The sequence below is a fragment of the Struthio camelus genome, chromosome 3 (genome assembly GCF_040807025.1).
Source record: "Struthio camelus isolate bStrCam1 chromosome 3, bStrCam1.hap1, whole genome shotgun sequence".
Taxonomy (NCBI): Eukaryota; Metazoa; Chordata; class Aves; order Struthioniformes; family Struthionidae; genus Struthio; species Struthio camelus.
This window is the reverse complement of record NC_090944.1, coordinates 128,845,044-129,097,256: the sequence shown is the minus strand read 5'-3', so window position 1 is coordinate 129,097,256 and position 252,213 is coordinate 128,845,044. Positions and strand designations below refer to the sequence as shown.

Below are 252,213 nucleotides of genomic sequence, written 5' to 3'. Positions count from 1 at the left end.
AGCGGACAGCTAATGAGATCTGTCTTCTTTTCTCCTTTCTTCACTTTTTAATCTCACGTCCAGACAAAAAAAGTGGAAGACTATGAAACAATCTGCTTAACTGCCAAATAAACTAGCATATGCCTATTGTCTGGTAAGGCCAACATAAACAGATCTCATCTGACAGCGTCAGGATAACAATGGCATTTGTCACCTCCTCTGAAACGGCAGAGTCCTCTTCTACCTCCATACCTCCCAACTAATGCTTTGGCTGAATGTCAGTCAACTGGGCCTCCCACTGCTGAGATGGCAGAGCTCTTGGGAATCCATTATTTATACAATGCTATTCCAAAAGAGAATAGGCCATTCCTTAAGCTTCCTACAGCTCATACATCCAGTTAGAATTGCACTTACTGCCCACAAGAAAGAAGAAAGGTTGCTTGTCCAGTTTCTCGAGCTGGAATCGACATAGCAAAGCTGGAAAGTGAGTCCTGGGGCAAGGGAGAAGGGTGAAAAAACCCAAATAGCTATAGAGCAAAGAGAAATGTCCAGCTGTGCTGTGGAAAAGTACGTCTCACTACGTGCCTAGGCAGGAAAAATAAGCATGCCTTGATGCAACTCTGGGACAAAACACTTTCATAGGGCAGCCTGACTCATCAAGACTTCCCAGTGGAGTCCTCCAGTATATACACTGTAATCTAACCCCATTTTTAAAAATCAACACTGGACAAGTCCAACCTTCAACCTCCCACAACAAGCCTCTTCCCTTCTGTAATAACAAAGTGGACCACAAGATTGTCTTTACAATTACGGTTTCTACCTGCTTTGAAACTTTCACGTTCATACTTTCAAGCTGCTCGCAGTAACCGATACATATAGATTTTTTTTTTTTTTTTAAACTAAAATTGGGACTTCAGGTCTCTGTAACTGTAGTAGGAAGAAATCAAGCTCACAAGAGTTTTTGCAGGAATTGCAAGTTTGCTTATATCCATTGCTTCAAGACAGAAATTGCAAGAGTTAAAACTTATGTGCCTGCCAAGTTAAATTATTATCTCTGATTATTTAATGCTGCAGTAGGGAAGTACTCCAGTTTTCCCAGACAAGGAGAGTAGACATTCGCACCATGAGTTAACAGGGAATTAAACAGATAGACGTAGAAATCCTGCTGCCTAAGGGTCTAACTGTCTGTGGCTCTTTATACATGCTTTAAAACCCCAGAGGGCACTCAAGGTCAGTAAGCAGGCACGAACGTGAAAGTGTCTTAGTGGAAATTATAGTTATAGATTACCCCAAACTGAAGGCAGGTAGCTCGCTGTATGTCACCTGCACTCGCCCTTTGTTGCATACATGATACCTCCACTAGATTTCTATTAGATGCCCAAGCACAGATGTAAAGGAAAGCTTGGCCTTATTTTTGGTCCAAACATGTCAAAAATAATATTACATTTTTGAGTAGGTTAACAGAGAAGTATTTATGTGATCTTTTCCACTGTGCTTTTGCAGAGATGGTCTGGTCTCACTTGAGATTACCACTTCATGATGGCCTTTTCTCTCGATTATAATTTTAAACAAAAAGATCTTTGATTTATATACTTACACACACACACACACATATATGTATTTATATATATATATAAATACATTAAAATATAAAAATTATGAAGGCCACTGTAGTGGATGCCTTTCCAGGAACACATTTGGCTAACATTGTGAACTACTGACAGAACTACCTTAAAACGAAACAAGGCTAAAATAAAAGAGTCCAATTAAAAGCGAGGGAACCCTCCTACCTGAAAAAGATTTGAATTCACCAGTTCATGCTTGCAGGTCACTTTTGATCTTTACCATTAGTTCCTATTAGTTAAGCAACCCTGTGTTTTTGACCTCAGAACATGGCAACTGTTTTTGTTTTGATTCAGAAATGGAATTTCATTTGGTTTCCCGCATAGTAAAATATATCATCCAAACCCACAAACTTCCCAATATAGATCTTAGAAATTCAGTGTTCGCTATCTGTCCTAACTCTTAGGACACTGCTATGCTAAAGGTGCACATGTGGAGCCTGTAAACTGTTGTTCCACTCTTATCCCCTCTTATAGAGGCCTTCTGGTCCACCCTCTGCAATCACATTTGTAAAAAGTAATTTACTGCATCCAATGCTGTTGTGTATGTAATGAAAGACACCCGCATGCTATTTCCTCTATCTACCAGACTTTTCCAGCAACCTTCTACCGTGTTTGCCACTACGATAGTCAGAAAAGGCCTTCCAAGGAGCATCAGTATACATGCACAATGGGCATCTGAGAATCCAGCTAGAGTGAACATCACTTGAAGCAGAAAATAGTTCCATAAGAGGGGACTGTTCCATAAAAAGGACATCAAGGGACAGAGATCAGTACAACAAGGCTCGGGCTAATAATAGTCAATCCACTACTGGGATGAAATGAATCACGTCTTCAGAGAGCTCTGACAAAAAGCTTTTTAAGGCCTTCTACACTGCCGAATGACTTTCAAAGTCAGAATAATGCAAGGAGGAAAAAGAAAGAACACTGACTTTGGATTCAAGATACGAATTACTGAAGTTTCAGCAGGATTTCAGACTATTTTCTGGGAAATCCCAGAATACAGGCAAAAGAACTGCAGGATTTATGGTGAAATTTGTTTTAGAATATGTGCCTAAATTCGCAAGCTTATTGAGAAAGAGGAATATTTTGGAAAATTCTAATCATGCCTGTCTTATATTGTACTAGTGGCACAGGTTGGCACCAAGGAAAAAATGCCCATTTTTCCCCAGCTAGTTCAGCTCTCTTTCTTCCTTCTTGCTATGACACAAGTAGAAGATGCCCCGTTCCTCATGCCACTGCCTCTGTCAGCATCTTTGGTGGAACTTTCCAATTAAAAGCATTTGAAGATATGGCCATCAGCATTACTGGCTAAAAGAAATTGCCTTACATGGAAGTGAGAGGATTGTAACGTGGGCATAGGGTGGCAATGAAGATGTCATGCCAGTGGTATTAGAACTGCATGTAGCTGAAAGCACTCTACAATTGCTCTCTGACATTAGATAATTATTACCAGTAATGGTTACCACGAAGTAATATACCACCTTTGGGTAAAGGTGCTCTTTGCTTTGCAGTAAACCTAATTGCCTGGAGTTCTTTGTATTATCAGAAAATAAGCCCTGAAGTTATATATAAACCATAGTCCAAAGTTTTCAGTTTTTGAAATGCTATCTTAACTGTTCATATCAATTGCATTAAAAGTAAAATAGTTTCCTAGATACATGGAAAAAGAAATTCCTATTATTTGCAAAGCCTAGAGTAATCAGGGCAGAAAGCAGAAGAACATAGGTAACTAGCTCTAAGTAGTAAACAGAGACTCAAGAATACACTTGACAGCCATTTTTCCAACAAATCAATGGACTGGCAATCCCAGTACTTTATTCTGTGACAGCCAATGAGTTTGTGTTCCTGGGGATGCAAGCCAAGGAATCTCAGGGTCACTGTCCATGGCAGCCAGAACTAAGAATCCCCTTCATGTTTGTCAGAAGGTGCTTGTCCTTCTTACTTGTTGTTTTAAGGTGGAAAAAACTGAAAGCAAGTTAATGGCATAGACTGTGGCACAGAGTATTTTGGCAAATTGCCACCGGCAAACAAAAACATCCTTGCTGTGGCTGGCTAAGCCTAGAAAACCCTTGCTCAATTATTAGGCCAAGCACGCGAAGGAGTACTGCAAATAACAAAGCTAAGAAAATTGTGTTCTGCAAACTCTTGTTATTCCTTCTATTCCTGTAGAATTCTTCTGTTTCCCACAAGTCTCTTCCTTGACTTTTAAACTGAATTACACCAAGATTTTCCACGAATTTCACAAATACCTATGAAACACCTCTCCCAAAACGAACAACAACAACAACTTAATTGCAAAGAATTTTGGAAGGAACACTGCAGCTATAGCAGTTTTAAAAAAATTAATGGATGAACTACAAAATTATCAAGGACAAAGCTGTGAATGTTGGAGCTATGTAACACACAGGAAGCTTCTCTCCGCAACCACCTGGCTTTACTGATCTGATAGGAACTTAATTATTCCCAAAAATTCCAGCCTTCTAGAAAGTAGGGATTAAATCACTCAGAAAGTTCAAAGTTTTTGAAATGATGTGATGCAGGTAAGGTGAGAAACTTCCATCTCACTTCCACTGTGTGCTTAAGAAACTAGGTTAAAAAACACAACACTCCTCCTAAGCCTGGACGAGTGATCACAGCTTGTCAGCCACAGAATCCCTAGAACTGCATTCCTTATGTTAAATTACAATACTAACTTAATGCAGACACTTACTACTCACCCTTATCAAGTAACTTGTAGTTCAATGAAGCCATTTCAAAAGTGTGTCTAAATATTTAGATTTCAGACCATTCCTTTTCCTCCCTTCAAAAATCCTGGAGTAATCCTATTTTCATCACATCTTCAGGTGGTGAAGACCAGTTTCATTCTATTTTAACTTAAAACACCAAGTGAAAGGGAAGGCTATCACAAAGCAATAGTCTCAAATGACTTCAGTCAAGCTCTTAAATGCGCCCCCCCCCCCCCGGCAGTGAAACAAGTTTAGTAACTTTTATCTTTATTGCCTTTTACATTAAATATTCATTTGCTCTAAGCTACTAAAATAAAAGAGGTTTTTGGCTGTTTCTTCTCATCCTGATGCAAAATTCCTATATTTTTGTGATATATTTTTGTTACTGAAGAAAACCTATTTCATTTCTGAGAATGCTTTCTTTTAGCAAGCAGGTTATACACTATAGTGTTGAATTCTGGAAGTTAGATTGAACAGTTTACCGTTATTGATTCTGCCTTAAGATCCCCATATCCAATTAACCTAGCAGGTGGAATGAGATATCAAGGTAAAACGTGAAGGAAACCTTCTTCTTTTTTTGTAAAGAAATTCTGCTGAGACAATTCCCTGATATCTAAGACAGCTAAGCACTGGATTAGCTGCAGAGATAAGGCACCTTGAGACCACCAGAAAATGAGAACTACATAGAGAAAAACGTGAGAAAGCCGACCGCAGGAGTGATCATTTGGCTATTTGTTGTCTGGCCCAGCTAGCTGCAAGGGAATTGAGAAAAAGGAGACAGGGAGAGTCTGTCAGCAAGCAAAGAGGCTGGAGTACAGAGGCAGTCTGCTGAACAAACAGAGACTGAGACTAGCAAAAAGCAGTACCAAATCTAAGCACAGAAGAGTCATGGCTCCCACCAAGCTTTAAAGACGTGCAAAGTTAACCGCTTATCAGCTAACATCTTCCAGTACAGTCAGCACAGGACGAGCACTAGCCTACACAGAGCTTCACCAGCTCCCCCTACCCAGGGGTCACATCAAGTAATTAAAACATATCAAAACTAAGAGGATTGTGTAGATGTGAACTGACTAAAATACAATGAATAGTGTGGCTCTGGGCCAGTCACAGAAGCGCAAAAGCACTCCTGTTGTTGAGTCACAGCAACAAAAAGGGCAGGAGCGCAGACATGAAGAAGTTAGAAAGCACAGATCTATCACAGAAGGATGGTTTTCAGAGGTGACTAGTGATTTTTGCTATAAACAGTTTGTAAGTGACTAGTGCAAAATCTGAATGAGGTCCTCCTCCCCACTACTTTTTTTTTTTTTTTTTTAAAAGGTGATAACGCTCAGCATCTTTGGACATGGCAGGTGATTACAAAGTCACAGGGTCACTCTACCTGTGAAATACAGGGAGGCCATGACACAACGTGAGATGTCTTAGCAGGACCTATAGCTCTGGATCAGGTATTTGCTTTATAATAAATATACAAACTTAAATGCTGAACTACTATAATAGGTATCTGCAGAAGTGACTCCAGTCTTTTCAAGTATGGAAGGATCCATTTTGAAACAGAGAACAAGTTATGTGTTACATGGACAGGATTTACTTGTGCCATGACAAAACTATGTAGTGAAATACTGCTGCCTGTTATACATCACTGCTCCAAAACCTTATCTAATTAGCCTTTAATGGGCAGAACCTATGCAGTTTAGTCTTCTGAATATCATGATGCTTCCGGCTGTGCAATTAAAATAAGTACCAATACGGAAGCATGCAAAAAATTAGTTTCTCAGTTACAGAAATCACATCCATGACTTGTTGCTGTTCCTCCCCACTGTCTTCCGCCAAAATGAGGACAGCCCAACAGATTAACCTAGTAGGTACGGTAGATAATAAAGTAACTGGACTGGGACATTTTTAGACATCATTCAGGATGCAGTTGCCTGGATAAGGAAAGTAAATTTAAAATTCTAATAAATAGAAGTCCTGAGACACAGTCATGGTCAGATAACGAAACTGATATTTTGGGTGGCAAATAAGTAAGGTATTGCATAAAGAATGTTGCAGTCATTTCGATACCCATTCTGGATATAAACCTTATTGTACAGACCAAGAGAAATGGGATCTGGCACCACCAAACTATAGATGAGTTCAGCCTTAGGGAAAAAAAAGGAAAGAACTCAGATCACACCCAGTCTTTATGTAAAGAACTACTTGCATTCATCCTGGACAAACTGGTAAACTGGAAACTTCAAGCCAATCATTATCTGCTCTAGATCTCTAACCTTTCTGCTTTTGAACCCACAGAAAGAGAATGCTTCTTGGATAGATCTCAGAAGACGAGCAGCGTGGGGATACACTGTGCATGACTTCATATATTGCTTTTGCCTACTGAAAAGAAATGAAAAGGCAAAGATAACAACTACACATTTCATAAATGCTTTTCAGCCATCAGGAATTGTTTGATATTGAATTTGTTGCAACATATGGCGTGACAGTCCCTCCTAAACAGAGGCATTAAAAAAAAAAAAACAAACCTGTTACAAGTATGATTCAAGTAAACAGCTTTTAATGTGAAAAAAGTTCCAACTTCAGCTTCTTTGTTTTTCCCAGGCTGGCTCTTGCTTATAATGCTGTATATCACACAGATACCTAATGGCTGAGTATTAATGCAGATCATTACAGAGCACCATTAGTGTTAACTTAAACAGACTTTCCACTTTCCCCTCTTGTCTGCTCTGGCTCCCTCTTTCAAGAACTAGCCCTGGGCATCATGTGATGTCCTCCCCCCAGAAAACCCCACACAACCCAAACAAGTGTTTATTCCAAAAGGCATAACGAGAAAGAGGAAAGATAGACTGACTGCTGGCTTGGGCAATGGCCTGAAGTTTTCTGTTCAGTGATAGGGATGGCTAAGGCTAGCACTCCAAACTGGTTGTCCCATGCTTACTATATAATTAACTAAAGCATCTACAAACCAGCTACTGAAATGCCTCAACTTATAGCATGGCATTCTTTTAGTGTCAGTCATCACCATTTGGTATTAAAAGGCTGCGAGTTAAACAGCTGCAGTTCAGCAATGAAAGCAGAAGGGCAAGCTAGACAGTTGGGCACTGTGACTTCTTTGGTCATGCTACTCTTACTCCTCAGCCAGTGCCAAAACATTTAACGAATCTGAGTTCAACAGTTTGTTCTTCAAAAGATTTGTCATGAATCTTGGATACTTGACTTTACCTTTTTGTGAACCAACACAAGCAACATTGCAGTGCTTCACTGGTGTATTGGGAGTGGGGGAGGAAGACTGCTCAGTCCTGAGCTGCTCTGATAATATAAGCGTCCAATAACAAGCATAAAATGTACATTTACAACCCAACTATATCATCATTCCAAATTTCATAAGCATTTTGTGTAAACTAAAACAAAGCTTTAGGAGTAAGGTTTGTCTGCCTCACCACAGCAGTACTGATTACAGTCCTGTGACAGTTGCAGCAAGCCAGAGAAATTGATGACTTAGTCTTATCGTAGCAACCAAGTTTATTTTTTTGATTTTGCTCTAAATGGGGCTGGGTTTGGAAGGGCTGGACATCTGCCATTTTACTTGTCCTTCACTTTTGGCCCATCTGCAGCTGATGAAAGTGTAAAAGCATACAAATAGCAAAGTGAAGAAAAGAAGCAAAATCATACAGGCAGCGTAGTGTGCCTTTTCTTCTATTTGCACAGGTACTGCAGATATAAATTCAGCAAAAGGGGTAGGTTTCCTCTCACATATGGTTGTTTCCCTAGTCTAATGTGTTGCCAAAAATACTTTTAGAAGAATGGACACTCCCATCTTCAATATCAATGGCATCTCAAAGGATTCAACCTTTAATGCAATATGAACTTCAGTATCAGCTTCATACACAGGTATAGGAGAACTGTGGTACAGAGCAGCAAAAATCCCAAATGTCCAGATCAAACAAACCCTTATTCTTTAATTTACAAAGATATGGATGCAAAGCAGAAAACCTCAGGTCTTCTGTAGATAAGATGCGTGTCTAGGACTCATGAGACAAAGGTTCAAATACCAGCTCTCACCAAAGGTGTGAGCTACAGCATCTCAAATTCAGGCTTCCTCTTCTAATCAGTATGGAAGCTGCATCTCTCTACACTTGCTCTGTTGTAAGGGATAGACTTTATTAGACAATCCTTATTTTATATGCAGATAGTTGGGCCTGGCTGGAAAAAAAAAAATTTTTGTTCGCTTACTTCCCCCCCCCTCCTTTTTTAAAGAGTAAAAACGTGAAATACGTGTTCCTGGTCTCAAAAGTTTTCAACGTCACAGTCAGAGCGCTCTCATGGACTACGGGATACTGTCACACAGCACAAGGACTTTTATCTTGCTTCTCAGTTGAATGTCCTTATCAGGAGAACATTGACAACTCTTAAGTGGGTCTCTCCTAACTTCCTTCATCCCCAGAAAGCAATAGGGTTTATTTTACTGTATTCATTATCTCATTAGAAAATGGTCCAACTCTTATTCCTCCATGTACATTTAAAAAAAAAAAAAGCTGTTAAATTCGCCTTGGGGGCACTTGCGATTAGCACTTGCATTACAAATAATTCAAGGCTGCTCCCACTGCAACAGGGCAGCACCGCATTATGTGTGATTTGTCCAGCCCATACTGTGCTTTGCAGTTGGATTTTTGAATCTATGTTTTACTATTTTGCATGCTTATAGTAACTCATTTGTTTACTCAGAGCAATGTGGACATTTAAGGACCAGGAGCCTAAATCATCTTGAACACATGCTGTTACAGAACAGTTAGCCAGTCTGGAGCAGTTTTACTATGAAATAAATTCCCTAGACAACTTCACCTGCAAATATTATGTATTCACTGTTATGACTGTTACCACCTGAATGCATGAGCTATAGACGATAGAGGATTCGGTATCGGAGGGCAGAAGAACAGGGACACCTAGAAAATTCAAGACAGAAATGGATTTTATGGATTTCTTTCCCTACTATTACACAATGTTTGGCTCTTAAGCTCAGCCCTCCTGTTTCGTCCCTGAAGCAGATGAAAGGGAGCTCCATGATCTCATGACCAAAGAGCCTGAAAAAAATCTCTCCCCCTCTAAAGCACGACTCAGGGCCTTAACTAGAGACAGGCCATATAAATACTTTTACATCTCATCCTGCCTTTTAAATATTTTCACAATGGCTTTAGCTATAGGTATTAGCCAGAAATAGCGCAAGTGAGGTTAAACCCTAGAGATATTCCTTTGTAGACCCAAAATCTTAATTGAGCACTTGATGCTTCATCCCCCTTTTGAGCCAGATTTTAAGAAGTGGCTCCAAACAGAAACATACCTAATGAAACACATACTTAGGTATATAACTGAGAAACAGGTCTAACAGTGCCTGTTAAAATGGCAATCCAGATGCAGCCTGGCCCAGAAAGTCCTTAAATTACTGATTCCTGGAATACTCTCGTATCTTCTGGCAGAGTTCTTATTGTTCCTTCTAATTCTCTCCAAGCACTTATAGGCCACTGTACAGACTAAAGATAATTGTCTCCATGGATCCATACCTCATCCTCAACTACTCCAATCATATCTTTTGAAGACAGGGACCATCTTTTGGTCTGTACTTTGCTTCGCACCTTTCATATTCATAAACGGCATCAAGGAACAGACACCAAATACTCAGCATGGTGGGGGGGAAAACATGACAGCCTTTTTCACACTGCCAGGACAAAGAACAGATAGCCAAGAGACTCGTAGAAGGGTATCATCCTTTAGATTTCTAGGATACCGCCAAAATGTTGAATATTTCTCTTTTTAAAAATTGGAATAAAATCGGTTTTACAGTTTTTAATTAACATACAAATCACTCGGTATCATATAGGAAAGTGTAATCCCTCTACTAAAAAAAAGGGAAAAAAAAGCTTTTTGAAGATCAGAACATATGAAAGCAGATAATCAAAAGAAAACTAAATATGCTAATGGTTTTAAATTTGAAAAGGCAACTCTAGCTATTGCGCACCAAATACAGTCCACAGAACTATGGCAATTTCCTCCAGCTGGATGCCTGGCACATTGTTTAAGGCCAGAAGAAAGCAGTAAGAGTTAGTGCGAGCTAACTCCTACCTTCTGGCTGAAGCTGTGAATCTTCAGGAAGGCACTCTTCACATTCAATCTCCAACAGGGAAAAGATAAACATTTTCAGCTGGACTTCAGTTGATAGCCAGATCCCTGGATAGTACCGGCCCTTTTTTCCCCTGAACTGAGACAGCTATAAAGGAGTAAGTTTATATAGGAATTTAGACTAACTCTTGACTGAACACTCTGAATACAAGTGCAGATGTAGTTTATTTGATGATCTTTACCAAATAAGGTTGAATCTTATTGCGCTATATATGCAGTCTACTGATTTTCTGTTTCGCTTTTCAATACTTGCGAAATGAAGACCATTGTAACCTTCCTAAAAGCAGTCATACAAGCTGCTCTGTGTTTCTATTACCTGGAAATATCAGTCTAATTCTCTATTCAGGGAGCCTTTCCACACAATTGTGATAAAATTGAGTGCTTTTCCCCCTGCCGTGTACAAAAATAATATTCTGACCCGTGGCTCCAAATCCACTTGTTCCTCTGCATTTCTTGGCTGTTTCTAAAATTCTATTTATTATAGCTATGGAATCTATTTTGTGCCTTACAATTACTGCTGGATTTGCCACTCACTATACCCAGTTATCATTTAGGAAGATAAATATTCTGTGGCCAGAGACAGTAGAAACACAGATAAATAAGAAAGATTTGGAATTCTAGCAACACTAAGCCAGTGATGAATTGAAGGCAAAACTCACAGCAAACCAGGTCACCTCTCCCTCTCTACAAGGTCTCACAGCAGAACAGAGAAATATACAATTTCCAAAGCAGATTTGCAGCTTCATTTTGAATCATTTAATATCCTGTGTCAGGCACCTTACTATGTAGGCTGCTATGTAAGACCAAATCACCCTGAAACAGTCCTTAAAGAGGCAAAGAAACTCATATTTCCTAATACTAACCGCAGCCATCCAAATTTGGTAAATATACTCATGAGAGGTTGAATATTAAAAAAATCTGTTAAAATTGAAGTGACCATCTTCAACACCCTTCACTAAGCAAAGCTTCAGGCAAAAATGTAAACTCATCCCTGTTTTATCTCAGAGGTGGAACTATACCTAGCAAAGCTCGGTGAAATTGAAAGTCTTGTTTTTTGTTCAGTTCACATGGATTATTCTCAGAGCCTGGGCACTTCATAGTCAGCAATTATGTCCTCAGAATGTTCACATATGGCTCATATGTACTTTTATGGAATTGCCAAAGACCACCCAACTAATTTTCTCCCAAAGAACCTTGAATAATATCTAAAAGGCATTTCCTTACCATAATTTTTTGCAAATGGAACTTCAATCACTTCATGATTTGACCCTTCAGGGTATCTTTTTTTCCCCAAATATTTACACTTCATCCCAGCAATGACGATGTTCAGGTGCAGAGGCTCTTCTCTGTTGCTAAAAAAAAGATTTACATGCACACTGGTAAATTATTTCTGGAAAAGAAAAAAACCCACACAAGATTATAAAAATTAGGATTTAAAGATGGGAAGGGGGCAGGGAAAATCAAAGTCACATAAAACATCAAGACCAAGCAACACAATTCAGACTATGAACTTACTGGAGGAGAGGTTATCCATTCCTGCAAAACTTCTAAAACAGTGGAACTTGTGTGTTACTAAAATCTAAATCTGATTAAAAAAAAAAAAAAAAAAAGAAAAACACCCTAGTAATTGAGGATTGAACTTACAGGTTCAATCACACACACAAAAAACTTTACACCAAAGATATCTGCAATTTCTAAGCTTCTACCTTCTGGAACAACAGAGGCTCTTTAGGCCTAACTTTCTTAAAGTAAAAAGAAAAAAACAAAGTATGATGTCCCTTCTCCAAGGACATACGTGTACGTGGGAAAATAAAACATTATTTTAATTAACAAAGGACCACAGATATTTTCCTTAGGAGTGCATTCCTTAAAAGTGCATTTTGATATTGTGCAACTGTAAAACTTTTCTACAAACACAAGAACAATTCCATCTTCCCTTACACTTAGACACTAAATTTAGATGAATATACCCCCAAAAGTAAAAAAGTTTTAGGCAAATAAAAGTAACATACAAAATGGAACTACCTAGCTTTCAGCTCCAGTGTCTTCAGAATTGACAGCAAAGGAGCCTAAGGTGGGCTTTAGATACATACTGGTTTGCCAAAACAAATAAACACCTCCCCCCAAAAAAGAATAGCACTCAAAATTACACTAACAACTCGCAGCAATTACTGTAGAGTCTGTGGATGCTAAACCAAAAAATAAGGTTGTATTTCTATTATGATCCTTAAGGTATGTAACGCAGAAAACTAATTTTAGCCACCATGCTATGGGAATTTTGGCCTATATTTTGTAAAAAACACTATATAAGAAGTCATGCAATATGTGCAAACTTAAATTGGCACCACTATGGGAAACATAGGATTTCTGCTCTGGGCTTTTATGAGTATGAATTTCTAATATAGCTAGCAATTGTAACGACCAAACTAAGAACATGGGCATGAATACTTCATTCAAGGTATTTGCTGTAGTTTGCTTGAAAGGTTAACATCATTCTGAATTTAAGAACTCTAATAATACAGTTCTAAAGCAATTGCTGAGAACAATTCAGTCCTAGTGCTGTATACTTTCCCCAGTTAATAAATAACAGCATTATCTTAAACATAAGACATTTATCAGAGAATGGTATGCATCACCACCACAGCCCACATCTTCATAAATCGGTTCCAGCCCTTGCCAACACACACAGCGCCAAATGGATACAGTCCAGAAACAGAATGTTTCTCTCGGACGTAAACTAGCAATCTATGACGAACCTCAGAAACTCTGTACTGTACGGTATCTATTTGTTAGCTTATGCTATATTAAATGTAAGCAGTAAGAGCATGCATAAGTTATTCTTGTGTCGGAGCAACTCTTCGCTGGCCCACATACAGAAAGACTGGAGTGACATCTGCTGTTTAAGCACGCAGTTTTAAGAACAAGACTTCATTTAGCAGCCATTTTGATTAAGTAGATGCAATGGAACTATCTTCTTAGCTCCTGAAAATAAGACTCAAGTGCACTTGTTTATTTTCCTCTCAAAATGCTGCTCATTTGAATACCAATATAAAGTAGCTCTTGAAGAGACTTTACATTCACAATCACATGAAATGCATATAGCTTCTCTTATTTGAGACTGTAAATATTTCAGTACTCAAAGACAGATTTTACACAGCATTCCTCAGTAGCTAAAATCTAAACTAATTTCTTTGCTGTTTAGCTTTGGATAGAAATACAACATTTGGAAAGACCCTCATCATATCAATTAAAAAAAGTGTTGGATTATTCAGTGTGAGATTTGAGTATTCCACTTTCTTAGCATTTTGTATTATATTCTTCTAGTACTGGCACATATAAAACAGTTTATTTTCAAAAGAAAGAGACAGCAGGGGCATCTTCCACTGTCTTAGCTACTCCCTAATTAACCTCTAATTAATTTGAGCTGAGAGCACCTTTCAATCAGAGACGTTCCCAACTGGGAAAAATTAGCACATCTGAGTGGTCATACCAAATGGTTCCTCAGCAATTACGTACAATATTGAACAGGTGTAGCTTATGGTCAGATTCACGTTTACAAGTAAAGCGTCAGTCATGACAGAACGGGTCAAGACCTGAGATAAGTCAGAGACTATACTTAAGTCAAACATCAAGCATAGAAATAACTGTAATACTGAAAACAGAAGGGTATGAAGTTTAAGCAATACAGGGATAGACAGTGTTTGAGCAGACACTTCTAGGATCGTTATTTTAAATACACAAAAGGAACTTAAGTAGAATTTTAAAATCTATTTTTCCTTTTCTCATCTTTGTTTTTATTTTTTAGTTATTTGTTAGCCTGATCCCAGCAAAGATGAAAAGCAAGGGGCCAGAATTACAGCATATAAAACCAAGTGAAGAATTTGCCCTATCTTTGTTAGTCACAACAAGGAGTGCTTGCTTGCTTAAAACAGGAATAAGAGTAACGTGACAGAAAGCAAAAAGAGAAAAGAAGTTAGCATAAGCTGTTACCCATGCCATACATATCACTGTTCAGTAGATACTGTGTTAGAGCAAATATGGAAAAACTCACTTTTTTGAATCACCTTCTAGATTATCACATTGATATAGCAAGGGCGGAGCCATTCATTGATCCTCCAGCTATATCACATATGCTCTCATATCTATCCTTAGACAATGCTTAAATAGGCTTTTATAGGCACAAGTAAACAGTCTTCCCCCATTCTTCAAAGTTCCAGCCAGGGAATCCTACATAAAGCAGTTCATGGGCTGTTCCAAGCTAATTCTCATATAATTGCACTTCTCATAGACATTTCTTCTTGGGCTTCTCAGAAGACTGCCAGGTTTGGAAGCTCCTGTTTCTAAGGACACCTTCAACACCTCTTTTCTTTATAAGCAGATCCAGCCAAAAAAAAAAAAAAAAAAAAAAGTCTTTTCTAACATCTCAAACACTAGCAGGCTAACCTATCAGTTTTTACTTGACCAAAGTCTCTTTTCAACTTCAGGACTAACTACCTGCTATCCTCCTCACTTACTTAGTACAAACATCTTCAAGTAACAACAACAACAACAGTAAGTGATCTGGCTCTTAAATGAGAACAGCGCTCTACTACAGCTGTGCTAGATAACCCTCATCAGGAGCCACACTCTACATTCTTATCAGGGTACAACCAATAAGTTTAGGTTTTTCTTTACCCCTTTCTGTTTTGCCACAGGTTGCTCCTTTTAGCTGGTTGATGTCCAGGAGCAGCATGTATGTCTTCTGAAATGCTCACTACACAAGCAGAACAATCTCTTTTTCCAGAACCTCTTCCAGGTCTTAGGTTTTACTAATACTTAGTGCTCTTCATTTGCTCAACTTTTTCCTCAAGTTTCTTTAAAATCAGCAATTTTTCCATGTTCTTCAACAACAAATGAGAGTGCTCACAAAACTACCTCCTCTGAGGTATTTCTGTAACCCAGCTGGTTTTGCCAGAGTCTGCAGTTCATTTTTCCTACCAGCTTTGCCCTTTTCAGATGCATTTTTCTTCTGCTACCCACCATATTCCACCCACATCTGCAAGTGTTTTGCTTTCCTAATTACTTTTTCTATCATCTGCTGTATTTTTGCTTTTCAGTATCTGAATACCACCCTCATTCAGGTCCCTGTCTTCCTTACAGATAAAGAAAAGCATACCCAGCAGACTATAGCATGTTAGTGACAAGCAAGATTTGGAAACTAGAGGGTATTTCTTTAGCATTTGGCTCCAGTAGCCTCTGTCAATGTCTGTATCGGCAAATAAGGAGGACACAGAGGAGCAAATTTTGCACAATTCAACTGTTGGTGCTGAGGACCCTGCAGCTGCTCTATGCGTTTCTAACTAGCCCTAGCTTGGTCCTGTGAACCAAGGGCCCATTAGCACTTGGAGTTTATTAGACAAGTGCCTGGAACGTGTCTTCCAGTTTAATGTCATCCAAAAGGAATCCTGTTCATTTGATCAGCCATTGTTCCACAATACAGAACAGGATATAGTATGTTGGGAGATTTACCCTCAAAAGCGCCCTCCTAATCCAATCTAACGTACTCCCATCCTCTCCCTCTCAAACCCATAAGACCCCACTGATATTCAGACTTTTAGTACCTTATTTTCCTGTGCCTAGCTCTGACCATACCATGGGCCATTCCATGTAGCAGTGGAGGAACACACCCACAGATACAGAGAGAACTAGTCACATAAGACTGATTACGCTTTCTCTTTGGTACTTGCAGATTACCCAGGAAAGCAGCATCTGTGCCGTACATGTCCTATCCCTAACTCTAGCGCCTTCCTAACTCTGGGGGGACACAGTGCATCAGTTTAGGCAACTTACACTGATTTTGAGGTCCTGGAATTCCCTGGAATGTGCCAAGTCCCACGGATATTGAGACTTTGGAGGCTTTAGGTTCTCAAACCTCTCCCTGCTCCCTATTCCTCACCCTACTAATAACCCTACCACAAACCCTGTTAAAGCTTAGTATCCACTGACACATATTAACAACGAGTAATACTTTAGGGTATAGTGATACTCTCAGTTCTGTCTCTCCACCTCACAAACTCTTCCAAGTAATAAAACTGCAATAGCCTCTACTATTCCCTGAAAAATCACTCGGTTGCAGCTCTTGAGCATACTATTTATTAGCAGAGGATCCTCTTAGTCTCATACAGAAGCAGTGATGACTCAGTCTAGCTGAGTCATTGCTACAAACTGTAAACCAGTTTTTCCCCTCTCTTATTTTCTCTACCCCCATACTCACCAGGCATAACAGACTGGAGTAACTAAGGATGGCTATTAAAGATTAAGAAGGGGTTGTCTAGCTTCTCTGTTTGTAAAAGTCTTGATCATATCAAATAAAGCAAGAAAGCTACAGATAAAGAACAGCTGTTATGTTGTGGTATGCTGCCAAGCAAATGCTTAGTGGACAACATGTAATAGCGTTGTAATAGTAAGAACTAGTATTTAATGTGTACTTGAAAGCTATTTTCTGTCAGAATAGAAAATAACAAAGATACTAGTAGTCAATCTGGAGAACCCAGACTAGACACAGCTGTGGCCTTCAAGATACATGCTGAAGTCTGAACAAAAGGTTTTGGTGTGCAAGGAGATTCAAAACTTCAACTTTATAAAGAATATGTTAATAGTATGGTATAAAAATAAAAGTCTGCAGCAGGTATGTCTACAGACTATTTGCATATACTTAATGTAAACTAGGTCAAAAGTAATAGAAGTCACCAGAGTTAATGATTCAAAGTAGTCTGCCCAATGCTGGAACCTATTCTGCAATCAACTTTTTTAGTGTATGAGCTGAAGACATTGTGGCTACGTCTACATATGCTGCAAGCCTATTTCTGCTTCCAGCTTGAAGAATAAATCTGTATACACTTTTGGGTTTGTACTATGTGTGATTAATTTCTACAGAACAACATATGTAGACAAGAAGTAAAGGTATTCTGTAACTGTGAAGTTAAGATTGGAGTGTTACTGGCCATAAAGTTAACTGTATTATGCAATCACTCTTTGCTGATGAGCAAGCATAAATAAGCTCTTGTATTAGCTCCGGTTAAAGATACTCAAGTTCTAGAAATAAAGAAATATATTGTAAAGTGGTTAGCAACTGTCTTCTCACAAAGCCTGTCTGCACAGATTATAAGCATGCTGGAAGCTTGCAATAAAAACAGACTATTTCTTCATCTTGGTCTCAGAACAGTAGTAAAAGCGAACCCAATTTTAAAAAGCTCCTCCTATGGCATTGACTGACTCATATACAGATATTGATTTTCCTGAGATTGAAGAGTATAGTACTTATATGACTTCACATGGTGCTGCTGAAAACGTGACAAATACTACCTTTTGCTGCTCACCACAGCAAACTAAGGACACAAGTAAAGCTTAAAATTACAGTTTTTGGATAAGGTGGATTCTGTCTCACAGACACTCTGCTGTGCTTGTGACTCTTCAAACAGTATTTTCTTACAAGCTTTGGCAACAATAAATTCTCTCTTCCCTTACATGGAGAGATCAAATACTGTAAGGGTTGGTTAGTCTAGAAAATGCCCAAACACCCAAAAATCAATATCATCCTACCAATAGCAAAGTTAGGTTTCCCAAGCTCGTAAATCTATCTCTACCCTGTCTTTGAGGACCTGCATCAATCAGCATGATATAAGGATCTGGTCTAAAATATATGTAGAGTGCACACTCCGAAGTAATACATGATGCAGTAAGAATTGCTGAGGTGTCTGACAACGCTTATACTTCAGGTTCATCCATTCCTGTATATGGCCATAAATTCACATTTTCAGTGTGCATCCAGAGAAGTATAAGGCAATGAATTAGGCTACTGTTAGTTACAGTAATATGATGCTCCTGGAGTTTCAGAGGGTTTAAAAAAAAAAAAAAAAGTGAACCAGAAGGCCTATGTAGGGAGCGCAGGGGAGGTTTTCCTAATAGATTAGTTTTCAAGGAGCCTATGTAAACCCTGGGCAAAGTTCCTTTAGTGAAATGCCTGTGTTCTTTCAATCCCAAAATACAGGGAAGAAATGGCCCTTTTTGCAAGTAAATTTTCCCAAGAAACATGGGAGCGGAGCAAAGTTATTTTTGTGCTGCTCTTATTTTCAGAATCAAAATCCCATTTACTTGCATTTCAGAAAAATATCCAAAGCTGGATATCTAAGTTACCCACTAAAAGCTATAGGAACACTGTAGCAAAACTGAGAACTGAACAAAACTGTCTGTAAGATGGATTGCTAGATGCTCGTTCATCCTTCTTTTCAGGCACATTGGAGATTAAAATTTGTTATTAAAACCATATTTACACATGAAAGACTCTTTGTTTGGTTCAGGTCTATGTGATTTTTTTTTACCTATTCATCAAAAATTAAATCTAACCAAAGATTTTCTCTACCTCAGAGAGCTTACACTTTATTTTGCTATTATTAAAATATTTTAGACAACAACATGCTACATTTTGCTAAGTTTTCCAGATGCTTTCACAATATTCTAACTATTCTGATTTTCTTAAAACTGTGAAGGCAAAAAAAAAACAAGGATAGATTTACAGGCAACTCAGTTGTTTTACAGTGGCTGTGAACTGATCTTTAGATACCGAGACAAGTGGACACTAGCAACTACTTCTACTTAAATATTGCTTTAATTTTCACTTAACAGCCGTACTCACTAAACTCAACATTTTGCACTGCATGACAAGCTGCTATTTTGGAAAGTAAAATACTCTAATTTGGTACTCTGTGTTAGAGACTCATCATTAGCCAAAGTATCAGCAAGATTCCTCTGTGTTGTAAAATACATATCATCATTTAGCTCCATTTTTCCTGATGTTTTCATACGTTTCATTGTACACAGGAGGATCTACAGATGAAAACATTCTTTTTATTAAGCAAATTTAAATAGTCTCCATTTTAACCACTTGTAATATTTTTTTCACAAATTCCCAATTGATGTCTTATAGCACTGAAGCAATAACTCCAGTTCATAAAGAGATAAATAGCCTCACATTCTTTCTAGTGATAAAATGAATTTTATACTCCTAAAAATGAAAAGGATGATGCAAAAAGGTCTGAGAAGATGTATTTTTAATTACATATTTCAAAACTGAGTTATACAAAACAGAATTTCACTCTTTATATTCAGTACGTATATCAAAAAACTTAGGACACCAGGAAACAAATAAGCAGATTAGTCTGTGAGTAATTCAGTTCCTTTGAGGAAAGGTATGTCATCAACAACTTGACCCTTGTGTTTGAAAGCCAAGAGCGAGAAGAAAAGAGGTTAAAAAAAAAAAAGAATTTAAGGAAGAAACTGTAACACCCCTTTTGATCTTGCATGCAAGCTGAAATGAGAAAAGGTAAGTTTCAACCACTCAATCTATAGCCCTATTTAAGGATCAAAATAAGCCTTAGCAGCTTAAAGCCTTACTTCATTAAAAGTAAAGAAGCTATGCATAGTCAAGGAGTTAACTGAATGGTAAGTGGGACACTCTTACTTGAACCTTTGGTTAAGATGACAGAAATATCATTATTTATAAATTGCCATGTATTCCACATAAAACAATGAAATTCCACCATACAAAAGTCTTTTTTTCCCTGCCACAGTCAGTCTGCCATTTCTTTTCAAGTCTTCCATTACCTGCTACCTTAAGATCTTCAGGCTGAATTTTAATAACTTGCTAAATAAGTTGCTTATATGATTTGAAAATTTTGCAGCAATTTAGAAACAGCAAACATATATAGCATGTGGTGATAAGATCTTCAGAACAAAACTTGAAAATAAGACAAGTGGCTCAAGATATTTGCCAAGGAAAGCCTTCACTTTTTACTTACAAAATTAAAATTACCAACGATAAATGTCTTGTTGCAATATGACGGTCCGTTTGAATGCGTAAAGCTTTTGTTGAGGCTACAGAGTCTAATCCATTACATAGATGTTTTCTCAGCAACTCAAATTTTTCTACATTCCTCAGAAGAGACCAGAGCTAACAGACATTCAACACTTGCATAATATAGGGAGAACATCAAGCGGGTCACCTTAAATTCAGCACTAAATATATTGAAAGAGCACAATCAAATCTCCTGGAAGCATGCGAGAAACTCATAATTTTTGAAGTGTTATTCACTTGCCTGAATATACTACTTGGAATACTCTAAGTCACACGCTACTGTGATTCGCTGTGTACTTGGCTAATCGTTTAGCAGCTTCTAACAGGGGAAAAAAAAAAGAAAAGGCTACAAGGCACAGTAGACTAAGAATCAGAAAAGTACTTAATTTAAATGTTGTTGGCAATTTAGATTTCTGTCTGCTGTCCATGCTCCGACTGCTCCTAAGTTTATCTTAACATGTTATCTATTACCCTGCTCTCAAGTAAGCAGCTTGCTGGGCAATGCAATTCACACAAGAAGAGAACTAATTTTGATCTTCAATTATGCAGGAGAGATCTAAAATCAGATTGGCTGTCTCCACAGCTACTTGTAAGCCACTACACTTTGCAGCAAAACAATCCAATGTCAGAAAGTCAGTAGCTTTTACTGAAGGCTCTTTAGGGCAGCTCTGAAGAACAGGAGAGCTAAAATGGCTTTGCAAAATCCTCCAGTCGAGATTCTGAGTGTTATTGTTAATCCCACAGCCACATTTTGAAACTAAATTTGACCAGTTAGAGACGGAAGAAAAACCTGACGGAACAAACCAGCAGTGTCCATAAACCATGTCTGCAAAAACGTCTCCATCATCATGATTCAGAGAGCAAGCTACAGACTCCAGTGAGCGGCAAAAGGCATCAGCAACCAATTGGTATTGTGTCTGAGAACAATCTATAGCTTTAAAACTGCTAGTCGACAGATTACAACTCTAAAAAACAAAAGAGAAAAACCAACAGAAAATTAGAAAAGTCTTTTACAGAAGTAGATAACTTTATCAAACCCATATAATACTGTTGCATGTTTTAAACAGACACTTCACATCAGTCAACTAAAAAAATTGTTAATGTGATGGCTTTTCCCGATAGTAAAGATTTCTAGACAAGTCAGAGTTGAGTTCTGCATGACTAGCACAATACAAAAATTCTACACGTTTTTATTTTGTTAAATACATGAAAAAAAATGAACACTTCCTATAATTAATGGATACCTAAAGTGACACTCAGGAATACAAATACAGCAAAACTAAAATGAGAGTTAAAACTAAAATAGAGATCATTAGCACCAAGTGCTTCAAAAATGTTGTTTTATATTAGTTTTTTAGAGAATAAAAGTGCAACATTTATTAATTTAGTACATTGAAAACAAGTATTTTAAGTGTAATGGTAATTCTACATAAACTAAGTTCTTGTGGCCTGAGTACGTTAAGCGGCTTTAAATAATCTTGCAAGGCCTTACGTACCTTGTGTCTTACGTACGAAGCCAAGTGAGTTTCTGTACAGCCACCCCCTAACAGGGCAAGAGGTTCCTTGATTGTTAACTGTAACACATGCTCTGCAGCTTCATAGGCACGCTGAAAACCATATGAATTTGTCATTACACATACCATAATTAGTAGTATTTCCCATTAAACAAAACACTATTGAAACAAAATTTCCAGTAATTTCTGGGATATACTTTGTAAAGTTGAATTAAGTGTGAATGTAGGCCTGCTGAGGGATTTCCAACATGCTTATTTCATGAAAAATTGTGTTCATTTGTCCATACTTTGCATTGAAAAGCATAAGTGAAATAGCTGTATCTTACTCCTTTTCATAAAAGGAAATTTTTTATAAAATTCAAACAGTAACACCACCACTTTTAGAGTAACTATACAATGCAGAGCTATGCTTGACTACAGCTGCAGGTGTTGCTGCTGCAAACCCTCTCCTGGGCAATTTTTCCTTGTGCACTCATATATCAAGTGATGAGAATATAAGTGTTTCTCCAGGACTGGCCTCAAAAACAGGTGAAAAATGCTTCCGTCTCTAAATGACTTCCACGATTAAAATAGAGGCATGAAATGAACATGAGCGCTTCAGGGTTCTTATAATTCCAGGAAGAGGTAGCTTCTGAATTCCTCTTTAGAAGTTATGTACTTAAATTCTAAGTAAGCTCCATTAAGGCACTCAAATGTTTTTTCTAACCTCACTGTCTGTATACAGTTCATTACCCTCTTTCATTTTTTTTCCCCCCAATAAAAGTATGTGTTTTTATGGAATATTTCAGGAAAACTTGCCTACCTTCAATTCATCCCATGTGGTTTCATTTCTGTTACAGAGCATCAAACAGCAGACAAGTGTGTCATTAGGAATTAGATGCACAAAATGTTTTGAAGCAAAACTCTCAGTGCACACATCCTTCAAACTGCCATAACAACTGGGAGAGAAGGAATGTACGGAAGCTATAGGCTTTGAACCTGTTTGATTAAGAAAAGCAAAGAACAGCATGTATTACCGTCAATCAAAATAGCTGTCTGTTGCATTTCACAAGGCATGAAGTTATTTTTTGCTCTCTTGGATTTTTAAATGGTATATGTTCTTCAAGGTACGCTCACGTCTTTAGCAGATGTAGAAGTCTTTAGCAGAAACCAACATAATATTTTCTAATTGTAACATTTAGTGACAGTTCATGATAAAAGTAGTAACTTCATCATTCTCATTAAATGGAGTTTAAAAATGATCTACATCTGCCAATTTCTATCATTCATTGAGCAGCAAGCAGTACTCATGTGCACTTATGTCATCATTACAGCTAGTCAGCACAAAACTGACCATCTTAGAAAAAAGGTTTTCAAACTAGAAGAGAATAGCAACTCTTACTCTACAGCTAAGGCAGGAAAAAAAAAAAAAAAAAAGAAACCTTACTCTGCAACCACACTAACCTATTTCACTCACTGCATATTTTGTACATTTTTATTATGAGACAAACATTAAGAATATTTGTTTCTCATCTAAAATTCACTTGTTACCTGTCATTTGACTCAGGGGTTCCATCATAGATAGTCCAACTCTGTCTACAGTGACGACGTGATTTTCTTTCAGATACTGTTTCAAGGATGGATGGATAACTTTCTGGCACACTACAAGGCCAATCTCATCATTAACCAACTGCTTTCCTACATTAAGTAACTGATCCAGTTCTGACATTTCTAGAGAAATCCCATGATGGACTGTTATACTTCCTTCTTCAGGGTTGAAAAGGTCTCCTGACATAGACACACAGAAAAGTGCTACCTTGATAATGTTTGAAGAAATTCTTTTGACAGATAGTGGTTTTGCCAGTTGAGTTTCTGGTGTTTCAAGCAGTAGTCCAGGAAAAACCATAGAATCCACAACTCTTCTACCTTTCACAGGCACTATTATACACTTCCCTAAAACAGGATTAGTTTCAACATGACATGGAACAGTAAGCAAAAAAGCCTTTACAGTCAGTGTGGTCAGATGATCAACTTCTGTTTTATTAAGCATGCAAGCAGGTTTGCTTGTTAAAACGCTACGTACCAAACAAAGAAGAGTCTCAAGATTGCCGAAATCCACGGACACTCGACAACCACAGGCCTCAGATTTGAGGTAGTCAGTACATAAGCTCAAAAGATGTTTGCTTATTTTAATAACAGTACAAGACGCAAAGTTTATCCTTTTATAGTTTTCAATCAAGCTACAGCAAAGAATGGCAGTAAATAAGCCACAGTCACTGAAGCGGGATATATGATTCTGTACAGAGGCTGTCAGAACCATTAATATAGGATGACTGACAGAGAGACAACGGAGTACAGCTGAAGACTGTGAAGTTGTACAAACATATCCTCCCATACCATTGTGGAGCTGTTTGAGCCTACCAGCAGGACCATAGCAAGATTTCAATATACCACTTAGCACAGACAGTGACTGATGAACCGTATCTTCAGCTAAAGGTTCACTAACACATAATGAAGGCTTTTTAGCTTCAACACGAGACATTTTCAAAATAAGATTTTAATTCTGGCCAATGAAACATTAGATCTCATTTTCACTTCAATCTCAAATTCATAGCACTTTTAAAATTTTAAGTGGTACATTTTTATTCTTTACAGCCAGGAATTACTATTTTAAATGTGATATAGTACATACAGTATAACAACTACTTTCATTTAGCTGTTCATCATACACCTTTTAAAATCTAGCGTAAATACTATTGTGAAATGAATATGTAACGGCAGCAGAAGGCTATCTCATTCACGACGATCTTTTTTAATTTCCGAATGCGAGTGAACAGATTTTTTTGCAACTAAGTTTACAAGCGTACTACCAATGTGGACGCCTATAAGCGACAGTCCTGCCACGAGCAGAAAGTTCTTCCTACTCCAGCTAGTTTTCATCTCTTCTTTCTGTAGCATTCACCAATGAAAAGCTTCAATTATACCTACAATAAACATAACATGAAAATATTAGTGTAATCTCACAACAATGTTACTTACATAGCATGAACTGTCATTCTATTTTCCATTAAAAACTCACATATGCACTAACAAATACCAAACTACAGCGCTATTTAATTGAGAAAACCTACCAATGTTATATATAATACAAGCAGCTGGTACACAAATTACGCATTTCTGTCAATTAACATCTTCAATTCTGACCTCCAGTTTGTATACTGTCTTACCTTTAGGTCTGTAAAGAGCAGGCTGCTATAAACCACAGTGAATTGTATGAAAATGCAAGGTTATAGTGCCACTAAGCTCTTCTTACTGCAGAAAAAAAGAACTGAAATACTCAGCTCCGCTTCCCAGGGAACAACTTTAGAAGCAAAATGTTTCTATCTAATGTTTAGAAACATTAGCTGTTAATGTTCAAACAACTTTTAAAACTCTTTGCCTCTGAAAGAAGGGTTTCTTACCCGAAAAACTTCTAGCATAAATAAATTTAATTTTTTTCAGCTCTCTTTTAAAGACTTCAGAGTTTAAAGGGATATTTTAAATTAAAAAGTATTTAACTATGATGTTAAAAAGTATTTTACATCTTTAACTATGTCTCAACCATCTGCCCTTTTGGTATTCAATAGCTTTCACTACAGATATCCTGTTCCATGTGACTGTCAGGGGTGTGATCATGTTAAGGCAATTGCTTAAAAAAAAATAAAACAGCTGCTTTATTATAGTACCAATCAAAGTGTAATTACATTCCTTTAATATTTCTAAAATCCAGCATTTCAGGATGAATTTCAGAACGAATAAGGAAAGGCGAGTGATGCCATTTTAAAAATAAGGAGCATCCAACAATCTAGCAACACTGATAACTTGCATATTGGAAACACTAAGGAATAAATATAACGCTAATATCTTAATTATCATCATGTATGATGACATACCACGGTAGCACTTTTCAGGCATGAAGTGCAGCATGAGTAGACTGCATGCTAGGATTTCGTAAAATTTCATTCTGACCACTGCTAGTAATGATACAGAAAAATGTTACTGGACAGCAGTAAATGTCTTTGACTGTTTATGCTAGGCACATTACGTTCTGGATGTGTGTGTAAAATGCCATTTAATCAGTACGTTCAAAGAGAGACTTAACGTCCTTAACCCTTAATGGTTAAATATAAATATTGCATAAGCCAAAGAGAAAACTTAAGGGACAACTGCTGGGGCTTAAGGATTTTAATAATTATTAAGTGAGGGAAAAAAACTTGATATCCTACTCAATGACAAGAGCAAAGCTGCAGAAAGGAATAATTTCATGAAATTAATTCTGAACTCATTTGAATTCCTGTAGTCGTTTTAACGTACCCTTCAACAGAGCCAAGAGTTTGCAGCACATACTGGTGCTTATGATTGAAGGTGACTTGTAACTGTTCTCAAAAGTCAAAAAAGCCTTTAACTTTGTACTGAATATACTTAAACAAAACTACTTATTTCTATTAATACATTTATACATAGTCACTGCAGTATTTAAGCCTCTCTAATACTTAATAGCCTTGCCTTTTCTGAAATAGTAACGGCTATCACTACTATAACAACACAGACTATATTACTATGGGAAGTCACCATTATTTCCGGGTAGTTTTGGTCTGCAACACTGCCCTTACAAGTTGGACTCCTGGAACTGACTCGAACTTGACTTGGTAAGTCATGAGGTTTTCTGTTTGTTTTTAAAAAACTTTATGACATAGAATGACAAAACTTAATTGCTCCTATCACACAGGATTTAGCAGTAATTTTTGAGAAGATGGATGATGTATTTTTAGGTCTATACAACTACCAGGTTAACTAAGTTTCAGAAAAGAATACATGTCTCAGACTACGACCAGAGCAGCAGGACTGCATCTGTCAGAAAATTCTGATTTCACAGACTCATCTATTTTCTCAAAGACAAAGATGCAACTAATTAGGAAACTTACCCATAATACACAGCATTACTGCTATTTTTCTTTATTTTTGTGTTCATTTCGCAGCACGTATGCCACAATCCCAGGTTCTGGAACAAAGTCCTCCTCTGTCTTCACTTGGAAAATAGGACTGGACTTGATGTGAAACCACCCCCAGTGTACCAGCCCAAGGCTAGTTCCCATAACAATCAGAACTTTGTAGTCCTTCCAGAAGGTTTTAAGACCCATTGTAAACTCGCATCTACCTAGGTAAAGATAATTTATTATTTTAAAAATATCCTAAAAATCCTTTGTTCCTCTACTGTACTAGCACAGAACAGATAAACCTGAATATCAGTATCATTACAGTGCAACAAAAAATTAAAAAGCAAAGTGACACAATAAAGCCTTACTTTGTGAACTTTAAAAAAAAGGAGGCTTTAAAAATAACAGTTCAGACATCTTGAAATGCTAATTGCTATATTTGCTTCAAACTTCAGAGCGCTAAATCTTAAAGCTTTGTTAAGTACTTTGTTATGTCTAACTACTAACGTTAGTGCTTCAGATGGCAAATATTTGAAGACTAAGTCTAAACATAAAGTAGTTTTAAACTACCCCAATTTGTCCATAGTTAAGAGAAACAGATGACTAACAGAGCACATAATATGGAAGTCTTAACTCGTACGTCAAACAACTTATTGTACTTCTGACATCGCTTTTTGTAGGCACTTATGCCTAACTACCATATCTCTTTATCCTTGCTTTTTAGAAGTTACTACTGTATCAGTACAAAAAAAAATAATAAATTCATCCGCATGTAAAAAGTAGCAACACGCAAGATCCTACTTTCCATACGTTTTCGTTAGGAAGTACCTACTATTATGGGGGGGGTGGGGGAAGCATATGCTCAAATTTTGTATCAAAATAACCCCTTCCTTTAACAGCCACAAAGATGCAAGCCGCAGAGCGGATGCTCTTAACCAGTTTGAATCCCTTCACTTCCTCACAGGGGCAGCGTGCGCTACCGGCTCGGTCTCCATCACGCTACGGGGACTTCACTCCTTTACCGCACCGCTCCAGGCGCAGGACAGAGGCGGCCTTCACAACTACGCGCTCCTGCGGTAAGTGCGACCAGCAGGGTGCCGGCTCCGGAGGGTGGTGTGTGTGTGGGGGGGGGGGGGGGTCCCCTCGCTCCGCGCGGCCCAAAGGTGACACGACCCCCGCGGCCCAGCCCTGCCGGGGCGACCTTGCACCGCGCACGCCCGGAGCCCTCCTGGCGCTCACCTCGGCTCTGGCGGCAGCCGGCCCGCAGCCCCCGCCGGGCACGGAGCGGCCCTAGCGAAGACGCGGCCGCCCGACGCGGCCACCGCTCCCACCGCCCGCGGCCGCGCCAACGGCTTCGGCCGCCTCGCGCGGCCACCGGCGCGTTTAAACCGCAACGGCAGCGAAGCCCTCCGCGCGTCACGGAAGTGCCTCCTCGCGCTCCGTCCGTCCCTCCCTCCCTCCACCGCACGTCACGGTAACTGAGGGTAACGGCAGCGGCTCCGGACGCCGTACGTCCCAGCTCACCCGCCATTGGCCCGGCTCTGCTCACGTGACAACGAAGGGCGCTTGCCCTTCTCTAAAAAAAAAAAAAACAAACCAGAAACAAAAAACAAAAAAGTACAGGCTTAGCCACCCGCAAGCCACTGTCCTCCCGGCCATTTTGAGTGTGGGCAAAGTTGGGTAAGTAGCGGCTACAGCCGGCCGCCATTTTGGATAGGGGAGAAGAAGCTTGTGCGCGGTAGCCATCTTGGTTGGGGGCAGAGGAGCCGTTGGAACCGTTGGTGGCGGGTGCAGCGCGGAGCGCGGAGGAGGTGCGATGTGAGTGAGTATGGAGCGGCCGCGCAGCCGGCGCCCGCTTGTCCTCTCGCTCGGGAGGCCGCTTGTGGAAAGCGGCCGCACCTGGGCTTCAGTCTCGCTTTTCTCTAGAAATAAACCGTCTCGGTGATGTCTTAACGGCCGGTTCCCTGCGCACTTGCCTCAGGCTGGTGCCCCCGCTGCGCCCCGGCACCCCCCTCCTGGCCCGGCCGCTTATGCTGCCGCTGCCTCATCTGCTGCTGCCGTTTTCAAAATACATCCCTCTAAATCATCAGCCCTCAGGCTTAAAAAAAGAAAATCTGATCTTCGTTTTCTGTATAACTCCCAATGCAGTCACTCTGCATTACTTGCTCATTCAGCTGTCTGAGCCTTCCTGCAGGTAGAGGGTACCCTGACCAAGCCTCCCCCCCCCCCAAACAAAATAGCAACAAGAAACCCAGAGCCTTCCATGCCAGTTAACTGGCCTCTTCTCAGAATTACTCTATCCTCCACTCTTATTCTGTTCTCCACCTTTTCTTTACTCGCTCATTTCTCCTCTTTCCTTCCACTCCTGGAGTCACTGTCAGGAATATCTTCTGTCGTGTTCATGTGTCATTGCATGATCTTATTTCCTGCAAGGGGAAAAAATTGATCTTTTTTTTTTTGTCCTGAAGCACTTTTTTGTGAAAAACTGTCAGCTGTGACTCTGTGAGCCACACGTGGGTGTTCTTCAACAAGAGGCAGGTAAAGCTTATGCATTTTGTGTATGGTTGCAAAGTTTACAACCAAAAGATTACATGTTTTTAATGTATAATCTCTATGCAGAAAGGAGTATAACAAAATTTTCTGTTTCTTGGAATGGTTGGGATTTAACATTCTATAATATAAAAACAAAATAACCAGCAACTATCTGCAAGGGGCACGTTGTTTCTCAGAGTTTCTAATTTCTGTAGTTCTCTGCAGTTGCATGGTGAAAGCATAATATTTTTGCTCTTATATTGTTGAACTTTAGAGATGAATTAGGAGTTTATCAATGAAGGAGTTTAGATAACAATGAGGTAAAAATATGCAAACCTGTTGGAATAGTAGCTTTCAAAGGTTAAGTGGACAAATTGGGAAGAGTGGGCCTGAAGAATCACAATAGAAGAAAGCTTGAAAAGTCTGATGTGTCCTTCCAGAACTAGAAACAGTTTATCAAATATGAGTATTGCTGAGTGTTACACTTTACTAAATACTGATGTTCCCTTGATCAGAAGAAGAGAACTTTAGTGCGTGCAGTAGGAACTGGATGAAGGAATGGATTCAGAACTTAATGTACCTGGGGGTCTTGACTTATGAAATTCTGGCGTGCTATAAAATGATAAGATAGGGGGTGGGGGAAGGGATTAGAATTAAAACCCAGAAAAGATCCTGTATGTAAGAGCCATATCCCAAATTTTCCATATTATTGCTAGGTAAATATTTTCCTCTCTAAACCATTGAGTGAGATTTTCTTTTTACCTTTTCCCTGTAAATCTCATGCCTCTTTCTGCATGTTGGCTGAGCTTCAAGAGGAGAAATGGAGAATGTCTGCCCCAACCTAACTTAAATCTCTACCCTTAAGAAAAGGATTTCGAGATACTGCGTTTCCTGCATGAGAGCTGTAATTATGCTAAAAGAACATTCACAGATATTTGGCTTCCATAAATAACTCTGGGCCCTGAATCAAGAGTGGAGAGGGTTTAACTCAAATATCTAAGGTCTGGAGAGTTCATAAAAAATCTGTTTAACGTTTGCCTAATTTTTACTCTCTTAGAAAAATTGTTAATAATGGCTTGTTTTAGTGAGTTCCTCAATTAGCATTTGAGTTTTCAGTTTTGCCTTTTCCAGGTGCCTGGTTCTCCTTTTACATAAAGACACCCAAAAATGGGCAGAATGTGAAAAGTTTGCAGCAGTGCTACCAAAGTATTAGAAGTTGGCTTTTGTGTGGCTGGCGTTTTCAGTTCCTGATTCCCAGTGAGTTCCAAATTCCCTCAGCGCTGGAAGCAGCTTCTTTGCAAAGGTAAGATACTGTTCACAAGCTGATTTAAGCGAATAAAAAAAAAGAAAATAAAAACACCTTAGCTCTCTGAGAGGCCATATCTCCTGCCTTCTACTGAGTTTCCACCATTCCACTTAACCTCAAATTTAGGAAAGAAAGACTGCATCATTTTTGAAACATGTCTGACTCTTGCTAAAGGGAACCTAGGTGTTTAATCCTAGATTTTGCTTTCTTGTATAGGTTGGCCATCAGAAATTTGAGTGTTGAAATACCAGGTCTAGACTTCTTTTTTACTTTTTTTTTTTTTTTAATATGACTAATTTCTGAGAGGAGTTTTTCTAGTGTATTTGCTTATTTCCACATTTCCTTATGCCCAAATTACTTTTCAGGCTTAGATTAGTTTGTGACAGATACGGTATTCTAGGAAACAGATTTTTGTCACCAAACAGTAGCAGCTGTAGTAGTTCGCTACCTTTCATGTTTTTTGCAACATAGAAAATATCAAAGCTAAGTTTTCCATGGGTTGCCGGCTTCTTTTCTTGTAAAAGTGATAGGTAGTTTTCTCATTCCCTGTTGTTATTAGGTTTCTTTTTGATCTCTGAGTTTCTGATCTTTTTTCATCTCTGACAGATCTGTGATTTTCCTGATGGACACATTAGGCATATTCTTTTTGTTGTTTTACAGATTGGTTTACAGCTTTTATGTCTTCTGTATTTCCTTTGCCTCCTGTGTACTGCCAGTGAAGAAGATGATGTAGTCAGAAAATTGGCTTACTCGCATGCAGTGGAAATTGAATCAAGGACAATTTTCCTTGCACATCTTTTTGTCTTCCGTAGTTTTGTAAACTGGATTTGGAGAGTAATTTTTGTCTGCCAAAGCTCCTTTTTCACTGCAGTAGCATATTTGTTGCAATAGTAGTGTTCTGGGTGGCAAAGTTAGGCTAAGAAAGTCTTGTGATGCCAGAATAATATCAGCTGGTTCATCCCCATGTCTTGTTTGTTTTCAAGAGGGACATGAGCGTATGGTGGGGAGGTAATGTTCTGGTATGTTTTTTTGCAACTCTTATTCGTATCATCGCTACTGTAAGAATTAGTGATAAAACATTAACAGTCCAAATATTGTCCTTGAGTTCACAAGCCTGCAGCAACCTTGTGAGTCATGTGCCGCGTGCTTCCAGGAACATAGGAGCTTGCCTATGCTCCTATGTATGTCATTTTCTGGGCTGGATATGGTAAACTACCTTGCATGCTATCATTCTGAGCTTTTGCTAACCATATTCCAAGGTAGAGGTCATTCAGTGTAAATATTTTAAAAGTTTATTTAATATCGCTGGTGCTGTTGCAGGAGCTCTTAGTTGATGGTATACTCCACAGCAAATTAAGATTTGGTTGTTATTTCTCTGCCACTGTTTTTCCTATTTTTCCTTTTTTTTCTTTTTGGTTCAGGGGGAAAGCTAGGGATTATTATTAAAGCTCTGATACTAAACTTTTATTAAAATAAAATAAAAAACACAAGCTCTGAAATGTCGCTGTTAATTTGGAAGCAAGTTTTTTTTTTTTTTTTTTTTTTAAGAGAATCTGAAGAGTCATAGTTACCCAGGTTTTGTAGTATTTTGACAGATGTTTTATGTATTTTATTTGATTTTCACTTTTGCATGATGCACCTTCCGTGGAGTTCTTGAATGCTAGTAATATGATGTTGTGCACCATATAAGAAGCTGAAGAGTTCAGTTGGTTTTCACTTTGCTGGCTGCCATTTTGTTTTAGCTTCTATTGCAACCTAGTTCTAGCGACTGCTATTTCAAGCATTACTAGGTTTTTATTTTCTACTAAGATTCTTACAGTAGTTCTACTAGGTTTACTTCTACTTCCACTTTACTACCACTGTGAACTGAAACAGAGCAAATGATGTGATATTCCAAGTGGTCCAGAGCACCGTTCCCTACTTTGTTTTTCTGGAAATTGTTGTCAATAAAGTTGACAGAGTTTACTCAAATAACAAAGTTTCTAGGACTATTTTGTGTGAGGGAGAATGCTAGTTTATGTGGCAGAAAGCATGGCATGGCATCCCACCTTCTGTGTGTGTTGCTCTTATTTGAAAACTTGATTTACTTTGTATTACTCTCTGCTTACTCTTACTGTGTAGCTGATGTGGTACAATAGATGTGAATCCTCTGTTTCTAAGCTTTTCAGAGCATAGTGGAAGCATTAATTTTTATTATATTAAATTTCATTTTCAGTAGTTACTTGTAGAATAACTCAGTTCAAAATCATTTGTATCTGGTTACAGTAATATACTTTGTTACATAAAAGAGACAGATAAGAAGCTAGTTTACTTCTCACTGTGATCTTTTTACTATTTCTGTTTCTTACTGCTTGGATATTGACGTTATATATAGGCAAATCATTGAAATCGTTGGGAGTTTTCTCTGAGCCAGGATGTGGGATTGTGGTCTTGCTGCTTTCACGTTTTCATGTAGTTGTTTTCAGATGTCATGTCTCAACACTTAGGTGTTTAGGATGGGAAAAACTGCACACAAGTAATTGTTTAGTTCAAAACTATTGCTGGTCAGTTTTCAGATCAAAATTATCTCTGCTATGCTATGCAGTTCTTCAGTGGTTCTTTATCCTGTTTCACAATTTTTTGAAGTTAAATAGGGATAATGACTGCATTTTGAAATATTTAAGTGTAGTTCGTGGCAGAGACCTTGCTGACCTGACTTATATTCTGAATTTTTGACATCTCTGTCAGAGTGATTTGCAGTAACTTGACGTATGCAGTGACAAACTGGAATGTGTTTCTCCATTTATATTCTTTTCCTGTACTATCTCTTACCAAATTGTCCCGACTTCTCTAGCTTATTAAGAAACTAATTCTTTAGAAGGTTTTAGAACATAAAAGGCAACTTTGTTGTCCGTGTGCTTTCTGTTGCAGTTCATATATCACAGGCAGCAGCTACAAGAGCTTGCCTGCTTCCTTGGTTTTGAAGCTTGAGCTGTGTGTTTGGGTACTCGTTCTTCTGCCAGCGTACTGAGACCCTTGTTCACCTGATTTTCTCTCCAGTCTAGGTCCCTTCCTTGTCTGTTGCCTTTGGTCCCATACTGTGTGAAAACAGTATACATCTTAACCTTTTATTCCCTATTTTTCAAAGGTATAAAAATGGTGCCATCAGCCCATTCCATGTCTCTTCTGAATCCTAACTCTTTGGCGTTAGCTGGAAAATTTTTTACCTATTCTTCCCGCTCAGCAACTGTATTATGTTTTGACAAATGAATATTTAGCTCCCATTATTGTGGAGAGAGATGATCTTCCCCTAGTAGTTTCAGTGCTGTGTCCCTAACTGCGTTGTAAGTTGGGAAAAAGGCAATTAAAAAACTGAAATCTGTTTAGAAGGTGACTAGAGCTATGATTTGAATTGCAAGCCTACTTAAAACCTGTGGACATTTGAGGGAGGCTATTGTTCATCTAAAAAAGTTCTTAGTGATTAACAATATTGATAAAATCTGTAAATCTAACTGTCCCCTGGAGAGTAGAACAGATTTCAAGATCCAGGAATTATGTTAATTGTGGAGTCTCTTAATAGTAGGAGTTTCTGGAACTTTTCTCTCATACCCAGTGAAGGGCATGTTTAGCTTTCAGGGTGAATGGATTCTTCCTAAGCTAACTGGAGTGGTCTGAGGCAGGGCCAGGATCTGTGCAGCTGGGTACCCCTTAGTCAGTAACTCAAATTAAGCAATCTAAACACTGGAATAAGAAGGAGAAGCGGATGTCTGAAATTTGTTTTCTTTTTGTACAGAGAAAAGAATGCTTGGGTCACTTTTCTGTTATATGTATAATAGTATAAAATTTAAATAAATAAATATACTAGGTAGATCTTCTGTCAAAAAGCTGACCGGAAACAATAGTTTCAAAAGAAAAAAAACCCTCTGCTTTGTTTTTGAACTTGTTCAAACTCTGATGCAGCTGGTTATCAGAACTGCAAGTAGGGAATGGTTTTCTTAATTCTGAAATTAGCAACATCAAGCAGCAGTAAGCAAAGTTCCTGTTAAGAGAGCATGATGGAGGAAGTTATTTCTATAGGGCCGGTGAGGTGCATGCAATAGGACATAGACAGGCTGCTTGTAGGCTCCCGAGATTAATAAGGATGGAGTTTCCATGAGGTAGGAGGGACTGAGCTTCACTGAGAATGAAAGGTTTGAGGACTCTGTTGAACAGAGCAAGTATTATTTCATATGCTAATTTTTTTTTTTTAAACAAGTAGCTCCAGGATTTTTATTTTTCCATCTCTGTGTGTATGTGTTTTTCTTTCCCTCTTTTCTTCCTTATTCTTTTTTTCTTTGAGCTATGCAAAGGAATTTTAGCTGAAAGCTATTACTTTGAAAGAGAAACCAGGCTGGAACCATACAGATAGGGGCCAGAGAATGAGACAGTAGTTAGGGTAATTTTCCAAGTTCAGTTTGCTGCTCTCCCAAAGGCTTCTTGTGGGTGAGTAAGGTTAGTTTGTCTGTGTCTCGGTACTGGTGTGAAAAATAGTTCTGTATTCTTTTTCAGGTGTTGGATGCTCTGTACCTGAATGGTAATGAAGCTCATTAAAAGAAAACAAGATAGGTCGCTATGCAATTCTCTTTATGTAAGAGTTTTCCTTGGCGGAGTATAAGGTGTGAAAAGCAGCAGTACTCACAAAATCAACTAGTTTTTTTTTTAGTATTGACAAGATGAAAAATATCCTTGTCGCTTGGCATAGAGATCTGAGTTCTTTCTTGTGCTGATCATTTTTAATTGATATTTTTATAGGACCAGTTTACATTGAACTATCATGGCATCTAGCAAATTTGTCATTAAGGTAAGTAGAATTTTGTAACTTTCATTTAAAAAAAAATCCTGATAATAATACTAAGTAGAGTATTTATACATGGATTTTAAAAGTTAATGAAGACGAGATGCATCCTTTAGACTTCTGGTCATGGTAGCATAATTCATTTCAGTTTTCCTCTCTCTTGGGAAGCAAACTCTTTCAAGCACTGCTATATCATGGCAGAGTGTGTTTGGGGTCCTTTCAGCTGAAGATTAAATAGTCACAAGTACCTAATAGTGATTAGTTTTATAGTTAGAACTAGTAACTGCATGAATTCTCAATAAAACAGCATTACCTACCTGAACTGAAATTTAGTGTTGATTCTTCTCATACTGTAATTTTGCGGTTATTCATCTTTTCCCCAGATAATCCAAGAGTTCCTGATTTAAAGGGTAATAATATTCTTAAACTCTTTATCACTCTTGACTCTTCATTTGCATCTTAGTTCATCTTTTTCCCCATTTTCAGGCATTAGACATCTTACTAACATCCAGTAACGTGCTTTTGCAGTTTATTTTGCAAACAGTCTCTAACATTTGGGTATATATCTGAAGAGTAATGCTTTTCAAAACATTCTGTAATAAACATTCTGCCTTAACTTGTTCAGCTCACTAGTAACTAAACCACAGAGCAAGTTTTCCTGTAAAAATTATGCAACCTTCTCTTTTGGACCCTCTTTTCTGTTTCTGTTTATCTGTTTGGGGTAGTGCAATGCCTGCATTTCTAGGTGATTAGAGCAATACAGTACTCTTGGAAATGGTTTTCCCAAGAATTTTCTTCACAGAAGAGACTGTAGAATCACAGAATGGCCAAGGTTGGAAGGGACCTCTGGAGATATCTAGTCCAACCCCCCTGCTCAAGCAGGAACACCTAGAGCACATTGCACAGGATTGCATCCAGGCGGGTTTTGAATATCTGCAGGGAAGGTGACAACCTCCCTGGGCAACCTGTTCCAGTGCTCTGTCACCCTCACAGTGAAGAAGTTTTTCCTCATGTTCAGACGGAACTGCCTGTGTTTGTTTGTGCCTGTTGCTTTTCATCCTATTGCTGGGCACCACGGAGGAGAGACTGGCCCCATCCTCTTGACACCCTCCCTTCAGATACTTGTACACATTTATGAGATCCCCCTCAGTCTTCTCTTCTGCAGGCTGAACAGGCCCAGCTCCCTCACCCTTTCCTTCAGAGGAGAGATGCTCCAGTCCCCTCAGCATCTTTGTAGCCCTCCGCTGGACTCTCTCCAGGAGTGCCATGTCTCTTGTAGTGGGGAGCCCAGAACTGGACACAGTACTCCAGGTGAGGCCTCACCAGGGCTGAGTAGAGGGGCAGGATCACCTCCCTCGACCTGCTGGCGATGCTCTTCCTCGTGCACCCCAGGAGACCATTGGCCTTCTTGGCCACAAGGGCACATGGCTGGCTCATGCTTACCTTGTTGTCCACCAGCACTCCCAGGTCCTTCTCGGCAGAGTTACTTTCCAGCAGGTCAGCCCCCAGCCTGTACTGGTGCATGGGATTATTTCTCCCTTGGTGCAGGACCCTGCGCTTGACTTTGTTGAACTTCAGGAGGTTCCCCTCCGCCCACCTCTCCAGCCTGTCCAGGTCCCTCTGAATGGCAGCACAGCCCTCTGGGGTATCAGCCACTCCCCCCAGTTTAGTATCATCAGCAGACTTGCTGAGGGTGCACTCTGTCCCTTCCTCCAGGTCATTGAGGAATATATTGAACAAGACTGGGCCCAGGACTGAGCCCTGGGGGACACCACTAGCCACAGGCCTCCAACTTGACTCTGCGCTATTCACCACAACCCTCTGAGCTCGGCCATCCAGCCACTTCTCAATCCACCTCACTGTCCACTCATCCAGCCCACACTTCCTGAGCTTACCTAGGAGGATGTGATGGGAGACAGTGTCAAAAGCCTTGCTGAAGTCCAGGCAGACAACATCCACTGCTCTGCCCTCATCTACCCAGCCAGTCATCCCATCCGAGAAGGCTATCAGGTTGGTCAAGCATGATTCCCCTTTGGTAAATTTGTGCTGACTCCTGATCACCTTCTTGTCCTGCACATGCTTAGTGATGACCTCCAGGAGGAGCTGTTCCATCACCTTTCCCGGGATGGAGGTGAGGCTGACAGGCCTGTAGTTTCCTGGCTCCTCCTTCTTGCCCTTTTGGAAGGCTGGAGTGAGAATGGCTTTCTTCCAGTCCTCAGGCACCTCTCCTGATCTCCAGGACCTTTCCAAGATGATGGAGAGTGGCCTAGCGATAACATCCGCCAGCTCCCTCAGCACTCGTGGTGCATCCCATCAGGGCCCGTGGTCTTGTGGATGTCAAGTTTGCACAAATGATCTCTAACCCGATCTTCCTCGACCAAGGGAGAGTCTTCCTTTCTCCAGACTTTCTGTCTTGTCTCCAAGGTCTGGAATTCCTGAGGGCTGGTCTTAGCAGTACAGACTGAAGCAAAGAAGGCATTCAGCAGCTCTTCCTCCTCTGTATCCTTCATCACCAGGGCACCCAACCCATTCAGCAGCGGGCCCACAATTTACCTAGTCTTCCTTTTGCTATTGATATATTTGAGAAGCCACAGGAACCACAGGAAGTTCCATCTGAACCTGAGAAAAAACTTCTTCGCTGTGAGGGTGACAGAGCATTGGAACAGGTTGCCCAGAGAGGTGGTGGAGTCTCCTTCCCTGGAGATATTCAAAAGCCGTCTGGATGTGATCCTGGGCAATATGTTCTAGGTGACCCTGCTTGAACAGGGGGGTTGGACTAGATGATCTCCAGAGGTCCCTTCCAACCTAAACGATTCTGTGATTCTGTGAAGCCCTTCTTGTTGTCCTGGACATCCCTTGCCAGATTTAATTCCAAATGGGCCTGAGCTTTCCTGGTTGCATCCCTGCATACTCTGACAGTGCCCTTATATTCCTCCCAAGTGGCCTGTCCCCTTTTCCACATTCTGTATACTTCCTCCTTCTGTTTTGAGTTTTGCCAGGAGTTCCTTGCTCATCCAGGCAGGTCTCCTGCCCACTTTGCTGGGCTTCTTACTCAGAGGGGTGTACCTGTCTTGAGCCTGGAGGAAGTGATACTTGAATATTAACCAGCTTTCCTGGACCCACCTTCCTTCTAGGGTCCTACCCCATGAGATTCTTCCAGGTAGGTCCCTGAAGAGGCCAAAGTTATCTCTCCTGAAGTCCAGGGTTGCGATCCTACTTATTGCCCTGCTCCCTCCTCACAGGATCCTGAACTCCACCATCTCATGGTCACTGCAGCCAAGGCTGCCCCCAACCTTCACCTCTCCAACCAGACCTTCTTTGTTTGTTAGTACAAGGTCTAGCAATGCACCTCTCCTTGTTGGCTTCTCCACCACCTGGGTCAAAAAAGTTATCATCAATCCTCTGCAGGAACCTCTTTGACTGTTTGTGCCTAGCTGTGCTGTCTTCCCAGCAGATGTCAGGGTGGTTGAAGTCTCCCATGAGAACCAGGGCCTGTGATCGTGAGGCTACTTCCAGCTGTCTGTAGAAGGCCTCATCGACGACTTCCTCCTGATCAGGTGGCCTGTAGTAAACCCCCACCACCGTGTCACCCATGTTAGCCTGCCCTTTAATCCTTACCCATAGGCTCTCAACTTGCTCTTCATCCACCCCGAGGCAGAGCTCCATACATTCTAGTTGCTCCCTCACATAAAGGGCAACTCCACCACCTCGCCTTCCTGGCCTGTCTTTCCTAAAAAGCACATAGCCATCCATGACAGCATCCCAGTCATGTGAGCTATCCCACCATGTCTCTGTAACTGCAATGAGATCGTGGTCCTGTGGCTGCACACAGATCTCTAATTCTTCCTGCTTATTCCCCATGCTGCATGCATTGATGTACAGGCATTTCAGAGAGGCAATCGAGCATGCAGGCTTCTCAGGAGAGGTGCAAAAGGATCCTCCACAGCCATGTCCCGTACTCATTCCCCTGGCTGCAGGCATCTGCTGGAGGCCTCCTGACTTGAGCATTGTTTTACTGACTGTCCTGTCAGTAAAACAGGTACAGATAGGTGCCTCTGTCACCTGCAGTAGGGAGTCACCCATAACAATTACTCAACTCTTCTTGCTTCTTTCGGGTGTTCCTGCATGGCACAGGGATCCGGGGATCCGTCAGGCCAGCTGCATCTCTTGAAGCCATGCCCAGCTCCTCCTCAGCCTGGAGGGTGCTAAACCTGTTCCTCAAAGGCAAGCCTTCAGGAGAAGCAAGAGCCTTTCTCCTTCTATGAGAAGTTAGCCGTTTCCAGCCTTCTTCAACAGTGTTATGATGTACTATAAACTGATGTAGACTACTTTTCCTTTGTGGATAAGCTTTTGTTTTTGTTCTTGTTTTTGTTTTTCTGGAGGCCAGGTGCAAAAGTTTTCCTGGCTGATCAAGCTGTGGAAACTTGGTTTTTGCAGGTAACTAACCTGTTCAAAAAGCAGACCAAACAGTCAGTTCTCTGTGGTATGGAGTAAATTCTGTGTTCTTTGCAGGGAAAACTACTCATTTAGTGGGACATTTGTGCAAATCTTTCTCTCTTACTGTTTGACTTGATTGTAAACCTTAAATTGGTGGTATCATGTCTAATTCTCAGAGATTTCCTTGTCTGAGATACTAATCACTGATCCTCATCTGATATAAGAGGAAGTTAGAAGGGATAAATTTGATTTTGAGCACACTTTGGGTGACGTTCTGACTCTGTATTCTATTACTGTATTGATAGGGTAACAGAATCTGAGGGTGAAGCCATTATCTTTCTCATCTGAGATCTCTTGATATCATCAACATGAATTCAGGTGCGAAAGAGAGCAAGTGGTGTGAGCTGAAACGTCTTTGCTAGATTAAAGTGTCCAAAAATCTTTGATTACTGATCTATGTTATTGTTAGTTTGCTAATACAGTGTAGACGCTTTACCTTTACTCAGTATGTACTCAGGCAATTGCTAAGTAGTTTGACATTACCATCCCAGCAAATGGGGAGTTTCTCACTGAGCTTGTATTTGCAGCTAACCAATGTCATAGATAGAACCTCTAAGAGTGTCAGTGAGCTGCGACAATTTTATTTTCCTCCTGGTAGCATTTGAAAAATGAGGGCAATTTTTTGCATATACAGAATGCTGAAAATTAGCTCATATTGAGTTTACATATTTCATATCCTCTATTCAAGGCAAATATGTGGAAAAAATATATTTTTTGCTTTTTTATATTCACTCGATTTATATTTAATGTGACTATTCCCTTTTTAAAGACTGTTCAACTTTCACATTTTTCAAGGAACGTTCCTCTGCAGAAGGCTCCCCATTAAAGAGCAGAAAATATTCTCAATCCTCTCTACAGGGAGCATATAAAAGATAGTATGTTCTTACTTTTAGGTTCCTCATCTGTTTAAAATTGATAGGGGTATTTTACTGGTTTTGAAAAATGTTTCATGCATGTGTCATCTTCTGCACTCTCCTTTTAAGTTTCTATCTTTGGAAGTGTGTATATTAATATATATTAATATATATATTAACATACATATATAATATGTATGTTAATCTTTTAGGTAAGATCTTGAAAAGTATAGCTTATCCATCTCTTATATCCTAGCAGACTCGAAGATAATTTAATAGAAAAACACCTATAATGTGTTTAATGGCTTCGCTTCTTCCCACATGTGTTTTATAAGCTTCTCTGTGTTCCTCCAGTGTAATGGTCAGTTATTTTCAGTAGAGGGAGTAGTTGGTCTATTTTTGAAAGGTGGTCCTAAGCATGGTTTCATGGGCAATTAAGAGCAAATGAAATAAAATAATTGATGCAGTAAAATTGCTTTAAACCTTAATAAAAAAACTACAGTTAAGTCCTACATTCTTCACTTGCCAAGTAGCAGGATGCCATGGTGTGTTTTGATGTGCAATAGATGATATTTTATACAAGTTAACTTGATCAGTAATTTTCAATTTTAAGTAATATTGATACTTCATAAAGTACTGTATGGTAAAATACCACCAAATCGGGAAAATCAGACATATGAATTTAATTATGCTTTCTGTGTGTCTGTGTTGCTAAAATATTTTACTGCTGTTCTGAGAAATAATTTGTAACTTTAATTGGTGAGGCTTAAAGCAAAATCATGAACAGTATACACACTTGAGAAATAGTATCACTGGGGCCTTGTTTAAAAATTTGGAAAAACTAGAAAGAAGAATTCCTCCAGAATTATGTAAAGTGAGTTTATCCATGCTAAACTGCAGAACTAAATATAGTAATTTATATAGCTGTCATAGAAACATCTCATTTGCTGTTTTCTGTAATCTGTTCATTTGCCAAACCCTGAACATTTTTGATTTGTTGCTGTACTTCAGTAAATCTCAGCTGAAAGTGAAGTTTATTTTACTTTGATCTTTCTTACATTCAGAAATTAAGAGTTCTATTCTAGCTGAGACATGTAGTCCTTCACTAGCACATATCTGAGATTAGGATAATTATAGTTTGAATGTTCCATCTGGTCATGCAGGACACTATAATAGATTTTCAAATGTGCTTTGTTTACAGTTGAAATTATTGCATGCTGGGAGTGCATATGAAACTGTTGGTCCTTCCTACCTTAATCTTTTTGTTTGCTTTAGATTGCAAACTCCTTTGAGGCAGGAAACATATCTTTCTGTTTTGTGTTGGGAATAAAGACAGAAGTACTGGATATGATCGGACAGCAAAATGACAGTGTGACTGTAACACACTCAGTTTTCACCTTCATTTTATTCGTATATGTATCCAACCATTAAGATACTGTTAAAATCTCTGTAAGCAATGCATCTTAACATCTGTCTTTGCATATCTTAATGCTCTGTGAAAGGAACTGTACAAAAAATGTTGATTACAAGCCCTAACACTAAGTAGAAAAGGATGGAAAGATATAGTCCTTTCAGACTATATGCTCGCATGTACTTCTGTCATTTTACAGGTCATCTTAGGATCAGCCTGGTCACTCCTTGCAAGATACTGTTTTCTTTTTTCTGGTCTAGAATATGAAATTGAACAATCTACTTCCATGTAGGAGCCATTGCGATTTCATTTTCTTTTTGTATCTTCATGTGTGTTCGTATCTGTTAATGGATTTCTAATGCTCAAGTTTCCCCATATCTCTGGCCTTTGCAGTCCTTTTTTAGCTACTGGTTGAAAAGTAATACAATGAAAATGTGTTGACTGGGACTTGTACATCAGATATGTCTGCTTCGATGATTCTTACGGGGCATCTAAGTGAGCAAGGCAGATTAAAGTTAGTATTTCTGTGAAGTGTATCTATTGAATTAACTGATCAATATTTCTGTAAATATTTTCCCCGTGAGAAAGTGGTATGTTTGTTTCCTCTAGCGAATTGTTTGACTGGAGGGGAAAGGAGAAAAGAGAGGGAAGATAAGTAGAGGTTTTAAAAATTAATTTATTTTTTAACTTAATGTGATGCCTTATAATGAGTCATGGAGAACAGTAAATACTTTTTACTGCTATGTAAAATCCAAAGGAGTATAAATGTGCTTTTCTAAAGCGGAGAACAAGAATTAGGAATGCTTTCCTGAAAGCTTGTGATTCTGACTTGTGTTTGAACTAAAACTTTTCATTTGTCATGAGTGTTCAGAGTTACTAGACTGCTATTACAGATAAATTTTTTTTTTTTACGCTCCTACTTTTGAACTGGTTAACATACTGTTTTCTAGTCTGAGAGCTGGATTTTTAAGAGAGAGCTTAGCTGAAGTAACTATCATACAACATTTCTGATGTCTTTTGCAACAAAAAACAGCAGAAAAAAACAATGTGTTGTAACACACTAGTTGTGCTGCTGGAAAAGATGTTACAATACAAATATGGCAAGACTACATTTTCTAAGATTAGGTAGAATTTGTAAAAAGTATTTTGAATCTTAAAAGTAAGGTACCAGAGTTCTCTGAATTGATTAAAGGTTGTTGCCTTTTGAGCTTTTTAAATTAAGAAATTACTGTATTATCCACTTAGTGATGGGTTTCTAGAGATGGAGTTCTAAAGCTGCGTTGGTCAGAACAACTATAAATTCAAGTGATGAAAATTATTATTATCAAGTAACACTGTACAGCTTGCTCAACCTTAATATTTGTCTGTTAGTTTCTGTGTAAATCCATAAAATATGGTTCTTCTCTAAAAAGACTTGAAATCTTTTAAATAAATAAATAAGGAGCTTTGGGAAATATGCTTTAACATAGGAGGTAGGAAACAACATTAAGGGATGGAGAGACATCTATTTAGTTACCTTTCCTTTAATTCCTTGTAACTATGCATTTCTTTTTCAGTTTATGGGACCAGAAATGATATGGAATGACTAAAATGATGAGTAAATAAGTTCCAGGAGGGGAGGGGAAAAAAAAAAAAAAGAAGAAGAAGAAGTTGGGAAATAGAGGGGGTAGGAAAATTAAGTGTGTAGTCTTAATTCTAAACCTCCTGGAGTCAATGGAAGTTTCCTCACTGACCTCAGAGGATTAATTTTCAAGCCTAGGGAAATGATGAGTGTATGAAGAGCTGAGAGATTAAAGTGTTAGCAGAAGGGGAAAGGAATAGGAAGCCAGAAGGATAAACATCAACAGTGGAAACACTGCTTTCATGGGGATCTCTTCAAATAAGGGATAAACGGATGGCTCGACTTGCATTACTTTTCTTGGTAATTCAAATAAATTAATCTGATTAGTTTTAAAAGTACCGGTTGTGCCAGAGAATGAGCATTTTGCTAATTGTGAGCATTATACTACTGTGACAGTGGTAGTAGGATTCTAAATATACTCCATACCAAATTATACTATTATTTTTAGGCATAATTAATTCAATGATACTTGCCATATGCCTTATTTCTGCCCAGCAGCACCATATTTTACTTCTCTACCGTTTTGCTTCTCAGTAATGTTGGTGGTACTGCCTGCATGACCCCTCCGTCCAACAGCGAGGGAGGAAAGGGTGCGGAACTGAGAAGCAGACTTCAGTCTCTCAGGCCAGCAAAGCATCAGAGCTTAGCAGAGATGCTGCATGGGGTCAGTGAATGTCCTTGGGTCCTGGGAGAGGCTTCAGCTTGCACTGTAGGTGAAATTCTTCAATTCCCTCTAGTGAGTTCAGATGGAGGTTAGAAAGCTGAGAGGTGAGGGAACCCTGTTTCCTCCGTCACCCTCCCCAGCAGTACCCCCTAATGCCATGTCCAAAAAGTTTAAATGTGCAGTGATACGGTTTTTGTTCTCAGTGTTAATATCGTGAAAGCCTAATATAAAAATTTTTATATTGTTTCACATGATCTCTCCCTATCCTGTATAGTGTAGTGGATTCTAATACATGGAAATTATCTAAATGTTTGAGATGTGGGAATGTTCTGACTGAAATGTGAAATAAAAGGGAGAAAAGAGGCTGACAGTGCATTTTAATTCTCTCCCTGAGCTTGGTCCAAGTAGTTCACTACTTCCTGAAAATGAGGCTATTTTAAAAAGCAAAATTATTACTTGGTTTCAGTTCTCGGTTAAAAGTTTAGTTTCTGGGCATTTTGTAAACACTACAGCGCTTATCATTCAACAGTGACTTTGCAACTTTTCTTGACTCAATAACCAAACTTTTTTCTTAAATAATGGTACCACAGGAAATGGCATACTATATATTTTGGTGTTTTGCTGCAGTCATTGTTAAGTGTGAGCCACGATGACGCTTGGTTATTGTGAAAACTGCTGATGAAATGATGACTCATGGTCACCTGATGAAAACAGATTCATTACCATGACTCCAGGAACTTTATATCTCGTATAAGTGTTTCACTTCCCACACTAGTTCTTCTATAAGAGATGATGATGCACTTATTTTCTAACAGTTGACAGCTGCTCATTTAAGCCGTGACAATGTGGTTTGCAAACACTATAAATTCCAGACAGTTTTTTTTTTTTAATAATTTAAGGAACTAAAATCTGTATGAACTGTGAAGAAATCTCCAGTGTTGTTAGCAGTGTTATTTAGAATGCTTTCTAATCAAGTTATATGTCTTAGATTTCATTTACCACTGTTGAATTAAGTTCTTTTTATGGTGGAGCTGACCGAAACTGCACTGAAGCTGATGGACTTTTGATCAGAGCTTGTAGGTGTATATTGCTAGCATACTGTAGCTTAACTAAGGACATGCTAATTTATTTCATTAACAACCTTACTCAGTTTAATTTATTCCTCTTATTTTAACTGAAGTCTGATTGGTTATAGTGTCAAAGTCTAAGGAAGTTAGATTGGAAAAATACTGAAAGAGAATAATGCCAAATAATAAATTAAAACATCAACTTTAATTTCAATATGAAATGCAGATTCTTGTGGAGGGGAAAAAAAAGAGAGAAGAAATAAAACTTCACCCCGTGCTGCTAACTCATGATTACCTAGTGTTGGGAAAAGATGGATAAAGCAAAAACAGGATTATAGAAAAGCTTGAATTCAGACTTTGTAATAGTGTACAATTCTGTATTACAAAGCAAAGAAAGGTGAAACTGTTGATGTTTGGGTCCTCGGCCTAACAGGACATAGCAAGTAATTGAATGTGATGTAGCCTATATAACCATGTTTATTTTTGTGCGGTTGTAAGCTGGCTTATGTGGAACCAATCTGAATATATTTCTATCTATTGCGTGGTTAATTCACTCTTAAACAATCGTGAGTTCCACTGGTGATTCTGTTGCACGTTAGTTTCACTCTTTTGACTGCAAGTATTTCTAATTTGGAGTGCTATGAGGCCCACCATGCTACTTTAGTGATTACAAATGTATATGATTAAAATTTGTGCTAGAATGTATAATGTTGGTGTATGCATGGAACAAATGTAGAAATAGAAGACTAAAGGAAGGAAGTATTCTTGTTCTCTTTTTTTTTTTAAACAGAAGATGAATTAGTAAAACTCATGCTTTAAAAGTTAGTATGAAGGCTCTAATAATGTATTCTTTAAGTCTACCTCTGTTCCTTTTTTTGATGTTTACCCTTTATTTTCCTATGACTCATTTCAAACTTAGATGATGAATGTGATTTATTTATTCTGTGCTAAAAACAGGCACCCAACTAGTTTAAAAAAGAGTGGCCAATCAGAATCAACTGTTAACTTCAGATATTAGTAGAAACAATAGAAATGAGATTTTTAGATGCTTTACTATCAGTCACACAAACTAGGTCAAGAAATTATATATGGAAAGTCATAGCATATTTTTTTGTCCCTGAATCCCTCTCCTCTGTTTTATTTATTTTTTTTAAATACCAGAAATAATGTGTCATGAAGAGGCAAAAAGTTGCAGATTTAATAATGAAATTTAGTAATAGTATCAGAAGTACATTTTCAATGACAAACAATATATAATATGGGATGAAGGTTTATGTTAATCCACAAACAAAAACTCCTGCTATAGATGATATGTTCTGTAGAGTTTTTCTGTATTATTGCCTATCTGCTACTGTATATTTTTCCATTCTCTGTTTCTCGACAGAACAGGATCCGTCTACTTTTGCTGTGGTGTGATGTTACTTGGGCAAATCAACAGAAAGAATAAACTTTAGGTAGCCTTTAACAAATATAAATTGGATTGGCTATATAGGTTCATTTAGTTGTACAAAGAGATGGTAAATGAAGATACGTCTTGCTTGCTTACCTTTGGTAAGCAAGGTGGTATGCAAAGGTGGTTTTACCTTTGCATATCAAACTGATTGATTGATTTATTTCCTTGCCCCATAGAACAAAATATTTTTTTCAGTTGTGTAAAAGAGTTAACTCCCTTTCCTTACGACAAAGCGCTTTTCTTTATCTATAGTTGAGAATTTTTCACTTGGGAACTACACCAGGGAAGAATACCAGTTTGTGGTCTAGGTCACGTGCAGACAATGTTGAACCAAAATCTTAACTTCAGTGATTTGAATGTTTTAAGATAATCTTTTCCTATTGGCTGTGTAGACTTTGGGGAAATGTGGTATGTTCATAAAGCTTTAAGTGCCTTCTTTCTTGTCTTTGCAATTTCTCTCATTGAGACCTCTCTGCTACTTCTGCTATCTGTGTATTTTTCCTCTGGGATGAACTCCTGAATCTACAAGCTTCAGCAAAAGAAAGATTTTGTTCCTTTTTCTGTGTAATTTGTGGTGTATATGTGAAATAGCATTCAAGTGGAGAATTGCTGTGCATATGTTGTATCAAATGTTTATTGAAAAATAGTTGTTAGTCTTGAGGGAGAATGAGGAAGAAAGCAGACGTAAGGAAGAATGGCATAATGTTACTGGTTTCCACGTAAGAAAATGTGGTGCAGCCTCAAAACGTTTTCTCAGCATTTTCTTGTTGTGGATGACTGATTAAGGATATCCTTGAATGTGCTTCAAGAACTCTATCCTCATTTTGTTCTAAAAACCTGTGCAAAAATTAAGCTAAACTTTGTCCCAAGCATAAGATCCTCTGCAGGGTCCTGCTTTGCCTTGAGGAGGAAGTAAGGTGTCTGGTGTATCTGACACCACTCAGCTGGTTAAACGATAGTTTATATAAGGTACAGTTGAATACAGTCTTTCAAGTTCAAGCCAATATTCTGTTTTAAACTCGGAGAGTCGTCTTTGTTCATTGAATATACCAGTGATTTAATAGCACTGATAATTAACCAAATGTACATGATTGTGGTTTATCCTGCTTTGTATCATCCAGATAAAAGCTGATAAGAGAAGCATATAGGTCTGAACATAAAGTATTTACTGAACTAAAGAGTTGGGAAAGAGCTGAGTCTTGGGTCATTAAAGAGGATCTGTTCAATGCCAAGATCCTAGGATTTGACAGTTAGCAGGTCATACAGTGTATAATTTTTCTTTTTTTTTTTTCATGTAGTACAAATATAGAAAGGAGAGTAAAATAAGTAGCACTGTCATAGTGTATTACCTTACTGTAGTAAGGTAATCTTCAGTAAGAGAAAACAAGATTATAAACAGTTATTCTTTTGGTACTGTCTGTAAGTCTCCAGTTGCACTTTGCTAGGTGTTCAACTGTCTTGTAGTAGTAGTTCATGACTCGGAGAATTTAGAAGCAATTTAAGTGATGGAAGTAGATCTGACAAGCCAAAAGATGAAAACGAGGTCCACAATTAAAAAAACAATTGGACAGAAACATCCTCTCCCCTCAAATAAATACGTAGTTTAGTACAAAATATACTGTAAAATTTGTAGTTTAATACAAAATATACTGAATAGCTGTGACTGATTAAATCATCCTTGGCTGGTGGGGGTGTCTCAGCAGAGCTAAATCTTACAGAAGGATTTGGAAGAGAAGAGCATAACTGGTTTCTTCAGAAAGTGTATGAAAATTTGTTATGAATTTTAAATACTTTTATGTCAATTCACTTACCTTTAAAAAAATAAAATTGAATTTTTCATTTTGGTTTTATTTTTTGGTGAAGACAGAGAGGAGCATTTAGACATCACCATCAAAGACTTCAAAAATGTTACAGAAAATGCAATATTTCTTTGCCTCTATCCCCTCTTCACCCTGATTATTGACAGATAAACAAATTGTAGTTTGATTTACAGAATATTTTGAAGATGCAGCTAGGGATAGTTGGTGACTGTGACTGTGATTCCCAAAATCTGTAAGGCGACTTAGAATTTGTAATGCTTGAGGTAATTGTGATCGATCTCCTCATTTAGTTTTCTTTAAAGAAACTGAAAAGAGATTTATTTGCAAACGTCCAGCATATACTACATAGTTCAGAAAACCCCTTGCTAATTTGGAGGAATCTTCTGCAGGCCTGTTAGAGATAGTTCACATATCTATGTTATTAGAATTTATTTTTTCTATTATTATAGAAGCTTACAATCTTAATAATGTAGGAGCTAGCAGGATTCACTCTGTTTATAAAAATCCCTGTTTGAATTATGATATGAATCTCAGGAGGGAAAAAATCTGATGATGACGAATACAACAAGAAATATTGTAAACTCGGAAGTAAAATGAAATTCAGATTACAGTATATTTTGCAAGCATCAAGAAATCTCACAATATTTTGAGCGGTACAACTAGGAAATCACTTAACTCACTGCTGTGAGTAACCAGTGTTGTGGCAGGGTGTGGCAACCGTTACTCACATACCTTTGTTAAGATAGCATTCCCGATTTAAGCAGAGAAAATGAAGGTGGCAAAATAAAATGACCAGTGGTATAAATTGACCGGGCTTTTGGGTCTCTAATAAAGTGTTATAGGTACTGCTGATGATCACAGACTAGTAAAATATAACAAAGAATTTAATCTCCAGCACTACAGTGGAACACCGATTCAAAGCTGGTTTAGAGGGAGAAAATACTTCTGCAGTTACCAGCAACATGGCTTGTCATGTTCCTTGGAGATCCATACATAAGCAGAGCCTAGACTTAATGCATTTAAATGCTCTGCCAGTATCTCTACCTAGAGATATTAAGAATAGTAGATTGTCAGTCTGTTTTGGTAGAAGCAAAACTTAACTGGATATACCAAGGCTACAGAAAGCTATTATGGATTGAGATTGGCCCTATTTGCGCAATAATGACTCAGTGGAAATAAAAAATATTTCTGGATACTTTGAATTCAATAAATACATTAGAAAATACGTACAGTCATTACTGTATTATTGAGGATCAGAAAGAACTTTTCTGTAGTTTAATGAACTGTCATTAATTTTATGCATTGTTTTTCTTTTAGTCCAAAAGACTGTGAAGATTAGCAGAAATGAAGAAGGTAATTGTGGTGGTCTCATTCTGTTTTTTACTTAGCACAGAGTTTGCACTGAGCCCGATTCTAGCCTTCAGGAGTTTTTTCCAAGACGTCTTTGATATTACCTGAAAATTGTCATTTGATAGTTGTCAGATTTTTTGTGCTTGTTTTTCCATCTGCGTTTGGGATGGTCTCCAAAAGAGGTGTACCTTTTAGCAGCTGTATTATGCTCTTATCCTTTGGCCAGTCTTTAGAATGTGAGCGTTGCTAGTAAGATCAGGAAGACAGTGGGGCGTTCTTTTAGCGTTAACTTCTAGATTTGGTGTCCTGACAATTTTGTAAACAGAAATAACTGTGCTTGTTGAAGTACTCTTAAATATAATGTATCCACACTGGAGTGAGGTACCATTGTATGGGGATTTATTTATCCAAAAGTTAATTTCCCGTTATTGTAGTGGAGGTAGCTCGTAAAGGCGTAGCACTTGAAGAAAGGCTAATCATTTTCTTTCCACAGAAAACTTCATGTTTTACTTGTGTTACTAAATTTACCAGGACGATAGATCTGTTTTAGGATTGTGATATGGTAAACGAGATATACATAAGGTGAGAGTCTAGCATGTAAGAATAGAAACGCTCATCCTACAACCAAATAGTATATTGTCCTAGCAACAGAAAATACTATCAATTTCTAGCCAGGAGCAATTCTCTACTGCAAAACTGCAGAAAACTTTATCAGCTGAACTGCAGAAAACTTTATCAGCTGAAAATACATCATCACTCACTTCATTGCTGAATGAATTAGGATTGTATTGTGTTAGTTTGTGGAATGAAAAGTAACGTTTACAACTGCAACATGAACTTCATCTTTTTTTCCATTATTGAGAGTCAAGAAACTGAACTTCAGTATCACTGCTAACTCTTAGTATTTGTGAGCTCTGTTATTGCATTTCTTGGAATGATGACTAAATAGTAATACAGAGTTGTGCTTACTTCAGAGAGTACAGATTTTCCTGGAGTAATTTGAGCCGTCTCTTCCTTCCGAGTGTTTCTGTTCCATGTGAGAACTGGTTGTGTCCTTAACACTGCACTTCATCTAGCATAGAGATTAGTGACTTAAAATTCTTGCAAATTATAGTTTCAGAATAGGCAACACAATGGAATTTAAGAAGGTAAACTCATCCAGCTTGAGCATGTACTTTATAGTAATTCCCAAACCAAAATCTCCTCTGCTGAGGATGGCTAGCATCATATTAGTATTTGGTTTTGAAATCTTTCTTATTTTCTGTTTGGTTACTACACAGATTTTGTGGTAAGACCTTGATCACCAGCAGTGTCATGCTCACTTTCTCTACTTTGGCCATCGATAAATTAGTTCAGTGATTGTCAGGATGTTTAGGCTAGTTCCCTTGTCTTTTCGGTAAGACCTTGGACCTCTTCAAAAAGTTAGTATGCTACATATTTAAATGCTATAATGATAAGACTTTAATCCAAACCTGTTCACATGTAATATAATTTAAATTAGATGCTATTTATTTTCTTAGTGTGATGGAAAAAAAGAATTTTTTTATTGTTTCTTGAAATGTAGTTCCATTGTGAGCTGCATGATTGGATTTCCCATTTATTGAAGATGAAGATTCCAAACTTCTGCATTTTCTACAATGTGAAAAGGCCTTGTCAAAATTCTGTTTTCTGAGAGCTCATTCTCCTCAGTGATGTTCTCCTTTGTTTTTATTTTCATGTTTATAATAGCACTTCAAACTATTACAAAAACAGGCAGAGTTAGGGGAAGAGAGAGTAAAATCAAAAGTGGAAGGGTTGTGGGGCTGACTATAGAAGATCAGAATCCTGTGGGAGGAACAACTTTGGAATAAGCTTTCACTTGTATAACTGCTGTTGAATTGCAAGGGCTTATGTTTAACTTTTTTTTTTTTAATGCAGATAAACTACAGATTATAAGCATAAAAATGCAGTAGTCTGCCATTAATACTATGAGGAATAGATTGTAAGCAAGCAGGTGTGGAATTGTAACAGCTATGTACTACCTAAGCAGAAAGAAACTCTTAAGACTATTTGTTTACAGCAGAAGCTGAATATTTACAACTTATTGTTTGTAGCAATATTTCCAGTCATGACGTGATACAATTCTTACATTCTTCCTTCAGTATAAAATAAAGTTTGGTCTATTTTGAGGTAATTATGGATAATAGAATGATAAAGCATGGGAGAGTGGGGTTTATGGGGTTTTGATGCTGCGTTCCGGATGGGAGTAAAATAATCAACAGAAGAAAGCTCAAATTTTGCTGAGCCTAGCTGACCAGTGGTATAAAAGCAGTAGGTGTTAGAAAAGAAGGTAATAGTGATTTTATTGATGAAGGAGGAAGCTTCTATCAGCCCATAACTATAATAAATCGTGACCCCACCTCATCACGGCCATGGGACGCTGTACGAGAAGAGAGGGAGGATCGTTTCAGCACCAGGTTGAGCTTGGACAGCAGCTTTTTGAGGTTGGCACTGAGCACTGCTCTTACCCTTTTGGGTTCTCCTCCATGGTTGAAAGGCCTGTATTCCAGTGCGAGAGCTTTCGAGTTAATCTAATGGTCAGTTTGACTGGTCAGTATAGGTGTGGAATTTGAGTAATACTGCTCGTTTTTGTTCAACGCTGGTATAGTTTGGTTAACTCAGCCTCCTTTTCAAACAGAAATGGAAACCAGTGTTAGTTTGTTTCAGTTCTGCCTAGTTACAGAGCCATTCTGCTTTATCTGAGGGTCATTTACTTTTTTTTTTTTTTAGTGAATTGTTTTCAGGCAGATTTTCTTTCTTTCTAATAACTTTTTGATTGTTTTTCTAATGTAGGAAGCATACCACTGAAGATTTGGGGTGATATATTTATTTTTGTTAAATGCTTATGGGTTAGAAACACAATCTCATGAGGCATGTGCCTCTGAGGTGAAATTTTATGGCATTAGAATGGTCCTACAGTGTTAATTTTGTTCATCAATAATATCTCTGAATTTTCTCTTCTAATTTTAATACAGTAATTTTTGGGAAGAAGCTGTTTTAAAGAACATCACTTTCCCAGTGCACCTTAAAAATATCTATAAGATGTAAGCATATGGAAGGCTAAAGGAAAAGGTAACTTTATCTTTCTGCTTCCATTTCCCACATGCACAAATGAAATTAGAAAAAGAGCAAATAGAAGAATAGGGAACCAGAAACCTCTATCTCTAGCCCTTTTACACCCACATTCTTGATACAGCTTTGTACTTTCAATCTATCTTTTGTATGTAGTTTCCATACTTAATAATCATTAACAGCATATGCAACTCTGTTACAGAATGAATTATGTTATATATTGTGCATACTCTTGTTAGATTTTTAGTGCAGTCTTGACTTTGGAATTTCCAATAAGATTCTAGAAACTTCATCTGACAGGGAGCTTGGTATGGCAGAAGTGGTTCACAAATAGATGCTAGAAAGATTATGATCTCTGCCTGTAGTGCTGGCTACGGGAGGAAATCTCAGTCAGTTTGGCATCATAGTGTGGAAAGCCTTGAGAATTCTTGGCAGTTGAAGAACGTGTTTCGTTCACATTGCATGCTTGCCTTTTAAAAGTGTGGACGTTGTATGTTTTGTTACTAGACGTGTAATGGGAGGATGGGATAGGTTGATACACTTTAGCCGTGTCAACGTTTAGATCTCTTATAACTGTATGAGTGATAAATCTACTAGTTGATCTTACTGTGTTGCAGATGGCTGCATCCTCTTCTCCTTAATGGATATGCAATATTGTCCCCAGTAAACCAGGAGAGGGGTAGGGCTTTGTTTAAAAAAACATTCCCAGTAGTTGCAGAACACTTCTTAAATATTTTTGCAGCCCTAGGGATTTCTAAACAAAGCACCAGCAAATTGGAGGTTTAAAACTTTCAAGTACTGTAGCTGTAGTATTATAATACTTACTGTTGTAATAAAATTTAGTATAATTTATTACAGCTTAATTGGTGGGAGGACAAGAGCAAAGTTGCCAGAGTTTCAGAATATCTTACTGTTGTTTTTATAATGCTTGTTATTTTTAATTTCTTGATTTCCACGTTCCTCTCTCCCTCCTCCCCCTCCCCAATTTTTTTCCTTTCTAAACAATGTAAAAGGAACAAAAATTAACTTACCCTCCTGAAATATCAGTTCTCTGGCTACTTTTAGAAGTGCTTTGTTTAAATTTAGTTATTAATGAAATTTTTAAAAGGGGGTAAACGTGGGTATGTATATGTTTTAAGACTCACTTTGAGAAACTTAAATCTCAACACTTCTAATATTGGCAATCTGGCATTCATTGCAAGTATAATAGGTTATTTCATGCTGCTTCTCCTTATATTCATGGTTATGATACTGAAACGTTAAGACCACACACAGACAGCAAAGTCTCTAGCCACTTAAGCGTGTAAACAGTCTGGCTTTTTACAAAGTGGAAAAATATTTCTTGTGCACTGTTTTAACATGATCAGCATGTTAAAGCTCAATGTGCAACTGTGTCAACATTTTTTTGGCTATAGCCATTAATTCTGTAGCCTCTTGATAATATGTAAAATCTGAAACTGGTTTGTTTACTACTGGGATTTGTCAGCAATTACTGTCTGCAGTTAGCTTAATACTTTCAAATAGATAATAGATCAAAGAATATTTTGCGTCTTCGTTATGGTTTTAGTAAAAGGGTTTTTTTTTTAGCTGGTTTGGAGCTTTTTGAAAGGACTGGAGCAATAAATTCTATAAACAATTCTGTTATACCTTTTTGATGTTGGTATGAAGAGGTAAAATATATGAAATAAGAATCTGTAACTTATGTTTCACATGAACGTAGTGATAGAGACAGAAACATCCATCTCCTTTTCAGGCTTCAGTTATCTTGAGACCTGACATGGCTTCAATACAACAATGTTGATTTATATCTAATGTAGTATATATTAATACATATGTTAAAAAAGTTGACTTATTACTGCTTGCTCTCCAAAGTGGTAAATTTTGGATGTACCTACCAGCTATTTGCCATGATCTTCTGTATCCTAACAGATCACAGGCTTCAAGAAACAACAGTAACTGCAAGTTGAGTTTTAGGATGAACTCTTTGCCATTGGTTTGAATATCTCTCCACCAAGTTACACGTATCTGGAAAATCTGTTAATGCTTTTTCAGTAGAAAAGTTTTTGATTTTTAGCTAAGAAAACTCTCTACTGAGAATGTATCTCTGGTGACCTTAGTGGTGATCTTAAGGGATGATGTTGGAAATAAAAACTGTTGAAGATCCCTATTAGGCGCAGGAGAGGGTCTGAGCGTGCCTATCTTGAGAATGGGCCATAGGGATACACTAATTTGGGTGAGGAGCTGTGGAATGGAGACTGCTACGAGAGCCAGTGGAGCAGGAATGAGAAGAGAATTAATGATATACATAAACATGGGGGCAGAGATATGCGGGTAGTGTCAAACTAAAATTGAACTAAAAGGCAGAGGGTTGAATGGGAAGAAGTTCAGGGCAACTGCATCAGGGCAACAGGTGTCCTGCTTGCCCTTTCTTTTTCCAGAGTACAGAATAGGGGGAGTAAAACAGGAATTGATAATGGCTAGATAATGAGAAGAGGATTAGGAGTAGTAAAGGATATTCAAACTGATGGGAAATCTTGAGTGGCGAGATTTAAGTTTTGCTGGGCAAAAGCTGGGGATAGGGAAGAGACTAGGAATGTTGGAGGTGTGAGGACAGAAAGTGTCATTTTTGGGAGATGATGGATAGAATTATCTGCTTTATAATCGTGCTCTCCTTCACACCCTGGAAGAGAACTTAAGGCTCCTGAAGTGAAGCACTCTCGCGAAGTGTGTTATCTTTCTCTAGTACTAATCCAAAGTAGGATGATGGTTTACTGTAGGTTAATTGTATTGGTTCAGTTGGCAGACTCTTCTGTGGTGGTTCCAGTCCTGCTAATTTCCCTGAGGGAGTCAGTATGTGTCACCATATGGTAGATTTTACTTGATCAGTCTTCTGCCTACCTTTACCGAGGTTGTACTGGGAAACAGCTTAACTTAACAAATTTACCTGTAGTGATCTAGGGGCCTACCCAAGGTCTTTCTTGAAGTCTTTCAGTAGTATGCTGTGATTGTGTTTTTTAGTCTATTTCTGCTTTGCTGTGTGCATTTTCCTTACAAAGAGGTGAACAATGTCTATGAAAGGCAGTTTGTGCTGGAAACAACGAAGTTCTATTCAGTGTGGTATTCTTACGTGAACAAGTCTGAAGTATTTAAAGGTGTACTTAACAGGAATAACAGTAAGCTATCGTAGGAGGCCATTTTGAAAGACTTTGGTAGAAAGGTCAGAGCATTTTTTGAACATTTATCTGCTAACTATTACTAATCTTTTTTGCAAATCAGGTAATCGAGGATAAAATAAATTTGAATAATCTCTATTTCCTCAGTATTATAGAAGAAAAGTGCTTACAAAAAACAAAACCAAAAAAGCTTAACCCCCAGAAAACCTGTAAAAATAGGTTACTTGATTTTAATATGTTTTTATCCTCTACGTTTCTGTTAAACATGTAACATATTTTATCCAAGAAATCTATGCTTTTCCATTACTGTCTTTTAAACACTTACGTATTTGCCCAAATGGCAGTTCTGATTACAGCTCATCATTATTTTATGGTATTTTTTGACCTGTGAAAGGCTTTCCTGAGTACTGTCAGTTAATTAGAATTTTTTTTGTATTCATTCATGTTCAGCTATTCGTGACTTACTGTTGAACGAACTCAGGAAGATGTAATTCTTGCTAAGCTCAGGATGACTTTTTATCTGTTAATTTTTTGTGTAACTATTTATGAATAGTCTTCAGCCTAATTAAGGAAGATTGAAGGCTATAGCTGAAAAACTATAAAGCAAGGAAGATATGGAGCATCTAGCACTTCTATCACATGGTAGTTATTAATATTAATGCAATTTAAATGTTTACACTCCCTGGTCTGTATTGTTTTCTTTGATGTTAATTGCTTTACAGTAGATCAACTAAATTCTTCCATGATGTCTGACACGTAAGGGAGTATTTCATTTTCATTTAAGTATTTCGCTCAGCAACGTAGTAGGTCATGTTAATCGATTAATAACATACGTTTTTGCTGTGCATGCTGTGTACAAATCCTTGTCTTTCCATGTTTTTATAAAGCTGTGTGGATCTTTGTCACTAAGTTTAAGAAAAAATAATATGAAGATAAAAATACATGGATATGCATGTAAGTAGCATAATAAAGTTTAGCAACGTTCTCAGACACATTAAATCAATGTTCTTTTTTCCCTTCTCTTACTATTGTGGGAAAGGTAAAACAGACACTGTCTTCACTTGTTCCTGTCTCTGCATTGCTGGATGATGTTATTCATCTCTGTTTCTTTGTTTCTTTTAACAAAGGCAGTTGTGAGACTAGCATACTATGCATTTTTTTTAATTAAAAAATGAGCTATTGCTTTCAAAAGGGTAATTTCTTCTCAATCTCAAATGTGTTGTTTTTTCCTGTTGAAATCCAAGGGAAAATATACATTTTCTTCACGTAATTTAAAATATCCTCTGTTTACATTTTGGCTCCTTAAAAAGATGCAAATGTGTGGGAACTGATAACCATAAAACTCTTGATTTGCAGATATTGTTGAAAACCCTCGGTTGGCATACATGGTCTGTCTTATCACTGTTGTCTTTGGTAGGTGATTTTCAAGTGAGGGTTTGTTCTTCTATTTATCTTTATATGTTTTAATAAATTTCTGACTACTGGCAAGCATTGTTTAAGTTCTAACATAAAAGGTATTGCTCTGTATGAAGAGGCTTTTCCGCCTTGTCAACCTGTCTTTTTGAACTTTGTGGTTTCCAATAACACGGGTACAGGTGAATATAGTAACAGGAAGAAAAAGAACTTTCTGACCTGTAACAGGATCCATCTATTGGAAGAATGCTTCATAGACCTGTTTATCTACTCTACTGTCCACAGAGGGTCAAACCTTTACACAGAAAGCTACTGTTGCTGTGTTTTTCTCCCAAGGGGAAGTGTATTTCCCCAGAATAATCCTGAAATTTGTGCCTGAGTATTCTGAGGAAAATGCAAGTAGATATATGCTTTTACAGGTGATTGCAAAGCTTTAATACATTGGAATTGCATGTTTTCTGGGATTTTTATTCATCTTATATTCAGCTGTTGAAAAATATTTATTCAGGCATGTCAAACTCATAATGAATCTACTTGTGTTTACATAACAGTAAATCATAAAGATCCTGAAGGATACAGGTTATCTTTGAATGTGCGTCTTTAAACCTTCTGTACACCTATGCAGAGATGTTATAATGGCAGAATTTGACTTTGTCTTTTAAAATCTGTTCTTTTCCATTGCTACTATTGTTGTTAGTATAGTCTGTTTCTGTAGCTGAGGTGGACTTTTAATGACAGTTGTTTAAAAAAAAATTTACTTTTTCATTGAGCAGGTATAAACAGAAATACATATAGGGATCTTTATCTGTTAAAAGTAATTGTGAAAGCAAGATAATTAAACATAATGCAGTCGTGTGAAGAGTGCAGTCTTAATAATCTGCTTCTTCATTATGCCAAATTAATCTTTAGTCATACTGTTTATACATGAATAAAAGGTACTATTGGCAGATGTGGTTTAAGTATGTAGATTCATGGAGAACTTTCTTCAAAAAACTGCAACTACTAATCTAACATTGTATTGTAATATCGAACTGTAAGGAGTAACTTTTAAGATCCTTAATTTCTCATGCATGTTCGTCTAGAGTGTTTTCAAAAAATTCCTGGAAAGCGGACCTAAATAAAAATCTTTATAACATTAAAACTTAAATGGGAAAGATTCTGGCAGGTTATGTTACTTTTATACTTCTGCGTTTCCTTTAAAATAAAACTTTCCCAGATGGTCGTAGCCGGGTACTGAATGTGACCAGTAATTTCATGTAAGCATTCAAGTTCACAGTCCCTATTAGAATTCCTTATTTGGCTATTGGATTCTTTGTAGAGAGTTTTTCATTTTTTAATACTATCTTTACACTATTGAGTGAATGTGAGTTTAGGGTAAGATTATCTGCAAGGTCACAGTGAAACTTAAAACATGATGGACAAAGTATACTTATTGAGGTTGGAACTAGAAATAAACACAGAAAGAAAAAGTATATGGCCATACTGATAGTTATAAATTAAGTGTTAAGGTTTCAAATCTGGGAAAGTATCATCAGAATTTATAAAGTTCTGTTTAAATAGTCCATCCTCCTCACTTCAGACATCTGTTACTGGTTATTGTTTGAGTGACCACCATGTACATTATACAAAAAGGAATGTGTTTTTTGTAAGATCTTTGCTAATGTGGCAGATAAAATCCCAGTGTTTGATAGCAGTGCCAAAGGGCAAAGAGGTGCTGAACAATATTCCTCATCTTTACCATAACTTTCCTTCCTGGAAAAATAGGCTTTGACAGTGGGAAAATGAAGACAGAGATAAGGAGAGGTGGAAGGAAGCTTGGGAACTGAGAGTGATAAAGACCAGAACTATATTTCAGCAGGCTGGGGAAAAAATCTTCTCCTGCATTAACGCGCCAGTAATTATTTCTTTGTTGATTACAAATTTGAGTTATATGTCCCTGCTATGGTAATAAATTGAAAGGGCTAGTGAGTGAAGAAACAGTTGTTTTTGTTGGCGCTTAATGTAACCTAGGGCAATTTTTACAGTTCTGGTAACTGATTATTAACCTGTTAAAAAATGCACCGTTTTTATTATTGTAAAATGCTATATTGCACTCAGACTTTTCATTATCTTTGTCAGTTTGGAAAGTGTTTTTCACAAGAGCAAAATAGAGCTGATGAAAATGATTCATCCCTTGCAGGATTTAAAGGAGTTGGCAGTGGAAGTTTTTGTGAAAGTCTTGACTTTATTGTTTGCTGGCAATAAATTGCTATGCAGCAGATAGGGGTATTTGTTACATGTAAGCTATATTAGTTTCCTGCTTACAGAGCTAAGCAGGTGCATATTGGTTATGGAAACTTAGCTATGTTGAAGGCATGTTAAAACTAAAAACTCAAAACTGAATTGCTTAGTATGTTGCTGGCTAGACATAAACATTGCAATTAGCCAGAATTTAATTCAGTTAGTTGACATCTTAGATGCTTGGTATTAGATGGCATATCTTATTTTACTGAGCTGCTCTCTTCTGTCAGATTATCTGTGGGCCTCACCTGTTTGGGAGATGCATTACGGAGGAATTGTGACTTTGATAGGCAAGAAGAAATTCTTGAATGGTGATTTAAATTCATGAAAAATATTATGAAGTGTTAGGAAACCGATGGCAATCTTTTGTGATATGCTTGATGACAGAGCAAGAAGAAAAATAATCTGATAAAAGTAGAAGTACATAACTAGAAAACCATTAAAATAATTAAAAGATTGTTTTTAAGGGACTGTTTTACAGTTCCTTAAGTCTTAGGTGCAGATTTTTTTTCCTGCAATTGTTTGGTTTAATATGGGGGGAATTTGGAAGACAAGGGTGAAGACTCATCTCCTCATCTCCTGAGGGAGGAGGATCACAAGAAGGCAGTAGCTGAACATAATGCTCTGTGTGTGCTAGTACACAAGAGCAGATAGTATTAAAATGCATTTGTGGAGATTCCCTATTTACTAAGATATTACTGTTAAAAAGCTGAAAATTTTGAAGACAGGCATATTAGCTTTGAAAACTAATTTTCTAAATTTGTGAGGTTCTTAGTTGTAGAATAAACAATGGCTTTTAATATAGTTTCTATTTTTGTTAATTCATGTTCTGAACTGGAATAAGTACGCACAAGCCAAGTAGTAGCATATGTGTTTGTATAATAAACTTCTGGCATATCTTCTTGTTCTTCACATTTAAACTGCCTCAGTTCCAAATATAAGACAGTGCCTCATATGTTGGGACCAGTTTGTCTGTCAGATAGCAGCAAAATTAGTACAAACTCAATTAAAATAGAATTAAAAGATATATAGATTTGTGCAGTATATTAGGAAACAGTGAAAAAGCCATTATAAAGAGAAGTCATGCATCACAGCCTACTGGGTTTCTTGGAAGGAATCAGTGAGTGTGAGGAAAAGGGAAATCTGGATGCAATAGCCCATTTAGATTTCCAAAGAGTGATTGACAAGGTGCCTCACCAAAGTTACTTAAAGTGAGTGAGCTGAAAAAGAAGGTCCTTTCATGGATTACCTGGCTAAAGGATAAGGGAGGTGGAGTAAATACTGGAGTCAAACAGTGAACTCCTGGGGCTGCGAAGTGTTTGTAAAAGATCTGAGAAGAGAGCTGAATAACAAGGGCTGATAATGAAGCATTGCAAAAAGATCTGATAGTGTTGAGTGACTGTACGTTAAAATGGTGGATGAAATCCAGCATAGTAAATGTGATGTACCTAGGGATGAGGGAGAACTCCCAATTTATGGCATACAAACAGTAGGTCCTGGTCAAGCTGTTATCACTCAGAAGTGGGTTCTTGAAGTGTACTGCTTTATGAAAGCATCAGCTGAAATCACAGTAGTAGTTTTGAACTACTACTTTCAAAAAGTAAAGTCAATTTTAGGATTTATTAGGAACAGAATGAGGGAAACAGAAGTAATACAATCGTTGAGCTGTGGTACAAATTGAGTGTACATCTGCTTTTGAAGTACTGTGTGCATTTTTAGTTCTCTTCAATGGCACTAAGAAAATTAGAGAGGTGTGGAACTTCTTCCATATAAGGAACAATTTAAAAATCTCCAGCCTGGAAAAAGAGACAGCTGGAGTTAGGTGGGAAGGGTTTAATAGTGGTCTATTAAATCACGGAGGGCGGGAAGAGATAAAGAAGACATAATTTTGTTTTAATTTAACAACAGGGACGTGAAATTAAACTAACATGGTAGTTTTGAACTGAACAAGAAGATACACTTCCTCGTGCTCACGTGACCAGTTTGTGGAACTGCTTGCCACAGGATACTGTGGATATAAAAATTTACACTGTTTCACAAAGCTGTGTGACAAATTCTGGTAGAAAAAATCACCTATGGCTTATAAATACACAGATCCAATCTGTGGCTTAGAAAACCCCTGAACCTCACACTGCTGAAGACCCAATGCATCTACTGGGAAAAGTATCATTATTTGCTTACCTTTTTTATATTTTCCTGTAGATATCTGCGACTAGCCACTGTCAGGCACAGGATACAGGTCTATGTGGGCCTTGGATTGACCCAGTATAACATTTGATATATTTTAAATGTACATTTTGTTACATAAAGTCAACACTTATTTATCACTTCAGGTGATTCTACTGTTTTCTGTGTGTTGGGATTACTACTAATTATCACTAGGACTTGACTTTTATAAACATAATTGTGGGAAATATTTCCAATTAGTAACATAATCCACATGAAATTTGAAAAAAATTGGCTTTGAAATTTAAAACTGCAACAACATGATTTTTTAAGTGCATTCCCAAATACCAGCTGATACTGATAGTCTTCTTAATATTACTTCAAATTATGTTTTTTTCTTCTTTGTGGCAAGATCTGATCTCTGTGAAATGAAGAGAAATTTGTTGGAAAGTACATCAATCCTTTTTTCCCTTTTTCTCTGCTTTTAAATAATACTCTTCTGAAATCCTGAAAGCTTGCTATTTCTTTTCTACTTGATAATAGATGAAAATGAGCAACTTAATAGCCTTATTGTCTGTACATTGTATTAAAATCAGTGTTTTCTCTTGTGTTTTCATTATTTAATTGACCACATGTGAAAAAAATACCTATCAATGTTCTTAGTAGCATCAAAAACAATTACAGAGCCTAACGAAGCCAATTATAGGTTCATCTATGCCTGTGTGAAGTATGAGGTTTCTTTCTGTTTACTATCCATGCAATGTTTGTTTTCATACTGAAAAAAGACAGACACTACTTAATTTAGATAATCTTTTCCCCTAGTGGAAGAGACTTTAGTATTTAAAAAATTTCAAAAAACTTCTGAAGGAAAGTGGTAGGGTTGTGGGGCTTTTATGTTTTTGTTTAAGTTTTAACAGATGGAGAAACTGAGTTGCAGAAGGATTAAGATTTGCAGAAGGATTCACTGGTTTTGTTACAAAATTTAGGTGTGCCTGCTAGATATATTTAAATACTGATTACTAGGTACACTGTGCCTACTGTGTAATATTAGACACACTTGTCTTCATTGTAGATAGCTAATGTGTTCCTGAATTCCTCCTGAAGGCCTAATGTTAGAACACAATCAGATAAACTTTTTCAGCTGCATCTGATTTAAGTTAGGGTATAATTGTCTCCCACCTGCTTTTCGTTGCCCTATTCTCCTACCAGAGGTTACTGCTTTCTGTGTTTGCTAGGATAGATGTGTGAATAGGCAGCCCTTATGCATTTCTCTCAAAAGGGTCTGATTTAACTCAGTAGTTTTTAGGATGAGTTTTAGAACAAATATTGTGTCAAAACTGGTTTAGGTAAGGGACAGTTACGCCCGCTCAGTCCTGGAAGCAGTAAACTCTGGAAGAAGTGAGGTGAAGGGAGAAAGGCCAAGGATGAACAGATAGGGCAATAGCTTCTTTATTAGGTGAAGTTCTAGTCTGAACAGCCTTTCAGGTGATCAGCATCCCCCAGGAATCAAGGTGGTACATTTCACAGCTGGGTTTGCTTGTCACTGACTCTTCAAGGTTCACCTATGTTAGTATTTTACACCTATTTTTATAAATCAGGTGTTGCTCCTTTTCCCTTTCCCCCTCCTCCCCCACTTAGTTTTTATTTATACACAAAGACTATTTATTATATAGTCCATCCAATGGCAGATGAAAGCAAGTTTTTATTTCTGGAGCACCTTTTAAAAGTCTTCGATTCTTTTTCCTTCCAGCTGGTAATTCCTTAAAGCTTTTGTTGATCTGTTCCATTTTGAGATACCGTATATTCTCCATGCACTTGATTCTGTTTTTTCAGGAGTAAGATTTAGTGTCCCTTGTTCAATTGAGAAGTTCCTCTGTTTCTTCTATTGTTCCTTTGCAGATAAAGGATTTGGTTACTTTATGTTGAGCTTTCCTCTGCTTTGTGTTGACTAAAGCATACTGCTGCTTAATTTGAGGATTTTGTCCAGAGGGTATCACTTCTGTAATATGCAGTTCTCAGAAGTGAATCACTTCTTATTTCTTATATTATTTCTGAAAAAGCTTTCATGCAGTTCTGAAACTTTCCTGCCTTAGTTTTATTTCAAAGACATATTAGTTAAAATGAACAGTTAAAAATACTTCTTTTATGCACTTCGAAAATGTAACATCTCAACCACTTGAGCAAATTTAACAATATTAAGAAATCCTTTAATTTGGCTTGATGTTACTTTTTTGCAAATATAAATATTTTCGTTTCACGTATTTGGCTTAAAGTCTGAGCATGTGTAATCAATGTATCTTTAATCTGTTAAATTATTTTGGCATAAAGATTTAACATCTGCAGATATTTTGTAGTGAAACATGGACTGCAGATGTTTGGTTTTCTGTTCCCCCTTGCCTTCCACTTAAGTAGTTGTGTGCTGTGGTAGGTAACATCTTCATGAGAGGGTGGGAAGAAAGTAAATTCTAGGGCAGGTAAGACCTCTTCATTTAGTATAAAAAGGATGAGAGGCTTTGTGAAATAATTGCAGCATGAGAGAACGTGCAACGATTTCCTGCTTGGCATCTGCCAACACTTCCCCGTTTTGTTTGTGCGAGTGAAGTTGGTCCTTCTCTGTCACTGCTGTACAACGGATCAAGAAAAATGTTACTGGATGCACTGTGTGCTTGAGAACTGCTGCTCCCTGCATCTTAGTGATGAACACATTACTGTACCAAGCACTGTGTGTTCCCTCAACTTCACCTTACGAGAGCTTTTAAATCATCTTTTTCATGGTATCCAAATGCTAGATTTATTTCATCTGATATAATGTACGTCCAGGGATATTAAGGATGGTATCTTTTCACCTTAATTTTTACTGCATTTTAATTTTAACGCAGTTTAAGTTTTGTCACAAAAAGCATACGTAGAAACACATAAAATCAAGTGGTGCATTACTAAGCACTTTAGCCGTTATATATTGTCGTTCTCTTCAAACAGTTAATAAATGCATCAGTAGCTTGCTAATACGTATTTAGTAGTCTTTGGTTCTGTTTTAAAGTTTAGCTTGTTAACATTAAAATGTAGCTTGGGACGCGTGTATGTGAAAATCTGTGAAAATTATTTAACAAATGGAAAGTCCGAAAAGGGTCCTAAAGTCTTTTTAATTGTATCTTCAGAAAATTACATTGTCACTTTGCTGCTAGAGACTGCTAGATTGTTGGAAATTTAGTCTTTCCTGCTATTTCTTGGCAGGACTTTTAAGTAGCCCTTTCTGGATTATGAACCTATAATTATTCCAGTTATTTTGACAAATCCCTAGACCTGTGATTGTTTAGAAATAGCTACATCTGAAATTCAATGTAGTTACTACAGTGAAGTGACATAGAAGTTGATAGTGAAGTAAATAATTCTCTGATCTACAGGGCTGAAGTAGAAGGTAGTAGTGGTAATTTGGGGTTATCAGTTCTACATACTTATTATGGTAATATCTGTAACTGTACTAGCTGGTCATCATTAAAAAATGAGTGAATTCAGATGTGCATAGCTCTTTGTATAAGGTGCGTGCTAGTATCATCATCTTTTCATATGGGTAAGAAACTAAATTCCAGCATTTACTTTCCAAAACCACAAAGGACGTCCCAAATTCTAATTTAGTACGGCAGTAACAAGGCTGTTCTTCTTATCATGAATCGCCTTCATAAGATCCAACTTCTATTATTGATAGCTAAGGGTGAGAGCAAGATAAGGTAGCTCTAAACTTTATTTGCGCCCAGTTACCAAAGATGGAGTGATACGTAGTAACATGTTATCCTGTGGTGCCCTATTGGTGTGTCCAGGCCTTCAGGACTGTCCTTGATATTTACAATTAACAAAAAATGTAATTTAGATTGTGAACTTGTTCAGCTATCCATCGGAGTGTTGAGAGTAAACACTGCCTCTCACCCAAACCTCCCTCTGCTCCACCCAAAACAGAGGTTAGTATGTGGTTGTGGCCTGCTAACTATGATTTTAAAGATACTATAGTACTTATAAGAGTATTTTAGGACCAAAGGGTGAAAGCAGCTTTTTGGAATCTCAAATTATCTTTGTATCATCTTGAACAGACACTGTGCTGCTATTTCTGGTTTTCTGGATCAGTTCTGACACAGGCAGGAACTTGGTATATATCCTTTCAAAACAATATTGAGATTGCACTGTTACTTGGAGACTTTGCCCTGAGGAAAAACTTGTTTTTTGCAATTGTTTGAGCTCCAGTGACATGACTCCTTTCCATATGTAGGCTACAAAGCCTCCTACAGAATTGGTACCAGACGAGTATAGAGTGACAACCTAAATTAAGCTTAATTCTCTCATGCAATTTATGCCTCTTTTCAACGTTGTGCTTGACAGAGCAGTTCTCAGAGACCAGTTCAGATACTTAGATTAAGTAATGACTGCTTGGCCTGATTGTGGGTGATGAAGTGTTCTATTTGCATTGAAACGTTCTTTCTTTACTAAATGACATGCAAATGCTTTGCTACTGCAGGTTTTTAGGATGTTCTTGAAATAGTTGTCTTGATTAATTTATTTTATTCTGTTGATTTGGGTGGATCTCTCACAATTATATGTTTTAACAACCTTGTATTAATCCTTAATTTGGATGTCTCCATTATAATCCACACTTCCGTCAGATCTGAAACTATTTAGATTTCTCTACATTTTCTAGGAGTTAAAGCACCCACGCATCTTTTATGTTCTTTTTCCTATTCTCTTTCGTCATATAATATTCTGTCTATCCACATCTTCTAAGAGTCTAATACCTTGCATTGCAGCCTAGTTTCTCGTGTTGTTCTCAGACCCCTCTTTTCTTAAAAGTTTGTTCAAAAGGTCTGTTCTCTGTTTGCACCTCTTTGTTTGGCATGTAGACCCTTGAATAGTCTCGATAGTCCTATAATTTATTTCTTGAATTTTTAGATACTTATTATTGCCTTCCTCTAAAACACCAGAAAATTGAACACTCTTCCCTTTTGGAATTTCTGATACATAGCCTACACACCTAAAAAGCAAGCCTTTGGCTTTTGAAAGATTACTTAGATATACCTCATTCAGCTTATGAAGGAGGAATTTCCTTCTTTCTTTTGAAAAGTTTGAATGCGTTTTAGCTTGGCTGATTCCTGCTGAATCTATGTATAGCTTAGTAGAGCTGTTTTTGAAGATAGGTGTTCAGGTTAGTCCCCTGGGTAGTTGCTGTTGATCTTGCTGTTCCCTTTTTAGGGAGATTTTGAAAGCAAGGGACTAAAAAGACCTAGACGTTACCTGTTCACTATAATCCTTCTTTAACAACACCCACTTTTTGTCAAAACTTCTTTGCAAGCTCCACTAACTCCAATATAATTCTATTTCAGATGTCCAAAGGCAGCCTGATTGCTGTAACTTTAGAGAGGCTCTTTGTGCTTGCTGCACGCTTACAAAACTGCAGAATATGGCCCAAATATGTTTTCTGAAACTTAGCAGAGCTCAGTCTGAGGGTTTGAGTTTCTAGTTACTTTTCCAGTTGTGCCTGTCTTCCATCTTTTTCCCTTTTCGTGACTCAGGATCTTGTAGTCCCATTTTGCAACTAGTGCAAGGAACTCTGGATTTGCCAATAACATAGTGAGTGACTCAACTTTGAGGATGTTTTGGCTCACAGCTCATCTTCTCAGAGCCACATGATACCTGTAACAAACCACAAATTTTGTACAATTTCTAGAACTAAGCAGTCTCTTTCCAGAAAAGAGATCAAAAGTAGAAGAATATCTGTATTTTTCTGCTTTTGCTTCTTAATTCTTAACGATTCTGAAGGCTGGACTTAGACCATAATCTCCTAGAGAGTTTCTGCATGTGGCTTCTTCTAGAGCCTTCACTGTGGTCTGTTGTTCCCCTTCTTTCGGAAGCACTAGGTGAGAGTTCCAATCTTTTATAACTTTGAGTCCCTCTTTTTGAGTGATCTTTTGAATAATCCCATAAGATGATCAAAGCCAGTCACTGGTGACCTATTGTTTTCCTAACCCACTCCTGAAGTTCAGAGTTGGAAAGATCACCTTGTCTTGGACAGTAACTAGGGAGGCAGTATTTCTGTGAAAGTTGACTGTATGATGAAAAATGCCTATCCTTCTACTCCCCCCTGCCCGACTTATTTCCCTAGGACAAAAAATAAAAACCAAACCTAAACCCTGGAGAGTCAAGAAAAATATCTGCAAAAGCTATTTGCATATTAAAATGTAACTTTATCTACTTCTTAAAGCAGTGAGAAATATATGATGTCAGGGGTCACCAAACCTCTTTTGCTCCCATACAGTCGACAGCAGTGGTAGATGCATAAGAAGCTATTCTGAGCCATGTACATATGCAGGATGAGGCATTTGGCTACTTGGAAGGTGCCCTACAGTTTGGGTAACTTTGTATATTAGCTAGAAACATAGTACTGCCAGATATATTTATGATTACACAAAACTAATTTACCTTTCATTTAAAAAAATGTATCTCCTGTGCTGTACACTCACTCGCTTAAAAGATTTTTGCCTATTGCTATTGTTCTAGAACAGAAAAGAGTCAAAATACTGAAAATCTTTGGTGCTAAAGAAAGGAAAGACTTGGGGGTTTTTTGGACCCAGAAGGGTAAAGGAGAAGAAACTTTTGCTTCTGAAAAGCTCTGGAGAAAGTAAAGATAGTATCCATGTATTGTCATAATATAGTTAGCACAGTGTGTAGACCAGTAACAATACATAATTGTTCTACTCAATGCTGTAGTTTATTGAACTTACATAAATGAACTTGGGATTTTAGAAAGCGCTTGGAAGGGATGGAATATATGAAATATCTTCTCTCATAATAAACAGCAAAATAATATTTCACATCAGCTTTTTTTGTTTGTTTGGGTTTTTTTTGGTCACAAAACCTCAGTATCTTCCTTGCCATGCTTTTGCCACCTGGAGACTGATTGTACCTCTTCTTAATTTTGTCTTTGGAAGCCACTTTCAGCTGTGACATTTTAAAGTGGCCATCAGGGTCTAGTCTTTTTTTTTTTTTTTTAAACTACTATCATCTCAGAGAGAAATAAAGTCATCACTGTTATTAAATACTGCAACTCTGGGAAGAGACTGCATGAGAAAGAAGCATCATCTCTATGCTTATCTTGGAATATTATTAGGCTGTTATAGTGAGTTTATTAATATAAAAAAAATCAGACTGGAAAAATAGAGATTTTTGAATTCTAGGATTATGAGAGCTCATTGCATCTGTTTCTCTATGTAATCATTGGTCAGTAAAATGTTCCTTTTGTGGTTCTTGACAGGTCAATTGTTATGTTGTCTTTTAAAATGATATAAGTGCTTCTCATCAGATCAGGTGTTCAGGTTTCAGTTTTGCCAATCACACCCACCAAAATCATTTCCAATACAAATTAAAGTAAGATTTTAAAAAGTTATTCTTAGTTTGCCTTTAAATTTCTGTCTATATATTTTGTTATATATCAAATACTTGTTCTTTGTTATAGGTGCTGATCGATGAATAAGTTAAGTGCTTTCTCTTCCAGAAATATGCAATGTCTGGTAACTTTGGAGTTCAGTAGTCAACTCAAAAGTTTGCTGGAGCTAACTATTGATTCACTAGAGATTTTTGAGAGAGATTTTTGTCATCAATTTAAAACTTGGAGAGGTTTACTATTGCAGCCATCTGGTAATTCTTGGTTCTCTGGAGGAAAGAGAGGCCTTTTGATAAAATAGATCAAAGCATTCTATTTTTTCAGTGAGTGATACCTGTAAGTAACTTAGAAGTTTGTCAAATTGGTTTCACAATGCCTATCTCATTTTACATTGTACTTGTAGTACAGTATTGATCATGAATTTTATTGTAGTTGTGTTTACATTGTTTAAATATTTCTGTTGTTAGTTATGCAAAGTATTAATCTAAGTGTTACTAATTTTAGAAATACCTAATTTACTGCATATGTTGTTATGACTAGTAAAATCAATGCCTAAATCCTGTTGTTATTTGTCTATACTGAACATACAGGAAAGGAGACTCTTAAATACTGTTCTGCTATACCATAAGCATTAGATATAGATGTACCTTTTAGACTCTCTAGGTGGTGTGTAATTATACTGTAAATTTAGAAATAACTGTATATTCTGCTATTTATACAAATAGCTCCGTTAGCAATTGGAACTCTGTCTTGGCTTATGCAGATGTTTGGCAATGAAGGGCAAATAATATAGAGAGAGATTTAGGACAGGAAGTGTACGCTGCAACATGTATTTGAAACAAGCCAAATCGAAGAACTGGAATTTACATACGCAGCTGAGATTTGGCTGGAATCAGGATATTGTTTCCATTTTGTGAGACATTCCATGTGTGCAATAGTCATGACTGTACATGTCCAGTCCTCTAAAAGACTGGGTTTACTGCATCACAGGTATGGCACAAGCAGCCGGAACAAAATGGTAAAATAGGCTCTTACCTTGCAAGTTGTTTAGTTAAAGGCTGCGTTAATGAGGGTTTGTGCTGTGTGACAGTAGAAGAAAGGGAGAGTAGAGGCTCGTAATGTACTATACCTCTGCACGTGAAAAGAGAAGTATTTTCTTGCTGGGGATGATTTAGCGCACAGTGAAACTAAGCAGATGTGTTTGTTCTTTATATTAGCATCTTGTTGCAATGACTGATACATTGAAAGAAGAAAATCATTAAATCTCTTTTGTTGCTGTATTCTCAATTAAGACCTATCAAGGAATTTCAGAAATAGTTGCTGTGACTTGGGATGAAGCCTGTATCGTCCTAACAACTAGATACAATGGTTATTAATAGCTTAGTTTTATTTTCATTTAACTACTCAAGATATTGGCTAAATGACAGATGCCAATGAATATTAGGTAGTTACAAATTCTTCAGACTTGCTTTTCTTTTAGTTAGCTAATATGGAGAGGTAAAAGTTCTAGAGAAGCTAAATTTTTAAGGACTTACTAATTTTAACATGCAAACTAGATAACTAATTTAGGACTAAATTTTCAGACAATGGAATGATGGGAGTTTGAAGGAATAGCATATTTTTCAAACATTAAAATTTGATTGAAACTCAGATTTTAAGGTGTTATATTCATAGCAGAAGAAAATTTTAAGTACTTGTACTTGCTATTATTGTTTTAAGTTTTCACCTAACTGTCCAAGGTATGTCTAGTTCTCTTATTTCTCATTAAGCACACGGACACCGCTAAGTGTGTATTTCCAGACTTTAAAATCTTCTGTCAACTTTTACGTTATGCCTGCTGTACCCATGAATGACATGCATCTGCTTATCTGATTGTTTATTTCCTTGTCTGCCCTACACATGCTTCCTACCAGCTACAGTTGAACTTTTTCTTTCCTCTTTTTTTTTTTTTTTTTTTTTCAGTGTGGGAACTTTGCTGTTCTGGTGGATGTTCATATTTTGCCCCAAGGCTCCAGTAAAGACACCAGCTGGTTTTCAGATCATGAGAAGGAGGTACAACAAAAATCAATTCTACTTCAAAAGCATGTAGCTGCAGGGGGAAAAAGTTAGATTGCATTGAGCTATTCAGAATTTTTCAGTGTTATGATGAGAATATTGTAGTTATACCTAATCCTGAACAGTTCCTGTGGGACCGCTAAGTCAACAGTGTGTGCTGTCTCTCTTTGGGTCAGTACATTACCACTTGCTATTTGCCTTTTAACGTTTAAACTCTGTGTTTGTATATGCACGTGTGTGCCTGCTGTTTTGATTCTTCTGGCTTAAATAACTTTTAAGCTTAAAAAATATCTCCCATTAGTTTTTGCAAATTATCTTAAGTTTGAGTGGTGAAAAAATGAATTGTGACAGATACCTTTTCTACAGAGCTTGTTAATGAAATATATTTTTTTTATTAATTGTTTGGTCGTCTTCTGAGAAATGTGAATGATGTTACACGTGGAGAGTAAGTGCAAGAAAATGCTTTCATGAGTATGCATGATCAAGTATAGTACATCCTCTATCTCTTATTAAAAGAGATTCCCAATCTCTATTTTGAAATGTATTGTTTAAATGCCTTGACAGTATATGAAATCTTATAAAATCAGTGCATTGGTGACCAGCAAAATTAAGAATGTAATGTTCACGAGATTCGATGTGATTTCTGCTAGGGTCTTGTGATGAGTTATTGGGAGGAGTTTTTCCTCGTTTCAGTCTCTGTGGGAACTTGAGAAGTTCCCTACTGAAAATGAATGCAAGACATGTTTCAAATGCCTGTGGACTTTCCCGCAAGTCTCTGTTACGGTAGTTTTCAGCAGATAGCTTTTCTAATAATGGCATAATTGACTTGTCACTGCAGAGCACCCCAGTATTTCTCAAAGTAATACATTTGAATAAAGTTAAAAGAAACGATATATTAATATTCTGAGAGAATGAAAGTGAAATGTTTAATAGTATGTGATTCATTTGGTTTGTGCTTTATTAACCAGCAAATGAAGAAAATGGGGGAAATCTTTTACATTTCTTTTTTCTGGATGAATGAATACACATTATGGCTTCTGTTTGTAACTGGCTTTACTATCCTGGTTATCTGACTTTTAAGTGTTTTCCAAATGTACTTTGTATGACTGCCAAAACAAAAGATATAAATTTCAGGAAATTAGATCATGATTGATTTAATAAAGAGGCATGACAGGGCAGCATTCATTACTTTTCTATGACCACACGTTTTGAGTAAAGTACAAAGGTTGCATATTTTCAACAGCTGAGACGTGTGATTCGAATAGCTTTACAGTTTGCTTCCTGAAAGTTGTATTCAGAGTCTTTGTTAAAGTGGGAAGAAAAAGGTCAGTAAGATATTGCAGACAAATTCTGCCCCTATGAAATACTTAGAAGAGACTCAGAAATTTTAAATTTTCATCTCAAGCAGTTTTCAACAGTTTCACCTTTTCCAAATTCTGCAGAATGGTGATATGGCCCTCTTGGCTTGTCTCTCTGACAGTGAGAAAAGCAGATGCTTCTTAGACCCCTTGTAACAGAAACTTGATCCTCTGCTTATGCTGGATGAAATTTGGTGGCTGCTATTTGTAGGAAGTGGAGCCCTCTCAAAGGATGTTACATGGGTCCGCGCCCATGTAGAGGCACTATAGCAGAAAAAGGATCACAGTTTAACGAAGCTGCTCGGCAGTGCCCCTGCTTGTGATGTGGTTCCTAGGTGGAAGGCGGGAGCAGTGCTGACTGGTCCGTTGCCTGCTCCTGCTGGAGAATGAGTTGCGTAGAGCAGGTGGGAACTAAATGAGGGCCCGTAAGCATGAAGATTTTGTGTGAAAATACAGTGTATGTTGTGTAGCTGGGCATTCTAAAGACCACAGTTTGCACACTACTGTCATATGTAGAATCATCTTGTGATTGTCAAGAGTAAAAGCTGCTATAGATGTGCATCAATAATTTGAGGCATTGTGGGGCTTGTATCTCTTTCTCTCCTTCTGCCTCTTCTAATTTCCTTTGCCTCTCTGTCTGACATCTTTTTCCTCTGGAATAATAAAGTCGCAGCTTTAGCTTTCTACTTTGAGAAACAGTTTTTTTTTTTTTTTATTTATTCTCATTTCTATTATTGTTATGGTCTCCCCGTATGCATGTATAAGTTCTCAGTTATACATTCTTTTTAGCACTGGGAAATAAGCATTGATAATTCCCTTTGAAATTGCTCTTACTTATACTTCCATAAATACAGGTCTACATACTACTTTGTGGAGGACTTAAATAATATTTCCATAAGCATCACAACTAAAATAAATATTTTTCATGAAAAGTAAGGAATTCCATACTAATCTTTATTGTTACAGAGTGAACCAAATGCACGTTATGTTTCAGCTGCTTTCTAGACTTTTTCATTTTAACTTGAATATAGTCCTATTGAAGGAATGTGTAATGAGATCGCTTTAATGAGTTAAACAGAAGAATAAGTAGATGCTATGTTTTATAAGTATGTTCTTCAAGCTAAAAGGAAAATATATTCTTAACTGAAGGAGAAAAATACTATTTGTGGTTCGCCAACATATATGCATTACTTTAATTTAGAGCAATACATTAACATTTTGTTGCTCTGCATACTTTCTAGATTAATCAAAGGTACGCTTGAAGCCAAACTATTTTGTTTTAGATGGTAATAATACAATTTTTTCTGTTGTCCAAACGCTATGAAAAGGTTAAAGAATATCTTTGTATCCCATGAAGTATCATTTCTGTGAGCACATAACTGTGCACAACGGAAAATGAGAATACTGAGGGAAACGCTAAAATATGTGCATATGAATTAATCTGAAAACTTATTGGAGAGAGTAATTTTCGCTTTTGGTCCAAGATTTTTGTTTTTAATAGTAATTTGGGCTGAAAGGCCTCTTTTTCCTGTCTGGATTGTATATGGTTTTCTTTGTGCTTTGCTGAAGGAAGTATACAAGATATAAATGGTTCTGTTTAGGAGAAGAAAAATCAAAATGAACTAGAGCAATTAGGTTACTGTGACCTAACTAGCTCCAAATCTCTCCCAAAATGTTGCACTGAATTGAAGCAAAATATCTGCGGTGTTTTTTAAGAATTATTGCAGAGGAATAGTGTGTTGACAATTCCTGGAAGTATTTTCTCTAATATTTTGCTTAACTTTCTCACGTTATGGTATATTTTTAGTGTATCTTAGTTTTTCCTGCTTTGGTTGCATGCAAATGGATTTAAGTAATTTGCTGATTAAAAATGAATAGAACTATTGTAATGTCATAGTTTATTTCGTCTCCCTAGTGAGCATTCTAACATTAAAGGCTTTTTATAAATAATGTAAAGCACGTCATACAGTGTGTCCTAGTTGAATCATAGTGTGCTTCCTCCTTTTTTTTTCAAAATATATAAGAAAATTATTTGGGTTTTTTTTCCCCCATGTTTCTCTTGTTCCATTGCTTTTTCTAAATTATGTGCCTCTGATCTCTATTTAGTGCCGCAGTACTTGATTGCATAGTATGTTTTTCTTTCTATGTTAAAGGGCGTGATTTGATATTGATTTTTATTATGCATCTGTGTGCATGTAGATAAATTTAGCTCTAGCTAGGAAAATGATTACTCTTTCAGGAAGTCTGCATGCTGCTAGAAGATGCGGTTGCTTCAAGGGTCAAACACTACTTGGAAGCTCCTAAACAACGTGGTCAGTGGAAATCGATGGAACAAGCAGCATCTGCTCCGTTGTTTGTAACAGGTAAAATCAATTATTTAATTTATTGTAAAACAAAGTATGGTAGAAACTGTTTATCTTTGTCATGAGAAGTTTGACATTGGAAATCCAGTAATCCTAAAGTGTCTGTTTTCTTATATATAAAATCATTTCAGCTACATTATTGGAAATATTAAGTGGATTTCAATTTTTGATGTTCAGTGAAAAAAAGAACATACTACTTTTAATATTTTAATCTATCATTAGAATTAAAAAAAAAAATGGTATAATATAGGATCCTCCAAAATTGATGGAAATCTTGCTGTTTTGTTTAGTTGGTCTGGATTCTACTTAAACTTTAATTTTTTTTTATATTAGAAATAATACTTCTTTCCTCCTCCTCCTTCTGACATGCTGTTCACAGTTTACGTTTTGTTACGATAAATGGCATTTGTTGTTTCACGTGCGTTACTGCATGTTCGGCAGTAGGGTTGAGCCTTTGGGGGTAATTATCATGTAGAAAAGAACAACAGAAAGAGCATTTACTTAATCAGAATAGTTTTGTTGGATTTGGTGTGTGTGTGAGAGTGGTGAGACAAAAAGATGCACTGTGAATATATTTGTGTTTTAGACTTACAGATACTGATTACTACAGTCTGTCTCTAATGATAGATCAGTTTTGGGCTCTACATGGCTTGCCAGTTTTTGTATAACTAGCTGTTCTGGTCAGTACGTATGGGCGGTGGATTTTACAGTGGACAGGCTTATCTATTGGTGTTACAGCACAAAATCAATTTAATTTCTTATAGTTTTCAGGAAATAATGACTTGATTATTACTATCTTAGAGTTATAAGATATAAATTATAAACTAGTCACAGGAAAGAAGGGTTGTAATAGCTGTGTTTCTTACCTTTCTTTAAAGATATAGAAATAGATATCTACTGCAATATTAATTCTACAGTTAAAGTAATTGTGTACTTATACTATGCCATCAGTGTACTGATGCAAATTTTTGAATTTAAAGTATGTAATATTAAAAATCTTAATGCTGAACAAATTCTTTGCCCCTCAAAGTGTTTTGAGCTATTGTAAAGGTATATTGCTATGAGATTCCAATTAGTTGTAGCTTTAAACGCTATTATCAATATTAATGTGAATTAGTTTTAATAAGGAAAACAGATTAAATACTGTATTGCTGGCTCAGTACTGTAGTCAAAATTATGAAAGCCTTATAAAAATATATTAGGAATACATGGGAGCTGGTTTGTTATGGTATGACAAGAGTCTCCGTCCCCCCTCAATATAAAATCAGCAAAAAGGGCCGCAGACCACTTAAAGAATTTCAAATTTTTTTCCCTCTGCAAGTGGGAACTGCATTTTATCCCTTTAAAACATTATAAATATTTATAAAATGTATGAACTTTTAGTTTGCTATACTTTCCTAGTTCTGACTAACCAAATTGAATTTTCTTACAGTGAAAGCAGAGGGATATCACAAAGGGTGAGAGGAACAATTATTCTGTGATTTGTGTGTGTATTTTTATGAGAAACCCTTTTTTATTTATTTATTTTTCAAAGTTTCCTGACTGAATAAAAAGTATGTTTTCAAAAACAATAATTTTGTGAGGGGAAAAAAAATGCCGGAGAAGCTAATTTTTTATATATATACCGACAGCTGCACTAATTTGGGGGTGGGGGGGAGGTTTCTTGAGATTTTTAGCTCTTACATTTTCCTTTGTATCACAGACTTTTCAGTTAAAATACTGGTACGTTGTCCTAGGGTGAACTGGTCTTCTGAGTGACTTTTTCCCTTATTTCCTGAAAATGAAAAAACTTGAGTAATATACACTAAAGAGAAGTCATCAGTAATGTCTGTGACTGTTTTTGATTAAGGAATATTTACTCTGAGTAAGGCAGAATTGCTGTTCCATCAGTTTTGTGCAGTTAGTATCGCTGTCATTAATTAACACAAAAAAATAAAGGAAGAAAGCAATCTATGATAATGAACATTCGTGTTGAACAAGATTTCCAGATCTAGCTCTTTCCTCTTCTCTCAGCCTGTGTTGCTCAGGGCTGTAATTTGAAAGAAAGGAGTGTTTTGTTCAACTCCAAGAATCAAGTTTATTCAAGTTACGTTCAAGTCTACTCTTACCTGAGAAAGGAATAGCAGTGTAGGTGGGTGTTCACCAGAGCAACTGGGACCTACCTCTAAGGGACTGACCCTTTTACGTGAGCCACGTGTCTGATCCTCTTTGTCAGTTACCAGCACTCAAGCATGGCTCCAAAAGCTCTTGTGCTTATTTTTCTCTTTAGGACCACGGTTTCTATTGGTGTATCTCAAAGGAGTTTTTTTTTTTTTTTTTTTTTTCCACCTGCAGTTAGATGAAGCATAGGATAGCTGGTCAGTGTTTAGCTGACAGTCTTTGTAGTATGCAAAGGAATGTGCAAGCTCTATATGCAGATAACTACACATACATTCTGTAGGTGCTGCTGGTGGAATGTTTAAGCTTGCAGCTGCTGTTGTGTTTGGAGGCTACTACAAGTTTTTGAGCTCTTCAAACTGAGTGTGTGGTTTCTTTTGCTCGGAGTTATGCAAGTCTGCGTCCAAGGTTTCACTGCTGTGAAATCCCCACTGTTGCAAGGAGGAGTGTTTCTATGAAGAGAAATAATTTACTACTACGAGTATCCCTGGTCAGCATTTCACCCTTCTTTGAACTTGCATCTCTTCAGGTCACTTTTAATTACTTATTTGTTCTCCACATTGCAGGCTGTATTCAAAAGTTACTAGAATCAGAACTATTAAACCACTAGTAGTAGAAATTTTAGACCACCTTTAACATGGTAGCGTTTTGTATTAGGATTGTCCTCAGAAATAAAAACCAGGCTACCTTACTTTGATTAGCAGATCTAGTCTTGCTGTCTAGATCTGCAGAACAGAGGAGAGGCTGTTACAATGCCCATCATAACTATTTTGAAGAGAAAATTAGCAGGTATCACAATTTCTGTTTAATGTTATATTATGTTTAATATTGCTTAATACCACCTTTCAGTTTTGCGGCAAATGAGGTAAATATCCATGTTTGTTAATTTACGTTTCTTTTTCATTTAAGTTACACCCACACTGCAGTGTGCGGTGGGTCGCATACCATCTTATTAGGAAATCTGTGGGTGTTGTACATAGGAGAAGAAAGAAAGAGAATGGAAAAATGAGTGAAAGTAGCCAAGACAAGCAAGTTCTTCCTATTCTTCTTTCTGTCTGAACAATTTCCCTGCCCCTCCCAAATGGCCAGTGCGAATGATCTGCCAAAGTAAGCTTTAATTTAATCTTTGGACATAGGCTTTGGTATATGCTCTCTGTTTCCTGTGTTTAATTAATGTCCGCATGTGTTTGATTTCAATTTGTTTTTTTTTTTTTTGAAAGAAAATTAAAATGTGATAGACTTCCAAAGATTTTTCCCTGCATCCATGGCTAAAACTGTGCAGGAAGGGCATTGATCATGTATGTTTCAATAGCATTATTTCAAGTTCAGTGAGTGTAAATCAACAAATAACAAAAGGCATATATTAGTGAATTTTGCTTATCCATTTAAAAACAGTGCTCAGCTACTTCACTTTACACTTATATAATCTTAAAAGTTACAACTTGTGCATATATACATGCCTTGCATTTTCACTTTGTGCTGCTTGTACTTCTCGATAACACATATGTTTTTTTAGTGATGTTGTCAAGCACGTAATGCTCACCTAGATATAAAAAGACTGTAGACCTGAGCGGGAGAAAAGCAAAGCCTGTTTTTTTCATGTTCCACAGAAGGTGGCTGTTTCTGATTAAGAGCAAAAAAAATATAAAGAGGCTATAAAGAGGACTGAGCAGAGGTTTTAAATACAAGGGAATGTTAAAGGGAGAACTATGGAAAATTAAGGAAGAAGGCAAAGTTTACATACCTAGAGGGGGAACAATAAGGAGGATGTGTAAAGAAAATATGACTGGTAGAAATCTCCACAGAAGAAATGGAAGGAAGGAAGGAAGGTAGGTATCTTGCAGACAGACCTTCTTCTTCCTCCTCTTGAAGGAGGAAGAGTTAGTGGTATTTATCCTACGAGTCATCTTCAGATCTTTTTCTCATTCCTTCCCTAGCATCCTAGTTGGTTTTTTTTGGCTTGATGATGGAACATTTTTTGCTCTAATTTTGCTCTCTTTGTATTGTACAGTTTCTTCTACAGTGAAAATATGTATTTTCCAAATGCAACTGAACTTTATTAACAGGTAGAAGTCTAGGACATGGATTTCTCAGGCATTAGCTTCTGATAAGATTACTGAAATGAAGGACTGGAATGAGTGCAAGCACTGCTATGAATAATCCGACCTTACAGCAATCTGCAGTGAAGGTTCACATCTTACTAAATATCAAGGCATGCGTTAGGTACAAGTTCATAAGAAAATAGATTTCATTGGTTCTGTTGCTTCTGAACTATTTGTTTAGCTCCTGTGAACAGCCAAACAATATAAAATAAGTCACAGTAGTAAATGTTCCAACTATTCTGGCCTTGCATCTTGATTTAAATGTTTTAATTTTTTTGGAGAAAACACCCTTTTCAAACTCCCTTAATTTGTCATAGCAGTTTTCCCTATTACTATATAAAGTGTGTAATAAATTCACAGGATATGTTCCATGTTACAGTCTTCTAGTGGCGCAACAGATTAAAAGTATTCCCACACTCCCAGCTGTTACCTCTTATTCCTCTGCTGTGAAACAGTGTTTTGTTTGTTTTTGACTAAAATCATTTCACTGATCTTTTTTTAAAGGGTAACCCCACAAAAATTTGATGAGTGCAACTGATGGGAAAGAAAGCTATAGCAGATAAGCTGCAGCAGGGGGCTGAAGGAGGGCAGATGTCTTTTAAATGAACTTTGATGTTTGGAGTTGCACTTTATGATTTCTGTCTATCAAAGGATTATATTGAAGCTTCTTTGCAATGGATTCATTTTATTTGTGGCACAGTCCTGCAAGTCTTAATGAACCTTAAACTTGCATTCATCCCTGTGCGACAGGAGAGCCTGATAGCTCTCTGAAGTATGCAATAATTTATCACCGGGGTGATTTGATTAGTATTTTGAACTTAATATTTTCTCCATTTACTCTTTTTTTTTCTTTTTACCAGAAGCTAATGGGAAATGAATATCTTTTTTCACCAAAACATTTTTTTCTTCCAGAAAGTCGGAGCTATATATCTGAAATTTTTATTCCTTTTTCAGGAAAGAGGTTTTTTGGACGAAAACAACAACAAATACTTCTGCTCTATTTATTTTGTTTCTTTTTTCTTTTTAATGTTTTTTCTCTTGCTCTAGATTCTAATACAATAGATTTGCTAAAAGCTCAAAAAAGAACAATACTGATGATCAAAGGTGAGGAAATGCTTCTGTGCAGGGAACAGCTCATTATGCTAGGACTCTTCAGCCTGGAAAAAAGACCTCTTTTGTGTTCTTGTTAATTCATCTACAAAATCATTTCCTGTGTCCTTCTCTTCCAATTCAAGAACAAGATGGCATCAAAGCAAGTTATTGAATACCAAAATAGTTAGCAGACCTGTGAAACTATTTACCAGAGGATGATGGGGATGCTAAATGTTTGTGAGTTCACAGATTTGGACAAGAACATGGGAAAGTAATCCGGTGAGGTCACAGAATACACAGAAATCACCACTGGCTCTTGAAAGGCCCAAGTTGAGAGTAGGTGGAGGCTGGAAGACTACTGGGCGAGATATTACATATTTTTATTCTCTCCCATGTCTTTTTATAGTGACTTTTAAATGGAAAACGTTTAACTATGTGGACCTTTGATCTGACCCAATGTGGCCTTTCTTATGTTCTTACCATCATACTTTTCTAGCAAAAGCCTGCACTGTAAGCTGAAAACTTGTTAGTGTGTCAGAGAAAGTTGGTATGTTTCAAACAGTGTCAGAGAAAGTGCTGGAATTTCTAGATTCAAGGATCTATATTTGTCTTTTTGCTGATATTACACTGATATTTGCAGAGACTTTAGCAGTTCCTATCCCTGTCTTCCATGGGACATTTACAGCTGCAGTACCAGGTGGGCTGAGTGCTTTATCCTCATTTTAAGTCTTCCCTAATTGCAGCTCCCATGTGAAGGTCTTGGATAGGAAATGAAATAGTACTATTTTCATTTTAGAGATACCCTATAATAAAGTGTTTTACATAGTTAATATTGAAAAGAAATATCAGTTAATCTAAAACAATAGGACTGTTGATTTGGTGTATTTTTTTGAAAAGAAAGAATTTGATTTTAGTTTTGAATACAGTTTTAACCTCTGACCTTTAATTAGTGTCTGCAATATATTCATTCTGTTTCAGTCTCTCGTTTCCATCTTTTGTTTCTGTCTCGTTTCCATATGAATTTTTTCATTTTATGAAATGAAAAATATTATGAAAATTACCATATGTATACAGGTGCACCAAAAGGATCTGTGTTTATGCACACAAACATAGCAGCTATTGTCTTATATGTCTATATAAAATATGAAGGTCTTTCTGTAGTACCAAGTAGATCTGCATAGTTATTTTGCTGTGAGTACTTCAGTTTCTGCAGAGACGTACCTATTTATGTAAATTTAAAGTTTACTTTTGTAACGCTCATTGTATAATTCGGCAAAAATTCAGTACAAGTAATCACGTACACTTACAAAGTGGAATCATGTCTCCTGTTTCAGTTTACCAAAGCTGGTTAGAAGTTAATAGTCAATTTACTTATAAAAAAATATGTAGGACAGAATTAATCTCATCCCAGTCTGGGATGGTGCGAGTCATGTTGCAGAAGTGTTTGTTTTTCTCTATTAGTCAAAAATGGAGTTTAGAACACCAGCTTGATGTAGTTGTCTCAAGTTAGGCAAGATGAACCCTTCTCTTAATATAACTCAAGGAAATTGGAAATTCATTTGAGACTATCAAAGTGACTGTCATCTAGGCCAGGGAATATATAGCTACTATTTGAAAGGGTCCTTAGCATGTCTTTGCAAGTGAACTCATTTTTGGAATCCACGTGAAGTGAATTTGAAAATCTCTCCCTAAGCACTTGCCATTTCTTACTTGACTGCCTGATTCTTCTTTGCAACATCTGTTGCACTTGAAAGTATTCTTTGTGGTGTGCACTGTGTAGTTTTTAAAGCCTCTATAGTCTCTTGAAAGCAGGAATCTAGAGGATAGAATATCAATGTCCAGCTTCTTTAGGCCTGTTTAAACACTGAGAACAGTTAGAATAGATAGCTCATAGTCTTTGTGGTGCTTAGTGCTTTGTCAGACATTTTGATCCAGTTTGTTAAATGCTAATCCTCTGGTATGTTACATGGAATTTTTTGAAGAATGAATTTGATTTTTGAGTATCTTCTTCCATCCTTTGTCATATGGCAAATTGGATTTCCGGTAGAAGCATTTCATAGGTCCTGTGGTCAGCATGTAATGAATGTGCAAATTCTTTTTATTAGAATGTATAAAATATCAGAGAAGAAATTATTTGATCGCTATAATATATCTGCTTTTCCTTAACTGTCTTATTTTTGCATATCAAACATATATATTGCATACCTAGAAGACTGCTATCTGGAATATTTTATGGCTAAAGTACAAGTATGCTTCTCTTCTAGTGAATGGAGTTTGGCAATAATACTTGCATTATGCTGAAGTGGTTGCAAATAGTATCTGAATCTAGTCATACATTTTGTGTTTGGCTAAATATCACTGTAATGTGAATACACCTTCAGAATACCTATTTTTCTACTTGGGAACATGTGAGTGCGTATATAGCTTATTTGCATACACGATGGATCAAGCTGATTAGATGCATACTAGGCCTACCTCTCATGTGACAAAAAACATATCCACTGGATATCTTTGCATTCATGTTGTGCTTGCTATTCATGTGCATGTTGCTAGCAACAGTGATTTTTGCAAGTCTGGAAATCTCGACTCTGAAAATCTGTGTGTTACTGGGGGTTCAGTTCTGTTTTTGTAGATATAAGTAGTCTTGTTGGGCAGTGATGGAAGTCACTGAGATCAGTGGTATGTTTTAGCAGGCACCTAAGTGTTTGCAACATCAGGAGCGTTGTCAGCATCTTCAGTGGCAGAGTTTTTGGTATAACTGCCTAGGAAGGAAGAATACCTTAATTTAGTTTAAAAAAAAAAAAAAAAAGAAATATTGGCTTCTTCTGCTGTTGGTTTTTTTCAACTGTAAATTGAATTAGATGGAAACAAAAATAAAGATTTGATATTTATATTGAGATGAAATATCAGGCTCCCTTTAAAACAAAGAAAAGCTACTCTGTATTAAATGTTACTAAAAAGAGCAATAGTGTTTTGGTTAGAGCATAAGCCAGAAAGAATAGAGATTTAAAATAAAGCCTAAAAGAAATATGATTTCCCTAGAAATGTTTGGAGGAATTTACTTAATTGCAACCAGAAGTCTGACCTGGAAGTGTAATGTTTTGACCCTTTAGCTGTCTGGTTTCCTAAATGTGTTGTTTTGCTGTCTTTAAACTGTGAGAAAATCTGTGTTACACATCTTTAACCCTTGATCTCCCTAAAATTCTCAAAAGAAGAGTCCTAAAACTATCACCAGTAGTCCAACAAAAACAAAAATTAATGTTGAATTTTATGAAAAAGATCAGTATAGAAATATGTTGAACATGGATGTCCTTGGTATTTTCGTTATAACCAGAGGTAATTTGGAGTATGAGTTGATGGTTAAATAGGAACAGAGATTTTTTTTTGTTTAGCTTTCATTGTTACTATATTACATAATAATATGCTCCTTACTGTTCTTTTATTCTGAAGTTTTATTATCATGTGACAGAAAATATGAATCTCTAAATTACAAACAGTTTTATGGGTTTATTTATATTTAGAAATTTCTAAAGTGCTTAACAGAAATGTACATCCAGATAGAGATGGAGGGCCAAATCCTGAGGGGGGGGGGAAGCTTACTCTGTTTACATAAGTAATTTATTAAGAGCAGTTATGTGTATCTGGTTCTGTTGGTTGAGCTGTCCCCAGTGAAGGCCCTAGATATGTTCTATTTATTACACACCAAATATTCCCATTGATTACGAAGGCACAAGTGGCGGACCATAAGGAAAGGTACACAAGCAATGCTTTGCAGAGCCCAGGTCTTAATTTATTAAAAATATTTAGAAGTGATCTTAAATTTACTAGTAATTATAGCTCTGCAGCAACTAATAAAGTCTTTCACTGGAAGAGAGGAGGAAGGAAAATCAACGCAATCTTCTATGTGTGTTGTGGATATAGTAACAATTCCATCAACCTGGTATAGATAAGAGAGACTGTAATGTAAAGTAAATTATGATTATTCAGAGAGAAACTTTATATCTTTGAAATATTCACTGAACCAGTCCATGCAAAACAAAGTTGTTTAAATGACAAAGCTTACTTTGTCATTTAAAGAAAGAAGGATAGAAAGTGACAATCTTGTGTTTGTTTACAGAATTTATTTTGATTATTCTTTGAATTAAGAAATGTGTTTAGCTTGTGTGTGCATGTGATAGGACAAGGATAATGCCTGCCTGATTTCTTCTGCTATATGCCTGAGGCACATGATAGACTCATGATTTTTGATCCTTTGTATTAAATATCTTAAGTTTACCATTGAGTGTTGAGAAGGACAATGTTCTGCCTACCTTTTTCCATGAAGTATCTGTTGCATTAATGCCCGAGACTACAAGAGTCTAAGGTAAGTCATTCAAGTGGTCCATTACAATACTATATTCTTGAGTAAGCTAAAATGAGCAGCTTGTTACCAACCCTTCTGGGGTTACGCTCCAGCTCTTTGCACCACAACCAGCACCTGCTTCACTGCTAGAGTTGAGCTGCACTGATCAGGTGATCACAATCATTGGTCCGTCTCAGTCTTTTTGGTGGTATCCTCCTTGCATCTGGACTTATGAGAGCAGGCAGATGTTGAGGTAGAACTTTTGAAATAGAACTTTTCAGCGGCTGACGTAATTGTGATCCATTTGCTTGCATCTAAAAAGAGAAAATACAGCAAGCTCCCTTGTGGTGACTTTCCACTTATCTTCCAAGAAGCAGTTCCTATAAACATTAAAGAGAGTCTCCTGTGTGAAAAGACAAGAACCTGTGAACCTCAGACACAGCTTGCTTTGTTCTGACAACAATGTGAAACACATGGTAGTTCAAGTCCATATGCATTTCTTAGAACGCACTTTCTTTTGAAGTGGCCTTTAGGTCATAGGGTAGAAGAGAGGGGTCATGACCTTTAACAGCTACCTCTTGTCTCCACTGAGCTGTCTTACCGGTGTTCCTCAAAGAAGAGACAAAGCTATTCTTGCTGCCATATGCCAGGATCAACTTTGAAGAAACTGTACCTTCTCACATTTATGCTATCTTTTAAGTTCTACTGGAAGTACCTGTGCTAGCTCTTCTTTCTCTCACTTTCTCTCCCATCATATATTCAGAGGCAGACTGACTTTTTCCACCAGACCCATAGGTTTTCTAGCCATGAGATATAATCTGCAGTTCTCCACCTGTTCATTCCTGACATTTTTAGTGACCCTTGCCTAGACTTCCTGTTATGCATAGAAGATGGAGGTCTTGTCAGCTTTGGGAGCCAGAGGTTTAGTACCTTTTCCTCTCAGAGAGGCTTTTGCAGGAGCTATTCCCTATTGCCAGGGGAAAAATAGAGTCTAGAGACCCATGAAACATTTGTTTGCCTTTATTTGAAAGCCTTTTTAGCATTGTAGAATTAGCACCTATGATGATGTTGTTCCTAATGAGCAATAAGGGGAACTAGTCATATTTGTTAAACTCTGAAAGGCTCATTTCCACATCATAGTCAGATTTTTGTGCTGGAAGTGACTCTGTTTTGTAGGGAGTGCGTTTAAAATACAGAATTCTCCCTTCCAAGTTTTTAATGGCATCGAAGATCTTCATGAGCTCATGGGTACCCTCATAGAAAGGAAGAAGGTACTTTAACTAGATAGACAATTAGCATGAAAGGAAATATTTCTGGAAGGTGATGTATGCTTTCAAGTCCATTCTGTATCTGTTCCCTGGGACCATGGAAGTCACTATGTCTGTGTTTCATGGGATTCTTATTTTAGCTAAGGTCTAGCTTCTACAGGCTTGTTTTGTCACTCGTAGGAATTTAATGAAATAAGCCAAGTGGCATTTGCCCATTTGGATACAGATGTGCCTGGCCAGTTAGGGGGGCACACTTAGTTTTTTCTCTGAATGTACAGTATATGCAAATGTGGCATCAGACAGTTTTGAACCAAGCTGCTCCTTCATTGAGATATATCCATTTTGAGGAGATGTGAGCTTCTCCTCTGCTGGTGACGTATCAGACAACATTAACGACAGGGGTTTTTTTTTCAATTCTCTCTGCCTTTCGGCTGATACTGACAGATAGCATTGTCCTTAGCAGTGGGGTTCTTTCCGGTGGTTCAGGAAGCCCCAGGCATGTGTTTTTTTTTGTGGAGTACAGTTGATATGTTCAAAATAGTGCGGAATTCATAATTCGCTTTCAGAAAGTTCATATGTTAAAGCCCATCAGATACAATTAGTAACGTGATCACTAAGGGGAGATCAGCTAAAGGGTGAAATCAAATCCTGTTTCCTGTTAGAAAGCAATTGTTTGTGGTAATGGTGCACTGACCGTCAAATGTGTGGCTCTACTTTATCTGCTTGAATGCATCAGCACGCGGTGTTAGCTGCTTAGCGCTTACACGTTATGAATAGGTATTGAGAGACAATACCTTAACAACTGCTTTCCAGAACTGGATCGTTAGGCCTCTTCATTTTAAGTGTTAGTGAGGGGAGACTCCAGAGCGCCAATGTTCTGAGGACCTCTGTCAGATGCATTTCTCATTTTATGGCCAGACAGGCTGATGTATGCCTTCCTTCTCAATTCTTTCCTCCAGAATATGCATGACAAGCAGGCTGAGAAATGTCTCATACTGGATCCAGTTTGGTCAGCAGAGTTGTGATTTCAGAGTGAATTCCATGCTTATCTTGCTTGGGGAGAGCCCTGCAACTCAGTTCTTGCTCTACCTTTCAGGAAGATTTCACCTATTTGTGCTAGCAACTGGCCTGTGTTCAGAAGATTTAGCTGACAGAGGAATGGCACTAACATTAATGAAATTGTAAAAGGGTTAAAAGGGGAAGAGTAAGGAGAAAAGGTCAGTAGTTTTATTGTTGCCTATACTTGGTTTAAGCTGACTGTAAGACATCCTGGAAGAGATAGAAGCTCTCGCTCTCTTTCTCTCGCTCTCTTTCTCTCGCTCTCTTTCTCTCGCTCTCTTTCTCTCGCTCTCTTTCTCTCGCTCTCTTTCTCTCGCTCTCTTTCTCTCGCTCTCTTTCTCTCGCTCTCTTTCTCTCGCTCTCTTTCTCTCGCTCTCTTTCTCTCGCTCTCTTTCTCTCGCTCTCTTTCTCTCGCTCTCTTTCTCTCGTTTGAGTTAGCGCCCTCCTACAGAACACCAGAAAAGACTCATAAAATCATGATGACTTCTTGCATTGTTTCCTCCCAATTTCTGCCAACATTTGACTTTGACTCCAACATTTGTTTTTGAATCTCATCTAAATTAGAAAGGCTGAACTACGCTGTAGCAGATGATGCGAATATGTTCAGCTGTTTTGCGGAAGAAAGGCTGCCCAATTAGCAGTAGGGGTTTGGGGGATTTTTTTTTTTTGTATATATTTGTTTTTTAAGTTTACAAACGATCAGCAATTTGGTAAATAATTTTAAGCAGAGAAACATGACCACTAAAAAGCATCATAATAACATGTCTGTAGAGTACTTTGAAGATGAAAAGCCCTATATACTGTAAACATTATTACTACTCTAGCTTAATCTATGTGGAATAATTAAATTAGCATAAGCAAGATCCAGATTTTTTTTATATATGCAGTGTAATATTTCAAAAAATCTATTATGTTTACTTGCACAATTTAACATAGAAAATTCACCTTCTTACATTTTCAAAATATTTGAGTTACAAGGATTTAAGATTTTATTGCACAAACATAGAGATGGTCCTAATCGTGAATTATCTACCAGAAATGTATGCTCTCTTGGCTATTAGAAAAATTAGATGTTTTTAAAAACAGAATAAAAATACTATGCAATCAGAAATAGCTGTATGCCAGATAAGGAACTGTTTGTGGGGCAGTAGGCCTTCCTAGGCTTGTAGTGTGGGTTTGGAGAAGACTTTACTGAATTTAGTTACAGGGCCAGGCAGGTGCCAGATTTTGCTGGGAAGTGAACACCTGCCAGGCTACTCCAGATAACTCAGCAGCTCAGAGGCATTTTCCCAGGCTCCCAGATGAATGGTCTCTAATAGCCGTGGGAGAGGGCTTTCCACTGTTACACACTGTACCACAGCCTCTTCTTGGCAGCCTTGTGGAAGCTCAAGTCAACTTGGCTGTAACTCCTTTGGAAAACAAGTGTTGCTGGATAGTTTTACAGTAAAAAGTCAGTGTCTGATACTTCCTCTCAGTGTCCTGGGACTATGAAATATAACAAGCAGGGCAAATTACCATTCCCTTAAAAGGCGTTACTCACTGGTGCATATTACAGCTGAAACTGAACTGCAGCCTTTCTAGAACTACTTTTATTAAGTCATGTTCTGGGTTCCTGGGTCTCTCTCTCTCATTTGGTAGTTTATTTTTTTGGAACCTGAATCAGATGATTTAGTGCACAGTTTTGAAGAAACAGAAAAAATAAACACTAGCCGGCATGTTATTTCTGCCTACATTGGTAGTCTGCGTAGGGAGTTATGTCTGCATTGCATGATGAAGGTGAAATTTAAGATTTGGCTGAGTGGGCTTGCTGAGCCTAAGATACATGAACTTTCAGTCTGCATTATTGGCTGCGAAACAGTGTTTGTAAATTAAAGTTTCTACAGTCTACTTAGAAGGAGTTAATGCTGGATTATTTGAAACATCTCAGTTGTTCCGTCCTTCCACATATCATGAACAGTAGCTTTTGGTCCTTGCAGAGTATACACTGGCCTTCTTCCCTGTATATAAATGGTGCTGATGGTAGACAAGTCTGGATTTGAGAACTAATTCAGACTCATGCTGACTAACTGTGTAGAAAGTTTGAAAAACTGCAGGGTGCATAAGGTTGTCAGATAAGAAGGTATTCTTGTGGGGCTTTTCTTGTTTCATGAAGAAGAATGGTTAACTGGATAATATTTTTCTCTCGGTGGAAGCAGAAACAGAATGTTGCAGCTTTTATAGTGCTGTGGTAATTCTGACAATTTCAAAGCTGTAAGGAAGTTCTGCAAACTCCAGGTGACTTTATGGGCTAGGTCAGATTTCACAAACGAGAATTTCAAAATATTTGATGAGCATAGGTATTTTAGTTTTAAAATATGGGTAACTTGAATGAAATGCATCTTAACATTTTCTCACAGCTACAGCAAAGCATCTGTTTTGGCTTTTTCGGCAAAGTCTAGTAGTCACGGAAACTGACATTCTCTTCTAGTGTTCGTCTCTCTGATCAGAGCTTATTTGCCCAGGTACAGCACCTCCTGAAGGCTTTGTAATACTTTCAGATTTGAGGTAACTCTGCAAAAATAGTGTCGAGCTGTCTGGATCATGCGTATGTGTATGTATGTATGTGTTTGGTTAGATTTGAGGGAGGTGTTATACCCCAGAGAACAGGAACCAGCTGAATTAAAATTCTTTAAGAGGAACTTCTAACTTTGTTCAAGCCATTAGTCAATAAAATATATTAAAAGCTTACCCCTTGGTTAACACCAGGTTAGCAAGCAAAATAAACAGATATGCATGTCACTTGATTCTTAAAAGAATTTTAGGAATGAAGTATCATGCTTTTCCTTGTTGAAAAGATTTCCCCTTTTTATTTTAAGTCCTACTGAAGAAAAAAGCTTTTGGAATATCCTAGACCCATGTATGAGGAAAGAGTCTTTTAATAATACTCTCTTTGGAAATATGTTTGCAAAAATTGTTCTTTTATGAACAGTACTCTTTCAGCATTTTGGAGGCCACAGTGGAAGACACTGTTATCACACTAATAATTTGTTTATATAAGGGGCAAATTCCTTGATTTTGCTTACTGTATTAAGAGTGTTGAAGAACTGTGGATGCCAAACTGGAAATAGCTAAAAGTAGTTTTCTTTAATTGTGTTCGTAAATATACAGTTAATAAAGGTGATGGATTACCTCCAAGTTTTTCTCAAGTGCTCCTAATTTTTAAGGGATGTTTTGACTTGTCACATCTTGACTTGATCTTTAAAGGGAAGTGAAGTTTTAGATATCTTGCTGTGGAAAAGGAAAAAAAAGGACTGATAAATATCAAAGAATTGATTGTGATCAATAACTACAGCACTAAATGAGAGATGATGTTGTGGAACATCGCTTTATGGTGAGCTCCAGGAGATCTTTTACACGTAGGAGAGTTGTGGACTGTGCAGGAGAGGACACGCATTTTCAAGCTTATACTTGCTTGGAAATGCAGCATGCCTTGGCACTTGCTCGGCAGAGACTGAGAGTGGGACAGGGTCTTTCCTTAGTTCCTTTAAATTGTTAGAAGAACAGCAATACCACGTGATTTTTAAACTCTTCTGTGGTATTTGCAGCTAGAGTGTCTGGCCGTCTTGGAAGGGGCAATACATTAAGACTTGCAAACCCCTTCAGAGTTAGGGAAAATATCGTTATCCCTCTTTTGCAAATTTTTTTTAGTGAGCTGTACAGAGAGACTGTGGAGGAGGAGTCACAGATTCTAACTTCTCTCAATTTCAGCGGGAGTTAGGTTCCTAAGTACCATTGTGAATCAAGCCCTAACTGATTTACTCAGGGTCATTTGGGAATCTAAGTAAAACAGAAGTAGAAGATGGTTTCCATAGGTCTAACAGTCTCTTAACCATAAGATGCTTCCTTCTAGCCTTTTCTTATGCTCCTGGAGTGCAAAGATTTCTGTGGTTTTCAGGAATGCGAACTGAAGAAACCTCTAGATATGTTACAGGTATCTGCTGGGAAGGCTGGCGTGACTCTCTGTACTTGCAGATATTGAGGCTTCTAAATGTTTACGTTTCTCACTTAATTGAATATAGTTGTAAATAATTAAGACGTTTCATGGATTTTTTTCATTCATTTTTCAGCATTTTTCTTTCCAGCTTTGAGTATGTCATGCTTCTCTAGAAGGCAGTTAAGGAAATGGTCATCTATAGTCTTCATGTAGAATTTGTTTAAAAGTGTATTAGTCAGTAGGAGTCTAGTCCCCGGGGCTATTGACTGGACGTTTTCTGTGATCAGTTAATTCATTTAAATTTATTTTTATGATTGGATACCAGGACTTTGCAGTGAGTCAATTGTTTAGGTGTTTTCCTCCCTGTCGGGTACTAATTTCTTCAGTATACATAGCTCTTTTTAAAAATATTCCTTGAAAGTTGTGTTTTCTTTTGTATTTATGAGCTGCTGTTTCTCTCTTTCCAACATTCCTATCTTCATAGATGTGCAACGTTTTGAGACCAGAATGCCCCAGATGCCCTTACACTTAGTCTTATTGCTTTGTTTTATGTTGCAGGCAACAGTTTTCACATTACTGCTCACTTTATGAAGAGATGGGTTAATCTCCGTTGTGTTGTAGGGGAACGTTATCGTGGTAAGGAACTGATTTCTTACAGTTTTACTTAGAATTTTGCGTTTCTGGGAGAAAACAATGGGATCATAAACTAATACTTTTGTTAGATTTTTTGGTATACTTGATCAAATTTTTTTTTTATGATTTTTTTCCCAGAGACTGTTTGCTAAAATTAGAAGTGTTTCTTAATATATGGTAGATTTTTTTTTTTTTAACTTGGTTTTAAATTTTAGTATGCTTTACCTCAGGGTAATCAGCTATGCCACACCAAATTCTGTAAGTATGATGAGACTCAGCATTTTCCTGAGTCTCTGCAGGGTGAATCAACCAGAGGTTGCAGTATGAATCACTTCATTGTTGCTTGAGTGTGTTGTGACATCAACTCTATGGTACAAGTGTATGCAAGAAAAAGCTTTCATTCGACTCAGTGCTATAAAATCTTTACATAAGTGATGTCATTGGACCAGATCTTTTTTCATGTTTTTTCAGGCCAAGATGTTCTGTAAGGAAGTGATATCAATCCTGTCCTGCCAACAACAATAAACACTGCCCTTTGTGTTGATCTTTTCATATAAAAGAAGAATAATAAATCAACTAAGTGGCATTAAAAATATGGCTACTTGAATGAAAATCTCTTTGTAATTTCTTGGGATTTTTACAGGAATTTATTATATTCATGAATGTTTAAATCTCTCTTCAAACATCAACTAATTTTTTTCTAACTCCATAGTGATTAAAGAGATTAGACTGTTGATTTTAAATATTTCATCAAACTTGTTCTCCTTGCCTGCTGAAAGAATAGTTAGGTTAGAATAGCAAAAAGCCTGCAGTACTGTTTCAACATTATCTTCTGTGTATTAAATCTGAACTTTTTAAAAGTAATAATGAATGCTTAAAGATACATTTATTTTGTTAGCCAGCAAGTGAGATTATTTTAAAACATAACAATAAAAACAACTAGCTAAAGTTAACTTACTTTACTAATGCTGCCAGAAAGAGAGGCTTTAATTCTCAGTCAAAACTCAGCTTCCACGTGAAGCCTCTAACAAGAGAGGAGCTTAATTTTACTGGTTTTCACTGCCAACAAGTATCAAAATAAGTATATATCATCAAATAGTAAATAATTTGGTGCCCATGTTTCTCTTCTGTAAGACACACTTAGTACTTTATGCACAAAAAGCAAATATCGAGCCTAATTTAAAAAGAATCTTTCATATTTTAATTGGTGATTCTCAATATCTAAAATAAACTTATCAAAGAGACTGTTACTGGAACCCCACATAACAATTTAAGTCCTTGTGATAATTGCCCAGCTTTTCTTTCGTAGTCCCTCTCACAGAGTCGCAGAGTATTTGAGGTTGTAAGGGACCTCTGGAGATCATCTAGTCCAACCCCCCTGCTCATTGCAGGGGGAGTCAGCTGGACGAGTCAGCTGGAGCAGGTTGCTCAGGACATTGTTACGCTGAGTTTTGAATATCTCCTGTGATGGAGACTCCACAGCCTCTCTGGGCCACCTTTTCCAGTGCTTGACCATCCTCACCATGAAAAAGTTTTTTCTTCTGTTTAAATAGAATTTCTTATTTTTCAATTTGTGCCCATTGCCTGTTGTCCGTTACTGGATACTGTTGAGAAGAGTTCTGGTTCCATTTCTTTATACCCTCCCATCAGGTACCTTTACACATTGATAAGATTCCCCCGTTTAAGCAGTCTCGGCGCTCTCAGCCTCTCCTCATGTTACAGATACTCTGATTTGTTAATTGTCTTTGTGGCTCATCACTGGACTTGCTCCAGTATGTCCCTGTCTCCCTTGTCCTGGGGAGCCCAGAACTGGATGTGGTCCAGATTTGGTCTCACCAGTGCTGGAGCGAGAAGGGAAGGAGAACCTTCCTCAGTGTGCTGCTAATGCCCTTTGTAATGCAGCGCAGGATACTGTTGGCAGCCTTTGCCACCAGGGCATATTGCTGGCTCATGGTCAACTTGGTGTCCATGAGGACTCCCGGGTCCTTTCTGCAAAGCTGCTTTCCAGCCAGCTGAGCCCCAGCCTGTACTGGGGTATGGGATTGTTTCCTCCTCAGGTGTGGGTTTCTACAGTTCCCCTTATTGAACTTCATGAGGTTCCTCTCTGCTCGTTTCTCCAGCCTGTCCAGGTCCCTCTGAATGGCAGCACACCAACCTGGTTGCACAACCACTCCTCTCAGTTCTGTTTACTCTGCCCCACCGTCTAGGTCATTAATGAAGATGCGAAACAGTGTATGCCCCGGTATTGACCCCGGGGCACGCTGCCACCAGCTGGACTTCATGCTGCTGATCACAGCCCGTTGAGGCTGGCATTTCAGCCAGTTTTCAGTCAACCTCACTATCCACTTATCTGGTCCGTATTTCATCAGCTTGGCTATGAGGATGTTATGGGAGACAATGTCAAAAGCCTTACTTAGGGTAAACAATATCTAGTGCTCTCCTTTCATCTCCTAAGCCAGTTATCTCTTTGTAGACGGCTATTGGGTTGGTCAGGCGTGATTTTTCCCTTCGTAAATTCATGCTGACTAGTCCCAATCTTCTTCTTTTCCTTCATATGTCTGGAAGTGTTTTCCAGATCATTTCTTCCATCACTGTCCCAGGGATGGATGTGAAGCTGACCATACAGTAGTCAGTAGACTGCTTATAGTTTGAAAGCCATTGTATTAGACCTTTGAAGGTGGCGTTTCAGGTCATGAGGTTACAAGCAGAGAAACAGTAATCTGGTCACTATTAACATAGAAATGTCAGTACTTTCTTGGACACAGTTCTGCTAGCAGAGTTGATAGTTCTAAGATCACTGTGAAAGGCTTGTATTCGCAATCAAGTTACAGTAGTTTTACAAGCTAGCGTGGCAGTTAAGCTGCAGCTACGGTCTCTGTGCGTACGCTTTCTTAAGTAAAGGCAAATGTAATGCGTTTCAACATCACCATCTTTCACTGTAATGACTCAGCAAAGTTACTGCTGGTAAGCACTTGTAGGAGTTTGTCAGATAATAATAGAGCTGTGTGCTTCTGATGGAAGTGCACTGCCTTGTAGAGAGGCAGTTATCCATATGGATGACCTGAATCTCACTGGTGAATTGTGCACATCCTGCTCACACTCACTTCCTTGTGATGAGATGCTCCACCAGAAACTCCAAGAGATCAATCTGATGTTTTTCTGCATGCTTGTCTCTTCAGTGTCTTGGAAGATCAGGTGTTCTGGCTTGTTTTTAAGTTATACCAAATGTAAAAATTGATACCTCTCTTGAAAAAAAATCGGTATGTCTCTTAAAAAAAAAATCTGAGCTGAAAATATGAGGATGTTAATCTGGAAATTATCTGGTCAGTAAAATAACAAAATATCCAACTGTCCTCTTGTCATAGCCTTGATAGTTACTGAATAAAGCTATGTTTGTTCTATTCTGATCTGAAAACTCTTCAACTTTTAATCTTCTGTAAATAGAAACGTTGTTATTTGTTCAGCACAAACCATGTGATCTTGAATAAAATATGTAATTTAGTAAAAGTTAATCAATTTATTCAATGACTTCAAAATTACAATAGTCGATTTAAAACACTTTGCCTTGTGTTGAATTTTATGCCAAATCTTGGTTGAATATATCATGCTGCATAAAAAACATGCTTTACAGCTTTTGTTAAAAAAAGATTAGAATAGCACAAAATCAATCATCCGAAGTTGTTTGTCTGTGGATTCCTTGTGGTATATTTGTCGAGGGCCTTGTGTGGACTAACGTGCAGCCATGGCTGTCCTCTTGAGAACTGGGCTTACTCTCACTTACTGATTATTGAATGGTTTAAAAAGGCAAAGCAACCCAAGCCAGGGATGAGGTAATGAAGAAAGAAGGTAAGAAATTGCTAGTAGTGGAGTAGATTAAGTGATTTCTTGTGCAGTTTAAAAAAAAATTATTTTATTTTACTAAAATAATATGTGTATTGCCATTATATGTCTTCGAATGCATACATATCATGTTTGTAATCTTCTTTTCAATTGTTTTTGCATAGAGCTACGTCTATTTCCAGACAGATTTGTGGTTTGTGTCAGTAAACTTGAATCTGTTCCAGGTGCTTGGACATGTGAGAATGGTGCTTTGGTATGTACAAAACAGTTCTATGACTTCCCTGTTTGTTATAGAGTGGTAAGACGAGTGTTTGTATATAGATGTAGTTATTCATATATTTGTGTGGAACCAGAAAATGACCTAAACAGTTAGGCTGAAATATTCAAAAGGAGAGCTTAAAGTGAATCTGAAACAGAGAATAATGAGAATTTTTGGAAGCGCAGTGCTTTTTTTTTTTTTTTTTTTTTTTAAATAAAGCCACTTATTTAGGAAGCTAGGTATACTTTCAGCACCTTGGCTTTAGGGGTCTTTTTTAGGATCTTTTTTCCTTTAATTTGTCTTTGTAACATTTTATTTTCCAAAATGATTATGGAGCAATTTTTAATGACTGTGGGGTTTTTTGTATGTTTTGTTAGTGTTTCTGTTCTGCAGAACAACTCAAATGGATCAGTGGTAGCCCTACTGGGAAAACAAATTTCGCAGTCGTTTCTGGGGAAAAAGGCACTGGTGGGTAGTTAAATGCTGTAAAAAGTTGTACTTAAATATTTCATCCTGAAGGCTTTATCAAGGTTAAAGGCTTATGTTAACTGTTGACAGTTAACTGTTGATTGTCTCAGGAGCGCTCACATTGACCCAGGTGGCCTGCTATACGGCAGGCAGTCTCTTCTGTGCTCATGTTAAGAGTCAGGATTACACATTGAGGTTTATGTATATTTTAGTGGTTTATATCGGATATATTTAACTATATTTGATATTTTTTTAAAAGTGTTTTTTTATTAACTGAATGCGAGGGGTTTTTTTATGTCAAGCAGGGAGTGTTTATTTCTTATGCTAGACTCATAGTTCATTATCTTATTTCCTAAGATGATAAGTATTCTTAAGTGTCAAAGGACTGAGCAAATCTCTCTGCCTCTCTCTGCAAGAAAATCTAATTGCTTTAGAAGTACTTTTCTACTTTGAGTATTACTGTTTTCTGAATATTGTCTCGAAAACTACTTAGATGCTTTACACAGAAAATCCTGTCTCTGCATTTTGATTGAAAAACGTTTTTCTTTCATGTTTAAATATCTGTCAAGTGATATCCAGTGCCCGCACCTTTAGTATTCTTAATTTTTATAAAAAACAAGCAAACAAACAAAAAAAAACAGATTAGAAGTTTTCTTCTTTAGTTTCTTTCACATGGTTCTGTGTAGTAAAGAGAAGGCAAACAAAAAACTTAATGATCTGAACTTCAGCTTGATTATTTCAAAATATAATCTGATCATGTGGCAACTCCTAGTTGTTGAAAAAATGAGCTTTAGGTCTAAAAGACTTCTCAGTGGGATCGTACCCTAATCAATAGTAGAATTTTGAGAGTTTGCTTTAGTTACAGATGCAATACTGGAACATATAACTGGACTGTTTAGTGACATGCGGGTAAGGGAGAATTAAGATAGCTACCGCCAAGCCACCTTCCCTGATTTGAAGGACTACGATGATGTGAACAGATTTTTAGCAAATGTTATGGAGTGCCTTCCTAACTCTTGCCACACAAACTTAAACAGTCCACTGGGGACTGTTTTAGATGATCTAGGTCTTCTGTGGCACATTTAGTACCAAGTTTGTTGTATATTCTAGCTGACTGTTTTATCAAGCTGGAAGAGTCCTCAGTTGCCACTGAGAAATAATTTCAGGTTCTGGACACTCCAGAAGTAAAGACTAAGGAACTGCACTTTGTGTATATGCTTTTCTCTGTGCAATTTAACAGTGTGTATGCTTGAATTCCAAATGAGGATGCAGAAGACCACCCAGAAGACCTTTCCATTGATAGTCTCTGTTATTATATTCTACCATGGCCTGAAGATGAGGCATGTGTTTTCTTTCTCTGTGTGTTGATTTTGAATCACTTCATAATTGCATTCAAGTTCTTTTAGATGTTTAATCAGCTCTTACCTTTTGTTACCGATTGAGGGTCTATCTCTGTTTTATTAAAGCAATTGACTAGCAGTTAATAGTGACTTCATCACTTTTCAGTGCTATGTATTGTTATTGCGATTGACTTAGTCAAGACTTTAAAATCAAAAATTTTTTAATTGCTTTTATCCTGTTTTATACTTTGGGTCAGGCTTTAATTCCTGAACTGCGTCAATAAATGTCAGGTTCAATACCCTCCTTTTGAATGCTTTGAACCAGTTTTATGTCAGCCTGACAGAGGCACGTTTATTTCATTCATTGCTCCTTCTCTCACACTTGCAACTCTTCTGTTCCTCACCTATCTTCAGCAGTTTGTTCTTTGCCTTTTCACTGCCTTTTAGGCTATTCTCTACATCTTCCGAAATAGGCATTGATAAAACCAAGAGTTTCAAGACATGTAGCCAAATAGGAAGTAAAATATTTTATGTCCTTTATGTCCTACATGTTAGGAAGAATAATGATTAGCTTGCTTGTGAGATATTCACGAGCGCAAACCTGAGCAGCAATTGCTGAAAGCAGCAATTTGAAGCCTTCTGTGATGTGTTTTGTGGCTTAAACAGTCTTTGTCAAATTAGCTTTAAATGTAAGGTAATAAAAGATTTGCGAGCAGTTCTGAGGAACAGAGCTGAAATTAGATATCAGTAAATTGTCTTCTATTTTATTTTCTGTTTTGTAAAATCCATCCTTAGAATTGGGTGTTGCTGTGGTCATATCTAGGAAACTGGCTGCAGACAATAATGCATCATTTTGGAAGAAAGCAAATCTATTAAAGAAACAATACAGCAAGCTATTAAAAATACATGAACAAATTGGAAGTCTCAAAAGATGGAAGAATAGGCTGACTAATTAGTGCTAAATATAAGCATAAAGCCATTGTTTCATGTTTTCTCAGATTATATTTGTAATCTGGAATAGTTTTATCTTGAAAAAGGAGTGAGTTTTGGGAACGTGGCGAAAGAGGAAACCTAGGGAAATATACCAGCTGTAGAGGCATTAGTTTTTTGTGTCAAAATGGCGACGTTTTCTTAATGATTATTATTTAGAGAGCTAGAATGGAAAATTGTAACTGGATTATCTGAAGAAAGAGTGGAAATGGAAATGGGTGGAAGGATTATTGGAGGCTCGAGAACATTTTTAGAATGTGCTAACAATGGAGTATTCATTGATAACTACATCAACTTTATACTAGAATCTATGAGAGGAAGTAGTTGTAGGGAAATTATGAAAGAGGTTACGCTAATGGTGATATTAAAATGGAAATTTGAAATTACTATTCATATGAAATTGGAAAAGAAAATGGAGAGTAGGAGATTCTATCTTGATGTAAAAGATATGAAGGTTTCCACTGAGCCTTATTACGTTATGGGGAATATTATGGAAAAATTAAAATGTTTCCAGACAGAATATGACTCTTAAAAAGTAAAAAAGGAGAAAAATGCTAAAAATATATGGAGTGCTTTTTAAACTCCAGCAAATAAATAAAAGCTAGAAAGCAAACCATTTTGTCTTTTTCATGCACGTCTGATTTTATAAATTGTCATTGTAACATATTTCAGACTTATATTAAAGAGTTCATACTTATATTAGAGAATTCTCTTTAATAAAATAAATATTCTAAAAGCGTAAGTGACATAATATGCTTGGATTTTGATTATGTTGGAAAGACGCTTCTGGTTCTTTCATTAAAACATATTTAGCAGGAATTAACGGGAGACTTCAACAGAGGATGTGCTGCTGGAACTAGCAGTATGGCTATTGGAAGGTAGAATTAAAAGGAGAACCTTTTTTCAGGTAGGAGCAATTTGTAAAGATTGGTAGAAGGTTTTATGTTAAATTCAGTTATCTTAAATACCTTAAAGACCGTATTTTATTGTTAACTGATACCATATTGGACAGGGGAAGGAGGAAACACTGTGAAATACACTTGTACAGTTCACAGTGTACAAGGTGCTAACCTTGGCATGAAATTGTGTTGTGTATATATAATATCACAGTTAAACTGTTGTAATTGTGGGCTAATCCTGAAAAGGTCAGTCAGCGTCCCCTCTATTTCCAGCTGCATATTCCTTTCCTTTCCTTTCGTTTCTGTTGCAATGGACCTAGTGATTTTTCAGTCAAGATTAAAGCAGTTGAGTTGATCCAGCAGAAAACTATTTATTTGTTAGATTTCTTTGTTTTTTTTATTGGAGGGTTAGTTTTCTGTCATGTCAGTTCACTGAACCAACTCCTCCTGTGCCCGTGCAATTGCTAACTGTAACACAAAGAAAGTTGTAGGAGCATGTAGACAGGATCTGGGAGAAGAGTGGAGGACCGCCCCTTTAGGCAGCAGCAGACAGTTACCCTGGAGTAGAAGTAGCATCCAAAACACACATTAATATCATATTTAATGTAATACTTGTCTGACTGACATTCTTCAAAGTCGTTTCCTTATCTCATTTTTTTCCTCATTAAATCCACTTTTCATTTGGATTTAGATAATATGCTATAATTCTTTTTAATCATTATAGGAGGCATAATGAGAGAACAACTTAATATTAAGCAGTAGTTTGATAGTTATCTGAATGAAATTAAGTGTATTGTATGAATGGGGTTAAATGCGTTGCACTGGTCTCAGTGGCCCAGAAGGTAGTGTCGCAACCTATCATTCATTCATGACTTCTTCCAAATTATCTGAAACAAGATTACACAAGAATACTGAATTATATCACATCTCCTTTATTCTGTGTATAGATGTATGCTGTATTTCTTTTGAATCCCAGACTCAGAGGTGGGAAGTACTACACCTGGAAAGAGGCATTTGTGTGAGGTATGGCCCCCAAGGCCAGCTTCCTCTAAGCTCCTGCTTTGTTCAGATGTGTTATGCTGCTAGGCTTCCTCATATATCTGAAGTATTGAGTTAGAAATGCATGGGGGCTAGGATTCAGGAGCCATACCTCTCTTGCAATTTTGTACCTACTAAGCTGACACTGGCACTTCTGTATGTTCTTCAGATCAGCCCCCATGCTCTCTTTGCTTACTGGTGTCCATTTTAAACAATAGATGTGATCAGTTAAGCAGCAGCAAGTCATCATGTTAACATGCCATTCATTCAAGAGTTATTAAAGAATTAAAATGAAAAGGTAATCAAACTGTAAGAAATACATGCAATTTTTGATTTAGAGTTATTGTAGTAGAAGTAATACAACTGTAAGAGCAAATACTGCCTTTTTTTTTTTTTTTTTTTGAAGAGGGAAACTGCAGACTAATGGGCTTTAGCCGTACCTCACTCAGTGGGACAGATAAAGAATTGCGTTTTTCTTTTGTGAGTTTGTACTTTCCGTACTTCAAACTTCTGTCACCTTTTTCTACTCGTCCTTCATATTCAGCTCAAGCTAACGCAATACTGACAACACTGAAACATGCAATCTCTCCTGCCTTCTCTTCCCTTCTGTTAGCCATGCATACTTGTCTGCAGCTTCTGTTGGTATCGGCATGTGTGGAGAGTTGAATTTTAGTTCCCTGATCCATCTGCAAACAAGGCTTTTTTGTTGTTATTGTTTGTATGGTTAGCTTTCAGTAGGATCACTTTGGTCAGGCTCACTCTGTGGCCGCATAAATGCTTGTGTTGATACCTGGCAAGAGCAGGTGTTGGGTAAGGGTGGTACTTCCCTTTCAATGTGAGTATAGCTTTAAATTAGCTTACATCATAAAACTGCTCTCTGAGAAACTAAATCACAAGTAATGGAGCTACGGTCTTTGACTTAGTCATAAAGAAGAAAGCTGCGGCAGGTTAAGATTCTCCCTTTTGTCCCAGTTGTCTGCCTCTTCTTGGATATTACAGTCCTATAACAGAGTTTGCCAAAGGGTATGTGTGCCTGCACCTCATCTTGCTGCATATCACAGTCTTGGGGATTCATGCAAACCAAACTTCATTGGGTTTTTAAGCCAAAGCAGTGAACTAAGAGTGGGAGCAGCTGAGGAGTGTGTGTGTGTGTGTTTGTGTTCCCTTCTGCCAACCCTGCTGTGGGGGCAGAAACCTCCTGCAAAAGGGGAGGGGAGATATCTGAGAGTGGTAATGTGAATTGCCTCAGTGAGATTTGTCTGAACTCGTCTTAGTTTCTTAGTTTACAAACTGACTTATTTTCTACATGGCAAAAGTGTAATAGCTGTCTGTTATTTGTTATATTAATGAACCAGAGAAGTGGATAAATAATGAAATTGATAGAATTATTTCAATTAGTCAAGACCAGAGGAAACTATGGAGAACTTTGGAGAAACCTCACGGAACTTAGTAAATGATCTTTAGGACCCTAAAAGAAAATTGTTCATTGATATATGCAAAGTAATTTATACTGAAAAGAGCAATTATGGTGTTCATGCATGCTGCTGAGTGAATTAACTGCAAGATCTCTGGAAAAAGACCAAGCTGTTGCTACAGGGAACTGATTTGAAAATGGTTGTTCAGTAACATTATTTATCTGAAAAGCAGACAGACTATGAATATGCATAAGAAATGAAATAAAAAAGAGTAGAATTGTCGTAAAGCCAACAAATAAGTTGAGTACTTCTTCATTAAAAGGTTATGTACTTCTCACTGTATCCAAATGAAGGATAACAGAAATAGCAAGGGTCCTATGACTGCAGTATAAATCGTTTAAGCACATAAAATGATTCCCATCTGAAGCAATATTCAAAAAGCAGGGACAAGTTCAATAATCTGCAGATTTTAGTAGTTGTTTCTTATGTGAGTACTCCAGTTGATTTAAGTGTAAATACTTAGCAGCATTCACAAGATCTCATCTGTCAAAGCCTTGCGGTTATTTAAGATATTATCATCTCTCATCATGCTTTCATCTATATCATTTTCCTCCCCGCTCTTGCTCTCTTGATGTCACAGTTTATGCTGATGGTTAATGCACGTTTGAGCTAAGATTCTGGACTTGGCACTGAATGATGATGTTCCCGCTCTGCAGACTTTGAAAGGACGGGCACCTTCAGCAAAGGGGTAGGGTGGACAGCAGGCGGTGAGAATGTTTAAAGCTGCAGTGAGCTAAAGGTTTTACTTAGTCACTGTGCATCTGGGAGATTCTGATGACCTAAGTACTGGAAGAGATTTAAATGACTTCATGTTTTGATAATAATTCTCTATGTTCCTGTTGTCCAAAGAATATGTGGTAGATTGTTTATATCATTTTAAAGAGCAATCTGTTCCTCACACTTCAGTAGAAAACCCTGTAATAACTAACAGGAATTTCATAACTTGATTGAAAAGTGAGCTGAAATGTATGAAGGGGACAGTTCATGGATGTATTTTTGAACAATCTGTAATTTCTGCAGTTCACTTCTGTCACGCTCAGCCCTTACGCAAACATTTCTGACATGCGTTTTTTGCTCACCATGCAGTCACTGTGTACAAGTTTTCCATGCGGTTGAAAGAGGTAACGACTATCACCGGACCAAGACTGAGTTTCAGAATGAGTATGTTGTGATATAGAACGCAATTCAGTGTTTTCATTATTTCCTCATATTGTGTCTTTAGTCCTTATTAGGAAAAAAAAAAAATCTAACAGGTTATTCTGTCATTACTGGAACTAATAAAGGGGATTGCCTTTGTATTTATACTAAGTCATCTTTTGCCTTTTCCCAGTCATCCGCTTTCACTAAGACACCCCCAATTTCCTCATGTATTTCCTATGGCCCATCCACCTCAGTGACCCCTGCTCCCTGCCACGTTTGGTAGGAAACCTCTGTGACATACCTACAGTTCTTTCCTACATTCCCTAAACTGTCCACTGCAATGCTCTGAATTCTTTCTGTACCCACATATCTGTTCCCGAGTTCCCTCAGGTTTCCTGGCCTCATGAATCCCCCCGGTTGCCTAGTATTCCTAACCTGCCTTTGAACTGCTGGCCAGGGAGAGCTGTCACTTGTTTGGACTGCATACCAGCTGTCAGCAAGCTGAATAGCTACAGCGACTGAGCTAGCTCTGCCTCGCCCTCTGGGGAGACATTTATAAGGGATCTTTCCTTTTCCTGGTTGTCAGTTTTCTTTAAACATTTAAGAACCAACTGACTATGAGACCTCAGTGAGTCTGTCAGAATTGCCTGAGATTAAATAGTGCAGACTGCAGGGACTCTTGATAAGCAAAAACTTAGTAGTTAAGATTCATAGTGTCGACTGAAAGTGAATTTTGGTAGTAGATAGTGATCTGATTCAGAAGTTCAGGAGCTTTCTGTGTTATGCCACTAATAGGTCATGCTGTTCTGCTTGTTGCAGGAGACATGTGGCTTCCTCTGTTTGATATTCAAGTTTCAATCTTGTCAAAAGAATGTATTTCAAAACTACCCCCATTTTCTTAAAAATACCTATTTCCGATCTGGAAATCAGTACTCCCATTCGTAACATGGAATGTGATCCTTACTGTTTTCTGTTGCAAATTATTGACCTGTAGAATGGGACAGTCCACTTCAAAAAGGAAAAGCAAAATTCTGCAAGACCAACCTTTGAATGATATTTCAGATTAAGAAGAATACTCATTTCTGTGCTTGGAACATTTCTGTGAATGGTTTATGGTATGGTAGGAGCTCATAAGTAGAATCCCTCGGAGAGATGCATACTACATTGAAAACACTAAAAAGTTTGAGTCATGTAGGAGTCGTGAAAGGAGACATTAGGGGAAGATTTTCCTTCTTGTGGGGTTAACTAGAAGACTAGACCCAACGTCCTATGCCTGTTGAGTTTTCTGTCAGTTGGATCTGGTTCATCCTTCATTCTCAGGCCTACTTTAGGAGCCTTTTGATATTTATCAGATTGGAAAGAGTCCTATATGACCTCTTTGCTCTGCCAGTCATCTATTAGAACCTTTGTGAAACTTGAAAGCTCATATGGTTGAGCTCATGGTATCGCTAGGGTGGCATTAAGAGACATCATGCAAATACAAGCTCAGATAAAGCTCCCAAGAATAACTACTTCCCTCTGATTCCTTTTACTAGTTTTAGTTTTATTCAGTTATGCAACCGGGATAATACTTTAGCCCATTGCTTCATGTGCATGATTATATTCAGAGTCTAGGAATTTGGATGTTAAGGACTGCCTCACTACATAAGCTATGTGAAGTCTCAGTGGGGACTCCCATATGCCACTCTGATACTAAATTTGATTTATTAAACCCACTGATGTTTTCTATTAAGATTGTTGTTTGATGAACGAGTGAAGCCACATTGATAAGTGCAATTCAAAAGCAACATGTTTTTTTTAAATCAGGCGTGAAACTTAATTATCTCTTACAGTTATTTATTTTATTGGTACACAACCATGTGTATCCAGGCCATAGTCATAGGCAACTAGAAAATATGAAACCAAAGAAGAGGGACGGGGGCAGCATTATTCACTTAGGAAATTTTCTTTTCAGCCCGATAACCCCAACATTAGACCTGAAAAAGATTTCAGTATTTGTATGAGCAGTATTGTCAAGTTGATCTCTGAAGAGGCCAAAGCTTTCAATCTTCTTCAAGATGATTAGTTGTAAGGATTCTTCACAAGTGCACATCCCTAAGTAGTACTTCTACAGGTATTTAATACTGCATTGCTAAACTAGGCTCTCCTGGAGAGAGGTGCAGCTGGCAATCACCACTCTTTTTGAGATTTTTGAGGGATTCTTTTTCACTTTGAGTCCAGATAGTAAAAGAACAAATTTATAATTTGATAAGCCTTAAAGCAAGTATACTGTGTGCCTAACAGTCAAGTTTCTACTTAGGTCTTAATGGAGAGGGCTTTTTTCATCCTGATGCCCAGACCTCTGTTGGAATAACTACTAAGGAGCTGCAAATCAGGTTCTGTGAAGCAAGTATTATGAGCAGATAGGATAGTATCTCCTCTTTCTTTGTAAGCCTTATTTCTGCAGGCCCTTCTCTGTTGATTTTTAGTGACAGAAAGGATTGAGCTTACCCTAGGATTTTCAGAGCACAGATTTCTAATAGAACTTGGCAGTTCAAGGGCTAAAAAACCATTTTAATCTTTTGTGCCCACCCAGTCTCTATACAAATGTAAATATGTCTGTCTTTAACAATTTGCCAAGAAATGTGGTTTTAATTTGTTAGCAGCAATCCTACTCCCTGCAGCTCTTACAGAGTCAAATCGCAAGTCTGGCGGCGCTTTGACGTTTTTCTCTGTCATGGTGTCATTGTTTATATGAAGTCTGCTTCTGCTGTCCTCCTTTTTATGCCTGGAATATTTTTCTTTAATTATTTCACTGCCTAAAAGGAATTTGGGATTACCAGACAGGATGAGAGCAGATTAGCTTTTTTTTTTTCTTTCTCTAACAAGTCCTGAAGTTCCCATAGGAAATAAATAGTATTCCCAAAACAGAGAGTGTTTTTTTTTTTTTTAATTAGCTAAAATTATTAAGTTTAATGAAGGAAAAAAAAGGAAGTATCACCAATAATGGCTGAGTATCTTAGTAGTATAAGCAGTGCCCGTTGTTGTTATTTATGACTCTTTTTGCCTTCTATTGTGGACTTACTCCAGCCTTGGGGAGTTTACATCACTCGTAATAGCAAAAGGCTCTCTGGTTCCCACAGAGTCTTTCAAAGACTGACTCATATGCCTTATGTTAATTGTTCAGCTCTCAAAATACAGCACTTGCAGGGTGTGGTTCCAAGGGGAAAATGTACTGTGCTTAGAGGGCATGTTCAGAAGTGTTTCACATATAAATCATTTTGCTTTTTTTTTTTGTAATGCCTTAACCCTTTTCTGTCGCTACCTGATGGAATAGGTTAGTTGAAAACAAAATAAAAGATGCAAGTGGTGTAGCAAGTGAAATATTTTAGCCATTCACCTCTGAACTATAAACTTCCAATGTGACTCGATTCACATGTGAAATGACTTTGCTGTCTTTGCCTCTCTCTGGGGTCTGCTCTTCACACCCTAAAATGACTGTGCATTCTAGACAACAGTCACAACAGTCATTCCCTGTTCATAACAGGATACAAGTTAGAACTGAGGTTTATGGCTTACCTACAGTAGTGAGTACGTGTGGACAGTTCCTTACCATGATCCTGCTGTGTCTACATTGACACACTCAGATTTTATACAAAGTATTACTTTTCACCCATTGTTTAGCACATCTAGAAGCAGCACCTTAGTGGACTGGTGATTCTGTCACCTTCTGCCTTCTTGATGAGCTTATTGATGAGCTGAGGACTGGAAAAGATTTGATATAAATAGCCTTCCCAGTTACTATGAAGCAGAATAAGGAAAGTGCAAATGCTTCTGCTTGTGTTCCTTTCTGTGGCTAAATAAGCGTGCTCTCCAGCTGTTTCAATACAGAATTATTGTGTAAGAGCCTTCAGTCCAAGTTGTGTGCGTGTAGCTGGAAATTATAATAGTTCCTACTGGCTTCAAAGTTAAGAGTCTATGTCTCTTTTTAAAGCTTTTCAGTATCATGATGGTATTATTCCATTTAATAGTTTTCAAAAATATGAAAATATATTAAGTCAAGTTAGGGGAGTCCATACCTCCAACAAGAGTAGAAGCAGCTATTCATCCCTCATATGAAACTAGTTAGGCTTGATTTTTGAGATTGAAATCACATTGCATTTATGTTTTATGTTTTGTGTTGCTACTGTCAACACACACATTGCAACAGTAGTGCACACAACTTCATGCATCTACTAATCCACACAAAACTGTTTGCATAACTTGCATCTGAAACAGAGGCTCAAAACATCTGCAGTCTTTTAAACTGTCAGAATGCCCTATTTCTTTGCCGGACTACCTTCTTTCTCCTTAACAAAACAGGGAGTTGTTTTTACTGGGTCATTCTCTTGTGAAGAGAAGTAGGGTTTACCCCCCTTCCTTTAGAAAAATAAGCAGGGTTTAATTCGCCATAAGTGAAAGATTCCTGAGTTTGCGTTCCAGCTAGTGGTCATGTACTTGCTTTAGCCTTTTGCCTGCACAGTCCCTCTTGACTTTCTTCAGTTCGTTTGCATTGCCTGGCTCTGGTGTGCTAGGTTCACAATGTTAAGCGAGGAACAGTATAAATGAGTACTGCCTATGTTTGATGAGCCCCAATCAGAAGTTCCATCAACCAGACTGATGAAGAAAAATGCTGTCAAAGAAAAGGAAATGCACAAAGCTTCTTCTCTTCTTGGCTTTGCGACATTTTTTCTCTCCTCTCCGTAGCCTCAGAGATCATATTTATTTGAAGTATATGGTAGTTAATAGTGAAGTCAGCAAATGGCCCTTCTCTCATTGAGATTGTTTCATTGTGAAAGGAAATGCTCACAGTTTGAAGAAAAAGAGCATTTTCCTTCCCTCCCCCCCTCCCCAGTGTCATATTATCTAAAACCATGGTACTGCTGTTAGCTGAGACTAGAAAGAATTCCCCTGTTGTCCTGCAGTAGCCAACCACTACAAGCTGTGAGTGTCCGAATGTTAGTATTAAAACTTTTAACCCTTGCCTTCTTAAATGCGCAAGTAATACTCTGTATATTTTTTGTAAGTATGGAAAATTATGGGAATTCTTTTGAGAATAAGTGTATAGACCACTGCGCCAGTCAGTCTCTTCAGAAAAAACTGACAAAAATGCTCCTGTCTGCAACAGAGATTCCTGGCATTTGTCACAGTTTGAGCCACAAAGATGTCAAATATTTGCCAACAGTTTCCTCAGATGGTTTGGAAAGCTACATCCTTTACATTGCAGTCTTGTTTGTTTGCGGTATATTTTAGCATATGAAATATATTCATTGCGAGTCTGAAAGGGGAGTAAGCTGACTACAGACTCCCAGATATTGATATTGTAAGATTAAAAATAATTTAGTTCTTAGCTGTTTCTCTTAGACTGCTCACATCAATATAATAAAGAACATCTGTAAGCCTTAGTATTAGAAATGGAGTTTTATGTTGAATAATCATTGCTTAATGTGTCATGTTTTAAACCTGTGTTCTCTTTTGGAGCAGAAAGAAAAACTTTCCAATGGGACGTCTGAATATTTTACTGAATCTGCTGAGAACAAAAAGCTTAAGCTTAGTCTGACTCAACAGATAAAGCAAGACACCTTGAAAAAAATGTATGTCACTCATTTTTCTAAGATGTTAAATTTATAATCTGACAAAATATGAGTAAATACAATCCAGTCCATGTAAGGAAGTGTCAAATAATATGAACTCTTATATATAAAAGATTATTTTTGATTACTAAGAGACTGATACTGTACTGTGGATACACACACAAAATGCTCTTTGTTATTTTGTAGGGCATGAAAAAAGCTATTGCAACACGCATAAGCTATCTCACATATCAGTAGGCAGAATTAAAACAGGGTTTTTTTTCTTGAATGAAGCTCTGAGCCAAAATAAACACGTGATGTTTGAATCTAATATGAAAAAAAAAAAACCACTTTGCAAATACATATATATTTTTTTCATTTTGAGAGTTTAAGTGTACAGAGTATTAGTCACGATCTTTGGCCACAACTAAAGAGTGCCCTGTACAGCTATATGGTGCAGTGGATATGGAAGTTTAGTTGGTCAGTTGAACGTTTCAGTAGTCCTCTGCTGTACCACTATGCTCTTCTTCCTTGCATGAGCTGCCAGTAGCCCAAAATATTTATTGTGGAATTTGGGGATTACTGCGAACCCTGGCAACATTTGTTTTAACCCACGTTGTCTCATCTGTGCTGTCTTTAGAAGTGAAATTAGATTTGGAGCTACTATGCCAGCTCTTGGAAGCTCCCCCTTTTCTGAAGATTTAGATATGCTGACTTAGGAACTGATGGCATCAGCAGAGCTGCGGAAAGCAGCCTCAGCATGGGAGGAGCTATACTATAGTCTTCAGACTTTAAATCTTACATAGGCAGCTTCCGTACTTGTATGTAAAGTTCATCTTACAGCCTATGTGAAGTTTAGATTTAAGGCAATATACACCGCTGAAGAGTGTTTATGTACTGACATTCCATCATGACTCTTGTGATTTCATTTTCCTTTATGATTCCTTTTAAAATATCATCTCCTTGCGTTACCTCAGTCCTCCTTAGATGAGCAGGCTTGATATTAGATGAGTAGTGGTTAACTTTAAAGTAATGCTTTGAAATATCCTGGGAAAAATTCCAGAGGAACATTCTAAACTAGAGATTAGAAACTCTCACACACAGACACACACACTGCATCTCCCTGCCTGCCCCCCTCTATTCTTTAGATATGCCTAATGTATATGAATATATGGGAATGGTTTGAAATCACTTAGACACTTATGAAACACTATTTTATCTAGCCAGTTTGGGAAGGAATTCAATGTACTTATGCAGCATTGACCTTTAACATCTGTAATGAATCCGTTCTGCCTCTTGGAATAGAATGTGAACTCCTTCATGGCTTAGTCATTAATAAATTGGGTTCTCCTAGTGCAGTGGAAAATCAGATGGATAACACTTGATATTATCCACACTAGACAAACATTACTGCCTGTCAAGATGATGTACTTTTTTTTTTTCCACATTCAGAAAGAGGGTTGCTCTACTCGTCTTTGAGAGTTTGTAAAAGTGGCAGATTGAGGCAGTAAAGATTCCTTTTTATTAAATACAAAATCCTTTTTTATTGCAGTGTGAAAAGGACAAAAACAAGGAAAAGTAGCGTGAGCAAACCTCAAACCAGCAAGGATTCTGAGAAAGTGTATCTTGGCTCAGTGGACTCACAGAAAGGGAACAGAAAGAATGACTGTCAGACTTCTCCCAATCCTCCATCTGAATTAAAATGTAGGAGCGTAGGACAGCTAAAGGATTGCATAAATACATCTGAGAGCAACTTGGAGCTTGGTGTTTTAGAGCTGGAAAACGATGCTCATCAGAGACAATCAGATGATGCGAGCAGCCAGCGAGAACCTCACTCTGCGGAGTGGTTAGAGACGAGACTTCTAAGCAAAAACCCTCCTTGTAGCTATGAGTCAGCACTGCTAGATCCAAAACAAAGTCAAAAAGTGACTAAAACACAGGCTCAACAACAGAGTTGTGATTCAGAAGAAAAGTTTGACCATTTCAAAAAAGTACAAAAAAGTACTGAAGAGGCTCCTTTAATTCCTAGCAGTATAGAAATGAGCAAGTGCAGTGATGATTGTTTAGGTACGTTCTTGGAGGAGAAGACCCCATTTAATTTAAGGTTGTTTTCTAAACAAGACTTGACAAAGACGATGGCTGATGAAGAGTCACTTATTTTGGGAAGCAAACTCTCCAGACCTCCTCTTGAGGGGAATAATACAGTGCAGACAAAAAAAAATGAGCCAGACCCAACCACTGAGGAATTATCTGTGATGCCTTCATCATCTCGTTTTAAACTGCTGTCTATGTCTCCAGAGAAGCTTATCCAAAAAAGAAAAAAAGCGGTTGAAGATGGTCTCAGAAAGTTAAAGCTGCGAAGGCTTAAGAAGCCATGACAGTATCTGAAATGTTACCTTGATTATATGAATCAACAACTAGATTTATATTCAGAAAGCATATATAAAAAGTAGGAAGTGAGTCAAAATCATGAAAAACAATAAAAATGCAAAAAGTCTAAATGAACTTTTTAAGGAAATTTAGTAATTAAACAGCTCTTTGGTTTGGAACTGTAATTAAGATAATTCTGTTAAGTTTTTTGGTATTGAGATGTGTAAATGTTGTATGAAACAGATGTAGTATTTATAGAAAGAAATTTCTTACAATATTTACTAAGCCAAATTTCTGATGGATGTCTATTTTGGCACTATAAAAAACTTGGTATCAGCTGGTGACAGCAAAAGTTAAAACCACTTTCTTGATCCATTGACACCTATAGTTATCAATTTTTGCTCATTTCTTATCCTATAATTGTTTATGTTAGTTGAAATTAATTAATTATTTTTATTTCTGTGTTAGAAAGTTCACGGTTTAGTCATATGATCCTTACAACAGTAAAGCAAATTCAGATTATATCAAATAAATCTTTAACCAACCTTTAATATTGCTGATAAGTTAAGGTGTATATTTTCAGTGGGGTTTCAAAATAATTATAGTTTGTACTATGCAGTTTTGATATGAATATGTATTTCTAACATGAGCTGCGGATGCAAGTGATCGTGTATTCTCTGTTTGGAAAAATTAAGATAGGTTTTATATTTGCAGTCACTGAATCTGCAAACTTTGCTATTGGGGAAAAAGTCATATATAAATATGCGTAAACGTATTCATGCATGCATATTTCAAAATCAAGCCCTGTTTGGGTGCAAGGACAACATACTGTAATGTCTGGTTTTTTTCAGGTGTTAGTGATACTTGAGTTATTAGTTATTTTAAGATGGAGTTAATTTTTAATTGTACAGCTCTTTTTAATACTGCATTTGTAAATTATATGCTAATGTGCTACGGGAAATGTAACTTCTTATTTCACATTTATCTTTTTAAAAGAGGTAAAATAAAATTAAAAGCATTTTCATTTTGATCATTCTCTCAAAATCAATGTGAGCACAGAAATTGTGTGTGAAGCAAGTTTTGTGAAGTCTTACATACAGTTACTACTGTGACTATCCTTGTTTAGTTTAGTAGGAACATTCACAAATGCATTCGAGCTCATAGAAAGCATGACCACTACAAGACACTTTTTTCTTTTTTTCTTCCAGTCTGTTTGCATGGTGTTTCTGACAGTATTTTGCAATAAGGTTGCTTTACCAATCTTCAGGCCTGCAAAAATGTCTTTTCTGATAAGAAGCAAAACCAAAGCTGCAAATGAACCTGAGTTTGGAAGAAAAATAGCCTAAGGTATGTTTGCTGTTGTCTTTTGTATGGGCTAAAGATGCTGTGTTAGACATCAGGGAAGGAGGAAGAGCGCTTTTTGATGGACTTGAAAAAGTTACAAGGATATATTTAGTGAACTAGTTATCAGAAAAATAAGAGTAATTAAAATAGAATCATCTTGAGAGTTTATATTCAAGTCTTGGCATGTATTTTCTGGACGGATTGTTTCAATGCTTACAGTATATCAATTCATAAAAAAAATTAAAGAAGCATATATTTTAGCCTACAGCTGTAAGTTACTGTTTTTTCTACTTTTTGCTTGAATCATTGTGAGTTTTCTATTATATTTTCAGGTATAACACAGCTACCTACAAGAGAGGTTCGGAGAATTATGCTGTGACAGACATATGTTGTGTTTAGAAAATCATTTCAGTTGCTTCTTTTCATTTTATTCTGAATAGAAAAAAGATCTTATGATTGCTTTTTCATATTGGCAAACCCAGTGATGATATCTGTGAAAACTGTGGACAGGCTTGAGCAAGTATAGCCCGAACTAGTACAACTTACAGTTTTGAACTCTGAAGCTTCCCTTCCTCTTGCCTCTCTGCTCTACAAATCCAATTAATTCAAGTATTAGAAATCATAACTCTAATCACAGACAGTTTGTATCATCACATAGCGTTGCTGTTATATACAGTTCAACCATAAGGTTACAATTTAGTTTTAATCTCAACAAAATAACATATGCAGGTATGCGCCTTTACAAATAAATGTCATTGGACGTGTTTAGGGGGCTTGGGTAGATTATCTTTATTTAGCCGGGAACACTTGATTCTGCCTTTGGATCTTTTATTATGTTACTTACAGTGCCTTTTTCTATCACTTCATTGATAACATAGGAACATCCTCCTTTTAAAACAGCGATCTTGTGACATGTAAGAATTGGAGGGCTAGATTATTTAAAAGTGTTAGAGGCCTAGCGATTCAGAAGGAATGCAACTGGACTTTGGAAAAAAATGCATAATTGCCTCACTCCTATTGTAATTAGTGGGTTCTTAGCCTCCTAGACTCTTGAAAGACCCACTGTTTTGTGTGTTCGCTACATATTTAGGATCTCATTCTTAGAGACTAATTTTACTTTGAAAAATTGTCTCCTGGATCCTCTCAGAAATGCAATTATTTAGGGAAAAGGTTTGAATTCATGGATATTTTTGGATTTTAGCTTGTGCTGCTGCCCAGAATTGTTCTTTCTCTGTACAGCAGGACTATTATAAAAGTTTTCCTTTTGCAAACTTTAACAATGTTTTATGTGATTCTGTTACATCCCGACTGTATTGTTACCACATGTTTCTGTTATCTTTGTACTTTATCCTTAAGGTCTTATCCTCAGTCTTTGGTTTTTTCTTTATCAGCTAGCCACCTGCATCCAGATCACTGACAGGTGTGTGTGATCTGAGATGTTCTAGATGCACACACCTAATTTCCCAAATCAGATTTAGGAAGAGGAAAAAAAATTACTGGAAACTGAGCCTGAGTAATGTAAAACTAGTATTTTACAATTCTTGGCCTTGGCTTTCTATTACAAATCTGCTTCAGAGCAGTATTAACATATCTTTCTGCTAAAAGTAATAAATATTTAAGGCGCTATTCTGTTCTGAAACTGGCATTGAAGCACAGAAGCAATGTCTTTATTTCTTTTCCTTTTTTTTTCCGTTTGCTCTGGTTTGACATACGTCAAGATTAAGAGGAACTGACTGGCTGAAGCCCACAATGCGTAGTTCACATTGTAAAATATAGATTTGTCCTTAAAATGAAATAACTGTCTAGTTCAAGCAAGCCCCCTCCCTCCTTTTTAATAAATCATCTGGTTAATTTGCTCTGTGCTGTTTCCTGATAATGAAACAATCCTTTCCTAGGCAAACATTTTCTATGTGCAGATGACCATTTGCATTATTCTTTCTGTCTTAAGTAGCTAAAAGTAATTGCTTGGTGAACTTTTGTGTTTAAACACACATCAAAAGCCGAACCAGACTTTCGCATATTTATTTATTGAAAGGAAGAGCTGATGTAAAATCTCCTTTGGCCGGTGTTGATCTATTAGAAGGTTTAACTGTCAAAAGATTTATTCTGAATAATAAGCGTTGTGCTAGCGCTGATACTATCTGTCCAGTTGTAGTTCTGCATACTAGGGGCGAGACCCTGTGTTTAGCGTGTTATTACCATTGTATAGCCACGTTTCAGTGTTACACTTCATTTAGAAAAGTTTCAAGAACACCTGTTTCTAACAAAAAGGAAAATTTTAAGAATCAGAACTTTTCATTGCTACAGAAATTTTTGTCCAAGCAAGGTGTAAGGAAATCTTCCTTAGGAGTTTGTTTCATCAAAGTAAACTTCCTTTTAACAGCTCTGCATGTTGGGTTACCTGGGTTGAGTTTCAGTTGAAATTTTAATATCATCATCTTGTTGGCTTTTGAATGGAAAATGATAGATGCTGTTTTAAGTGAAAAGATGGAGGAAAGAATTTTTTGTTTGCACTGATAAACAGGCAATTGAAATAAGAATGATATTAATGTAATTAGAATATCCCAGATTGCTTGTGTTATGAATTGTTAGATACTGATATTGGCAAGAAGACAACTAAATGTTTCATACTGTATTAAAACACTCTAGTGCAGGCTCTAGCAAACAGAGTTAATAGTATCAGGTGTCTTTTAACCAGCAGTGGGAAGTGTGGGTTGACCTCAGAAATCAGCTTTAATAAAAGACACTCCTCACTTCTTTACTTTCTGCTTTTTTTCTTTTCTAATAAGCATGAACTAGCATCAAAAAACCTCTGTGAACAAGAACATGTGGGATGGGGGAATAGTTGCACATCTAGCTTTTCATCAAAGGGTCCTACAAACAGCTAAACCTGGGAGGAATATGAATATGCTTATTTTGACAATTGGGATAGCACTGAGGGTAAGCAACTTCTTCAAGGTAATACAAGTTGGTTAAGGAACTTACACTGCAAATTCTTTCATCAGCTCATTTGAGTATTTCTGGACACAGTTCTCCCTTCTGTTTACTCCCCCCCCCCGCCTCCCCCCCCCCCACTAATTAAAATGGTACCTAGTAGGGTAAAAGGGAGTCAGGTGACTTTTTTTTACCCTCGGCCCACCTTTTTCACTTACTAATGGCTCATACTGGAAAATGGTAAAAGAGTTGTGAAAATGATTTAGTGCCACAGGGCATTTGAGCCATAACCTGAAAATGGTCCAGGGAATTAACCTCCACCATCCTACTTCCTTCACTGTCCATTTCAATTATTTCAGAGTTGGGAATTGTTTCCTGAGAGAGTTGATTGATAGTGCATTTTTTTGTGAATGAGAATTTCACTAATTTGCTACCCTGTTGTCAAAGTTACTTCCTTTACTGTAGCTGAGATAGTCCATTCAAGTAATACTTCACTGGTAGGAATTGTTTATCTGGTGCTGTTAACTGCTTCATTTGCTGCCAGAATTATTGTCTTTTTATTTATGCACCAACTCTTTATAGAAAAGTGTATTGAGCTACAATTCTAGAGATAGGCATGCTCCATTTTAATATTTAAATAATTTCACAGTGGTAGAATAAAAAACAGATATATGTCTCCACCTTGTTGAGAAACTGGTTGAAACAATTTGCACTTCACAGAGAAGGCTCTTACTGGAAGAGCTGGGTTGGATATCTGGTCTTGACACCCTGTCTGATTGATCGATAGCGCATCAGTCCACTGCTGCCCAAGTTAACCATCAGCTGCACCTCCAGCCAGTGGCCAAAGGCCATTTCAGAACCTTCACCTTTTTCCTCCTTCACCCCAAGAAACTGGAATTAATAATTTTTCTATTTTACCTTTTTTTTTTCTTTGTTGGGAACAATAGCTAACATTTGAAAAAGCTCTATATGCACTGGTAAACAACAATCATGAAGACCTTTAGTGTCAGTATTTCAAAAGAGGAAGTTGAAAATTCTTAAATATCAAGCATATGTTAGAATCCTGCTTCTTAGTTTTGGGGTGGGGGGGGGGACTTACTTATGCAATCACTTCCATCTTCTGGGGAGGACAAAGGCTGAACTTGGCACTTCCTTTATTAGAACTTCTCATCTTCTTTGCATACTGTAATAAAAAAAAACATTAAGCCTCTGCCTTGTGACTTATTCCAGAGGGACTCTAAAAAATGGCAGAAGTAGTGATTTAGGCCTCTGAATAGAGTAGGATGCAAGATTAGCTTAGTATAATGGCTGAAGCAGCTGCATTGGGGGATGGCAGGTAAGAAAGATGCTGAATCATGTAATCATCAAGGAGCAACAGCAAACACAACTTTATAAATGCTCTTGTTTGGCAGCAGGCGCTTTAACAATATTAACTCTTGCTCTGGAATTATATCAGTTTGTGCAAGAACAAGAAGCAGTCAGGGAAGAGTTTCATCTGTGAAAGTGCATGGAGGCTGCGAGGCTCATTTTTAGGCCCTAGCCTATGTTACTCACTTGCTAGGCTTTGGCTGTACAAGCGCTTGCTAGCTGTCATTGCTCGTGTTAATGCAGAAGTGGCTGTTCCCAGGGCTGTCTTTCCTCCAGTGACATGCTACATTGAGTTAAGGCTGATGCAACATGCAGGATCAGCACCTTTTTTTTTTTTGTAAGTTACGTTTATGTAAGATAGGACCTTTCCAGGCGGCAGTGCAGTGATCTTTGATGTGGCTAGATTCAGCTCAAGTTGAACCAAAATGAGATTTGAAAGGGTCATTTAGCCATAGTTGAGCAAAGGTTTGTTTGTGGGTTTTTTTTTTTTTTTTTTTTTGTTAAAGAAAAAGAAAGCTTTTATATCTAAAAGACAACTCAGGAAACATTTTTCAGTTCTTAGATGAATAAAAAAGACCCAAAGATGAAGCACACAGTAGCAGCAGGAAACATCCCCTGACTAAACAGTCTTTATCTTCCTGGAGCAGTAAACTGTGAACTGGCAAAGCATAATTTCCAAAAAAATAAGTGGGCCTTGATATTTCAACTGGAAATTTCTGTTTCTTTTTATTTTTATAACAATGGAAAACACTCTCTATTCCAACTCCCAACTTGATGGTGGTTCTGGGCTTTGGAAGACGGTTTTTGTTTTAAATTCACCAGAGTAAATTTTGAAGCTACAACTAACAAACACCTAAGGATATAATTCAAAAATACCATCATAGCAGTTTCACTGAATTCAATTGCTTTGACAATGAAATGAGTTATAGAGGAAAAATAGGCTATGTATGGAGAAAGTATGCCATAACAATAACCTCTACATGGTGAACATCATACTTTTTTGCACTGGAAAGGCTCAAGATAAATAGTGCTGTCAAAGTGTTAACAAGCTTTGAACGTTATGGAACCCAAGTTTTGCTCTACATTGAGTCATTGGAGGCCTAAACAGTTTTGTCACTCTCTCTTCTGGTGGAGTCATTAGCATTTACTTCAGCAGGTTAGGAAGATGACCTGACAAATGCATGTTTCTAGAGACTAGCCCTATTTTTCCCCCCTTTCTCTTTTACTTAATGGAAGGCAGTCCCAGCTCAGCCACTCAGAAGAAATAGTTGGCTTATGCATCACTAGAAGGCTGAGACTCAGGGAAAGAGTAGATTTCAGGAAGATGGTTAAAAGTATAGAACTCTTCAAGTAACAGCAGCACTTGGCTTTAAGTAGCTTCTTTAAAAAAAAAAAAAAGTAACTTGTTTACTTTATTGCAGATTGGAAGAAATCTGGAAACAAAGGACAATAAGTAGTTGTGGTGTTTGTGTGATGAGGAATTAGTGAAGTGAGCATATGAAGCTAGTCTTGTTGACTTCCCATTCAGCAAACAGTAAACTGAAAATTCTGTGGTGCTTCAGTAAGTTATGTAGCATGTGAGTGGAAAGAGGAAAGTCATACCCCTTTCAGTGTAGTGCAGTGACTAGATAGAAGTCCCACTTAAAGCAGGTTTAAAATAAAAAGTAATACTGAATAGATTTTGGCAATTTTTTTGAGAGCTGTAGAAAAATTACAAAGCAGAAGATCTCTTGCTTTTTTTGTTTTGTTTAAACAAGTGGTCATTGTATGGATATTACAGCAATCTTTTTCTGTATAAAGTTTCTGTATTTACTACAAACCAAGTATAGAACAAAAGGCCTATTATCTTCCAACGTCTTGTGGCAGGTTGGCTTAAACTGAAGTACAAGCAGCAGCCTGACCCTATTTCATATTATTTTGCAACTGTGTTTGTTACATATTGTTAATTGTTACTTCAGATTTATACTAGTACCTTACCAAAACAAATTTGCAGCTTCATTTCATTGGGAGTGTGTGCTAAAAATAAGAGTAAGCTATCTTACAGCTAACAATACTACCATACACTGCCCCTCTTAACTGAGACTGCATTAGTTAAACATCAGGTCATTACAGAATATTCTAAAAAGTTTATTTTTTCGTGCTTTGCAAAGCACTTCTTGCCCATTAGAGATCTGTATAATCTGTGCATCCTTTCCCATCCAGGTCAGCAGTTTGAATCTTGCCTAGCTACTCGGAGTTGGTTACTATCTGGTGGTAGTTCATTGGCCCATGCAAAGTAAACTACTTGCACAATTCCAGTCACATCACAGTTCTCTTAAAAAATACATGGAGGTGCATTGGTCAAACGACATTAAAACCTCAAGCAAGCAAACAAAAAAGGACATGTTGCTTTTAAATCTCTTCAGCCAGATTCAAAACTAGATGAGAAGGGGTAGTAACCTAACAAAAAAAGGACTCTACCTAAATCAGTGTCAGGTCTTGAAAGTGTAAACTGTCACCTTCCACTGGTTTTGCACAATTAACTAGTTGGAAGTGCCTCCAGGCTCAATAATCTCCACACTGTTTTATGTTTTCATACAAAAAATTTAATAAATATTACTTTTCAAGATTTATTGCCAGGAACAACACATCAAAGATGCATTTTCATATAACACTAATATCACAATACAAGGTATCTTCATGATCTCAGTGGTTAACCACTGAGATTACTATGTTTAAGCCTTTTGATCTTAAAAATTGTAATAGCACTTTGATTTCCTCACTTGTTAAGGCGGGCAGTGTAATCTATGGCAAACCTACACAGTGATCTTACTGGACATTCTACTGTTCAAGTATTCAACAACTAGCTTATTAGAATACTCCCTAAATGCAGTAGATTACAAAAAAAAGTCAAATCTACAAGTGGTTCAGTATTACATATTCATGGTGAGGAGGAAAAAAAAAAAATCAGAATTTACAAAATAAGATTGCTGTGTTTCCAACTTCACACGCTAATTTGATATTTTAATTACATGCAACCACTCACATTTCATCTACATAAAGTTACAGCTCAGTTTTGTTCCCTTAAACTGCTTCTTAGCAGATTATCTGCCTGTCACTCTTTTTCAAGTCTAAAGCAGCAAAAAAAAAAAAAAGAAAAAAAGAAAAAAACTAGTCTAATTATCTAAACTGCCTCAGTCAGTACTTACAAATAGTCTTAAAGTGATACTATGGAAGGTGTTTCAAAGGTTTGACATTGTACAAAAACCAGCATCAAGGCATGAAAGCCCATCCTATTAAAAATAAACTATTTTAGAACACCTTAATTTTGGCATATAGGCAACATGTAACAAGAAAATAAATTCAAAATAAAGAAGCCACAAGCTTACAATGCTATCAAAAACCTTCAACTCTAAACACATACATATAAATAAAAAGGAATGATATTTTAAGGCTCTTGATTATTAAGTTAATAAATCAAATATACACAGTGATTAATAAAAAAAGAATTATTTACATATCTATACAAACTTCTATTTTTGACACATTTTCCTCTTTAAATTCTTCATTTACCAGCAACTGCTGACAAGTTCCCCCCCAACAAAAATACAATTAAAAAAAATAAATAATAAACTCATTTTTGATAGTTGCTGTGGTTCCGAGCTGCAAAGGCACTTTCAAATACAGAACTAGTTGTACGTCACCATAAAACCAATATACAAAAAACTCAAATTCAATAAATATAAATAAAATGTATTATTCTAAAGAAACTGTATAAATTGGGACATCTGGCAAAAAAAAAGTTAACACTAAAGTAGAGTAATAAGGCTATGTATGAAACCTTATGAAACGTTTCCATGATGCATCAGCTACAGCTGAATTTACATTAGGGCACTTTTGACTAGTTTTGCATAGATGTGAAATGCAGCACTTGGTATTCCAGCCAACCACAGCAACTATCATTGCCAGTGTAAGCCAGCTTGTCAAAACTTAAATTAACACAGGGATTCTAAGTAAATAATAGCCTTAGACTCAAATATTACACAACAGTTTAAGAACTACAAGCTCCGAGTGCCTTTATAACGATATTTAAAGGCTCTGCATGGCAGCACCCCACTGTCTGCTATACAATGTACTCCATTCGATTTAAACTTTGTGCACTTTCCAAGTCTCTGTTGTCTTGTTTATTTGTCCAGTTTGGGTGTTTTGTAGGTGTGCTGTTGGGTGGCTTTTCATCTCTGTCTACCAATGTGTATGCTGGCTGTTTGGCAAATCGGGTCTTCTGCTGGTGTTTGTCCATGTCATCTTCCTCCACCTCTGAGTTGTGTGTCCTTATTTTGGCAATTTTAGAGTTTTTGTTTTCATAGTCTTTAATTGGGACAGTGTTTGCTCCATGTTTCTCAATGGGGTTTTTTATCTGATTCAGCTGCTCCCTTACGTTATTGGTAGTGTTGTCATCAGATGCTGTGTGTGTATGGCTGCTCTGCTTCCTGCGTTTTCGAATACACCAATAAAAAACAGTGACCAGGCAACAGATCCAGGCTACTGTTAAGACTGAGCTCAATAGTGGCACCAAGAAATCTGAAAGAGATATAAAACCAATTAACCCTGCTGCAAGGTCTAGTCAAGTTTTTCTACAAAGCAAACTCCTCTTAATTCTTACACCTAATTTATATGTAGTGGATCAGAGGGTAACAAGGATAATCTTAGCTCTTTTAGAATTATAGGATGGTCTAAGTGAATTTAGTACTCAGGAGTACTAACTGATAGCTCTGGGAAAAGAGATGTCTTCCTCTTACCACAGAGTCAGTGACAGTAGGCAACAGTGACGCAGGCCTCATACTGCCCTGCCAGGGTTCCCAGCTTAGAGGGAAGATGGCTTAACTCGCAGTAAGATGCGGTTACTGTCTGGTGCTCTGTGGAAAACTAATGGACACTCTTGACCCTGTATTTAATTCATCTGATCAGGACAGTGGCATAGCCAGATAAATAAATGGAGCCCTCAGAGCCAACCAGCATGACTTCAGTTGTTTTCTCCTTCCTTCTTTCTCCATGAAGGGGGGAGAAGAGTAGTAGCCATTTTGACACGTTGGACTGTTATTTTCGAACTTTTGCATTATACTCAGGGGCAGGGGGAAGGATTGAGAGTCTCAAGCAAAACCACCTTATTGTTCCCAATTAACAGGGCCAAGAGGCAAAGATTCTCAGACGTATTACAGATCTCAAAAGTGAGGAAAGCTTTACCTGCTTTGAAAAGCTATTCTAGTTATCAAAAGGATACGAGATTCTAGGGACAGACAGAAGCTTACCTGTTTTGTTTTTAACTGGTCGCCGTTGTACTCTGACTTCCGCGACTGCGGCAATTAACGTGTTGTTTCCATCGCGCTTACTGACAAGGTCAATAATCCTATCTGTGATTTCTTTGATTGGGTTTTCATCTTCTCCTATATCTTCAGCAGACTAAAGGAGGAGTCACATCATTAATAACAAATACAAGATCAGGTGTATGGGTAATCTACTATTTATAAGCTTTCGCAATCAGTTAAGGCTCTTAGCATTTTTCCATACCAAAAAAAAAAAAGGGGGGGGTGAGGTGGAGGAAGAGGCTGAAACAGTGCTCAGGGAAGTATAACAAAATGTTTTACTACTCTATAACAGTTGCTACCAGATGGTAGCTTTCAGGTATGCACATGTAACCAGGATTCCTTCCCTGTTCTCAGAAGGGAACTGGGATGGAAACTAAACCATAAGTAGTGCTGGAAAAAAAACAGGAATTATGATTTTTATGAAATCCACATGTTACACATGTATCCAGCAATGAACTACTAAGACATACAAAAAAATATTCTGGAGTACTTACAATAGCAACATGTATTTCATTATTTGCTAAGTGTGAAGGCTCACAGGTAATATAGATAGAATATTCAACAGAAACATTCTTCAGAATATTCAGGTTCCTCAATTCACCGCAAATGTGCTCTGTGGTAAGTCCCTAAAAGGATACAAAAAAGCTTTTGTTTATATTTATATACATATATACATACACACAGACACACATATATGTGTGTGTATATATATATATACACACATGTGTTTCTATATATATATATACACACACACACACACACAACATACCCCCCAACTTTGTGTGTATGTATGTGTGTACCATAACGGTTTGCCCTGAAGTAACAGTTCTTGGGAAGTGGGAGTAGAATTCCCACCCAGCCAACTTTTGTTCTTCTATGGACACAAAAGCATTTAGGGTAGAAAACTGTATTAAGCAGTAGCCCTTTATATCTTGTGTTTGCTTCGATAATGAAGGAGTATCAGCTTTTATTGTACTTTTACCAGTCAAGTAATTTGCTTTATGCTGTGGTACGCAGGCTTGCTTCCAGAAGCAGGAAGAGCTATGTTCTGTTACTTACCGGTGCCATCATTTCCTTGTTAAAGGTAAAGGTGATGTTGGCACAATTGTCTTGGTAATACGAATCAGAACTGCATTTTGTCTTCACGGGTTGTTGATTTGAAGGCCAACATTCACCCAGTGCAGCACAAGGGTGGGTGAAACAGTGGTCATCTTTAACAGGAACGCAAGCATGTCCAGCTGGGCATTCATTATGACCTTTGGCATGTATTATACAAGGTCGAGGACCACACCAAACCTGGAAGAGAATAAATACTGATGTAAATAACTTCTAGTTATAGAATAGAAGACAGTATAACCCAAGACACAGTACATTTGTACCTTAGAACAGGTGACTTTTCCATTCAGACACTGACAGGTGTTACAGTCATCATCCCACTTAGCCCCATCTGCCATTACTCGAACGTTGGTAATGCAAGGCCTTCCTGTAACTACAGAGATGGACTAGAATTAAAAACTTCAGAAAGAAGCAGTGCGGAAAAAACACTTAAGCATTTCCTCCCTTTCCCCACACACAGTTCTGCCTAAACTCAGTGATAATTTACTAAGCTTGCTCATTCACTAAAGGAAGACACTTACTTAAAAACAAAACAACTTATCTGTCAAAATGCAATTATACTGCAAACATTATTACCAGCCATGGCATCTAGAATACCTTCTTGGCATCCTGGACCACTTCGACCTGGTGGGCAAATGCAACGATACCCATTAATTTCATCCACACACGTAGCTCCAAAGGCACAAGGCGAAGACTGACATTCATTGATGTCTATGATGGAGGGGAGGAGGGGATAAAACAAAAAAAAGTTACTCTGTAGTATCCTGTTATTTTGTCAAACAAAGCATACAGAGATTTGCATACTGGAACTTTATGTTCAATTTCTAGTCTCTACTCAGAGAGGAATACTTATTAGCAGTACCACTATAATCTTGGAGCAAGTTTGTTGAAGTTTCTGCTGTATGGCACTAACAAGGATCAAAACCTGACCCTTAGGGTGACTTAAAGCTTTTCAAGGACAAAGACAGGTTCCTTCTCACACAAACATGCTTCCTCTCCTTTGAGATAGTCCAGTTTTGTCCACCTGCTGTATTCTTCAACTGATGACAACGTTAAACCCCTTTCCAGTTGTGTTACTGCTATGCAGCTTCTATTTCCATGGCTGTTGAAGTGTTAGCGTCCTACCTGTAATTCTTAAATTATAGGGAAGTACATACATCGCCTCAGGGCTTGTAGGTAGATTATTAATGGACAGGGTTTTTGGCTGGCATGCTTTCATGTCAAGCAGAAACCCATGCCACACAAACATATTCAAGCTGGGAAGACTATCCTGAAGGGCATTCTCCCCACTCAGCTGAACCAAGAGGTTTCAGTTCCAGCTTAATTACCTTTAGTATTTCTTTCATTTTCAGTGCAATTCCTACCCTACACGAGCTACAGATCTGAGTGGGGAAGATATCAGCCATTTATCATAAATCTGATCTGCCACTTGACTCAGTTAAGATGATTGTCTTGCAACAAGATTCAAGCAATACAAAAAAAAAAAACCACACCCACAAAAAACAAACAAAACACCCCCCACAAAGGTAGAGTCCCACTGTAACACTTACTTATCCTGCAGTCAGGACCTGCAAAGCCTGGTGCACATTCACAGCGGTACCAGTTATCTCCATCCACACAAGTGCCGCTATTGTAACTATAAAGAAAAAAAAATACACCTATTAAAAGCCTGTTACAAATAAAAAGAATCTAGTATTCTATAAGGAACCTAGTATTCTGGAGCAAAAGCAACAAAAAAAAGGGTAAAGGATGAAAGACAGACATTAAACTTACCAAGGATGAGGACTGCAGTCGTTTGTGTCTGCAATGCAAAAGACAGACACATTAAACATGCAAACTTTGGCTAATGCAACTCCACTGTCAGTAAAAAATGACTGGACTTCCCCTAATGCCCAAGTTACACTAAGTTTTACAAAAATATGTTGAAATTCTCTACTAAATTGATTCCAGGCTTCCACCACAAAATTTGTTAACTACATTGTGGAACACATGTACACAGGAAGAGATTGTTGTAAAGAATTTAGCAGGAAAAAAAAAAAAAAGAGTGGAAGCAGACAGAGCTGCTGGTAGAAAAAGAATGCAGGAGAAAACAAGACAACATCTGTCTCCACTTAGCTCATTCGCAACTTTCTCATGCCCAGGTCAAGACTCTATCACTTAAAGTCATTAAAAACAAAGATTCAGGTGATGCTAAAGCCTACATCAAACAAGCTTTCCCTTCTGGTTTCAATCTTGACTCCAAGGGCAACAGGATGAGCTAATGTTCTCATCAGGCAACACTTTGGAAAAGTTCAAGCAAAGACAACTTACTCTGAGTACATGTGGGTCCTTCCCAGCCCTCTTTGCAGACACAAGTAAAAGAATCCCCACTGACTACACAGGTACCACCGTTATGACAGGGGTTGGGGAGGCAGCTGCTGTTCCGTGCTGTAACAGAAACGAGGATTGGCGCTAAGTTTTTAGAAAGCTCTCAAAACTGAGCCAAGAGGGAAAACTAAGGTCACAGATCCAGTACTGCATCTGCTTCCTGGTGCTTATGCAGGGTACTTACCTATATTACAAGTGGCTCCTTCCCATCCTGCAGGACACATGCACTTGAAAGTGTCCCCCTCATCGTAACACGTTCCTCCGTTATTGCATGTTGCCTCATCACACTGGCTGTCACCTAGGAAGAGCCCAAACTATCCTTAATTCCAGTGCTTTCTTAATACAATGCAGAAAGTTTAAACAGGCTACTAGAGCATGCTTGTTACGTTTTGGAGATACTGAACTTACGGGAATGGCAAGTTTTTCCTTTCCACCCATTTTTACATTCACAGAAGAAGTCATTGACCAAGTCTCGGCAAGTTCCTCCATTGTGGCAAGGGTTTTTACTGCAGTCATTAATATCTAGAAGTGTTAGGGAGAGAAAGCGAGCTAAATGGCATGTACAGAATTGACAAATGCTTAATGCTTAAAAGATGTATTTTCTAGCCCTAATTTTGTATTTCAATCATGGATTAAATACTTAAGCAAATATTTTAATACTTTTAAGCACTGTCACAAACATCAAGAATATTCTACCATGTTCCTCCTGCTCATTTTCATTTTGTTTCAATAAACAAGAAGTGAGGGAGGAAAAGCCTATTATACAAATTTTCCTATCAGAGGATGGAAGCAGAGTGCTCACTCCCCTTCTATTCCCAGGATGGGGAAAATGCAAATAAGGCATTTCTGCTCTTTTAAAAAGAGTATGTACTCATGCTAAAGATTTCTTACAGAAAGTTATCCAAAGGGTAGAGCAGAAAATTGAACAGCAGGAGAGCCAAGTGCTATTCCCAATTCTGATGTTAACTGGGGTTTAGCTCTGATTCCAAAGTCTAGGGAGTGGAAAAAAGACGACCTTGTCCTCTGTGGCCTTTGAAGCAGACTTTACGTTGAACTGGCATTGGTCACTATCGTCTTAAAGACAGGATCAGCCATTCCTTCTCCAAGATATCTTATTGTGTGTTGAAGAAGGGTTAACTTACTTGTTTCACAATATGTTCCTTCCCATCCATCACTACAGATACATTTGTAGGAGTTGATGCCATCAATACAAGTGCCACCATTTTTACAGGGGTTGCTCTCACAGTCATTAATATCTGCAACAATTTGGGGGGGGGAGGGAGGGAGAAAAAAAAAAAAAAAACCCCAATGAGTTCAGTAACTGAAAGTTATCACCTTACTGAGAACTACTTGATGCTACTTTCATTTCTAAGCCCCTCCTGAGGGGAAGAGTTATAGGCAAGACAAGAAATAGCTGAAAACAGTACGGACATGAAATGATGAAGCCATCACTCAGCAATTTAGGAAAAAAAGGACATTTTAAAATGGAACTTTTCAGGAGCCCTTAAAATCCATGTTAAACCCCACTATTAAATACCTCAGACCTTGTATACATAAGGTTTTTAAAAACATACAATTCAAGGCCAGAAGGTTCATTACTGTGAACTTTCCCCAAGGCCTAGCAAATTCCAATCTGCCTCACCCAAGCGGGATATGAAAACGTAAAGCCGTTCCAAGGTTCACTGCGTTAGAAGGAAGGCGGGGGAAAGCAAGCTTCAAGCAATCTGGGAGGAAAGGACAGAATCTTTTTCCAGAGAGAGAGTCAGGGATAGTAAAACAAATATCTTTTTAGCTCTTACTCTCATGGCAGTAGGTGCCAGTGAATCCCTTGTTGCATTCACAGGTGAATTTTCCACCTGCTTGGCTCTTGCACTTTCCATGAGGACCACAGACATTTGAAGAAATGTAACGAACCCCTTCTGGTGTGCTGTTAGAAGCCACTGCCACTGTACAGCTGTCGATTACTGCAGAAAAACAGATGCGAGTAAGGATTGCCCATTTGAGATGATTTCATATGCTAATAGCCACATTATTACTCCAGTGAAAGAAGTTTAAAAGACTTGTGCCTGCTCCTTTAAAATAAAAGGATTACATCAAGTATTCATGCATAAAACAAACATAGCGTCTTATCTGAGGTTTGCTGGACCACTTATTTGGCCGAGAATATATTCAGCAAAGCTGAATATTTGCTACAGGTGCTTTATGTTTGCATCTTCTTTAATAACAGTTGGTATTTACAAGTATTACTCATCTTTTTACCCCAATACAAACAAAAGGCACTGGGTGAAATTCAGCCTCTTTATACAAAAAACTCGTCCACTGATTAAACTAAACGGGCGCTGCATTAGGTCTTCTGCCACGGGATGAGCAGAAAGCGTTATCAGTCACTTGCAGCCTGCAAGGTAACACAAACCTTCACAAGGAGTTGTGCGGCAGTGATCTTTCAGGTGGGAGCAGTTCTTCCCTTCGTAATCTTCAGGGCAGTTACAAAAATAGTCCATAGCAAGATTGAAGCATTGGGCACCATTCTGGCAAGGGTTTGGCTCACAATAATCTATGTCCAGCTGTAAGTAGTGCAGAGGGAAGAAAGGGAAATGAAAGAGGAAAACAAAACGTCAGGGGGAGCCGAGTGAAACAGAAGTTTTAATCGTAGCTTTCCCTCATTATGACAAGCAGACATCGTGGAATCTGACCTTTTTATCTACTGCCTCAACGAATTGTTCATAACGCACAGAGTTCAGTTAGACTTGCAACTATTTCAACAGTTTAATTGATATTAAACAGCCACTGAAAGTTAATAGTTAGCATGTCACAAAGCTTGACATGCACTCTGTTTAACAAAAAGGATCTTCAGCAGCCTGTGAGGGTTTTTTGTGGTCATTTCTTTAATATACATAAAATCAAGCACTTTCTTGGCAGACTGACAGCTATACCAAGTATGACTTTATACTATGGTTCACTGGATGCAAGGCATTCATGGTACAGATCTAGAGTGCTGGTAGAAACGCCACTGGCTGAGAGCCTGCCTTTCACCCGTGCTTCTTACCTGACAGAGGTTTCCTGAGAAACCAGCAGGACAGAGACATTGGAATCCATTGATTTCATCCTGGCAATGACCCCCATTCATGCAAGGGTTACTTGCACATTCATTGATATCTTTCTCACAGTGATCTCCTGCATAGCCAGGTGAACAGATACACCGATAACCATTAACCAAGTCCTGTGAAGGAACAAGAAAGTTTAAAGTTAAAGGTTTTCTTTTTCTCCTCCTCCACATACAAGTATGGGGGGGGGGGAGTGTGAGTGTGTATATAGATATGTACACACACATATAGGTGTGTGTATATGTATATACATAACACAAATATATTTATGTATTATATAAATACATTATATATAAATATACATATAATTACTATACATATAAATATATAAAAGAATAAGAGAAAGAAAAACCCCTAAGAGTCCAAAAATATCTTCTACTATATCCAATACCAACATAAGAAACTAGTTCAAGTTAAAACAAGACAAAACTATTTAGAAGAAAAAATACCAGCTAACTAGTACTGGCTTACATTCTTGTTTTTTCAGTAGGATACATAATCCATATTTTAAAGTGGAAGATCTACATTTACAATAGATAGTTTGCCCAACAACCAAGCCCATTCACTAGTTTTGTGGTGACAGTGGTGGTGAAGATGAGTCATTTATTGCAGTTATATTTTCTGCTTTTGCTGTTCTACGCACATACTCCTAAATGCTGTAAGCACGACATAACTCCCCTCCCCCTCAACTCAAAGCCATGACAATTTATACCTGTGGTGTATTCAGCTTATTGCTATTTCCTGCACTGTTTGTATTTAGACTCAAGTGTTTTGGTTACTGTTGCAAGTCTCAGGGAAACCAAATTAAAACCAGTGGCTTACCCGGCAAGATCCTCCATTCTGACATTGTCCACGACAGTCATTAATATCTGCAGTAAAATTAGTGTGGTTAGAAGGCAAAAAATATATATATTTACACTAGATACAGAGTTCAAGTCTTTCTAAAACTGCAACTAGATAAACCTTTTGTCAAGTTTCCTGCATGCCTTCCCTCGAGATAAGATTATTATAATGGGTGGGAACCTTCAGTGATTCTTCTACCAGAGTTAGTGAAACTTCACATCATTGTTTTAGTCACTTTATCAGAATATAGCTGTGTTATGAACTAATGAGTTTGATAAAACTGTGTATTTTAATTTCACACCAACTACTCCCTTTCTAAAAACATCAACTGCCGAGACTCTGCCTGATATTTAAATCTGAGCTTAGAAGTCAGTAGAATATATATATTGAACACACACAATTAACCTTTAATAAACCCAAGTATATAGACACTTACTTATATCACAATTGTGGCCAGACCAGCCAGGAATGCAGTCACAATAGTAGCTGCCAATCAGGTTCCTGCAGGAGTTGGCATTGACACAGGGTTTGCCTTCACATTCATTCGCATCTGAAAAACAATGTGAATGGCCAAATGAACTGCTTGTAGGGTAGAAGAAAGAAAAGTCTACCGTCTGTTTTCACGGCAACGATCAGCAGTTGATATCTAAAAGGAACTTGTAATACACAGTGTGGATTAGCGTGACTTGAAAGAACAAGAGTCAATCATGCATCAGTCTTTGAAGTCTCTTTCAATTTCTCTGCAATTAGAACATACTGCTACGCTAATTATTTGATAATTACCCAGCTACTCATTAAGAGCACTCCCCCCACCACACACACACATATATATCTCAATGCAGCATTTTGATGGAGGAATGCAGCAGCCTGGTCATCGAGATTAGTGTGTGTTGTGTAAAGAATGCAGACAGCTCACTCTTCGTGAGATCATCCACATTTTGGAACCCAGCTGTGAACTCCTTGGTCTGGAGGAGTTGACATGGCTAAAGAGATACAGCAACTTTCTCACAGGCTAAAGGAAAAAATACATGTGGGGGCAGGCATGGCAGGCATACACATACACCCTCCCCCCTTCAGTGTTTTTGCCGTTTAAAGTATGCCTGTTTGGCTTAGTTAACTATTTTCTTCAATGGCTAGCCTGCATCAATAATACAAATGAAAGAAGGCTGCCACTCCAAACTGTCTTAGGACTCTCTCCTGCAAGCAAAGAATCTTAGTATTCCAGATAGGCCAAAACGTGTCCACAGGCTTCAGAAGTGTAAACATGCCTAAAGAAAGGGCACAATCATATGCTTGCAGGACTAGGCTCTCTCTATTTCTTTTTTCCCAGAGCAACACTGAACAAAGAGAAACACAGTACTCACCTAGCTGGCATGTTTTACCAGTCCACTGCGGTGGGCAAATACACTTAAATCCATCAACCAGATCTTGGCAAGTTCCTCCATGACCACAGGGATTTGGAGAACAATCATCAATATCTGTAATGCAGGATAAAAAGAGGCTTAGCTCTGCTACCAAATAGGCAACTTCAGTAACCCATACCTTTGATAAATGGTTGCTGCTTCTAGGATTTGCCCTGAGGAACAGAAAAACAACAGGACTTCTACTAAGAATATTTTGGCAAAAGGATCCTTAAAAAAGCTGAAAGGGCGTTCAAAGCATACGGAGCATAGAGGATGAACTTTACACCTGATTTATTAAGTGGCCTTCTGCAAACAGAAGTCAGATTTTGATACAGCAGGTCTCTTGGACAGTATTTTAAGAGCTTGTCAAAACACCACCCAAAGTCTGTTCTACTTCTCTCAAGAAACTGTCGGCCATTCTTTCTCCTTGCATTTAACAAAAGCCCCCGTACAAGCAAAGGAGAAGAGGGTACACTGGGGATCCTACATAAATGGATCCTAAGAACCAATGCTAAAGCTAGCATAGGTAGGCTGCACTGTGTCAGGGATTAGAAAGACAGATCTAACACAGTAATTAGGACATTCTTACTGTAATAGAATTTCAGGGGGAAAAAAAAAAAACTAAAAACAAACAAAAAACCTTACTATCAGTGCAAGTTGGTCCAGCCCAGCCAGGTGCACACACACATTCAAATCCTGTAGAAATTTCTAAGCAGCTCCCTCCGTTGTGACAGGGATCAGAAAGGCAGGCGTGTTCCGCTGCACCAAGACAGAAGTTCACGGTGGTAAAGACTACAGCAGCATCACCAGAAGCCACCTCCTGCTCCCTCTGCACGATCCTGTTCTGGACCCACCATCATTACTCCTGATGTAACTTTGCTCCCAAGAACTGTGAATCAAAAGGCCACTAGCAGGAAGTCATCTTCTGTGCTAAACTGCACAGAATGCACTGTGGCATGCTCCTGATCGAGTCAGAGCCAAATTAAGTAAACAGTGAACAGAAGGCCAATTTAAGGAGATACCAACAGTCAAAGAAGAAACTAGCCTGGACCTTAGTAGCTATCATTGACAAATTAACACTGGAAATTCACTCTTCCCCAACATGGTAAAACATATCCAAAACCAGCCACTAAATGAAAAATAACTGCCAAGTGGCAGTTGAGTAGTTTCATCAAAAACACTTACCAATTTCACAGTTCTGCCCTGAGTAACCCTCAGGGCAGGAACATTGGTATTTATCAGGGCCAGTGTTGCTGCAGGTACCACCATTCAAACAGGGTGGGTGGGTTCCACAGTAGTTTAGATCTGCAAAAGGCAAGGAGCTTAAAAACAACCCATGCTTGAACGACAACAGAAACATCACCATGTGCATGCTCTGTTTAGAGACTTCATTCATAGAATACGTCTGCACACAAAAGTAGGACAGGACAGAGCAAAATTAAGCACATACGCTAACACCACTAGAGCAGCGGAGCACACAATGCTAAGTAGCCAAAGGACAAAAACTCCTGCCGCGTTTCAGGAGGCTTGCGCTCTCAGTCTTGTGTGCGCTCTCTCCCCCTGATAACTCTGCCAGTGTTAAAATGCAAGTGTTACACTTGGCTATCCATAAGATTAGCATACCTTTGTCACAGAGCTGACCACCCCAGTTGGTTTCACAGAGGCATTGCCATGGTTCAATGCAAGTGCCATGGACACATCCTGGGTGTGGAATGCACTTATCGCAGTACTGGCCTTGCCATCCATACTGACACCTTTGTAAAAGAAAGGGGGGGGGGGAAGATTTCAGAACAGAGAAACAAATCTTAGAATTGCTCTGTGTAGATGCAAACGTAGAACTCCAAAGCCTCGAGGGAGGCTGGCGAGCTAGGGGAGAAGGGGAGGATGAGGGGAAGGGGAGAAACTATTCACGGTTTGTTTGATGGTTTCTCGTAAACAAACATTTTGGTAGTTTTGCCAAGGTCTCTGTAGCCAGCCTCCTGACAAAAGAATAACTGTTCTGAGAGAACCAGCAAGAGGCCGTTCAGCACAATAATACTCTTTCTGGAGCCTCATAAAAATGTGGCAAAGAGGGTGGGTGTGCACTACAAATCAATCTCTGGACTTTGATAGAGTGCATTATAAACTGAGAGAGAGGAAAGAAAAGTCAGTGGAAACAATAGTTATCCAGAGATCCGCATGAATACAAGGTTCCAGGCATTTCAGCCATCCTGTGTTTACAGGAAGACAAACAAAACCATAAACATCAACTCTGAGCCCTCTGCAAGGCCATCGCAAAGCATTAAGATTGCCAAGCTTTACAGGGAGTTAGCCTTATGCTGAGCAAGGAGACATACAGAGGAAGTAATGGACCGGGCCAAAATATGAGATCAAAGAAAACAGCACACGCCAGAATTTTGCATTTGTTCAAAGACAACCAGTTGTCAGCGTACTTCAGAGCCTGAGCTATGCTAACCTCTTTTCAGGTAAGAGCTAAAAGTTACCCAGTTCCAAGCAACTTTAACATCATATCATACCTGCAGAAGAATTATCATTATTTTAATTATTTATTACCAGTATCAGTGAGCTACATGAATTCCTTACTTTGGAGATGCTCTTTTAAAGTAAAGCTCCCTTAAAAGAAAGTTTATTTTGGCTTTCACTTTAATTCTCACTGGCAAAGCAGACCAAGGATTCTTCAAATTAAAGTTCATCTACAGATAGAAAAGGAAGACGAGCTGAAACCTAAAAGCAAGGGTTTGCTGAAGTACTGTATTTCATTAACAGGTCCTGAGAGGAATTGATCAACAGTAATTATGCACTAAGCTGTCACTAGATTATGAAAATAAACCTTTTCTGTACAGAAGTCAGCTAAGCTTTCTGTTTATAAACCCCTCCCACTATTCTTTTACCAGCAATTTCTTCTCATGGGAAAAAGCTAGAGGGATCCATCCAATGGTTAATCACACACAGCTAGTGCTAAGTCTGACTTCCCTTCTAAAAAAAACGCAGGTGACAAACTCCATCCTAATTAACTTTGTTTTTCTTCCAGTAGCAACCTACTCAAAGTCCATGGGAAACACTTGATAGCGTGCACACACACACACACATATATAAATAAAAATTAGTCCAACTTATTTTTCTTTGTGGACAAAGATCATGAAAGAAAAACCCAGATCAAGCAAAACAGCCTCCCTCAAGCAGCTCTTGGAAAGTCCTTCCATATAGGGAATATAGTAAGAATGCACAAAGATCAAAATTCAGGAATATACCCTTTTAACTTCTATTGCATTCAAAGCATCTTGCCTGTGAGCTTACACACAAGCATAACTAAGGCACCTCACCTAAAAAAAAAAAAAAGAAGCATCCAAATCTAGATTTTTATTCCTTTTTGCCAAATTAAAACTTTTGGTCTTCTTCAAAGCACACGTAAAGGGAAACAAGTACTACAAAAAAAACAAACAAAAACCACCACCAACAACACAACCCAAAACTTCAAAGCCGGATATGTGGCTTTCTTCAGACAGATCAGCTTCAAAGTATAACCAAGAAAATAGGAATAAGACTATGGTCATCTTAAAAAAAAAAAAACCAAACAAAACATCCCACCAATCATATCCATTCTAGAACAAGATTCACAGCAGCAATTCTCGTTTAATAATATATATGCAGCAGTTTCTCATGAGAAATTTAAAGTTAACTTTCCTTGTATTTGGTTTTGTTGGCAGGCTTGCATTAAAGAAAGTGACTTGAACCAAGAGGGAACAGGATATTTTAAGAGTGCTTGCAAGTTGTCTGTTGTACCAGAACCCAGAGCAGTTTCTGCTGGTATGTTATTTTTAAACCTGATTGCATTTGTAACATAGAGGCTACATGACTCATCAAAACTTAAGAGAAAATAAAATCTTGTTTCTGCGTTCACTTTAAAGATATTGGTCTAACTTGGCAAGCAGAAGTTATCTGAAAGCACCAGAAGGACAGCATTGTTTCAAGACTATGCAAATCAAGTGTGGGAAAGTTGCACCTTAAGTAAATAAGAGCACTAGTGCATGTCTGAGCAGTGAGTGGGAGGTAAGAGCCTTAGAAAGAGAAAGGAAAGGAAAAAAAAATCTGGAAACAAAGCCTGTTGTTCTGACTGGGAGACAGCAACCCCTACAAAGCATGTTTATTCTGATGACAGAAGCACAAATCACTGGTAGGCCTTGACTCTTCCCATCGTTTCCCCCCCCCCCCCCAAGTACTTCTTACTATTTGTTGGGCTTTTTATAAAAAAAAAAAAAAAAAAAAAAAAAAGAAAGATTTAGATTTGGTGTTTTGGAGGTTAACCAGCTTATGTCAGGGCTGCTAAACATTAAAAGCACTTAACATAACCCGTATCAGTCCATCCTGGAGCATCCTTCTCTTGTGGAAGATGAGAAGTTACTTCTTACCTTAAGAGAGTGTTATATTTGTTTGTGTGATGAAAGTGTTTTTGTTTTGTTTTTGAAGTAGAGATTACAGGGATAGAGAGAATGAACAAACTACTGTGGTTATTCAGGCTAACCTCTTATATAGTGCACTCTGTCAAACAATCTAGATTTAATTTTTGCTTGAAGTACAGGTTATTGAGGAGAAAAGGGACCCACTTCGTGTGAAAGTTTCCAGCAATGGAGAATCCACTGCTATGTTTGTTAGGGAAAGGGTGGGGGGGGCCTCCATTGATACAGGAGAAAACCTCCCTGTGCTGTAAATATACAGTGCATATTTCGAGGCATTCCAAATATTTAATTGTTGGGTTATGGCTAAACTCTGCTTTTCATTGTCTCCTTGCCAGGACAGAACGGACTTCAAAGCACAGCAGCAAAATTCTGCATTCATCAGTCTACTGACAAGATTTCATCCCAGCTATTAACCTCTCAGCACTCAGAGCCTGGCTCACAATAGTAAAGGAACCAAGAGATTTAACTAATCCCATTCTAAAGAACGCTTGACTTTTGCCTACTGATTGAAGAAGTTTGGGAGTGGAGGAAAGAGAAGGACGAAACAGGCATGAAAGGGAAAAGAGAAAAGTCATGCTGTAGTTCAGATGTGCAGTGGAAAAAGCCTACTAATCAGGCTGTGTTTAAAAACACACACAACACACCCCAAAACATTTGCAGACATGTATACAGAAGCAATTAGTTAGTGCTCATTAGGCACTATTCACAGGATTTATTCCATACCTTTTACAAACATCACCATTTCACAAACTAAAAGCCTCTCAAAATTATCAGTGCATTAAAAAAACCTACTCCCCCTCTCTTATTCAAGACAAGCCAGCATGAATAATGCACCCTGGTCAAAAGCTGGACTCCAAGAATACCCTCCCTCCCCAATTTTATTGTCTTTAGCCTTACTAGTTTAGTTACTTGGTGGTGGTGGGGGGGACACAAAAGGGGAGAGGAGGGGAGCATTTACCTGCACTCTCCTGGAATTGTGCAAGAACCATGCTTGGGGCTACATCCCTGACGACAAATAGCTGTTAAAACAAAAACAGAAGAGTATCAGCATGCTGCCCGCTTCCTGCATCTTCGAACTCATGGGAACGTTTTAATCTCTAATTGGCATTGTAATCCTACTAAATCCAAGGTTTTAGCAAGTCTCTTATGTCGAGTGTACTGGATAAAAAACCCTAAAGTAAGTGCTCCCTACAATAGCAAATCTATCAGCTAGCTTTACAGAGGAATCACCGCTACCACGATTCAAAGAGTTGTTTCAATGCTAGAGAAACCATCTGACCTTACAGAGCTGCAAGTTATTTTGAGTCTACAGATTTCCTTTCTCTGCATTCTGCGGGTGAACTAGCCCACCCTCCCTATCTTTGCATCTATTTCAGACCAACTTTTAACTACTCTGGATTTGCTTTTGACCCATGTCTCTGAACAGACGTGATATTAGGATGACCATCTATTCAAATTGCAGGTAAACTCAGTCAGCAAGACATGCTGATGGTCTGTTCCCCCTATTCAGAGTCCTGCTCGCTCCTTCTGAAATTACCTAGGAAACTGTCAATCCCTAATAAGCATGTTAAACATCAGCTCAGGTAGAACAAACAGCCTGGGACTTTTCAACACCAAAGCTTTACACTTGCCAGGTCAGCTCTAAAACAAGTCTCTCCTTCCTGCTTGTCTTGAAGGTCTGCACCAAAGGGGAAATCCTGCCACTGAAGTCAGCAGCAGAACTCCCATTGAAGTCAACGGGCTGGGTTCTCTTCCCAAGGGCAAAGATGTGGATAATCAGAGAAAGAACACACTTGTTGAGTTCCTGGTACTTGTTATATTCAGATTTCCCCAAGATTTTAGAACAAGGCTGAAGCTAGTCTTCTCCTGCCCCTACCTCTCCAGGTAAAGGGTTACTTCACTGTCCTATCAGCCCTAACAGCAGCACTAGCATATCGCCAAACTACAGCCTGGATATGAAGCGTCCTGTAGACTTGTCTCAGTCCCTCAACCTATCCAAAATTGCTGATCATTTGTGGTTCAAGCATTCATCACAAACCTTTTTTGCATTCTGGTCCCATCCAGCCTTCCAAGCATGTTTTGTTGCCATTCTGGTCACAGGTATGGTGAGTGAAGAAGTCATCTCTTGGTCGACAAAACTTGTTGCAGCCAAAGCCATAGTAATGCTCTGCACAAGTCACACGGATCTGATACTCAAAGTGGGCAACTCCTGCATTATGTTTCAAAGTCTGCCACTGACGGCTCGGATTGATCATGCCAGAGTGGGATGCCTTTTCAATAATGCGATCAGGACCTAGATATGAGAAGAGATGTCAGAGTTAGAACTTTATTTAGGTATCATTCCCTCCCAAATCAAAGTTCTCTAGCTTCACAGACAAGACTCACTGAGGTAGCCAGTTGGCCGTAACAACTTCATGTTTTAGCTATCCCGGAGCTACACACCATTAACTGAAACACGTACACAGTACTTCAAGCCTTGTTTGGTTTGATATAAGATGAACAGTTAAGTTATGTCCGATCACACTGACAAATTGATAAGCAAAGACATCCAGTAAGAATCATATGTCTAGCAGTTAAAGAAGCTTGAGCTGCTTTTACTTCTAGCTCCAATAGGCTTGTGCATAATGCAATTTTCCCTGCATATCAAAAACAAAACCAATGCTAGTAATTAACTGGAGCATTTATGAAAATGTCATACTCCAATAGCCTAATAAAGCAACCTCTTCAAATTAGATATAAACACTACCAAAAAAGCGTGCAGCCTTCTGGGATGCCCGCGTGAGCTCTGAATTCTCTTGAAAACAAACAGTTGACAATAGTGATCTCACAAGGCTTTGGCTGAGAAATACCGTGGAAGTTTCCTTTTCAGATGTTAGCTAACACTAACAATTCAAGCTTACCAGAGCTCCAAGCAAGGAACTCAAATTACTGCGTGTATTTGTTACGGATCCCCCTTCTCTCTATAGAAGATTTCAAAGTTTAGACTTCGTACTTGACGTTTAGTTCCAGCAAAACGTCTCTGGCTTTTAGAGACCTACAACTGTCTAAATTATAGCTTGAAATAATAATATTTCACATTAGCACGGAATATTGTATATATCTGTGGTATTTCACTTTGTAGTTCAGGTCTCGAGACTTAAATGATCTGACACTGCCGTACGACCTTCTGCTAGCAAGCGCTTGACTGCCAAGGGAAAGTTTATCATGAAACAGCCAAAATATCCTTGCAGGCATAGTATTTAAAAAAAAAAAAAAGTATCAGGCTACACAGTTCTGTATATGAGAGCATAATCCAGAGACAGAAAGATTTTAGGTAGAAGAGAAGTTTGCTAATGATGTGTGAGAAAGCAGCGTGTGAAGAACTAGCACATTCAAGTTATTAGGAATTAAAGAGTACTGATGTTCACTTGTTGTTCCAGCAATTAAAAACAGTTTGAGTATTTTACGTAAGGCAGAGCTGAAGACTAATGAAGTTGCTACATAAAGCTTAAGATGACACACGGGTAGGTTTCTGTATAAAATAGTTTTGAATGTATTGATAAGGACCTTTGATTTTAAGCTTTCAAAAGAAACATCGAAATAGGCTTCTCAAGCCTCAGATATCTGTTACCAATTCTCTACTAAATCCTGCCTTCTTGTCTACAGTTTCAAAGGTAGTCAAGCCCAAGCACGTGCTGCACAACAATATAAGAGTGTCAAGACATATGTTTTAAGCAGTTATGGGTATTCTTGGCTCAAGACTGCAGGGCTTATTAAGTGTTTACAGTGTGAAATTAAGGGTAACAACTTCTTATTCACCTTCTGGTCTTTCTGGTTTTATGATGTTTTCCATTTAAATCAGTTTTTATTATTCATTGGCACCAAGCCCCCAACCCCACATCTATGCCTAACATTTTCAAATGCATGTAGGCTTTTATTAATTTAAAACCCATTCACAAGTAATGTAGATGCCTAAGGACTTTTCCATACTGGTATATCCAGAGCAATATCATGTCCTGTACTGTGCAGGTGTAAGACTCTCAGATCTCATCAACAAGATTATAGACTAATTCTAAGAGGTACTTAAGCAGATGCATATCTATTCGTCTTGAATGGAGCTAGTCAAGCGATTATAGTTCCACTCATGCGTGCCGGAGATGGCTTTGCTGCACTTGCCAAGATTACACCCCGATCTACAGCATAGCTTGAAAGTGAATGCATTTCCCCAAATACCAAGCCTGTGCATAAAGACATCCTGTTTCTTGCGAGTAAAACAACTCTATCCTTTTCTCCCATAAGCAGTAGAAGGGGAATGACACTCAACTTAGTTCTGTGACACCCCCCCACCCCCAACATACTGAGTTGCTTTTTATAAAGAGTCTTTTCCTGTTCTCCACTGGGAACATACCATTGACAGCTATTTCAGTTCTTGGCACCAGAAAAACCAAACGCCTTGGAAAAAAGATCTTTCGTCTTGTCTTTGCTCTATCATTCTTCCCCTATTTGTCAACGCATTAGGAAGCATGTCCTTGCTGCCCGTCTATGACATCTCAACTCCAGCCACCAGCTCCTTTGAGCTTTTATCCACAGACTACTGAATTCAAATAGAAACATCCTTGTTAGTCTACTGGACTTGATTTTGTTACGGGCCCAGTTGAAAACCAGATGCGATTTCACTTTGGATCAGGGCTAAAATACCTTTCATTTGATACAGGTTATAAAGCTGTCACTATACATTTACATCCAAGTAAGGGCTCACAGACTTGTAAGATCCCTTTCCTTAGCCATCACCCACAGTTTTCACAATGAAATATTGACATGTTCTTTCTTGTACAAAAATTTCTCCACCCTTTTATATCCCCACCTGTCAGTGCACACTTACACAAGGGTGCTGACCCAGACTTCAGGGAAGGCATTGCAACAACCCTGCCATTCTTAGCCTGCACCAACAATGTTTTAAGTTTAATAGCAAGCAATCCCAAAGCAGCAGACAAAGCAGCAGCAGTTAAGGGGTTTTTTTTATTTAAAAAAAAAAAAAAAAGTCAGTCAGGGAGGCTTGAGAGAGTGGTCTTCATAATTCCCTTGACATCGTTTGACCCAGGATTCCACGATAGAAAGGTTAGAGGAAACATTAACCAATTAGGAATTGAAGAAGTGGAAGAGAGAGGCTTTCTGTATATTTCTAACTTCCACTCTGCACTTAAATGAAACCAACAAGTTCTCTGGCATCTATTTTTTGGTGGCTAAACTTCAAAGCTATTAGCCTGTCTTTTTATTCAGTGAGCAACTATAGCAAAGCTTTTAGGCACTGAGAAAATTAGCTATTTTGAGTGCCCACCTTTGCTTTTCAGGGATCCAATTTTCAGAAGTTGTAACTGCCCAGCATCAGGAAGCAAACCAAAAAAAGGCCAGCCTCCTCTAAGGAGTTTTGGGTGGCCACAGACACCATAGTTATTTTTGAAAGTCTTTGCTTCAGACAGCTTCGAGCTATGGCTTGGTTTACGTTGTGCTGAAGTCTCTTATGCCTGACTAAAATTCACATGCAACTGATACTAGTCATTTACAATAGCTCTTTGACATAGTCTGAGATGCAATGTCAGCTCCACTAGCTTTATGTATAGAGCGACAGCAGCAAGATGGAATCTAGACTAGAACCAGTGCAAGAAAACCATTTAAGTTGAATCTTGGCTCCAACAAAGCATGATTCTCATCAGCTTCACCAGGGCCAGAATTTAACTGCAAGCCTCTCTTGGAAGTGAGACAAGAGAGAGCATGTGGTAAAGGGAACGTAGGAGGAGCGGAATGCAGAGGGGGGGAAGGAAGCAGCCACTCGAGGATCTCCTAATGACAGGATTGATCAGAAGGATGCTACAGCTATTGCTAAATACACAATGCCTACTGAACCCACTATTTTTTTTTAAAGAGCTCTCACACAGAGTCCTCACAATTAAACTGTAATTAGGGCAAAAGAAATCCTGCAGACATCTAAAAATACTCATCGTTTTATCTTATGACAGTTGTGTAGCTCTGGCTTAACTAGTTCTTCAAGACTTCTTTTTTAGCTATGGGAAAACTTACTGTAAGTAAAGTGCTACAGCACAAAGAAAAGGGTTTGTGCAGTACAGTGACTGAAATGACCTACAGATGGATACGTGACAGCAAAGCTACTGCAGGAATGTAAATCAGGAACATATGTAAGACCTTGTCTGCACTTGGTCAAATGCACCGCTGAGAAATGAGGCAGTTTTGTCTGAAGACAATTGTACGTCCAGAACATGAAAGCAAAGAAAGGGTTCATTGTGTATCTTTGGAAATGCAGTTGTTTCATGAAAAAAGATGAGCTCTAATAATAGTAAAAGCGGCAGAGACCCAGTCTGAAAAAATCCTCAGATTCTACTGTAAACAAGACCTTCATTTTCAATGCAGGCATCTTCCATTTATAATACAGCTCTGCTGCTGTAGCGATCTATTTTCTGCTCCTCGATAAAACACATCTCATCAAGATCCAAGAAGTCTCCTAGGCCCTCCTCCATTACTGGTGCTGGGGTAGAGCTTAAATGCACATGTACTGCAACAACGTTGGACATGGCAGGTTGTAAAGCAAATGACAGATATCACTGACGGTTCACGTGAATCTTTTTCTCTTCTAGAGCTAATAGAACATCCCATATACATTAAAAAAGCAGATCTGTGCAGAAAGGCCCCTAGACTCAAAGTGCAATTTCCAAACAGTCTACTTTTCACCAATTAAACGTAAGCATAAACCCCCCAGCACTGTGCACCTATCTTCAAGACCTTTCTTCTGCAAACTCTGAAGCACGTTTCAGAAGCCTGCAGCTGTCACCCAGCACTCCAGAGTGGACTATACTAAACTGTTAGCATATTTGTGAAAGGTGGGCCACAGTGCTGTTTTTGCTTCCATATCGAAGCAAAAAGACTTGTTGTATCAACAAAGGTTCATGAGTTCAGATTTGTATTTTCTTCTGTGGCTTTTCCCTCCACACTATTAAAGCTTTAGCTTGAGAACAGAGGTAATTTTGCCCACCTACTTCAGTATCAGTACGCTACAGGCAAAACAGCTCACGTGCCAACAGACTGTATGGCTTTCTCTAGCCAATAGGAAAAGCTCAGTAAAAAGTTTCTGAAACCAACCAGACAGGGACATTCCAGGCAAAAGATTCCTACCCTTGATTTCCAGCCAACTCTACCAGGTGGTGTCTGGTAAATATTTTTCAGGCCCCGAATATAAAACCCTAGACATCCAGCCCCCAAGGAAGAGCTAATGATCATTCCTGTTTCTCATCTACGGTCATTAGATGAATGGCTGTACCAAGTTTTATTGCACAGTGCCCTTCCTCTCTTGCCCTCCAAACAAGCAGCACGTGCCTTCAGTTCAGTTTTGTAAAAGTACACAACGTAAGAGGTCCCAAGTCAACAGGTTTTAGGCTTGTGAATATCAAAAAAAAAAAAAAAAAAAAACAAAAAACACCCCACAAAACAAACCCCTCAAGTTGGGCATTTGTTCTCCCCAAAGAGAAGGAAGGATGCCTATTTTTAGGCATCAAACCTTAGGTGTCTAAGTCAGCAAGCTACTCACCCTCTCCATGCAACAAGAGGGAGGCAGGCTACTGGGGAGCCTGGAGTAGTTGCTCCAAACCAAGGGTGGGAGAGCCTTCCCCTCTCTCCCCCACAGGCTGTTCAGAGTAGGCTGGATAGACTACTGAAATAGACTGAGAGGATACTGACACCTTCCCTATTTTGACCTCTTCATCCCCAAACTGGACCCTCTTGTCAGAGAAAGCTCAGCCATGCTTCGAGGATGAAATATTGGTCCCCAAAAGCCCTTCAGTAGACAGGAAATCAAGGAGTTTGAACCAAGTAAATCAGAAAAACCAATACTTACTAGTAGAGTTATCATTGTAATCCCATGCCTCAACAAGCAATGTGTAGGATCTCTGCAAAAGAGAAATAAGAGAGTTTCAAAGCCAGAACACAAGCTTCAAAAAAAATTAATACAATTTTAATTTGAGAAATTCCTGGCCTCTGCCCTAGAACTGCATACTTAAAAACATAAATAGGTAATAGATTATACCTGAGACAAACATTATCTTCTTGTAGCCCCTTAAGCTACCTTATCCAGTCTGACTTGAGACCTTTCACCTTGGATTGCTCATCTTTGTCATCGTTAATGCATCTTATGTACTTAACCAGGAAGCACAGCCTTTGACACTATGCTAGAACTTTGACACTGCCAGAGTTGAGCTTATTTAGAAGAACTGTGCATATTAAGAGGGAAGGTACCAAAGAAAGCACCAAAACAACATTTAAAAAAAAAAAAAAAAAAGAGAGAACACCCCCCCCCAAAGACCTCCACCCCGCAAACTGCTTCAAAAAAATTTTAGGTACAAACCCCCCCCCCCCCCAAACCTCTCTTGGGATTCGCCTCCCCCAGCCATCCTGAAAGCCAGAAGTGTTGCTAAGATTACTCTGCTCTGCCTTGACAGCACAATCTCTAGGGCCTTTGCCTTTCAGCACCCCCTTTGAAAGCTTTGTCTGCACGAGGGCCATGGCTGCTCCCACAAGTATCAGGTAACTAAGGGAAGAAGTGATTGGTCTGGGAAGGGGGTGGGCTGGGAGACAGGCATGGTAAAACAAAGGCTAAGATCGGGCTATTTGGAAGAGTAGGGAAAGGAAAGAAGCATTATCCGCCCTGTGTCACATTTACAGACACATTAGTCTGCCAATGAGCTCTCTAGCACTCCAGTAATAATAATCATAAGCATGAACTAACCAAAGGGACTTTGCAGGTTGGAAAGATGCCAGCTATTTCAGCTAAGCCACCTTTATCTTCAACCCTAACCTGAGAATAAGAGCCATTAATAAGTCTTCCCTTCCCCATCTCTGGTCTAGTACGTTACAATCTAGCCCGTATCCTTCAAAACGGCTATTTAGGCCAGCCATATGTAAATCTATAGAATGATTCAAAGAAGATCAAAAGAAAAAGCCAAGGGGAAAAAAAAAAAAAGGAAAAAAATACTGTTTGATAAGGGAATTAATAAATGAAATTATAATGAAGGCTATAATGCAGTAATAAATGTAACATCTTCACGGTGAGGAGTACAATAGAACAAAAAAAAAGCCCCTCTCCACAGAAGACTTCTAATGCTTTGCCATAGAAGCTGTTCATCGCTAAGTTTATTTCTCCTTAATCATATCTGCACTCAGTGGCAGTCTATTCATTGGGGCACGCAAACTTAACACACTCCTGTAACAGACACAAAAAAGCAGCTTTGAGAGTAAGCTGCTGCTGCAAGGTGCAAGTGCACAGAGTTCCAAAAAAAGGGAGGGAAAAAAAAAGAGTATGAATCAAAGACTGCTTTCTCACGACTGGACACAGCATGCAGCCTCCGAAGGAAAACCTAGTTCGTGATAGACACCAGCTTGGAATATAGCCTAAATATGTTTCATATTCAAAGCAGACTAGGATTCCATTTTGTTCACTGATAACTGTGGGAAAATGCTACAAAAAGTAAGCAAAGCTGAACAAGCCGAGACATGTGCCCAAACTCTTATGTAAAGACTCCATCAGCCCAAACCATTTTTGGTTAATATTTCATGAAAGTTGCATGTTATTTGCTACTATTCTAGAACAAGTCTTGCAACTTGGAAGAGGGAAAAATAAAAGCTCCCTTACCCCCAAAGCACAGGACTGATCATTTAAAACTCTAAAATAGATTTTAAGTTCTTACACAAGTCAGAACAAAAACAAAATCAGAATACAACTCCTGAGCCATATTACAGATATATATTGCACTATCTTGAGTGTTTCCTCCCTGGTTTAATTACAAACATTGAGAAGCACAACATGTCACTGCAAGCTTGACAAAATATTATGATATAGCGAATGAATTATGGCAACTAGCACTATTTCCAATAAAGTTAAGGATGTTTTCCTTTCAGCCTTGCATAATTGTTTTGGAAGATATTATGCCTAAACTCATAGCAACAGTTCCCCGCTGGTTCTCAAGACTGTTTACTAACACACCTAGCCCTTAAGGAAAGGAAAGGCTGAATCCTTGCTTTAAGCGCTACTGCTGCTAGATACTTGTGTGACCACTTTCCAGCTCCACACAGGAGTTTAAAGAGAGATGACACTTCTGCTTATCAGAATGAGAACAAAAAAAGGGGGGGGGGGGAAGGAAAGGAAAACAGGCAAACAGAACTAGCAATCCTCTTTTTTCCACATACCCCTAGCTCACTCCTCATCTGAGTATTTTAGATGAAGAGTCCCTATCCCGAAAAGGGATGATACAAAGAATGACAGCTTAATCTCTCAGCTCTGTCCTTCTCAGCACGGGACAAAGAAAGGACAAGACTTCTCGGTATTCAAGAAGAGGAGACACTTCTAAACACAAGACACAGACACGACCCCACCACAGGACTGAGCCTCTCTCTGCAATCTGACAATCACATACCTCTACCCAATCCCCCCCCAAAAGCAGTTCTGTGCAAAGACTGAACTCTTCAGATTAAAAAAAACTGCACATCATCCCCACTCTATAGATCAACAATTAAGATATCTCAGGAATGACTACTTCTAGCATGGAGGTTTAAGTTTTCCCATGCCCACAGCTGACCTCTGCCCATCTTTGAATAAATACATATCCAGACACAAGAATTCCACATCACGCACCTTATTCCATCAAAGCAGCGTCCTAGGCAACAAGGCAGCAGTGAACTTTCTGGAGTCGCACCCAATTAGCCACTGTAAACCTGATCTTGACCAGAAGGCAGGGATTCTGGCGCGAGAGGAAAGGCAGCTTGAAAGGAACAGGAAGCCAGCAGAACTTGCAGAATGTGTGCAGCCTGGTTAGCCCAGAGAACTAAAAGTCAACATGGTTGAATTTAAGCAAAACTCCTATGAGTTAAGCCGTGAGAGGATGGAAATGGCTGAGGTCACACTCCACAAAAATACAGGAAGCACCAGTGTGCAACAGTTAGTTTCCTCAGTGACAAACGACCATGGGTTTAGTCTTGATCCACTGATAGTACTACTCAGGAAGGACTCTGAAATCTATCCCTTTCAAGTGTCTGAAAGGGCAATGCAACCTCTTTTCTAGGTTATTAAATGAAATACTAACAGGTAAGCAGAAGGTATTCAAAGCTCTCAGCTTGATTACCTTCTTCCCTCCCTTCATCCAGACACTCACCGAAAAAAAGGTGTTTTTGTACTTTGGCTTCTACAGGCATTCCGAGATTCAGTAGGACAGAGCAAGATTGAAACTTCAGGCTTATCAGTGAAAGGACAGCCTCCTTTACGAACAAGGCTGCATCTAGTCAAACCTCTTCCCTCCTACCCTTGTGGTTAAGCCATGCAAGAGCTTTGCTGAGCATGTGAAACCATGACTAGACAAATGCAGTGGGAAGTTTGCACTTTGAATGTTGCGCCTGCTTCTCCTCCGTCAGACAAGGAAGTCAGGTTAAGCCCAGCAACATTCACCTCATGCTCTGCCAAGCCACGCCGAGCTGCGAAGACCAGTCTCGGAACAGTCCCTGCACCCTGCCTGGCTCGTAGGGAAGAAGGCTGCAGACTGGCAGGCTGTCACAGCTGGCCACAGAGGAGCGCACAGCAAATATGCTGAGCGCTGCAGCAATCCCTCCTCCCTTTTGCTAGAAGGGAGTGAGATAGGGAACAGAGAAACTAAGGAGTATTTCAAAGCGCCCGAGGGCCAGGGAGGAGGACATCTCTGATGAGACTTAACAGCTAGTCAGAAAACCACTTCCTCTAAAAGTCAGCAGGGCTCTCACTGGATGCCCAGGTTGCCACATGAGACGCTCTACGGACACATCAGAATTGTCATGCCACGGCCAGCCTGTCAACTTTGGCTTCGTCAACAGAATAACACTTCAAGAGTTGAAGAAAACCGATTCATCATGCAGAGAGATATGAACGCATTTGGGAAGAGAAGGGAAACGGCCTAATCTTTTTAGCCCTTTGCTGAAGGCAGCATAACCAGCGAGCTCTTCTTTGGGCTAGCCTACATAAGGAAACACCCTATAAAGCTGTTAACTCTCTTAACCCTGCAGCATCGAAGCTGTAACCATCCCATGCCTCCACGGCCAAGAACTAGACTGAACCTCAAACAGAGAGCCCAGCCAAGAGCCTCATCGGAATAAGCTTGCATGAAAATACAGCACATTGTTCCTTCAGCTTGCCTTCTGAGCAGCTTCTTCACCTGCTGTTAGCGCTGGTAAACACTTCATTGCCACATAAAGGAGAGGATGTGAAAACAAATGTTAACTATGTTAGCAGCTTCCAGGAGAAACTTTTCCCCCCCCCCATTTCTACAGCATAAGCCAAGCCAGTAACTGAAGTCAAGACCTTCTCTGTGATACAGCTGCCACCATCCTGCCAAATGATGAAGGACACAAAAGTACCACTATCCAAACTATGCGTACGCTTAAGCATCCAGTAAACCAGGCTGATCTCTGATCTGGCAAGTCTGCTGGAATAACGAGTATCCTGTGAATACATAATGTGCTGAAGTTGCCATTGTGTGAAATAAGTCCATGGTTTGTCTGGGCGCCGAGCAATGCTGAGTCTACTGCTGCTTCCTGTTGCTTGCCCTGTATTAGCATTATTTTTGGATAGGCCCCATTATATTCTGTAATCCTCACTGCAGTCAGTATGGCCACGCTATTGTTCTTGGTTAATATTAGCAGTCAATGCCTCTGTCTGGGTGGCCGGACTACAGTGTATTCTAATCACAGAACTAGCATGCTCTAATCAAACAACGTACTGGGATAGAGCAGGGCGACTTGGGGGTCCCGTCCCCTTTTTTTTCCCCCCTCCTTCTTTTAAAACTAAAAGAAAAAAAAAAAGGCTACTGCAACCCTGCATCCTACCTTTTTTATTTTTATTCTTAGTTTTTAAACAAATGATTTCTAAGTGATCTCAGCTACTGGGGTGCATAGCATTACAATGACATTTTAATCAGTGCCTTATCTGGTTACAAAGTTATTTTCTCACGAAACCCCACTTGTCAACAAAGACCAGCAGGTAGGCCAGGATGTCAATGGTCGCTTTCAACCTTCCCCAACAAGCAGATTACCTGCTCTTATCACTCCCCCTACCTGTTTAAAGCATCCCACTGATAATTAAATGCACCAGTTACAAAAGGGTGGCAAGGTTAATAGAGAGAATACCTAGTAGCCAGCCAAGCAAAACAGTCAGGTTCATACAGAGCAAGCCTGAACAAGAAGCCTTTCTACTTATTTACCTAAGTGCCTAAGAACTGGGTTGAGCTGGTAAAGGACTCTGGATGTTTGACTATTTACAAACCACTTTAACCACTTCTGTCCAAATTTACAGTGTCTTCTGAATACTAGAACAATAATGAGTGTACTTTAAGCTGTAGAACAGTGATCACAGAACCATGAGGTCCACAGAGTAACAAGAAATGAATATGAAAAAACGTCTAATGTTAACATTTTTTCCCCCCATGTAAGACACACATGGGTTTTCCGTTACAACAGTTATCAGAAATATCTCAATTACAACTTCTGTCCACATAAAGTCAAGTTTTTTGTTTGCTTGTTTTTTCCAAAGCTAATCCTGTCTTTATTTTTATATATAAAGAAATGCTTTCATGAACTGCAGGTCTTTGCATACACTGCAGGGCACTAGACGTACGGACTGCAGTTGGAATAAGTGCCATGCATTAGAGAGCAAGCCTCTACCGTTGCACATCATCTCATGTGATTGCTAAGGCATCACCTTTATTAGCTACAGAACTAACTTACTTCAAATCTAGCCTTCAGTCCACAACGAAGCAGCAAGTTTCCTTGAGTTAACTAGAATTTTAAGCATAAAGCATCAATTTTAGGCAATTCATTTTTAGACATGCTGACCTACAGCTGCATAAACAAGCTGACAGTGCTGGATGTATGTCGTCTGAGAAAGTTTAGGAATAAGCTTCAATGAACAATGCCAGGCCCAATCCAGCTGCCACTGAAGTTAAATTGGAGCAGGCCTTTATTATAACAAGAATAAAAATTCTGGGAGCAGGCAGGAGGAGGATTTATTTTTAGACATATTATGGTAATACAGTCAAATGGATTTACCAGGAAGATGAAGTTCTAAACTGCCTGGAACAGAAATGACTCTTAAGAACATGTTGGTAAGAAGTCCAAAACCTCTGAATGGATGCACTAATTCTCTGCAGTCCTGGGAAAAAGCAGTCTGTGGACACTAATTATGCTCCAGGTGTCATTTAATACTCTCAGCTCCATTTTGGATAATAATCCTAGGTGAAACATTGCACTTTCAATGCTGAAGATTTATTCTTAAATTATTAGTCAACAGTAAGTGTCACAGTGAAGGTACTACTTGACTGATAGGTGTTCTGTTATCATAAAGATTTTCTCCGATTTGCCCATGCGCCAAGACGATTTATCAGATATTCTTCAAGAACGGCTTTAAGAGTACCTAGCATTTGCTACTGCAAGTTAACAGGAGAGACAGGGGGAAGAGGAAAAAAAAACAACCCAAAACATCAATAACAAGAATAGAAATATAGTGACTGATCTAAGGGATATTTTTCACTCAGATTCAAAAGGCTGTTACTTTAGTATCAGCTACAGTTTTATATTTCGGAAGCCTTTTGTCAAGAGAGTGTGGCAAAAAAAGTTCATACACAGCTTAAGAGACACCAAAGCTCTTTCACTTATCTCTTTCCAGCCAGAAAAAAAAACACAATGCCTACCCAGAGAATGTCTTTTACATCTTCAAGAACCAGTAGCAGTAAGATCTGTCACTAAAGAAAAGGCTAACTGGTCATTTCATATTTTTGAGTAAGGTTGAAATAAGGTGTTTAAGGCTAATTTTTAAATCATGTTTTATAGTAAGGCCATTTAGATGCTGGAAGGCTTTTTCCACCTCAATAGTTTCCTGGTGGGTTGGTGCAAATGGCCTAAATATTAAATAATTACAAGGATCATAATTTCAGGATAAACAGGCTGCTTGAAATTGGAGCTACGCATACCAAAGAGGTTGCCAACTTTGACCTGCTTCTCACTCACAGTCTCACCAAACCCCAAAAGAGCTTCCCTTACATAAAAGCAAAGTTTAGTACTAAGCTCTGCTTAGGTAACTCACACACAGCTCCCTCAAGGTAGTGTACGCATCAGACTTTGGATGTTGTCTGGCTCTTCAAGAACAGCAAGAGATTTGATTTGTAGCATGTGTCTACTCTGACACAAGACTTGTTGAGCCAGACTTTGACATGCGGAACATGGAAATTCTTGTGTTCCATACTTTTCTGTATGGCTTCATAAGCCAAGTTTGCCTGTCAAGAAAGTCACTGACATCTCAAAATGAACGCGCAAGTAAGGCCTAGGTGTATTTTTTTTTAAATTACCGTTTCCTGTACTCTCTCTAGCTGCTGCAGGGAGAGCGCTCTGGATGCACTCTATTTCCTTTACGCTCGTCTGCTGCCGTTTCCTAGCAACTTACTCAAGCCTCCAATCACTTAAATGAATTTATAGCCCACTGTCTCCACACCCATTACTCACAGGGGTACATATCAAAACTGACAACAGTGAATTGCATGAGTTATTAATAAGACTCCAGCAATTCAAGTCTACATTATAACCACACACCAAATCTAACAGTGTGCTTAAAGCACACCATTTTCTCTTCTTCCTCTTCTGCTTTGTGAATAAAGACCTCTAATGCCATATAACTATTTTTGACAAAAGGCGTAAGGGAGCAGCTTGGCATAGGAAGAGATTTTTTTTTTTTAAAGTAGTCAAGGCAACAAGACTTCTTAACGTTACTGACTCAAGCTGGAACGTCCAAGAAAAGCCTCCCTCAGACAGTAGAGCACAAATGCTACATATTCAGAGATTAGCATGAATTTTCAAGTGCAATATGATTAATATTTCAGGCTAGCTCCTATTACCTTTACGCTAACAGTTGGATGTATTCAAAGAGAAACTCATGATTAGGCAAATTTACAAAGGCAAAGTTAGTTCCAAGTTTTTCTAAAGTCAACAGCATTCACTGAAAAGAAATTCTTATAAGTGCTGAAATTTCAGTATCAGGTTTGAGTTAGCTAATTAAGTTCACTGCTTTATCTTCAGAACTTTCAGAACTCCCCAAATGATTTGTATACCCAGTTTTAGTACAAATAAGAGCTTTGCCACATTAAATATTCTTTTGTTCAAATGCTATTTGAAAGTCACAATGGCTAGCATAAAAGCCACGTCCTATGGAAGTTAAAACTGGTAAGCAGGCTGGATAATTGTGAACAGACAGGCATCACAGTCTCAAAAAGTGCATTTACTGCATGGGAATATGCAAGAGTTTATTCCAAAATTTCCAGATGTAGTATCCAGAGCTCTGAAATTGAGTTTTAAGCATTTCAAAGAGTGCACTAGAGGTTTGCTGCTGCTGAAGGATTCCAGCACTCAATTAGATTCAGCAGGACAATAGAAGCATTTCTTCTACGAAAATGCAGGCAAGCTTAAGAAACTTCTCCCAGGGTTTTCACCCCCCCCCCCAACTCCTCCCTGTACACACAGATTTCCCCTCCCATCCCTAAGACAAGGGTTGTTAGAAGGCATTTAATTTCCACATCATTTTTAAGATATACGCACACATCTTCAGATTCCTGGCACAGGAATGACTGGGGGCAGGAGGGGGGGGCTTGTTAAAAAACAAACAAACCCCACAGACCTTGATTCGATGAACCTGACTTTTATGAAAAAAGTCAAAGTCTGCAACACTAGCGCTACAGCCACTGGCAGAGCTTCAAATACCTTAGATTTTTACAGAACCCTTGATCCCTTTGATGGCATATTTGATAACAGTTTTATCTCATTTCATGCTTTAAAAGGAAAAAGACACACAGGAGTTGTACTTCCAACAGAGAATACTTCTGTTAACTCTGCTATTGTACACTGTAATACTATCTCCTTAAAACACGGACTTAATTTCACCCTTCTGCCTCTCCAACCTTCAATACTTCGGAAGACACAACTGACAGAGGAGGCAGGTAGGAGGCAGCACAGGACATGTCAAGAACACATGGCTGCCTGCAGCGTTTGGCTTAAGACTACGAAGTGGGTGTCTACGCTAAAACTGGAATAGGAACGGTTTTGGGGCGGGCTTCCCCCCACCAAAAGTCAAGGCCCTCCCAGCAAGCAGTCCTTATCTGACTAGGATGGGCCAAGCTTTGGGGGGAGCGGAAAGTCTACGCATGCCTCAACCTTGCCAGCAGCGATAGTGACAGAGGAGAGGAAACAAGATTCACCCCTCCCCTGCCTGCCTGCAAGAGCTCTCCTCCCCTTGCAAAATTGACCTTAGGCATCTAGGTTAGGATGACTGGATTTTCAAAACTGCTGAGCATCAACATATCCCAAGGCAGTCACTGGGAAACTGCATGCTCAGCACCTTTGGAGAAGGGGAGGGGGTGGAAAACAGTTTTGGTTTCCTAGGTGATCTCTAAATACGAGTTTTAGGAGCATAGATTTGGGGGCTTCCAGCTTTTATACTACAGCAGCTCAAAAACCACCACTAGAGAGAGACTACTGTATGCACAGAAAAGCCCCCAGATCAGTCATCCTCAGCTTTTGCTTGCCTACAGGCAAAGCACTGGGCATAAAACAGTGCACCTCCTGGCATCCAAGGCCATAGTGGTCTTGTCTACAAACCCCATGGCTCTGAAGCCTGCACACGTGGGTCACCATCCCAGATGACGGCTGTTTCAGAAGAGCGGCCCTCAGGCTCTGTGCAGGGAGTATAGGCCTCCTCTGCTGAACAGACTGTGTGAAAGCATCCCCCCTCTCGGGCTCCCCAGAAGAAACAACAAGTACCGCAGTCCGAGCCAGTGTGTTTCACATTACCAACAGCGGGGCAGGCTTGCAGGACTGGTGACCTCGTCCCTAACCGATCTCCCCACTTGGCAAGCCTGACTAGCGTTTGCCAGAAGGAACAACTCTGGGAGAGCTCCTAGCAGAGGGTCCCCCTCCCTGAGCTGTTGGGGCCTTGCAGGCAACAGGAGGGGAGCCAGCTCTACCGACTGCAGAGCCGAGCAGCCACGAAAAGGTGTGCTGAGGGCAGCCACAGGTGAAACAGACCAAAAGCTACAGCCAGGTTTTTCCTCTGTCTTCAGCTCCTGGAGCACGTGAGCGTCTCAAAACATCTCAAGACTCTCAGGGAAGCTGGCAACTACTTCAGCATGAGCAGCGAGAGCAGCTCCCATCAAGACCAAGCAGTGCAATGAGATTTCCCCTTGGGGGAAGCAGGAAGCCTTCCCAAACACGCTGCAGGGAAGGAGGCCAGCTATGACACACACTTTTCACACGGGATCCCTCTCCAGCCCCTAACCCACTGCTCCTTTGGCTTATGCCCAAGACTTCACTGGTTTGAAAAAAAATGAACTTCTGACCTTCTAAGTCTCAAGGGACTTATTCATGCTGTAAAGTGCAGAGATACTGGGTTTGCTTCCCTGACCCATTTAGATCCCCCTCACTGCACATCTGACTTTCAAATTTAACAGGCTGCGCATTGTGAGCCCAAGGGAGAACAAAAACAAAAACACCACCACATTTTACTCATGTCTGGGCTATGGCTTCCCGATCCCCTTGCCAAAATGCCTGCTCCCTCCCCACCCCAGTGAGCAGCTAGAGCTCAGCTCACTATGGCCATCTCAAACACAGCACTGTCCAGAGGCAGAGCCAGAGCACTGTCCAGAGGCAGAGCCAGAGCACTGTCCAGAGGCAGAGCCAGAGCACTGTCCAGAGGCAGAGCCAGAGCACTCACCGGCCAAGCGAAGCTGAAAGGGATGACGATCCGGTTCTTTTCATTATTCCGGCTGTATTTTAAGTTGAAGGTATTTCCTCCAATGACAGGAGTAGATTTGGTTCCGAAGCTGCAAGGGCCACCAGCAGTGACCCGGGATTGATACTCCTTCAGGCAAACTTTAAAATACGTATCACACTCGTCTCTCGTGCATCTTCTATCTCCTGGGTTCCGGGTGCCGTCACAGCAATTTCCATTTTGCAGTTCTCCATTCACATTTTGCATGGATAAGATCTCCAACTCAAACTGTCCTGATGCTAGAGTCACCTGTTAATCCCAAGAAAGCACCAAAGGAGAAAATAAAAACAAAACAAAAAAAAGAAACAAGAAATACACAGTTACCACGTTTAGATTTCCAAACGCAACCTACAACAAGCCTGCAGACAGAAGAAAGTCATTTCAAAAACCAATTGCTTTCAACAAACTAGAGAGAGAAAAAAAAAAAATCCCACTAAGCAATCCCCTCAAGCCCAGGTTTTCCCTATCAAGGGTCTATGAGAAAGGCTCCTAAGTTCTCCCAACCACATACTTTTAGCAACACTGCAAAAGAACCTGAAGTAGCACATCTAAAAACCAGCGGGGAGGGAAAGGGCTCCTAACCCCTTAGGGAATAAAACTAAACCAAACCAAGAGTGCATACAACGAGGGCACAACGAACAAAATGATGGAGCTCAAGCACCCAGGGAATTGCAACCCTTGTGCCTTCTCCCAAGCGCAGCTGAGACGAGGTGAAAAAGCCAGCCCCACCGAGGCTGCCCAGCTCAGATTCAAACCTTGCCCATTAGTCACCCAAAGATTACTGCAATTAACCTCGGTTTAAAAAAAAAAAAAAAAAAGTAATTTCGAAAAGAAGCGATTTGCACCAACTACATTATTCCCCAGGGAACGCAGTCTTGCTGCAGGGCGCGCTTCTGCGTTTGGTACGGCAGCGGAAAAGTTAGGCGCAGTAACTTCGCTCTTGCTGGAGGAGCCGTGCAAGAGCGTTTTGCAGCACGGAAGGTTTTCGTTTTGAAGCAACCTACAGCAACCATTGCAGGAGCCGGGCTGCACAGTCCCCCCCCCCCCCCGCCAAAAAAAAAAAAAAAAAGAAAAAGGCAAAATCCCCCGCAACCCGCATTGCGCAGCGCAACCGAGAAAGCACTTAAGCCTCGCTACAGCGCGGAGCTTTCCTCCCCTTCGCGCTGCCCAGGTACGTACCTTTGCCCGCAGCCCCAGCAGGGCCAGCAGGAGGGCGAGGGAGCCCGGCGCCGCGGCCGCCCGCCGGCGCGCACGCATGCCGCCGCCGCCGCGCTGCCTGCAGGCCGCCGCCGCTCCGCACCGGGGACGGGACGGGTCGGGTCGACAGGGAGGGAGGAGGAGGAGGAGGAGAAAGAGGAGGCGCCGCCGCTGTTGCCCGCCGCCGCCGCCGCCCCGCTCTAATATACCGCGTCGGCCGCGGCGCGCACCCGCGCCGAACAACGCCGCTTTTCAGGCGCTTTTCAATAGCGCCCCGGTCTTCAATGCAAAGCAGCCCAGCCTCCTTTTATTCTCTCGCCTCCCTCTTTTCTTTCTCTTTTCTTTGCTTCTCTCTCTCTTTTTTCTTTTTTTATTATTGCGATTATTATCCCGATCCTTTTATTTCTTTCAGCTCGCCGGGCCCCGCGCGGTGGAGGCGCGGCGCGCCCCCTCGCCCCCCCCCGAGACACACACACACACACACACGCAAACACGCGCGCACACACACACACACACATACACGCACACGCAGCGCACACACCGCCCGGGAGTCGGCCACCCGTCTGGCAGCCCCGCCGCCGCACGGCTTCATCTAGCCCACGGCGGCAGGCGGGGAGGCGGCCGGCCCGCGCATGCGCCCATCCATATGCATGAGGGGGGGGGCCGGCGGCAGAGGAGGAGGAGGAGGAGGAGGGAGGGGAAAGGCAGGAACGGAGGAAGGCAGGTACCGGCAGGAGAGGGGGAGGGAGAGGGCGCTTAGCGGGCCACGGGTGAGAGCGAGCCGAGGGCGGCGGGGGCTGCTGCTCGTGGGGGAGGCGGCGGCGGTGGAGCCCGGCCCCGGGGGTCGCGGGGCCGGCCCGCTCCGCCTCCCTTGGGAAGCCCCGCTCCGCAGGTGCCACCTGGCGAGGGCCGGGCGGCGGAGCGGGGGCCGCAGGGCCCGCGGCCGGCGCTTTGCCCCGCGCAGCGCCGCCGGGACGAGCGGGGATTCCCGCCCGCCGCTCGCTGAGGAGACGAGCGGGTGTCTCTCCCCCCCCCCGGGGCGAAGCGCAAGCCGCATCCCGCCTGCGGGCTAGTCAGGGGGAAAAGAAGGCGTTTTGGGCGCTTCTGTGACGGTCACCTTCCCTGCCCCCCGCGGGCGGCCGCGCGCGACACCTGAGCCCCACGCGCGGCCGTTACCCACCACCGGCCGTTACCCTTCACTGACCGTTAGCGCCCCCGCCCATGGCCGTTACCCACCGCCGGCCGTTACCCCTCACTGGCCGTTAGCGCCCCCCGCGTGGCCGTTACCCCTCACTGGCCGTTAGCGCCCCCCCGCCCCCGCGCGTGGCCCGTACCCGTTACCGGCCGTCACCCCCCACCGGCCGTTAGCGCCCCCTCCCCCTCGCGCGGCCGTTAGCCCCCCGGGTGAAGGCGGCGGGGCGGCCGGCCGGGAGCCGCGGTGGGCGAGGGAGAGAGAGGGGAGGTGGCACTGCCCGGTGGGTACGCGGCCGCCCGGAGAGAAGCGGGGCCTGTCGGCTGCCGTGGGAGTGGGGGCTGCCGGGCGGGGGCTCCCTGCGCTCGCCGGGCTGGTGGGCGCCTGGCAGGTGGGCGCCTCCTGGCCGCTTCCGTGGGGCGCTTGGGGTTGCGGAGATGCCGGCCCTTCCCGAGCGGAGCCCGGAGAGGCGCAGCCTGCCGTCGGTGGGACTCCTTGCCACAGGGTGCTGGGAAACGGCAGGGTTCGCCTGGTGACAGAAAGCATCCAGCCCGGCTGCCAGAGGAAGAGCTGCGCACCAAAGGGCGTTGGACGGAAAGCTCGCTTCTCTGGTTCGGGAGGTCCCTCAGCTGCTGATCGAGAAGCTGGGAGAGGTGCTGGGAACTGTGGCAGCATCGCTCTCCCTTTCTTCCGGAGGCACTGGAGACAGGAACCTGGCCTACATGACGTTCAGTCTGACCCAGCGCTGCTATTCTTATGTCGCTGTCTTCTGTTCCACCCAGATATAACACAGTATTTGTAGAAATGTCTATTTTATGCACGAGTGTCGGTGGAATAAAGGAAAATGAGATTTCTGACCTAATTTTTTCTCCTTTGTTTCCATTTCCTACAGCAAAAGCAAAGAACATATTTGTTCCTGGCTGTGGTAAGATTTGTCCTGTTATGCAGTGTCTCAGGCAGCGAAGCCAGTGGTACTCATGGCCCTGATGGTAGGAGCATGCTCGTACTTTAATATTTGAATCAGACTCCTACAGATCACTTCCTATTTGTGGATTCAGAACTTAGATAATACACCGGCAATTGTGGTATATCTGTGAGGTACATGGTTGCCAAATACTCCTCTGTTAACCTTATTCTGTCTAGAAGTTCCAACAGTATCAGTTCTTCCTTATTTACTAAGAGTCAAACTTTTCTTCAGTTCTGAACCTTCGCTGCGTTTGATCGACAAAGCGGCTGCAGTTTGGTGATACAAGGAGCAGTCTCTCTGTTCTTTTCTGAATGGGTGCTTGTTAGCTTCCACAGCCTATTTAAATGTTACTCATTCACAAATGCCACACATTCACTCCTCTGGGCCTTTAAATACCCTGCTGCCTGCTAGTGTGCTCTGTACCTCTAGGGCAGGTCTGGAGTTGGCCTTTCTCTGGAAGGTTACTCCACGCGTTTGACTCCCGTGCTTAGGAAATCTGAAGTTTTGGTTCCCACAGTGCCTGTGACTCAGCAGTGTAGCTGTACTTAAACAGAATTACTTGTCCAACAACTTAAAATGCTTTGCAAGCATTAATGAATTAAGCCTCCCAACGTCTTGAGATGCAAAGTATTACTGATAGGTAAACCAAGGCACTGTGTTGTGAGTCATGTGTAGCAGTAAATAGCAACCCTTCCCCCTCACTCCACCAGAAAGAAATTTTGACCTCATGGAAGTCAGTAGTGAAATCCTCTTAAATTATTATGGCCAGAATTTCACTGTTGAAGTCTTATCTCCTCATTTTCTTTACTGAGATCTCAAGGCCAGATCTTTAGACAGTGTAAAGTAGCACTGAAATCCAACTGAGCGTGCCATGTTATGCCATCTGAGGATCTTTTTAAGATGCATATTTCACAGTATATACAGCAATATACAAATTACTTCATATGTGCGAGAGGCTTGAATTCTGGTTGCTTGCAGGAGCTTGAGTCTGGTGCATTTCACATTCTTGATGTAATGTGCTAACATGGTCGTGTCTTACAAGGTTCAGAGCCAACGTGTCTTTCTTTGAGGTTGGCAAATAACTTTTCAATGTCTGTCTTACAGCTTTTTAAATAGCATACAGTTACTTCCTGCTAATCTTAACTATTCTGACATAATTAGATTACATCTATGTTAGAAGCCGTTATAAATATCTAATGTGCCAAGGTCCAGTGTTGCATGTAATGTTTCATTTCGGGCCTGAATCAGTTTCCTAATATAGAGTTAGATCCTGCTTCACTGAAGTCACTGGGAGAAGTCAGGACTTCAATGGGATGAGGATCACAGCCTTCAGAGGGAGCGCCTGGCCAGCGAGGGTCAGGTGTCGCAAAGTCAATTCTTTGTGTTAGGAAAGTTGTAATTTCCTTTTAAAGTTCTGTGACTCACTGAATCGTGGCTGTGAACAATCCCACAGGATTTCCTTAGATTTGCGATACCTGAAGGTAAGCTTGGAATGGCGCCTCTGGAAATTCTTCGTTCAGAGACTTGTTTCAAGTCAGTGACTAAACTTCTCTAGAGTTTACTGCTCTAATGCAGATCCACGCAGTTGCATAATCATGGGGGCCTGACACTGCTATCAGCTTTGAATAAGCCTGTAGAGAGGGCTACCACAAAAGGATCCACGGAAATGTGGAGCCAGGAGTCATACAGAATTCATAAAGCTTGAAGACCTTATTTCACAGCAGATGAAGAAGCTAGAGAAGTAGCTAGTCTTCTGTGTCTGCACAGATTAGGAAATAGTTTTGCTTCTCTACATTAGCCACAGTCTAAAATAGATTTGCTGCAGTTTTAGGGATAGTGCTAGGCAGGTTGAGTGAAAGAAGGGAAACATGATCCATTTGGGTAATCCTTTATCTAGGAGTTAAGCTTCCCTTTTGCTAGGAGAAAAACATATCACTGCAGTTAATCGTGGATGAGTGAGCTTTTTAGATAAAGTGTTTTCTGTAACACACCTATAACACTTTATTTTCCTCTTACTGTACTGGAACTGACCTCCCCACTTGGGCAAGTGTCGGGGTGGCAGAGATAGGGGCTGTGCCGTACTGCTTGGCTGACACACACTTCAGAGCAACACATTCCACCAGATGAACCCATTTGCACAGTTGAGTGATCTAAACTTAGAAAGCTAATTTCTCTAATTACAAAGTGAGACTGAACTCCTGTAAAGCTTTTCATCACCTGAGTGCAATGGGAATTGCACTTCCATAATCATTTAATGTTTAGAAACTAATTAGAAAGTGTTTAGCAGGGGGGCCACACCCCTCATTAGACTATGTCACAAAAGGATCAGGAGAGAAAACTACCTGTGTTGAGAAAGTCGAGCAAGTGGCAGAGGTTAGGAGAGAGTACAGTCTACCGAACACTGAGCAGTGCATACCTGCTTCCACAAAAGCTGCAGTTCTTTGGAGTCGGGCAGTTTCTTAAACGTATGTCTCAAGGCAAGGTTTTCAAAAGTGACAAAAGATTTTTGGGGGGAGAAGATGCTCTAGTGGCTAGAGACTGTAAGACCTAAATCCTGTTTGCTGCTGCAGCACTTGCACGCTTCCCTGGGGCCTGTTGCTTAAGACAACTGTGTTTTCAAAGCCCAGTTGTGTATGTTGTGCACGTGCCTTTTGTGACTTTGAAATTCCCACCTTAGTTTTTCTGCACCTCAGCTCTATGGAATTAAAATGAGGTACTTACCTAGTTCACAGGATAGTTTGAGAATAAAAAAAAAGGAAGGACAGGGGGGTACTCATAAATTACCCTGGTGGGATCCAGTAAAGTCCTTTAGAGGGGGCTTTACTGGAGAGAGTTAAAAGTTGTACAGCCAAAAAGTTATGCCTATTGTAGAGCTTTAAAGTTTTATCCAGCTGTTATTAACTGAATTCATAATGCTATTGCTTTCTGCCACAGCATATTGAGAACTTACAGCATTCCAGAGAATAATACAGTTTCTTCTTCACTTTTGTATGTTTGCACACATATAAAACCTGCTTTCTGGTTACTTCTGTGTTAACCCATCAATTATTGGATGCCTCCACATTAACCTGTGAACATAATTTCTTTGTTGTTCTGTTATCCTTCCCTGTAGTTGAATTCCTGTACATCAGTGATCTGATCTTGAATCCCTGTGTTCTAAAAAGAGAGATGAGCTGAGACTACGGTTGTAGGCCTGAGTAGGGGTGCAACTTATCAAGCTAGCGTAGCCTCTGGTAGGTGCAAAGGCTGCGATACTGAGCAGTGCTGGCATGTCTGTCACAGACAGGATGACACTTTCATTTGATAAGCTGTAACCTCAGCTATTCTTGTCAGTTGTAGAAATGGCTACACTGAAATCTAGTCTGAATACCGTTTCCAATAAACAACTGATACTTTTAAGAGTGTTCCAAGTTTCTAGTAGGGTTTTCCTCAAAGCTTTATGGAAGGGTGCTTCTTTTAGCCAATTGTACCGAGTGGGTGTTTGGACCAAGTTTCATTTTGTTGTTAGGAAAGCATCCAAATGTCTGAAGTTTTCATATAGATTCTTTTCATTGTTAAATGCTTATGATAATATGTGCTTAATATGGTCTCCATTGCAAAAAATCTTAAGGGTGCAAGACTAAAGAATACAGAGGTGTCTTTTAGATAAGGAAGTAACTAAGAAGAAGAGGGCTGCAATTAGCAAGGTTAAATTTGGGTGTACGATATATGATCTCTTGCCCTTGTCCTCCAGTATTGCATGGCTGATCTAATATTCTGCCCTCTGGATTTTGATAATCCTGTGAGTGGGATATAAGTGAAGTTGCCTCACGTGGCGTGAAGAAGCATTTAGAGGAATTAGGATTACTAAAATCTGGATTCAGTCCAAAATATAAATGTGCCTAAATCAAGGCACAAAAAACTGTAAAGGAGGGGTGTGCTGAAGTAGCTTACTGGACTGGCCAGTGAATTCAGCCCCAAAGTTGGGGTGGGTGGGAATGGCTCTGCTAATCTACAGGAAATTAAGGGTATATGCAGTGGCACGATGGCATGTGTTTATCTAGTCCCTTGGCACTGCCTGCTCTCTGGCAGAAGGAACCTTTTTGTATCAGTTAAAAGTTTTAAGGCTAAGCACGAGCCCCAGAGGGTGGATAACATCCTTGGTGGTATAGACAAAGACAAGCTTTTAGGCAAAGGGGCTAAAAATGGTGGCTTCACTCTGTGCCTGCCCTTTACACAGGAATTAAAACGTCTTGTCCATTCTACATGTTATGACAGGCCACTAGCAGGCAAATGTTTCCTATATGTGCCCTAGCGGCTTTCATGTCACTGATCATGCAATGAGGTACTTTCTGGCAGTATTGTATATTAGAGCCAACAGCATTCGGTACAGTCTGAGTCTGCTCTGATTTGGGAAGTTTGCTGTTGAAACACTGTGTTTTGTACAGGGCCTGTATTAACTTAAGTAATTACTTGTTTGAGCTATTCCTAGTCCTGCTCTGGACCAAGTTGTGATCAGGGTGCCTGCAACTGCTAGCAAGATAGTGGACATAAGAGTGAATGAGAAGGAATGAAGTAAGAACAGGTTAGGGGCATCATGGAGGGATGAGGCATGGAAGGCCTTAATCTTGGACAGGGAGTATGATCAAGATACAGAGCCTAGTCACCCTGCCTCTGACTGAAGGATTTTCTTTGCTCTTTCTGCAGTACCTGGAATGGTTCACGTTCCTGCGTCCCTGTCGGCCATTCTGTCTCAGCACGTCTTCAAACGGACAGGAGATGATTCTCCCTTAATTCAGGGAGAAGCAGGGGTCCCTGATCAAGGCCCCAAGTCAGACCACTCCAAGTGTGATGAAGGGCATCCCTGATTTGTGACACTCTGACAGCAAGACATGCTTGGTGAAGACCTGAACAGAAAAGAGTCTGGCTGTTGAATTAGGCCCTAAATCCCAATTAATTTCTTTGAAGGTAATGGCATAACCCAGTGTGAGTCTGCTTTATGTCTGAAAAGGGCCTCAGACTCTTGCAGATCCACAATCTGTGTGTTGCCCTGACTTTTTTTTTTTTAATAATGATGATTTTTATTTACTGTGGCAGAGGGGAACGAATGAGGCTCTGCCACAACTTGAATAGAAGCAATTCCACACCTGTCTCTTTAAATACCCGTTTGTGGTTGGCTGCCTTTTATTGTCCTCTGGGGCAGTGGGGGGGGGGGCGCACACGCCCCTGTGCTGGGAAGGATTTCCCAGCTTAAGGGGTGACCCCTCATCGTGCTGCTCCAAGCAGTGACTTCCCTCCCCTCCTTTTTTCCCAATATTTATTGGAAGCACGTGCTAAGGAATCTGTGAGCCTGCTATGCTAATGAGTGCATGGCACTGAGCAGAGTGGGGCACCAGATGCAAAGGGACAGGCACGTTTCCTAATGAGGGAGTCCCGAGACCCATCTGTTGAGTCTCGTGGGCCCTCAATGAAGTTAGCTACGCAAGGTAGACAGAGAAGGTTTTTTTCCCCTAATGCTTTTAGTTCTCAACAAGTGCAATCCTGTATAGAGCAGCATGTCATGGGGTTAGGCTTTGTTGTTACTAGCAGATAATGTGACTTTGAAAAGAATGCCCCCACCCCAGCTGAAAAGAGGATAACCCTCTTCTACCCCCCTCTCTTCCCATCCTCCTTGCTCAGATCAATAACAGGTCCCTAGGCACAAAGCCTGCATTCTTTTATTCTCAAATTAGAGCAGCTGCAGCAGCAGCACCACAGCTCATTGGAAACCTATTAGCTTTTGAAAGACTTAATCCGGTTTGAAAATAACTAGTGTTTCTCAATCCTTCACGCACTCACTCCCGTAAGAGGCAATATTCTTAGACTGCTTTGAGAGTGGCCTGGGCTTATTATAATAGCCTGCATCTCTCTCGCTGTCCCAAAGGGGCAACAAAGAAGGCAAAATGTCAGTTTCTCAGCTTCACACGGCCTGAGAACATCGGATTTACTCTGCCATATCACACTCTGTCACTGAGCTATGCTGCCTACTGTCCTACCTTCAATAATGACCAATACTTTGTGATTCACTCTCCGATTTCATAATTTTTAAGGCCAGAAGGGACTATTATGATAATCTTTTTGACCTCTTGCACAACACAGGCCTTAGATTTTCGTCCTAGGTGGGATAAAAGCTGGGAGCAGCTGGATTCTTTGATGCTTTGCTACTGAGCAACAATGAAAAATTTATTTTCGCAGGGGTAGTTTTTGCTATAAGGGGAATTTGTTCTTTTTAAGCATGTCAGATACAGAGCTTTGCAAATGGGTGTCTTGTGTGTACTCAGATGGTGTCTTGCTCTTGAATTAGAGGAGCTGATTTTAGGAAAACAGGGTTTGCTCGTCCATCTTGGTTTCTTCGTTAGCTTTTGCATCCGATCACCCATATACCCCAGCAGTCCTATGAATTAGTTATTCCCATTTTAAAGATGAGACTCTAAAATAGAGCGCGATTGGTACACCTTTCAGAGACAGTTAGACCACTAATGCCCAATGAAGTCAGTAGCAGTGAGGAGCCAAAGCTGTCTTGAACAGGGTCCTTAATATCATGCCTCAAGTCACACTGGGAGTTTGTGGGGGAGCAGGGAGCTTGTTTTTCCTGAATCCTACTGTAGCCTGCTTGCTTTGGACAATCTTTGTCTGCTCGGTCTTTTCCTGTGCCGTACCAGTCCTCAACCTTTTCAGTAAGTGCTGCAAACTGTTGTCAGTAACGATGGTACAGATGTTTTGTCAGTAGTATCTGGAGTAGGACCACCAACTGACTTCCTGAAGGCCACTGAACAGCAACAGCTTTTGATTTCTACTGACCTGGACCAGATTCAGGGTGGTGACCTAGAGCTAGGGGGCTCAGTGTCTCATTACTAATCCCTTGAGCTAGCCAATTCCTTCCAGCAAGTCAACGTTTTCTGAAGTGTTAAAAGACTTTTCCCACCCGCCTGCCCATTAAATCCTGCTTCTCTGTCCGTGTCCTTGGATCAGCCTAATCAGTGAACTGGATCAGTTTCAGGTCTTAACCGTTCAAGCTGTGGTATTGATAACGCAGAAGATGGCAGGCAGCACAGCTGAAGCACTGCGTTGCAAGCAGTGTGGCAGACACTGCTCTTAGGGGTTTGCTTTGAGGTAACCCTGATGTGCTTCCTTTGTCAAGTATTGCCAGATGGGACTCATGGTGTTTCCTGCTCTTAGCTTATTTATCCGAAAATTACAATTTATATGTTTCTAGAAAGCTTAAAAAAAGAAAAAAAAGAAACCACGTGTTTGCCTGGATCATCCACTGGCATAATTCCCCAAGTATTACTTCTCTTCTGTGACGTCTTAATCTTCTCACTTTCTGAGATGAGGAACCTGACTTCACAGAATGAACTGCACCATCACAATTTTTTAGTGCATCCTTATGATTAAATTCCCTTTTTTTTAAGTTACAGGAAAATGGGCCTCAAAAGAGTGAGTACAGAAAACCACAGGTTGCATCTTTACATTAGAATCTGCAAAACCTTTTACACTAGAATCTGCAATAGCCTCATCCACATACACCTAGCAGGAAAAATTTCCATCCTCTTAATTTTAGAAGGGGTCCAGAACAGCTTAGAATTGGGATCTTCTATGTATTTACCTCCTTTTTCAGCAAAGTGTCTCCATAATTCATGTAGGCTCACCAGGTACTCCATGTATTTACTTCTCATATATTTCTATATGAAAAAGAGGAGCTATTCTTAGACGTTTCAGTCATCCTTGATATATATTTGCTCTGTATTTAGTCTTCTGAAGTGGGCGTAGCTGTTTTTATGAGGAAGGATTTTCTTCTGGCAAAGTAGGACCCCACCTTTCCCCCCGCTGTATGTGTAGCTACACATGTGACAGTGTCCGTGTGCGCACACACTTGAAAACAAATTTCTTTCGTCAGTTTTTTTTTCTTAGAAGAAAAATTATTCATGGAGAGCACTCCTGCCTTTGACTGCACTTAGTATGCTGGGCCACAGATGAAGAAAGCATAAAGCTCCCAGTTTCTGCGCTTGCTGCGGTGGAAGGAGTTATGAACTTGCTGAGGAATACTTACATTTGCCCTTACTCTCACTGGACAGATCATAATACTCTCAGCTCCAGGCTGTCTCATTAAGAGTATTCTCACAATCATTAATTAGTCTCCAGATTGCGGGGGGTTGTGCCTGCTTTCCATTACTGGTGATGTCAGTTGATACTCTATTATCATTTGAAACTAAGTTCTTAATGTGGAGCTTGACGCGAAGGCCCGTGTCTAATAAATCCTCAGAAGCAAAATCTAATAGTGTCCTTCCTCTTGCTAGCTCTTTGTTTATCTGAATTGTTTCCCAAGTTAACTCCTGTGGCCTAACCCCATAGAGGAGAAGATCTAATCTCTGATTATCTTCTGGGACTGTATTCCCGCAAGGTCCTTGAAGAATATATCCTGTTTCCCAGTCAAAGAGTCAATCCAAGGATGTGCTGTCTTCTCTTCTCATCTGAAGATTGTTTACCTGCTTTTAAGGACTGTGTTTTGTCTATAGACTATTTCTACTGTGTTGGTATTGTGTGAGGCTTATTAGAAAAGGAGGAAGGATTAAAATGGCTCAGACTTTATACTGAACATCACATAGTCTATGCAGGAGGATTTACAGTCATATCACAAATGCGCCGAGGCCCAGCCAGCCTTTGGAGGCAACAGGAATTCTACTGTTTTCAGTGGAAAACAGTTTGGGTCTGTAATAGAGAAATACTGAGAGAATTCTTATTTACCTGTTCTGGTGCTGTTTTAGAGCAGTATGGTATCAGTTGTCAAGTTTCACATGTGAAGAAAAATGTTGACCATTTTAGAATAGTGCTAAAATAAAAAGCAAATCACAGATCAAATTCTGCATGAGTGTAAATATTCAAACTCGGCTGCAGCAAACAGAATGCTCTCGCTTATGCCAGCTAGGATTACAGCTTGGCAATTTTATTAGAGTACGAAGAGGTCACTTACTGTTTGAAAGAGGTTTTTCCTGAAAGGAAGGCAACTAGTGCTGAAGAACTGAATGCACTGAACTGTGCTCCTTTGGATTAAAAATAGGTATTTTGGGCCAGCGGAGCTTCAAAATAAGCAAATTCTCAAGCCAAACAGTTTTCCTTTTGGTAGCCGAAAAGGAAGCTGCACATCCAGGAGGAATGTAGATCAAAGCAAACTCTGCAAATGATGCAGAAACACATAAAATAACAAACAAGGCTGGTGGGAAGAGGGGAGCTTTTGTAAGTAGATAGGTCTGTTCATATTACACTGAAACCAAATGCAAGATTGCTAAAGGAGATACTTGAGAGGGGCATATAAGGCTATAGGTTTTTCTCCTCAGAGGATTTTTTTGGCCTGTTTTTGCATGCCTCTGTTGTATTTTCAATGTAACATATAAGGGACATGTTTGGTGCTAGGAGATCTCACTGATACTAACTTTTGCCTTTTGCCACTTTACCTTATCTCTTAGTTTCCTTCTACCTCTAGCTTCCCTGAGCCTTCTTTTGCTAATGTTTCTGGCAAAGCATCTATTTATTTTACTCTTTGTCCTTAATCTTGTTAAAGCAAATCAAGTCACCTTCCATAACTTAGCTTTCAATATTTTAGTCGTTTAAATTTCATATTTAAATAGAATAATTATGAAAGTAAAAGATATTAGCTGATTTAAATTAAATGCATTTGTTTAATGCATTATATATGGGAGTACCAACCTACCTCAGTACTGTTTTTAATAGAAAATATAAAGTTTTTTCTATATAGTCTTTTGCTATGCAGTGTTTTCCTTATGTATAAATAAATATGTTCGTACAATCATCCCTGCTTATAGAAAATAAATTAATAGAGATTTTGTAATTGTTGCAGTGAAATCACTCATTAGCTTAATGATTTGTCCTGTCTTTGTCTTGAATGCAGTTTCATGGAGTGATGGGCGTATAATTCCTGAACTCCTCAGAGTTTCATTTCCCAGAATTCTTGATGCAAGAGGAAGGATCTTGCAGAAAGGGGAAGGGTCCGTTGTCCAAAAGCCATGACAAGACTGGGATTCCTTTGGGGTAACCATGCTCCTTCCTGTGGGTCCTGCACGCCTCTCTCTTTTGTCCTGCTGGCTCCTTCCATGTCTCTCTCTAGCTGAAGAAACTGCATGTGTGCAATGCACCACAGCTTTCATAGGAAATGACTCTTCTCTTGTCCAGAAGGTGATTTGTCTTATCTAGACTAACAAATGAAAAGCCGACATTTCTTTATGACCAGCATGCCTTTACAGAGAATTGAGTATGTCTCTTGCCTCTCACCCTGCTCTCTTACTTCTGCAGCCAGAGGCCTTTGGAAAGCACACAGGTTCACATGCCCCAAGGCGAGGATGGAGAAGTCTCCTCAGGCTCCCAGGACGTAAGAATGGGACACGAGCTGGATTGACTCCGCTCTGTGCAGTTGAACAGATTCTATTTCCTTTTCTTTTTTTTTTTTAAAGAGGAGCCCCTTTTCTCTTTGCTTTCCACAGCAGCCTCCTGTCAGGAAGGGCAGGCCCCACTGCACCCATCCCGTACGGGTCATAGGATATATGTTGGGGTCAGTTAGGCACCTTTCTGTCTTTGCCTGGGCTATGCATGAAAAGATACCTGCTCACTGAGTGAAGGGCAGTTTAATGTAGAAATGCCATGCAAATGAGAAGTAATGTTAGCTGGGCCCTTGATGGGTAGAAAGGAGCATGGTTTCACTGACCTGTTCAACATCTTTATTACAATAGTACCTTATCCCTTTATACCACTTGGGGATTTGGTTAGTTTGCAGAGGACTTGAGCACTTAGTTCTACAGTCTGGTCTTTGGTTTTGTTTGCTGTTGAATCCTTTCCTACAGGGAGCTATATGCTGTTAATAGCAGGCAGAAACTGAGGGCAAACAATGCTTCTTTCGTTGCAGCAGCAAGAAAAACTTTTTCGGATTTCACTTACCTTAAAAAAACTCTCTTTTGCACCTGGGAAAGCTAGCAGGACTATTACACCAGAAGAAAAACAATAAGATTTCTGTGTGGTTTTGTTAAATTTTAGAAGGGGAGGGGGAAACCTTGCAACCGTGCTCTTAGCTGATGCAAATCAGTGCTGTTCTTCCAAAGACTTTCACTAGGATATGTACGCACTGAGCTGGCTACTGATGATTGGAAGAAAAGCTTTCCCACTGTATCAACAAGAAATGCTTGTTCGTGCCGGATGAAGATATCCCCCCCTGCAATTTTTTATTTCTCTAGGACACTGGAATTGGTTGCCGGATCTCTGAACTTTTTTTAGCGTGGCCACTTTTAGCCTGAATGGAGCCTAGTGAAAGTTTGATCCCTGTATCTGGAGAAGCTCATCTCTCTGTGCGCAGTGGACCAGGCAATAGGCTCTATGTATCAGGTTGTTAAACAAAGGGGCAGCCTGCAGCAAAAGGGATGTTTGTACTGTGGCCAAAGAAGGCTTCCTTAAAAATAATAGCCAAGAGTAAACACTATCAACTAACAAGTTAGATGATTGTAAAAAAAATGTCAATCCATTTGCTAACTCATTAAGAAGGAAAATAAGACTTGACAGTTAGCTATATTGTGATTCTAAGCACGATATTTCGCTTAGAAAGAGTGCTTATGGTGTACTGCTGGCAGGGTGAGTGCACTGCAGTCACTGATGGCAAGTGATTGGAAAGATTTGTTGCAGTACAGAAGTTTGTGTATGGCTTGGTTTTAGGTTGTGTGAACCTATCCACATCAAGTGGAGTGATGACTCCTCCTGACAAAATGCAAAGCTGTCAGACCAGAACTGGCAAAATGAAGTTGGGACTTTAAAAAGAATATGTCTGTAAAGTTCCTTCTGTTTGTCTACTCAAATGCGGTCTTTATCTTTGTGACTTCAGGTTACAAAAAATATTTTCTTTGTTGAAAGAGGATTATCCCAAAACCCCAGCTAGCTTTGCTAAGGGAAACTTGCCGAAAGAGAAGGATTTCTGCAAACTTCATTCCCAGGGTGATGCCTTCCAGTACAGAAAAAAATTGCATTTGTGACCTCCTTTGCTCTTGGTAGATATATGGGCAGCAGAATGCTTTTAGCTGTAAGGAAAAAGGCTCTTTTCAAAAGCAGAGCGCTTAAAAGGACATCTAGATTACTACTGGGCAAAAACATTATTTAAAGTGGAACTGAATAGCCTTGTCACCTCAAAATATTAGTTATATCTTTCTATAACAGACCAGGAGATTTTCAGTCTGTTCCTAGAGAAATCTTTTCTTCAGGGGAAAATGTAAGGATGGGAGAAGACCAAGGGGCAGTGACTTTTGGGACAGAGGATAATCCCACACATTCCCCACTTTGAGATGGGGCAGTTGGATTTGTCTTTCCCATGCAACTTGATTCAGGTCTCTGTGCCTCCTCCTTTCTCCTGTAGGTGTCCTTTCTGTCCCCTCGCCACTCTCCACCCAGCTGTAGCAACTGGGAAAGAGACCATCTGCATCTACCCACAGTTTTTTCTTTCTCCTTTCTTTACAGTCTGATCTTTTTTCATTCTGTTTCCTCATTTCTCCTTGCTCCCCTTTTCTCTCGCATATCCTTGCCTACTCCTCACTCTTCAGTGATAGTATCTTTCATAAAAACGTCTTCACTCTAGCTCTTTTTTCTTCCGGGTAGCACCAGATCACCATAGACATTGGCAGTTAGAGGGGCTGAAAAGGCCTTCTAGAACAGTTTGGAAGCACTTTTCAGAGCTGGGCATCTTCTTTTACCCCATCCCAGATCTTTCTAGATGTTTTCTTTGTTCATATGGGTGCTGGCTGGTGAGAGGAGAGAACTCACGTAAGAGACATTACCGCTTACCAGAGGCAGGTCCTGGAGCGGTGAATGGTGCCACACAGCTTTGCTGAAGGGATTCACCCCTACAGAGGCTATTTCAGGTAAAGTGCTTTGCGATTCTGGGAGCAGTGCTCAAAGCTGAGACAGTCCTGGCGTGATCAGACCATTTGGTTACACAAAAAATGTCCTAAGTAGATCTGAAAGCACTCTGCGTCCTGTGGTAAACTCAGTGTCACCTGGATGATCCTAGTCACCAGAGGGGAAGATGCTGGACTTACAGAGTTTTGGGAGGAAGTTTGTTGATGAGAGAAAACAGAATGGGAAGAGATTGTGAGCATGAACGTGCTCAGATGCAAAAAAAGGATTGGCACTTACTAGTAGTGATTACCCTAGTTTCTTCAGCAGAGAAACTCCTCTGTACTTGTTATTACTATATAATATTATTACTGCCTATTTTTATTACATTATAATGAAGGGGGGAAGTAAGAGCAGCCCAGTATGGGGTAGAGCTTCAAAGAGAACAGTATTTGAACTCATGTTATATAATGGAGCAACCAGAAGAGCTGAGGATCATGGAAAGATGATGTGGGAAGAAGCAGAATGGATTAGGGCTACAGGAAATGAAAGCTTCCTAGAGACAAGGCATGCCCTGACCCTTCCCGTTAAAGAGCAGGCTTGGAGGCTCGTCACATTGCCAGTGAGTGAAGCAATGTTGTGACTCTGGGAAGACAGAGCAATTGATGAGGGCCAGAAAAGGTGGTGCTAGGGCTTAGGGAAGCAGTGTTTAGGAGGTAACCAAAATAAGAGATGTTATCACGTAGTAGAGGCAGGTCCTGGACAGAAAGAAAGCAATTCATTATCTGCCTGGTTCAGTGGAAAAACTTGCACTAGCTATTCTTACAGCTGGGACTGAGGGCAGAACAGGCAATGCTGTGCTGCAGGAATATGCTGACCCTTGGGAAGGAAGGGCTGTGCCTACATCAAAATTTGGGTGGAAAAAGCTTTTGTTTCTGCTTATTTTGTACTCCTGCACTGTGGGAGGGGAGACAGTTTCTTCTGTGACTTGGCCATGTGAATAGGCAGCTTCAGCCTTCTAGGCCAGCCAAGACTGAAGAGACCTTGATGATGAAAAAAATAACGTAGATGAGTTCTCAGTCAGACTGGCCAATCTCTGAGTAGTTTGATGCAGACCTTTTTAAAGTTGATAGAAAACCTCTTACTGAGTCCAGGAGCTTTTATGCTGCCCCACTGTCTTTACGTGACCTTAAACATATGGAAAGTCATATTGAAAATGGACTGTCAGCAAATCACTTGGTCAAGGCCTTGTACAGAGATGAAGAGTGAAAGCCTGATTCCTGTGAAACAACTTCCATTAGGATTGTGATGGTTGTGCTTAGCCCTGATAACTGAGATCAGAGGTCAACTGTATTAATCAGCAGACAATCCCTGCTCCGTCAAACTGAGTTTAAGTAGTTGGGACATAAATGGTTGCATAGAGACAAAAAGTTAATTGAAGTGCATAAGGAAGCCTGTTTAGGAATAAGAATTTAGCCTAGATCTTACCAAAAAACAACCCAAGCAGGAACTGAAATAGGTACTTCAACATGAAACTGAAGTCATCAATTGTCTGAAATTCTTTTGCTGAAATACCTTGCTGAGTATATGCCCCATGGTTCAACTACAAGGCCGGTCTAGTGACTCAACCAGTGTTGATAAAAATAGCTTGAAAACTGATCTAAAAAGACCTGTGGAATTTTTATTTGACACATTCCTCAACAAGACACAGCTTTCTAAAACATGATTAAATGTTTGATAACTTTGACCACAATTAAAACTGATTAGTCTGTAATTCAAGATTTTTAGAAAAAATGGATAAACAATTGCCTCCAAACTTACGGAAGATTAAAAGCTACTAGAGGAGATCCTTAAACATTAGAAACAGCTACTTTTACATAACCATTAATATAGCTGTTGCTCTTATTACCGAGTAGTTGCTTCACTATATCTGTTACACTTACATGTGTTAAAATTGTATTCTTGCTCAAAATAGGCATTGGCTTTTTGTCAACAGAATGTTATAATCAGAAAAGTTTTCATATAAGTAGCACTTTCACAGTGGAAGTCCTGCATTCAAGAGATTTCTAATGACTTTGATTTTTTTTAAAAAAAAAGAAAATGCTATTAGTATCACTGTTTTAAAGAGATGTCAAATAAGAAGGAAAGCAACAGAGAAGCACAAAGAGCGTCATACCAGATAAGACAATCCAGTGCAGTATCATGTATCAGTATTAGTTCAAGGGGCAAAGAAATTAGAGAGCAGTTATAAAGGGAAAAAATATCCTGAGCCTTTAGTTAGTAGTTTGGCTCAGAATCACAGGACTTTATATCCATTTAGTTGTATCTTGTCAAAAATAACTTATGATATTTTCCGTATAAGCCTTTAATTCATTCTGAAGTGTAGCATTTTTGGTTTCCCGGTTACTCTTTTGGCAGAGAGTTCCACAGATTAATTATTCATACTGTGATTTCTCTTAAATCAGTTTTAAATGTTACCTTTCTATTTCACTGGCAGAACCTTTGTCTTCTGTTCTGAGAGAGGATGAAGAGGACGTGACTTTCTGTGTGTTTGATCTGTTATGTATCTCTCATCTTATTTACATTTAGGATAGATACATGTCCTGGTGTTTTCAGGTACTTTTTACCTTTAAGTTTCTTTAAGCTCCTAAACACTTCATTTGCCCATATCTGGACTCCCCTTTTTTCTGCTCTCTTCACTTCTTCCTGGGGATTCAGTATTTCAGGCAAGGAATTTACGTAGTGACATTATTGCAATAGGAAAGTAACAAAATTTAAACTAAATGTACATATATTATAAACAAGTGTCTAAACAAAATTTTGCAACATTTACCAAAGCTTTTTAGGTTTTAGTCTATTAAAGTAGAAACATAAGGAATTCTGTTGCGGATAAAGCCACAGCTTGGCTGAGCCAGGTAGGCATACAGTCCTGCTACTACTAATTGATAGCTACATCTGAGTGAAAAGAAAGGTATTTACATCGCAGGAGAGCTGCAGGACTTAATATGACTTTTCAGCCTGACCATGATCTTTCATATTGCTGCTGAGGTAAATTTATAGTGACTCATAGGATGGTGGTACTGAAAATCTGTTGGTTCAGGGCCTGTGGTCTTCTAGAGGATGATCACATTACAATTTTAATGTTTCCTGTACATTAGAGTATCTAATTCTGGAGTACATGTTTTAGGAAGGCTTGTGCTCCCCCTATTTTAGAGTGTTCTGCTGCTGGCACTGAACACTAGGCAGTGTGAATGGGTCATTTCAAGTGAACTTGGTCTGTGGTGAAAAGAATAGGAACAGGTCCAGTACACACAGAATAACTGGCTTTTGTTTACTGAGTCAAAGCTATAAAACCATAAAGGGAGAAAAAGCTGAAATCAAGGGAAACAGAAATACTGGAGTGGGAAGGGAAAAGGAGAATCAACATTTGAGGGTTCTTCTGTATGAAACAGAGATCTGGGTTTCAGCAGTGGGGGAAAGGCATGAGTCATTCTTCCAAAACCTTACTTGATGCAAGAACCTCTTCATTTAAGTTTGGATTTGAGGCTTTTGGAGGTGAAGAGATTATTTCTCAGCAAAAATTCACCAGCACCTTCACTCTGAACTTTCAGCCTGATTCATCTAGACCAAAAAATAGCCCTTCATGACGATAAAGATACTCCTAAACTGCTAGCTGAAGTGAGTTCCTCCCTAGGAAGGTGCAGGAAAAGTTTTCTTAAATTTTATTCTTAAAAGGAAAAAAAAAAAAAAAAGCTTTCAGTATCTCTGGTGTAGTTTTCCTACCCTTATTGAAAGTTACTGCTTCCTTGGTAGAACTGAGGTCTTTTAGAGGTTTTAGATACTCTTAGGAAATGCTATGGTTTTGGGACATCTGGCTTGTAATCAGTCTGTCCTTTCACAGCCTAACTCTTCTGTCATGACATCAACCCAGAGCATGCCCAGTTTGGTCCTGGGGAGCCATGCGCCTTATATGTCCATTGTGACTTGCAGGAGGTCAAGAAGGGGGAAGCCAAAGGATTTGTGCGAATGGCGGAGCCAAGCAGAAGGTCAGGGATGGCATTTTGTGGCCATGGGAAAGAGACAGTTCTTTCTCCTGGATCAGGATGAGTCTCCGCCAGTGCTGAGTCTCAAAGGATCATGGATGGGGCTTCCATGGCTGGCACCCAGTCTTCTTAATTTTGTGGTGAATAAGAGCCCTAAAAGCACATAATTTAATCTGCCTGAAGATGATTGTTGAAATAAATCATTCTCTGTTTAAAGAATAAATCTTCAGCAAGTTTCAAGAGAGCCTAAAGCACTGCTGATTTTAATCATTATTCTACATAGGGAAGTGTCTATACCACTTAGTGTTTCCAAACCAGCAGTGCTGCTAGTAAAAATTCAGGCCTGCATTTAGAAGCTGTCACAGTTCAAACAAAACTTTTTGGGATTCCTGAATTCACAGCTGAAAGAGGGAAGGCCTGCTGAGCAGAGACTCACAGTCCTCTCCAGGTTTAACTGGCCAATAAGCCACCCTCTGTTTGGAGCCTCAGTTTCCGTGTGTGAAAACTGAGGTACTGTGGCTGGCATTCTTTACTGCACTGGCATCGTAGAGAAGAAAAATACTTCATGAGAGATGGGTATTTTTGTTCCTTGGTGTTGATGGGCTGTTGCTGGGATATGGGTTGGGTATGACAGTAAATGTGCTGTGGTGTGTCAGACCATACCGCAGAGACCAATTCCAGTCAATAGCGGGTGATTTTTATCAGACTACCCTGTGGTCATACAGGGCTCCCCAGGGCTCTGCTGGTTGACTGAAATGATTTTCTGTTCAATAGCATGCCCTGATTTCATAGGGATTTTTCAGGGTTTGGCTCATTGACAAGGGATTTTTTTGGGGTGTGAAAAGGATCAGTTTGGGTGAGATGCATTCTAGCAAAGTAGAAATTACACTGGTCAGCTGAGGTCTGGAGAGCCATGCTCCGCTAAACCTCCTTGTCCTTGATAGGGGAGCTGCATCGTGACAGAGATGGGTCGCTACAGAGGCAGGATGTGGGCTGTAATGACTAGCTAAGGCCATCACCAACCATGGGCAAGGTAGATTTTGGATAGACTAGAGCTTCTTTTTGAGGCTTGATGGTTGGCTTAGCGCTTGGCAAGTCAGTTGTTTCCATGACAGTTCCTTGGATACCCTGGCTGGTTAGCTGAAAGGCGGACCAGTCTGCAACTAATTTTTGATCTTTATGTTCAGTTAAATAGCAGAGAGATTGGACCCTTACTACAGAAATTATGAGTCCAGGATGGATTACAGGCAGGTCTGGGCTACTTGTCCATTTTCTTCCTGGCCACTGATTGAACAGCCAGAGAGAGTCGGTGATCTTGATATTCTCCCGTGGTTTTGTTCATTTCTCCCTTTTCCTGGAGAGCATATGGGCTTTTGATTCTGGAGCTTTCTGGGAGGAACGGACACTGCTCCTGTTTTCTCTGCTGCAGAAAATCCTATTTCTCTCTGCCCTCCGAGTTGAAAAGTACTCTATTCAAGCTGATGATAATTTAAAAAAAAAAATTCATACAGTTTTTGGCACAGCACCACTTGAGTAATTCTGAGTGGTCGGGAATTAATTCCCTGTGCCGTTTAAGTTACTTTGAAGAAGAAGCGATCTAGCTACATTTTATTTTGGTTGTATTTTGTACGAAATATGTGGAGTTATTGGAACCAGATACATGAAGTTTGTGCCAGGCTGATGTATACTGGTTAAAAATTTGTCCTGTGGCATATGGAGTTGAAGGCAAGGGTTTTTCAGACACAGATGCCACCCAGCTCCCTCAATTCTTTTCAAGAATCCTAGCCCCTTTGATACGTTCTCATGTGTAACAGATATGAAAACACTGAGGCCAAGTACAATTTCCACTTACCTATCCCTTTTAAATTTCTTAAAACTTGCCTTTGTCAAAAGCCGTGTGTTATTAGAAGGAACCAGGAGCCACCTTACTGTTGAGTGGCTGTAAGGATTTAAAATGTTGCTAAATGTTGTAATTTAAATGTTGTAATATAAGCGTGGGATATATCTAGCTCCAAAAGTAGTTGTGAGTGTAAGCTGTATGTCACAAACCATTCTATCCTGTCTATCTGGGTTACAAAAATATACGTAAATCACAGACGTATCATATGTCATAAACATATGCAATCTTTCATAGGCAAACATTCTTACAGATCTTTTGCAGAAAACGTTTGGAGCAGTTGTCCTCTTTCAAAGTTTAAAAGAAATCTTCTTACATTATTTGTAAATCAACCATAAGAGAATAAATTGAAAAAAAAACAAAAAACAGTCCCAGAGCAGAGGAAGTGTGACATTTCCAACTGTCTTGAGAGGGAGGTCTGTTCTACAGAACATTTCGGGTGACAAAACACAAATATGATGCACAATGCCAAATGGAAAGAAAGAATAGACCCTCTGCTGCTGGGAATAAAAGACGACTAGAGTAATGTGATTATGGTAATGGTCAACAAGTCATAGTCTTGTGCTTTTGTTCACTGTAATTAACTTCTTGGAATGGCACAGTCGCTTTCTCTGTGCTCTTCAGATGGCCCTGCTTTTGTGTCCGCAGTCTGTGATTTCTCCTGCAGGGACTGCAAGCCTCCAAGTGCATTGCTAAATGAATTCATTGCTGGAACAAAGATGCGGTAGTAGAATAGAGATTGATATCTTTTGTTGTCAGACATTCAATACCATATAGCAATCCAATTACTTAAGCTGTTTCTATCAGTCTTATTATGGCTCACTATTGAGGCATGCTTTAAAGCTGGATAATTCTGTCTTGCAAGAATGTAGTGGAACAGATTAGAGCTTTAATGAGAAGGCTTTCTGTAGGCTAGGGCATTTCCATTGTATGTATTTGGATTGAGGAATCATACCTAGGCAGAGGCCTGGAATCATTGTTGCAAAGACCGATCAAAGGGAAGCTTGAAATCTGTACAATTGCTTGCAGAAATTTTATAGGTTATAAAAAAATAAAATAAAAACTGGCAAGGTTTCTGTCTGTTATTGCCTATCTGATGAGAATCTATGGTATACTGGGAAAAGGAAATTGCTTACTGGAATTCAAACTGTGGGATGGATATCTCATTTTGTTTGAACTTTTCTTCCACTATGCTATAGGTCAAATTCTGTGCTTAGCTCTAACATTTTAGGAATGCTGGCAGCATAAAATCAACACAAGACTTATTCTGTATACAGCTACCAAGAGTAGATGTTCAGAGAGGAGGGTTTCTAGCGTATGCGCACGTGCGCGCGCGCACACACACACGCACACACACACGCACAAAAGATTGATAATACTAAATTGCACATAGAAGAGCAAGTCGTTCTTCCTAGGTTTGCTTTCTTGCTTATGCTCTTTGAAGGACAAAGCAGGTATAAATTGGGTCCAAAAGACAGCAGAAGGCAGGACTCAGTAAGGCCTCAAAACTGAAGCTGAAGTTTAGAAGTGGAAAATAGTTATTTTCCTGGGAGGAAAAAAATTCCATAATCTAAACACATAAACTTACTTTGTAAATATTTCTTTGGGTTGTGAATATATAAAACACACCTAAGTTTACTGTGGCAAATATGAGCAATACAAATTTGGGAGATGCCAGACTAAATTTGTGTGTTTGACATCTCTGGTAAGACTAATTTGACTCCTTCTTGAATGTGTGATGGACTTTTAAGACATAAACTCTGGCTCCTTTTTAGGGCCTTGGCAGGAACGTCTATGCTCTGAGTCAACACAGTGTGAATAGAAGCAACTTAGGAATTGCTCAGCATGAAGTAAATTGGAAATATAGTTTAGAGTGCTTTTATATGGAATACATGCAGCTTGGTGTCATTCATGAAAATAAGTGTATCTAAACGTGCCTGAAATTCCACGTCTCTATATCCCTGTCCTTAAAATATCTGAGGGTATGTTCTATTTTCTTTGTATGGTAAATGCACCAAGGCAAATCCTCATTTGGTCTGAGTGGCAAAGCTGTGGTAGCTTCTGTGGGGCAACTCTGATTTCCAACAGTTTGAGGATATGGCTCATTTTTGCTAGATGCCAAGAAATGTGTATGCTTTATGATTTTATTATAATGAATGATTTTTCATTTCTTATGGTGGCCTTACACTCTCAACAACTGGATATTTTCTCATGAGGGGCACAGTTTCAAAGTATTACAATGTATACATGTTGACTGACCATAATATTTGCACAGTATTATTTAGAGAAGCAGCAATTATAAAGATATATTCCAAAGGAAAATGCATTACAATTAAGATAAGGATGTGGGTGTGTGAACTTAAGTCTGGGGCATATCCGAAGGTTTGTCTATCATGTGGAGTAGCTTCTGGAAAAAATTGCATTCCTGCATATGGACTACAAATACTACTTTTCTTCAGTAATAAAGGTGTGACAGAGTTCTGGGCAGAGGCTAAACTTTATTTTGTAGCCTCAATTGTCCGATGTGGATAGAAGTTAATGTTTCATGAGGCACAGGACAGTATCTGTTCATTCCAATAACAGCTACTGCTAAGATATTTATTTTGGGTCTGAGTTAAGGTTGTTCTGTGCTGAATTACCAGTTTCTTTCTCACTCAGAAGTGTAAGGGGCAATTCAAGATTTAGGGTGCCCTGACCTCTGTTCTTTTCTTTACTGAATTGTAATGAGTGAGGTCTTCAGTAACTACTTTCTTGTCATTTATTTACTTTATTTTGGAATGAGGAGTTTTGCCTTGGGACTTTCTGAGGGGAGCTTTTTAGGTGCATTTTCATTTATTTTGTCTAAATACATTGAAACCTCCAGGCAAGATACTCAGCTGGTGTAAATCAGCTTAGTTCCGCTGACGTCAGTGGAGCAGTGCCAGCAGCAGATCTGACCCACTTCTTTAATCTGATCACTTGTCCATCCCATTTATTTCAGATTACATCAGAGTGAGCAGAGCCTTACCTCATTCACCGTGAACTTGATATAGGTACAACCTTGCACGTTTTGGCAGAGGGCTGTCATCACTGAGAAACATATGAAAAGCAAGACTAGCATCCAGTCCTCTGCCATGACCAGCATCCAGTCCTCTGCCATGCAGAAATTGCTTGGAGCTAAGTTCTCCGACAGACCCTGCTTTGCTTAACATGGGGTTCTGCATGACAAATCCAGTTCAAACTGGCTCATAATAAATCATTTTAAAGATGCAATTTCCCATAAAACATTAGCCTAATACAGCATTTTATACAGTCTAAGTGTCTGTTAACTAATTAATAATATTCATTTAGTGTTCAGGAAGCTCTGTGCTACAACAGGAAGCTGTGAGCGTTTGGACGCCTCAGCCTCCCTGTTGCCGGGTCTCTGTTCCAAGTTTCCCGCCTTGGAAACTTCCACGGACATTCAGTTTTAAGTTTGCAATCACACCTTAGGACTGGAATTGCCAACTTGTTTCTTCAGGTTCTCAAATTCTTTTCTATGATTTTGCCTCAGGACTGATCCCTCCCGTTGCCCTCTCAGGCCACTGTTGGATGGCTAGACTGAGGAATATCTGTATCCCATCCTCGTCGTCTTGAACAAGTACATTGTGGATATCCTTCACATAGTTGCCTAGCTGAACTGCCTTTTGCTCATCCTAAACTGCCATCCAGTCTGCTGTATTTTCTTGTGGGCAAACCATGCTTAAATGATAGCTTGCAGAAATGAAGGGCAGCCTGTGATACAAAGACCTAGGTGCTGGCAGAGGAGCGTGGCAACTGCATGTGGGATCTTAGCTCTCATGGCTGTATTCCTTCTGATACCCAGGCAAAGAGTCTGATGCTCTTTAAATGCGTTGGGTAGCTTTTTCTGTATTAATCTGCAGTGTCGGAGACACTGGGTACATCGGAAGAGGACGTTATAGATGTGGAACCAAGTGCTCTCTTTCTCCTAAGTATAATTATCTGAACTTTCCTGGTGCAACTAATGTAGAAAAGTATGGGCATCAGCTTGTCTTTCTAAAGCCCTTTCCCTTCAGATGTAGACGTTTTTGCTGTTTTACACATTGGAGGGGATTTTTTTGGTTGTGGTGGGGATGTGCCAATACATGGCTGAAGGTCTACATCTTTTCCCTTTGTGTTAACGGATCATTGAACTGACTCTTGGATCTTCTGCCCATTCTGTGATTCGCCAAAAATAATCCTATCTAAATCTTCTAGTAGTGTCCAGGGAAACTGTACCAGGAGCATAAACAGTCATGTGCTTGGGCTCTCTGAGGTTTGTGTATTAAGAGATGTTGCTTGCCCTTGAAAGATTACATCCAAGTTTTCATTTGTTTCTATCCCATACTCTTGCAGTGAATGTACAGTCTTGAAAAGACTCAGAAACATGTTTTAACCACAGCAGATACTTTCTCCTGGAACTGTTATGCGGTACTTTTTTCTAGTTTATCTACTCTGATACTTAGTTTACAATCCCCTAGTAAGGAGAAGTTTTGCTTATTTGTTGGCTATTTTCTACAGTTGTCACTAATACTGACAAGTTAGCACTAATATTGCTGTTTCTGGTATCATGTCATCTTACGTGTTTGTGTCCAACCTGAACTTAATGTTCCGTTTTCTCAGTAGTCAGTTAATCCTCTGCAGCATTATCTAATGTCCTGCAACTTTTTCTGAGCTAGTCATGCGGTAGCCATTGACTTTGTACTGGACTTTGTCCAGTACCTCCCTTGCAAGAGTTTGCGAATGACAAAGTGATGTGAGCCATTGCAGTTCTTGTATCTTTTCTCAAATGGCGGATGTTGTCTTGGCTTCTCTTATTTGTGAACTATGTCTTGTTGTTGCAAACAGTGATATTTTTGCCACAAGTCTCTTTTCCTGTATGTTGTCTATCATGGCTGTCAGAATTTTCCTTGCCCTCTAGGTTTTAGTTTGGGTAAAGCAGTTTCCTTTTCTTGGCAAATTCTAGTTGGGTTATTCCTAAATCTTTTAACAGTATTTCTCTCTTTTTTTTTTTTTCCACAGTATAATATCAGCTTGACCCTTTCATACTAGCTTGTGTTATCAGCTATCAGTTAGTAACAGAATATTTCCATCTTTTCTGTACTGTTCCAGTGCAGTACTCATTGAATTTCTGTACATTTGATAGTTTGCCTCCCTTGCCTGAGTTAACTGAATTATTAAATCACTGATGGCTTCAGAAGCAGCCATTGTCAGAAAGGAGACCGTGTTCTTGTTGTCTAGGAAGGAAAGTACTGCTTAAACTTTCCTTGTGTCTACTCTGTATTTCTGAAGAGCTTTGGACTTTGGTGGGTTTTTTAAATTCTACATTCTTCCATACAGAATATTATCTCTGTTTGCTTTATTCCTAGTATTTTTTGGTTCTCAGAAGTTGCTCCAAATAAAGTGTTCTGTTAGTAGTCTGTTTAACCAGCAGCCTTCTTCACTGACTTCTAATGGCAATATTAGAACAGCACCTAATGGGGAAGCCTGAATTGCCAGTGAGAGCCTGATTAACATGTACCAGAGACTCTTCAAGGTACAGTTTCCATAAGCCTTAAATCTGCCACCTAGGCACTCTCACTTGGGGGTATGCATACCCCTTGTAGAATATGGTCACCAGGCTCCTTTTTACTTTGTTCCTTAGACTCCAGGATAGGTGACCCCTATCTAAACCTGAAAAACACAGAGTACACTTCTAAATCTTTTCTTCTGCCGTTCTATATCATTACCCTGTATTTCATTGCAGATGGAACATAAAAGCTCCATTTATCTCCCCTATGTCTCCCTCCAACAAGCTTTTTCTCTTCCCTGCATTCGTCAGTGCAGTCTCCACTGATTGCAGAGCAGCCAGGCCAGATGGCAGAGTCACTCTCAGGGATCATTTCACTGCAAGTGCAGAAGGGAGATCTGTTTTAAGCAGAACCCCCAAATTTACTTGTAAACTGCAGAGAGTACACAAAAAAGGAGAAGAATTGCAGGTCAGGTTCAAGGTGTTCTGTTTTTACAGAAGTCTATACATTTGTTCTTGGAGTATATGCTTAAGAGCTTTGCTGGATGAGGTATTAAATTTGCATAAGCTAAAGAAACCAAGCACAAAAATCAGTTAATTTTTACAATATACTTGAGAGAAAAAGCAAGCAGGCAGCATTCCTCTTATTTTTAAGAAAAAAGTGAGGCAGAGAATGAAGCAAGTAACTCGGCTCTTGGGAGCAAGTAGCAAAGCAGACACAAAATTTGGAAGATTTTTGTTCTGCGCTTTGTCTGCTCCACTGACATCTTACTTTTAAAATGTTTTTCATAGTATGCTGTGCTTATTTTATTCATTTTTGTGAGTATTTTCATAAACAGAAGGCAGTAAAATCACAGTGAAGTTAGTCCAAAGTTGGGACAATTGTGAGTTCAAGAAGTACAAGCAGAAGTTTAGTGAAGATGCAAATATGTCTGCATCTCGTCAAAAGTTACTCTTTCATTTACCAAGGAAACCTAAGTAAATTAATGGATTTTAGGTCAGAAGGGAATTCAAGACTATCTAATATGGCCATATGTATTTTGCATGCCACAGAATTCCACTCAGTTATCTCTGCAAAAGTATTTCCTGCCAGAGAGTGGGCCAGATCATACCTCTGCTAACTTTAACCACTTCAGTCTCAAAGGAGTAGCATACTCTAAGGATGTAGTCTCATTTGGCTGTTGTAGGTTTACTGTATAAAGACCGAATGATTCCGAAGTCCATGAAACTTGAAATGAGTGGTTTATGTGTGTAATCCATTTGTAATCCCGTAATCCAAGAGATTGCTCAAGATAGGAATAAAAAGAGGCAAAGGAAAATCAATGTTTAACTTGGAAGTATTTGTTAGTTAACAAGTGACAAGAAAGCGAGTGATTTTAACACCTAAGAAGGTTGAGGTTTCAGTCTAACTTATACATTTTATGTGGATAAGAAAGCAAAAAAAATCCTCCCCCACAGTCCTTTTGAGCTTTGTTACCACTGTGTTTCTTCAGTCTGGGAATTTACTCTAAACATATTTGAACACATTTATTTTATAGAAGGCTGACAAGTCCAGATCTTGACAACACTTAAACACATACTTAAATCCATCCTTCTGTTGGGCAATATGTAAATGTGTGCATAAACACCTTTTCTGAATAGGGATGCATTCCTGAACTGGAGGTACAGCTTGTGTGTTTCAACTATTTAAGGGAGTTTATTGGGGAGTATAAGGGAGTATTATCTGGCAAAGCTCTCTCTGCTTTTCTTCTTTTTTCCTTCAAAAACTCATCTGCTTTAATGTTCTATTGAGTTTGAAAGTATATTCCTCTACATTGTCAAATGCTCTTTGTTTTCAAGCCCTGTAATTTTTAATACAAGGAAATCTGCTGGAAATGTATGCAGTGCTGTGTAAAATAAATGGTAAATTTATTTTATTTATTTTTAGCAGTAAATATCTGCTTCACCCCCTGGTTCTATATCTCAGGTCTTTGTCATGCTGTAAAAGTGAAAACACCTTAATCCGTCTGAGGGAGGAGTCTCTCGTGTATTTCCTTATTGATCAGCCCTGTAAAGCTTTGATTTCTGTCTAAGAGGCACATCGATCTGCCTTGTCTACAGTAGCTGAGAGAACTTGATGCATTGAATTTTCTCAGTAGTGCTATAAAATAACACATTTTGGTGAATTAAGCCAGCCTGTTAATGTATGGATTTTCTGCCTTGAGTGATTTTCAGAAATCGATAATTCATTAAAAAGAAAAAATCCAGTTCTCACAATTCATATCCATGCAAATAACAGCCTAACTTCAGCAACAGCATTCGACTGAGTTGTGACTTTGGGTTTGGAGGATGATGTGTTGTATGTTCAGGTGCCCTGACTGAGGTTTCCTTTGGGCTCCGTCCTTCTGAAAAAACACTACTTTAACAATATTATTCATTCATTAATTCTTGAGAGTAATGCTCTGTTGGCAGAATGGTTGAACAGTTACTAATAGCAAGGTCTGCTGGTGAATCCTTCAAAAATATGACTACATCCACAGCAAGTAACTCACTTTCAGCAAAGAATGTAAGTGTAAACCTTTTTCAAAAACTATCTCTAGAAAACCTTTATCTGTACTGTAATTCTTCAAAAGAAGGATCAGATAACGTGGAAAGGGAGGAAGCTTTCCATCCCAAATGTGTAAAGCATTGCAGTCTTTAATTTATTGCCTGAATTAATCTGACTTTTAAAGGACCCCCCAACTTGGCATCAGTATTCTGTTTATCTCACTTGCAATGAATCTGTCCTTTTTCCCGGTGTATAAGTGTGTGCTAGCTCTTAACTTATGAGGGTAGGCCTTATTGTACTTCAAGGTACATTTGGATTAAAGCGTTCTTTTTCTTCTGCTCAGTTCTCAGGTTGCTGCACTACTTGCTCTATTTGACTTTCTTAGTGGCTTGGAAACCATGTCAGATGCTTTTCAGAATGTTAGTTCTATCTTTAGGATGACTTTTCTTGCACCTAGAGGTATTAATTTAAAAATTTTTTTTTTCAAGTGCAGCAGCAGGATTTAGTCTGCTCCACAGGAGACTGAAGCCAGCTACCTCACAAAACTTTTCCATATGATGCATGTCAGCAACACATCTCCAAGGCATGTCTTCTGGTTTTGCTTTCCACTTAGGATGAGTTTAACAGGTGTGTCGGAATGCCCCTGAATATGACAGTATTAGTGTATGTGATCTGGGAATAAAAAGAGAGGCAGGAGGATGGGTAAGGGGGGTAACCGGCAACTGGAGGATGGACTGGTTCCAAAAGACGCCCTTGAGCCAACGGCAGCAAGAGAATAAAATTAGGTAGATTTAACTTTAGTGTGAGAAAGAGCAAACCTTGTGTGTCAGCTGGGACTTAAATAGTTCAATGAATTACTGGGAGGGTAGGAGAATGGGAGAAGGCCTCTCTAGAGCAGTCTCTGAAAGGTTTAAGGGAATCCTGAGCCATTTCTTTGGAAAAAAGCGTGCTGTCACTACGGTCTGAGGTGAAAAGAAAGTTTTAGGAAAGCACCATTTTAGGTATATCAGCACCACAAGGTGAAGGTGTGATCCTAGCATGAGCTAACACAGTGGTGTCTAATGTGTGAACTGCATCTATGCCTCTGTCTACCCTTTCTATTACCCTTACACCTAATCTTAGGGGTCTGTGGGCTGGCTGCAACACTTATTGCTGCTTCCTTTTCTAAGACTCTGAGTCTGCCCCCGTCATCTGAACAGCAGTATGTGCCATGCGAGCAGCATGAGACGTTTCTGATGTGTAAGAAGTGAAAGTCTATCTGTTCATCTAACAGAATTGTGTCTGCGTGTTCAGTGACACAATTAGCTGTGCAGCCATCACGTGATGAGAACAAGAGCATTTTGATCATGCTTGTATGAGAGAGGAAGGGTCCCAGCACATGGTTACTGAATACATCAGTGAGAAACTAGGTGGCCCACCACAATGGTGCAATTTTGTTTTATTGTAGTTTAGCTAGTGTGATGCATCCTGGCAAGAAATACTCAGCAGCACAGGTATGCTAGCAAATTCGGCAGTGCTTTTGGGTACGTAGCTTGAACTGGCTCCTCATTGCTGCGCTTCTATGCAGCTAAAAGCTGTTCTCATTTCTCCTTATAGAGAGACTTGCGTTTGTTTGGATTTGGAAATAACCTGATTCCAGCTGAACATTAAGTTTCTTCTTGTATATTTACTCTCTGTTCAAACAGAGAGTCTTTCTTTGCTCTGTCGCAGATCTGGGTTTCTATCCATGTTTATTTTTAAGTATTCTTATTTGAATATTTCATGGCCTTTTTTCACTTACCCCTCTCACACCCAGGCCATTAAAGATGTTGTTTTCATGGCTGACCTCTTCACAATACAGTTTCAAATAAACGTGGTGCATTTTGCCCTTTGTAATATCTGTGCACTGAAATGAAGTATCAGGGCAAACACTAGCCCAGTAATAAATTTCTTTATCTCAAGTGAAAAATGCAGCCAACAGCACGAGCAAGCATTCTCGAATGGTTGTGTGCTGGATTGCTATCCCTTTGAGGGCAGTGAAAGAAGTTACAGAGCAGAAACAATACAGCTAAGGGGCTAAAATCGAAGTCTATCTTGTTCATAGTGTGAAAAAAATATAACAAGCTGTTCCAGGAGCAGTGGAAGCCCAGTTTCCTATGAAACTGCGTCCTGTGTCTCCCATGCCCCTTCTAGGGATCTTCATGAGACCCCTGGATCCTTTCCAGATCCCCTAATGACCAGGAGGGCACAAGGCAGCCTGTGCTATTTCTGCTATGGAGCCACACGTATGCTGATCTGTAGGCTATCAATAAGCTGGTTTGTACTGATGGGACAAGTAACCGTCGATCGCACACCTTCAAGGAGATTTTCCTCAGCTGGGGGCACTAATTTAAGTCACTTTCCTCTGTGAAATGACTGATTTTCACAGGACCTGTAGAAACTTAATTATCCTCAAGACTTCTGCTTCTCCCCTGACAACTTGCATTGAAATGTGACAGTGGGCTTGAAAGTTATTAGGGGGAGACAGAGGAACAGACAGACAGCATGACTGTATAAGCCTCATTTCCTTGGGAAATCAAGTGGAAATGTTTGTGTAGTTTATATACAACACAATGTAGTTTGTATCTGTCATATTACATTGAATGTTGTTGTTGTTGAGCTTCTACGTTCCATTGTTGTGCTTCATCTCATCTAAAGTTTCCAAAAACACTGCTTTGGAGCGTTTGTGATTTGCTTTCATGTATCTCATAGGAACCTAGGACTGGAAGGGCCGTCCTGGGTCATTGTGTCCAGGCTCCTGCTGAGGTATATGAACTGTAAAAGCTGAAAGAGAAAAGTACTGTATAATAAACTTCTGGTTGGTACAGTGGGAAAGTTAATGAGACCAGTGAAACATTCCGTGTGGCCTTTGCAAAGCTGGAAGTCGCAGCGTGGGGCATTTCCCTTGCAAATCCTGGGTCAGTAGCTTATCTGCTGTAGCAACTGCAAAGAAGCTAGAGAAGTCAGAGAATGAATGAATTTTCCCCTTTATGGCAAAGGAGTATGAAGTATCCCCATTTTCTTTAGAGAATCCTGGGGAAAAGACTGCCAGATTTTCTTCCTGTGTAAAGGGAGTTTGAAAATGTTAAACCTTTTTACACAAAGAAAATTCTATGATCCATGGAATGGAGTGACATCCCTTAGTTTTTAGTGTGCTTGAATGACAGCAAGACATGTTCAGCATTCTTTAGGCTTTTCCTAAACAAAACAAGAGCCAGAAATCGTTCCATGGCATAAGACAGTAGATTGAATGATAGCAGTTTCTTATTATATACAGGATACATGGGAACAATAGTATCTGATTAGTCCTAAATCTAAATAATGCTAAAAAGAGATCCTAATGATATAATACGGAAAGCCACCACTGCATGTGTTTCGGAATCTGTGTTGTTTGCCTCAGGACCTTAGCTGTGCACTGACTGTTGGTATTTAATGTACTTCTTTAATGTATGTAGATATTTGCAGATTATTAGGGATACTTCTAGAATGTTTATATTCCAGAATATCTAGATTGTTTCAAATCTCAGTGATAAACTGTCATCACAAAAGAGTTATAAAATAGGTAGCCATTCAAAAGCAGATAGATTCTGACAGGTTATTTGACACTTTTAAAAATAGAAAATAAACAGGAAACAAAACAGTCATTTGAAAATCTCAGTTTTGGAATATTTATACTGACCATGGTCATAAAATAGAATGATCTTTTCAGAATGATTTTGAATCATTCTCCTTTTTGCAAGTAGAGTCAATACATAATTGCAGTACTGACATTGAAACAATTTTGGACTAACTAGGAAGATCGCTAACTTCAGTGCTGCCTTTGGCTTGATTTGGCTGTATTGCAGTTTCAGAGCTTTTTGCCCTTGTATTAAGAGTTTGATCCAGCAAGACAGGGAGTACTGCAGGCTACTCTAGTAGAACTCTTGAGGCTGTGAGTAACTGTAAGCATCTGAACAGTCTCTTTGACTTTGATTACGTTGTTTGTATCCTAAAACCTGAAGTGTGTGCTGAAATACTTCACTGGGTTCTAACGTGCTCTAAGCTGAGCTCTGACTATGAGCAGCGTTGGCAATAATAAACTGAGCTGCATCAGCCTTGTGCTGTGTTCACGTACACCCAGAGCTGTCACGGAAGTGTGCAGTGAAATACATTCTGCGGGCAGTCCGTGAAATCATAATTAAAAAGATAAGGCTGCAGCTTTATTTCAGAAGATCCCATTTGCTATAAAAAGTTACACGCTTTAGCAGAATTAGGCAGCTTTAAAAAGTCATTCCAGGGTCTGAGTCATTAAACTTTGGACCTTTAAAGGTATTTAACTGTTACACTTCTGACTGAATGAAAACCTATTTCTGGAATGTTGTAGGTACTTCTGTTGTTAGGTGTTTGGAATGAGCCTAGTATTTTAAACACAATGTTAATGCTTTCAGTATGTTAATTTTTAACAATGAGGTTTTCTTCATTGAAAGCACATGTTCAGCCCAACAGAATTTGATAATGTTTTACATTAAAACTTAGAAGAGTGCTACATTTGACAGTGCTGCTCGATTTGTTCATTCAGGCTCAGCCTTTAGAAAAAAGACTTCCAACTAGTGAGGGAAAAAGTTATTAAAGATCTGTCACCCAATGGAGGGATCCAGACTGCTTTCCATTGCAAGGTTGCCCTTCATCACTCCCATGCTGGGATGGCTTTCAGCAGGTGTGACTCATTTGTATGACCCTCAGGCCCTCATGCTGCTGTGGGAAACCAGTGCACCATCTGGCTTTGGGTGTAGCGATCTGCCGTAAGCCTCACCAGGACCCATTTCTAAGCCCACCTTATCCTTTACACGTCTAATCTTACATCTAATCTTAAATTGCAAATATTATACCGTGGTCAGCATTCAGTGACTGATGATTCCAGCCTGTTGTTGTTCCTCTTTGCCCAACCACTAGCAATTAAATCCCTTTCCCCAGGCACCTAGGCAGTGCTAGGGCTTTGTCATTGTAGCCGAGGAGGCATGTTGAGATTTCTGCCCTAGTTTTGCTTTGGGTAGGCACATTATTCCCCATGCTTTTGCCAGATCAAACTCAACATTGTCTTTGTGTGAAGTAATACAACACTGGCCAAGTCCTGCTTGCCTCAGTCATCTCACTGTTGAAGTTTGTTGTCTTGGGTGGAACTCGTACAAAGAGTGAAGCCAGTTGACCAAATCCTGGTCTCAACTACAATTATGTAATCTATGCTGACTCTCCTGAAGTCAACAAAGAAACTTGAAAACGAGTAGATTATGTTCTCTTCTGAGATAAGTGTAAAGGCAATCAAAAATTATTTTTATCAGTAAGTGTCACAATGCCATATAAAAGCACTTACATTACTCATTATCAGCCTTTATGCAGTTGGAGAAACTGAGTCCCGGAAGTATGTTCATGCTCCCACAGAGTGTCAGGGCTACAGCTGAAAACTCTTGTTTCCCTACCAAGTGATTTATCTACTCAGTTGCATTGTTTTTTTAAGGAAAATACTTGCATGAATAAGGAACTGAATAAAGTGTTTGTGTATATACTTTACACTTGAAGGGGGGGAAGGGGAATTCTTCCTGAAGTTTTGCCCTCTATGTTTAAAACAGTTACAAATGATTTTAATTAGCAAGGGAGCATCATTTTAAGTTTTATCCTTACGTTATGTAAGCACAATACTTGACAGCCCTATCCCAAACCAGTATTTAATATAGGCAATACGTTGGGCAAAAAAAAAATATATCGCTTGAAGTTCATTACTATATTTACAGTACTGCTTTCCCATGCTTATTTTAGGATCATTTGGGAAAAAGCTTTAACTCCAAAAAAATGAATGCTTTGCTATTCTGGGAGTTAGATTGTCACTTAATAAATATATTTCTGATAATAAAAATTGGTATCGTTTTGCTTGCAGGGACTTATTCGGAAGAAAGTTAATAAAAAGTGCATGGAAAAACTAGCATCATAGCTTTTTTTTTTTTTGGTTGCTTGAAATTCCTACAGGAAAGTTAGCTGAATGCAAAAAGTACCAAGGAACAGAGAAACATTCTACGGTCATTAAAACCCAAAGGTAAGATTCTCTGAGTAAAGCTACTGTTAAGCAAGGTAGCTCTGATGAACCTTTTAAACCTCTGCTAAGAACAAAGACCTAACTGGCCCTGCTGATGGGAAAGTTATAATGTGGCTTTTTTCCCCGATCACCTCCTATTCTTTGTATGTGTGACAGATGTCAATGAAGTTGAAAAGTGTCCATTTCCCAGCAGGAGGCTGGCTGTTCCCCTAAAAGCTTGGGCAGTTTATAGAGGCCCTAATATCTCCAAATCTTGAGTGAAGGATTTGTAGAGAAAGCATCCTGCAGGGTAAAGGCCTGCTGCCTTTGAATAGAGGGCAGCCAGCAGCTCTGCGAGCCTCAGCGAGAGATGCCACTGTACCATCAGGAAACTTTGATTTATTATCTGAGAAATTCACCATCCATCTGCATGGAGAGGTCACCGAAGCAACTTCCCTAACGTGAATCAGAGACCCCCATTATTTCCCACTTATTGCTACAAGCATGAAAAATTGCCCCAACTGAGAAAGTTGGGCTTTCAGGACTTGTTGCCATGGCTGAATTTACAAGAATATTTAGGAGCAATGCTTAGTGGAGTTTTTTTTTTTTTTTGAACCTATAAACTCCCAACAATTTTCACAGGTTTTTGCTAATTAATGCCACCACTGTGGAAATGGAAGCAGTTCTGCAAACAAGCTGCGACAAATGGGATTTTTATTGCTAGTGGAAAAGTCTGGGGAATAATTAGCAGGTCCATGGAGATCTCTTGATTACAGACATCTGCATTAGTAACGTCCAGACTCAAAGATCACCGAGGGAAATGTTTAGGGATTTTCACCTTAGGGCACATTTATGTTGTCAGCTACACCCTTCAAACTGCAGTCGGACAAATGTGGGAAAATATTTTGTGAAATGTTAGACCAATGAACCTGATGTTGACTATTCTGGACTAGGGAATCTGGCTTTGCTTTCTAAAGTACTGTCCAGCAGCCAAGACTTGTAGATGGAATATTTTGATATCTCATTAAACTTGATTTCACAGAGATATTTCTCAGTGCTGCATTTCAGTTGCAGTGCATTGTCTAAGATGCTTTTGCAGTTATTGCTACTTTATTGAATAGGATGAAGAGGAAACAACAAGACTGATTATTTAAAAAAAACACACGAGTCCTTGAAAATGAAGTACTGAAAAAAGAATTCATGTCAACGCAGGATTTATTAGCGCAGGTTGAAGAGTTAACTTGATTTGGGATTTTCCTGCTCTTGCCAAAGTGATTCACAATATAAATCACGGATCTGCTTATAGAAGCAGTCAAGGCTTTGTCTTTTCTTAACAGTAGAATTTTAAAATGGCTAATAAAATACTAATTTGAGGCCTTTGAAGCCAAATTTTAAGCTAAGGGTTAAAAAAAACCCGAAACACAAGCACACAGATATATGTATAGCATTAGAGTGCAACTGCCCAAGTCCTAGACTGGTTTCTACTATATGAAATGCCATATAAATCCTAACCAAAAATAGATTCCTTCTCCTGAAGCGTTCATAGGGGGAAGATTTGGTTGCTTTTTACCAGTTGTGTCTGGATATGGAATTTAAAATGAATTAAATTTAAAGTGTCTTTGAATTTAAAATACATGTGACACAACGTAGCTCTTTCTTGCTTAGAATCTTCCTGTGATGAGATCCGCACTCCCAAACGTCCTGCATCACAGAATGCCCTTAATTATGTATTTAAACCCATCCTTCTCTAGGAGAGCCATTAAGCAAATGGTTAATTTCAGATGCTTTTTGGTCCCACTGGCATCATTTATTCTACTCAGTAGTTAGGCGATCACTTACAACAAAGTTAAGCACTGACTGGGCTTAATTCTGAAGCAAGGCTTCCCTTCAAGATATCACAAGAAGCAAGAGTAATTCCCTTAGCTTTTAAGCCTCTCTGCGCATGGTACGTATGTAAGGTTGCACCCAGTAATGCACCAGCATATGAGTCAGGGATTAATCACCTGCACAGTGCAATTTATTCCTGAAGTCCTGAGTCAGTGGGATATGTTGAGTGCTTGGTGAAATCAGGTGGCACTTTAAGGATGTGGATTTGAGCTAGCAGTTGTGCCCGTGAATAAACATTTCTTTTTCTATACCATTCTTCAGAGTAGAAAATTGAGTCGGATGTTTCCAAAGATCTCTCTTTGCCTGACTTTTCTTATCTCTTTGTGATGGAGTGTGGGGGTGGAAGGAATGAAGGGTTAGGAAAGAAGGAGAATTCAGAATTGCTGAGGACACTTTTGTTCTCAAGCAACTGTAGAACCTGTATGATAAAAACATATATATTCACAGGCATTGAGGTCTAGAACCCACTCTCTGCTATTGTCTGACCCAGAAAATTTACGAGGAAATACGAAGTCACTCCAGAAAGAGATTTTTAATAACCTTGTTCTAACTCCTTAGGAAGCCTTTCCAAAGGTCCTTGGAGGTATCTGAGATCATGTATACCTTATTGGTCGCTGCCTTGGACAGATGGGAAAGCTCTCAGAGAAAATGCTTCGGATCAGTGTTTACTGGTCAGGATATGGGCTACAATAATGCTATTTTTGTAGAACGTGCGCCTTTTTGGGGTGCACCACACCAAAAAAAGTGGTAGTGAAAGGGCACTACAGCTTACAACGTGCTGCAGAGGCAACTTTCGTTTGTTAGCAGATAGTCTTTAAAACTACAGGCTATTTACATGTATAATCCAGATACCTTTGAGCTCAAATTTGGTGCATTTTTCAGCTTCATTTAAAGAAACACTTTACAATGATTAAAGGTGTAAGTGTGTGGCATGTATATGTCCTGTTCAGAAATATGATATAAATTCCTGTAAAAAAGGCATTTAAAAATAATATGTTTGACTGTTTTTTAATGAGCCTTGTTCACAGGCCCTGCAGGGTTAATTAAGTTCCTAGATCTTATCTTTACTCTATTACACGAAAGGCAAAAACCTCTACAGGAACTGAATCCGCTCAGAAAGAGCAAATAAACTAGCTCTAAGTGATCACAAACTGACCAAGCTTTTCTGCTTCAGCTCACTGTATGCCTTCAGGCAACAGGGATTTAAAAGCACTGAGATTACAGGACCATAAAAATACACATTTACATTTACATGTGGTCACATGCAAAATTTAAGATTTAGAGAAAGCCACAAAGGGAATGTTTAACATAAGTAGCCAGGCACAAGCTGAATTAATGATATAGCAGCCCCAGCAGAAACACAAGAAAAACATGTAAACCTTCATCTATTATTAGTAGCTGTTGCCCACACTCCAGAGCACAAGGACGCATGGTCATTAAAGTCTGTTCTTTTCCACTAGATCTTAAAACTGCCATACGAATGGGAGCTGGGCAAGTGCTGAAGCATAGCGAGTTCATATGTGAGAGTCCTTGTTTCAAATTTGGTTTCTTTCTTGAGTGACTAAATCAGTAATAAAACCCCCCAAAGCAGCCAGAATCCTCTCCTGACCAAGACCACGTGGGGAAGATCGTCCCGACGGAGTTTCTGAGCACGATGCTCCGGCGCTCCGCCGGGGCTGGCGGAGGGCTGCGGGCTGTGCTCTTGGGAAGCTCATCGCCTCCTTCTCCATTGAGGGGAGAGACGCACGGCCACGCAGCGCGTGGTGGCCATGCAGACCTTTTGCACAGCTGCTACAGACAATCCCTGCCTTTCAAAGTTTTCCGTCATAATGCAATGCAGACATACTTCTGCCGAAAAGTCTCGGGAATGGACTGAGTCTTTTTTTCACATGTCTGTACAGCACCCAGCGCTCTGGGTTGCAGGCCTGACATGTTAGCTTGGAGGTGCAACTGCAACACAAGTAAATGCTCAGTGTGAGAAAAAACAAGTTTTCTTTTTATTTGTCTTTTTTTTCTAACCTTGACTCCTTTGTCTTAGCAGGGAGTACATAATTTTTCAGAGCAGTGTCCTGCAAGTAAGTGCTAGAACGGTTCATTTTAAGCAAATCTGAGTTCTGATTGTGTAATCATGGATCTGCTTACATACCCAGATACATATGCATGCACAAAAAGAGACTGGAAGAGTTCCCAGGGAAAAGTAATGAGGTCTGTTTGTCTTGTGAAAACTATGTCATATTATAATATAGCAAATGATGGAATGAGGATTTCTGATGCAGGCTGTTTTCCAGTAATTAATTTCAAATGACAGAAAAGTTTCAGAAAATAGTTGTCCAATTGCAAATGTTTTTCCCACAGAAGTATTAGTTCCTTTGCATATTACAAAATTACTCACCACCTTAGACAGGGTCTGCTCCTCAGCTGGTCTAGCTTAGTACTGTAATGGTGATCAATAGTGGTGCTACTTTACACCAGTCCTGGGCTTAGAGTGCTACTTGTTTAATCTTGCAAATTGGAACATACAGTACCATTTGTATCATATTGGTAGAGAGCTCTAGCTATGGACAGAGACCTTACCATGCTAGGAGCTAACATAAACAAAGGAGAAAAAAAAAGGACATTCTCTTATGCATGCCTTTCCCCCCCCCCCCCCCCCCCACCTAATTAGACTAATTAAAATCTGTGGCATTACTAGTGTGCTGAAAGCTAAGCATACACAGAAATCCTTACAGGATGGGGAAATAAAGACACGGATTGTTAAGACTGAGAAAAGAAGAAAAATCAGAAGGTCATGTTATTTTATCTCTCACTGGAGTTTTCTCCTAGGATTTGTTATGATTTACTGTCATTACATATTATGTAAACAGTCACTGTTTCCATGAAGTAGGAGGTCCTGTTAATCTTCTGAGTAGCTATTCAGCATTGTTTGTGAGCTTAACTAGAGATATACATCCTTACTGTAATGGAATGATCAAGAGTCTGTATACCCTATAGCCTCCGGTTATGGCTGTGACCCTATAAAATGTGCAGGTGGGATCTCCCTATTAACAGTCAGCCAGTAAGTCTGCCAAGGGAAGTCTGAGACAAATTTCCCTACTTCCTGCTATTTTTGCCTCTGTAGCGGATGATCTCGACTCATCCAGAGCAACAACTGCCTAGCCCTAGGGCCCATGAAAATACTTTGGAAAGATGCTTTTTTTTTGAGCTTTAGGAACTGACTGAGTGGCAGGTGTTTTAAAAAATAATAAAGAGAACATGAGGCCTCTTTCCCCCCACCGCTTTCTAAGTCCTTTACCAGTCTGCATCCTTACTTCATCCCCTTACAGCAGAACCTGTGGCCAGGCCATATAGGCTGCCCATGCTTTCAACAGCGAAGGCGAACAAATTCTAGTAAATGAATTGCCTGTAATCTTGTGGGCCAGCTGACGTTGCTTTTTCAGGGTCTAGTGTCTGCCTAAATGGAACCGAATACTCTGTGAGAGGCTATTCCCTTTCCAGCTGAATGTAGGCTTTTTATGGTACTATTGAATCACTTCATCATAATACAATCCTCCCCTCTCTTCAATTTACTGAGGACTATGTGACTAAAACTCGTCTGACATTTTTGGTAGAATGTGAGACACCCAACAAGGATACCTTTTGGGGAGGTCACAGGGGCAGCAGAGTTCTTCAAAGCAAAAAAAAAAAAAATGTTAATGGGAAGTTGAAAATAATAAACCTGGTCCATAGACCCTACCTACTTCATAAAGGTGACATTTACAAGGATATATTTCCTCGGTTTACTCAGTTTTGTGAGTCTTCATTAACTTGGAAAAGCTCAGTACAATGAGGACTTCTTCCTATTGCTGGAAAGACAAGACCCTGCCTTTCCCAGTTTGTTCCCTCAGCTCCACCCATAGTGTCATGGATATCAGTGGGAGTCTTCATAGGATGTCTGAGAGTAATTTGTTAATTATTTTTTCCATAGACAGGTGTGCTTCTGGAGCGATTCCTTCAGCACTGTCATTCCGGTGGAGTTTGCAGCAGGGTCTCCTTCCATAGGAGTCACTACACAGGAGTCAATCCTCTGGTCGTGTGTCGTATCATTAGGAGTTGGTCCAGCTAGATGTCTGAGAGGAGGTGGTAAGAACTGCACAACAGGCTTCTGCATACCCACTTAGTTGCCACACATCCACATGTCACTGGTTTCTGGAAAACATGCTCCTATGGTGAAAATGCGATACACCTGACAAAGTAGGTCAGCAGCTCTCTGACTGTCCATCTGCTGGTCTACTAGATTAAACGTTATGGCTTAAGTCTCATTTCAAGCTATGAATTTTCTCCAAACCAAATATGATTCTCAAAGAAGAACATTTGTCATATTTGCAGTGGATACAGTACCAGATAAGTGGTAAAGATGGGCAGGATGGGAATTTAAACATAGGACTGGCAAAAAGTATAACCTATTATTGTGGTTATTTTCTTTGTGATTGGTCTTCACTGGCAAATGAAACAAAATGCAGAATTCCAGTAAGATGACTACACAATGCTAGTGAGGGAATCCTGCGTACATCTGCCATGTGAAGGAGTCTCAGCTGGTAGCTGATGAAATCTGTCCAAGAGACAAACACTTTACGGAGAATTTCTTCCACGATAAATATTACAGCTCCTTGTGTCTTTCACTGCTATTTCTGCTCTAGTCTGACAATATGCATTTGTTTGTAGATATTGCTGGAATTTTTAGGTTCTGTAGATGGGTAAGTTTGAGCTGCTTGAAGATTTTTTTTCCTGCTAACAGTGAGAGGAATATTTGAAATAGATATAAAAACTAGGCAGTCAGAGGCATTCTTAATTTGTTTCTTTAGGGTTTCATTTTCCTGATAGTTCCTGAAGTTATTCGTTAACTCCCACTGAAGCCAGTAAATTTCTAGTCCTCACGGCAGGAAAGGCACTGAAGTCAATGGGAATTATTTGTATCCTGCAGTGGGGGAATAAGCCTCCTGGGAAACTGCGACTCTCCTGTTTGCCATAAGCAATCCATTACTGCACTACCAGTAGTAAATCATTCTGGTATTTGTAGGAATCACTATTATTATTTAAGTGTACTTATGCTTTGCTCATCGTTCCTTTCAAATAGAAAAGTGACTGATGCCAGTTATGAAATGATGTTAATATATAGATTTCTACTGACACTTAGTTTAAAGCTTATTCGTCATTGCTTATATTATAGCACTTGTTGTCCTGAGATTCCATGTTATGTCCAAGCCTGCCACAAATCTCCTCTCCTCAGAATTTCACCCATTGCTCGTGAGAATTTCAACTTCTGGATAAATAAATATTTTGGGTCAGGTCTTAAAAACACAGAAGTCCTTATTCACATGTTATTTTTGGAACATGCCCATGTCTTAGTGGAACTCTCATACCACAATAGCTGATGGAAGAAATAGAGAAATGTAACTACATGTCTTGGCTTCGAGAGGCAGAGGGGAGGGGAGGGAAGGAGATGGGAGAAGAAGTAGAGAGATTCAGTGACTGAGCTTTCCCTGCAGAGGAATAAAAAGGGTTTAGTAGTGACACCGAGTAGAACAAACACAACGTCGAATGCATGCCTCTTCCAAAGAGAGTTAAAAATCGTGTCAGGCTAAAACAAACTTACATAGGAGCTGAGGTGAGCTGTCACAAGCTGAGCTCTCCATATCCTGTTCTTCTCGGCCTTTTTTTCTGGGAAGAGATATACCCTCTCCCCCAACTCTCTTCTAGAATGGAGAACTTGGGCTCTGAACTTTTTATTCATTATTGTCTTCATATGCAACTTAACTCCTAGACTGTGAGGGTAAATTCATTGTTACTCTTCTGATTAATCTCTTCCTGTATTGCCTTGTGCAAAAATAAAAGTTTGGGCTTGGCTGCCTTGATGGGCCTATGTTGAACCATCCTCATTCCCCTGATATTTCACTGTTTTCAGTTTCCAACAGCACACAACTAGAAGAGTTTTCTAGAGTGGGATTCTTTCTGTCTTCAGTCTGAAAAGTTATGTGGTACTTCACAGACAGAAATAGTTTGGGGCCATCATTAAATACCGAAATAGGAAATTGATCTGGAAAAAAAAAAAAAGAAAGCGCAGACAAAGCCTTTAGTATAAACTGTTTAACTTTTTATGCCATCAAGAGAGATAAGGTTTTGTTAAATGTATTCATTTTAACAGGTGCTTTTGACAGTCCCAGAGATCTTTTCCACACTGCTGTTAGTGAACTATGTCTCATATTACCACATTCTTTGTTCTCTTCCAGACCTCTTAAAATAAGAGGGTAAAGAGTGACTTGTCAGACACCCAGAACAGGCTTCTGGGACTTGAAAAAAATCGTGAATGGGAAGAGTCATGTACTTGGTGGAAAAGCAGAGGGTGTTTGTATAGGACTGTGGTCGCTGTGGACTCAGGTTCTGCGCTTTCACCCTGTGAATGGCTGCCTCCGTGAAGTCCCAGTGAAGAGAACAGCACAGGTTTCTAGTCACAGAAGGGACAGGCTGTTCGAGGTGGAGGCTCTTCTGGCTCAGCAGACCTTAGGAAAATTTTAGTGAAGGCAGGTACAAAGACTTGAGTAAGGGGAACTCTTAAAAACCTTTAAACTGTCTATGCAGACAATTAAAGAAGCACAGCCTGTTGATTTTTATGACAACTGAGTAAAAAATGTATAAAACAGAATGGGTTTAGGTCACAAAGTAAGCTTATAGTTTATAAAAGGCAGGCCACAGTTATAAAACGCCCTGCAGTGACTTTAATCATGTGATTTATACACTGCTAATCCTTTAAAAAATACCAAGTGAGAGTCAGACATATGATCAAGCCATTATGCGTTATAAACAGCCATAGGCTGATTGACTTCCTATTGGAGAGTATTCACTGCAGTTCTTTGCCTCTCTTATCCTTCCAGCAGCAAGGACCCATGTGATTAAATGCTACATTTCATAGAACAGTGAGATTCTTTTGCATATGTTTTGTGCAGTTATTATTATTTTACTCCAGGCAGGTTTTCAAATGCTTACCGGACAGGATTATAGCATTATGAAATCCAGCAGTACCCAAGTGATTTGACACTTGATGCTTCCACTGTATTATCTCCTGTCACATACTAAGTTGTTCCTGGGGAGGCTGTGGAATATTGATCAGAGCGCAGAATCATTAACACAAAGTAGTTTTCCACATCCTGCCGCATGGCTGCTCATGCAGTTGATGTTCAACTTTGGCAGTGCAGCATTCTGGATGTCAAAGTCTATTTTAATAAAATATTACCAAATAAGGGCCAGATCCTCAGCTCCTGCAAATGCTTGACATTTGCTGATTTCTGTTCAGCTGCATTGATTTTTCATTCTCTGAAGAACCTTATTTCTGAAGCTTATAAATTTAGATAAATTTAGATAAAATTCAGATAAATGTAGACAAATTTAGTCTTACTACCGAGTTTTCCAGTGATCAGCTGGAAGCCTGTGGTCCCCTGGCTCCATCCGTAAAATAAGCTGCAGATGCTGGATGACTCTCCACCTGATGAGCTGTCAATGTGCTGGGTAGATGAGCTGTCAGGAAACTAAAGAGGTTTCAGGTCAAACCTGTCAAACCTTTCCTTGATTTTTTTTCCTTGATCAAAAAAAAGTAAAAATGATTCTGTGGGATATCTTGATTTCGCCAAATCACCAATTTTTCAAACCGGGATCAATTCTAAGGGAAGTTAGGAGCCCTGTGAGTTTAGCTGAATTTTAGAGCACTGGTAACTGTACTGCATTTGAGTGATGAGGGTTTTGGGGCTTGGTGGCTAGAGATCTCTTGGTTGCATTGCTCAGACAGCAGCGAGTGGTTCAGCAGTGAGTCATGAGGCAGTAAGGAAACAGGAGGAGAGTTCAGCGAGCAGGGTAAAGGCCTTGAAGATGGAAAAGTTAGTACTAGCAAGTACTCATTTCAGGATCCCTGAAACTTTTGGCACTACAGGATTTTAATGTATATTGTTATGGGGTGGGTTGTACATGGAAATTGGTGAATAAAGCGGTAGTTTTAAGTACAGAATGTTAATATAACAGACAGTGAATATGTTCTTTGGAGTTTCCAATAAGGAACTGATAGTGGAAAATGTGGATCGGATTCATTATTGTGCTAGAGATACTCATTTCAAACGCTTTGCTCTGCTTTGGTTTCTAACTACTGCTGTCTTATTTCATCACAGTGAGAAAGTGTTCATGTGAGGAACCCTGAGTTCCCCTGATCTACCTAGAGTTGGATCCTGCCTCTGTAGAACTCGGTGGGAGCTATGCCGTTTATTTCATTAAGAGTTAGATTAGGCCTTTAGGAATAGAGAGTTTAATTACTACTAAAATGGAACGTGTCCAGCTCAGAGATTTTTTTTCCTCAGCTTGGAAAATCTCTCTGGTGAACGCAAAGATCTTTTAAAACAGAACAAAGCATTCACAAAAAGCATGAAAAGTTCCATCTTTAATTCTCTTATTTAAGCACAAAGGTGGCCCTAGCAGATATCTTTAATAGCTAGCAGCCAGGATATGGAAAGTCTCACAGCCATGCTTTTGGGCTAGTTGACAGCAGAAGAGAGTTCCCGTGTGAATGCTGAGAGCTCCAGCTAGCTCTGTCAAGCCAATCCATTCCTTCAAAGACTAGACAGCACTGAACTTAGCAACGTGAAAAATGCAACTTTTTTGAATTCTATTTTAAGTCCACAGCTGGATTTTCAGTCAATTAGGGTGTTTCTTTTCTTGTGCTTTCTGGTTAAAATATTACCTTAAGTCAACCAACTCATGTTTTAATCCGCTCTTAAAATATGGCAAGTCAGGTTGCATTTTTATGAAAGTTCAAGAGCAAACTTTTCTTTCTGATTTTTGTACATCATTTCTGCAGATGAATAGTGATCAAGAGCTGATGTTTCTTTTCTAAGTGTCTACTGAATTGTGCTGGGATGGAATAACAGCCAAAATATCAATTTTAATGTCAATGAGATCTTGCAAGTCCTCCAAATAACTGCAAATTTCAATTCAGATTGTACATCCATCTGAAATGACACTGATTTAGAAAAAATATGTTGGCATTAAGAGAGAGCTCAAAAAACTTTAGGGGTCAAAATTAGCTCCTGGAACTATATTTTGGTTTTTTATAACAGGGCAGACAGTGTTGGTCTGGTTTTCCCAGGGTTTCAGCTGAACTTTTTGCCAGCAGGCAATCTGACTTAGGCTGCATCTCAGATCACTGCATTTCCTTATTAAGCACTGACTACATTTTATTATCTTCTGCTACAAACTGATATATTCTAACAACATTCTTTCTGTAACAGTACATGTCCTTGAAATCCTGGCCAACAGGGCATGGAGTATACCTATTCTTCTCCCTCAGAGTGAAAATTAAGTGTGAAAGAAGGAAGATGCATAAATAACACTGAGTCCATATTCTAGTGAGATTGTCAGTGTCTCTTAGGAAGTTCAGACTCCTAGCATGCCTCAGCTGAACAGCTGGAGGGCTATGCTTAAGCATGAATCCTTGATACTTCTGACATAAATGCCATTTACCACCCCATCACTATCTTCCTTATTTATGGTTGGCTGCCAATTTTTTGGTGATATTGCTATGGTGTCAACTCCAGGTCTCAGCCTTCTTGACTTGCCTGGCATCAGGATTTTCTTTCAATGACCAGAGATTGTGTCTACACTGAGACTTTGGTTCTACAGGTAGTAAACTGCATTTGAAAATGCTTACACATCCTGTCTGGGACAGATTTTTTTAACTGATAACTGAGAGGCAGATGGAATGATTGCATGGCTTTGCACTTGGCATGTGTGGGGTCTGGTCTACAAGGACACAGGTTTTGACACAGGTTTTATTGTAGTGTTGCAGAAAGCACTCTGAAATGGTGATTTGCAGTATTAAGACTGACACTTGCTAGTACTTTGCTTTGTTTTAGCTTTCTCTGTAAATGGCCAGAAATCACAGGGTCATGATTTGCAGGGTTCAGAAACACAAAAGGTAATAGGTGTATATTTCCATATCAAATTATAGTCCCATGTTAGTTTCATGTACCACAGTTTAAAAAAAAAGAAAGAGAGAGTGAGGGGAGAGAGAGAGAGAGAGAAACCAACCTGTTATGTATTAACTTAGGCACCAGAATATTTGGCTGCTAGTGATGTTCCTTGTCCCAGGCACATACACCATCTTTTAAAGCGTCCCAGGCACTTACCACCACCTTGAAGGTAAGGCCAGCTCAGGGGTTTGTGTGTGTGTGTGTGTGTGTAACGAGAGTATTCTAAATGACCTTTAAAAGCAAGGTTAATAGCTACCTATATTTTGTCATTTCCTCAACTATGCGGTGGGGGGATTATGAAGTACGAAGAGATTATTATCCCAGATAATTGCTGGAGATAGAAAAGGTGAGTATGAATCCTATGTACCATAACATTGCTGAAGACAGGAAAACCTGCCCATTTTAAACTCTCCATATTTAAGAGTTGCTGAGTTGAGTAAAGAGGCACAGACTTTCACTCAGTAAGTGTAGGATTTTATTCCTAGAAATAAACAAGAAAATCCCTGGGAGGCCATGTCTTCAGTGGGCAAAAGTTCATTCCTTGTAGCTGGACCATCTTCCTAAAAATGCCTATTTAAGACAAAAAACATCTTACTACATTTTGAACAGCTTTTTAAAATGAAAAAAAATGAAGAGAATTCCAGTAATGTAAGTCCTATGGTGCTGCATTTCAAAAGCAACATTAGTTGTAATTAAACGCAGTTAAAAGTAAAGAATGTTTCATCTAATGGCAAACTAAATGTTTTGCTAGTTCTGAAACTCTTTTTCCGAGTAAATTAATGAAGGCACTTGGCTGTTGCAGTGCCACCTGTAACAACACATAAGATTTGGGAATCTGCAGCCTGGACTTCGCATATCAGGCCTGGGACAAGTTAAACACCTGAGAAGGGGATTCAGATAAGCCAGGGCACTGAGTAGAAAACTGCTAAATGGATATAAATTCCTTCCTCACTAGAAGGTGATGGTCATCTGTGCTTGGGATTCCTTTTTTTTTTTTGGCGATACCTGTCTAAACTGAATACACAAGGTAACAACAAGCCCGTTCCCTTATATGATTATTTTGCAAGTGCTGTTCTGTTTGGTTTCCCCATCTAGATAAACTCACATTCTGGCTGAGGAAAGAGGCCTTAAATGAGCCTCAGGCCAGCTTTTCCTCTGCGCACAAGGCTTCCTCCCTTCCCTTTTGTACGTGAACATAATCCCCTGTTGAAGTTCCTACCTTTGAATGATCAGAGTATCAGAAAGGTGCCCTGGAGCATGCAAAACCAAACCTGTGAAACCTAGGATTGTATATTCTCAACTGTTTGCCTTCATTCAGTCCCACTGGCCTTATCTGCACTGGAGGTCTCCTAGGCCTTCCTGTTCCACAGGTGTTCCACACAGCTTTTGAAAGGAGAAGCTTGTCTCTTCTGTCAAATCTAGGGACTAATGGCCTTGAGGGACATAGCTGTCTTGAAAAGTCTTTGAATAGAAAGTCTGGAGTTAAGAATTGGGGCAACTGCTAGAGAGAAGGGATAACGTAGCGTTGTGGTGCTTATTTGGGGCTCAGGCTTCAGATCCTTACTCCACCACAAGTTACCTAGTGTTTCTAGCTCTCCATTTCCCCTCTGCCCAAGAAGAGTAGCACTTTCTTACCTTGCCCATAGAAACGCTTTCTTAAAAGGTTTCATTTGCTTCAAGACTTGAGTGGTTGGTGTCTTCTTAGTTCTTGGGTCACAGCACTGGTGTTTCTCACGCTGCTGGACACTCATTACACTTGTGGTTTGAGAAGGTACAGTGTCCTTCAGTCTCTCTAACACACTTTTTACCAGCTTCAACTATCTTAAATTCTGTCTGCCTTTGGCCTTGAAGTTCACCATGGACCACCAGAGTACCCTTCCAGCTGCCCTGGGGCTGGAAGTACGGACTTTGCCAGGGCTCTGTCTTGTGGACGTCCCCAGTGATAGTTCAGGGAAAGAGACAGCTGAAGCTCAGAACACAAAACCTTTGCAGATCTTAGCCCCAGTCAGTCTTTATGTTGTAGAACACAAGAAACAGGGACATCTGTGTAGGTAGATGCAGTTCACACTGGCTGAGCTGCATTCCTCCCTGTAACTGATTACCTTTGTCTTTTGTCAACTACATTCTCTTACTGAAAATGATCTGTGTTTGAAGCCTTCTCTTCCCTTTGCCAGGTGATAGCCTGAGCAGCCGTATCAGAGGGTCGATACTCTCTGCATATGCTCCCAGGTGACCTGTTCCTTATTTATAGCTGCGTTTTAGCTTGGCTGCATCTTTAACCTACCTATTGTGTAGCATGGACAGACCTAATCAAATAAGACCTAGCCAAAGAGACTGTTTTTTTAAGTCATATAGAGAAACCGCTTTGCCATGCTCTTCCCTCAAACACATACCTCATCAATTCCTAGGTCACAAGGAGGATCTCTGGAAAGCTGTTGAGTTGAATAGCAGCAGGAATGGCACTTCCTTTTATGTTTCAAAGAAGTAATGCCAAAATCTGTCATGCTTTCTACACTTTAAAAGACTGAGGAAATCTGCAACAAGGTTGTAGCTGTTAGCATACATCTAGAAAAAGAATGGCAGGTGGTACCTGTTTATCCTCAGTACTATTCTGTAGTGCCAGTCAGAGTCTCAGCTGTTTCTGGCCACATGAGCAATACCCAGACTAACTGATGCTACTACATGTCTGTTCAGTTTGGCTACAGACCCTTCTCTTCATAGATCATACGCTCTGTTCTTTGTGGAATAAAGCGGGGCTATGTCCAGCGCTGATCTGAATGGAAAGGTTGAGGGAGAGGAAACAGCTGTGTAGCTGCATGTTACCTGATCACAAATATACGAGACTCCTGTCTCACTTGTGAGCGAGACACTCCTGAGTATCTCGTGGGAGGAGAATCTCTCCTTCCACCAGTAAATCAAAGCATGCTTGGGTGAGCCTCTTTATTTTGGGGAAGGAGTGCAACACACTGCAAGACTGTGGAATAGTAAAAGAAAGTCATACCTTCTTAGCATAGCCATGGAATAGGATATAAGGTAGGGAGCTCTTTACCATTCCTTCTCTGTAGTTTTGGTGCTCTTTCTGTCTCTTTTGTATATTGACAAGATAGATCACTAACGTGGAAAAGTTAGTAACAGTGCTCAAAATATCAACATATTTAACATGTTACTTTAGGGAAACCAAGGCATGGGAAGATAGCTAATTTAATAGTGAAAGATAGTGAAATTATTGAGGAAAAATGTAGGGCTCTGCATGTCAGGGTCCTGCATGCACCATGAGACCTCCCCGTCCTTGCCCACCTCCTGGGGCTTCCCCCCCTGCCCAGGCGAAGCCCCCCATTGCAGCCCAGGCCGGGGCCATCAGTTGCCACCCCACGACACTGTAGTGGTGTCTGGCGATCAGGACTTTGGGCTGCCCCTGGCTGCCATCCCCGTGCCTGCCTTGCTCTTCTCACTTCAGTACTGTGGGACAGGGCTCTGGCTGGTCCGTCCCCTGGCGATTTATAACACTTGGCTGCTGGTCTCTTAGGGAGCAGCCAGCCCTCGCTGTGCCCTGACACTGAACTCCCCTTCCCTCGCTCTAGGGGCTTGGCTGAACTCCTCATTCTCAGGCTGTAAAGTGCAGCTCCAGCACTCCAACACATTCAAGCTGTTGGGTGCATCCTTTCTGGGTAAGAGACGCTGCTTCTCTATCCCCATCCAGAGTGAAGGTGCTATGGCATTTTCATAGTCTGTGTATGCAGCTCACCACAGGTGTCTAAACTCCTCTTCTGTGAGTCAGCTTCCAGGAAAACAGTGCATCAGGAATTCCAGATGGCATGTGGGCACAATTCAAGGGAAGGTGTATTTGTTATGTCTTCAGTGTATTCATCAGAAAACTTCTCAGAGAATGTTTCTGCTGTTTCAGCTTTGTTAATTTTTCCTGATTATTAAACCATTAGTGTTTATAATACTGTGGGTTGCCAAACAGCGAACAAGCTTTTGGCTTAGTCTTGTGTCATTCTTTGCTTTACACTGGCAAGTATTTAATTGTTTGGGAGCTAGTCCAACGTACACTGCCCTTCCCATTATTGATCACTAGAGCAGCCAAAATGTTTTGCAACTGCCTGTTTTAAAGACCGACAACTGCATTTGAAGTGTATAGTCTGTATTTTGTCAGCTGCAGCAGGGAAACATCATTGGAACTGGATCACATAATGCATAGACCTGATAGATGGACTCAATTAAATCAACAATAATATAGCAGTTGGCACACTCAGTGTAGCTAGTCTGATCTCTCTCTAAAATTTTTCCAAATCCTTTTTATTCTCCAAGTCTCTGATCAAAACTTTAGGCCCTTTATAACCCTAATTCAAACATCACTTCAGAGGTTAACACATTTGAACTCCCAAAGCAATGCTTTTAACTTCTATCCTGTGGTCAATAAGAGGCTAACTCTATCTGTAAACAGTGTCAGATGGTGTCTCACACGTTGCACTTAAGAAACCTTACTCCTGATAGTTCCTTGACCTTGGTGGCCTTGCAGACTGGGCAGCTTAAATGACACTGAACAGGGTACCAACAGAGAGATCACATGCTTGATACTGTAAAGCTGACAGCACACTGACAGCGCTCAGGGTGTGAGGAAGGAGGCAGAGGAGCGTCTGAGGGAAGTGAGCAATGAAGTCTGTCCCAAAGCACTAGGTTAAGATAATTATAGGATATTTGTATGACCATATCCCTGTATTTTTCTGTTGACTGTGTATTAGCTACATGCATATTTTCTAGACAGTCCTTAAGGACATCTGTTACTGGCAGTTACTCTTTCGCTTTTGTGCTTGGTAGTGTTCTGAATTACAGTAAAGTTAGGAATGACTTGGACTAGAAACTGAAATACTGTAGAGCAACACCCTCATGGCAAACCAAAGGCTGGATCTTCAGCTGGTATAAGTATGGGAAGGTTGTGTGACATCTGTGGGTGTTCAGTTAGTTTGTACTAGCTGAGGATCTGATCCAAAGAGGCACAAAGGGGAATTCAGCATTCAGTTCCTGTTGCAAATCCTCTAAAAGAACAATGATTACAAGCATGATAGAACTGAAATTGCATGAGAGGATTCAGATTCCACAATTTCATTCTTTATTTGAAGGCACCTGGTTACTATCAGTTGTGAATATCATACGCTGTATAACTGTGGATGCAGCTCCATTAGCAAAGCTGTGTTTCATAGCCTTTCATCAAAAGCTGTACTAGAACTCAGACAGTTTTCCTGCTATATAAGTAAGTCTTTAGAGGGGTTCTCTGAAAGCCAGCTGTGTCCATCAGGATCATTTGTCTTCATGCCCCTGATGAATCTAGGTATGCTGATAGAAATCTGTAATACACGTGCAGCCTACAAGCTATGTCTAGGCTCTTGAGCATATAAACTATTTACTACACATGCCTCTATTCCACAACAGCATGTGTTTTTCTGTTATATATTGTGGGAACAACTTGAACATGCAGTACCGAAAGTATGCATATGCTGAGCTGGTGGGAAGGATGAGGGTAGGGAGGAAAAATGTTTCTGATATGCTGACATATTTCAAAGGCTACCATCTCTTAGTGTTCACAACTGCAAATCGTTTGATCACTGAGTTGTTATAGTTCAAGTTTGCAGAGAATGATACTGTGAAAATGATTAATTTTTTTTCTATCCTTCTCCTGCTTGGGCCATCTAAAGCCTGTGATCTCTTCAGATTTAGTTCGCTGAAATGAAGTATCCGAGTATAAAAGTGTAAGTATCCAAGGGACTACATGACAGAAAAAGTGTTTTGTTTCTGAGCTGCAAAATACTTTAAAATGGCACAGAGTATCTATCTGTCTGCATGGATGAAGGCAATGAATGGGGCAAAATCAGACACCCAGATTTCATAAATGATTGAGCTGAGACTGGTTGACGACCATCAGATCTTGAATTGAGGGCTTATAGTGGTACAAGCTTAAAATAACAAGCAGGAGAAGCATGCAGTGATTGCCACCTTTTTTCTAGTAAAAAATTTGGAGACGCCTACTCAAGATGAAGAAGGTTTTAGATATTTGTCTCTCTTATTTGCTGCCTAGTATTTGTTATGGGCTGTGTTACAGTGGTTACCATAACTTCAGTTATTCCTTCTTTGAATATAATTGCCCAGAAATTCTTTCTATACTTAATGCTGTCAGAGGCAGGTAAACTGTTTATACAGCTGATTCCTGTTTAGTGAGTATAATGTTACTGTTATTTATTTTGTAGGAAAACACTGAAGTTTTTGTTTAGCTCTGAGTTTGTTTTCTTAGGGAGCAGCTGAAAAGTTTAAATAATAGTAAATCTCTGTTTTGGTTTTTCCAGATATTTTGCCTTTGGAAAAACTCATTTCCAAATACCTTTAAAATGTTTCCTTGTGGGAAATTTTCAAAGACATAACATTTGGCTTTGCTGCTGCACGTGTCCCCAAAGTTCTGACAAAATCTTTTGAAATGTCTTCAATTTATTCCCCAAATGGAGAAGCAGCAATATTTTCGTCACCTGATTAATTTTTTCCATGTTATTCATGACCAAATGACAGCTTCATTGATCAATTCTTTTGTCTATAAACATAGTTTAAACATCACTTTTAAATGGAAAAGATAGACCAAACAATCTGATAAGGATTCCTGATTGTGTACACTGCTTGTCTCCTTGTAATTGCATAGCTCTGGACTCACTGGTTGCAGTACCTTTATTATTAATAATAGAAAAAGATTCTCCATTTTATGTTTCTATAATTTATCAGCTGCATTGAACTTGGCATGCAATTTTGGAACTCCTTGGCTTTAGCCTGTACCTAGGTCATCTTTATCCCCAACTCCAGCCTCACTGCTTTTTGCTGAAAGGAAACATGGAGCGTGAAGATGCATTTGCGTTCCTTGTCATGTCGATGTTTTTCTGTAGTTCACCAGCAAAGGGTGTATCACAGTGGAGTTTAGCAGTCCTGAGGCTGTTGTGCACGCCGCTTTCTGAGGAAATAAAAAATACTTGCCTCTGAACACTGACAATGAAAAGAGACAAAGAATGGGAGAAAAGTGTTACTGTCGTCCTTTTATTTATAAGCTGGTACGGTACAGAGAGTAATCCATCTGTTCATTGATGCACAGGAGTCCTATGTCAGTATTTGAAATTTAACTCTGGTTGGGCTAATCACTTTGTTATAGGACCATCTTTTCTCTCTTGAGTTTATTTTTCCCAGTTCTTCCATTTTGAAATAGCCTCATTCAGGACTAAAACCAATAGGGCAGGAATTGGACAGATATGGACGTTTGAGAAGGATTTTGGCCTTTCTGTAGTGTTTTGGTGTCTCTTTGGGGTGGGCTTTTGGATTGTGAGCTCAACTTTAATGAACACTGTGAACCTGCTAAAGAAGAGAGCTCTCTTTTACCTTACCCTTGCGAAGGTTAGAGCCTGACCAAGGTAGCTGACTTCAGTGCCTCTCTGCTAGTGTGTGCTCAGAGGGGGTGGGTGAAATCAAATAGCAGCAACTGTGTACGAACGTTAAAGATAGCCTGACTTCCCCAGGAGGGGAGGAAAGTTCCAACAATCGAGGAAAAGTGCCAAATGTTCTTCTCACCAGGGATCCCAAAATAAATACCATGACAATCCTTGTTCCATGTAACCTTGCTGCTTGAGAAAATGGAAAGTAAGTACCAGTTGTAAACTGGCCTGGAATTCCCCTTAAGTATTTCCTTGATGAGTGGAAGAGAGATTTAACTGTCTCTGTCTTGAAAGGTGATAGAAATACTCCAGAAGAACATACCCCAGTTACATGCATTAATGTCTCCAGGAAAAGCCAATTCTCAGCTGAAGATCCTGTGCAGACAACATCTCCCATCAAAGCGCAGAGCATAAAACAGGATAACAGGGTCTGACATGAGCAAGTGATAACTAAAGGGAGATAGATACCTGCAGTGTCTCCTGAACTTCCCAGTGTCTGTCACTGAGAAGCAAGGGCTGTTCAGTGGATGAAGCCGCTGTCGCTGAATCCCTGACCTCAACAGATTTTGCCTTTGTTACATAAGAGTGCTGCCTCTAAAATAAGAAAGAGGAAGTTATTGTGATCATTTCTGTCAGCTACATGCAGGAATTGCACAGGAACATTTGACCTCTAGTTTTTTTGAGCAGCAAGGACTCAGTTTTACACACTGGGCCTTTGGAGAGGGTTTCCAAATTTTGCGTTTCGTTGTGAAAATTGTGGTTTATACACCTATGCAAATATACAGAGTATATTTGGATGTACTGTAAAGACATCTAAATTGACTAGTGCTTCTTATTTTTCCTGACCTATTACATAAAAGTAAGAATGAGCACAAATACATATGGAAGGTGTGGCTGTCCTACAGCTTTCCTCTATTCTGTGAGAGTTGCATGGGAGTCTAACTAACCTAAAAGAAAAGTCATGAGACCTGGCTCTTTGTTGGTATAATTCAATATAGATATGATTGTGCATCAGTTCAGCGTCTCATCCCTGCTGCTAGGAGAAGAAGAGATTTATGTCTGTGTGTAGCTCTTCAAAATTTTGGCAAAAGCCAGGAGGTTGGTTTTGGGTTAAGGAAAATTGTTTGAAAATGTGAATTACAGAAGCAGACACAAGCATATGCAGTTTTGGAGATAAAACTCTTCCCTTTTTTCAGATAAAGTCTCTTGTTCAGTGTCAGAAGAAAGCGACTTTTCCTGAGATACTTTGCTATCATCCTGTGCCACGTTCCAGGAGGGCTGGCTTTAAAACCAGGACCTAGGGAAAGCTTACTGAGGCAGGCTTGCAATTTCTGCTGGTGTTTCCCTATGCTCTCCCACGTGGAGGATCTCTAGAGAAGAGAGACAGCTGTAAGGGGGATCCCACCAGCCTGTTCTATCTGTTATGGCCCACTGAATATAGTTCCAGTTGTGGGCAGTACTGCGTTCTCCCTTTGAGATGCAGAGATTGGGTCAGTATTAAGAGATTCAGTAGGTAGTGAAATACAGATGCATCAGTCCTTGGCTTGCGTGACTTGACAAAGCTGAATTGCCTTTGATGAAGCTGTGTGGGTTTATAGCAGCTGAAGAACTGGCCCAATAGGACATGAAGAGCTTCCTACTGCAGATGAAGCAATTCACCACCCACTTCTATTATTAGCAGTTGAAGGGTTTTTGAATCAGGAAGAATGGCAAAATTGACTTCCTTTTTGCTGGGCTCTGAAGTAAAAAATTGGCTGTTGTCAAGAGCAATGGTGAAAAATACCTCCTTCTGATTTTGAGAAATTCTATAGCTGTTGACTTGTATTAATTATTTACCAGTGTATTAAGCAGCCTTTACTGATGATGGGAGTATGTGGAATGTTAATATAAGTTAGTTTGAGACATTAATTTAGGGAAATAACAACATATTTCTGAAAATTATTTGATAGCATTGTAGTGCCCTGCATTTCAATATGATATGAGCTGGGACTGAGAGTCTGAGAATCTAAATTGAATTTGTGACTCTGTCACTGAGACCCTGTGTGACCTCAAGGAACTTATATGAGCTTTATGTGCCCCCTTTCCCTTTTGTTAAAGGGGAGAAAAACTTTCCGTTTCTCATATTTGCTTGTTTATATCCAGGGGCACTCATTCTTTCTGTACTGCACCTGAAAGAACGAGGCTCAAGCCTTTTGGTGAGAGGCCCAGGGCTTTACCATAGCAGTCATTTTAAAAAGAACAAATTCTGTTAATCTGGAACGTTGAATCCCGAAGCAAAATTAAAACAAGGCAACTCTGGGCTTGTACACACAATGGTGTTTTTTTAATTACTACTTCAATCATTCATTATTTTTGAAACTAAATGCAATGATGTTTACAAAATAAATAACTACATATTTTCTTGTCACCAGCAAAGTGCTAAAATGAGATTAAAGGAAATCATGTAGAGCCCTTCTCTATGGGGAGATCTCTCTGAGAGGGAGCCACAAAATTACATCCGATGTTTTACCCTTTACTGATCAGTTTAAAGCAGAAATGCGTCCTCCTAGTTCTCACAGTTGTGGGGACTCAGTGCTGCCGTGCTCTGCAATACAAGGGTGTAGTTCTCCTACGCTGCTACCAAGTGTTGGAAGGTCTCTCTCATGATTTCCCTGGTCCGTGTGCCCACAGGCACACTTCCTTGCTGTGCCTGCAAGTCACAGCTCCACGCCTCTTGAAATTGCATTGCCAGTGATCCAGCAAAGCATGTGTGTTCCCTTGTGGTCCGGGTGTTTAAGAAACACATCTTTCCCTTCAGAACTGCAAAATAGCTGAATAGGGTGACCTGCGACAGTATATCATGAGATTCCCTTGGATTCACAATCAGCCGTCTGCCCTGGATACAGATGGCAAGGGATGAGGGTAAATCCCCGAGGGTAAAGACCCGTATGCCCATGTGTGTTTGCCAGTCGTATAGAGGGGTCACCCGCTGCAGCGTCTCTTTAAAAACTTATCATTAAGCCTGTCTCCTTTGAGAACTTTCTCATTATCATTTCATTGTGCTGTGCAGTCCTGGCCTGGCGCAATGAATATTGACTTCATGCTTGCTTTTCTAATTGAATTACAGAGAAGCAGGCTGAGCCGCTGAAGTTTCCTGCCTGCAGTCCTGCTTCCCTGGCAGCCAACTGAATAGAGGCTGAAAGAAAAGCTGTTTGCCTGGGCGTTATGGATAACAGAGACCTGTCACAAAGCTGCTACAATGATTTATTAAAAGACAGAAGAAAATGAGAGAGAAAGAGTCTTGCTCACTTCTAGCACCAGCTGCTTGCTTTTCTTTCCTCTTTTTTCTTTCCAATACTTCTTTCTCTTTCTTTCTTTCTGTTCTTTTTCTTTCTTTTTCTTTCCTTCTTTCTCATTTTTTCTTTCTTTTTCTGTATTTTAATTGTTCTTTTCATTTTCATTTTTTCTTTTTTCTTTTGCGTTCTTTTTCTTTTTGCTTTCTTTTTCTTTTTTGCTTTCTGTCTTTTTCTTTCTTTTTCTTTTTCTTTTTCTCTTTCTTTTTCTCTTTTTCTTTTTCTTTTTCTTTTTCTTTTTCTTTTTCTTTTTCTTTTTCTTTTTCTTTTTCTTTTTCTTTTTCTTTTTCTTTTTCTTTTTCTTATTTTCTTTTTTCTTTTTCTTTTTCTTTTTTCTTGTTTCTTCTCTTTCTCTTTCTTTCTCTCCTTTTCTTCCCCTTCCTTTTCCCCTTCCCCTTCCCCTTCCCTTCCCTTCCCTTTCCCCTCCTCAGTGTCTATACAGTGTAAACAAACCATATCTAGGAGACAATACTGGAAAAATCCTTAGAGTCCTTAGCTTATGTTTTCTTTAGAACTTCTTTCTATTAAGTTTAACGGTCAGACTTCTATTGGTGTAAACAGGAGTGGAGCAAAGCCAGCTCTGAGTGGTTTTGCAAACTCCATGTTCCATGCTGCAGTTAGCTGACAGTTCAGTTTAGCTTTGTGGAGCACAACAGGAGGGCTCTAAGGGTTGCTCACAGAGCTGGTTGTACCAAGAGGGCCCAGAACTCAGCTCACGCTGCTTGGTCGACATGTGGATCACAATCTGGTGCTGGGCCACCTCCCACAATGGTTTGGATTGCACTTTCCCTTTCTTTTTCATTTGCACTTGGTCTTGTTTGTTTACTAACTTAGAAGAAGTTGGATTATGTGCAAATAATAAAATCAAGAAGCATAATTCTGATCAGTTACTTAAGTAAAATGCTTAGTTCAAGCCCACTGGTGGGGGGGCACAGTTGTTTCTTTTGCGTTTCATCAAAATCTGTGCTAATTTAAATTCCTTCTGATTTGCTAGAAGTACCATTTTTTTTTAACTTCTGGAGAGAAGAGAAAAGAGGTTCCCATTCAGTTCTGGTTAGGGCTAGACCGGGTCAAAAAGTTTCCCTCCAGAGTGTTTCCTAATGAGAAGTTGAGCTTTCCCATGAAAAGTTGGGGAGAAGGGCTCTTTTTTCAGTGTCTGCTTTCTTGGATGCATTTTCAGCCCCTGAAACAGAAAGATTTTATCCAGAGAAAATTGTGTGTCTTCAGCCTTAGATCCCCAGCTGGACTCTGTCTTCCCTTGTCCGTAATGCAGCAGGCTGGGCATCCACAGGGGTCCTGCTCGCTCACCCAGCCTCCCGGGCTTTGCAGGATGGCGGTACCGCTCTCCTCATCTCCCGAGGGAAGCTGGGTGCAGAACTCATCTCCTCTAATACCTCCTCGTCTCTTGAGGCACAAAGGGGAGGTCTCAGTTTGCTCTGAGAAACACATATCAGAAGTACCTTCAGGGAAGGCAGCGTGCTACACAGCTAGAATATTGTTGCCATCCCCAATCTGAGAGTATTTTTAAGCAGGAGCTGCAGTAAGGAAAATTTAATAACAGTTTATTTGAGTGTGTAGATTTGCATATTATAGACAAATTGTATAGGATATTTTGAGGAAAAATAAAAGGACTGTTAAAGGTATTATGGTCTTATTAACGATAAATCTGTTTTGCTGTGTGTGCTACACTGTTAATTGAAAAACAGGATAGTATTCAGCTCTTTTCAAATGACTTTTTCAGAACAGATTTTTCATGAAGCTACATTTTGTTCCTTCCTTCCCATTCCCTGGTTAGCACCCAAATGTAAACTGTATTTGGTCATGTCATTATTGTTATCTTTCTCTTCTCATTCTCTGTCTGTTCTATTATTCTGTATTATTTACTTTTTCCTTTCTTATGGCATTTCACTTTACTTTTCACAATTTTTTTATCTTCTTTTGTGCAATTCTAATTAATCTCAGCATGGAACATTGCAAAAAATTACTACAGAAAAATCTCACTGGTCAGTGGCTGCTATTTTACTTGATGCTGATTTAACCCTTCTCAGTGATTAATCTTTGTTTGGAATAAGTTTATTGGCAACTGTTATTCAGTAGCCGCTAAGCTGTTTGCAAATAGAAGGGAAGTTTTTTCAGTGACCTCACTGAAGATAGGGCAACAGGTGGATTTATTCTCAGGTTTACATGACTTCAAAGGGCAAACAGGAAACTTCAGCCAGCTCTTTTCATTTTAAGGAACGCTTCCATGGGCCTTGTGTGTGTTTATTTGGTAGGTGCATGCCAGGTTGAAATGGTATGGCTGTTGACTGAAGTTGAAGGGCTTTGTCACTTAATAAAAAGTAATGACTTTCTGCCATTTGAATGATTAATATTTGTTAAGAAATACTAGGTAGTTGAATTAATTTTCTGATCTGTCTTGTCCAGTTCCTCATTTTTCCAGCTATCTGCTGTGTAACCATCAGCAAAGCACTTCCTCTTTCTCAGTCTCCAACTACTGGTTTCCCTGCGTTGTCTAGTTAGTCTTTATGTCTTCAGGGGTACTGTCTATTAAGCACCTGTCAATCAACTGCCTAGTATTGTGGGGTCCCCATCTCAGTCGGTGGCTCTAAGATTCAAGTAATTAATGCCATTATGATATTATTTTTCTGTTTTATGCAGTTTAATGCATCTGTATTTTATATCTTGTGTTATGTTGTAACACTAACAAATAGCAGTATGAATGGTTGTGTTACTGGACTCAGGCACACCCATGTACGCACAGATAGAGGTAGACCTAGGATGCTGTGTCTTTGTGCTATATTGAGATGCAGGCTTATTTAGCCTAAACAACATAAAAGTAGGCACATTTCAAAGACTGTCTTTGCGAGCATTTCCTTGCATAGCTGCGACGAGTCCCTTCCTCACCTCGTGTACTAGAAGTGGTACTGCTCCCACATGGGCTTCACTGTCTTGATGGTTACAGAGTCTGGCAAAACTCCTTTTGACTTCACTGGGACCAGAATTTTATCCGCATCTTTTGAATTTCCTATGAAGAAAGGCTATTGAGTAGGTAGGTATCTAGTGGCAAAAGGCAGCTATTAGCACCTAGGGTTTAAGAACCGCAGCATCATGAGAACCGTAAGCAATTAATGTGCTGAAAAATAGTATTACAGTTTGTCTCAGCAGAGAAAGAGTTTGAGTAAACAATGACAATCTTTCACCATGTTTATCTTAGCTATGCCATAGACTAAAGAATTGAATATACTTTTTTCATTGGTAACTTGTTGGCCTGAATAACAATTGAGCCTTTGAAACAACATAAATGATTCTGACCTTTTGGTTAGATTTGGGGCCACTGCAGAAAGGAAGTTTTATAAGCCACCTACACACTATTTCCGCCTGAAATTGGAGAGAGAGTCTTGCTGGATTGCAGGCATTTCAGACCCATGAACCAGCTTAACTTTCCAATTCATTGCGTGAAGCTCAAGACAGGAACTGCTTTGTGTGACATTCTCTCATCAAGACTGGTACCCATAAATCAAGATGAATGTCTTTCTGAATGACTTGCTACAGCTCAGCCACAAGATCTGGGCTTGTAGCAGTGACCGCTAAGTGAAATACTTTGGCCTGTGTTATTCAGAAGGTCAGGTCTGAGGATCGTGATGCTTCCTTAAAAGTCTGTGAATCTATGCATTGTATATTATTTGGTGTAATAAAAGTGTGGGAGAAACAGAATATTTTTAATTGCTTGTCATTTCTTTTCAACCATGGAGATGATTTTAACTTCCCAAAGTTGTGTATGTTTTCTGAAGGAGACAAAAGGAAAAAAATCCATCAACTTGGAAAAGCAGAATGCTTTGAGCAGTTCTTCTCTATGTTGATAGGGAACCAGTGTTAAAGTGAGCCCTGGATAGGGGATCAGGTCACCCACCACGGACAACTGTGATGAATAACATTCTCTGTCTTTGCAAAAAAGCAGTGCTTACAGTACGCCATACAATTCCAGCATCCTGCAGCGTGTGGTGCATTTGGTTTTTATTTTACTTTTACGAGCTATTATTGCCATTCAGCAAAATTAATCCTTGAGAGCAAGGGATACTTTGTTAAGTCAAAATTTCAGCTGCTTGAGTAGGAGCTTGTTTTGCTCATTCTGGCAGCAATGGGAGTGATGCCCTGGAGAAAATACTCCTGTGAACGCTGTAGGAGCACCTGGGATGGCAGGTGCTGGTCCTAGGTCTGTTACTGACCCGCCGGCTGATCTTAGACAAGTAACCTCATTTGTTTGTTGCCTTCTTTTCCTTGCTGCCCTTTGTCCTGTTTGTCCCCACTGTCCTGGCCCAGGGGCAGACTGCTTTCTGTATATTTGTACTGTACTTAACAAAGGAGTCTTCTCTCTATGACATGGCTGGAGTAGCTCCAAAGACAATCCTCAAGACGTGCTTCCCAAACCCGTAGCCTCTAGAGCAGGCACGACTCCGTATGCCTGTGTGTGCTGTGCAGGTGAGCACGCAGCCAGTCCCACCAGGCCCTGCAGGCAGCAGCTCTCTGCAAAGAGGTCAGGTGGGAGGAGGGAGGTGTGAGACGGGGTACCCTGGGCTCCCTGCTGCGCCAAGGACTACCTGCTACTGTAAAATGAAAAGCAATCCTTTCCGGGTTTCGTTCTCTCTGGTGGCAGCCGAGACAGCGCTGCAATTCCGAAGTTTTTTCCTGCCTTTTCCTGAAATACAGTAGCAGGTAGATCCCTGTCTTGCCTTCAGAAGACAAGAATTCCAGCTCTGTCAGACCTCTGGCATGCAGAGCTCCTTGGAGGTTTGTTAGTCTGACATCATCCTGTGGGAAACATCTTAAGAGGCCCTGAATCACCAGAGCAACCTCTCAGTTTTTAAAAATTAAAACTATATACACTGCCCTCTGAATACAAGTATAAGAATGTTTATCAATCCATTTAATTAAATATGGCTTTCTTAATTTAACAAGCTTTGCTCAGCAGGGTAGTGATAAATGCATACAATTTCACACTCCCGACAGGCATGTTTAAAAAGAAGGAAGGGAGGGAAGAAAAAAATGAAACAGAGCTCCCTAAATGGTAATTCAACTTAATTTTTTAACAAGACTGTTTTGGTTTCAGGGTGATTCCATGACCTACAGCAATGATCAAAGTGATGCCGTAGTGGTTAGTCTAATACAGCGAGAGTACTAGGAGTGTGCTATGGCAGACTCTGCAATGTTTAAACAACGTAGCTACCAGGTGCTTCATTTTTCCCTGTTTCGGTGCAGCTGGATCGACTGGGCACTGGGGTCATTTAGCACACTAGCCCACAGCTTAATCAGGACTGTGGCAGATACAAAGAAGGGGATGGCAGAACTGAAACATAAAGTCTTTAGGGAGTTCAAAAGATTGCCTGCATTTACCTTTTAGGGCCATCAATTAAATATTAGTAGTTGTCTTGGGTGGTTCCATGTTGTTCAATTGTTTTTGATTTAATATAATTGCAATAATCCTCAGTAGGTATGATGTCTTGTAATCAGAGGAGCTACTCCATTTCACACTGAAAGGAAAAGCTGGCTCTGCATGCTCTGGGTCTGTTAGATTAGAGCAATGAGCTGGAGGACAATCTGTGGCATCGCTGTCTTGATATGTGTTGTAAACAACCCTCGCAGTGGTACTTGTGTAACATACTCTTTGCAATCACTTCTTACGGAGTTTTTCAAGACACAAGCTTTGAAGAATTTGAGAGAGGCTGGTACATTTCTCTGTACACATGAAAACTCGTTCGATACTGGCATAGAATTGCTCAGTGCTTAGACCATTTATTAAAGTCTAGACGCAACATAAAAGCATGTAAATTGGTTCCAGTCCTCTCTAGTAAAAACTTCAACTTGAGCTGGGAATTGATTGGTGAATCTCTTAGCATAATTAAAATTGACTGTTAAAGTTTCTCCCACTTAATTGGTAACACTTTCTTTGGAAGTCAGTGAGTTAAGATTTTTGCTGGATCATTTAAAGGAGTTCCTGTGTATATGATCAGAACCCAAATGTAGTTTTATGGAGAGGTTTACAGTTATGTTCCACCCCGGTGGTCTTTCATCCTGTATCTTTCCTATTTAAGATTTATGCTGTCATTCACCACAGCCTAATTGTGTTTTGATAAAAAAGAAACGATTGCTGATGCATTTTAGACTGAAAGCCAGTGATATTTTGAAGCTTTCAGTAAGCTGAGCTGAAATACTGTGCTGCTCAAAGCCCCTGTCTCCCTGCAAATGTTCATTTTTAATTACAGCATTTGTTATTCACTTTTCTCACAGGCACCTATAACTACTATTCTCTGAGTGTCCTGCCAGTGGTGTGTTATTCAATGTGGCTAACATCTGTCCCATGCTAACTTACTCTTTCATTCTTTTTCTAGGAGGAGAAATATGATCAGTGGGGGTCTTCTGGTTCAGATTTTTTAAATTTTGTAAGTTTAAAATTGTACAGGTTGCTTCATTTTATGTGAAAGCTTGTTCAAAAAAGCACATCTGATCCTTTGAGTACCAAGCAGCAAAGGCTGTGGTACGTTTTAGCTCTTTAAGGATATCCTTCCACTGTCTTGGGACAGATCCAGTTCTGGAGGGTGGTATTATTCAGGATGGCACTTCCGGACATGCTTAGCTCTCTTTAAACATAAGCTTAAGTCCTGTCCTGACTAGCCATGGACTTAATCACAGCATTAACTGTTCTTCTGAATTAGGTGCTATACACACACTTAATTCTTCCCACAGTGGCAGTATTTTTAGTGCATCATGGCCAGCGCTTATCATTAGTAATATGCAAATGTGTCAGGAGATCAAATTACATCTCCTATTCTGTGCAGTGCAAAACTTTTGTCTCCAACTAGGCTTAAGATGGGGAACTTTCATAACAGTGATTGATGTCACACAGAAAAGGCAGGAAGACACTCAGGACGTTACTTGACTAGAGGGTGATCCACTTCTTCAGCTGGAAACTGTTTTGAAGCTCACTATTAGGTTTTTCACAACATATGGTGATGCATGCAGAATCCATGACAGTGTGATAGAAAGTGTTTATTGAGCCTTGACAGCTAACCCTCACACCATGAAAACCCAGGCCAGTGAAACTTTTCTACGCCATGCTACCCCTGCTAATGTCTGCACATGTGTATAAATATGTATCTTAAATACCTCCTGTGCCCCTGAGATGGGCTCAGCAGTGTGTGGTGAATAGGAGATCAAGTTCAGTGCTCCATGCTGTTATTTGAAAGGAAGCACAACATCGCCTGGAACGGTGCCAGGGCCTCTTGAGGTCAAGCCCTGAAAGTTTAAGAGGTGTTTAGGAATAACACGTGGGTCTGATCCTCAGCCACTGAAATCACTGGGGATATTTTATTATTATCTGTGAACTTTGGACAGGCTGTGTGGGTCAGTCAGGCAAGGTGAGTCAGTGTCCTTCTTTTCTAAGCCAATTCTGTACAAATACATTTCGGAGTGATGTAAGGTGCAAGTTTAGTGTTAAACGTGTGCTTAAATATTGTAGCGAGTCATTCTGCCACCTTGAACCGAGGGCCTCTGGTAACGGAATTCCAGAGCTGGGCAAATTAAATCTGGACTTCAGAAATGATTTCCGTCACACTAAGGTTAAGCTGGCTAAACAGTCCTTGCTAAATCAGCTACGTACTGCAGTGTTTGTATTCCACCCGAGTTATGTGCATTATACCGTGCTGTATTGCTTTCAAAGTCACAGAGCCAAATTCTACTCTCAACTTCAAGCCACCAAGCTACAAACAAAAGTGATGATTTAAAAAATGTATATATATATATAGGTCTTATGTGGTGTTAGATGTACGTTTCATTTGTGTAGACACAGTTGTCTTTCACTACCTCCATCAGATTCAGAAATAATATATTTTCCTTTAGTAAGTTACAATGTCATCCTTCTACCTCTCAGTTAAATTAATGGAAAGAAAGGGAACCCAGGTATTACTATTGGCAGAATCTGGGCCTGTGATTTTAGCACTCCTGTAAAATGTCTCCAGAGGGATTCCTGAATGAGATTTGTTTCCCGTCTTTCTCATGCCATTGTAGAGTCTTTCCCAGTGAGGCTCATTCTCTCAGTCTCTCTCTCCTTTCTATACGTACATAGACATGTATACATATATGTACACTTGAACACATGCTTGTGCATGTATATATTTACTACAGTGAGCTGTTAAATTATACTCAGAGTAAACAATTATTTCACCTCTGCAGAGAAAGGAAGACAAAGGCTATGTAGCAATAGATGGGACCTGCCATCTTGGATAATGTCCCCTCAGTTACCCAATGTATCAGTGAAATCTTTTTGGCTTTAAAACCTATCCTCCGTATATGAAAAGATGAATTCTCCTTGATTTGGCCATTTTGTATGCTTTTGACAAAGGATCAGTGGGAGAAAGAGAGAGTGGTGATGAGCATGCCCAAAGAGATTGCTTTAAGCATATTTGATTTTCTTTTCATATATCCCACACGATCCAGTTCCTTTTAAGCAGAAAGGTCATTTAAGTGTGCCATGCCAGAGGTTTGCCATTTTTCTCTCATTCACTTTCTTAAATCTTATTGTCAGCCATGTTCCCTTTGACTAGCAGAGCAGCTGCTTGGGGTCTGCCTGTGTGGTTATAATCCCATTAAAAAGCCCTCCATTATGTTGCTAATATATTTATAAAGAAACTAGTCACCTGGGATTAAGGGCTGATTCTTCTCCCTGGGCATACTCTACTGAAATAGAATCATTCCTGATCCCCTGGCTTGTTAGATACAACCAGTTGCATTTGTCATGGTGCCAAATTGGCTGAAATAGATTAGCAATTAATGCAGAACATGCTTTCCTGTGTTTGTAAAGTACTTGTAATCATCACTGGCAATCATATTCTCATCAGCTCTTTCCTGATAACGCTGAGATGGCAGATATGCTGGGGCTTTGGGAGCTTATGGTCTTTCATGGGAAATATGAAAGGCGTTAAATGAACATCCTGACAGAGCAGGTGAGGAATCTGACAAAGGGGAGCTCTTAGAAGCCATTTCAAAATATGTTAGCATATAGTTTTGTTTGCTTGCTTGTTTGTTTGTTTTCCCCAGGCGTTTCCAAGCATGCAAACTTAAGGAAGACAAAGTAGCCATGGGGTGGGGGGGAGGAAGAGGGTGTAGATTTTGCAGAATCACTTGATGTATCTTGCTGTGATTTATAGATGTGACTGCAGCCATAGGGGACGCTTTTGAGGTCACTTTAGACTAGTCAGAGTTGGGTGTTGATCACAACAAAATGAGAGCCATGCAGGTTCAGCCAAGGCAGTAAAACCCACCTGGGATGCTGAGTAACTGCTCAGGAATTTATGCTGTGGTGAGGTTTGTGCTGCTACTGCGGCTATCGGCACTTTATGTGGCTACTTCCAGAAGAGCTGTAGTGATCCTGCTGAGTTGTGCTGATTCTCTTTGTGCAGCCTCAGTTCACAGACAGGGTCTTTCTCACTTTCAGTGTCATCTGAAGGCTCACCAGCAGTCTGCTGCTCCATGAGAGGAATCTCTGACCTACTGGAAAGAACTTTTTTGTAGGACCTTAGCAGAGAACAGATATCACCCCGAACCTTCTCTCTATCCAGTACAGCCAGTTTTGATGTAGGAGGCTTCTTACAGCTCCAGCCATCTGGAAAGTCTTTCCTTTACCTCTCCATCGGCTCTCTGTCTCAGCTGAAATAATATCTCTCTTCCTTGCCTCCGCTTCCTAAGTTCATTTTGCTCCTGCTTTGCATTTGTAGTATTTGTGTTTTAAAGCCGTTTAAAGTCCAGGGTTGGAGGGGTTTTTTTGTTTTGTTTTAAGGAATGCTATAAGATGAGCTCAACTAGCATTGAACTGTATTCTGAGAGGGAGGCAGGATGACCTTCTGCAGACAGTATTGGGAGGCTGCGTGCAATACCCTGCTTTGAGACAGTCCTATAACCCTGGGCAGGTCACAGAATTGCCATGCGCTTCACTTGTCCTCATGCAAGAGAGAGATAATACTGTCTACCTCAAATGCAGTTCACCCAGTTGTTGAGGCAGACACTGTGATGAATGTGTTTTACCTGTGCCTAGCACAGCGGCATGGGCTCCTCCTCCTAGCTAGTCCTGGGTTATGGCTGTCTACTCCTCTGAAGGCAAAAGGACCAGGGAAGAGCTAGCCCTGTTTTGGGAGGGAGGCAGCAGCCCAGCTCAATGAATGATCAAGCTGAGATGAGCAACCTCAGGTGTCTGGAGGTTAAACACTGCAGCCAACAAAGGCAGTTACACTGAAAGGTGTATCTGAGGTGACTATGTAGACCTCAGTACAGGCCAGTCATTTGGAAGTCCATCTCTCTTGAATCTCTGTTTTTGATTCCTGCTGACCTTACTTTTCTCCCTGCACGTTCCTGTACTGTTCTAATAACTGGGTTATGTCCTTCTGAAGTGCACTGACTGAGCCAGCTAGCCTACAGAAGCAGAACATCGTTTAAATACAGTATCTTTGCTGTATTTTGAGCCCCACTGTGATGTGGAAAAGTGTAATAGCAAAGTACAGTTTTGGAGGACTAAACTAAAAGCACTGTCTATAGCTGGAGCAGTGAATTGTGAAGCATTTAAGACTAGCTTTGCTTGCAAGGGAGGGTACAACGCACGCAGAATGAGAACACCACAGTCTGTGAAAAGCAGTCATTCCTAAGTGCCGTCTAGCTGCTTTTAACTAAGCTGTCTAATGTATGGGTTGCCAGTGGCTTCAGTCTCTCTTTTCATTTCCTCTTAGGGGAAACAGTTCCTTGGAACTGTTCTGGTCTTCTTGCACCGCTCTGCTGGCAGCGTAACCCACAGAGCCAGCTTCAGGAGTCTCCTGCCAAAGGTGTTAGGAAAGAGCTGTTCATGTTAGCGAGCTGTGGTAGCTCCCAGGTCCTCAAGTACAGCCCAGCGTGTCGGGCTGCAGTTACCACTAGTTTCCAGAAGGTCCCCCGGGGTTCCTGAGCCAAGGAGACAACTCTGAGGAGATGTGAAGCAGTTCTTAATTTCACTAGAAGGTCAAACCACTCCTGCTGGCCATCAGGATTTGAGGTCACAAAAAACTATCTTTTACCCATGGCAGACACTCTCCAGTCATGGGCTGAACACAGCTTGGTGGAAGCAGGGGATCCAGCCCAAAGGTCTATTTGAATGTTTCCATTTCTTGTGGCTTGATATTGTAACATTCTCCCGTGGTTCTAGCAAGTCGTGTAAAATTGTGAAGCCAAAGCAGCATTCTTCCTTTAAAGTTTCAAAATTAAGAAAAATGGTTGTGGCGATGGAAACTTGGGAGAGATGTGCTGTGGTTATCTACTGGTCCAAGAATAAAATTCCTATGGCTTTGTACAAACGCACAGAGTAGTTGTCTGTTAAAAAATAAATTTAAAAAATGAATTCAAGTAAGGACACCTTTTTAGTGGCAGCTGGACAACGTTTAGAGGATTTGAGAGGCCACACAATTCCTTCTCGTGTGCCTCTCTTTGATTCCAGTAAGTGCAAGAAGTGCAAGTCAGAATTTTTGCCAGGAGAACTGGGCATACAAAAGGAGTAGCATGCATATAGCTCATGCGGCCTGCAGCAGAGCAGGCCTTTGACACAGCCAGAGTAGACTGCTGACCGTGTTGAGCCTTCTATTGCAATGCAGTTGCAATGATGACCATTACAGCCAGAATATATTAGAATATCCTGAGGGCTACTCTGAGTTACACCCTAGCTGCCTCCAAGGCCTGGAGCTGGACTAGCTGTGACCTTTGTGGTGGATCTGGGAGGAGATATCCTAGAAGTGACTATGTTTCCAGTGGGAAAGGTTCAGTGGCTTCCGATTGCTTTACCCAGAAGGATGGGCCAGACTCTTGTCTTTGCCTGTGGGATAATTGAGGTTACACATTAGCTACACATGAACAGTGATCCATTTATGTGGGGGGAATCCAGGCTCTCTATGGGGTTGATAAATGACTCTGAGAATAAGTAAAAATAGTTGGAAAAGCTTTTAAGTTTTGTTTAAATTTAACTATCAAAAGTCAAAACATTAGAGGGTGTTTAGAGAAGTGCCTGAAACTTGGAGACCCTGAGAAGAACCAGAAGGGGAATCAAAGAGCCTGCCCTGCACACCCCCTCCCCCCCCCCCCAAAAAAAAAAAAAGAGAGAGAAAGGAGGGAAAAAAAGGAAAGAAATTAAACAAACCCATCTGAATAAAGCTAATCAGGTGAGAACCTGCTCCATTGAGATCAACTGAATGACTACTGGGGCCTTGAGATGATACTGGGAGGGCATCTATGTGTTTTAGGCTGGCTGGAGGAGTCTAAGCCAGACAAGACAGGGTAGTATCAGTGGGGCCTTCAGTATAGGAAGAGCTAAACTGGTGTCAGGGTTGTTGCGTGTAGAGGGGGGGAGAAGTTACAAAGGCCCCAACCAGCTAAGTATGGTAAAACTGAATAACGGAACGGCCAAAGGGAAAGGCAAATCTTGGCAAAGCCTGGAGTATTTATGGGAATCCAAGTAGGAGTTTGGAGTGTTAATATTTATTGCAGTGCTGTCAGTTGTCAGTGCTAAGAAATCTTCAGTTATATCATGACAACCTGTTTTTATTCCAGTGGCCATAACTCAACCTGCTGTGTGGCTTCCCTGCCTCCCCCAGTTCTCAAGTCACACATGGTAGCTGATTAACTTGTTCAGTACCAGCTGCTCAGCTTCAGCCTTGCAGATCAGTGGTGATTTGGGTGAAAAACAGATTTTGGCTGTTACAGGGCCTCTATTGCTGAGCCAGAATTTCTCCTTCCTCTTAGCTCCCGCTAAGAGATCCCCGGTGGTGCCAAAGAAAATAGTGATAATGTAAAGAAACAACGACTTGGCTGTTAGCATATTTATTGCCCTCTTTTTCTTTCTGTGTAAAATTGTAAAAAATGAAAGTGGATTTGTTTTGTTTAGCCTTTGTTTATAATTACATCTGTGTACTTCTGTTACCACTGCTAACATTGTCCACTGGAACCTCTGGGCAGGGATTTCTTCTTTCATTTAGGGCCCTGGGCTTGATTTCCTTGACTCGGGCTGAGCACTAAGGAATTCCTGCAAAGATTTGTATGTATGTGCTTCATTTTACATGCTGGGCTCAGCTGCGAGCCTGGTGATGGCAAGGAGCCCTCTTTCTCCCCTGCATAAGTTTTTCATCCCGCCAGACCCTGCGCGAGGGAAGAGCAGATGTGACTGGCCTCCTTGTCCTCTTTCTTTTGTGCGGAGCAGGGAGTGAACGGTGCTGCAGCTCCACCCTCCATAGCATGCCAGCACGACCAAGCCAGTGAGGGGAGAGGGAAGTTATCTACTAAGGAATCCACACTACTCCAATACACATCATCCCAGAAATAAGGAGAGACTCGTCCCTATTTTCCACAGTTTTCCGCTTGCCTTGCTTGTGGCTTGGTGCAGCTATGCAGTGCCCTGTGCGTGGTTTGGTTGCAAAGTGCCGGTACTATGCGGAGTCCGGGGCCCTGTTGAATCTCATAGAGCTACTCATGGTGTGTAATGTTAAAGATGTTTGTCAGTCTTTACAAGGTCAGGGGCTAGGTCTGTTCAGGCATTTTACATATTGTAGGTCTCTATTGTGTTATATTCTACATACACAATTTATCCTGGAGAACTGAAGAGTCACTGATGCCAAGAAAATCTCAGATAATCTGAAATGTATCCACCTCTGTGAGAAAACCATTGTAGAACATGTAGAGGAAAGAACTCCACTAGTAATTCCTCATTTCTCATCTGATGGCTTTAATTAACCTGAGCAGTTGTGTTCTTGAATTGTGCATACTTCAGGGACCAGCTTGATGGCACTCTTCCTGCTGCTAAGAGAGTATGAGCATGACAGTTCAGTTATTGCTGTGCATTGTTAATATGGTTGATTTTGGTCCTGCTCCAAGAGAACCACTAAGCAATCATGGAAAATGAAGGGTAACACATTTTTAGAAGGATTCTGGATAATTTTGGCTATAAAACAGGCTGCATAATCTTGGCAAAAAGTGGATGAATTCATTATCTACAAATAGTGGAAAATATTATAAATGGCAGTAAATGAAATAAATGGGTGTTTCCACTGTAATATGCTATTCTCTGAGCCACCCAGAAAGAATACAGCTTGGTTTACTGGGTGGGTAGTCCTAGATGAAGTGAAAGATCATGTTCGTATGCTCAAATACTTTTTTGGGAGTGAGATATTTTATGCCTTTGTTGCAGAGGGAAATCTATACATTTTACATTCAAGAAGCTGTATTTTATAGCCACATATGGATGTTGGAGTGAAGCTAAAGCTCTATATGTGGCCATATATCTGTTTGCATTCCTCAGCTAACCTCATTTTCATTTGCTCTACTACACCTTAAGGGTTTGGAGAACTCAGTGACTCACTCTTATGGAAAGTCACTAACCCTCCTTTTTAGAAGAAATTGATCTTCTGTATATTTTGGATTTGTTTATGGGCCAACACTCTTGCTGTGAACACATGGAATTAAAGTCCTGGCAGTTTTTAATAGAAAAAAATGTTGCCCACTAATGAGCAGGCTTTGGCTGGATGCTCTTTATTCCCACTCCTTTGGCCTTGGGATATATCCTCTTCTTTATAATTCACTTCATGACAATGGGCCTGAGCCCATGTATTTCTCTCAGCACGTGAGTCGTGAGTCGTACCAACCACTATTTGCAGGCCTAAGGTTATTTCTGCGCGTCAGTGTTTTGCTGGATCAGAAGCTAACACTTGCCTCATTTGGGCAAACTGGTCTTTACCTTTTGCAGTAAGTATAAAGACAATGGACTTTAAGGGAGGCTGCAGTTATCCTAATGAAAAGTCTATGCTGTATTTGGGGAAGGCAATCATAGGTCCAGCACTTCTGTCATTTACTTCAACAAGGACAAGATTTAACTGTTCATGTCAGAGTGCCCCAGCTAACTCCATTGGACTTAGTGGGAGACAGCACCAAGGATGAATTTGATACCTGTGCCATATTTTTGTTATTACACCGGGACAACTGACCTGTTCCTTTCCTCCTTTCACCTTGCAGTCAAGTACAAAGACATAGTGTCAGATTTTGTTGATTAGGGTTTTGTTCTTAGAGTATTAGTAGGTTGTTATTTTCCCTTCTTAAACCATCAGGTGGCTACTGTTTTAGATAAGATTTTTGCTACGCTGCTTCCTGCATTACTTAAATAAAAGCTGTCTCCGTATTGCCTCCATGTAACTGTTAAGAAAGCCATTTCTTCTTATTCTTTGATAAGGTCATGGACATTACCATGACAGCTTTGCTGTCCCTTGTCCCAATAGCAAATACTATTACAATTTACTATATTGCAAAGAAAAATGCATTTGAAAACAAATAACTATCTGCACCCGTGTTCACATCCTGGTCTTTATATACGTGCTTATACTTCTGTGTATGCATGTGTGCGTGTGTGTATATATATATATATCATAAGTTTGCCCACATGTATATTTTAGTATGTATATCTACTTGATTTTAATTAGGTAAGCTTAAGGAGCTGTTACCAGCTTCAGAGATATTGCTAACTCCACTGGTATTTTTCCTTTAGGATAGTTTAAATATATGACCGCTGCTTATATGCATTTATGTACTATGCTATGCATGGATAAATCTCTGTTCTCATGCCATGTCTGCTTTTGCAGTCATATTTCTGCATTTGTAAACAGCTGCACCCATAATTTTGTGAGTATAAATAATTGCAACTAAAAGGTGAGCATTTATAGCTGGGCTTTTCAAAGGCGTCTCAGGCAGTTAAGTACCCACATGTCATTGAGTTTTGTTACCTAACTCCTGTGGCTTCTTTGAAAATTCCAGCCTTAATTAACTGTTTATCTTAATTAACTAATTCAATCAACTATCTGTGAACCAAGCAGTGTAGTAAAGACGTAACATGCTAAACCTTGTCAGTTTTGGTTGCACAGTAGCTACTCAAAACTTTTCAACTGAAACTTTAATTGCTTTGTTATTGGCATCCATTATGAAGTACTTTCAGTGGATCAAACTGCAACACGTTAAATAAGCATTGCCATCTATTCTAACCTTCAGTGTGAATCTCAAGGTCTTTGAGTTGACTAATTTATGTGTTTAGACTTGATAACAAGGATGGACAGTGAACTTCACAGCTCCTCTTTACACGTCCTCCTCACCTTTAAATACTCTTGGGCACTGCTTGTTGGGACCACAGAAGGAATAGCTCCTTTGAAGGCTTCTGGGAGAAACACCTTGAGACTGCACAAACACTGAGCCCTACCTGTGGTACTTTGCAGTCTATACCTTGGTGGCACCTTACTCCCTGGAAATACATCTGTGTTTGAGGAGGTTCCTGCTCAAGGGAAAAATAAACAAACAAGCAAACAAAACTCAGCAAGAAAACCTTTGGAGTCTTTGCATTACCCTGCCCAATATTTATTTCTATTTCATAATAGCTTTGCCTTCTTGCATCTCTCTCTTTTTTTTTTTTTTTTAAACTGTGTTTCAAAAAACTTTGATGTGGGATTTCTTTATTTTCTTTTTTGAAAGATATTTCTGCTAACTAAGGAAAGCCGCAGTTTTAACAGTTCCTCTGTTTGTTCAGAAATAGTATCATTCATATTTGGCATCAGAAGGAAGAATATACTGAAGTCCAAATTTACTCCTGTTAAATTAAACCTAATTGAAAAAAGGCAAAGGCATTCATTAACTGGTTAAACAAATGGTATCAAATTTATTTTGTATTTGAAAGAAGAAAGAAAACAGCTTTAACTAAAGAAATTTAAGTGAAACCACAAACTTGTATAACAATAAAAGAAATGTACCTTCTTGGCCATTTCTATTCTCTGTTACTCTGTCAGATGTTTCTGATTTGAGTAAGAGCTTTCCTTCTCGTCCCTGAGCTTCTCCTTCCATTTGACTTTACATTGAAGTCATAAACCTGTTGTCATGGAAACAACCGTGACATCACAGATGTAGCATTAACTTCACCACAGGGCAAAATAAATGAATGTGATGGCCTGTAAGGAGAGGGAACCTTTGTTTGAAGCAAAAGCCAAGACTATCCGAATCTTGGCCTAGAGCCCAGTCCCCCTAGAGCCTTCAGTGGGATGTCAGCCCTGTGTTGCAGGCGGAGAACAAACACCGCCTTGTCGCAGAGACCCTCTCTTGAAGCTGGAGCTGACAATCTCTGGAGACAGGACGCGACACAGAAGAAAGGAAGCTTTATCATCTGTGCTTTAAGAGTGGGGAAACTGAGGCAGAGAGCGTGAGCAACTCCACCTCAGGTCACAGAGCAGATCTGAGGCAGAGCCCAGAATTGCGCTGAGATAACCAAGCAGGAGCTGCTTAGAGATGCCGAAATGCAGGATCCAGAGCCTGTTTCTACATATCAGTTCCTGGAGCTCTTGCTCAAGCTCTCTTAAAAGTGAAAAATATGTAAAAGGCAACAGAGCTTGGGACAAGTTCCTGCAAGCCTTTAAAAAAGTTCAGAATCTCTTTGCCCTCTAGGAAAGTTTGTTTTAGGAAGGTGTATATCTCCAGAAGCACATGTGGGGTGAAATCTTTCATGGCAACGTTCCCATATACTTCCACAGCCACAGATTTCATCCATGGCTTTTAAAGAACAACACTAACACCATGAGTTACATTCAAATGCAAAGAAGCAACAGATCTTTTATGGAACATAAACATAATAATACACTGTTACAGCCAACCTGACGAACTCAATGATTCCCTGCACTTGATGGGTTTTACTTGCGTTATGTTAATGACCTTCACAGTCACAGTCACAGTTAAGAAGTTCATCTGAATCAGAAGATTCATCTGAATCCCTGACTCCTGCAGCCAAGGGATGGCATTGACTGCCTGGTTTATAGTCGCATGGTGCCTTTGTGACCGGCGGACTGATTACAGCAATGAGCTCCGCATGAGACTACCGTTTAAGACCACCCACAAGTTTTAGCTGGCACAGTGTGTCCCGGATGGCTGTTTTTGAGAACAAGTGTACAAAGTAGGTTACCCCAAAGTGGTATAAGCTCCGCTTGCTCTTTACTTCTAGGTGGAAATCACTCTGTGGATGTTAGACCACAGGTATATCTACCTGCTAGGTCGTACCTACCCAAGGTATCAGGTCAGATTCTCCACTAAAGTCAGCATAATTGCATTGACCTCCACTAGACAGGTTATTTTTACCCACTGTCTTACCCCCAGAGACATGCAAAGCCTCCAAGTTTTATGAGAGTTGCGTGGAAAGTTGCCATACCACACCCATTGATTTGAACTTCTACTGACTTTAATGAGAGCTGTGTGGCTAAATCCCACGCAACTCTCAAACTGTAGGGGTTAAATCTGTTTAGCTTTTGCCTGTTAGTCTGTGGTTAAAAAAAAAATCATATGTTTTAAATTGTTTTAACTGATAAGTCTAGCCAGCAATCGAGAGTAAATCATGGTATCAGTGCACACCCACAACCTAGCCTGATATACTTCTCCATTTTAAAGTGACATACATGAGTCATGAGGACAGTTATAATTAAGGGAATTGGAAGTGTCAGAATTTTCTTGACTCTACTACCAAAAAAGACTTGCTCCTCCACTTCACTTCTGTGTGGCAAAAAAACTACTATGATTTGAATAATAGAATTTCAAAGAGAGTTTAGGTTTTGCACAGTAATTTTCTACTTTGAATGCTGAAGTTTTATTATGCTATACACATTCTAAATCTGGTGCTTTTATGGCACTAATTGTCTTATCATCTTACATTATTAATCTTTATGATTGTAATATTGTATCAGAAGAGGCTTATATAACGCATGACAGAAAAAAAATCATGTCAAAAATACAATCGGAATATCACAACACTTAAGGCTGAGCCACATATTCATTAATCAAGCAAAAGTCTTTCAGACGGTGTGTGCAGCAATAAATTGGTGAAAGTTGAAGAGTCATGCAAACTCTTGATTTAATAAAATGGTGACTGGAATAAAATCCTATTTTACAAAGTCTAAATTCTCAGTAGAACCACCTTGTCAAAATATAGTAGTCTAATTTGCCATGAAGTGTCAAACAGTGAAACACATATCACTTGCAAAGCCAGATAAATGATAGAAAAACATGATGTTCTTAACCAATCACAAAAAAAAAAAAAAGAAGAAATTCTATAAAATCTGATTTGTGTGTGCAAAGCGGTTTTCCATTGAGTGGTATCCACAATCCATTTCTGTTTTATTTCTGACAATATTTGATGGCCAGGGTTCAGCAGGGAAACTATTTATCAGTTGCAAATGTTAAACCAACAGGTTTGAGCAGAAATTCAACCAATATACACGTTTGATTTTAGTATTCCACAGTTTGGGTTTCCATCTTAAAATGCGAATTGTGTATTTATACCAATAGAAAGCTTGTCCAGCATTAGAATTGATGATGACATCACATGAGGGGAAATACTGAACATAATTCTTCTGGGCCGAAGACAATATCTGACTATAAAGACCAGGGTGAGACCTCTATGAGAATTAGATTACCACATGTTCCAGCACCTGAGGCCTTACCACTTCCTCAGAAAGATCTGGTGCTGACCACTGTCAGAGACAGGATACTAGGCCAAGCAGGTGGGGTCAGATACAACTGGGCAGCTGAGCTGTTCCTAAATTATTCAGTCTGGAAACAGATACAATTCCAGGTGACTTTGGACATTACGAGCTAGTGGAAGTTGAAGGTTAAATCCTGGATATTCCTAAAGAGCTATTTTTGAGACAGACGTATATTTCTAAATCTGAATGAAAAAGATACATGAAGAATTTGAAAGAAATAAAATTTGAAAGTTTAAATGGAAAGGCATTATTATGAATTTAGTTGCACACCTATAATTAAGGCTTTTTTTTCTTCCTGCAGCAATAATTCTTTCTTCAACATGCACAATCATCACACTGTGTAATGCATTTTATAGGGTGTGGTGATATTCCTTGTCAGGTAGAAGAGCAATGCCAGCATGAGCAGCCACCCAGCAGCGTTGGAACTAGCAAAGATAAAATAACATTGAACTTTCCCAACCGCTTGTATGACCTGCAAAACTGTGTGTGATCAGTACACAGAAGTACTGAACTAGCTCAAAATCAGACTGCATTTTGATTGCGTTGGCTTTTGGGAACTGCAGCTCTTGTGTGGAAAACCATTTATATGCCAGCCAGCCTTTCAGGTCTGATACTGTCTTCATGCCCCCTACCTTTAGGGCCTCCCAGCTAGGCTGATTGTACTGCTAATGTTAACAGATGTATCTCAATTTAGGGGACTTTGCCATCAGTTCCTACAGAAGCACTATATAGATTGGGCATAGATGAAGACATTGCTGCTTGGCCAATGGAAGGGCAAGTGTGGAAATCCTTCTACTTGGCTAAGAGCAGTTCTTCTGTCCTCCCCTCTCTCTTTCCGCTCCTAATCTCTACATAGGAGCTAGAGGACTCTCCATATTTCGCCATTATTGCATACTAGGGAAAAGGCTTGTCTAGAACTCAAACATTGTTACTAAAAAGCCTTTGTGGTTTGGGGCATCTGATGGCAATATTCGTGAGAGCTGAATCACAGACGTAACAAAGACTTGTCAGAAGCAGGAATATCATTTCTTGTATGCTGGCGGCTGTGTCAACATGGATGGTATACATGAAGTGCACTGCAAAGGATATAATTTATATAGGAAAAGCAATGTATTTGTATTGTGTCTATCATCATGCTGTCAAAGTACCTTAACATATAGGACTGTAGCAGGTCGAGCGATCAGTGCTTGGGAGTTCTTCAGACCTTGGATCTGCATGCCATGTAAGAAAGCCATTTATTATTGTCTGTCATTTTCTGAAATGGAAGCAAGTATCCCATTCCCAATTTCTCCTTTTTGCTAGTGCTACATATTCTACATTTTGCTAGTGCTACATAATCCTGGGGTTATAAGATCTGACCTATAGCCAGTGCTAGAGGGGAGCTGTGGAGCAAACCTCAAGAGCATTCTTAAGGTGTTTATTTTCCTTTACAGTCAGAGTGTCAAAGAAAAAAATAAAAGGGAACCCAAATGAACATGTTGAAGGCTGGTTTTGGGCATCAAGAATTACCTGAAGGCTCAGAGGCAGCAATTTTCAAAATGAAGGTCCTGAGATGAAATCATGGGTTTAAAGAAAGGGTTTGGAAAGGGCTTCTAAGCCAAGCGGAAAGAAGATCTGGTAGAAGACGCTTGCAGGGAACAAAGAGGGGAAACGTAACAGAAGAGCATTTCAGAAGACCACATCATAGGTCTTGGATTTCAGGAAGAAACTTCAGGGTCTGTGAATGAGCCTTGTTAACTTTAACTGTTTTGAAAAATAACAGAAACTAATGAGAAGGACGTAAAATGATTCTCATGTGGGTGTTTTGGCTCAGGAGTTGGCTCACCGTTATAAAGAGGACTTTGGCCATGTCTTGTCTGATAAGCAAAAGAGTGGCTGTTATCAAATGCCATTTTTTCAGGGACATGTGCTAACTCAATTCTCTTTTCTTAGTTTGCTTTCTGAGCAAAACAAGCTTCATATGCCTTCTGTAGCAATGAGCTGCAGTGGGTCTGTAAAGGCCCTTGTGTTTTGCCTCCTGCAGTGCCATTATGCTAGGTATATTAACACACTTCCTCATGGAGACCGTTCAGACAGTTTCGATTAAAAGACTCATGAAAGTTTTCAAGATAAGAAAGGACATCAGTTGTAAGCGGAATTATTATTTCTGACAGACAATGACTATGGACATTGTTATTGCAAAATGAAAGTTGCTCCATATGGTTTTGTTCAACACCGGCTATTCTATTTTAAATTCACACTCTATCTTTTTTCTGAGTTAGTTTTTGTGTGTAGAAGGTCTCTAAAAGAGTGTGATTCCAAAAAAAAAAAAGTTTCTTAGATTGATACTGTAAAGAAGAAATGGATTGGCTAAATATGTAGTGAAAACCTTAGAAACAAAAAACAGCACTCAAAGTCTACAAACCTAATTGCCCACATAGCAATATAAATAATGAAATCTATGTGAGAACTGAGCAGTTATCATCTCGTATTGTTTTATTTTTACAAATGCACAGCTCAGTGATGGATGATGTCTGTAGCTCATGAAATAATTATCTGTGCAGGCAGTGGGAAACACCTCTTCGTGGAAGTCAGAGTATAATTTTGGTCTTCCCATGAAGAGGAAGGCTTTGTTACTAATACTCAGAGATGAGAGGCAGAGAATCAGTTCACGCTGTTGACACAGATCCTTGATCATGTTTGTGGCCTGGCTTTAACCTGATTTACATGAATGTAAATCAGGAATTTTCTCCAATGAAATACAGGGAAGTAAGTGTTGTAAGAACAGAGTCAACCTACTTGTCTTCTCTTACCTCAGTTTTCTGTCTGTGAAGCGGGGAGTTTTCATGCTTCTTTTCTTCACTGGTTTCATGATGCTTGTGTAGGAGTAAAACTCTGTGGTGATAAGAAGTTCTTTTGATTGTTTTATCTATAATTAATCACAGTCTTTCTAGTTTAAAGAACACTTCCTTTATATATATATTTAGTTGATAATTATTGCTTTTTAGTTAGTTCCATGCAGCATTTTAAATTTTGAGTAACTCAATGATTTTTTGTTTAGCAAAAGGTATACTTAGACCAACGCCCTAAACTCCACGGAGACACCATCCCACATTAATTCTCCAGGTTGCAGCTGCATGATCTTGCTAAAGAAGTGAGTAATATTCTGACATTTAATATTAAATGAGTTATCTTTGAAAAATGCTTCCCTGCCCCTGGTGTACCTCAGGCAAATGGAAACATGCTTAACATGCATAATGAAACCTTGGTAATGGAAAAAATGGGGAATTGAGCCGACCTATCAGCATCTACAATCTGTAGGACATAAAAACTGTGGTAAAATGATGTTAAGGTTAAAATATAAACTAATCAAATTGATTAAATTTAACTGGAGCCCTCTTAACAATATAGCTGTGATTTTCTAGGCTTTCAACTTAGTCTTCTGCAAGTCTATAAAAAGTCTTTTCAGAAGCGTTTAATTTGCAGTGCTGAAAGTGGGTTGTGAGATTTTCAGAAGCACTGAGCATGGTAGAACTTTTCTTTGGGGAAAGTTCTGTGCTTTTCTATTCCTGTCCATCCAAAGAACACTTGCTGTTCAGAGAGTTAGTCTTAGTTCTTATTTCTGCCACCAAATTGTACCGGTATTTCCAAAACCTGATTTTTAAAAATAAGAAAATTGTTACTATTAGAAGTTTCAGGAACAAGTGATGAGATTATGGTAGGAGGGTGCTCATTAAAAAGAAAAGCTTGAATTACACTGCTTATCAGTCAAATTTAAATATGTACCTGGCTTAAGAGAAAGAGCTTAAGAGTAAAGTAGAGACCTGAGGTAAGCATATAATAATTTTTCTGAAATATATGGCATCATCATTTCTTGAGGACTTTTTTCATAATTCACTAATTGTGAGTAATTCAGCTTTTTCAAACCCTTGCCAGTTAAGCCTTTATACCAACACATGCTATCATTTGTCTGCAGCTATATCTAGCTTTATCTGCATACATCAATGCTATGTTTCCGGTACGAAACAATATTGCATATGCATGAGTCAGAAACCTGTGGTCTTTTTGTTATTAGCAACTCTCATACAGAAGAGCTGACTCATCTTTTGAAAAAATGTCTGTATCAGAATATCAGAAATTGTCACAGGGGTTTTTAAGAAGTTAATGCCCCAGTTCTTTAAGAGGTTGAATGCTGAATAGACTTCAACAGACAGAGTAGGTCTAATTCCCACTATTCACACGGTGGGTTGTGATTGTTAAGCACTATCTCACTTTGGGTCATTAGGGGGTTCAGCTCTTCCTCTTCGCCGAGTTTATGCGAGATATTTTTCCCTTGAGTTAATTGATTGCCAATCAGTTTGAGGTAATTTAGGCAGTTGTTATGACTGCTCCCCAGAGGCTTGTTCAAAGCTGCGAATATTTGCTGTTTACCCTAATTGCCTAATAGGCAAGCAGGTAGTTTACAAGAAAAAAACACCATACAGCCAAATCCTAAAATTCTTTCTTGCATATGCACAGTCTTCTAAGGAAAGGAGGTTTTCATCACTCAGAAAGAGGAGATGGTGTGAAATAGCATAGGTTACAAAACCCCTAGTCACCACCAAACAGGAAGCTGGTTAGTCTGTTCCATTTTTAAAGTAATTGGTCAGTGTTGCAGAAAGAAAAAAACTCTGTTTTCTCAAGTTCTTAGGAGAAAATTGCCTTGCTGAGACATACATTTTTTTCTTCAGAATATTTCAAGTAAGGCAAAGGTCTTGTTGCAATTAGTTATGTAAAATTTATGATGTCTGCAATATAAGTCTAAACAAGGAAAAAAGGTTGACCGAGTGCAAAGCTAACAAATTGTGGGCCCGTATGGATTATATTAGTCAGGAAATAAGAGAATTACATGGTTTAGTGAGTAAACTGCTAGGTTTTCAGGTGTGGGACTGTTCATTTTGAATGAAAAAAATAGAAATGTGTGCTGGTGAGCAGAATCTTGCTCCTCACGGAAAATATCGTACAGCACTTCACTGTCCATGTTTTGGCCCACAGGTGTGTGCATGGGCTGCCGCTGCCGGTCCTGAGCCTCGTGGTAGGCTTTCGGGGATCAGCTGCTGCCGGTGCCTCAAACTTTGCGATCCATTTGGGAATTTCAGATTAATGTGGGAGAGTGGAAATATTCCAGTAGACCCACAAAGAATATTGAAAGCAAACTGGGCCACTCAGGTTCTCAATTTGAAATATAATTGGCAGGCAGCTCACACATGCATCTTAAATTTGGAATCCGCAGCTGCTGAACCCAGCTCAAGTACCACTTCTTTGGTGATCTCTACAAGAAAATAATGAACTAGCAGAGGCAAAGTGGAAGCTAGATCAGACTAGCAATGAGGATTGTATGTCCTTATGTTATGTAACGCCCAATATGCTTCTGATACTATCACAAAATAATACTGATTAAAAAAACTAGCGCAACCTCTCTCTGGGTGACTTCATTCAAAATAAAAACAAAATAGTAGAGAATTTTATTTTCTTTCAATACTGGTCAACATGTAAATAGTTTCCATTTTCTTTTCTGATTATATTTCTGTGGACAAGGATTATAAGGGGTTTAATTTTATGACAATCGGACTCTTTTATCTGTTTGTCTTAGTACTAGTTTGTTATGGAATCCCTTTTTACTTATTATGATGGAGGATGGAGTTAGAGGCAGTAGGACAGCTACAATGTGCAAAAAAAGTATGACATACTCTTTAGGAAGACAATGGTCTTTAGAAATTACTTGCAAAAGGAGAGAAGTGCTTCCTTTTCTAATCCGAAATACACAGACTATCCCTAACATGGATATGCAGCCTGTCCTTGGTCAAGGTAAAAAGAGGGATCCTCTATCTTTTAGCAATTCCGAAGTTTAAAAGAGTAAAACAATTCCAATTTGGAACTAAAATAAAATCCTTTATGTTTCAGACAATTCAGAAGTTATAGATGAGAGTTACAATTTTGATAAGGTCTCTAAAATCCTTCCAAATATTGAAAAAAAAAAAAAAAAGCTGATGGAAATATTATACCAAACCTTTGTTTCAAATGCTTAAAAACTTTCTTTTGGAAATGCCAGTACTGGCTGTTTAAGGAGTTTCAAAGAACAATGAGGTTACATAGATTAGAAACATTTCTGTGTTAATAAGTACATATTTCTCATAGCTTAGTTCTGCATTTACCTACAGAAACTCATGGAAAAGGTTTTCTTAGCAGGGCTAAGGATAGGATAGCCCGTCATGTAGAAGGAAAGAGATCATTAGACTCCCTCAGTCAAATGCCTGTGAAGCAGTGCAGTATCATCAGGAAATGCAGCTTGAAACAACACTCTGGACTGATGCAATATTTGAAAATGAAGCATTCCATCCGTTCTGAACTGAAAGATGTAGTACATAGCTCTGCAACAGATTTCCTTCAGCCAGTTTTTCATTCTGATTTGTTTGAAAACTCCTGTAGAAATGTTAATAATTCCCAAAGGCAGAAATGAATACTGTGCGTCTTGGTTTTGGCTGCTAGGTTCAAGTATAATAAAAATAATTTTAATAGTTATAATGTGATGCCAAACCCTGGACCCATTAGAAACACGCATTGTGAAAACAGCCTAATTGACTTCTGTGCCTGCTTTATAATTATAATGGCCAGTTAAAAAAATTCTGCATTGCATCAAACTTCATCTTGCTGCAGAAGCGCAGGGTTCATCTCCAAGAAACGCTGTTGTTTAACACTTGACACACGGCAGTACTGGAAACAACATGTTTCGTTGCCACCCTACCTGGAGAATCTTCACCCCCTCAATAACATTTCAAACACCAGTGTGAAAACTGTAGCCCACTTCTGGCTTTTTAATGGCTTCACTTCCGTATTTTGACTTGCATCGACAGCATGTTCAGAGGCTGTGCTGACTGAAGTCTCAATCCCTTATTCATATGAGTAATCTGCATTCATACAAGTAGTCTCATTGACATAAGTCACAGAATGACGCTGATTAGATGTTTGCGTTACAGGGAAAGTTGTCCGAGGCACAGTCGAGACACGTTATGGTATGCACAGAATTAAGCCAAGAAAAATTCTGTGAGTACTGGCAGTGTTTCAGACTCACCTTTTCGATGATAAATTCCTTCCTCCTGTCTTCACTAAGCCTCTGATGCAATGTTATTGTTGAATAAGTGAGTAATAGCAGCAGTTGATTCAAAATAATATAAAATCAGAAGATAAATACAAAATATTCATTCACCCTCTGCTTAGTACATCCCCTGAACAGCTAAGCACAGTTATTCCTTGCATTTTGTCATGCAAAGAGTGACATGTATCCAGAAGGAAGGGGATTCAAACATTGATACATAGCAGCTTATGTAGGATCTTTTTCATTAAGGTAAATTTCACCTGGAATTATTGCAGAGAATGTTGGAACTGTTATCATCAAATATTTCCTGGAGATTTTATTTTTCTTTTCCTAATGAAAATAGCCTTGAATTTTGAACTCCTGAATATTCATCGAGAAACTTTGAAGAAATATAACAAGTGAGATTTTGACATACATTTTGATTTTGTAGATTTTTTTCTGATTTTTAGCACATTAGTTTGAGAGTTTGGGGGGGTTGTTAAGCTTTTTATATTTGAAATGGATTTTCTTCTCTTCTATCTCATAAAATAGCAGAAAGTGATAAAATTCTTGGCCCATAAATGTATCTTTATTTAAAAAATGGGCACGTGGTGAAATTTTTAGGTGGCCTTGGTGATACAAAACAGGCATTGACTGCTCTGGATAGAAATAATCGATAATTTACTTTTATCCCCTCCACATACAAAAGAATACTCTGTGAGATGTGCTGTCAGAATGTGACTGTTGTGTTCAATTTTCTCACTGCACCCACCGAATGTTTATAGCTATGAATAAATTGCTTTCCTTAGTGCTTTTCTGAAGTGGCCAGGCAGACTGCTTCATGCATGATTCTGTGCGTGATTCTTCTGTGATTTGGTTTCCTTTCTGAGATTTCCGTGGGAAAAGGTCTGTGCACATGACGACTATGTGGTCTTGCAAAGAAAAGATGCTAGAGGTTATGCGGAGAGGCAGAATCCCACAGAGCTTCTCCTTAGCAAAGGTGTCTACCTCATTTTTACAAAGCTAGGGTCGATTTGCTTCCCTTTGCTACATCATACAGGGTGGAACCTCAGTCCCCCTTTAGCTGCTGCAATCATAAGGTTCCTGCTTTCATACTGTCACTTTCTGGGGATATGACATCTCATAGTCATGACATTTCAGAAGACATGTTTGTTGTAGAGGTGGATGAATGGATGCTTTTCTTCCTCGTAGTTCTCTAACCAAACCAAACTATTAGAAAATAATTTGATTGAGGAGGTACTGAAGCAGACACTTTCTGTGTCTTTCAACAAAATGTGAACCTCCCAAATTACATCCATATTTTGGCATGAAATAGAACATATATTTTAGATTTCAGTATGATTTTACCCTCCCCTCCCCTTTCTTTCCGTTCTAAGGATATTTTGATGAAAAAGGTAGTATTTTGAAATGCAAATACGCAAATGTTTCATTTCACAGACAAATGAAATATTTTGGCAGCTCTGGCTCATGTCATTTTGAAAATGCTTTGCTCTAGTGCATCTGATAAAAACTTGGTAAAATTAATTTAAAAATGCAAATAGTTATTCACCTCCCCTTGTAATCATCCAGTTCAATTTTTAAACATTTACAAATTACTGTAAGTCACTGAGATCTGCTAATTGAATGCTAGACTCATAATCTCATGTAAGAAAAATAATGTGTCTATTCGCAAGTCCTTTGCCAACCATTGTTTACTGCAGGAGTTAAGATCATCAAAAAAAATAAAGTAATAGATTCTTTCCAAGACTGACTGTAAGTGCTATCTGAAATGGATACTGGTGTTGCAGCCATCACAGCTTGAGGACATAGGCAGGCAGGGTTTGCAGACAGAGAGACTATGTTTTATTTAGCTGACTGCAGAGGCTGAAGAAAGCAGACACAAGCTCTTTAAATCTGAAGTAGAAGCAACAAATCTGCAATCCTAATACAATACGAGAATAGTTGTTCTGAGTTTAACCAGATACGTATCAGCTGGATCATCTCAGGAAAAAGTTAACAGACAGGCGTGAAGTAGAGTGGGTGATGGCAATGAAGAGTAGTGATAATAATTAACAACTGGGGGAAAAGGAAAAAAATAAATGGAAAAATTAATAGAAAATTAAAGGGATTTGAGAGAGAAGAGGGAATTTTCAGTGAAAACTTAGCCAATATTTATACAGAAAGCAGGAATATGATTTTAGCACATGTAGTCATTTGAACTAGCTTTAATTTCAGAAATGGAGAGCAGTGAAGGGTACGGGCACAAGCTGGACTTTGGCTTGATTTCCTCTCCATTATATTCTCCTAAGTACTACCCAGAGCTACTTGTGGCTGCTGATTAGCTGCTATTGGCACGTAAAATGTTATGCCTCTGAATGCTGCCTTTCACCTCGTTGTGCAGCATATCCATGGTCAAAGGAAAAGCTGGAGTCTGGGTCCTGCTGAGAAGCAGTCAAAGAAACATAGTCGTAAGAAATATCAGTGAACATGCCGAAAACTGGTGTGTTACAGTGGATGTCGCACTGTAGTTTGGGAGACCTGAGATTTACTTTTAACTTTCTCACTCTCACCGGCTGTGTGAACTGCAGCCCATCTGCATTCTGCTTCTCTGAGTCTGAGCCTAAACTGTTTACATCTGCTTATTCTGTGGCTATATGGTACTTCCTATTTTGGGGCCCTGACATTGGTTGGGGCTTCCAGGAGCTATTGTCATTGAGAAAATAAGATATGCTTTCATTAACACTCTCTTGCTTTTACCATACTGTGTTAAGGTGGCCTCTTGACAGGCTTGTCATGATAACTTAGAGCCATGACCAATGCCAGAAAGGAAGAGTCATATCAACTTCATTGAATCTTCAGGGTCCATTGCAAAGAAGTCTGGATAATAACAATAGTATTTTATGGTTTACAGACTCCAAATATATCCTGTCTGAAGTCTGTAGTTTCCCCTTGGCCTCTAGATATATACTGACATATCAGATGAAGAGAACCTGGCCTGTCTTCTTTTGAAGGATTCAGTCTAAGTACTGGCCAAGATTTGGCATAATTTCAGAAAGCTGTTAGTTATGCTCTTTTGCATTTTGTCTGTGTTTCAGGTGCTTCTGTAGACCTGTGGATTCCGCAGAGAATTGTTCATCTCCCTGTCTTTGATGTCACTCTCCTAATTCTTCTGTGCGGTAAAGGACTGTTGCTGTTTTCCATTCTGCAAAACCTGAGGCACAAGGAGGGGACACGAGACTGCAGAAGGAATGGATTTTGAATCAAGTTTTTGTTCAGCTTTGTAGTCCTCAGGCCTCTTTTAGCTGGGCAGTCTAGCAGTCCTTTCTTGGAAAAAGCACCCATTTTTGTAAAAAAATAGTGTTGAGGGAACATGGGCTGAGAGAGGACTCAAGGAACTGACACCATAGTGCTTAAATCCTACCCGAGCAAACTACAGAATGTCCTTGTGGGAAAAACGTTCTGCAAGCAATTAGCCTACCTGCTCGTTAAGTGTGTGTGCGTGGGAAGCTGGGGCGGGCAGCGAGGCTGGGTGGGACCGGAGGCCGCCAGGAGAGACGTGCACGGCCCTGGCAGCAGGGAGGGGAAGCAGGTGCAGCCCCAGAGGCTGGGAGCTGGGACTCTGCGCACCCGCCAGGAGCGAGAGAGCAAGTTCACATCAAGCAACATTGGCAGGCAGCGCACCCCGCGGGCCAAGCACGCAGCGAAGGAGGCGGGGGTGGCATAGACATGCTTCTTTTCCTTATCTTGCTGCCCCCTACTTCTCACCCCCATCCCGTGCATACACTTTCTGCATGCTACGATGTGTAAACACGTCTATTTAGGCTGGAAAAAGCATCTTTTTGCCAGCCTGATTTTTGGTTAGATTTGGTTCTATCTTTAGTGGAAAGAAGGAAGAAAAGTCATTTTCAGGGCAGTTTGTCAGACTTTAAAATGTTTTTTAAAACCTTTTTTACTTGCAGAAAGTGCCTCCAAACTACTAAAAGCCATGTCCTCCTCAGCAGACTTTCATTAATTCCCTTTTTATATTTATTGTACCCCTTTAAAATATCCTGTCCTTACAGTTTTCAGAATCATACAGGGCCCTGAACCAGAGCCAGTGGGAGGAGTCGTATCAGCCTCACTGAGTCGGGTCCTTAGAGTCCCTTGCAGAGATGCTAGCTCACTGAAAAGGGTGTAATATGCAGGCCAATAAGCTAATTTAAAAATATAATGTGAGCATAATTCTCCACTTCATTACATGGGTTTTACATGCCACTAAAGCCGGTGGAGTTACAGTGCTGGAAAACTGGGGTCACAGAATGGAGGCTCATCCCCTACATTAGCCTTTTAAAATCAGTCTCAAAGATCAGAGGCAGTTACTCCGTATCTTGTACTAACATTGGGCCTGATCCAAAGCTCACTGTAGTTAACTGGAGTTGTTCCATCAGGCCCTAGGGATATATATGTCTCTGTGCGCAGAAGTGTAGATGCCTATGTGTCAATCTATCTGTGTAATTTATCTATTTTTACCGTGCTCATCGCTGGGGTGACTAAGAGCCTGAGTGACTGAGGTTAAGCAATATGTAAAGTCCCCAAAGCCTTGATCTAATATATACTTGCTGATCCTGTAATATAAAAATAAATGTAGGTTAGCGTATGATCTGTGGGACATACACAGTCAAGCATGCAGAACACACAGAAAGAGCAGGGCTGCTTCACATCCGGTTGGACAGGTTATGCCATTGGCAGGACATAGCAAACTAATGCCAAAAAGGCATCACCCATTTTTTAATTCTCAGACTCTGTTTTTATATGCTGCTGATGGATGTCGGATGAATTGCTCATTGTAAATCAATAATACTTCATCTTCAGATTAATGAGGAACTAAAACTGTTTCTAATAAATGTCTAAATGCTTAGCATTTTTTAGAAACCAAGCCTTTTATGAGGAATCTTTTTTTTTCCTATTAAGCAAGAACAGGATAAAAACTTTTGGGATAACCTTGTGAATTGTTGAAAAGTAAGAGAGTAGGTGGACGGGCATGCATTGTAGCTCTTTGCTTTGTTATTTCAGCTGCATAGAACCATGTTATACAGACAACAAGAATCATAGTGGCCAATAAATCGGGTGCAGTATCTATTTTGTTAAATGCCCTTCAGAAGAGCAATCATACTATTAAGTTATAATATAGTACTGTAACTGTGTTGTTATTATTCTGCTACAGATTGTGTCCTGCAGAAAAAGACCTGGGGAAACTGCAAAAGGGAGAGAAGTCATCATTATGAGCCTCTCTCATTAGTTTCTGAGCCTGAAGTTTTGCTTATGAAGAAAAAAAGAAGGGTTTCAGCTTATAGGGTTTTTTTTTGTAGTTTTCTATTTAGAAATTCTTTCTGTGAAGTAATGAAAGACAAGGGTGGGAGATAGACTTAAAATGACTGGGGCAAAACCAATTCATTTTTATAAAGAACAAATGTTTTATCCTCCAGAGGTTCTATGTGAAGTGTAATTGCATGTCACAAGTCGCAAAGCAATAGAGTGGTCAGTAAACTGCAAACCTTTGCTGTTCATCAAACAAAGAGAAGCAGTGAAATGTTCTTAGAATTTCCTCTTTACTCTGTGAGGAATGAAAATAGCCCAAAATAATGCGGTAGGCAAACTGTATACACCGGGCAATAAACTAAACTTCCTGTCTCTAACAAAAGGCTTCTCTTTATAAAGTGCCAGCACTTTAAACTGCAAAACATTGATATCCAATTCTCCTCTAGCTCTTTAAGAATGTCTTCTGAGAAGTTTGTAGTTTAGGATTTAAATTTTTGAATATTTTTTTAAGAAACATAAGCTGCTGATAGATGAAGAACATAAGCTGTACTGTTTGGGGCCATGGTTTCCAGACTTTTTGGGCAGTAAACTGCTGTCAACCTTTGATTTTTCTTGCATACTGCATGTACAATTACAGAGAAATGCATGTGTAAATTCTACTGTTTCATATGTTTTGTGAGCTGATTACAGACCTAGTCAAGCAAAGTGTTTCATAGTTTGAGCTGTATCAGCTCAGAGATTCTCTTTTCCCTGCCTGATCACACAAATAATTTGTATCTACATGCAGCACCAAATCTACCAGTTTTTGTCACCATAGCAGCTGTAGATGGCAAGGAGTGTTAATTATGTGGAATCTGAGGGGCAATCTAGATTTACAGGCAGGCATAGCTTGAACACCTGTGAACTTCTCAACCTGTGGAGTTTTGGTTCACCGTCTTCAAGAGATACCCTGAGCTGAATTAAACCCTAAACTGGCAAACCAAGAGTTGTCAGGAGCTGCTGGGGAGGGCAGAACGGCTCAATCAGTGCAGAGTGGCAGCACCTGGCAGCTCACAGTGTAAATAGACACACCTGGAGGGGGGGGCTAGCTTTCCTCTCCTTGGAAAGTGCCCTCTGAACTGCTCCTCCAAGAGAAGGTTTGGCTTATGCTTTGGGATGAAGTTTGCGCAGAAAAGAAGCGTGTTCTAGGTTAGTAACCTTGTGGATTGGTTTTCTGTTAAAGAACTGAATTGTCCGAAGATTATATCAATGAGGTCTATGCTTCCTGAGGCTGGGGCAGATGAAGGATTTCTTGCAGTTCCACTGACCTGAGGAGGAGAGAAATTGTAAACTCTATGTTGTGCCCTAGTTGCTGAGAGTGGATTACTTTGTTTTTTCTTGTGCAGCTTATGCTTAGGTTGATACCTAGGAGTTGCAGGACTATATGCTGGCTGGAGGGCTGAGTTGCAAAGGGTAGGTTTGGAGCAGTGGTAATAAGCAGGCTGAGAACAGCTTGGTCTCTAACTGCAAAAAGTTGCTCTTCTGTGCTGTTCTTCAAAGCCTGCTTGCTTGCAGCCTGGGTGCTGGGCTTGGGCTGGCCTCCTGGAGCTCCTGCCGTTCCTGATGTCCTAAAGGTATCCGTATTCTCCTGAGAAAGGCCTTGTGAGCATCACAACCAGATCAGCAAAGGCTCTACATATGGGTAGATCGAAGAAGGATTACTGGAGAATTGTGCTAGTGCTGTACACAAGATGACTCTGGGTAAACACTTAACCTAGCTGCTAACAAGCTTTTTGCTCTTGTTAGAGGAGCTATTGGGGTCTTGTCACAAAAGGACACAAGTGGTAGGAAGGGGTGCTTAATTCCTATGTGCCCTAGGAAAGGCACTGCGTTTGGAAGAGCATGCTGCCCTGCTATGTTTATTTAATTTGCCCGACCTTGCTTCTTTTTATTCTCTCGTTGTGTCATCCCTCCTCAGATATCGTGAGGAGGGAAGATTTCCCTCCATCCTTTCGTTTGTGTCTGTGAAAGACTTGCTGAGGTATTTAAGGAAGATATTAGCATTGCTTTGAGAGGGGGACTATGAAAATGTATTTTCTTCCACTGCTGGAGGTTAAACAGGAGGGTAGAAACTCAATAGGTGCTGCCGCTGTTCCCAGCCGCATGGAAGTGCTAACACCTGGCTTCTGTGAGAGGCAGTAGCTCCTGCGGATTTTGGGGCTGGTGGGAGCGGGAACATTCCCTGAACCGCTGTGACCCCTCGGACGGGCTTGGGGCCACTGTCCAAGGCGGTGGTGCCTGCCTGGGCCCTTGTGCCCTAAGCTGACCCTGTCCTAAGGGATGTGAGGCTTTGTACATCTTGAAGGCCTGCCCGAATGCATTCGCTAGGTGCAGTACTTCTAATTCTCGCCTCAGCAACGCAAATGCCCTAAAAAAGGGTGCCGTAGGCTTTTCACTGGCTTAGGATTCTTGTAGGGAGCTGCCTTGTGCTGGGTCCCTGGGTGCGCTGGCCCCTGGCGGAGGCAGTGTCTCCCTCCTTTGGCTCCACGGGGAGCAGAGCAGTCTGTTTACTCATATTTGTTAAGCTGGGTGCTATTAAGTTATGAGGGTGGCATATGCAGCTGCGCTCTAAAGAGGGAACACTTCACTTCCCTATGCAACTGCATTTCTTCAGACACTATTTAAGGGACCTGCTTTTGACCTCCTGTACACCCGCGTTAACGCGGCTCCGGTGAGAGCTGCTCCCGACTCCCGCACACGCGAGACCAGTTCAGTTTGCAATCTCCTGGTTTAACAGCAAAAGCAACTATCCAGCAGCATTCCTGCTCGACTGAAGTCTTCACGGAGATTCATGTGTTTGGCTCAGCAAGCCTTGACGTTAATCTGCTCTTGGAATATCTATGGGAAAGAACAGCCAAGTGACTGAAGCATATAAGAAATCTTAGTTTGTCTGGCACAGAATAGCCTGCCACCATAAAAGATGAAAACACAAGAGAGGAGGTAGGAGGAGTCCACTCAGCTGTTTCAGCTTTCAACATGCAGTCTGGGCTGGTTTCCTTTTGATTATCAGGGAAAGCTAAGAAAAGTAAAACAATGTTGCTGCTCTGTGAAAGTTACCCTTTAAAACAAGCTCTGTCAACCAATCAACTTGCAGATCAATTGTGAAGGGAGTTAATGGGTGTATTAATGATAAAGAGATAGTATTAATATAGTCTCACAGTGTTTCATATTTAAACGTGGCTTCAAGTTTGTTGCACATAACAGGACAAATATAACTAAGGTGGGGCTGAGCACAAGAGCTGGATTCCAGCCCATTTTAGGAAGCCAAAATAAACACTTACACAAATACAACATTTCACATGGACTTTTGTGCTAATTACCTACAGCTTCTGATACTGATTTTAAAGGGGGAGGGGGGGGTTGGAAGCCCATGAAATATCCAGGAAACATACTGCTGGGAATATTGTGGGCTTTATCCTGATCTTGCTCTTGCTGTGTAAATTATATCTGACTCTTCTGAAGTTCAGCCTCATACTTCTCATCAGTGTGTTGGACTCTTCTTTAAGGGAAACACCAGAAGTTACTGGGTGGAGTGCTAAGTGGGGATCTGGTTGTCGGGCTTCTCCTCATCGCTGCGTGATCTTGGAGCAAATCTCCGTGCCCTTCTCTTTCCTACTTTTGTCCACTGGTGGACAAATTAACTGCACACCTGTCTCTCCCTCCCTTTCTGCTGTTTAGCTTATCTCCTTGCAACTATATGTATTCTACTTTTGTATAGTAAGCTCTGTCTGTGTGTTTTTTGTCCAACTCCAGTGGTCTTGCTTGTTTAGACTGTAAACTCTTTGGGGCAGGCTGTCTACCTTGGTTTGCCTGCTGCCTCTGTTTTATCTTATCCTTTGTAATAATTATTATTGCTAATAGCACGAGATGATTTTCTACCTCAGCTACTACTGTAGGTTTTTGTTTGTTTTGTGTGCCAGGGATGGTCTGCTGCTATAGTGTAATCTCATACTTTACTCTAGTTGAATACAGCACTTAAAGGTTTAGGATCTGTGTTTTTGAAGCTTTTATAATACTTCACACAGCAGGGCTCTAGTTGTCTTTAGAGTCTCAAAGTGCTACTGTTATACTGCTTATAAAGTGGTCATAAAACATGAACATTTAGAGCTACCTTCTATTCTTGGCATGTGCTGTCTTTAAAAAAAATTTCTGCTTGTTGTGGCAGTAGAAGCTCACTGATGTACTTTAAGCTCTGTAGAGATGCTTTAATTACTGTACATCTGAATGGCTGTCACATTAGGAGTTAAAGATCTCTATTTCAAGGAAAGAAGCATTTTTGTGTTTCCAATATAAGCGAGTATGTTTCAGCCTTTCTGCTAAATTCAAACTGTATGGAAGGTCTTAGTCTTATAATAGACTAAGAAGGCAATGTAAAATTAAGTAAAGCTGGGTCTGGTGCCTAAAAATGTTTGGCAAAATTCCCTGGAAAGCCACATTTGAACTTTTCTAATATATATTACAAGGCAGACAAGAATAATTATCTTCTCTTGAAGTTCCCCAAGTGAGAGAAGTGTATTGTAGTGCCCTCTGAAAGAAAATAATATAAGCTGCCAAATGATTATGTTGTGGAATTCTTCCCCACCCCCTGTCTTTTTCACCCATCTGATTGCATGTTAGAGAGGAAGAATATGATATAAATGAAGCTATTCTTTGTAAATTCCTTTTTAAAAGACAAAAGCTAGCACCTTAAAGGAAATTTGCCTGCCAGCATGTGGGGTGGGCATCCCTAGAAAGAACTAAGGCAAGTATTTATAAATGGCTGATGCATAGCGTTGCAGAAGATAAGGCAACCCTTTCTTACTTTGAGCTTTATGTTGTGAATTCTTGGGGAATTCAAGTAATCCTGCTCTGATTATTATTATTTTTTTTCTTCCCTTCTACATGCGGAAGCAGGGATGTAACCGCTGTTGTTATTCGTCTCATTAACCACTATTAAAATGAGCAGTATGTTCTCAGCAGTTGAGCTGAGACAAAACAGGATTAGGTGAGCCTGTAGCAACTGCTGACCCCTTCAAAGGGACCTTGGTGAATGCCAGCTCCCTTTAAAATTGAGTTGTCCCTTTGAAAATCCCTGTACAGATAGATAAAGGTAAGGAAATACCTTTTGAGGAGAGAGTTGTCTTAAAATGTGAAGATCCTTATGGATTCAGTGCAAAGACTTTTATAGGGCCACTTACTAGAGCTTTATTTTCTTTTCAGGCTTTCTGTGCCCTGTTAACAGATACTTACAAGAAAGGATGATTGTGCCAGCATCTTCTGGTGCAGCTTGTCTTGTTCATCATATCCTGCTGATGAGTGTAAAGGTACCTGGAAAAAATAAACCAAGATGTGAATCTTGAAAACTGCAATTTAGTTGCAAACTGCACCATTAACTTGAATGTGTGCAGGGTCAGATCTACAGTGGCTGAGGAAAACCTGTGTCCTGAGCTAGAATTTCGAGAGGGAGGGACACACACATGGGCTCAGGAAATCTGCACGGATATAGAGCATTGAGGGAGAGGCCAGATTCTCTGCTGTTTTAGGCTGAAATCGCTGTTACTTGGATCAGAAAAGCCAAGAATCTTCCTGTAGGAGCTTGAGTGGGTGGTGAAGGTGTGATCCTGCAAGCGAAGAATGAAAGCTAGGAAGAAGTGGAGGGACAGTGAGAGACCTTTTAGCAGCAGTATTTAAAGCAAGAAATGGGATTGCAATGCAGAGTTGCAATGAGGGTGCTGAGGCTGGGCAGCCCAATCCAGGGAATCTGTCAGACTGAGGGACTGCAAGCTGCTCACTGCTTATTATTTATTTTCTTACCAGAGGGTGTGATGTTAGTCTTCTATTTCAATGAGGAGGTGGAAAAGCAGGAGAAAGGTGTTTGTTTAATTTAGCAGAATCTTTTATATGAAATATGTGTACCTAAACCATGTGCACATATATTTAAATGAAGATCAAACATTAATCAAGTGTTCAGGAGAGACTGGTTACATCTCTCGGGAAACATTGGTACACCATTTTCCAAATGAGTGTCCTCATGCCTGGCTATTGCACAGAGATACAGTACAGAAACATCTTCAGAATTAATCTTTAGAAATGCTCTAAAATGAGCTGGATGAAACCAGTAAAACTGTGGTTTCATTTTATGGATAACAAATTGATCCTTGCAATACTTCTCTGCTGCAGTGAAACATGCTGTGACTGTATAACTTTATCTCCTGGTACCAATGGCAATATTCCTGAAGCAGTGTGGAGCTCAGCACGGCCTGATCACCACATATTTATCTTCCTTCTTGGGAAAGTTTCACAGTTGACATCAAGCTCTGTTCTGCAGCATTCAGCATGGGCTGCAGCTGTGTTTTGAGCGTGTATAGCCGTACCATCACCTCATGTTCTGTCTGGGATGTTGGC

At 39.5% G+C, this 252,213-nt stretch overlaps 3 protein-coding genes and 1 long non-coding RNA gene across 28 annotated transcripts in view; 1 reads left to right on the top strand and 3 right to left on the bottom strand.

Annotated features, from left to right (window-relative positions):
* Positions 1-19,570: 19,570 nt before the first annotated feature.
* Positions 19,571-27,076, bottom strand: MKKS (MKKS centrosomal shuttling protein). Its single transcript, XM_009673987.2, has 5 exons — positions 26,848-27,076; positions 23,435-24,867; positions 22,707-22,882; positions 21,887-21,997; positions 19,571-21,355 (listed from the first exon to the last, which is right to left on the bottom strand). Exons 2-5 carry the CDS (start codon positions 24,423-24,425, stop codon positions 20,915-20,917), a joined length of 1,719 nt encoding a protein of 572 aa, XP_009672282.2. The 5' UTR covers positions 24,426-24,867; positions 26,848-27,076; the 3' UTR covers positions 19,571-20,914.
* Positions 27,077-27,814: 738 nt separating this feature from the next.
* On the top strand, positions 27,815-136,804 carry SLX4IP (SLX4 interacting protein). Of its 25 annotated transcripts, none has more exons than XM_068940250.1 (11): positions 27,819-27,935; positions 29,328-29,393; positions 30,523-30,694; positions 35,468-35,516; positions 44,428-44,557; positions 71,776-71,865; positions 75,466-75,589; positions 92,141-92,218; positions 96,220-96,308; positions 109,167-109,276; positions 110,808-113,217. In XM_068940250.1, exons 5-11 carry the CDS (start codon positions 44,450-44,452, stop codon positions 111,631-111,633), a joined length of 1,425 nt encoding a protein of 474 aa, XP_068796351.1. In that variant the 5' UTR covers positions 27,819-27,935; positions 29,328-29,393; positions 30,523-30,694; positions 35,468-35,516; positions 44,428-44,449; the 3' UTR covers positions 111,634-113,217. The 25 variants fall into 25 exon arrangements, with proteins under 25 accessions (XP_009672277.2, XP_068796351.1, XP_009672276.2 ...); XM_068940267.1 differs by lacking the exons at positions 27,819-27,935; positions 44,428-44,557 and adding exons at positions 28,417-28,539; positions 50,215-50,250 and having other exon boundaries at positions 29,328-29,397; XM_068940253.1 differs by lacking the exon at positions 27,819-27,935 and adding an exon at positions 28,506-28,539.
* Positions 117,975-156,540, bottom strand: JAG1 (jagged canonical Notch ligand 1). The gene is made up of 26 exons (XM_068940244.1): positions 155,948-156,540; positions 154,712-155,017; positions 143,789-143,840; positions 137,945-138,199; positions 136,865-136,925; positions 133,073-133,203; positions 132,635-132,754; positions 132,095-132,208; positions 131,411-131,524; positions 130,483-130,596; positions 130,026-130,072; positions 129,146-129,319; positions 128,513-128,663; positions 127,899-128,063; positions 127,242-127,355; positions 126,508-126,621; positions 126,284-126,397; positions 126,043-126,159; positions 125,506-125,533; positions 125,283-125,368; positions 124,330-124,443; positions 123,996-124,105; positions 123,676-123,912; positions 123,111-123,242; positions 122,560-122,710; positions 117,975-121,831 (listed from the first exon to the last, which is right to left on the bottom strand). The coding sequence occupies exons 1-26, from the start codon at positions 156,023-156,025 to the stop codon at positions 121,374-121,376; spliced, it is 3,657 nt and encodes a 1,218-aa protein (XP_068796345.1). The 5' UTR covers positions 156,026-156,540; the 3' UTR covers positions 117,975-121,373.
* A 94,527-nt stretch (positions 156,541-251,067) lies between these two features.
* Positions 251,068-252,213, bottom strand: part of LOC104143475 (uncharacterized) — a 3,510-nt gene continuing 2,364 nt past the window's right edge. The window contains exon 3 of the long non-coding RNA XR_693922.2: positions 251,068-251,136. This is a non-coding gene — a long non-coding RNA (uncharacterized lncRNA). The remainder of the gene's footprint in view (positions 251,137-252,213) is intronic.

Bases quoted from the DNA above. Each gene is read 5' to 3' on its own strand.
- MKKS (XM_009673987.2), bottom strand. From the start codon at position 24,425: ATGTCTCGTGTTGAAGCTAAAAAGCCTTCATTATGTGTTAGTGAACCT. The intron at 21,998-22,706 runs GTAGGCAAGTTT...TATGGTTTTCAG, and splicing joins CCACATGGGATGAATTGAAG to CGTGCCTATGAAGCTGCAGA. The intron at 21,356-21,886 runs GTACGTAAGGCC...TTTGTTTTTTAG, and splicing joins CTTCGTACGTAAGACACAAG to AGTTGTAATCTGTCGACTAG.
- SLX4IP (XM_068940247.1), top strand. From the start codon at position 44,450: ATGACCCCTCCGTCCAACAGCGAGGGAGGAAAGGGTGCGGAACTGAGA. The intron at 44,558-71,775 runs GTCAGTGAATGT...TTTTTTTTTCAG, and splicing joins TAGCAGAGATGCTGCATGGG to TGTGGGAACTTTGCTGTTCT. The intron at 109,277-110,807 runs GTATGTCACTCA...TTTTTATTGCAG, and splicing joins CAAGACACCTTGAAAAAAAT to TGTGAAAAGGACAAAAACAA.
- JAG1 (XM_068940244.1), bottom strand. From the start codon at position 156,025: ATGCGTGCGCGCCGGCGGGCGGCCGCGGCGCCGGGCTCCCTCGCCCTC. The intron at 125,534-126,042 runs GTAAGTTGTCTT...TTTGCATTGCAG, and splicing joins AGGACCCACATGTACTCAGA to ACACAAACGACTGCAGTCCT. The intron at 124,444-125,282 runs GTAAGTGTTACA...CCTCCATCATAG, and splicing joins AGGTCCTGACTGCAGGATAA to ACATCAATGAATGTCAGTCT.